This window comes from Anolis sagrei, chromosome Y (assembly GCF_037176765.1).
Source record: "Anolis sagrei isolate rAnoSag1 chromosome Y, rAnoSag1.mat, whole genome shotgun sequence".
In the NCBI taxonomy this organism is placed as follows: domain Eukaryota; kingdom Metazoa; phylum Chordata; class Lepidosauria; order Squamata; family Dactyloidae; genus Anolis; species Anolis sagrei.
The window spans coordinates 24,218,006-24,506,363 of NC_090035.1; the positions used below are offsets into that span (position 1 = coordinate 24,218,006).

Below are 288,358 nucleotides of genomic sequence, written 5' to 3' on the forward strand. Positions count from 1 at the left end.
ATTCTGAAATGGAACATTAAATCAGAAAGACAGGGCAGTTTGCCCTAGAGTTGCCAGATTTAAAAGACAATGCATTGCAAAGGGCCAAGAAGGTTTTTGCCAGATTTGAGAGACATTGCCAGCAAAAAGTTAAACTGTTTATTAAGTTTAAAAAAAAAAGCAGGTTGAAGTTGGAAAAGCAAGTCGAAGATGAAATGAGCTACCAGTATAAAGGATTGCTTGCAGTAGATGGACAGAGAAACGTGAGATAAATCATGGAAAGGAATGTGAGATAAATCATGGGAAGAAAACCGTGAAGAATTGTTTAAAAGGATGGAGAATGGTCGAGAGGACTTCGAAGTGAGAGATTGTGGAGGCCCGCCAATGAATGGAGTGAAAGCTATCGACGGAAACCGACAGATGGGTAATCAGTATCCCCCTCCCCCTTTTCTCTCACTATCTTTCTATTTATCTTTTTCAGCTCTTGAGCTCCTGGTATGGGACCATGTTCCTAAATTGGACATCCAAAAGGCGCCATAGCCAGCTGGGAAGCCTAATGGGAGTCCAAAATACAAGAGCCTATCCAAAGCACCACCTGCTGGATAGGACAAGCTAAAGATGTGAGATATGGTGACTTTATTTTACAGACTTTCTTTACACAGAGACTGACTTTAGAGACTAGAGACTGCTGGATGATATAGAGACTTGTTGGACATAGAGACTTTCTTCATTTTACCTGGAATTAAATAGACTAATTTCTTCAATCAAGAAGGGGAACACATCCCCAGTTTGACTCAGATTGCCTTTATGCAAGAGACTAAAAAGACATAAAGGTTGGATACACATGAGTGTGGCCACGTTTGGTCCTGATAATGAAAACTGGATTTCACATATGTGCATGGCCACATTTGGGCCAGACAGCAAGACCTGGACTTGATATCCTTTCTCAAGTTGAATGATTTCTATTGCTGAATCGTTAAAGTGGTTATTGTTACCATTTAGTTCTGATTGCTAAGCTTGATAAGCTTTCATTTGTTTATACTGTTTCAGTCAAGTGTTTACAACTGTGTTTTAGAAAAAAACAACAGAGGTGATGTCAACAGAATGGGAGAAGGATACCCTCCACCAATTGGTAAATTCCATTGCAAAATGATTGCATACACAGGTCTGTTGGATATGATACGAACAAACAGCTCACTTCTAAACACCATAACCACACAACAGACAACTGATCATACAGATGATTCCAGTTAATTCAATTTGAAAAAAAAGGGAGGTCTTCACCCCCTTACACCTTTGTACGCCCTTGTGCACCACTTAGCTCAGCCCAAACCTCACTGACAGAAAAGACATCTCACTATGACCGTGCCCCATGTCCAATTGGGACAATACCATAGACGTGACATCACTGTACTCCTGTCAGATATACAGGACACAGACCTATACCACTAAACAGAATTTGACATGTGCAGATGATTCCGCATTGCATTACAACATGCATATAAAGACACTGGCAAGATTGGGCCAGGATTCTACTGGATTTACAGAAGTTGGGCAAGAAGGAAAGATACTGCCCCAGTCTGAAATGGCACATGTACAACTTAATCCCTGATTTCTTCCAGATTGAGAGTCTTTGATACAACAGCTGCTTGAGACATAAAACAAATCAGTTCGGATGGGCCTGAGTTCAAGGGGCACACAGTGACACATAACAATGACACTGACAATGCATACTTCACTAGATCACAAAGAATTGGTGCAATCTTGTTTCCATAGATTAAAATAACACTAACTGGCACATTTCAGCACAACTAGAGAAATTGACAAACTATATGATAAAAGACACCCAGATGCAACACAGATTGACAATAGACCACCTAAACAGAGAAGGGGGTCTATGCATTTTGTTGCAAAATGAAAAGATGTTTCCAAGATATACACAGACTTACAATGGTTAAAAGTTTGGTTATGTCTCAAATTGTAATTGTCATAATGCTATTGATATTCTTGTGCTGTTTTACTTTGATGGAAAGAAGGCTTGATAACTCAAAGCCTTATAGATTCAATAACTGCTAAAAATATGATATCCCTGCATAGAACCCTATACATGCGAATGTTGACACTGCCAGGCTCACATGAAAAAAATAGAACAAAGATAGAGACAGTGTCAGAGATAGCTATGACAAAAGACAATGATATTGTTTATACTACTGATTGCAACGCTCGCTTCAAAGGCTCTGCTTAGCAACAAGAAGAGGAGGGAATATAGGAACATGATTAAGATAAATAAATTTCCAATTATTACAAGTCCCAGAATCCCTGTCTATTGAGACCCAGAATCCCTGTCTATTGAGAGAGCTTTGCTTGCCAACAGCTGCAGCTGATAGGAAAAAATAATTGCCTGTGTTCCACACAAGCAGATATACTCCCTTACTCCCACGAATTCTTTCTGCCTTGGATAATCAACTTGCAGATTGCAGCCCAGGGTCACACATTCAACAAGATCATAAATATGCTGTAATGGTAGAAACAAAACAACCAATCAGAAGTTGCTTACGTGTTGTTTTTACAAGTTTGATATAAAACCATTGTTAAGTGCAACACAAAGGGTGAATGGTCTTTGTTCTTTGACCAGGATGGTCAAGAGGCTATTCATCTCATGTTGATCAACTTGAAATAAAGCCTTGTTGAAAAACCTCATCGGAATCTCATTTTCTCCCTTGCCTTCTGGGCCTGTCACCATAAATTCCCAGTCTCTAACACTATAACTCTTCTTTCTGCATGTTTGTTCATCTGTTCAAGGAAGACTTCTTCCAGGTCTTCAGTCTGGCTTGGTGATCTGTAGTAGACCCTCACAGCTACATTTTTAAAGTTCTCACTCCCTTAACTTTTAACCAGATACTCCTCCTCCCAATGTCTGCCCTGGCACAGGCATTCAGGTTTTTTCGTTGATATCGTTCCCTGTTTCTGGCTGCTCCAAATGTGGCCTTCCATAGGTGATGGAGACAAGGCCAGACTGATCTCTAGTCCCTCTATTTGGAGAACATCTCCCTGGAGGAATATTTGTAGCTAAATGCTTTGGTTAGGCTTTGGAATATGAAACAATACCACATATTGAACGAAATGGACCCTAGGTTCTTGTGGGTTTTTTCGGGCTATAGAGCCATGTTCTAGAGGCATTTCTCCTGACGTTTCGCCTGCATCTATGGCAAGCATCCTCAGAGGTTGAGGTCTGTTGGAATTAGGACAATGGGTTTATTTATCTGTGGAATGGCTGGGGTGGGGCAAAGAGCTCTTTTCTGCTGGAGCTAGGTGTGAATGTTTCAACTGACCACCTTCATTAGCATTTGAAGGCCTGGCAGAGCCTGGGAAAATGTCTTGCTGAGAGGTGTTAAGATGTGCCTGGTTGTTTCCTCTCTGTTGTTTTGCTGTTGTAATTTTAGAGTTTTTTAATACTGGTAGCCAGATTTTGTTCATTTTCATGGTCTCCTCCTTTCTGTTGAAATTGTCCACATGCTTGTGGATTTCAATGGCTTCTCTGTGTAGTCTGACATGGTGGTTGTTGGAGTGGTCCAGCATTTCTGTGTTCTCAAATAATATGCTGTGTCCAGGCTGGTTCATCAGGTGCTCTGCTATGGCTGACTTCTCTGGTTGAAGCAGTCTGCAGTGCCTTTCATGTTCCTTGATTCGTGTTTGGGCGCTGCGTTTGGTGGTCCCTATGTAGACTTGTCCACAGCTGCATGGTATCCGGTAGACTCCTGCAGAGGTGAGAGGATCCCTCTTGTCCTTTGCTGAACGTAGCATTTGTTGGATTTTCTTGGTGGGTTTGTAGATTGTTTGTATGTTGTGTTTCCTCATCAGCTTCCCTATGCGGTCAGTGGTTCCCTTGATGTATGGCAGGAACACTTTTCCTCTGGGTGGATCTTCATCTTGACTCTCGTGGCTTGTTCTTGGTCTTGCAGTTCTTCTGATGTCTGAGGTGGAGTATCCATTGGCCTGGAGAGCCCAGTTGAGGTGGTTCAGCTCATCTTGGACGAGGTAGTGTTCACAGATTCTTTTTGCACGGTCTGCCAAGGCTTTAATGGTGCTTCTTTTTTGACTTGGGTGATGGTTGGAGTTTTTATGTAGATATCTATCTGTGTGTGTGTGGGTTTTCTGTAGACGGTGTGACCCAATTGTTGATCTGGTTTGCGGATGACTAGGACATCTAGAAAAGGCAGTCTTCCTTCATTTTCTTTTTCCATGGTGAACTGGATGTTTGGGTGGATGCTGTTAAGATGGTCCAGGAACCTGTTGAGTTCTTCTTCTCCATGGCTCCAAATGGTGAAGGTGTCATCCACATATCTGAACCATATAGTGGGCTTTTTGGTTGCTGTCTCCAGGGCTTGTTTTTCAAAGTGTTCCATGTAGAAGTTAGCTATGACTGGGCTGAGAGGGCTCCCCATAGCTATTCCATCTTTCTGTTCGTAGAATTCATTGTCCCACTGAAAGTAACTGGTGGTGAGGCAATGGTGAAACAGAGCCGTGATGTCTTCTGGGAACCTCTGGTTGATGAGTGCCATGGTGTCTGCTACCGGGACCATGGTAAATAGAGACACCACATCGAAGCTGATCAGTTTGTCGTTTGTATTTAGCTTGAGATTGCTGATTTTTTCTATGAAGTGGGCTGAGTCCTTGATGTAGTGTGTAGTGAGCCCAATATGGCTTTGTAACTGTGCAGCAAGAAATTTTGCTAGGTCGTATGTGGGGGATCCAATGGCACTCACGATGGGTCTGAGTGGGGTGGGGTCCTTATGGATTTTTGGGAGTCCATAAAGCCTGGGTGGATGGGCTTCCGATTTACATAGCTGTTGTCGTATGTCAAAGTTTATTGAGGAGTTCTTAATCAGGGTGTTGGTTTTTCTGGTTATTTTGGCAGTTGGGTCTTGCTTGAGTTTTTTGTATATAGTAGGGTCCAGGAGTTTTCTGATCTTCTCCTTGTATTGTTGTGTATGCATGATAACTGTGGCATTCCCCTTGTCTGCTGGCATAACGAGGATATCAGGATCTGAATTCAGTTCTCTGATGGCTTGTCTCTCCTTCCTAGTAATGTTACTGGAGGGAAGTTTTGCCTTTTTCAGGATCCTTGCTGTTTCTGCTCGTACTTCTTCTGTTTCCTCCTCGGGGAGGCGATAAATTGCTGATTCAACATTGGCAATGATGTTTTCTACTGGGATCCTGGTGGCGGTTACAGCAAAGTTTCCTCCTTTCGCTAGTATGGATACTTGGTCTTCAGAGAGTTGTCTGTCTGTCAGGTTGATGATGGTCCGTGATGTATCCAGTTCTGGTTTCGGCTGTTGCTTTTTCTAGATGCAGGCGAAACGTCAGGAGAAATGCCTCTAGAACATGGCTCTATAGCCCGAAAAAACCCACAAGAACCTAGTGATTCCAGCCATGAAAGCCTTCGACAATACATTGAAATGGACCCTTTTGGCCCACGGGTATATAGGTATACAAATTATGTATGAAAACCAAACCCTTACTGATAACAAACCAGCATGACTAGCGAAACAGGCCTGTCTTTTTTTGGTTGAAGTATTTCTGCAGAGTCCCCTGGAAACACTGCCCAACATGTTGTTGAAGGCTTTTGTGGCTGGAATCACTGGGTTGCTGAGAGTTTTCCAGGCTGTATGGCCATGTTCCAGAAGCATTCTCTCCTGACATTCCACCCACATCTGTGAGAGGCATCCTCAGAGATTTTGAAGTCTGTTGGAAACTAGACAAGTGGGGTTTATATATCTGTGGGATGCCCAGGGCGGGAGAAGAACTTCTGTTTTTGAGGCAAGTGTGAATGCTGCAATTGGCCAGCTTGATTAACATCAAATGGCTTTTCAGCTTCAAAGCCTAGCTGCTTCCTGCCTAGGAGAATCCTTTATTGCGAGCTGTTAGCTGGCCCTTATTGTTTCCCATTTTCTGAGTGTTGTTCTTTATTTACTGTCCTGATTTCAGAGTTTTTAAAATAGTAGCCAGATTTTGTTCATGTTCATGGTTTCCTCCTTTTGTTGAAATTGTCCACATGCTCAGAAAAATGGGAATTCTAAGGCAACCCACTGCCCAACAAGTTTGTGGAAATGTCTACAACAGCCAGTAGGTGGCACTCCAAATTCCTTTTGCCAAACCTTTTTGGGGATCCCCAACATTGAACAAAGGGGGTCCACAGTTTTCAAGAGGGTGGTATAATTTTATAAGGCCCATAGCTTTCTCTGTGTGCATCTCTGCTCTAGAATGACTGTTGTTTGATGCCACTTTTAGAGCTTAATGAGACGGCATCTTGGAGTTTGTAGTTTGGTGATGATTCTTTGTCTGAAGGCCCTTGCCAAACTACAGCTCCCAGAATGGCATAGCAATGATTCATGGCAGCAAACTGCATTAATCCTACAGTGGAGATGCACTCACAACGAAAAGCATTCAAGCATGGGAGGTAGCATTTGAGTCTTTGTTTTGTCAGGGACCCTTTGCAGTTGCTTTGGATGCCACCCCCAGCTGCCTTTTCTGCTCAGACGGCCTTCTCTGCTCTTCTCCTGCTTCTTCTTTGGATTTCCTTCCTTCGTTACTGGTCGGATTGGATTATGACTCACTTAACCTTTGGGGGATGAGTCTCTGCCAAAATCTGCTTTCGAATTAAAGGTTTATTTTAAACCTGTGCGGATGTGAGAAGGAAGCAAATTATTTACTCGGACACGGGGCACATGGGGAAGCGGCTTGCACAGAGCGGGTTTTGCACTCCAAAGGCAATGGGCCCTGGTGTCATTGGCATCTATGGAGCCTTTGTGAGCCAAAGGTCTTTACAAATCCCATCTGGCAGTAGGGAGAGAAGGGGATTGGCAGAGCCCTGTGTGGTATTAGAGGTCTGCAAATGGGTTTGTTTACTAAGTTCTGGGACTTGGTCCAGTCCAAGTCTGGTCTACCTTTCAGCTCCACATCCTAGATTTCGAGGGGACTCTACACCAGGCATGGGCAAACTATGACCCTCCAGGTGTTTTGGATTTCAGCTCCCACAATTCCTATCAGCCTCAGGCCCTTTCCTTTCCCCCCTCAGCCACTTAAGCAGCTGAGGGGGGAAAGGAAAGGGCCTGAGGCTGTTAGGAATTGTGGGCGCTCAAATCCAAAACACCTGGAGGGCTGAAGTTTGCTCATATTTGATCTACACTATAGAATTGATGCAGTTTGGCATCACTTTTAATAGTCATAGCTAGGTAAAGGTAAAGGTAAAAGTTTCCCCTGATGTTAAGTCCAGTCATGTCTTACTCTTGGGGTTGGTGCTCATCTCCATTTCTAAGCCAAAGAGCTGGCAATGTCCGTAGACTCTCCAAGGTCATGTGGCCAGCATGACTACATGCTACTGTTATGGAACCATGAGATGTAGCCTACTAGACCAAGTCCAGACTTAGATCCCAACCCCTCTCTCAGAAAGGGACTCTAAAGGAAGAAGAGCCGTGTTGAACGAAATAGTTGGCAGCAACATAGAAAATATTGCAAATTTCTGGTAATTTCAAAGTTTGCTCAAAAATGTGCAAAACATTCCAAGCTATGTTCCAAAACACGCTGTATTTTCTGCTAATAGGAGAATGCAAAAAAAAAAAAAGAGAGGCTAAAATAATAGGAAAAAGAAGAAAAGTCTTATGGGTTCCTTTGATGGAGAGTGTTGGAGGTGGAATGGAGCTGTATTTAGGGAAGGCAAATGGCGCTCCATGCAGTCATGCTAGCCAGATGTCCTTGGAGGTGTCTATGGACAATGCTGGCCCTTTGGCTTAGAACTGGAGATGAACACCAACCTCCAGAGTCGGATACCACTGGACTTAATGTCCAGTCATGTCCTTTACCTTTACCTTACATATTACGAATTACAAAGTGGAATCCACAACATGCGAATGTGGAGAAGGGCAAACTACAGACCATCTGTTGCAATGCAACCTGAGCCCTGCTACATGCACAATAGAGGACCTTCTCACAGCAACACCAGAGGCACTCCAAGTGGCCAGCTACTGGTCAAAGGACATTTAATCAGCTACCAAGCTTGCAAACTTTGTGTTTTGTATGTTTGTTTGTTTGTTTAAAAATGCAATACAACTGTTTGGTTTGCTCCTGACACGATAAATAAACCTTACGTATTTAGGCATGTGTAAGCCAGTGGTTCCCTTTTCAGTACAGATGGGAGAACCATTCCAGGTTTTAACCCAGGATGCAAAGGATCCATATAAGACTGCATTTACACTGTAGAACTAATGCAGTTTGACACCATTCTAGCCACTATCGCTCAGTAATAAAACTATAATAAAACTTTATTTATATTTCACTTTATCTCCCCGAAAGGACTCAGAGCGGATTCCAAACATAAAAGGCAAACAAGGTTAGGATTCCTGGGAATTGTAGTTTCCCAGGTCTATAGCAGTGGTTTTCAACCTGTGGGTTTACACGTGTTTTGGCCTACAACTCCCAGAAATCCCAGACAGTTCACCAGAGTTAGGATTTCTGGGAGTTGAAGGCCAAAACATCTGGGGACCTATAGATTGAGAACCACTGATCTAGAGCCTCCTCTACCCAACAGGGCTGGTGCCTACCTAAACCACAACTCCCAGGCTTCCAGGGCAGTTTAAGTGGAGCCAAACTGCAATTAACTCTACCCAGAGATGTGAAAGACCTTGCAAAACTACAACTCCCAGGATTTGGTGCATGGGCCAGGACAGTTCATGTGGAGCCAAGCTGCATTTTATTCTACAGAGTACTTTCTTACTTACTTACTTAGGCGATCCCTCGTTGGACGAGTAAGATGATCTTCCATGATGGGTTTCCTTGTGGATTCATAGGTGGCTGTGGAGCCCTATTCTTGACCCGCATCTTCTCCCACAGTGAAGGCATTGGTTTCCAGGTGGAAGGCGGTCCCGGTCGGGGTTGGCTTGATGCGCTTTCCTCCTGGTACGTTTCTCTTTTTCACCTTCCACTCGTGCCTCCTCGAATTCTGCAGCACTGCTGGTCACAGCTGACCTCCAGCTGGAGCACTCAAGGGCCAGGGCTTCCCAGTTCTCAGTGTCTATGCTAGAGATTTTAAGGTTGGCTTTGAGGCCATCTTTAAATCTCTTTTCCTGTCCACCAACGTTCCGTTTTCCATTCTTAAGTTCAGAGTAGAGCAACTGCTTTGGGAGACGGTGGTCAAGCATCCGGACAACGTGGCCGGCCCAGTGGAGTTGATGGCAGAGGACCATCGCTTCAATGCTGGTGGTCTTTGCTTCTTCCAGCACGCTGACGTTTGTCCGCTTGTCTTCCCAAGAGATTTGCAGGATTTTCCGGAGGCAGCACTGATGGAATCGTTCCAGGAGTTGTAGACAGTCCACGTTTCGCAGGCATATAGCAGGGTTGGGAGGACAATAGCTTTATAGACAAGCTCCTTGGGTATCTACAGTGTAGACACATCCTGAGATATGAAAGACCTTGTAAAACTACAATTTCCAGGATCTGGTAGCTTTGAGCCAGGGCAGTTCAAACGGGGCCAAAATGTTTTCATTCTACTGTGGACACACTCATATGTGCAGCGTTATATTCTTTGGTGGAGCTTGGAAGGCTTGCACTATGCTTTCCATGCCCTTTTCTGGTTTGGACCAATGCAACAGGCACAGCGGTTTTGTAGGTTAGGGATGCGATTGCAATTTGCATTCTTGGATGGAGGGCATCCCTTAGTGCCTTGGGATGGCGGAAAGGGCCTCAGGGTACCCATCTTTCACTCTGGAGGGGACAGCCTTCTCCTTGGGGGCATCCAAGGCCTCAGCCTTCCTGCCACCCTTAATTGATTCGTTCTGCCTCCTTGGAAAAAAGGCTAATGAATCGGATTGTGATGCAAATGAGAGCAAAGGCAGCCGCTGCCTGCAGCTGGAGAAAGGCTGGGAAGGTCTTTGCACTTTCCACATTTCTTGCAAATGTGGAAGAGGCTGCTTCTCCATCTCCGAACATAGCAGAGGCATACAGGAAGGCCAGAGCAGCCTGGATCCCCTCCTTGGTTGCATTCTCCCCAAGCCCTCCCAACACCAGCACTAGATAATCAGGAATCCTTGCAGGGATTTATTTTATTGGGGGCGGGGGATGCTCCAAGGAAGCCGCTTTCCTCCATCACGACAAGGCGTCCCTCCAGAGAGCTGAGTCATTTGTTAGAACGGATTAATTCCCCCCCTTCCCAACCCAGTCTTTTTGTCATCAGTTGCCGTAATTAAGGAAAGTGTCACCAAAGCTCCGTTTGTCACTCGCGCAAGCTGTGTTGCAGCAAGCAAAGGCGGGTGGAATATCAGGAGGAGCAAGCAACCTGTTTCCCCATAGCGCTCCCTTCTTTGGGTATTGCTATCAGTGCCAAAGACTGAGAGAATGTGACCTGCTTGCCACACACTGGGGTATGGATGGTGCAAGGAAGGGGCTTGGAACCAGATCATGCCATCTTTTGCATTTGCTTGCTAAAGGAAACGACCAATATTTCTGAATCTGTTGTGTATGGTCCCACACTCTGTTTCCTATGAAGCCCTTCTAGGTAAAGGTAAATGTTTTTCCCTGATGTTAAGTCCAGTCGTATCCGATTCTGGGGGTTGGTGCTCATCTCCATTTCTAAGCCGAAGAGCTGGCATTGTTCGTAGACACCTCCAAGGTCATGTGGCCAACATTACTGCATGGAGCGCTGTTACCTTCCCTCTGGATTTACTCACATTTGCTTGTTTTTGAACTACTAGGTTGGCAGAAACCGGGGCTGACAGTGAGAGCTCACGCCACTCCCAGGATTTGAACATGTGACCTTTTGGTCAACAAGTTCAGCAGCTCAGCAGTTTAACCCACTGCACTACCGGGGGCTCCTTTTAATCTATAGCATATTCCATACGGCATTGGGCCCAGAATAAAGCAACAGTGGTCAGCTTTGAAGGCTACGTGAGTGTGTGTTAGTTCCCCAGGAATCTTCATAATGCCATACTCAATTAACTGTGGGTTATGGGCTTTGCAGTCCATTTCTGGAGGGCAACAGAAGGCCCTCCTGCAAACAATATTATATTAAAATAGTCTGCAATTAGAGGTTGGTCCCCTCCATTCTTTGGTTTCAATATGACTTACATTGTGCTACATTCCATAAGGCATCTCTGTACAACGCAACTCTAATACTACAATGCACCACTGTGCTTTCATCTGTCACGTAGAGAAGGGCGCTGCAATGAGGGCAAAATGGCATTTAAGGATCAGGAAAGGTGAAGATGCTTTAATGGCCATTCCTTGCCTGGATTCCTGCCTGTCGACCCTTTTGTGTTGCAGAAAGTAACCCTGGGACTGCAAAGAAGCTCTCTTCCTTTCCATTCATTTCAGCGAACGCTCAGTGCAATGCTTTTGTGTTTGGGAGGCATGGCTTTGGGTCTCACTCAACCTTTTGGAGGTCACCTGAGGTCACCTATCTCACCCTAGTCTCTAAGCAGCAGGGCCACTCCTTGAGGCCCCTTTGAGACCATAAGAACAACATAGCCCAATCAAAGTGACTCTTTTTTCTTGAGGTGTCTTGGTTTTCAAGCCTGTTCCTGGAGTTCTTTAGGGCCCTGATTCAGATGATCAATAGCCCAGATTAGCTCTAGTTTCTTAGATATGGTTATAATTGCTGTCTATGGAGCAGATGGTGAACATTCTGTATCTCAAAACCTAGAGCAGATGAGGGAAACTGGTGCAATTTTTGGTATCATCAGGTAAAATATACCAAGAAACAGAACTAACACTGGAGATTCTAAAATGTGTGTTGGCCAGTGTACTACTACTACTACTACTACTACTACCAACAGTAGTAGTACTACTACTGCCAACTGTTCCCAACCATAAGGCCTCAGGAAGTTCGATTTAAATGAAGATTCAACTTCAGAAAGGCAGATTGGACTAAATTCTCAGACATGTTAGATGACATGATCACATCGGCCGCGTCAATCCCTGAGGAATACAAGCATTTTATTGAAATCGTGAAAACATGCTCACGGACCTCCATACCGAGAGGCTGTGAGCCCGAGCGCAGCAGGGAGCCCTGCCTTCACATTGGTGTGAACCGCAGCGGAGAGTTCCGCAGTTCCTGGATCAAGTTTTTGGGGCCAACAGATGAAATGCGCCCCAGCAGCCAGCTCAAAAAAACCAGGAGTGCCTGCAGTTTCTCTCCGCTTTCCCCTTCCCTTTACTTTGTATCATTTCCCTAATAAAGGTACTTGAAACTTGCAACTTTTTATCTCTCCGCTTGGTACTTTTGTATCTTTCCTGGCTCAACTCGTAACAAACACTAAAATAAACCTTTTTCCAGGCTCCGTAGAGCCGTGAGTCCGCGAGAGATGCCTCCGGGCGCTCCCGGGACCCCGAATCTGCGTCCGTTTAAACCGCAGATACGGAAACCGCCATTACAGACCCCCTTATCCACGAAAATACCTAAAATGGCTGATCGCTGCCGTTCCAATTTTATATTTTTCTGCAACTAATCTTAAGACTAACTGCTATCTCCTTTTTCTTGTTTTGGGCTCCTACACCCGGGAATAAATTGGTTTTGTTCGAGTATTTTATCTTGCAGAGAAACAGCTGATTGTTAATTTGGCCGAGTTTTTCGCTTCTCTGTGGCAGTGCTCGCTCCCATTTGAATCCAGCAACCGGTGACCCACTGCGGCCGCCTGTAGGAGTCCCGAAGAGGCGGCCAGGCATGGGTCCCGGCCTCTGACCAGGGAGATGCAGTTCCCCAAAGTACATTGCCCCATCAATTACAACCTGGAAATCCTCTTCGGACTCTTTTGCCCTCTCCTATTGACTTTCTGCCTCCCTGTCTTGGACTGTTTTCCTGCTGCATCTTTGGACACGAACTTCAGACCAGGCTTGCCTTGAAGGGCAAGCAGCCTCAGCCTCCATGCGCCTTAATCAAGAAGACTATGATTTCTTCAAATAATAAAATAAATCGACTATTTTTTAATAAACTTTGCTGGGGATGGGGATGGGATTTTGTTCATGAAATATATTAAATGTATGGGATGTATATAATGAAATATCATATGGAATGTACTCTGATTCCCCTTCCCGCCTTTCCCTCTGACCCTTGCCCCAAAAAGAATGTGACTTGGGGATTACTGCCGTAGAGAGGAACTCCTTTGTCCTCCCGAAACTGTTCATGTTTACATTTGCATGGTCCGTGATGTTGATTCCTTCCTGATCCTAACTTTCAGAGCAGACAGTTAGGGGAGGGGGAGTCAACAGAAACTCAGGAAGAAAAGACTGATTAAATCATTTTTGGGTATTGTTGATCCCCCCCTTTTCTGAGGTCCAATATCCTTGAAAGCTCCTTTTCATACTTCCTCCCAAATCCCATCACAGACCAGGAAGCTCATTGTTCTCCTATCTAACTCCCCGCCACATAAGAACAAAGACACACATTCCAGCTGGAAGATGCCCCAAAGGCTGTCATTTCCTCAGTCTTTGTCAGGCTTCGTCCCGCCTCCTGGCTGCCGATTGGTCCATCTTCCAAAGCGCTAGGAAGGCGCTGATTGGCCCCCTAGAGGCGGCGGAGCCCGCTGATTGGGCAGGAGGTGAGGCGTGCCGCCAAGCCTCCTCCCAGCTGTTCCGCAGCCAGCCAATCAGGGCGAAGCCGGCCGGCAGAGGGCGGGCGGGATTTTTGAAACTGTTTCCCTTTGTCTGAACCCTATAAAATGCTTGGAAAATTCTGTAAAATCATGCTTGTATGTGAATCATCACTACAATTGCATCCTTTTCAGCTGAATCGCAAAATAAACACTTCGGTCACTGAACTTCTTCCGCCTCCGGTGAGATTAATTTTTAATATTTTTTCGCTCTTTGGATTGGCTTTTGCTGGCTGCTCACCGAGGTTTGAGGACCCCTTTAGCGGTCTTCTGGGATCTCTCCCTGCGGGAGACCCCCCAAAAGAACTCGATATCATTTGGCTTTACCACGAAGGGACCCTGCTTGGAGGCCCAGATCAAATTATAGCCTAAATTTCCAAGCGGGTGCCTTGGTCTGATTCTTTGGGCCAGCAGCGAAGGAGGAGCGGCTTGGGAAAAGAGGCGCCTCTCCCGATTTGGACCTTCATTTGACCAGCTAACCAAAACTACAAATTCTCCCACAGCCACTTCCTCCCAAGCTCTGACCTGGAGTTTCGGCACAAAGAAGCGCCAGGGAATCCTTGATCCAAGGACTTCCAGGAAGAGGAGAGACCGACGCGAGGGGGAAAACGTCTGGACGGGTAAGCAGAAAGCAACCGTGGGTCGCCCCAGGATTTGTCAGGTGGGAGGGGTTCTAGATTTTCCCAGACCAGCTTCGGAGTAAGCCCACTGGGGAGGGATTTTCTGGGACTCGGTAACAAATTCCTGACCGGGGGTGGCGGACACCTAGGCGTTTGAGGTCCAGATCTTGCAATTCAGCTCGCTTTTGCGGACCTGACGGGTGCTACGTGGGAAAGGGAGTCCTCCCCTTTTGACTGCCTAGCTGTCAGGTGCTGATCGCCCCAAGCTCTCCTGCCCAGGAACCATTCAGTAGACAGTCTTTTTTTCCTGTTGCAGTTGGCAGGGGCCTCTCTGATTAACCACTGGTCTGTGGGGCTGTGCAGAGAGAGATGGGCGCCTGTGGGTCTGGGATCAAACGTCCCGTTCCATCAGATACACCTTTGGGAAAGATACTGGCGGAATGGAACGGGGTTGCGTCGCGATCGCTGACGCAGGCCAGTTTGGTAAAATACAGCATGAAGAAGTGGCCCACCAGGCCCTTAGAAGGTGTTTCGTGGCCCCCTCATGGCAGCACTGACACGGAGCTCATCCTGAAGCTCCAGCAGGATTGCTATGAGAGAGCCAAGTGGACCAAGCTCGCCTATGCCTCATGCTTTTTTGCCTTGTACCAGAGGGAGGTGGAAGGGGGTAGTTGTGCCCAACTCCTACCATGCAAGGAAAAGGGGACAAAGCCCCAACCCCCGAAAAACCCCCCTCCAGACCCTTTGCCTCCTCCTGAGGAGGACCTCCTTGAAACTTTTGCTTGCCCCCCTCCTTACCGCCCCAACCTTCCCCTTTCCCCTCCTGCAACCTCCCCTGCAACCCCTCCTTCCGAATCCCTTCTCCCAGGGATCCCTGCCCTCCTGACTTCCCCAGCCCAGGCTCCAAGCCAGCCCAGATCTCCCGAGGCAGAGACCTCCTCCTCTGGAAGATCAGGGCCCTCCATTCAGAGTGCTCCCACTCCCTTGTACCCCCCACTGCCATCTGCTCCACCCCGCAGCCCCACTCCTGCCTCATCCTCTCCCCCCAGCTCATCCAGGACTCCCTCTTTGGTCCTCAGCTGCCCACCTTCCTCTGTTTCCTCCTCCTTTGTCCCATCCATACACAGCAGCCCCCTAGACCACCTTCTCCCCCCAGCTCAGACTCCTCAAAGGCTCCCCAGCCCCCGGCTGGAGCCCCTTTCCCTACAGGAACTTGACCCCCTCACCCCCTGCTTCTCCCCCCAGCCCAGGCTCCCTGCCATCTGTGCCCCAGCACCTTCCACTCCTGCACACACACCCTCCCATTCCCCTTGCTGCCATCAGGGCACCTCAGGGTCCCCCACAGGGACCCCTTCCCCTTCACAGCAACTCTTGGTCCCCTCTCCTGTTCCACCCCCAGCCTCTCACAACACTCCCACTGACCCAAATGACCCTTTTGAGCCCCTCATCACCAAGGGCAGCCTGCGCAGCCACCCTGCCCACATCCAGGCCCCCCTTAGGGAGACTGTGGGCCCAGGAGGCACTTCTTTCCTTGTACATGTCCCCTTCACTACCTCTGACCTCATCAACTGGAAGAGGAACACTGCACCCCTTTCCCAGGACCCCACTGAAATGTATGAACTGCTTAAAACCATTTTTCTCACTCATCGCCCCACATGGGGGGATGTCATGACCCTTTTGGGGTCACTTCTCACCCAGGAGGAGAAGCGTCGCCTACTGGCCGCTGCTCAGGCCGAGGCCATGAAGGGAGAGGTGGATGATGGGGAGGATAGGGAGGTAGTCTTCCCCACCAAGAAAGATCCAGGGTGGAATTTCAACACTGACTCAGGTAGACAGGCCCTGAAGAGTTTCCATCGTCATGTCCTGGTGGGTATACCCCTCGTATACCCTCGCCCTTTGAACCTCTCAAAGCTTCTTGACATCCAGCAGAAGCCGGACGAGAGTCCTTCTGACTTCTACGACCGGATCTGCCGCATGGCCAAGAATTGGACTAACATAGATCCCACTGATCCCAAAAGTCAGAGCATGTTGAACACCCTTTTTATAGGAAAGTCCACTAGGGACATCAAGCTCAAGCTCCAGAAGCTAGAGGGAGGGGAGGAGATGCCCATTTCTCAACTCATCAACATTGCCGGTCTATCATAACTGGGAGGATGCTGCAGTCCAGAAGGAAGAGGATGACCGAAAGGCCCAGGCTGAGATTCAGGCCACTTGCATGGTGGCTGCTCTGGCAGAGAGGGACCGGGATAGGGATGGGGGCAGGGGCCACAGGGACAACAGGGACAGATCAGCTTGGAGGGATTGGGGCCAGGGGAGGCAGGGGGGACAGAGGGAGCTTCGGTGCTTTGTATGTAAGAGATTGGGGCACTTCAAGAAAGAATGCCCAGAGCTGAAGGAAAGAGGGGCCCATGAGAGGGTCTTGTGACTAGGGAAAAGGATCTCCCTGGCACCCTCTGACCCCATTGTGCCACTGAAATTTGGGAGGAGGACCGTTGACTTCCTCCTGGACTGTGGGGCCACTCAGTGCTCACAGAAGGGTTCAGAGGGACAGAATTGGGGAGCAGGAAGACTCAGGTAGTTGGGGTCTCAGGGAAAGAGGCAGAGTGTTCCTTCATGAAGCCCATGGAGTGTGAATTGGGGGGGGGGGGAGGACCTTGTCTCATGAGTTCCTATATATGCCTGAATGTCCTGTCCCCCTTCTGGGCAGGGATATCCTTTGCAAGATCAGGGCCCAAGTTGCCTTTGGGCCAGAGAAAATCATCCCAGCTGTGCCTGAGGAGGAGGGGTGGAGAGCTCAGGCCTTCCTTCTCCATCAGCCTAGTCCAGAAGCTGACCTGATTCCCTTAGCTGTCCTGCAACAGGTGGATCCCATAGTTTGGGCAGATGGGGTCCTGGGGAGGGCTAAGAACATTGCACCTGTCTCTATCACCCTCAAGCCAGACATCACTCCCCCCAGGATCCCCCAGTACAGGATTTCCATGGAGGCCAGGAAGGGCCTCCAGCCCATCATTGACAACTTCTTGGAACACTCTGTTGAGAGAGTGTGCCTCTCCATACAACACTCCCGTCCTTCCAATTCGTAAAGCGAACAGTTCGGAATTTCGTTTTGTTCAGGACCTCAGAGCCATCAATGCTGTGGTGGTGGATCTACACCCTGTGGTGCCTAACCCTTACACTCTGCTTTCCACTATCCCTCCCTCTTGCTCTTGTTTCACTGTTTTGGACTTGAAAGATGCGTTTTTCTCTATTCCTCTTCATAAGGATAGCCAGGAGATCTTTGCCTTCGAGTGGGAGCATGTGGGCACTGCCAGGCGGGTACAACTTTGCTGGTAGGTTTTGCCTCAAGGCTTTACCAATTCACCGACCATCTTCAGCCAGAGCCTCGCCTCAGAGCTGGAGAGATGGCCAGACCGCGATCAGGGGGTCCTACTGCAGTATATTGACGACCTACTTCTTTGCTGTGAAGATCCAGACACCTGTGGACGTCTCACCATCAGCCTCCTCAACTTCCTGGGGAAAGCTGGCTTCAAGGTATCCAAGAAGAAGGCCCAGATCTGCAAGGACACTGTAAGGTACCTGGGGTTTGATGTCAGCCAAGGGCAGAGAGCGTTGGGACCAGAAAGGAAGGAGGCCATCTGCAAGGTCAGGGAGCCCAGAACGAAGAAACAGCTCAGGGGCTTTTTGGGGATGGCTTCTTTTTGTCGGATTTGGCTTCCAAACTTTGGACTAATTGCCAAGCCTCTATATGAGGCAACATCAGGGCCAGAGACATTCCTAGTTTGGTCTGCTGAATGCAGAACAGCCTTTGAAGCCATTAAGAAAGCCCTCATATCGGCTCCTGCCTTGGGACTTCCTGACATGACCAAGCCTTTCTTCCTCTATGTCCATGAACGCAAGGGGGTGGCAGCAGGGGTGCTTGCTCAACCATTGGGCAGCACCAAGAGGCCAGTTGCATACTTCTCCAAACGCCTGGACAACACCAGCCTTGGGTGGCCTGCCTGCCTGAGAGCTGTCGCTGCAACTGCCCTGGTAGCTGAAGAAGCCAGGAAGCTGACGTTGGGCCAGCCGACAACTGTCTACGTTCCCCACAGCGTCTTGGCGGTCCTGGATGCCAAGGGGACCAACTGGCTTTCTGCCGGCCGGCTCACGCGCTATCAGGCTCTGCTCATCGACCAGAGAGACCTCACCCTAGCCACCACCAACTGCCTCAACCCTGCCACCCTGATGCCCATCGACCTCGCCGAAGGAGACGACCAGGAGCCTCACGACTGCATCGCCACCATCGAAGAAGTCTACTCCAGCCACCCCAACCTCAAGGACCAGCCCCTTCCTGATGCTGAGCTTGAGTTCTTCACCGACGGCAGCAGTAGCTGTCACCAGGGGGAGAGGAGAGCTGGGTATGCAGTGGTCACTTTGTGGGACACCATTGAAGCTGAACTGCTTCCTCCTGGCACCTCTGCCCAGAAGGCAGAGCTCATCGCCCTCGCCAGAGCCTTGGAGCTGGCAGAGGGAAAGACTGCCAACATCTATACGGACTCAAAGTTTGCCTTCCATGTGCTCCATGCCCATGGGGCCATTTGGAAGGAAAGGGGGCTGCTGACCACAGCTGGCAGCCCCGTGAAACATCAGGCTGAGATACTGAGGCTTTTGGAGGCTGTTTGCAAGCCTGCTGCAGTAGCTGTCATTCACTGCAGGGGGCATCAGACTGGGGACCAGGACACAGCTAAGGGGAATCAAAGTGCAGACGCAGCAGCCAAGGCGGCTGCCAACAGGGAGCCCACCTTCCTTGGAGCCCTGATCCCAGACACTACTGTGACCACTCTCCCTGTGTATGGAGCCATGGACGATGAGTTTGTGAAGGGAGAGGGTCTGAAGCAGGAGGAGGGCTGGTGGAAGGACAACCAAGGCCGTCTGTTGCTGACTGATCCCCTTATGCGTGAAGTGGCCCTACGCCTCCATAAAAGCACTCACTGGGGTCATGATGCTATGCTGGAGCATCTCAGGACTTTCTTCATCGGCCCTCGCATGGCCCAGCAGTCCATTTGGGCTTGTCGTCGGTGCCTTTTATGTCTCAAGAACAACCCCAAGATCCAGAAGAAGCCAGAAGTGGGGCATCTCAGGTCAGGCCTCCAGCCAGGACAAGTGTGGCAGGTGGACTTTGCTGAACTGCCATCCAGCAAGAAGTACAAATACCTGCTGGTGTTTGTAGACTGCTACAGTGGCTGGCCTGAAGCCTTCCCTTGCTACACCTGCACCGCCAAGGAGGTGAGCCATGCCCTGCTCAACCACATCATCCCCCGCTTTGGACTTCCCATCTGTCTCTCATCCGACAACGGAGCATCTTTCATCTCCGAGACCACCCAGCAGGTCGCCCAGGCCCTCCAAATCCAATGGAACTTACACACCAGCTGGCACCCTGAAGCAAGCGGAAAGGTCGAGCAGATGAACCAAACCATCAAGAGGCAGCTAGCCAAGATCTGTCAGCAGGCGAGCTTGCCCTGGCCAGATGCCCTTCCACTTGCTCTCACTCGAATCAGGGCTGCTCCTAGGGGAGGGTTGAAGTTGAGCCCTTTTGAGATGCTCTATGGTAGGCCTTTCCCTTCCTCACAGGTTCCTCTGAAAGCTGAACACCTGCATGAGGTGGGATCCGAGAGTATTAGGGAAAGGCTGTCTTTTCTCACTTCTATCCTTTCCTCTCTGAATAGGTATCTGCTCTCCCACCTTCCTGTCCCCTTGGATGCTCCTGTCCACAACTTCTCCATTGGTGATTGGGTCCTCGTGCGGACTTACCGGCCAGAGGCACTGTCAGAGAAGTTGGTCGGGCCCCACCAAATCCTCCTCACCACCCACACTGCAGCCAAGGTAGCTGGTATCCGAGCCTGCATCCACCATTCCCGGCTGAAGCTCGCCCCAGAGCCACAAGTGGGGATTGCTGAGGAGAAGGAGGACAGCGAGCAGTGGGTTGTCGAGCTGGGGGAGGATCTGTGGCTTCTATTCCGGAGGTTGCCGCCGAAAGACCCTCCAGTTCCTGAGCCCACCGATCCACCTCCTTCCAGAACCTCCAGGAGGAAGAGACATCGTGCCCGCGGACGAGGAGGCCCCCCTGGAGATCCTCACCAAGTTTCGTGCCCGTAGCACCACGGGAAACCACTTTTTCGCACACTTCCGGGTTCTGACAGCCACGTTGACAGCTGTCAAAACCGCTATCAGCTGATTTTGACAGCCCTTGACAGTGCGCCTAGAGCATCTATTCTACTTTCGGTTTCCCGCTAGCCTGCCGCGAGCCGTGAGGAGCTGTCCAAAATTTCAGCACTTTCTGCAAACAGTGAGTCTATCTGGCCGCCCGGGTGGAGCTGTCCAAAACTTTCAGCATGTTTTTTCTCCTATTATTTTGCCTGCTTTTCCCTTCCCCGTGCATGTCCTCCAGCCCCGTCCTATACGAATGGTTGTCAACGAAGGTCAATTTTTGGCAGCAGTTGGCATCTAGGGTCCTGAATGTTTCTGATTTCTGTCTGTCTAGTGGGACCACAGCCACGGATATTTTTTCCTCATGTTTGGTTGGGGTCCCAGAGCCCCTGGAAATTTTTTGAAATTTTACTGTTTTTCAAAATATCCCCTCCAAGCCTATGTCCTACAGAGACATCTCTGTATGAGGCAGGGCTGCCAGGGAGAGGGAGCCGAGTATGGTGGCCATTAAATTGGCACACAGCCCCCATGCTCACCATTGCTTCCAAATCCCCAAATGTGTGGGGAAGTGCCATAATTTGCCTAGAGAGAACTTTTTAAATTGTTCTTCTGTGGAGATGCTGCCCTATATGAATGCCCATTTGGTCTTGCCCCCTGGATGGTTCTTCCTGTGTGGGCAGACAGCCTACAGTTATCTTCCAGCCAATTCCACCATAGGGAATTGTGCTCTGGGCAGGCTGTTAGTTTTTATGCCTTCTAAGGATGACCTGGAGCTGGCACACTCCATGGCCAGGGAGGCTAGGTCCATCCAAAATTTGGACCCAAATTGTGATCCCTCTGTGGTAATTAAGGGCATTCCCCAATTCATGGCAGCGGCCCTGTTCACCCCTGGGGTGGCAGCAGCCATGAACTACAGGGCCATTAAACATCTGGCCTGTGCTCTGGTCAAAAACATCAATTACACCTCGCAAGCCTTGGCTTCCATAGCCACTGAGATGCATGAGCTGAGAGAGGCTGTGCTGGATAATCGAGCTGCCATCGATTTCTTATTGTTGAAAAATCATTATGGCTGTGAGAGTGTGCGACACATGTGTTGCTTCAATCTGACTGACCAGACCCCTGTAGTAAGAAAAGCCATAGAGGATATGAATGATTTGGCAGCAGGGATAAAAGAGACGGTTGGCTTTGATCTCAGTTTTCTGACAGACTGGCTCCCTTCCTTAGATTAGCTTAGAAAGGGCTTTCTAGTTTTCCTGGGTCTTATTGTTTTCCTACTGGTTTTGAGCTGCTGTTCGTCGCAGATTCCCTCTCTGTTCAAAATTTGCCAAAAAAGGGGATGTTGAGATACATCTCGGCAGATGGCCATGCTGCTGCTGGCGGGCTACCGTGCGTGGGCGGAAACTTTAGGGGGTTGACTTCGTCTTCCCCCTTCGTTTCCGAGTGGGGATTTGAGCCCGAGCACAGCGGGGAGCCCCGCCTTCACGTTGGTGTGAACCGCAGCGGAGAGTTCCGCAGTTCCTGGATCAAGTTTTTGGGGCCAACAGATGAAATGCGCCTCAGCAGCCAGCTCAAAAAAACCAGGAATGCCTGCAGTTTCTCTCCGCTTTCCCCTTCCCTTTACTTTGTATCATTTCCCTAATAAAGGTACTTGAAACTTGCAACTTTATATCTCTCCGCTTGGTACTTTTGTATCTTTCTTGGCTCAACTCGTAACAAACACTAAAATAAACCTTTTTCCGGGCTCCGGAGAGCCGTGAGCCTGCTGGAGACGCCTCCGGGCGTTCCCGGGACCCCGAATCTGCGTCCGTTTAAACCGCGGATACGGAAACCGCCATTACAGACCCCCTTATCCGCGAAAATACCTAAAATGGCGGATCGCTGCTGTTCCAATTTTATATTTTTCTGCAACTAATCTTAAGACTAACTGCTATCTCCTTTTTCTTGTTTTGGGCTCCTACACCCGGGAATACATTGGTTTTGTTCGAGTGTTTTATCTTGCAGAGAAACAGCTGATTGTCAATTTGGCCGGGTTTTTTGCTTCTCCGTGGCAGTGCTCGCTCCCATTTGAATCCAGCAACCGGTGACCCACTGCGGCCGCCCGTAGGAGTCCCGAAGAGGTGGCCAGGCATGGGTCCCAGCCTCTGACCAGGGAGATGCAGTTCCCCAAAGGACATTGCCCCATCAATTACAACCCGGAAATCCTCTTCGGACTCTTTTGCCCTCTCCTATTGACTTTCTGCCTCCCTGTCTTGGACTGTTTTCCTGCTGCATCTTTGGACACGAACTTCAGACCAGGCTTGCCTTGAAGGGCAAGCAGCCTCAGCCTCCGTGCGCCTTAATCAAGAAGACTATGATTTCTTCAAATAATAAAATAAATCGACTATTTTTTAATAAACTTTGCTGGGGATGGGGATGGGATTTTGTTCATGAAATATATTAAATGTATGGGATGTATATAATGAAATATCATTATACTCTGATTCCCCTTCCCGCCTTTCCCTCTGACCCTTGCCCCCCAAAAAATGTGACTTGGGGATTATTGCCGTAGAGAGGAACTCCTTTGTCCTCCCGAAACTGTTCATGTTTACATTTGCATGGTCCGTGATGTTGATTCTTTCCTGATCCTAACTTTCAGAGCAGACAGTTAGGGGAGGGGGAGTCAACAGAAACTCAGGAAGAAAAGACTGATTAAATCATTTTTGGGTATTGTTGATCCCCCCCTTTTCTGAGGTCCAATATCCTTGAAAGCTCCTTTTCATACTTCCTCCCAAATCCCATCACAGACCAGGAAGCTCATTGTTCTCCTATCTAACTCCCCGCCACGTAAGAACAAAGACACACATTCCAGCTGGAAGATGCCCCAAAGGCTGTCATTTCCTCAGTCTTTGTCAGGCTTCGTCCCGCCTCCTGGCTGCTGATTGGTCCATCTTCCAAAGCGCTAGGAAGGCGATGATTGGCCCCCTAGAGGCGGCGGAGCCCGCTGATTGGGCAGGAGGTGAGGCGTGCCGCCAAGCCTCCTCCCAGCTGTTCCGCGGCCAGCCAATCAGGACGAAGCCGGCCGGCAGAGGGCGGGCGGGATTTTTGAAACTGTTTCCCTTTGTCTGAACCCTATAAAATGCTTGGAAAATTCTGTAAAATCATGCTTGTATGTGAATCATCACTACAATTGCATCCTTTTCAGCTGAATCGCAAAATAAACACTTCGGTCACTGAACTTCTTCCGCCTCCGGTGAGATTAATTTTTAATATTTTTTCGCTCTTTGGATTGGCTTTTGCTGGCTGCTCACCGAGGTTTGAGGACCCCTTTAGCGGTCTTCTGGGATCTCTCCCTGTGGGAGACCCCCCAAAAGAGCTCAATATCAGCTGCAGAACCAACTACCTTCAGGGCATTACTCCTGAAACAGCTGCCTTGTTGGAAAACTATTACAGGCTCCACAACGAAGACCCATTTAGGGAGCAAACTCTTCAGGCAGTGTAGAGCATTGTGTCCTCCATCTCTGAAGCCAAGAAAGAACAGTGGATCAAGCTGATCATAGAGGTCAACATGGGCAGGAGCAGCCAGAAAGCGTGGAGGCTGCTGAGACGGCTGAGCAATGACCTCTCACAAACTAATACCCATGCCAATATAAAGGCAGATCAGATAGCACACTAACTCTTAAAGAATGGGAAACCCAACTTTGCCACCAAAGTAGGAAAGAAACCAATAGCCAGACAACCAGAGATTGAGAACAACAACCTACATGAACCCTTTATATCTATTGAATTGGACATGGCTCTCAATAAATGTAAAAATGGCAAAGCAGCTGGCCTGGATAATGTACGGATGGAACAAATCAAGAACTTTGGTCCCAAAGCAAGGCACTGGCTGCTGGAGCTGATGAACAACTGCACTGCATCCTGTCAGATCCCCAAAATCTGGAGGAAAGCAAGAGTCATCGCCATCTTGAAGCCAGGTAGTGACCCAAAAATCTACAGACCAATCTCCCTGTTGTGCCAGAGAAGCAGATGGCGGAAACAGAAGAATGGCCTGCCTCAGGGGAGCGTGCTTGCTCCATCCATGTTCAACATCTACACAAATGACCAGCCACTGCCAGAAGGGACAGAGAGCTTCATCTGTGCTGATGATTGTGCCATTACTGCTCAAGCAGGGAGCTTTGAGATGGTAGAACAGAAGCTCTCCGAAGCTCTAGGTGCTCTTACTGCCTACTACAGGGAAAACCAGCTGATCCCTGTAGTTGTTGTTCATTCGTTCAGTTGTCTCCGACTCTTCGTGACCTCATGGACCAGCCCACGCCAGAGCTCCCTGTCGGCAGTCACCACCCCCAGCTCCTTAAAGGTCAGTCCAGTCACTTCCAGGATACCATCCATCCATCTTGCCCTTGGTCGGCCCCTCTTCCTTTTACCTTCCACTTTCCCCAGCATAATTGTCTTCTCCAGGCTTTGCTGTCTCCTCATAATGTGGCCAAAGTATTTAAACTTTGTCTCTAGTATCCTTCCCTCCAGTGAGCAGTCGGGCTTTATTTCTTGGAGGATGGACTGGTTGGATCTTCTCGCAGTCCAAGGCACTCTCAGAACTTTCCTCCAACACCCCAGCTCAAAAGCATCTATCTTCCTTCTCTCAGCCTTCCCTAAGGTCCAGCTCTCACATACGTAGGTTACTACAGGGAATACCATGGCTTTGACTAAGCGGATCTTTGATTTCCATTCTGATGTCTCTGCTCTTTACTATTTTATTGAGATTGGACATTGCTCTCCTCCCAAGAAGTAAGTGTCTTCTGATTTCCTGGCCACAGTCTGCATCTGCAATAATCTTTGCACCTAGAAATACAAAGTCTGTCACGGCCTCCATATTTTCTCCCTCTATTTCCCAGTTGTCAATCATTCTTGTTGCCATAATCTTGGGGTTTTTTTATGTTTAGCTGCAACCCGGCTTTTGCGCTTTCTTCCTTCACCTTGATTAGAAGGCTCCTCAGCTCCTCCTCGCTTTCGGCCATCAGTGGTGTCATCTGCATATCTGAGGTTGTTAATGTTTCTTCCAGCAATCTTGCATTCATCAAGCCCCGCACATCACATGATGTGTTCTGCATACAAGTTAAAAAGGTTGGGTGAGAGTATGCAGCCTTGCCGTACACCTTTCCCAATCTTGAACCAGTCTGTTGTTCCGTGGTCAGTTCTGACTGTTGCTACTTGGTCCTTGTACAGATTCCTCAGGAGAGAGACAAGGTGGCTTGGTATGCCCATCCCACCAAGAACTTGCCACAATTTATTATGATCCACACAGTCAAAGGCTTTAGAATATTCTCTAACCTATCTAAAACACAGACATGTGCCTTTCATCTCAAGAACAGGGAAGCATCCCAAGCTCTGAAAATCACCTGGGAAGGAATCCCACTGGAGCATTGCAGCGCACCCAATTACCTGGGAGTCACTCTGGACTGTGCTCTTACCTACAAGAAACACTGCCTGAACATCAAGCAAAAAAGTGGGTGCCAGAAACAATATCAAACGAAAGCTGACTGGCACAACCTGGGGATCACAACCAGATACAGTGAAGACATCTGCCCTTGCGCTGTGCTACTCTGCTGCTGAGTATTCATGCCCAGTGTGGGATAAATCTCAACACACTAAAACAGTGGATGTGGTTCTTAATGAGACATGCTGCATTATCACGGGGTGTCTGTGCCCTACGCCATTGGAGAAATTACACTGCTTAGCCGGTATTGCACCACCTGACATCCGCCGGGAAGTAGCAGCAAATAGTGGACCAAGGCAGAGACATCTCCAGCTCATTCCCTGTTTGGGTATCAGCCAGCACGTCAATGACTTAAATCTAGAAATAGTTTTCTAAGATCTACAGAGACACTCGCTGGAACACCTCAGCAAGCGAGAGTCCAAAAGTGGCAGGCTCAAACCCAGCACCTCAACCAATGGCTGATACCAAATGAGAGACTCCCTCCTGGGCACACAGAAGACTGAGTGACTTGGAAGGCACTGAACAGACTGTGCTCTAGCACCATGAGATGCAGAGCCAACCTTCAGAAATGGGGCTACAAAATGGAATCCTCGACATGCGAGTGTGGAGAGGAGCAAACCACTGACCACCTGCTGCAATGCAACCTGAGCCCTGCCACATGCACAATGGAGGACCTTCTTGCGGCAACACCGGAAGCACTCCAAGTGGCCACATACTGGTCAAAGAACATTTAACCAACTACCAAACTCACAAGTTTTGTATTTCATAGAATCATAGAATCAAAGAGTTGGAAGAGACCTCATGGGCCATCCAGTCCAACCCCCTGCCAAGAAGCAGGAATATTGCATTCAAATCACCCCTGACAAATGGCCATCCAGCCTCTCCTTAAAAGCTTCCAAAGAAAGAGCCTCCACCACACTCCGGGGCAGAGAGTTCCACTGCTGAATGGCTCTCACAGTCAGGAAGTTCTTCCTAATGTTCAGATGGAAGTTCCTCTCTTGTAGTTTGAAGCCATTGTTCCGCGTCCTAGTCTCCAAGGAAGCAGAAAACAAGTTTGCTCCCTCCTCCCTGTGGCTTCCTCTCACATATTTATACATGGCTATCATATCCCCTCTCAGCCTTCTCTTCTTCAGGCTAAACATGCCCAGTTCCCTGAGCCGCTCCTCATAGGGCTTGTTCTCCAGACCCTTGATCATTTTAGTCGCCCTGCTCTGGACACATTCTAGCTTGTCAATATCTCTCTTGAATTGTGGTGCCCAGAATTGGACACAATATTCCAGATGTGGTCTAACCAAAGCAGAATAGAGGGGTAGCATTACTTCCTTAGATCTAGACACTATGCTCCTATTGATGCAGGCCAAAATCCCATTGGCTTTTTTTGCCGCCACATCACATTGTTGGCTCATGTTTAACTTGTTGTCCACGGGGACTCCAAGATCTTTTTCACACATACTGCTCTCGAGCCAGGCGTCACCCATTCTGTATCTTTGCATTTCATTTTTTCTGCCAAAGTGGAGTAACTTGCATTTATCACTGTTGAACTTCATTTTGTTAGTTTTGGCCCATCTCTCTAATCTGTCCAGATTGTTTTGAATTCTGCTCCTGTCCTCTGGAGTATTGGCTATCCCTCCCAATTTGGTGTCATCTGCAAACTTGATGATCATGCCTTCTAGCCCTTCATCTAAGTCATTAATAAAGATGTTGAACAGGAACGGGCCCAGGACGGAACCCTGCGGCACTCCACTTGTCACTTCTTTCCAAGATGAAGAGGAAGCATTAGTGAGCACTCTCTGTGTTCGTCCACTTAACCAATTACAGATCCACCTCACCGTAGTTTAGCCTAGCCCACATTGGACTAGTTTCCTTGCCGGAAGGTCATGGGGGACCTTGTCGAAGGCCTTACTGAAATCCAGGTACGCTACATCCACGGCATTCCCCGCATCTACCCAGCTTGTAGCTCTATCGAAGAAAGAGATCAGATTAGTCTGGCATGACTTGTTTTTGATAAATCCATGTTGACTATTAGCGATGATTGCATTTGTTTCTAAGTGTTTGCAGACCGCTTCCTTAACAATCTTTTCCAGAATTTTGCCCGGTATCGACGTGAGGCTAACCGAACGGTAGTTGTTTGGGTCATCCTTTTTTCCCTTCTTGAAGATTGGAACCACATTGGCCCTCCTCCAATCTGCTGGAACTTCTCCCGTTCTCCAAGAACTTTCAAAGATGGTTGCCAATGGTTCCGAAATGACTTTTGCTAGTTCCTTCAATACTCTGGGGTGTAGTTGATCTGGCCTGGGGACTTGAACTCATTAAGAGTGGCCAGGTATTCCTGGATGACTTCTTTCCCAATTTGGGGTTGGATGTCCTCCAAACCCTCATCCACTCCATCTTGCTGAGGTTGAAGACTCTCTTTTTGTGAGAAGACTGAGGCAAAGAAGGCATTAAGTAGTTCTGCCTTTTCCCTATCCCCTGTCAGCATTGCCCCATCTTCTCCTCGAAGAGGTCCTATCGCCTCCTTGTTTTTCCTTTTTCTACTGACATAAGAATAGAAACCCTTTTTATTGTTTTTAATGTCCCTGGCAAGTCTGAGCTCATTTTTTGCTTTAGCCTTGCGGACCTTTTCCCTGGCCATTTGTTTGAATTCTTCTTTGGTGATTTCTCCCTTTTTCCACTTCTTGTGCATGTCTCTTTTGTGTCTTAGCACAGTTAGAAGTTCTTTGGACATCCATTCTGGCTTCTTTGCACTTGTCCTATTTTTTCTCTTTGTTGGCATGGTTTGCAATTGCGCCTTGAGTATTTCACTCTTGAGAAATTCCCATCCATCCGTAACTCCCTTGTCTTTTAGTATCTGTGTCCACGGAATGCTGCTCAGCGTTTCCTTCTTTTTTTGGAAATCAGCTCTCCTAAAGTCCAAAATGCGGGTTTGACTTGTCTTAGTTTCGGCCTTCCTTTGTACCTCAAATTGCAGGAGCACATGGTCACTTGCCCCTAAGGATCCGACCACTTCGACCGCATCGATCAGGTCCTCCTCATTTGTTAGGATGAGATCAAGAATAGCCAATCCCCTTGTTGCCTCTTCTACCTTCTGGACCATGAAATGTCTGCAAGGCAAGCGAGGAATTTGTTGGACCTTGTACTCTTGGCCGAGTTTGTTTTCCAGCAAATATCGGGACAGTTGAAATTGCCCATGACTACTACATCTCTTCTCTGTGCCTGTTTGGTCAACTGTTGGCAGAAGGCTTCATCAAGTTCTTCCTCCTGGCTTGGGGGTCTGTTGTAGACGCCTACAATGACATCTTTTTGAGTCCCAGATCCCTTGATTCTTATCCAGATGATTTCAAGCTGGTTTCCCAGATTGCTGTCTTGAATCTCTTCTGCAGCATAAGAGTTTTTGACATATAAGGCTACTCCGCCTCCTCTCCCCTTTGTTCGGTTTCTGTGAAAGAGGTTATACCCCTCGATATCTACATTCCAACGATAGGAGTCATCCCACCAGGTTTCAGTGATCCGTATGATATCATATTTGTGGTGTTGTGCTAAAAGTTGGAGTTCGTCTTGTTTATTTCCCATGCTCTGTGCATTAGTGTAAAGACATGTGATCCCCTGTGATCTTCCCTTGAGCTGTTTAATTGGGATTATTGTGCTTTTGGTCCTTGGTCCTTGTTGTGTTTGTGCAGCCCTCCGTTTAGCCTTCTGGCGATTCCCAGACATTGTGGGTAAAGTAGTGTTCGCAAGACTGTTGTCCCCTATAAAGGCACGTGTATGGCAAACAATAGCTGGACAGGGGGTAAAACAAATCCCACCAACTGTCCCTCCAATATAAAGAACTCACACCACTGGCACCTATACAAACGTTTGAGGGGATATTTCAACTAATTAATTAACTTCCGCTGCCACCATAAACTGCAATGCACAGGAACACCCTAGCTGTTTAAAATAATAAAAAGGGCTTTTAAGATCACCAAGCACTGTATCTTCTTATTTGCTTCTTCAAAGAAAAAAACATGTGAGGTGGTTTGGAAAGAACTATAGCCACAAAGGCACACTTGACTCAGGCTTTTACGTTTCAAAATAATCAAGTAAAGTTTATTGATGGAATACAGAAGAAAGTGAGTGCTGTTTAATAATCTTGGCGGTTACATAGAAATTCTGGTTTGTCTTGCAAGCGTAACGGTTACATGTGAATGATTCTTTCTTTGTTACAACACAGAGATTTTCTTCTCTTTAAAGAAAACAAGTACACTTGACAGGAACTGAATCTCTGTCAAGATACAACTGTAGCCTAGCTACCCTAAACTGTGGCCTAGCTAACTACAAAACCAGCTATTTCTCCTAAATAGCTATTCCAGTTTGCTACAGCTTTTCTTGCTGGCAAAACCTAAGGCAAACTGCCTACTCTTAACACGAACTCCTAAAACTACCTTCCTACTCTAATCTCCCACAACAACAGACTGCCTGAAAAAGCCCTCTTCTTTCCCTCCAAACCTTGCTAAACTCCGCCCCCTTTTCTAAACCAATCCTGGCTGTTCTAATTCTGACTCAGGCCCAGGACACTCCCCCTCTCTAAAATGGTGCCTTCCCTGAACTAAAATGGCTACTGCTGCCCTCTGCCAGGCTTTCCAAAGCTGCAACTAACTGGCCTGCCTCCCCCAGGCCCTGCCATCCAGGCTGGCAAAGTAAGGGATCTTTACATCCCCCTCCCCCGGTGGACCTAGTTTAAAGTGCGTCTAATGAGGTTTGCGAGTCTGTGAGCAAAAAGGTGTTTTCCTACTTGTGTGAGATGCACCCCATCCCTTGCCAGTAGGCCATCCTCCTAGAAAAGCAGGCCATGGTCGAGGAAGCCAAAGCGTTCCTCCTGACACCATTTTCTAAGCCAGTTATTGACCTGTACTATTTTTCTGGCTCTTGTGGGTCCATGTCTTACAACAGGGAGGAGGGATGAAAAGACCACCTGTACATTACATTCTTTTAGCTTTGCTCCTAGAGCTCGAAAATCATTTGTGATCTTTTGAAACGTATGCCTTGCAGTATCATTGGTTCCTACATGAATCAACATGAGGGGAGGACGGTGATAGGGCTTGAGGAGCCTGGTGAGCCTCTGAGTGATATGGTGTATTTTTGCCCCCGGTAGGCAGCATATTTCTCGAGCCATCCCATCTGGTCTGGAAATGACAGCTTCCATTCCTCTAAGGAGGGAGTCACCTACTACCAAGACCTGTTTACTTTCGGGAATGACAGGGCCCCTTTTGTGCAATGTAGTGTGTAGGTCTCCAGAAAAGTGATCCTGTTGGTGTGAATTGTGTAGGTGAAAAGTGCTGTCCTCCTCCTCGACATCCCCGGTGCATTCGTCAAGGACAATCCATTGAGATTCGTCCAAGAGCCTATGGTTCTCCTGTATGTGTTCCTGTTGCACCTGGTCTATGGTTGGGGATGGTACACCTGCACGATTGTGCAAGTGTGAATGTTGTGAAGTGTTGTCCCAGTCAGGGCTATCCCCTGCACACTGATCAAGGATGAGCCACTGATCAGTATCTAAGCCATTCTGGTCTTCCCCAATATGTTGTGTTTCTTGTTCAGGTGATAGTTGTGTGAGAATTTGGAATCTGTTGTGTAACTGCAGGTGAGCGGAAGTATTCTGAGGAGGCTTCTGGGTCCTATGTGTCCTTCTAAGAGTGACATTTCTCCAAGCCTGAGGGTTGTCCACATCTGAGGTGCTGTTCTCTTGAGCCTCCCCGTAATGTTGGTGTGATCTTGACTTGACTTAGGCGATCCCTCGTTGGACGAGTAAGATGGTCTTCCATCATGGGTTTCCTTGTGGGTCCGCATGTGGCTGTGGAGCCCTATTCTTGCTCCGCATCTTCTTCCACAGTGAGGGCATTGGTTTCCAGGTGGAAGACGGTCCCGGTCAGGGTTGGCTTGACGCGCCTTCCTCCTGGCACGTTTCTCTCTTTCACCCTCCACTCGTGCCTCCTCGAATTCTGCAGCACTGCTGGTCACAGCTGACCTCCAGCTGGAGCGCTCAAGGGCCAGGGCCTCCCAGTTCTCAGTGTCTATGCCAGAGTTTTTAAGGTTGGCTTTGAGCCCATCTTTAAATCTCTTTTCCTGTCCACCAACATTCCGTTTTCCATTCTTGAGTTCGGAATAGAGCAACTGCTTTGGGAGACGGTGGTCAGGCATCCGGAAAACGTGGCCGGTCCAGCGGAGTTGATGTTGGAGGACCATCGCTTCAATGCTGGTGGTCTTTGCTTCCTCCAGCACGCTGACGTTTGTCCGCTTGTCTTCCCAGGAGATTTGCAGGATTTTCCGGAGGCAGCGCTGATGGAATCGTTCCAGGAGTTGCATGTGACATCTGTAGACAGTCCACGTCTCACAGGCATATAGCAGGGTTGGGAGGACAATAGCTTTATAGACAAGCACCTTAGTATCCCTACGGATGTCCCGGTCCTCAAACACTCTCTGCTTCATTCGGGAAAATGCTGCACTTGCAGAGCTCAGGCGGTGTTGTATTTCGGCGTCGATGTTGACTTTGGTGGAGAGGTGGCTGCCAAGGTAGCGGAAATGGTCGACATTTTCTAATGTTACACCATTAAGCTGTATCTCTGGCATTGGAGAGGGGACGGCTGGTGACTGCTGGAACAGCACTTTGGTTTTCTCGATGTTCAGTCACAGGCCAAGCTTTGTGTATGCTTCTGCAAAGGTGTTGAGAGTGGCTTGTAGATCTTCTTCTGTATGCGCACAGACGACATTGTCATCAGCATACTGGAGTTCTATAACAGATGTTGTTGTGACCTTGGTTTTGGCTTTCAGTCTGCTGAGGTTAAATAGCTTGCCGTCTGTCCGATAGATGATTTCCACTCCGGTGGGAAGCTTCCCATCAACAAGGTGAAGTATCATGGCGATGAAGATGGAGAATAAAGTTGGGGCAATAACACATCCCTGTTTGACACCCGATTCCACCTTAAATGGGTCACTTTGGGAGCCATTGCTGTCCAAGACTGTTGCCATCATGTCATCGTGGAGGAGCCGCAGGATGTTCACAAATTTGCTTGGGCACCCGATTTTTTGGAGGATGGTCCAGAGAGCGCTGCGATTCACTGTGTCGAATGCCTTTGCAAGGTCGATGAATGCCATGTACAGAGGTTGGTTTTGTTCCCTGCATTTTTCTTGGAGCTGTCGTGCAGTGAAGATCATGTCCACGGTTCCTCTGGAGGGGCGGAAGCCATTCTGGGATTCTGGGAGGGTGTCTTCTGAGAGGGGCAGAGGGCGGTTTGCAAGAATTCTTGCGAGGATTTTTCCAGCAGAGGTTAGAAGGGAGATACCTCGATAGTTTCCGCAGTCTGTTCTTTCCCCTTTTTTGAAGAGGGTGATGATGGTGGCATCCTTGAAGTCTGCTGGGATTTTCTCGGTCACCCACACTTTTTCTATGAGCTGGTGGAGTTGGTGTGTCAGTGCAGGTCCTCCCTCTTTAAAGATTTCAGCAGGGATCCCATCCGGTCCGCTGGCTTTGTTGTTCTTTTGCTGGCTGATGGCATTGCTGACTTCTTCCAAACTAGGCAGTGCTGCAAGCTCATCCCTGGTTTGTTGTTGCGGGATTTGTGAGAGGACCTCTTCGGCCACACCGGAGCTGCGGTTTAGGAGGCTTTGGTAGTGTTCTTTCCAACGTAGTGCAATTGACTTTTGGTCCTTCAGGGGTTTGGTTCCGTCTGATGAGCGTAGAGGCTGTATGCCATGGTTTCTTGGCCCATAGATGACCTTTGTGGCTTTGAAAAATCCTTGAGCATTATGGGTATCTGCCAGGTGTTGGATTTCTTCAGCCTTCTTTGTCCACCAGATGTACTTGAGTTCTCTTGTCCTTCTTTGGACCTCAGCTTTTGCACTGGCGTAGATCTTTTTCTTAGCAGCACAGTTGATGTCTCTCTGCCATGTTTGGAAGGCTTTCCTTTTCTTGTCGATTAGCTGTTGGATCTCGATGTCATTTTCGTCAAACCAGTCTTGATGTTTCTTGGTTTGGTATCCAATAGTTTCTTCGCAGGCTTGGATGATGGAGGTCTTCAGTTTGTTCCAATTTTCCTCAACATTTTCGGGGTGTACTGTGGGTAGATGGTCCTTGAGTGCTGTTTGGAGATGGGCTCGCCTGGAGGGCTCCTGAAGGGCTTGGGTGTTCATTTTGCGCCTTGTCTTTCTTCCTTGGAGTCTGCGCTTGGGGGCGATCTTGATAGCCATCGTGGATCGGATTAGCCTGTGGTCGGTCCAGCAGTCGTCAGCACCTGTCATGGCTCTTGTGAGGAGTACGTCACGGCGGTCTCTGGCACGTGTGATTACATAGTCTAAGAGGTGCCTGAATGTCCTTAAGAGTCTTAATACGGTCCTCGAGTTGTCGGATCCTGTGTTCCATGCGAGTGATCTGTTTGTTTGCTTTGTTCTGTTAGAAATGTAATATAATGGACTGGTTGCTCTGACACAACAAATAAATAGTAGTAGTAGTAATAATAATAATAATAATAATAATAATAATAATAATAATAACAATAATAAATTTCATTTTGATTGGCCCGGCAACATTATTTGTTTTGTTTTAAAATAGTTTTTATTAGTTTTATAAATACAAAGATAAAATCACGAACCAAATAGATAGACAAACGAACCATCAAACAGACCAACAAATACGTTTACAATAGTGACAGTCACTATAATAGACTTCCCCTTCTCTCTAACATGGTATTTAGAATTACTTTTCATTAACATTTCTGGTATATTCTTTTTTCCATTTCCCCTTAATAGCTTTGGGATTTTTGCAGTTCTTTTCCCTTTTCATTTCTCTTCTATTCTCTTCGTATATGTGTCCATATCTCTTTATTTCTTCTCGCCACCTTTCTGTTAGCTTTTTCTCTTTACGCACTATTTCTTCTACTTTCTTTCTTTCATTTGTTACTTATTAGATCTTTTATCTTTCTTAGTTCCTTTTATATACTTTATCATTCTCGCTTATTATCTATCTTATACTTATTATTATTAGGTATTAGCATATTAAGATCTTTAATCTGTTTTCCCTAAGCCACTCTTTAACGGGATTCCAGTTTGTTGCTTTAACCGGTGTGTTTCGTGTTGCTGCTACTATAAATGTTAAATGGTTCATGTTCATAATATCCATTATTTTCTCTATCCATTCTTCTTCTGTTGGTATGGTCTTTTTGTCTCCAAACCTTAGCTAGTAGGATGCGGGCTGCTGTTATTAAGTAGATAAATACTTTATCAGTCTCTCTATCCCACTTAATATAGGTTAATATAGGTTAGGCCAAGCAGGTAATACTTTAAGGGGATTCCTCTTAAGGATTTTCTGGCATATTTCCTGTATTACTTTCCAAAAGGCTTTCGCCTTTCTGCAGGACCACCACATGTGTTGGAAGGTTCCCTCCTCATCTCCACATTTCCAGCATTTATTACACAATATTTTTTTTGAAAATTTAGCTAGCTTACATGGTGTTAGGTACCATTGGTGGGTCATTTTTATCCAATGTTCTTTGATATCATATGAGTAGGAGTAGTTGGTTTTCTTGTTCCAAATTATGTTCCACTCCTCCAGTGAGATGGATCTACCTATGATTTTAGCCCACTTTATCATGTATTATTTTATGCGTTCTTCTTCTGTTAACCATTCTAGCAGTAGTTTATAAACTTTAGTAATGTATTTTTTTTTGCGTTGTCCCACAATCTATCCCAAGCCGTTGTTTTTTCCATGAATCCTGCTTGACTGTCTTTTTAAAAGTATTCTTTCAGTTGCCAATGTTGTAACCACGTAATATTACCAAATTGGGTTTTTAATTCTTCTTGTGATTTTAATTTGGTCCTCCTTCTCTCGCTTTTCAACAGATCTTTGTATTTTGGCCATATATTCCATCCCAGTTCTTTTCTTTGGTGGGCTTCAAGGGGTGAAACCCACAGGGGTGTCTTTGGGTAGATTCTTCTTTTATATTGCTCTCATATTTTTAATAGGGCTGAGCGGATAAAATGATTGCTGAAGTTTATTTTGGTCTTTGCTTTGCTATACCATAGATAGGCATGCCAGCCGGTTCTTAAATCATGGCCTTCTGATTGTAGTAATCTTTTATTTTTCAGCAAAATCCACTCTTTAATCCCCTCCATCCCACATGCCTCAAAGTATAGTTTTAAATTTGGCAATCCAAGACCCCCCCCCCCCCCCCCCCGGTTTCTTTCATCAGTCAAATTTGTAAAATTAATTCTTGGCTTTTTATTGGCTCATATAAATCTTGTATTGTTCATTCGTTTAGTCATCTCCGACTCTTTGTGACCTCACGGACCAGCCCACACCAGAGCTCCCTGTCGGCCGTCACCACCACCAGCTCCTTCAAGGTCAGTCCAGTCACTTCAAGGATGCCATCCATCCATCTTGCCCTTGGTCGGCCCCTCTTCCTTTTACCTTCCACTTTCCCCAGCATAATTGTCTTCTCCAGGCTTTGCTGTCTCCTCATGATGTGGCCAACTTTGTCTCTAGTATCAACTTTGTCTCTAGTATCCTTCCCTTCAGTGAGCAATCGGGCTTTATTTCCTGGAGGATGGACTGGTTGGAATCTTCTCGCAGTCCAAGGCACTCTCAGAACTTTCTTCCAACACCACAGCTCAAAAGCATCTATCTCCCTTCGCTCAGCCTTCCCTAAGGTCCAGCTCTCACATCCGTAGGTTACTACAGGGAATACCATGGCTTTCACTAGGCGGATCTTTGTGGCCAGTGTGATTTCTCTACTCTTTACTATTTTATCGAGATTGACATTGCTCTCCTCCCAAGAAGTAATCGCCTTCTGATTTCCTGGCCACAGTCTGCATCTGCAGTAAACTTTGCACCTAGAAATACAAAGTCTGTTACGGCCTCCACATTTTCTCCCTCTATTTCCCAGTTGTCAATCATTCTTGTTGCCATGAACTTGGTTTTTTTTATGTTTAGCTGCAACCCAGCTTTTGCGCTTTCTTCTTTCACCTTGATTAGAAGGCTCCTCTGCTCCTCCTCACTTTCGGCCATCCGAGTGGTGTCATCTGAATATCTGAGATTGTTAATGTTTCTTCCAGCAATTTTCACCCCAGCTTTGCATTCATCAAGCACCGCACATCGCATGATGTGTTCTGCATACAAGTTAAAGAGGTTGGGTGAGAGTATGCAGCCTTGCCGTACGCCTTTCCCAATCTTGAACCAGTCTGTTGTTCCGTGGTCAGTTTTGACTGTTGCTACTTGGTCCTTGTACAGATTCCTCAGGAGAGAGACAAGGTGGCTTGGTATGCCCATCCCTCCAAGAACTTGCCACAATTTATTATGATCCACACAGTCAAACGCTTTAGAATAGTCAATGAAGCAGAAGTAGATGTTTTTCTGAAACTCCCTGCCTTTCTCCATTATCCAGCGGATATTGGCAATCTGGTCTCTCATTCCTCTGCCTTTTCTAAACCCAGCTTGAACATCTGGCAACTCTCGCTCCATGTATTGCTGGAGTCTTCCTTGCAGGATCTTGAGCATTACCTTACTGGCATGAGAAATAAGGGCCACTGTATGGAAGTTTGAGCAGTCTTTCGCATTTCCCTTTATAAATCTAGCAATGTCTTTATTCCAGTCCTTAAAGATTTGCGTCCTCCTAATTATAGGTAAGTTCTGAAATAAATACAATTGTGATGTCTCGGCCTAGGTTTTACCTCTCTGTTTGTTCCCTGTAGTTGGACTGTTCCATTTTGCTAAGTTTAGGGGAGAAGCTTAGGTTCCTCCTAGAGGCCAAGCTCGGTTGGTGCAGCCCATTCTGACTCAGAGCCAGAATGGGCTGGTGATAGAACTTCTTATGGCATTCTTTGTTGGTCATAGCTTGAAATTAGTTAGCCAGATAGTGTCTGGCCTAGCAATTTGAACAGGCCATCCTTATCACATATTTGCCAAAGTTCATAGATAATACATGTAATAAAGAATAGTTATATTTGCCTTATAGATAGATAGTAGGCCTGTTTGATCAAGAAAAAATTTGTTTCTAAAATCGATTTGTAATTGGGGTGTTTTTTTGTTTCGATATTTAAAATATTTACAAAACTTTCCAAAAAAATGTTTTGTTATTTACGAAATTTCGTTAATATTTACAAAACATTTTGTAAATGTGAATGTTGCAGTAATGGTCACCTTGATTACTAGCATTGAATGGCTTTCATTTCTCCCACCCTGGACATTCCATAGATATTAGATAACTCCATTTGCCTAGTTTCCAACAGACCTCTGAGGATGCCTGCCATAGATGTGGGCAAAATGTCAGGAGAGAATGCTTCTGGAACATGGTCATACATACAGCCCTGAAAACTCACACAACCGGCCTCCGCGCGCCATCCGGCTCCAGCTCCTGCGCCCTCCTCCTCCTCCTCCTCAGGTGAGCGCGCGCGCGCGCCATCCAATCGGCTCCGGCTCCTGCGCCCTCCTCCTCCTCCTCCTCCTCCTCCTCCTCCTGACACTTCCTGCAACACAGCTGGGAGGAGGAGGAGGAGGGCGCAGGAGCTGGAGCCGGATGGCGCGCGGAGGCCGGTTGTAAGGGTGAGCGCGCGCGCGCCATCCAATCGGCTCCGGCTCCTGCGCCCTCCTCCTCCTCCTCCTCCTCCCAGCTGTGTTGCAGGAAGTGCTAGGAGGAGGAGGAGGAGGAGGAGGAGGAGGAGGAGGGCGCAGGAGCCGGAGCCGATTGGATGGCGCGCGCACGCTCACCCTTACAACCGGCCTCCGCGCGCCATCCGGCTCCGGCTCCTGCGCCCTCCTCCTCCTCCTCCTCCTAGCACTTCCTGCAACACAGCTGGGAGGAGGAGGAGGAGGAGGGGGGCGCAGGAGCCGGAGCCGATTGGATGGCGCGCGGAGGCCGGTTGTAAGGGTGCGCGTGCGCGCGCCATCCAATCGGCTCCGGCTCCTGCCACGGTGCACTGCTGGGGTGCTTGGGAGCACCGGATTGGCTCCCAGGCACCAGCAGCAGCACTCAGTCAGCACAGCAGCCTCCATCCCATTAACGACAAGAGCTGAAGCTCGTAAAATATATGGGGCTGCTGTTTCGATATTTTTAAACCCTTCCGGGTTTGAAAATGTGTTTTGAAATCGCTTCGGATATGGTAAAAATAACGATTTAATTACGAAATAACGAATTAACGAACGAAATCGCACAGGCCTAATAGATAGTACATATACTTGCCATAGTTTATAGAAAACTTACCTCATAGAAATTATAGTTGTTACCTCAGAGTTTATATTTCACTATTCAAACCACTTTTATACCTTGATTATTTAGTAATCAATTGCTGAATTTAGTATCGTCTCTAGTGTTTTATTTTGAGGTATTAAAGTAATTTAGGGCATACCGATGGTCACTGGGAAAATAGCCAGACACTTTTAGTTTTCTCATTAGATCTTCCTGGTGTGCCATCATAGTGATAAAGATCCTGATCGGCTTTTGCCGATTCAGATTGCTATAGAAAGTTATAAGAGAGAGCCGACTCCCTGCAAAGGGGGTGTGAGAGAAGAAAAAGCACTGTTTTCATAGTGATAAGGGGCCTGATCGGCTTGTTGCCGAATCAGATTGCTTATAGAAACAAAGAAAAGAGAGAGCTCACTCCCTCAGGGTGTGTGTGAGAGGAAAAGGCACTGTTTCCACATTTCCACTGGACAGTGTAACAATGTTATAGGAATACTTGGGTGAAGTGTTGCTAAATTGAATACCTTTATGTTAAGGAGAGTTAGGGGCAGCTTTCAAAGTAAAAAAAGCTGCCTGCCTTCCCTTTAAAAAGATATTGGAAGCTTGTTTCCTGTCAGAGAGTGAAAAGGGCAAGGCTAGCATCTGCTATTTGTCTTAAGGTGACATTTGGTGCCAAAAAGGTTTTTTTTTTACAGTTTGGCAGCCATTTTGTGTTCATCCTTTAAGCCTACTATAGTAACATCAGAACTGTGACAGCCTGATTGTCCCCTCAAAAGAAGCGGCAGCCATTTTGCCTTCACCAATATACATAGAGTTCTATGGGATTTGTGCTGATAGTGTAAAAAGAGCGGGAAAAGGTGTTTTGGGGCTTGTTCTTGCATTTTTCTGAGGAAAAGGAGTTAGAAGACTCTTTAACCTATTCCAGTAAATTGTTGTTTTGCTGTTATAGCATAGGTGGTGACAGTAGGCTGTGTGAACATTTTGCCTCACACTCAGTCCTCTTCACCCACATAGAGTTGTTGCCTCGGTAACCAGTGAACAACAAAAAATGGATGGGCTTTCTGATGGAAGTGCAGACAGGCATGTACACATCTCCTGTTCACATAGAAGGCACCCCACAGAAAAGGCCCTATAGCTGTTGCTGGAAAGGGAAAGTCATTTAATTGTGAAGACAGAAATGCTTGGAAACACCTGCAGTATGGCATGAACACTTTGTCAGGCTCCAGAGACCCTGAGGTAATAGCAGTGCATAAAGAAGAGCTCCAGGATAGTTTTTTACTCTGGAAAACCATTATAGAAAGGCAACAACAAGACCTTACAAACATTAATGATGATGATGCCCAAGCAAGGCTACAAGTATTATCACTGGACTATCAAAGTAAAGAAAGAGAGTTTAATGCTGTGCTTGAAGCTGCACAGTTTCGGCTTCAGGAATTTCAGCTGAGAGAGGCTTACTCTTTATCCCCTCCTAGAAGTCCCAAGTCCAGCAAGGGTTTCTACCCTCAGCATCCCCTAAGTGTAAAAAGTTCTGTCACGCACAGATCACTTAGCCATCGTTCACATTCCAGTGCACATTCCAGCAAAATGCCTCATTTTGCCACAGTAAGATTTCTTCTGTGACAGCTCAACATTTCAAAGAAGCTGAGAGGATGAAGCTCAAGGCGCAAATCTTGCAGGCAGAAGCTGAATCGGCTATGGCTGTGAAAGAGCTAGACTTCTCTCAACTAGAAGCTAAACAGGCCATACAGCAAGCTGAAATGGAAGCCCAGTTATTAGCTTTACAAAGCAAAAGAAATATAACTGAAAAAGCTAACGAAGCGGCCAAGCTTGCTGTTAAGGCCAAAATTCTTGCCAAAGCTTTTCAGGATGAGTTGATTCCTGAAAATGTTAGGCTGCTGCCTCAGGAGGACATCGAATCAAAGATGTCATTTCTTCTCCTGTCTGACAAAGATGTCACTACCAAAAAGCTAAGCCCTATCTATACCAACACAATAGAGGATCTGCCTAATGCTGAGGGGGAAAGATCTGCATCTCAGCTTAACTATCAGCCATCAGCAGCTGTCTTTCACGAAGATGAGCATTCTGACAAAGTGCAGAAGTCTACAGCAGGGAGCCAGTCCTTTATGCTCTCCACCTGTTCCCCTGTTCCTGCCACCTGGTCCCTCCCTGACCCCAAACCTGAGAAAGAAGTTGAAGTGGAGTTTTTGGACAATGCATCTTGTGTCCATAATTCCTTCCCCAATCAAACCATAACCTCAGGTGATTCTCCTTTGGGTCAGGGCGAAGGCACAGGGAGGGAAAAAGCAATCTTTTCTGCACCAAATCAAATGTTTTCCATGCCATCTGTGGCCTGGAACCCCTCCTTCTTCAAAAGCCCCAAGAGAGACTTAAAAGATAAGGGGGTTCAAAAGTTTTCAGACCAGCCAGAAGACTTCCACCTTTGGAAGACAACCTTTAAAAGGGCTATAAGAGATTTACAGTTATCTGCTTATGAGGAGCTTACTTTGCTCATTTCTTGGCTGGGTCCTACTTCTTCACCACAGGTTCAGAGAGTCTATGCCGCTCATGAATCAGACCCTGAAAGGGCGCTAGATTCTGCCTGGTCACGGCTGCAAGAGAGATATGGGGCCTCCTCTGAAATAGAGACTTCTCTCCTAAATAGACTTCATAGTTTTCCAGTTCTTAAACTATAAGCAACTATGGGATTTAAGTGACCTGTTAGTCGAGTTAGAATCTGCTATGGCCAACCCACAACTCCCTGGATTGGCATGCCTAAACCAATACATCACTCAGAGGCAAATTCTGCAAAAGCTCCCCTTCCAATTTCAAGAAGCATGGGGAAAAGAGTCTTCACTTATAAAGAGCAAAGATTTCTGGACATTCCAAACAAAGCAGTGCAGTCGGAAGAGGGAAACTTGATAGCTCCCCTTCCCTTTAAGGACGATAAGCCTTGCAAAGTGAAATTAGCCTTTGACTCCAGTGATACATCTGGCACTCCACCTGGCTTTCCACACACAAGCGGGTGCTGCTTGCCAGAACTGCTGGGAAAGAGGCTCCAAGTTCCAGCAGCTTCAACCCAGATTTTTTTGAGTCTGATGCTCTTGCACTCCATGGTGATTCTGAGCAGCTTAAGGCGACAGAGGCAGTGTCCCCTGCAGCATTGCCATCCCACAAGAAGGCATTACCTAAAGAGTCAGCTTGCCAGGATTCCATTCCTTTTGAGCCACACACTGTGCCTGATACCAGCAAAAGGCCTGATAGAACAACAAGAGCATTTCCTGTGCTGAGCCAAGTAGGTGGATTCACATTGCCGCTGAAGAGAGACCTGCAAACATCGCTTCCCAAGGGGCGTCTGTGTGGAGGTTGCTGCTTTCCAGCTGGCTGTTGGGTTCCAGATGCCTCGCAGACCCTGGTTCTCCAAAGGACAACACACCATTGACCTTTTCAGAGCTTCCTGAGTCAACTCCAGAGAAGAAAGGTTGGACAGCACCCCCACAAGGACGTCAAGGTATGAGACATTGTTTTAAAGGACCAAAGTGCTTCCTGGAACTTTTGGCCTATGGGTGTCGCCCAAGAAGAAGGCCCGAGTGCAGATGACCACAGCAGGAAGACTCCAATCAAGACGGCCTCCTAAAGAAAGACTGAAACTTACCAAAGACTTTTCACAGACTTGGTGGTTTTATTAAAGGTTTAAAGTTTGTTGTATTTTATTATATAGAGTGATATGTTATTATGTGTATTTGCAAATTTGTTCCAAATTTGAATGGGGAGTGTGATGTCTCGGCCTAGGTTTTACCTCTCTGTTTGTTCCCTGTAGTTGAACTGTTCCATTTTGCCAAGTTTAGGGGAGAAGCTTAGGTTCCCCCTAGAGGCCGAGCTCGGTTGGTGCAGCCCATTCTGACTCAGAGCCAGAATGGGCTGGTGATAGAACTTCTTATGGCATTCTTTGTTGGTCATAGCTTGAAGTTAGTTAGCCAGATAGTGTCTGGTCTGGCCTAGCAATTTGAACAGGCCATCCTTATCACATATTTGTCAAAGTTCATAGATAATACATGTAATAAAGAATAGTTATATTTGCCTTATAGATAGATAGTACATATACTTGCCATAGTTTATAGAATACTTACTTCATAGAAATTATAGTTGTTACCTCAGAGTTTATATTTCACTATTCAAACTGCACTTTTATACCTTGATTATTTAGTAAACAATTCTTGAATTTAGTATTGTCTCTAGTGTTTTATTTTGAGGTATTAAAGTAATTTAGGGCATACCGATGGTCACTGGGAAAATAGCCAGACACTTTTAGTTTTTTCATTAGATCTTCCTGGTGTGCCATCCCAACAATATTTTCGGGAGAACGTTTGTCTTAACCACCAAAATTCTGCCCAATAATGAGAGCTTCAGATATTGCCAGTCTTTCAGATCTTTCTTAATTTCTCTCCATTTTGTTTCATAGTTGTTCTTAATTAGTTGCAGGTTTCTTGCTGTGATGATAATGCCTAGGTATTTAATTTTAGGCCTGTTATTTTGTAGGGCTGTTATTTCTGTCAGCTTCTCTTTTCTTTCCTTTGAAATGTTTTTAGTCAGTATCTTTGATTTCATTTTATTGATCTTAAAACCTGAGACTTTGCCAGACATGACTGGACTTAATGTCAGGGGACTACCTTTACCTTTACCTAGCCAGCGTCCATCTCTCTAAGGATTGGTTTTAAAAAATTCCAATTTAAATTATTGAACTCCTTTTCTGCGTCGATAGACAGGATCGCTAGTTCTTTTTCAAAATGTTTCTCATGGTATTCAATAATGTCTATGATGTTTCTGACATTGTCTTTCATTTTCCTGTTAGGCAGGAATCCTGTCTGATCTTCTTTTATCCATAATGCTAATAGCCCTTTCAACCTCTCTGCTAATATTGTTGCCAAGATTTTATAATTGCAGTTTAGCAGTGAAATTTGTCTATAGTTATTGATGCTTAGTGGGACCATACCTTCTTTGTGGATCATTACTACACTGACTTCTTTCCAAGATTTTGGTATTTTACTAAATTTTAGGGTTTTGTTCATTACAGATTTCAGGTATGGAGTTAGAATCTCTTTTAATTTCCTATAATATAGTATTGTCAAGCCATCTGGCCCTGGTGTTTTCCTAGGGTCAAGCTTTTTTAGCGCACTCTCAATCTCTTCTGTTGTAATTTCCTTATTTCGTTCATCTCTCTGTTCTTCTGATAGTCTTGTTATTTTTTGTTTACCCAAGTATTCATTAATGTTTTCTCTGCTTATCGGGTCTTTCCTATATAGCTTCTAATAAAATTTATAGAACTGGTCTGAAATTTCCTCACTTTTTGAATATACCTTTTCTCCAACCACAATTTGTATAATACTTTGTTCACATTTCTTTCTTTTAATTCTCCTTCACAGCAATTTCCCAGCTTTATTTGCATTCTGAAAGTGATCTTGTTTCACGAAGTTCAATTTTCTCGCCATTTGATCTAATTCTAGATGTTCTCTTTGTTTATTTAGTAATTTTAGCTCTAATTTAATTTTCTCATTCTTCGGGTGTTTTTTTGATTCTCTATCTCCTCTATTATGTCGTTAATTTCTTTCTCCTTCTGCCTTTTCTGTTTATAATTCTTATTATTTTGTTGGATAAAGATGCCTCTCATATAGGCCTTACTAGTGTCCCATATAATAGAGTTATCCATACCATGGGTACAATTTAGTCTAAAGAACTCTGCAAGTGCTTCTTTATTTATTTGGATATCTTCTTCCGTTCTCAGTAGGCTTTCGTTCAATCTCCATCTTTTCATTTGATTTTTTGATTTATACCTAATTCTATCGGACAGTGTCTGAGTGACACCGTGGTAGTATTTTGATTTTATCGATTTTCCCTATGAACGTTTTAGTTGCCCAGAACATATCAATTCTGGTCCAACTTTTGGGTCTGTCTGAATAGAATGTATAATCTCTCTCATTTTTGTTGTGTGTTCTCCACATGTCTTGTAGGCCTAGTTCACTCTGTAATTTGAAAAAAACTGTCTGGTAGTTTACCACCTCTCTCTCTTTTCTCCCCATTTTTATTTGAGTTCTTATCTAATTTGGTGTCCAAGACTCCATTAAAATCCCCCAACAGAATAAGCTCATCGTACTCCTGCTCCATTAACAAGTCTTTAAGTTTATTTACAAATTTATTTTTGGCTCCATTTGGAACATAAATGTTACAGATTAAAAGTTTTGTCCCTCCTCTTTCCACTATGATCCCCACAACGCTTCCATCTGTATCCTTGAATACCTGTCTAGCCACAATATTTTCTCTTACATAGATCACAATGCCTCTTTTCTTTTCTGGTGCTGCTGAGTAGAATGCTTTGCCCAGTCCTTTTTGCGTGAGGTGCGCCACATGTTTGTGCTTTATGTGGGTTTCTTGGAGCACTACTATGTCGTACTTTCTTTTCTTAAGCTGGTTAAAGATCTTCCTTCTCTTGTTGGGGGAGTTTAGACCATTTATGTTATTTGATATGCATTTAAGATTCCACTCCATCATTAGTTCTTTATTATCCTCTCTATCCTCAGTATCCGTTGGTTCCAGATCCAGTCCAGACATTTCCTTTGTGTAAGATGTTCCTCCTGGTGATGTCAGCCTTGCTCGTTTGATACCTTGTTTTTGCCCTTTTGGTAGTTGTTCACCCAAGTCCTTTTTTAATCTCTTATAAAAATCTTGCGCTTTTTCTTCAGATGTCAACCAGTGGTGATCTCCTTTGTATGTGACCATCACTCCTTCCGTCCTTTCCTATCGGAATCTTGTGTGTAGCCTCTTTAATTCTTCTGTCAAGAACAAATATTTCTTCCTCTTTAGCAATATCGTCGGTGGTACTTCTTTTAAGATTGTGATTTTCCTTCCTTTATATATTGTTTGGCTCAGATTATTCTTTTTAAGGATTGCATCTCTGGTTATCTTCTTTGTAAACTGTACTATAACATCTCTTTCTACTTTATTTCTCTTTGCATAGTTTGTGGAAATGCGGTATACACAATCTATCTGGTTCTCTAGCTCTTCCTTTGGGCAGTCCATTAGTTTGGCTGTTAAGTCAATGACTATTTGTCTTATATCTTCTTTTGTATCCTCTATTATGTTTCTGTATCTTAGCTGGTATTCCAGTTCATACGCTTCAAATTTTTCTTGCTTCCATTCTAACATTGTGTTTTTCTCTGCCAGCTCATCTAACATTTTCTCACAATGTTCCTGTTTGCTTGACAGTTCTTGTTTCTCCTTCTTTATTTCTTTTATTTCTTGTTGAAACATATGCAATTCCTTTTTCATCGTATTTAGCTCCTCGGTCATTTCTTTCCTCATTTTCTGTAATTCTTCTTGGTGAGCGTCTTGTTTCTCTGATAGTTTTTAAGGTCCTCTTGGTGCGCATCTTGTTTGGCTGAGATTCCTTGTATCTCTTTCAGGATCTCTTTCATAATGGACTCTTCGGATATGGAGCTCTTTTTGTTTGTTCCCGCTGTTAACAGAGTTTGTTTCTTATCTATGTCTTTATCTACTTTATCTGCTATATTTTTTGGTGTTGCCATTTCTGCACTCCTAGGTACTTTATTCCCTCACAAAGGTCCGAATTTCCAGTATATTTGATGTTCCTCCTCTTTCTCTTCTTCTCTCCTCGGTCTCGTTAGTCTCTCTCTCTCTCTCTCTCTCTCTTTCTCTCTCCTTTGCTTCTCCCTCACTCCATCCCCATTCCTGGCATCTTCAACTTCTTACCGTCCCTCTTTCTTTAGTATTCGCTGCCGATCCAGTCTATATCTACTTTCCCTTCAGAATATTTCGACGTCGCTTTTCTCTTCTTCCTCCCCACCACTTTTCTCCTCCTCCTTCTTTTTATTTCCTTTACTTACTCTGTTATTTTGAAGCTCTATGGTGCCTCCTCATCCGTTTCTGTCTCTTACTTCTTTCCTCCCTCTCCTCCATGTCAATTCTCATGCGTTCTCATGTTGCTTCCCTCACCTTGCATTGTTTCGGCCTCCTCTCTTCTCTCACCGGCTCTTTGGCCTGGCGTGTTGTGTGTGGTGGGGTATAGTGGGGGGGAGGGGCGGGGGGCGGAGAGCCTGTCTAATTACTTTAATTGCTTTGTTTCCTTGTCTTGATTATCTTAGTTAGCTTGATTAGGTTGGTTTAGTTTGATTGCCTCTTAACTCTTAGTGAACGCAGCCGGCTGCTAGTTTCAGCAGCTGCATGACAATGGGGAAGGGGGAGGAAAGGGGGGGGAGAGTATAGAGAAGCTTTGTGGGTGGAGGTGGGGGGGATGAAGGGCTAACCACAGATTAATTCCAATGTTTTCTTATGAGGTTTGTGAGGCATTGAGGTAATTGAGGAGTATCTCCCAAGTATATAGCTAGTATAGCTAGTATCACAAAAACACACAAACATACAAATATAAGTTCTCGTCCTCTCTGGGGTTTGAGATTGTAATGTTAAGTTGTTATTAGGTAGATATCAAATAGGTATTAAATAGCAGCCATGCCCTCTTGTCCCACCGCTTCTTTGCTTCCTCTCTGTTTCTTCCACGGGTTACTCTTTATTGCTTTATTGCTTGCCTGTTGCTTCGTCCTTTCTTTCCCCATTCTACTGTCTTCTGAGCATCTAATTTCTCTACTTCTCTGTTTCTCCTATGTCTTCTTCTTCTGTAGACCTATGTTACCATGTAGAAAGAGTGTATATACTCACAATTGCTGCCGCATTCATTCATCCAAATTAAAATGTGGTGGCTGGCAATGTACCAGAGGCTGCTTGTTCAGCTGACTGGCTCACGTTTCCATGACCCGCTACCCTGCAGGGGTCACTGCTGGGTCTTTTACCCCCCGCCCATGAGGAGAGAGGGGGATTTAGACCATCGGCTGACACACCTATGGATTTGCTGCCTCCCTGGTCTCAATCCACCAGGAAGGGGGGCTTCACCGTCCCCCTGGTCACCTAGAAAGCTGAGGTTTGAGGAGAACTCAAAACCTCCGTTTTGCCGCCATGAATCCACACCGGAAGTCCTCCCGGCAACATTATTTGGAGTCTTTGCTTGGACAATGCTGAACAATAGCAAGTGCATGCATGTGTACATTTGTGCCTCAAGAGAGTGTCTTATATACTGAGATATTTCTGATGGTCTTGGAACCCCTTTGGCAGAGAAGGCTGAAGATCTCTCTGCCTCTCCTTCTCTTCCTTTTTGGAAACTGACAACAAATCCTCCCACCAAAAGCCCTCCTCCGTTGTGATTGGCTGGCTTTTCAACCGAGGAGGGCTGTTTCTGAGGGGAGGGGAGAGCAGGCATGCTCACCCCATGGCAGTATGGTGTGCATGTGCGGGCAAGGGAGAACAGGGGAGCCTGGAGGGAGGGTCATGCCAGCGAGTTGCTTCAAGACATGGGGGTTCTGTGTGGGAAGTTTGGCCCAATTCTATATTGGTGGGATTCAGAATGCTCTTTGATTGTAGGTGAACTATAAATCCTCGCAACTACAACCCCCAAATGGCAAGGTCTATTTTCCCCGAACTCCACCAGTGTTCACATTTGGGCATATTGAGTATTCATGCCAAATTTGGTCCAGTTCTACCATTTTTTGAGTCCACAGTGCTCTCTGGATGGAGGTGAACTGCAACGCCAAACCTCAAGGTCAATGCCCACCAAATCCTTCCAGTATTTTCTGTTGGTCTGTGTGCCAAATTTTGTTCAATTCCATCAGTGGTGGAGCTCAGAATGCTCTTTGATTGTAGGTGAACTATAAATCCCAACAACTACAACTTCCAAATGACAAAATCAATCCACTTCAACCCCGCCAGTATTCAAATTTGGTCCAGTGAATGAAAATACATCCTGCATATTAGATATTTACATTATAATTCATAACAGTAGCAAAATTACAGTTATGAAGTAGCAATTAAAATAATTTTATGGTTGGGAGTCACCACAACATGAGGAACTGTATTAATGGACTGCGGCATTGGGAAAGTTGAGACTCACTGGGCTTAAGGGTCAGGCTTTGTAGCAGGGAACCTGCCCACTGTGGACCCCCATTTGGGTTTCAGAGAGAGAAGCAGCTCTGCCCTTTTCTTGCCTGCAACCTCCTCCTCTTTTTCTTCTCCTCCCGTGAGAGACATCTCAGCCGCTGCTCCAAGAGAGGAAGAGAAAGGGAGCTGCAGAGCCACTGCTCCTTTGCTAATGGAGCCAAGGCTCAGCCAGGTGTTGCTTCTGTCGGAGGGCGAAGGACGTGCCATTGGCACCAGAGGAAGCAGCCAGGAACGCCTTGATCTCCCTAATCGGCTGTCTCTTCCTTGGCAGGCCCCAGAGGGGCTTTCTTCCTTGTTCTCGCCTACCTGCTTCTGGAAGCGAGAGCCTCCCTCCCTCTGGACTTGCACACTCTATGGCCCCTTTGGAAAATGAGTCACACAAAACACATTCTAGTGATAGTGGCAGGGGATTTTAATGCAACATTCAATCAGGAACTGGATTCATCATCACAAAAGAGAGGGGATTTACAAGCGAGGCGTGCTTTTGTTCAGTTGATTAATAATTATAATTTAAAGGATGTACTGAGAATAATGAAAGGGAACGAAAAGATATATACATATTATTCAGCAGTGCACAAGGTGTTCACTAGAATTGATTATATATTCATAACACCACCCCTAGTAAAATATGTTAAAGATGTCTATGTAAATTTAAATTCTATAAGTGACCATCGAGATGTGAACATGATATTAGATTACCAAACTGATTATGAACCTCTAAAAAGAATGTGGATGGATATAAATATTATTAACAATAAATCTATAAGGGAAAATATTTTAAGAGAATGGGCAGAAATTTGGGAGTTGAATGCAAGGGAACCCCCTTCATATGAGGTGCTCTGGGATGCAATGAAAGCAGTTTTGAGAGGACTGTTTAGTAAATATTCGGCCATACGGAAGAAACAGGAAAGGGAACGAGAGAACCAACTGATAGGAGAAATAAAAAAACTGGAATCAATGTACTTGTTAACAAAGGATCTGAAGATTATAAATAATATTACAAGACTAAAGAAAGAGTTGGAGGCTAAAGATATAGAAAAAGTTAAAAAAGATATGATGTACACAAACAGATACTTTTTTGAATATAATAACAAAAGCTCAAAACTGCTGGCAAAAATAGCCCAGACTAAAAAAGTAAGAAGGGAGATTGGATGTATCAAGGATAGTAATGGCATTGTATGTGCCAGAATGGTAGATAAAATTAAAGTGATACAGGATTTCTACTCTAATATGTACAGAAATACAGAAGTGGATACAGCTGAGCTGGATAAATATCTGGAACAAAACTTAGATAAGAAATTAAGTGAGACACACAGTAAGGAAATGGAGAAATCTATATCACAAGAGGAAATTAAAGACACAATACATAAATTAAGGAAGGGTAAATCACCGGGTGAAGATGGTATTCCAGCTGAAATTTATAAAACTTATATAGAATTTCTAGTTCCCAAATTACAGATATTATTCAATGAAATATTAAGGGGAAAACCCATACCAAATTCATGGAAACACACTAGGATAATATTAATACCTAAACCGGGCAAAGATAAATTATTATTAGACTCTTATCGCCCTATTTCTCTAATTAACCAAGACGCAAAAATTTTTACGGCAATTTTGGCAAGTAGACTTAAAAACTTCATAGAGGATTATATTAGCCCAGATCAATGTGGGTTTGTTAAGGGCAGGCAAATGTCTGACTTGGTCCGCAGACTGATAAATATTATAGAGAACGCAAAAAACGAGAAAGCTCAAGTAGGCATTATTGCATTAGATATATATAAAGCCTTTGACTCAGTGGGTTGGACAGTGTTGAAATCATTAATTAAAAAATATGGTTTTGGAGACGGGTTCCAACATATAATAGAGCAAATATATTCGGAAAATAGGGCTAAAGTTATAATTAATGACTCAAGTACTGAACCCTTTAGTATCATGCAAGGAGTAAAGCAGGGCTGCCCTCTTTCTCCGGTACTATTTATATTAGTTATGGAATTATTAGCCTCTGCAATCAGGAAGGATAAAGAAATACAGGGAATAGGAGTGGACAACAAAATCAAAATTAGCTTATTTGCAGACGACACACTTTTGACGGTCAGAAATCCAGATAGGGCACTAGACCGGATAAACCTACATTTAAAACAGTTTGGAAATATAACAGGCCTAATAATTAATTGGAAGAAAACGGAGGTAATGGCAATAAACCTGGAGAGAAAAGACAAAGAGAAAATAATTAATCAATTTAAAGTCAAGATTAGAAACAAAATTAAGTATTTGGGAGTTACAATATCTGTCGATTACTCAGAGTTAAAAAAATTAAATTTTGATAGACTATTTAGGGAAATTCAAGAAAGGCTACTAGAATACAAAAAATTCAATCTCTCATGGTTCGGCAGAATTGCAATCTTTAAAATGAAAATATTATCTAAATTTAACTTCCTCTGTAACATGTTACCTATTAAACTGCCAGAGGCTGATCTTAAAAAATGGCAGAAATTAGTCAATGAATTTTGTAATGGAAGTAGAAGATCTAGGCTACCGAGAAGCTTATGGTATATTTCTCAGAAATTAGGGGGACTAGGAATACCAGAACTAAAAACCTACCATCAGACACATATAATAAAGGGGGTGTTTAGGCTGCTTTCGGAACCTAAATTAATCTGGCGGGAAGTGGAAGGAAAATGCTGGCACAGAGATTATGGGTAAATGTTTTTTAGGTCAAAAATAGGCAAAGAAATTAAGGGGTGTAAAAATAACCTGGCTAAAGATGTTATGGAGACATGGGTTAAGTTAAAAAATAAGATATTTCCAGGAGTTTCCCCCCTAACTCCAATAGTGGTACTGGAAAACTTCCCAGAAGACCTAAGAATTAAACATAAAAAATTAGTGGAGGGGGAAACTGCTCTTTCCTGGAAGGAATGGATACAAAACTCGATGGGCAAGTTTAATAAATTAGAAGAACAAGGTGCCTTGAATTGGTTTGAGAGGCAACAGCTGTATAATTGGAGAAAGGACTGGTTAGGTAAAAATCCCGGATGTAGAGCACTGAATAAATATGAGGAATGGTTAAGCAAGCTTAAAAACAAAGAAATAATGGGGAAAGGATTAATTGGGAAAATATATAAGGGATTAATTGGCGAAGAAATAGGGCTGAAGCAGTTAGAAAACGTATGGGAAGGAGACCTAGGGCCTCTGACAGATTTTGATTGGAAAGGAGTCCTGAAGTGGAGAGTGGCCAAGAACCTATCAATAAGATTAAAAGAAAATGTATACAAAGTTATATGGAGATGGTATACTACGCCAGTCAAACAACATCAGATGGATAGCAAGCAAAGTAACCTCTGCTGGAGATGTGGCAAACACAAAGGGACATATTTTCATCTATGGTGGGAATGCCCCCAAGTGAAGAATTTTTGGAAGGATATATTTATCGAAATTAACAACATTATAGGATTAAACATTATGCCGGATGCTAGGTTAGCATTATTAATGGACACCACGAAGCTGAATGTAGAAATAACTAAGAAAGAATTGGTGACTATTTTGCTCACAGTGGGAAGAATTATAATAGCAAAGAACTGGAAAATAATAACCAATCTAACACTGGATGCATGGTACAGGGAAGTTTGGAATGTAGCTTTAAACGATAAACTAACAATGGAAATGAGGGTATTCAGGGGGGAAATTAACAGGTCGGATTTTGAGACATACTGGTCGGTCTTTATTAAATATGTCTTAGAGAGCGAAAATGGAAAACAACAGAATTTGGTTGGTCAGGAATTTTGGAGATGACATTTGATTAATGGCTGATTTATAAATACATGGTGAAGGAAATTATACTTGTTCAGGCCTTGGTGGTGGGGTTATGTGTTTGTAAAATGTTCACTGTTTTGGGTTTTGTCTATTTTGTAAGTTGTTATTGTATTTAAATAAAATCTTAAAAAAAAAAAAAGGAAAATGAGTCACACAAAACACATTCTAGGTTCAGGAGATCTAACACGCCTTTTGAGAAGATTCCCCTCTATGAGAGTATGGCATCCATGAAGGGGGAGTTGTGTAGATTTTAGCAGAGCAGTGCTTTGAGTCTATAGGAAACAGTTGTATCTGGATGGTGACAGAAGTGGAATTAAGTATCTGGGACTATTGCATCTAGCCGATGGTATCAGTGCAATTGTGTATGTCGTTTATACCATCAGCCAAATATCATAGTTCTGCATATGTATCTGGATTGTGCACATAGGGCTATTGTATCTGGCTGATGGTATAAGTCAGTGGTTCTCAACCTGTTGGTCCCCAGGTGTTTTGGCCTACAACTCCCAGAAATCCCAGCCAGTTTACCAGCTGTTAGGATTTCTGGGAGTTGAGGGCCAAAACATCTGGAGACCCACAGGTTGAGAACCACTGGAATAAGTAGAATTGGTTTGTCGGGTCACTGGATCCAGCTATAGCTTAGGCATGGTCAAACTTCGGCCTTCCCTCCAGGTATTTTGGACTTCGACTCCCGCAATTCCTAACAGCCTTAGGCTCATTCTGCTTAAGCAGCTGAGGGGGAAAAGGAAGGGGACTGAGGTTGTTAGGAATTGTGGGAGTTGAAGTACATAATACCTGGAGGGAAGTCTGAAGTTTGACCATGCCTGAGCTATAACATAAGTGGAATTACATATTGTATAATTCTGGTGTCATAAATGGAATTTTGTGTGTGGAATTATTATACCTGGATGATGGAATATGAGGAATTGCATGTCACTTATGCCACCAGCACCATATAATAGTCTGACATGTGCATCCAGCTGATGCCATAATTGCAAATAATTATATGGCTTTCCTGTATATGGCTAATGCCATAAATGGAATTTTGTATATTGGACTATTGTATGCAGCTGATGGAATAAGTGACATTACATGTAATTTCTGCCATCAGCTGGATATAATAGTCCCACCTATGCATCTGATAGATGCCATACATGGAATTGTATATGTGGGTCTATTGTATCTGGCTGATGGAATAAGTGGAATTGCATACGTCACTCATGCCATCAGCCAAATATAATAGTTCACCTATGCATACGATTAAAGGCACAAAATGGAATTGCAGAGTTGGGACTAATCTGCACATTAAAATACACAGAGTGGCCTGGGATGGCATACTGCCTTTCTATCTATATTTCTGCAATTCTGGTGGGCTATTTACATTGACTGTTAATTTGTGGTGCCATGTTGGCATCCAGTATAGAGTTCCATAAAGATAGCTCTGCCAGGTTCCCATCATCCACAACACTTTTCTAAAACCATGCCTGTGAAGGAGTCGTTAAACTGCTGCCACCAATTGTAACGATGACCGTTTTAATGCCACCTAATGCCACCAATTGTGAAGGTGCGCGTGGTAAAGCACCCACTGCCACCTAATCTATGAGGGAAGCCGGGCAACGATCAATATCAACCTAGGAGCTATTTTATAAAGGGACTGTTAATTACAGAAGGCTTTATTCACTTGATAGCGTAGCGTTTACTTTCTTGGCTTGACTTTAGTATTGCAGGCTGTTCAACTTAGGAGCAACTGTATCAGGCAAGGCTTGAGGAAAACAGTAACAAGTTTATTTTAACAGGAGTATAACAATGTATAACTGTTCTTCAAAAGAGGCACAAATCTTGATGGATACATTGGAAAGGTTTCATGAGTAAACTCAGGCAAACACTTCATAAGGTTTCACAGCTGGCACAACAGGCTTAAACCCAGCCAAACCTTGATTCTTAATTCAGAATCAACAACCCCCTGTACCGGGTCCTTCTCTGCAACCACTTGGTCACCAATTGATTCCCTGAATCTCCACCAAGAGATTCAGTCTTTCCCTATAGCACACTGGCTATAGACACATTCCCTGAATCTCCACCAAAAGATTCAGTTCACTCAGTAGCTCGCTGGCGTACTGACTAATTCCCTGTTTCTCCCACTAGAGAAATCAGTCCCTTCCTGTAGCTCACTGGCCACAGACTGCCACTTTTAAAAAGCTGCGCCGTGAAGTGATAGTTGGCTCCGCCCCCGTTGCTATGGCAACTCAGCTCAAGCCACTAGCCACCATCTCTAACAAAATATAATCTCCCATACTTACCATCCCTAAACCACTGTTCAAACTACACATAACCAAAGAATAAAACTTACACATCGTCACACCTCCCAACCCATAGGGATTATTTTTGACTTTTCTACCAACTAAAATGGTCAAAAATAATTTGGATAATATCAACATCATATAATTATATACAAACCATGTATTGATCAGTTATTCAATATCATCCATGTATGCAATATCAAAGTCTCACATCTCTAACATTCCTCCCATCTCCTTTGCAACATATTTGGCTAATTTCCCTGTGACTCTACTGACATACTTTCTCAATATTTTTACATATATCAGTCCTACAATATCATTAAGTCCTTAAAACTTATGAGCAACTTTGAACAATTTGAAGAGATTTAAGTCTCTATAGTCAATCACAGGTTGTTCACAATCAAGAGTCTCTTGGTCCTCTACGAAGTTACAACGCTGCTGTAGGAAATTTTCTCCCTTCTCTTCTTTTGCTCCTAGAGCTTCTTCCTTCAGCCTGACCTTCAAATTACCAGGAACAGTTCTGCTTTCATTGAGTTTTAAGGCTTGAAAAAAGGCTTGCTTTAACGTAGCATCAGGTCTTATTGAAGAATTTATAGTTCCTTGAACATCTTTTCTTGGTATTGAAGAGAATTCGCCATCGTTGGAAGAACAAACAAGAACATTGTCTTTCTCTACTGTAGTCTCATCACTGCTGTCTGGATGAACCTTTAAACCTTGGGACTGGAGATTTGTCTTTTTATCAAGACTAACATAGTCAGTGTATATCACTTTTCTTAACAGTCCATCAGCTTGGTTTTTATCCTCTTCTTCCTCCGATATATGATGAGATCTTCTCTCTCTGCTTACTTTCTTTTCATCTGTAGGCATTTCGAAGTGTTCAGGTTTAGTAAGAAGAAGCTGATCCAACGTTTCATTCTCAGCAAAATGTCTCTCTTCTTTTTGATAAGTTTCACTTAGATTCTTAACTTCAATCACAGTTCCGATCTTCAAAACTTCTTTTGTGCGATCATCTGGAACCTCCATAGTGAATGAATCATGCCTGAAAGTTATCTTTACTTCAACTAATCTTTCAGATGTGTGGATTTTTTCTTCACAGAAGACTTTTTGATATTTTGTACTCTCAACTGCCAAATAAATAGGCTCCTTAAGGATTAGCTTTTCTTCAGTTTTTTCTTCTGATTGTATTTCATTGTCTTTGTCAATGAACTCAGCAAAGTCAATCTCCTTACTTGCAACTGAAGGTAATACCTCCTCCAAAGTTAACGATTCTTTCAGCTCTCCTTTCTCCCCAAAATCCATCACTTGTTCTGCAGGAACCACTATCTCTACATTCTCATCACTGGCTCCATCTGGGTGCTCATCATGTTTCTGAGGTACCACACTTTGGTTGTAAGAAACAGCTGGAGACTTGTGGTCCAAAACTTCCCTGCATATAACTTCATTTCTGATTACAAATTGGTTTGGTTTTTCTGGGGTTAACTCTGTCTTTTCGGTTTGAGTTGTATCAAACAAGGTCTGGAGTGTGTTCTCAGCCTTTTGTTTTTTAGAAATTTCATTTTCTCCTTTCGTCCCTTGAACCAACTCAGTTACAATAGAGCTTGCTTCGGGTTTCTGTCCCAGAGGTTGACAGATGGGCAAACATGAAGTGTTTCGTTCTCCAGTCTGTTCCACAGTCAGGTCTTTTCCCTCTTTAGGTAACTCTGATATTTTTTAATTCTTCTGGCCAGGTCATTTCCAATCAAGCATGAGTAAGGGATCTCTGAACTTATGGCAAAATCCCACATGCCTGTCCAATTGCCATATTTTATAGGCAAAGAGACCACATTTGAAGTAATCGCTGGTCCTAAACCTTTTAAATTAATTTGAGAAGTAGGATTTTGATACTTCTCAGGTACCATCTTTGAATGAATTACACAAACTTTGGAACCCGTGTCTCTCCATCCATGTAACAGGTTTCCATCTATTTTGATGGGCTCCAAATAGTTATTTGGGACTGTGTTTAGTATCACAAACAAACACTGTTTTTCAATCTGTTCCCCCTTTTGAACCACCTCAGTGCAATCCTTCTTAACACTGGGTTCCATTTCTTTTCCAGGGGTATTTCTTCCTCTAATGAAGAAGGTGGACTTCTCTTTTCTCAGGAGATTACATTGGGACCTAAAATGTCCTAATTTTCCGCAATGGAAACAGCTCTTATTTCCCTCAGTACTGTTAGGCTGCATGGCACCTGCCATCCTCCAGGCGGTGTTTTCTACTGAAAAGCCTCTCCCTGGCTGACTGTGAGGGGATTTTTTAAATGGCGGATGGGATTGTCTTGTTTCCTTTTTGACTCCTTCTTCTTCTTTAAATCCTTCCTTTAACGTAATCAACTGGTCCACCATGATAGCTGCTTTTGTTGAAGTTTCGGGGTTTCTATCCTGTATAATCCATTTATAATCAAGGGGGACCTGTTGATAAAACTGCTCCTTTTGAATTAAGTTTTTGAGCTGCTGGAAGTCATTTACCTCAGTGCCTTTGATCCAGCTCTCAAAGTATTGTGCCTGCTTGGAAGCTAATTGAGAATAACTCTCATATTTTTCTTTTTTGATCGTCCTGAAGTTCATCCTATAAAATTGAGGCGTCAGCTGCAATTTCTGTTGGACTTCTTGTTTGAACTTAGAATAATCCCTATGTTCTGTCTCTGCCATGTCACTGTAAATCTCTAGGAGTTTACCACAAATCTGTGGCCTTAAATATGCCATCCATTTTTCGTCAGCTACATTAAAGTCTTTACAACATCGTTAGAAGGAAATTAAGAACTTTTCGATATTGTCTTCTTTATTGTATCTTGGGAATTTTCTCAAAATATGATCCATAGGGATCTCCTCTGGTCTCTCCTGTATATTCACTTGTGTCTGAGGGAGAGTTAGCCATTGTTTTTCAATTTCTAATTCCATTTTTCGTAATTCAGCCTGCCTGATTTTTTCCCTCTCCTCAAACTCCATTTGAGCCTTTTGGGCTTCCATTTCTGCCTGTCTTGCCCTGTCCTGTGCCTCAATTTCCAATTTCCTTAACTCCAGCTGATATTTGCACTGTAACTCAGACATAGGAGTTTGGTCTGAGTCTGAGCTTCCCTCTTCTTGATAAGCCTCAACCTCCTTTGTTACTTTGCCTTGCTTCTTAGCCGCCATCTTTGGCTCCAACTTTTACCTCAAGATTTTTCCTTTAGGCGATCTTAGGCACTAAATCAGATGTTAAACGTTATCCCGTCGCTTGCCACCAAATGTGAAGGAGTCGTTAAACTGCTGCCACCAATTGTAACGATGACCGTTTTAATGCCACCTAATGCCACCAATTGTGAAGGTGCGCGTGGTAAAGCACCCACTGCCACCTAATCTATGAGGGAAGCCGGGCAACGATCAATATCAACCTAGGAGCTATTTTATAAAGGGACTGTTAATTACAGAAGGCTTTATTCACTTGATAGCGTAGCGTTTACTTTCTTGGCTTGACTTTAGTATTGCAGGCTGTTCAACTTAGGAGCAACTGTATCAGGCAAGGCTTGAGGAAAACAGTAACAAGTTTATTTTAACAGGAGTATAACAATGTATAACTGTTCTTCAAAAGAGGCACAAATCTTGATGGATACATTGGAAAGGTTTCATGAGTAAACTCAGGCAAACACTTCATAAGGTTTCACAGCTGGCACAACAGGCTTAAACCCAGCCAAACCTTGATTCTTAATTCAGAATCAACAACCCCCTGTACCGGGTCCTTCTCTGCAACCACTTGGTCACCAATTGATTCCCTGAATCTCCACCAAGAGATTCAGTCTTTCCCTATAGCACACTGGCTATAGACACATTCCCTGAATCTTCACCAAAAGATTCAGTTCACTCAGTAGCTCGCTGGCGTACTGACTAATTCCCTGTTTCTCCCACTAGAGAAATCAGTCCCTTCCTGTAGCTCACCGGCCACAGACTGCCACTTTTAAAAAGCTGCGCCGTGAAGTGATAGTTGGCTCCGCCCCCGTTGCTATGGCAACTCAGCTCAAGCCACTAGCCACCATCTCTAACAAAATATAATCTCCCATACTTACCATCCCTAAACCACTGTCCAAACTACACATAACCAAAGAATAAAACTTACACATCATCACAATGCCATTCAGGATTTGGGTTGGAAAAGCTTAGGCCCAGAGGAAAGCCTGAAATATGGAGAGACTACTGAAGAAGAGACCCAGGTTCAGAAAGGCCAAAGCGAACCGAGAACAGAGACACTCACAGGCAGACTTGGTTTAGTTTGGACAAACAAACCACAAGTTTCTTGTAAAACAAGGTCACGGTTCATGGCACAAAACTGTCGCGGAGGGAGACAGAGGAGAGCATGCTGAGGACGGGGGATGCCGGCCTGTTCCTCTTCCAGAGGAATCGGGAAATACAAATGCGGACAACACTTTGGGAAACGCTATTAGAGGCTGGAAGTTCTAGAAATGCAATCCACAAAAGGAACAAATGCAAAAAAGTGATCCCGTTGGTTAGTCTTAACCAAAAGAAAACCGTCAAATGTGGAGTTAATGCACAGGCCAACCCCTCCCCTCCAAATGGGGTCTGTTTTAGGCAGGACTAAGCCACGGGGTGTATAGATCTGACAGAGATACAGACACAGAGCAGAAGCTGCCTCAGAAAGGGTCATCTCTTTTCCCCAGAGGGTTTGTGGGGATCCCCTTGGGCCCCAAGAGGCCAGCATCCATCAGAAGGAGGGAGATGAGGAGGCCACCGGCCACTTTTCTAGACATGGATGACGAACTCGGGATTGGTGTAGGAGAAGCCAGCAAACTCGTTCTGGTCCAAGTTCATGATGAAGAGTTTGTCCGTTGGCGTCAGTTCCACCGGCTGCTGGGTGAACTCCTTGTCGAAGTTGGAGGTGTCCTGCCTGTCCTTCTGTGGGACGGAAGGCAAATGAAGAAGAGAAAGAGACCATTAAGGCAGCCATATTGAAGGGAAAGGAGAAGGAACCCAGGGAAGCAAGGAACCCCAAAGGGGACCCAAGCCCTGCCTTCAGTGGCCCTTTCAAAGACCAAACCTATGTTTTGTGTTATGGCCTTATTTCTTTTAACTATGTATTTTAAAAAATGTTGCTATGCTTAATTCTATTTATTGTTTGTTTGTGTTTTTTCCTAGAATTTAAATCATCTACTTTATTATTATTTTTTATTGTGGGCCATTTTGATTCTCTTTTTCTGTGTGTCAGGAGCAGCTTGAGAAACTGCAAGTCGCTTCTTCTGTGAGATAATTGGCTATCTGCAAGAACATTGCCCTGGGGAGCTGGAGCTGACAGACAGGAACTCACTCCGCATTCTACTCCCCAGATTTGAACAGCCAACCTTTTGGTCAACAGTCCTGCCAGCACAAGGGTTTAACCCATTGTGCCACCAGAGGCTCCTTAGAGAGATAAAGCAGAGTGAAATCTTCTTAGTGAATTAAAGCAGAGTAAATAATAATAATATGTAGAAGAAGAAGTGGGGGAGGAGGTTGTGGAAGAGAAGGGAAAAGATAAAGAAGAGGGATAAGAGGATGAAGAAAAGGAAGAGGAAGAAAAACAAAAGGAACCGGAAGAAGAAGATAAAAATGAGGAAGAGGAAGATGAGGAAGAGTGAAAAAGAAAGAAAGAAAGAAAGAAAGAAAGAAAAGAAGAGGAAGAAAAAGAAGACGGGAAAGAAGTGGAAGAGAAAGAAAAAGAAGAGGAAGAAGAGGAAGCAAAAGAGAAAGAAAAAAGAGGAAGTGGAAGAGGAAGTAATAGTAGGAGACTGTTGGCTAATAAGTCCAAGGGTGAATCTATATCAGGCTTGGGAAAACGTTGGCCCTCCAGGTGTTTTGGATTTCAACTCCTACAATTCCTAACATCCTCAGGCCCTTTCCTTTTTCTCCTCAGTCACTTTAAGGGTTGAGGGGGGAAAGGAAGGGGCCCAAGGATGTTAGGAATTGTGGGAATTAAAGTTCAAAATACCTGGAGGGCCAAAGTTTGCCCATGCCTTATCTATACTGTAGAATGGATAGAGTTTGGTCCCACTTAAACTGCCAGGGCTCAATGTGATAAAATTATTTCCCAAAGTCTTCAGCTTTCTCTGCCAAAGTGAGTCAAAATGCAGCTTCCAAATTGAGCTATGCTGGTGAAAGTGGGGTCAGACTGCACCCATTCTACCCTTGGGATCTACCCTTGGATTGTTGACAGACCTACTGACACATTTGTCCGTCCCTTTGTCCATTCAATGACAAATAACAGAACTGGATCGTTACATTATTAATAAACGGCATTTTCAATATCGGAAAGCAGACTTGATTTTGGTTGTTGTTTTGTTCTCTGGAAAGGAATGATTATTTCCCTGTGAGTCTGGACAGTGGCTTGTTTTATATACTGACCTTCAAAAATTCTTGAATAAGAGCCTGCCTTCAACCAGGATTCAAAGGAAGCAAGCTATTCATGCAGAAAGCCGTCTTTGTAGGAGGATGCAGCGACAAAATGCCAACGAAAAGGAAAGATGCCCCATTTTGCATTGCATTAAATGCTTTTGCTCTATACAAATATCCTAGAAAGTCCCTTACAGAGCCCCTGAGTGCATCTACACTGTAGGTCTGACACAATTTGATACCGCATTAACTGCCATTACTCAGTGCAATGGGATTCTGGAATTAGCAGACAAGGTGAAAGACCTGGCGAAATGACAGGTGCAGTGGTAGTACAAAGTGGTTTCAAACTGTGTTAAATCTACAGTGTAGACACACCCCACACACAAAAATGGCATGCAGCAATCATAATCCATTGCTTTTTGCTTTTATGGTGCAAATCTTTAATTGAAACTACCGCAAAGCAGAGGAAGAAACATCCCTTCAAATGCAATAAACAGAATGTCAAGGCTGGGAATGAACTTTGATAAGGCAGCTTTGCATTTCAAAGTGGAAGTGGGGAAGGATTGTGTGCTTCTTTGGTGAAGGAGGTTTCTATAGAGCTCCCATAGATCCCAATGGGGCCAAAGTGAGGGATAACCTTGATATAGGTAAAATCATTCCCAAGTGAGACTAGATCCTTTCTCTCTCTCAAATATATATCTATATCTATATATTTCCAGGTATATCCAGAGGTTCCCAGATTTAGTCCAGTCCAATCCCAATCCACTTTCCAGCTTTCCAGCTTCCTATCCTAGATTTTCAAAAGGATGGTTCCAGGACTTCTCCAAGAAGGTGCCACAAATGGCTATCTTTCCATGTATTGCATTTTTTAGCTGCAAAAGTCCCACCCTTGCAATGTCTTCTTTGTGTAATGTTGTTATTCTGTGCCCCTATAAGGAGAGCTTTCAAAACTCTAAACAATCTATGCATGTTTCTCTTATTCCATCCATGTTTGTGTAAATCTGCTCCAGGTTTTGCAGAGCACAGGGAGCTCTCCATGGTGCTGAACCTTCCCAGCAATTTGGATAAGCCACTAAAAAGGCTGAAAGAAAACCCGGAGTGGATTCACCCATTCAGAGGAGTCACCAGAGTTGTCTTTCTACTGTTACCAAAACTGAACTTTCTCACAAATTGGCAAGAAAGGAATCTCCACTTTTCTGAACATCTAGATTTGACATTTCAATCTGGCTCTCCTTCCCAAGTTTTTGATGTCTCCAAAAATTTCAAAGCCACAATAAAACATTGCATAGCAAGGGCGCATCTAAAGTGTAAAATTAATGCAGTTTGGCACCACTTTTAACAGCTATTGAATCCTGGGAGTTGTAGCTTTGCAAGTATTGAAAAGAGAAGGCTATAAAGGCCTCACAAAGCTAGAACTCTCGAGTTATTACAGTACAACAGTAAAAGTAGTCTCAAACTGAGCTAATTATACCATGTAGATCAGGCCTGGGCAAACTTTGGCCCTCTGGGTGTTTTGGACTTCAATTCCCACTATTCCCAACAGATTCAGGCCCTTTCCTTTTCCCCCTCAGGAAAAGGAAAGGGCCCGAGGCTATTGGGAATGGTGGGAGTTGAAGTCCAAAACACCTAGAGGGCCAAAGTTTGCCCAAGTCTGATGTAGATGCACCCCATGGTTAGCAGTGACCCTGGAGGAATAAAATCACAGAGTTAACAGTATGAGAAAACTGAGAATTTAAAAAAATATGTGAGTTATATAAACAAAACACAGTCTGCAAAATTTGACTTTCCCCAATTCGTTCCTTCTGCAGCTAGTCCCCAAACCAGCAAACTCTGCACACTTGGCCCACAAAATGAGGTTTCCTGCAAACAAGCTTTCTGATTTTTTGGTAAATTTTATTTTATAATTGTATCTGGAAAAAAGAAGAAATTGTTGTTGGCACATGAACGACTCGAAGCAAAACACCCTTCAAGCAGGAGGCGAAGAAATACAAGAATTGGTCAGCAACATCTTGCAAGGATTTCCCCCCTTTTCTCTCCGCAAATACAGGCACCTTGGAACCCCATCATTCTTGGGTTCTCCCACCTCCCCCCCCAAAATGGTTATAACATTAAAGGAAAATTGAAATACTTTACATCTTCAGTCAAGTAACACAAACACCGACTTCTTTTCTTAAAATACCAGCTTCAATTTGTTTAGTTTGGTTTGACACATGGAAAGCACAGAGGGACAGAAGGGGAATTTGTGGGTTTGGCAACCGGACACACAGAGCCCTGAACCTCCTGCCCCATTCGCCTCCATTAGGTTTGGGAAAGAAAATGGAAGGGATGCCAGAATGACCATTTCTTCAAAGGAACCCTCCTATCATCGTCGTCGTCGTCGTCATCATCATCATCATCATCATCATCATCATCATCACCATCACCATCATCATCATCATCATCTAGTGGGGAACCTGCAATCCAATATGGAGTGCCAAAGTCCACACTGGCATTCCCTCTTTTTGTGTCAGTGCATGTATCCCTCTTTTCTGGTACTAGGAACACAAAATGACACAATCACATAGAATCCGAGAGTTGGAAGGGACCCTCTGAGGGCATCCAGCCTAACCCCTTTCTGCCATGCAGGGAGTCACAATCAAAGCCCTCCTGACAGATGGCCATCTAGCCTTTGCTTGACAACTTCCAAAGGGGACTCCATAATATATATTCCACTGTCAAAATGCTCTCATCACCAGGAAGTTCTTCCTAATATTTAGGTAGAATCTCTTTTCTTTCCATTTGGATCTTTTGCTCGATTGAGTCCCAGAGGGCCATCCAGTCAAACCCCTTTCTGCCATGCAGGGAGACACAATCAAAGCCCTCCCAAAAGATGGCCATCCAGCTTTTCCTTAGAAACCTCTAGAGGAGAAAAGAGAGAGAGAGAGAGAGAGAATAACAGATTCCTGGACAGGACCCCAAGGGCCATCTGGTCCAACCCCATTCTGCCAAGCAGGAGGACACTATCCAAGCCCTCTTGACAGATGACCATCTAGCCTTTGCTTGACAACTTCCAAAGAAGGAGACCCCATAATATATATTCCACTGTCAAAATGCTCCTATCACCATGAAGTTCTTCCTAATGTTTAGGTAAAATCTCTTTTCTTTCCATTTGGATCCTTTGCTTCATTGTGTCCCAGTCTCTAGAGCAGAAGAAAACAAGCTTGCCTCTATTTTCAATAGGGCATTGTACAGAAGTGTTTATAATAATATGCTTATAACTGTATTTATGTTTGAATTGGTTGCCCTAAGGCTGGAGCGGCCTAGCTGTGAGAAATGTGTTACCATGGAAACGAGGCAGAAGAGGAGATGGGAGGAGCTTAGAGAGTAAAGGTTTTAAAAAGTGACAGAGTCGGTCAGGGAGAAAGTCTCTGAGAGAGCAGCAGAGTCAGTTTTAAACTCTGAGGAGTGAAGAAGTGAAGAGCCAGGTTTTAGTGTTCGTGAATAGTAGAGATTTCTTCAGCTAGGAAGCTGAAGGGGAAAACCTTGTTAGTTGCTTTAGTTAGAAAGAACTAACAGAGGCTTGCTAGGATCGCTAGTCGGAGGAAGACTGGAGATCTTTGATTTGATCAAGTATAGATCAAACAGAAAGACTATTCATTGCAGGGAACACTGGTTAATAAAGCGCTTCACCACAGCAAGAGTTCATGAGTTGTAACATCGAAAGTCTGAATTGTATCGCAACCAAGTTACATGTAACCATCAAGTATTTGCCAAGCTTAACATCTTCATACTGCAACCATACGCTTTGTTTAAAAATAAACTTGTTCTCTTTGGTTTTTAAAACTGCCTCATCTCCATTAATTCTACGATCGGTGCACCCACTCTACCAAAATTACCTCACAACACAAACAGAGCCTTAATACCAGAGCCTTTTACAAATCAGTGGCTCCTCTCTCCTAAACCTAGGCGCTTCCTCACGAGTTGGTAGCGTCTCTCTACAATTGGGTGGCAGCTTCATTACCAGTGGCAGAGGTTCTTTACAATTTTGGTGGCAGACGACGGGATACGTTTAACAACTGATCAAGTGCCTTAAGACTGTTTTAAGAATAAGTTGTGAGGTAAAAGTTATTGGAATATGGCTACCAGGCGACAGAGAAAGCTTGCTGATGAAACAGAGGGAGACCAAGAAGGAAGTTCGGGCTCTGAAGCAGAAACGGAGCCAGTGCCTGTGTCAGAAATGGCTTATAAGTACAAACTAGAGATAAAACGATTAGAAATAGAGGCAAAAGAAAAACAAAGGGAAAGAGAGTTTGAAGAAAGACAAAAAGAGAGAGAACTGGAGATAGAGGCAAAACAAAGGGAAAGAGAGTTTGAAGAAAGACAGAAAGAGAGAGAACAGGAGATAGAATTGAAGAGAATGGAATTTGAGCTGCAGAAGCAAAGATTGGCTTTGTCTCAAACATCCAGTGACATCCAGGAAGGGAGATCTGGAGTGGATACCCCAGATTTGATAAAGAGATTCCCTAAATTTACCAAGGATGACGATCCAGAGAAATTTTTGATCTCTTTTGAGAGATGTTGTAGAGATTTTGGGGTTGCTAAGGAAAAATGGATGATATATCTAAGGCCACAGATAACAGGAAGACTTTTACAGATTTATGGAGATATGCCTGAGGGGTCTTATGGAGATTATGATTTATTTAAGAAACAAATTCTACAAGAGTATCGATTAACTCCTGAATTCTACAGATTTAAGTTCACGACCCTAAAGAGAGATAAAACCCAAAGTTTTGCTCAGGTGGCCTCTAAATTGTCTCAACTGTTTGATAGTTGGCTAAGGACGTCTGAGGTGGAAGATTACCAACAGCTGAGAGAACTTTTAAAGTTGGAACAATTTTTTCAATTAGTGCCTTATGATATTCGCTGGGTGATTCAGGATCGCAAACCATCCACTATAGTAGAGGCAGCGGTTATGGTAGATCAAATAATAACCCTAAAAGAAGGATTCAAAAGGGAAGATCTGCCAAGTGATAAAAGAACAAACAGGCAGCCATTTTACCAACAACAAACGCGCCCACAACAAGAAAAAGGTTCTGACATAGAAAACACCACCTGGAGGAGGCAGGGTGTAATAAGTCAAACTGCTCCTGAGGGAAAAAGAAGGTGCTTCCAGTGTGGAAAGTGGGACCATATAAAGTATCAATGTCCCCTGTTAAGAAAAGAGAAAACAACCCTCTTTGTGAATAAAGTAAAAGAAACACAAAAGGCAGAACCAGATACTTTGTCAAAGGAGAGTTCAGAATCAGAGCCTCAAGAGAAACAGTGTTTGTTCATCTTGTCAAACACACCATCTAAGGATTACTTAGAATCCATTTCCATTGACAACAAAGACGTAAAAAGACTTCGAGATACAGGCTCCGAAGTATGTATAGTACATCCAGAAATAATACCTCAGAAATTTCAGCGGCCTACCTCTGAAATAAGATTAAAAGGTTTGGGACCTGCGATACCAACAGCAGTGGTGACTTTGCCAATAGAATATGGAGGATGGAAGGGTATGTGGGATTTTGCAGTCAGTCCTGACATACCATACAGATGTTTAATTGGAAATGATCTGGCTAAGAAGATTGAAAGCTGGAGGATGACGTGTGAGGAGGAAGAATATAATAACAAAAGCCCTGATCAAAAAGCCATGTGTTTTGCCATACAACAGGATGGGGATGAGAGTCCGGAATCCAGCGCTACGGTGGCTGAGCTTGTTAAGAAGACGGGAGGAGTTGGAGAAATTCGGCAGGAACAAGGAGCCGATGAATCTCTTAAACCTCTGTTCGCTTTGGCTCAAAACCCCACAGTATCGGCAAAAGGACAGCCCTCCGAGTTTGTGTTAAAGAATGGTGTCTTATATAGAGAAACCAGAAATGTGAAGTCAACAGAAGGATCAGTGACATGTAATCAAATTGTAGTGCCTCAAAGTTTTAGAGAACAGCTGATGAGGGTGGCACACGAAAACCCTCAAGGTGGACATTTGGGTGTGAGGAAAACCACAAAGAGAATCACTAAGAACTTTTATTGGCCTGGCATGTTCCAGAAGATCAAAGAGTTTTGCCAGTCTTGTGATATCTGCCAAAGATTGAGTATTGGAAGGGATAAAATTAAAGCTCCTATGATCCCTATGCTGATAATTGGAGAACCATTTTACAGAGTGGGCATTGACATAGTGGGTCCTCTTTGTAAGCCAAGCAGACGTGGTTACAGATACATTTTAACCATGATTGACTACGCCACAAGATATCCAGAGGCTGTAGCTCTAACTAACATCGAGACAACAACGATTGCAAATGCACTGTTATCTATTTGGGGAAGAACTGGTTATCCTAGAGAATTGGTTTCGGATTTGGGAACTCAATTTACTTCCAGACTTATGTCGAAATTGCTTGAGTTATGTGGAATCAGACACCTGACTTCAACAGCTTATCACCCACAGACAAATGGTCTAGTTGAAAATCTGAACAAGACTTTAGTCAAAATGATAAAGTCTTACAGTCAAAAGAAGCCATACGACTGGGACGTCAAATTGCAACAACTGTTATTCGCCTACAGGACCGTCCCTCATGACAGTACTGGCTACAGTCCATTTGAATTGCTATATGGAAGGAAAGCTCGTGGTCCATTAGACCTGATAAAGGAATATTGGGAGGAAAGTCCGGCAACAGATCCAGTTCCAGTGTCGGAGTATTTAAAGGATCTTCAATCAACAATGCAACTGGCTAGGGACATTGCACAAGAACATTTGCTTGCGGCTCAGCAGAGACAAAAAGACTATTATGATTCTACTGCTAAACCAAAGATCTTCAACATCGGAGATGAAGTTTTATTTTTATCTCCCAACAAAACCAACAAACTTCAATTGGATTGGTCGGGACCCTGGAAGATCACCAGGAAGCACAACCAAATAAACTATGATATTAATGATGAACATTCCAATGTAGAAAGAAGAGTTCATGTAAACATGTTAAAGCCTTATGTTGGAAGGTCTGCTAATGTATGTTTTGTTGTTTCGGAAGAAGAATCCGGTCCCTTCTCTTTTTGGGAGGGTGATCGTGAACAGTACAAAAATTTAGATCGAGTAGAAATGAACATAGAATTGTCCCAACCACAGCGAAGAGAGGTTGTGGAAGTTTTGAGTAAATATAAAGACATATTTTCAGATTTGCCAGGAAAGGTCCAGGGAGTCCAGCATCAAATAAACACCGGTGATGCAACTCCTATAGTATCTCCACCCTACAGGGTCACGGGGAGAATTAATGAGTGTATTGAAAAGGAGATTAAAGAAATGTTGGACCTAGGTATCATTGTTCCATCAATTAGCTCTTGGGCTTCACCCATAGTGTTAGTACAGAAGCCAGACAAGACAATTAGATTTTGCGTGGATTATAGGCGGTTAAATAAAGTAACCCAGACAGATATTTATCCTATGCCACGTTTAGATGGAGTTTATGTTTACAGGATTTTACATTTGAAATTAAACATGTTTCAGGTAAACGGAACATAGTTGCAGACGCCTTATCTAGAATTTCGTAAGGTTAAAGGTTTGTATGTATGTATAAATTGTAATGCTTTTAACCATAATATGTTTGCCTTTCAGAAATGTTGTGTATGTATATACTGTTGGATAATATGTAGAATTATTTTTGCCATTCCGGGATTGAGAATGGTCCAAAAATAATTTTTCTGGGGGGGAAGGTGTACAGAAGTGTTTATAATAATATGCTTATAACTGTATTTATGTTTGAATTGGTTGCCCTAAGGCTGGAGCAGCCTAGCTGTGAGAAATGTGTTACCATGGAAACGAGGCAGAAGAGGAGATGGGAGGAGCTTAGAGAGTAAAGGTTTTAAAAAGTGACAGAGTCGGTCAGGGAGAAAGTCTCTGAGAGAGCAGCAGAGTCAGTTTTAAACTCTGAGGAGTGAAGAAGTGAAGAGCCAGGTTTTAGTGTTCGTGAATAGTAGAGATTTCTTCAGTTAGGAAGCTGAAGGGGAAAACCTTGTTAGTTGCTTTAGTTAGAAAGAACTAACAGAGGCTTGCTAGGATCGCTAGTCGGAGGAAGACTGGAGATCTTTGATTTGATCAAGTATAGATCAAACAGAAAGACTATTCATTGCAGGGAACACTGGTTAATAAAGCGCTTCACCACAGCAAGAGTTCATGAGTTGTAACATCGAAAGTCTGAATTGTATCGCAACCAAGTTACATGTAACCATAAAGTATTTGCCAAGCTTAACATCTTCATACTGCAACCATACGCTTTGTTTAAAAATAAACTTGTTCTCTTTGGTTTTTAAAACTGCCTCATCTCCATTAATTCTACGATCGGTGCACCCACTCTACCAAAATTACCTCACAACACAAACAGAGCCTTAATACTAGAGCCTTTTACAAATCAGTGGCTCCTCTCTCCTAAACCTAGGCGCTTCCTCACGAGTTGGTAGCGTCTCTCTACAATTGGGTGGCAGCTTCATTACCAGTGGCGGAGGTTCTTTACAGGCATGCTTTCAAATGTTTAAATATGGCTCTCATGCCCCCTTTTTTCAACTTTCTGTTCTCCGTCTTCAGATCCATAAACTGGACACATGTCCCATGTGTGACCCTGACACAAATGTCCCCATGATCTTTTGGACCCTTGGAGAGATGGCCAGTCTGATATCGTCACAAAAGGAACATCTTTGGGCCCATAAGTTGGACAATCGGACCTGATGCAAATGTCATCTATGGCCCTTTGGACCTTGGAGATAAAGTGATTGTAGTATCACCACAAAAGGAGCATCTTTGAACCCATAACCCATAACTTGGACCTGAATGTTCCCCATAACCCTTTGGACCTTAGGAGAGATGGTCATTATAGCATTGCTGCAAAAGGGCAACATGAACGGCTATTAAGTTAAATCTATAGATACCTCCAAAGAAAAAGAGCATTTCTGTACCCATGAGTTGGACACTTGGTGATGCAAATGTTATCTATGACCCTTTGGGCCTTGGAGAGATGGTCATCCTGGTGTTGCCACAATAGGATCACTTTGGGCACTTGTTCCATATGTGACACTGATGCAATGTGCCCCATGACCCTTTGGATATTCTGGAATTGATATGAAAGAGCAACACCAGTTATAGAATCAAATCTATGGATGCCACCAGAGAAAGGGAACATCTTTGGGCCCATAAGTTGGACACTAGGACCTTATGAATGCAATCAAGGACACTTGGACTTGGAGAGATGGTCATTCTGGTTTTGCCACTAAAGCATCACATTTGGACCCATAACTTAGACCTAAATGCTCCCCTTGACCCTTGGAGAGATGGCAATTCTAGCATTACCACAAAAAAAACCCATCTTGGATGCATAAGTTGGACACTTGGACCTGAGGCAAATGTCATCTATAACCCTTTGAATCTTGGAGAGATGGTCATTCTGGTATCACCACAAAAGGATCACCTTTGGACACGTAATTTGGACTTCAATGCCCCCTTGAACCTTTGGACTTTGGAGAGATGGCCATTCTGGCATCACCCCAAAAGAAAACCCAAAGCCAAGAAGGGATGTCGTCATGACGGATGAGCAGGAGGAGGAGGAGTGATGGAGGAGGAGGAAAAATGGAGGGTGGCTTGCGACTGCAACGGACGAGGGCTACTTAGCTCTTGATATCAGGCTTAAAAAACTCAGAGTTAACAAAGGAAAATCCTTCGAATTCTGCCTGGTCAATGTTCCGGATGACTTCCTGGTCAGGTGGCGTTAAGACGGGCGGGTGGCGGGTGAAAAACCGGTCGAAGTTTTCGGCGCTGCGTCCACACTATGAGAGGGGAAGAAAAGAACGCATGGTAGGTGGGGGACAAAAAAAGGGGTGTGCAAAACGGTGTGTGCAAACAGAAAACCAAAGCAAAGGAAATGCAAACTCCCAACGTAAAGAAGTCAGGTGCGGCTGGCGGCCATTCTCCCATCATCACGGTCCCCTGCATGGCTAAGGCAAAAGTCATTCCAGATGAGCAGAATGGCAGAAAACAAAAGGAAGGAGGAATGCAAAGACTTTCGGAAGAGGAAGGGTGTGCTTGTCAGAGGCAACTGCTGAGTATTAATACTTTTGGGGGTCAATGAGGGGATGGGAAATGGGGAGCCAGCCGGTTCCTCGCAAGTAATTGTAAAAGGAGGATAAGATGGCAAGTCAATTACTTGTGGGGCTTCTTTGCCTGGTGCATGCAATACCATACCTGTCCGGAAATGTGCCACATGCAAGGATTGGGGGCATCTCTCTCTCTCTCTTTTTTTAACAAATAGATAAACACATTGGTTATCATTCTTATATCTCTCGTTTTTCTTAGAAGCACATTACTGTCAAGTTGAAAGGGTCCCCAAGGGTCAGCTAGTCCAACCCCATTCTTCCAGGAACACAAATTGCAACAAGATGCCCATCTAAACATATTTTAAGGGACTCCAAAGAAGGAGACCCCACTGTTTTTAAGGCAGAATATAGTTCAATAGATTTGGAAGGGATCCCCAAAGGCCATCTAGACCAAGCCCCTTCTATGCAGGAATACAGGATTCCCCCAGAGATGCCCAAATGAGGCTTTCAAAGGAGAATCCAGGGTAGTCCAAAATCCACTAGTCAGAAGTGACCCCCAAAGCCCATCCAGGCTAACACCTTTTTATGCAGGAATAAAACAATCACCAAAGATTCCCAGTCACAGAGTCCAATGTAATCCAAAATGCAATAGTCTGAAGGTCATCTAGACTGACTCCTTTTGCTAGCAAAAATGCACACTTCAAGCACTCCTGAAAGATCCCATCCAACCTCCATTGAAAGATCTCCCACTGTCCTCCAATAGTCCACTCAAGTAACCCCAAAGACAATATAATCTGACCCCCTTCTGCAATGCAGAAATGTAGGATTCAAGCATCCCTGAGCAATTTCCATCTATTGAAAGACCTCAGAAAAAAGGAAAGCTCGCCTCTCCCCAAAACTCTAGAAATTCTGCAGTATAGATGCACCCTAAGTTTGAAATTCTTGGAAGCTGTTGTGAAATTAGCTTCTTTGGTCACCCTTATGGCATTGATAGGGGAAAAATAACAATAACATTAACAATAACAATAATGTATTCCATTCAGGAGTTTTGGATATCAGCGAGAGATGCAAAACTGTGAGCCTATATTAAGAAACAGAAAATAATAATAATAATAATAATTATTATTATTATTTCATTTTTTAAAAATTTAATTTTTATTGCAATTTTCTTAAATATACAGACAGTAAAATTTGGGGAGAAGAGGGGGGGAAGAGGGGGGGAAGGTTATAGAGTGGGGGATAGAGATTTAGAGGGGAGATATGGGGAAGTGGTTGGGGAGGGGGTGTGTAGAAGGGAAGAAAAGGGTTTATGTGAGGGAAATAAAAGTGACAGTTAAAAGAAAAGATTCAAGAGGTTCGTTCTTCATTCCATGTGACTTCCAGGGTTCTTTGAGGGAGGTCTTATCCTTTTCTTTCATTTCTTCTTCTCTCTTCTCTCTATTTCCAGTACCTCATATCGACTGCTACGTGTTTTATGTCCATCTCCTTTTCAAACCCTTTCTTCTTGTTCTTTTTCCTACTTTCTTAAGTCTTCTTCTATGTTTGTGTGCATTCTTTTTAGTTTTATTCTTAGATTTAATTGTTTAATTTTAAATATTCCTTAAATTTTGTCCAGTCAGTTTCCGTTTCCATTATTCCTTTGTTTCTTTGGATGATGAAGCTCAGACTGTCCATGTTCCTGACTTCCATCATTTTTCTTTTCCAGTCATCTATCTTTGGTATTTCTTTCTTCCTCCAAAGTTTAGCAAAGCATATCCTTGCCACTGTTGTTGCCAAAAATAGTAATTTATCGGTATTTTTGTTCATCTTTAGATTTGAAGTTATGCCCAGTAAAAATATTTCCGGTTTTAGAGGGATTTTAATTTTCAGAACTTTCTGTAATGTTTCTTGTATTTCCTTCCAGTATTTTCTTGTTTTTTTGCACTGCCACCACATGTGGTACATCGTTCCTTCTACTGATCCACACTTCCAACATTTTAAGTTTGCCTTTTTGTAGTATTTGTTTATTTTAGCGGGAGTCATGTACCATCTGAAGAAGACCTTCAGCCAGTTCTCTCTCATATCATATGCTTTTAAGTATTTCAGCTTTTTCTTCCAGATCGTCTCCCATTCCTCTGTTCCTATTGTTCTTCCCACATTCCTGGCCCATTTCACCATACACTCTTTTATCTCTTCTTCCTCAGTACTCCATCTAAGTAATTCTTTGTATATTTTGGATATTTTTTTCCTCTCTGACTCCCATATTCTGTCCCATCTATTCCCTTTTTTTTCGAATCCCTTTTTTTTGTCCTTTCCAAAAAATTCCTGTATCTGCCTGTATTGGAGCCAGGTCATATTTGGGTAACTTAGCTTTATTTCTGTTAGTGGCCTTAGGGATATTTCGTTTTTCTCTTCTCTAATTAGTTCCTTATAATTCGGCCATTTGATCCAGCCTAATTCCTTTCTCTGGCACGATTCTAGTGGGGAGATCCAGATCAGTGTTTTGCTGTACATCCGGTTCTTATATTTGTTCCAAGTTCTAATAATTGCCGCCCTTATGTAGTGGTTACCAAAGTTTTTTTCTATTTTTAATTTCTCATAGCCAATATACGCATGCCAACCCCTACGGAGATCGAAGCTTTCTAAGTTTAAGATTTTTTCCTTTTTTAGTCCTATCCCATCTGCTGCCCAAGCTAGCGCACAGGCTTCCGCGTATAGCCCCAAATCTGGAAGAGCCAATCCCCCTCTTTCTCTCTCATCCGTTAAGTTTTTGTAGTTTATCCTAGGTTTTTTGCTGAGCCAAATGAATTTCCTGATATCCTTGTTCCATTCTTTTATATTTTTTTGGTTCCTGATTATGGGTAAATTTTGAAAGAGAAACAGCATTCTTGGAAGAACATTCATCTTGATGCAAGAAATTCTCCCTAGGAGTGAAATTTTGAGGTGTTTCCATTTCTCTAAGTCTTTCTTTATTTCTTTCCAGATTCTTATATAGTTATTTTGTAGGAGCTGTGAATTTTTAGCCATAATAATAATTCCTAAATATTTGAGCTTCGGGATGATTTTTATCTTGTTGTTTTCTTTGAGTTGTTCTAATTTTTTCTTTAGTATGTTTTTTGTTATTGCTTCTGTTTTTTCAAAATTTAATTTGAAACCTGCTACTTTTCTGTATTCTTCAATTGTCTCCATCCACCTGTTTAGATTTTTGTTTGGATCTTCAATTATACAGATTAAATCGTCTGCGAACGCCCTGCATTTGTAAGAGTATCCATTTATTCTTGCTCCCCTCAGTTCCTCATTGTCTCTTATGCTGTTTAATAATACTTCTAGTGTTAATATAAATATTAAAGGAGATAATGGACAGCCTTGTCTCGTTCCTTTCCTTATTTCAATTTCGTTGCTTCCCTGTCCGTTTATTATTATTTTTGCATACTGTGTTTTGTAAATTGCATCAATTGAGTTTATTAAATAAAATCCTAGATCCATTTCCCTGAAAAGTAATTTGAAAAAATTCCAATTTATTTTATCAAACGCTTTTTCCACGTCGATTGCAAGAAACAACGCACAATATCGCCACAAAAGGAAGACCTAGATCCAAGAAACTACAGACTAAACTTGACAGGGACAACAAGGACAAACCCAAGACCGGAACTTATGCTAGAAGACGATTCTGGAAACACGGAAAAGAGAGAAGAAGAGGGAGAAGGGAAGCCGGAACAACAACAAGAAGAAGGAGAACTAGAAGAACAAGAAAGTAGCTGCTGAAATGAATGCTAGTTTAAAGATTTACTGTAATAATATTAATGGACTGAATTTGGGAAATAAAAGAAATAAAGTTTTTGACAATTTAAGAAAAAGAAATTGCCAGATAATTGCTTTACAGGAAACACACATCGCCCACAAACATATAGCATATTTGGAAAACCAAAATCTAGGCAAAGCATATTATGCTTCGGCTTCAGTGAAAAAGAGGGGAGTAGTAACATACATTAAAAAAAGATATAATTTCAAAGCTAGCCTTTAAGGACCAGGAAGGTAGAATGCTGGGATGTTGTCTCACCTTCAGAGATGTTCGATATGGGTGCCCCGTGTGACACGGCAGATGTCCAAGCGATAGTCCAGTTCATTCCACATCCGTTGCAGCACATCCGACGTAATGGCATCGAATGCAGAACATATGCGCTGTTTTAAGTCGTCCAAGGTCAGCGGTAATGGAGGTCGGAACACAGTGTCTTTCACATACCCCCAGAGAGAAAAGTCGCATGGTGTGAGGTCGGGGGACCTGGGGGGCCACAGGAGGAATGGAAGATCAGTCACTCCAGCACGGCCAATCCAACGTCTGGGAAGGTGTTCGTTGAGGTACTCGCGTACACTGTTGTGCCAATGCGGAGGGGCACCGTCCTGTTGGAATACGAAATCGGGCACTTTCTCTTCTAACTGTGGCATCAACCATTCAGACAACATGTCAGCGTACACTATGCCTGTTACGGTTTTCTCCGCGAAAAAGAATGGGCCAAACACGTGACGGTTGGTTATTGCACAGAAAACGTTTACCTTCGGCGAATCCCTTACATGTTCCAATACGGCATGAGGATTTTCAGATCCCCAAAAGCGGAGATTATGCCTATTGACCTTCCCACACAGGTGAAACGTTGCCTCGTCACTGAAGACCAGTCTGTTGGCAAAGCCTTCCTCCTCTAGTCTTCGCTGCATTGATTCGCAAAAATCGTGTCGTTTCGAATAGTCACCTTTTTTCAAAGCCTGCACCATTTGCAATTTATACGGCTTGAACTGCAAACGTTTGCGTAACATGCGCCACACAGTTTTTTGCGGAACGTTCAATTCCATGGAAACACGATTTGTCGACTTCTGGGGACTTCGTTGAAAGGATGCACGAATGGATTCCACTGTGTCTTCGGAGACACGCGGTCGTCCTGTGGTTTTACCCTTGCATAAGCAGCCCGCCTCCTCAAATTGCTTTACCCACCTCGCAATGGAATGTCGATGAGGTGGTTCCTTGCCATACTTGGCTCGAAATTCTCGCTGGACCGTAATTACTGACATTGTTTTACCAAATGTCATCACACAAAACGCCTTCTCTTTGCCTGATTCCGCCATTTTGAAAACAGCGACTCCTAGCGACGCCTAGCGGCATTAACGTACATGTGTGTTGCTCAAAAAAAACTTTTATTTAGTTTATCTGTCGCTACGTAGCTGTGGTTTGGTTACAGTAAACATACATTCGGGTACAATTAATTTTCTTATTGGCCTATTCATTTTGACTAACCCTGTATATATTTTAATTATTATTATTTTTATTTATTCTTTATTTTTATTTTGTTTATTTATTTATTTTTATTTCTTATTTTTTACTTATTATTATTATTAATAATATTTGTTGGCTTTGTTGCGTCTTTATTTATTTACCTTTCAGCTCGTGTCCTCTCTATTCGTTCGTTTCTTGTCTTTGCCTTCTGTTCGTCACACTGCCCGTCCTCTCTTTCTTTATTCTCTGTTCCGCGCTTTCGCACTTCGCTGATTCTGTCTCCCTTCCTTGACCTCTGTCCTCTCCTTTAGCTGCTCTCTTCCGCCCTTTCTTATGCTCCTCTTCTGCCCTCACTTGTGTTACCTTTTTTGCCTTCCCCTTTTACAGGTCCTGTCTCCTACTTCCTGCTTCCTGCTTTTTCTCTAGTTCTCTCGTTTCTTCTCGCGGTCCCTCGACCTCTCATTTCCTCTCGCGATCTCGCCTCCTTCCGGTCTCGCCTCTCTCAGTTTCTCACGTGGTCCCTTTTCGCGTGGTTTCCTCTCTCCTCTTGCGGGACTCGTCTAGCCTCTTCCTTATCTCGTTATCAGCTCCGTAGACAAAACAATCTTCCCAAGGTCAGTCAGCTTTGCGTCTAATTATTTAATTGCTTTATCTTTGCTTTTCTTGCTTTTCCTTGCTTTCCTTTGGTTTAAATTTATGTTCAAATTACTTTTCTTGCTTTCTCTCACCTTCTTTGTGCTTTTTTACCCTCTGCCCTCTTATTTCTCCCTTCTCTCCTTTCCTTTCGAAGGGGTTTTCCGAGGGGGGTTCTCCTTTCTCCAGTCTCTTCTCCTTTCCTCTGTTTGTCAAACTCTATTGTTCCTTCCTTCCTTTTCTTGTGGAAGGGGCTCCCCACCTCCCTCTCCGAGTCCTTTTCTTTTCCGTACTCACTTTTCGGTTCTGTTCTTGCTTCCTTTCGTTAAAATGCTCGTGGTAGAGGATAGGTCGGGTTCAATGCCCTCTTGCCCAGCCGCGACCTGCTGTACCTCTGGCGCCTTGCCGGGTCTTTTGGGTGATCCCCTCTTGAGGAAGGGACCCCCCTTTAGACCATCGGCGGCATCCCCGGTTCCGCGGTTCCCCTCGTATCAATCCACGCTGGGGAAGGGAGCTGTCACTCTACCCGGTCGTTTGGCTAGGGCTGACACACACCGGAGCTCTAATGTGCCTGTCTCCATCTTCGCGCACCGGAAGTCCCCCATTTTATTATTATTATTTCATATATAACAAGATTAGTACACTGCAAACAAGCTCACTCTGCTGACTTTTGGATTTGATCACACGTTGGACACTTCCCAAGTGTCTAGGACTGTGTGATGTAAAAGCAAAAAATGCATGCAGATCCCAGTAGGGTGGCCTTTTGCAGCTGACAGATGGTAATTTTGTCAGCGCCGATTGTGTTTAAGTGCAGGCCAAGGTCTTTAGGCACTGTACCCAGTGTGCTGATCACCACTGGGACCACCTTGACTGGCTTATGCCAGAGTCTTTGCAGTACTATCTTTAAATCCTCATATCGTGTAAGCTATTATTGTTATTATTATTCTCTGTATATCAGAAAGGAATGCAAGGTGTTGAACCTCCCTTTTGTTCTATTAAATATAATAAGAGACAGACATTTCTCCATTTTTGTCCAAAGGGTTCAGTGGCCAAGTGATCAGAGAGCCATTTGTCTAAATTTACCAGGATTTTTTTAAATTTTAAAAAAATGGATTTTGATCAAACCTCTGAAGCTATTAATGGAACCAAACAACATCTTGGATAACATTTGACTCTGCCGACCGGCCAGACCAGGGGCTGCGTCAGCCTTCGTCAGCATCAAAATTAATGGCTTTCCTTCCTGATGGCAAGTTGCAGAGATCAGCTGTCCTGACATCAACGGGTGCATCTACACTGCGGAATTAATGCAGTTTGATGCCTCTTTAATGCGAGATCAGGATCATCCCAGGCCCCGAGGGCCCCAAAACCTGGGACCTTTGACACTGCTTTTAAACAGCATTAGCCGCTTTGCATTAAGGACCAACCACAATTGCTCTCAACTTACCATTCAAACAGAAATTGTTTTGCAAAGAAAAGAAATTAGATCAAGGTGGAAAGAAAGCACAAGGAACTTCATTTAACTGAGAATCATACTGCTCTAATTGCAGAGTGTACATCACAATATACATATATTTTTACAAAATGCTGGGAATTAAAGGTTCTTGGAACTGGCACAGACCCACAATGTCTTCCATCCATGCGGAGTCTTGCAAAAACCCTCTCCGGTCATTTTAATTAAGACAATTGGGATTTATATAACGATGACTTTAAAAACACAGAAGTGCTTCTGCTGCAGCATCAAAGCACAGAGTCCTTCCAAACCACTAGGTTCCATACAAAGAAGGGATTGCACATTGAGATGCACGGGTATGTGTGCAAGATGTTGTTGTTCATTCGTTCAGTCATCTCCGACTCTTCGTGACCTCATGGACCAGCCCACGCCAGAGCTCCCTGTCGGCCGTCACCACCCCCAGCTCCTTCAAGGTCAGTCCAGTCACTTCAAGGATGCCATCCATCCATCTTGCCCTTGGTCGGCCCCTCTTCCTTTTTCCTTCTACTTTCCCCAGCATAATTGTCTTCTCTAGGCTTTCCTGTCTCCTCATGATGTGGCCAAAGTACTTCAGCTTTATCTGTAGTATCCTTCCCTCCAGTGAGCAGTCGGGCTTTATTTCCTGGAGGATGGACTGGTTGGATCTTCTCGCAGTCCAAGGCACTCTCAGAACTTTCCTCCAACACCACAGCTCAAAAGCATCGATCCTCATTCGCTCAGCCTTCCCTAAGGTCCAGCTCTCACATCCGTAGGTTACTACAGGGAATACCATGGCTTTGACCAGGCGAATCTTTGTTGCCAGTCTGATGTCTCTACTTTTTACTATTTTATCGAGATTGGACATTGCTCTCCTCCCAAGAAGTAAGTGTCTTCTGATTTCCTGGCTACAGTCTGCATCTGCAGTAATCTTTGTGCCTAGAAATACAAAGTCTGTCATGGCCTCCACATTTTCTCCCTCTATTTTCCAGTTGTCAATCATTCTTGTTGCCATAATCTTGGTTTTTTTTATGTTTAGCTGCAACCCGGCTTTTGCGCTTTCTTCTTTCACCTTGATTAGAAGGCTCCTCAGCTCCTCCTCGCTTTCGGCCATCAGAGTGGTGTCATCTGCATATCTGAGGTTGTTAATGTTTCTTCTAGCAATTTTCATCCCAGCTTTGCATTCATCCAGTCCCGCACATCGAATGATGTGTTCTGCATACACGTTAAAAAGGTTGGGTGAGAGGATGCAGCCTTGCCGGACGCCTTTCCCAATCTTGAACCAGTCTGTTGTTCCGTGGTCAGTTCTGACTGTTGCTACTTGGTCCTTGTACAGATTCCTCAGGAGAGAGACAAGGTGGCTTCGTATGCCCATCCCATCAAGAACTTGCCACAATTTATTATGATCCACACAGTCAAAGGCTTTAGAGTAGTCAATGAAGCAGAAGTAGATGTTTTTCTGAAACTCCCTGCCTTTCTCCATTATCCAGCGGATATTGGCAATCTGGTCTCTCGTTCCCCTGCCTTTTCTAAACCCAGCTTGAACATCTGGCAGCTCTCTCTACATGTATTGCTGGAGTCTTCCTTGCAGGATCTTGAGCATTACCTTACTGGCATGAGAAATAAGGGCCACTGTACGGAAGTTTGAGCAGTCTTTTGGATTTCCCTTTTTTGGTATGGGGATATAAGTTGATTTTTTCCAGTCTGATGGCCATTCTTGTGTTTTCCATATTTGCTGGCATATGGCATGCATCACCTTGACAGCATCATCTTTCAAGATTTTAAGCAGTTCAGCTGGGATCCCGTCGTCTCCTGCTGCCTTGTTGTTAGCAATGCTTCTTAAGGCCCATTCAACCTCACTCCTCAGGATGTCTGGTTCTAATTCATTCACCACACCGTCAAAACTATCCTCGATATTATTATCCTTCCTATACAGATCTTCTGTATAGTCCCGCCACCTTCTCTTGATCTCTTCAGCTGTTGGGGCAGATAAATCATCTGCAGAAGGCCAGCTTCATTTGAAAATATATAAATATACATATGACAATATTGGCAGAGAAGGAAAGCCGAAAGAAAGGCAGAAAAGAGAAGGGCATGAAATCTCATTGACCTTTGCAGTAACGAAAGGCACAAGCGTTTCCATGTTACAGGTGTCTCTCGAGCATGTGCAGAGTTCAAAATGCAAAGGGTGAATTAGCATATAATTGGCAGTAAAGACAAAGGACCCTAAAGGAGGAAACAATAGAAAGAAATCCTTCCCTACTTTCCATGGGAATGCACTCCCTGCCTTTGCATGTTACAGAAATCTGCATTGAACCTCTTGAGCATGTGTAGAGTTCAAAATGCAAAGAGTATAGTTGGTAGCAAAGAAGAAGGACCCTCATAGAAAGGAGGAAACTGTGGAAAGAAATCCTTCTCTACTTTCCTTGGGAATGCACTCCCTGCCTTTGCATGTTACAGAAACCTGTATTTTACCTCTTGAGCATGTGCAGAGTTCAAAATGCAAAAGGGTGAATTAGCATATAATTAGTGGTAAAGAAGTAGGACCCTAAAGGAGTAAACCTTGGAAAGAAATCCTTCCCTACTTTCCATGGGAATGCACTCCCTGCCTTTCCATGTAACAGAAACCTGCATTGTGCCTCTTGAGCATGTGCAGAGTTCAAAATGCAAAGGGTGAATTGGCATATAATTGGCAGTAAAGACAAAGGACCCTAAAGGAGTAAACCTTGGAAAGAAATCCTTCCCTACTTTTCATGGGAATATACTCTCTGCCTTTGCATATTACAGACACCTGCATTGTTCCTCTTGAGCATGCACAGAGTATAAGATGCCAATAACTGGTAGAAAAGAACAAGTACTCTTGGGGAAAGGAGTAAACCGTGGAAAATAATTACATTGGGAAAAAAAGAAACCCTTCCCTCTTTTCCATGGAAATGCACACCCTGCTTTTCATTGCAACTCTTGAGCATCTGCTGAGTTCAAAATGCGATGGGTGAATAGGCTTATGATTGGTAGAAAAGAAGGACCCTAAAGGAGTAAACCCTGGAAAGGAATCCTTCCCTACTTTCAATGATAATGCACTCCTTGCATTTGCATGTTACAGATACCTGCATTGCACCTCTTGACCAAGTGCAGAGTTCAAAACAACAAGGGTTTATAGGCTTATAACCAGTGGGAGAAACGTATGCAGCAGTACCCTTGGTAGTGAATATGTTGCTTCCAGGGGTAAACAACAACAACAACAATTTCCTGCTTTCAAAGTGAAACTCACAACTATTGTTAGGTCTAGGTAGAGAAGGTCCATTGAATCAATATGTTGTTCCATTGTGCAAAATCCACAACAGTCTTTGGCTCAGATAAATAATATTTCAGTACAGGGATATTCTCTTTTATGTGTAGAAAATACTGCTTTCTGTGCAAAAAGAAGTCTCAACTGCAATGACTCTCATGAGTATTAGATTCTTCATTTCAGGGTTTCTGCAAACCCAGGAATAGTTTTTTTGGGAATATATGTATATTAGGCCTGTTTGATCAAGAAAAAAATTGTTTCTAAAATCGATTCGTAATTGGGGTGTTTTTTTGTTTCGATATTTAAAATATTTACAAAACTTTCCAAAAAAATGTTTTGTTATTTACGAAATTTCGTAAATATTTACAAAACATTTTTTAAACTCCATTTGCCTAGTATTTTAAATATCGAAATTTTTTCTTGATCAAACAGGCCTACCAACAGACCTCTGAGGATGCCTGCCATAGATGTGGGCAAAATGTCAGGAGAGAATGCTTCTGGATTGGTCATACATACAGCCCTGAAAAGTAAACTCACACAACCGGCCTCCCGCGCCATCCAATCGGCTCCGCCGGCTCCTGCGCCCTCCTCCTCCTCCTCCTCGGGTGAGCGCACGCGCGCCATCCAATCGGCTCCGGCTTCTGCGCCCTCCTCCTCCTCCCAGCTGTGTTGCAGGAAGTGCTAGGAGGAGGAGGAGGAGGAGGAGGGCGCAGGAACCCGAGCCGATTGGATGGCACGCGCGCGCTCCGCTCACCTTTACAACCGGCCTCCGCTCCTGCTGTTAGCCCCGCGCGCCATCCGGCTCGGGCTCCTGCGCCCTCCTCCTCCTCCTCCTCCTCCTCCTAGCACTTCCTGCAACACAGCTGGTAGGAGGAGGAGGGGGGGGCGCAGGAGCCCGAGCTGATTGGATGGCGCGCGGGTGAGCGCGCGCGCACCATCCAATCGGCTCCTGCCACGGTGCACTCACTGCTGGGGTGCTTGGGAGCGCCGGATTGGCTCCCAGGCACCAGCACATGACCACAGCACTGAAGTCAGCACAGCAGGCGCCATTCCATTTACGAGACGAGCTGAAGCTCGTAAAAAAAATGGGGCTGCTGTTTCGATATTTTCAAACCCTTCCGGGTTTGAAAATATGTTTTGATATCGCGTCGGATATGCTAAAAATAACGATTTAAATACGAAATAACGAATTAATGAAACAAAACCGACAGGCCTAATGTATATGCCTCCATTACAGGGAGAGGGACAGACACGGCAGCAAAAAAATCCTGGGGACATGGAGTTTCCACCCACTTTTGGGGCTGTTTTCTCATAGAGTATTCAGGGTTTTTGCAGCTTTTTACCTGCTGAGTGCCTTCCCATCAACTCCATCAATGATTTAGGGAGGCAGCACTGTCCCCGAGCAAAACACTAAGCAGCACATTGCATGGATTGCAAAAAAGGAACTCTTTTTTTACCCACAAACAAAGTGAGTGGAACACAAGCAGAGAAGGTGGCAAACAGCAAAGAAAAGGCCTTTTGGGGCACTGGGTGCAGCGCCATATATTAGTATAGTATCTCAGGGTCAGGCTCCAAGCTAGATTTCTTCTTGTGGGGAATTTTTGATAATGGAGGAGCATTGGATTCCATTATGAACAATTTGACCCCACTCTCTACTTTAGATTAATGGGAATTGGAGTTTTGCAAGGTCTTTAAAATCCAAAAGTGCATCCCCGAACTACAACTCTCAGGATTCCATAGCCCCATAGGACTTAAAAGCGGGGTCAAACTGCACTGATTTGTGCAATGTAGTTCCCATCTGTTCGAGGAGCCATACTGGGTCAAAGTCGCATTCACACCAATGGTCCATTGCTTGTCCCAAAGAAGGCAGCAAATGAATCCTCTATTTTCCCTATTCACTGCCACACACACACACACACACACACACAGCCCATGAGCCTGTAGGAAATAAATGGCTGCCATAGTGAGCAATAGATCTTTTATAGAACTGCATTTGAATATGTGTATTTCTGGTATTTTTACAATGTTCATGTGTTTTAATTATTCTGTAATCTGCCCGAGCCATGAATAGAGATGGATAAAAACTATTATTATTATTATTATTATTATTATTATTATTATTATTGTACTGTCGAAGGTTTTCATGGCCGGAATCATTGTTTTTTTGTGAGTTTTCCAGGCTGTATGGCCATGTTCCAGAAGCATCCTCTCCTGACATTTTGCCTGTATCTATGGCAGGCATCCTCAAAGTTTGTGAGGTCTCACAACCTTTGAGAATGCCTGCCACAGATGCAGACAAAATGTCAGGAGAGGATGCTTCTGGAACATGGCCATACAGCCCGGAAAACTAATAACAAAACATTATTATTATTATTATTATTATTATTACTACTACTACTACTACTACTATTATTATTAGATGCTAATATCCATTTCCCTTTCCTTTGCAGAAAGGAAACAAAACTGGGAAGGACATGGATGTATATATGTTTTCATATATACTTTCATGGTTGCATTTTAACTATGTTTTAAGATGTGATTGTATAGATGTATTTAACTACATCTTGAGATGAAAGAAGAGGCGAGTAATAAATAATAATAATAATAATAATAATAATAATAATTGAAATCCAATGGCTGAATTCTAGTTGCACCAAGGTTCCTGGGCAGTTGTATTGTCTATTGCCAGCATCGTGTAGCATCTTGGGTAATATCACTATTTGTATATTATTTGGATCCCTTGCAAACATCCCATGAGAAAGGGAGGCAGGCTGGACACCCAATAAAAGCACTTTTAAAGTTTCCAAACTGGGCCTGGGTTGCATGATGTTCCTGGAGAGCACAGTCTCTGCTTCCTAGAAGAGTCTTCCTGCTGTTTTAAGGAAGAAGGAAGAAAGAAGGAAGGAAAGGAGGGGGGGAAAGGGGGGAGCACTTACAGCTTTGGGCTTGAACGGGGGCTGGATCTCCTTCCGCTCGAGTTTGTCCCAGTCGATGTAGCGGAAGAAGGCATGCTCTTTGATGTCGCGCTCTCCTTCGGGGCCGCAGCCCAAGCGCTTGGCCGGATGCTTTGTCATCAACTGCAAAAAAAGGAGAAAAACTGTCATAAAGCAAGGCTGCACTGTTTGGTGCCCCTCTAAGACAGAGCTTTCCAAACTTTTCATGTTGGGGACATGTTTTTGAGACCTATATCCTTTTGCAAGATGGTCATTCAGTTTTACTAGCAAACTGGAAGTCAAACCAATCCCTTATAAGAGTTTCATACAATAGATATATTATATTATAGGTAAAGGTAAAGGTTTTCCCCTGACATTAAGTCCAGTCATGTCCGACTCTGGGGTGTGGTGCTCATCTCCATTTCTAAGCCAAAGAGCCGCTGTTGTCTGTAGACACCTACAAGGTCATTTATTTATTTATTTATTTATTTTGGGTACTTCTACCCCACCCTTCTCAACCCCCTAAGGGGGACTCAGAGCGGCTTCCAACCGACATGCGTTTGATGCCTACAATTCAACACAATAAAATACATAGTAACAATAATTATAAACAGTTAAAACATTACATTAATACAATAAAAAGCCAGCCTGGTGGCCATCGTTTCGCCAAGTCCGTAATTAATAAATTCATTCCGCTTATCATAGTCCGTTTCCAAAACTTTATAGTTGTCATTGTCCTTGTCAGTCTGCCAGATTACCCAAAAGTCATGTGGGGCTGGCATGACTGCATGGAGTGCCGTTACCTTCCCGCCGGAGCGGTATCTATTGATTTACTCACATTTGCATGTTTTCGAACTGTTAGGTTGGCAGAAGCTGGGGCTGACAGAGGAAGCTCACGCCGCTCCCTGGATTCGAACCTGTGACCTTTCAGTCAACAAGCTCAGCAGCTCAGCAGTTTAACCCACTGCACCACCGGGGACTCCTATATTATATTATATTATATTATATTATATTATATTATATTATAATACCTAGCTTGGGTACCCAACAATGCCTGGGTTATTTGAAAAAGTCATTTTTTTAAAAATTGTACAAATTGCATAAATTTGTGGGTGAACTACAACTCACATCATGCCAGGTTAACCCTGAGAAACTTCATCAGTAGCTAAAGTTTGTTATGTTGGGCAAGCTTGCTCTCGATGCATGGTTGCTGGGGTTTAGTGTGCCCTCTGGCTTACAGGATGAACTACAACTCCCACTATGGTGAGTCAGTCCCCTCAACCCCCTCCAGTACGTTGAGTTAGTCATGAAGGTTCTGTGTGCCACATCTGATCCAGGTCCATCATCGGTGGAGGTCACAGTTTCTCTGGTTGAGGGTGAACTACAACTCCCAGAAAGGAAGGTCAGTCCCTCCCCCCCCCCCCAAATAAAACCCCTTCAGTAATCAAATTTCAGCAAATCAGGTCTGTGTGCCAAGTTTGGTCCAGATTCATCAGTGTTTGGGTGAACTACAACTCCCCCAAATCAAGATGAAATTCCCCCAAAGAGTTCCAATATGTTCTGTTGGTCATGACGGCTCTGTGTGCCAAGATAGTTCCAGATCCATTGTTGGTGGAGTTCAGAATGCTCTTAGGTGAACTATACATCCCAGTATCTACAACTCCTATAAATCATGGTTAATTCTCCCCAAACCGCTGTAGTATGTTCAGTTGCTCATCAATTCCTTTGTTTGCTGTGCACCATAGAAAAGGATAAGAAAGGGTTAAGGGAGAGGAAGTGGGTGGGGTCATGTAAATTCCACACCAATGGAAAGAGTCAGAAACACTGGGATGTCTGTGGTGGAGGAAATACATACAATCTAGGATGAAATTGTCTCCGTATGAAAGCTTTCACTTGGGTGGTGGGAAGTATGGTGTTTGTGGAGGACGTTGGCAGGCCTCTTGTATATGTTTATTGTGCTCTCTATAACCTTCAGTGTCATTGGAGGAAGAATCTTTGGTGTTTCCTAAGTAGTGGGAACCATGGCTATTCATGGAAGTGGGAGGCTATCTGTGTAAATGGACACCCCAGCCACACACACACACACACACATACATATTTTCACTTTTATTTTATGTGTATAGATATAGATTATATTATATATATATGTTTCATGTCATCTTTACTGTGTAAAGTACATTCTTATCTCGTTTCCTCTGCAGCCGCTCCCTGGGATTAATCACATCATTTTCACATCATTTTCAACAGATTTTATTTTCTTAACTAGAAACTCATCCATTTTAGTGGTAATTACTGCAACTTGATCAACAAAGTACTGTATAAAACTTTAAACATTTCCTACATTTGAAAAGCATCAGCACACCTTTTCTGTAATGATCAAAACTCTCTGGAAATTTTTAAACAGACCAAATGGCCATCTGTCTGGGGTGCTTTGGCTGTGTCTTCCTGCCTGGCTGAAGGGGTTGGACTAAATGTCCTTTAGGAGTTCCTTCTAATTATGTGTGTCCCCAGAATCCCCCCTCGCCCTCATTCTTCTCCATGTTTTCTTCTTCTTTCTCCTCCTCGACTCTAATAATTAATACAAAACATGGATACAAAGCTTTGTCCATCCCTGTCTTGCCAAGTTTTCTCCATCTTAGGCAAGATTCCAGAAGCCTTTTGGGTGCATCTACACTGCAGAATTAATGCAGTTTTATACCAGTCTTAACTGCTATGGCTTCATGCAATGGAACCCTGGGAGTTGTAGTTTACACTCTTCTGGCATGGAAGGCTTGCAAAACTACAATTCCCAAGATCCCGTCGCATTGGTCCACAGCCATCTAAGTGGTGTCAAGCTGCATACATTCTCCAGTGCAGATGCAACCCATGGAAACACTTGCAAGTATTGTGTTGTTGAAGGCTTCTATGGCCAGAACCGCTGGATTGCTGTGAGTTTTTCGGGTTGCATGGTCATGCTCCAGCAGCATTCTCTCCTGATATTTTGCCTGCATCTGTGGTAAGCATCCTGAGGCTTGTTGGATGTGAGGCAAGTGGAATATGTATATCTAATATATCTATCAATCTGTGGGATGTTCAAGGTGGAAGTTGCCCTTTTTAGTCCACAGGAGGGTGACTAAAATGATCAAGGGTCTGGAGAACAAGCCCTATGAAGAGCGGCTTAAAGAGGTGGGCATGTTTAGCCTGAAGAAGAGAAGGCTGAGAGGAGATATGATAGCCATGTATAAATATGTGAGAGGAAGTCACAGGGAGGAGCAAGCTTGTTTTCTGCTTCCCTGGAGACTAGGACACGGAACGGTGGCTTCAAACTACAAGAAAGGAGATTCCATCTGAACATGAGGAAGAACTTCGTGACTGTGAGAGCCGTTCAGCAGTGGAACTCTCTGCCCCGGAGCGTGGTGGAGGCGTCTTCTTTGGAAACTTTTAAACAGAGGCTGGATGGTCATCTGTCGTGGGTGTTTTGAATGCAATATTCCTGCTTCTTGGCAGGGGGTTGGACTGGATGGCCCATGAGGTATCTTCCAACTCTATGATTCTATGAAGAAAGTACCCTTGTCTGTTTAAAGAAAGTGAGAATGTTGTAATTAGCAAGCTTGAATAGCATTGAATAGCCAAGAAGCTGCAAAGTCAATCAATGAGTGTATTTGCATAGAGGTAGCCTGGCTGTTGTTGCCTGGTGGCATCCTCTGTTTGGGAAGTGTTAACTGGCACTTGATTGTTTGCTGCCTGGAGTTTTCCTGTTTCTGAGTGGTGTTCTTTATTTACTGTCTTGATTCTGGCGCTTTTTAATACTCCTAAACATACCGTATATTCCGGCATATAAGACGACTGGGCGTATAAGACGACCCCCAATTTTTTCAGTTAAAATATAGAGTTTGGGATATACTCGCCATATAAGACCACCCCTCTTCCAATGCACACTAAATAAAAAAAATTAAAAATCAGATTTGAATTCAAGATGGTAATTTTAATTCAAATGCTTATGACATGCAGGTTCCCATGAGAGGGACATTGTACCTTACATTGTACATTACAGTTGCTCTTTCTCCCTTGAATTTCATTTATACTCTGGGACCTTTACATCATGCTGGCAATAAGTTAAAATAAACTGTTGCATGAAATAATTCTCATTTAAAGCAATTATAAAAACCAGCCAAGGTAAAGTGTCATATCAGTTCCCTTTTGCCTTTTCTCAGGCTTCTCCTATTGACACAGCCTAAAACAGCATTGGCCTTTTTAGCTGCAGCATCATACTACTGGCTCATGTTTGACAAAGATTCCTTTCACAGAATCCTAAAGTTGGGAGGGACCTCGAAAGGCCATTTAGTCCAACCCCCTTCATTCTGCCTTCTTGCGGGGAAAGCACAATCAAAGCACTCTCGACAAATGGCTATCTAGTCTTATTAATATTAATAATGGCGTTGGAAGGGAGCTCTAAAGGCCATCTAGTCCAACCCCCTTCATTCTGCCTTCATACAGGGAAAGCACACTCAAAGCAGCCCTGACAGATGGCCACCCAGCCTCAATAACAACAACAATAACATTAATACTAATAAAAGTTGGAAGATATCCTTTAGGCCAGTGGTTCTCAACCTTTCTAATGCCATGATCCTTAAATAAAGTTCCTCATGTTGTTGTGACCCCCAACCACATTTTCGTTGCTACTTCATAACAGTAATTTTGCTACTGTTATGAAATGTAATGTAAATGTCTGATATGAAGGATGTATTTTCATTGTTACAAATTGAACATAATTAAAGCATAGTGATTAATCACAAAAACAATATGTTTGGGGGAGTGTGGGCAACGGATGATGGGATGTGAAGTACCTTCAACCGATGCAGCTCTGACTTCCAGAGACCACTGAGACACCCCCCCCCCCCCGAAATACAGACCAGGACCAAACTTGGCACACAGAACCCTAATGACCAATAGAAAATACTGGAGGGGGTTGGGAGGAATTGATAGTGAATTATGGGAGAGGTAGTTCACCTACATCCAGAGAGCACTGTGAACTCAAATTACTATGGATCTGGACAGAACTTGGCACAAATACTGTACTCAGTATGCCCAAATCTGAAGACTGGTGGAGTTTGGGGGAAATAGACCTTGGCGTTTGGAAGTTGTTGGGATGTATAGTTCCCCAGCCATCAAAGAGCATTCTGAACTCCAACAATTAAATTGGACCAAACTTGGCCTGCAGGACTCTCACGACCAACAGAAAACACTGGAGAGATTTTGGGAAAATAGACCTTGGCATTTGGGACTTGGGGTGTTTAGTTCCCCAGCCATCAAAGAGCATTCTGAAATCCAACCACAATTAAATTGGACCAAACTTGAGTTGTGTGGAAGGGGACTGGGTTATCTGAGGCCCCTTCCATACAGCTGCATAAAATACACATTGAAGTGGATTATCTGGCTGTGTGGACTCAGATAATCCAGTTCAAAGCAGATAATGTGGGATTTCATTCAGCTGTGTGGAAAGGGACTGGGTTCTCTGGGTCCCCTTCCATACAGCTGCATAAAATACACACTGAAGTGGATTATCTGGCTGTGTGGACACAGATAATCCAGTTCAAAGCAGACAATGTGGGATTTCATTCAGCTGTGTGGAAGGGGACTGGGTTATCTAGGTCCCTGTTCCTTCGCTCTTTCGCTTGCCTTGCAACCTCTTCTCTTCCCTTCAGTCTCCTCTCACGCTGTTGCTTTCCCCATTCACCTCGCGCGGAGGCCATTGGCGAGAGTGCGATGCAGGCGACAAGGGGCTTCTGGGACGGCAGGCGTCGCGCGGAGGCCTCCTGGCCTGCCTCGCTCTCTCGCCGATGGCGATGGTGCAAAGCAGGCCAGGAGGCCTCCGCGCGAGGCCTGGCATCGCGGAAGCTCTCCTCGCCTGCCTCGTTCTCTCGCCGATGGCCATTGGCGAGAGAGCGGGGCGGGCGAGGAGGGCTTACACAACGCCAGGCCTTGTGCGGAGGCCTCCTCGCCTACCTTGCACCCTCGCTATCGGCGAGAGAGCGAGGCAGGCGAAGGGCCAGACGCTCCATTGGCCTCAATTGGGTCCAGGAAGGAGAGAGGAAGCGTGAGGAAGGCGGCCCTCCGGCCTCCTTCCTCATGCTGCCTCTTTCCTCACTGGGTCCAGCTGGGGCCCAACGGAGCGTCTGGCCCACGCCGCGCTGCTGCAGGAGCCTGTAGACATGCTGGAAGCCTCTCCGGAAGCAGCAGGGGTGAGCGCGCTCACCAGCGCAGGTCTCCCTCCTCGGTCCTCGCCTCGCAGATGCCTTCCTCGGCAGGCGCACACGGGATGAGAGAGGAGGGAAAGGTGTGCACCAGCTGCAGAAGACAGCGCAGGCCTCCGCAGGGTGCATCTTTCCCTCCTCTCCCATCCCGTGTGCACTTCCACCACCGAGGAAGGCATCTGCGGGGCGAGGACGGAGGAGGGAAAGGTGCCAGACGCTCCGTTGGGCCCCAGCTGGGCCCAGTGAGGAAAGAGGCTGCATGAGGAAGGAGGTCGGAGGGCAGGCCGCTGCGGGCGGATGTTCTCCTCCGCTGCCTCGGCTCCGCTGCCATTCGTCATCTAATATGTCCGGAAGACAAGACGACCCCCAAGTTTTCAAAGGATTTTAAAGGTTTAAAAAGCCGTCTATTACCCCGGTTTTTACGGTATTTTGTTCTTTTTCACAGTTTTTCCCTTTCTGTTGAACTTGTCCGTATGCTTGTGGATTTCAATGGTTTCTCTGTGTAGTCTGATATAATGGTTGTTAGACTGATCTTCTGTGTTCTCAAATAATATTCTGTGTCCAGGTTGATTCATCAGCAAACAATCAAGTGCCAGCTTACACCTCCTAAACAGAGGGTGCATCCAGGCAACAGAAGCCATGCTACCATTATGCAGATACCCTAACTGATTGACTTTGTAGCTTCATGGCTACTCAGTGCTATTCAAGCTTACTAATTGAAACAATCACACCTGCTTTAAACAGAAAAGGGTGCTTTCTCCCACTTTGGACACTCCATATATATATATATATATATATATATATATATATATATACACACACACACATATACATACACACGCACGCACGCACGCACACACACACACACACACTTCACTTGCTTCACTGTCAACAGAGCAGCCCAGGTGGCGAAATGGGTTAAACCCTTGTGACTGAAACCTTTGTGACTGCTGACTGAAAGGTTGGTGGTTGGAATCCAGGGAGTGTGGTGAGCTCCTGTCTGTCAGCCCCAGATTCCCTTGGTGGGACATGAGAGAAGCCTCCCACAGGATGGTAAAACATCAGGGCATTCCCTAGGCAACATCCTTGCAGATGGCCAATTCTCTCCCACCAGAAGCAACGTGCAGTTTCTCAAGTTGCTCCTGACACACACAAAAAACCCCTGCCAACAGAACTTCTGAGGATGTCATGAGCCACAGACGCAGATGAAATGTCAGGAGAGAATGCTACTGGAACATGGCCATACAGCATGAAAAACTCAAAGCAACCCAATGATTCTGGCCATAAAATCCTTCAGCAACACATGTTGCAAGTATTGTTTGCATGCCTAATAGAAAGCATAGGGACTAGCCTCAACTCTGTTGCATTGGGCTGCAAGGTTTTCTCCATGAAATAAACAGGAGGGAAAGTCACCCATGTGCAAGAAACACTGCATACTATTAGTACAACTAAGCTAAATAAAGGCTTTAAAACCATTCTATGGACCCCATGAAAATGCCTGGTCAACACAGCTTATTCAGTGGGTGTTAGTCCAATGCCGGCCCTGCAAAAATGGGGAAAATTGCAAACAAAGTAAGACTCATCTTTATGGCAGATGCTGGCCCTAGATTCAAAGATTCCTAAAGAGACCTTATTAATCCAAAAGCAAAACCCACCAATGCAGAGGGTTGATTGCACTTGGAGGAAAACCTCTCTCAGACCCCACCTGGGAGAAGGAAAGCAATGAAGTGCTTTGGCTGGCATGTTATTTACAGAGACGCAAAAACAATCTCTGTTGACTCCTGACACGACAAAAAAACAAAACAAAAAGCACCGAATGCTGGAGAGAAACGTCCAGTTTGGATTAATGAAACCGCAAGGCAGAGAAGGACATGCACACCGTTGCCGTTTATCATCCAAAAGTGAAAGCAATAGAAGATGGGGAGGAGGAGGAGAGGGTGCAATATCCTATCCCTCCGTTTCCAAGATAAGAGGCAGCGGGAATGGATGCCAAAGAGAGATACAGCAAAGGGAGGGCCAAACAAGACTCCTTCCTTTGCCCAGGCTTTACTTATTCATTCATTATTTATCCACTGAAACATCAATATGCTGTCCTGTACCCAAAGATCTTTCTGTGAGGTGCAATAAAACCAGTATAACCAATCAACTGAGCCAATGCCAAAACAAATGCACAACCAAAGGCTCCTCAGTGCTTTTTTAGCCATCTCGGGGATCTCAGTGCTTTTTAGCCATCTGCCAAGAGAGCAAAAGGGCACGGGGGGGGGGGGGGAGAAATGCCCCATAAAGGCCAATTGTCCAGATGGGCAGCTCATTAAGGAGCCCTCTCTGCCCTTTTCTGACAGTGCCGGTCGCTGACAGCGTTCAGCCAAGTGCTTCGGGGGGAGAAAAATACTTGCAGCTTCAAAAGAAGAGAGATCAGTACTTTTTGCAAAGATAAGTGCATCTCCGTGGTGCTTTTTGTATGTGCAAAGGGTACATTTACACTTATGACGTAAAATGGTGGTTGTGTTATGTTGCACATCTGCACAATATCACTGCCACCAACATCAGCGTTTACAACCTGTTTGGTTCTTCTTTCTTCTCTTTTTGTATATTTACTATATATCATATTATTATATTTTTACTAGCTGTCCCCTGCCACGCGTTGCTGTGGCCCAGTCTGTTGATCTGGAAAATAAAGTAATGAGAAAGTGTTGATTTCTAATATATGTAATTTCTTTTTGCTTGTAGGTAAACAGTATTTATGGAGCCCCCGGTGGCGCAGTGGGTTAAAGCACTGAGCTGCTGAGCTTGTTGATCAAAAGGTCACAGGTTCGATTCCGGGGAGCGGCGTGAGCTTCCACTGTCAGCCCTAGCTTCTGCCAACCTAGCAGTTCGAAAACATGCAAATGTGAGTAGATCAATAGGTACCACTCCGGCGGGAAGGTAACAGCGCTCCATGCAGTCATGCCGGCCACATGACCTTGGAGGTGTCTACGGACAACGCTGGCTCTTCGGCTTAGAAATGGAGATGAGCACCACACCCCAGAGTCAGACATGACTGGACTTAATGTCAGGGGACTACCTTTACCTTTAAACAGTATTTCTTGCTGTTTCTTTGTCAGTGTTGCTGTGGAGAGTTTTGCTTTGCCCACCCTAGAACATGCAACATATCATCGTCCTTCTTTAAGGGCCCCTTTCAAATCTATGATACTATATCTATGTTTGTGTGAATCATATCTATATCTATATCTATCTATCTATCTATCTATCTATCTATCTATCTATCTATGGCTGGATGGCTCTTTGTCAGGAGGACTTTGATTACCTTTTCTTGCCATGATGAAGGGAGTTGGACTAGATGGCCTTAAGTATTTTCTGTTGGTCATGGGGGTTCGGTGTGGGAAGTTTGCCCCAATTCTGTCGTTCGTGGGTTTTGATTGTAGGTGAACTGTGAATCCCAGTGACGACAACTCCCAAATGTCACATTCTATTTCCCCCAAACTCCATCTGTGTTCATATTTGGGCATATTGAGTGCTTGTGCCAAGTTTGGTCCAGATCCATCATTACCTGAGTCCACAGTGCTCTCTGGATGTAGGTGAACTACAACTCCCAAATTAAAGGTCAATGCCCACCAAACCCTTCCAGTATTTTCTGTTGGTCATGGGAGTTCTGTGTGCCAAGTTTGGTTCAATTCCATTGTTGATGAAGTTCAGAATGCTCTTTGATTGTAGGTGAACTATGAATCCCAGCAACTATAACTCCCAAATGACAAAATCATAATTTTTTGAGTGATGGTTGTGAGACGTTTTGTTGCCAAATTTGGTGTGATTTTGTTCATTGGTTCTTTTGTTTTTAAGGTACTCATTATGCACAGAGCATTTTTATATATATAGATTATTACTATTATATATTAGAACCATAGATTCATAGAGTTGGAAGAGACTTCATGGGTCATCCAGCCCAACCCCATACTAAGAAGCAGGAAAATCACATTCAAAGGACCCTGAACAGATGGCCATCCAGCTTCTGTTTAAAAGCCTCCAAAGAATAATAATAATAATAATTATTATTATTATTATACATTTAATTGTTTATATATTTATTAAATATTTATTATTATAATAATACTTTATTTATATTTATTATTACTACTATTATGTATTTTATTATTATACATTTAATTGTTTTATCTATTTATTATGTATTTATCATTATATTTATTGTTTTTAAACATTTATTCCATTCTATTTTATTACATATAGTTATATAATTATTGTAATAATAATAACAACAATAACAATAATAATAATATGCATTTCTCCCCAAATCAGGACTCTTGCCATCTTAGAAAACTGACATAATCTTAAACGTAACCATCCAGCTGTTTGCTGATTTGTTTTAGGAGTCTGATCAACCCCATCTTGAATGTTGATGATATGTTCCTGTTTGTGGTCTCAGTCAAGGCTTAAACACACACAGACACACACACATATATAAACAGAGTGCCATATTACTGATGTTGTGAGCCTTCAAGTCATTATGGTGAACTTATCACAATTGCTTTCCTTCTTTTCCAATGGACTTTTCCTTCCAGAATAATATAGCTGCAGTTCCACAGGTCTAGCAGACCTGCGAACAGGATTTTGGCCTGTTTGGACGTGTACTTTCTTCTGCACAAAATATAGAAGGGGAACAAGGAAATGTCCAGAACAGCTTGGGCTCACCTCCAAATTTACTTCTGCTTCGATTCATTTCCATCCAGCCTGGGAATTGCCATGAGCAAGGGAAACGAATCCATTAAAAAAATAAAATAATCCAGCAGATGTTTTAATCATTTCTTCTCCCTTGGCAATTTGTGGAGTTCTGCTTGGAACGGATGAGGAAGGAAATAAGGTGGAAAGGAAATGGATCCCTCTCTGAAGCTCTGAAGTGGGCCACATTTCTCTCTGTAGATTATAGCAATATGTTGCAATGTGCTGGGTGCAACATTGCTTGCCTTCCTGTCATCCAAAAATGCATGCAAACCACCAAAAATGCATGCAAATCACTGAAATAATAATGGATGCAAACCAACCAAATAATAATGCATGCAAGGCACCAAAATAATGTACACAAACCACCCAAAGAATGCATGCAAACCACCCAAAAATTGAATGCAAGCCACCAAAATAATAATGTATGCAAACCACCAAAATAATGTACACAAACTAGACAGATAATGCATGCAAACCACCTAAAAATGCATACAAGCTACCAAAATAATAATGGATGCACACCAAAAAAATAGTAATGCATGCAAATAATCCAAATAATGTACACAAACCCTCCAAATAATGCATGCAAACCATCCCAAATTTGCATGCAAGCCACCAAAATAATAATGCATGCAAACCACCTAAATCTCAGTTGAGTCTCACAGGGTTTTTTAAAAGGCGGATTTGGGGCCCACATGTGGCCCACTTTCCTTGTCTTTGACACAATAATGCCACACTCTTGAAATCTGCCTCAATTATTTACCTCAAACCTCAAGAAGGGTGTGAGATGCACTGGATGCTGGTTTATAAATAAAAATACATGCAGAGATTGGGTTTTGGCATTTGGCAATATTTCGAGGACAATGGGCTATGGAGGAGCACTTGAGCCTCCCCGAGAAACCACACAAGTCTCTGGAGGCTTTGGAGATCCTCAAGGATCCAGCACTAGGAAAACATGCCTTTAAAGGAGAATTAAGGCCAGCAAGAATGGGAATAACACACACACACACCCGTTCAGCACTCACCCCTTTGCAGATGGCCACCGCTTCCTTGCTCATGGATTTGGGGTAGGCTACGTTGTGTTCCATGATGGACTGGAAGAGTTCGTCTTCATCCTCACCTTCGAAGGGGGCCTGGAGGAAAAAGGGACCTTTTTAAAGAGACAGCCATTTAGGTTTGTTGCCACCAAAAGTCACAGGGAAACAGGATTGAGAGGCATCTTGGTGGTGCCATCCTTTTGGGACGGGACCCTGTACTGGGTTGTATAGGATCTTTTTTCAGATTCAATTTTGTATTGGGGGGGGGGGGGCGGGGAGGGTTTGACTGTCCATGGTGCTAAATTCTGAAATAGCTTCAGCACCTTCTATAGCAGGCATGGGCAAATTTGGGCCCAGTTCCTCACACCCTCAGGACACTTCCTTTTCTCCCTCAGCTGCTTAAACTAATAATAATAATAATAATAATAATAATAATATAACAATTACACAGTAACAATAGCATAATAATATAATTGCATAATAATAATAATAACAACAATAACAACAACCTAATAATAATCTCTATGCATTTCCCGTTAAGACCATTCATTAAACCCAAAACCAAACAAGAACTACTTCTAATAAATAACATTTCAAAATGCATAACTCATGCTTCACCGGGTACATAAGTTATTAACAACAACAATAATAATAATGAATAACAATCACATAATAACAGTAGCCTAATAATGTAACTGCATAATATTGCATAATAATAGAATAACAATTTCACAATAACAATAGCCTAATAAAATATTGCTCAATAATAATAATAATAATAATAATAATAATAGTCTGTCTGCCCTACATGCCACCAGCAAAATCCATGCAAAACCCTCTCTCCCAGCCCCCAAAAAACCCAAGGCGAACTTCACAAAAAGCCGTTTTAGTTACCTGCCCAGCCAGCATTTCATAGAGCAGGACGCCAAAGGCCCACCAATCCACTGATTTCCCATAGGGCTGATAAGCGATTATCTGCAAGAGACACAAGGTGAGTTGCGCCAAAGGAGAGCAGGATGAGGAAGCAGGAGGCAAAAGAGGAAAGGCACACAGAGAGATCTGTAGCTCAGTTTGGAAGGAGTGGTACAGGAGTGGGCCAGGGTGGGCATCAAGGAGCCATGTTGTTGTTGTTGTTGTTGTTGTTGTTGTTGTTGTGGGGAAAGGGGTGTCCAGTCCCATTGCTCCATGCATTAATATTATTGTTGCACTTATATTAAATGCATCACTTAGATGTAAAACATTGCCTTCTATGCTTTAATATAATCATTCCAGAAATGCACCAGTTAAGAAACAACACATTGCTTTCTATGCATTAATATTAGTACTCCAGGAATGCATCAGTCAGAATAGGCTGCCTCTGTGCATTAATATTATTACTCCAGAAATGCATAAGTTAGGAAGTTACACATTGCTTTCTATGCATTAATATTAATACTCCAGAAATGCACCAGTGAAGAAGCAACACACTGCCTTCTATTGAAAGGGTTAGTTCCCAACACTATGCATTAATATTATGACTGCAAGCATGCACTAGTTAGAAGTAACAGGTTGCATTTCAATGTCCAAACTCCAAGATCTGGCTGTTACCCTGGATTGTTTCTAAGGTGCATCTTCGTTGGAGAGTTGTTGCAATTTGACCCCGCTTGAACCGCTGTGGCACAAGGCTGTGGGATCCTGAGAGTTGTAGTTTTACAAGGTCTTTTGCTGCCAAAGTTGCTTCACTCCCAGGATCTCACAGCATTGACAGAGCCTCTGCTTTACTGCAGTTGCATTTGCATTTATGTCTGAATATATATTAATCTTCCCCCAAACAGAAATCCCTAATTAGGATGAATAAACTGCGTAATGGTTTTGCATTAAGGAACAGATGGCGATGCCTTGGGCTCTGAGCAAAAAGCCCCGAAAAAACACATTTCCTTGCCTTATGGTTGACTTCTTCCCCTTCCCTGAAAACTAGATTTATCCTACAATACTTGACCTGATTTGTTGCTGCTTTTGTGTGTCCCTTTCCTGTTGGGAAGACACGATTATTATTATTACATCCCTGCATGCATTTTGGCTTCCTGGATCAATCTAGGGGCAAACATTGCTGCAAAACTGTGCCAGATTTGTCCAAATATGGGGTATTTTAGGGTCCAGAAAGTGGGTTTTGAGTGTCTCCAAAAGTGCACCATGCCCTTCTTGTCTGCAATCTCATCTACACTGTCGAATTAACACGGTTCGATACCACTTTAATTAGCTCAATGTTATAGAATCCTAGGAGCTGCAACTCTGCAAGGCCTCGGGCCTCCTTTGCCAAAGAGTGCAAACTCCAACTCCTGGTATCGCATAGCACTGGGAACGAACCAGCATTCAAGGCAGATGCCCGTTTTGTTGCAAGGGATTGAATGGAACACAATGGGTTTCTTGGCGCAGGAGAGAAAGGCAACTGGGCATTTTTCCAGCTCTGAGAGCGCATCCATCATGGCAGGTTTCCCGCATTAATAATCTTGGCAGAACGAGGGAAAGCAAGGCACATTAGGGCCAGTACTTAAATGTCTCCCTCCGAGAAGGAGGAGCACGCAAAACGGTTCGGCATTTGCAGGCAGCCAGGGAGGGGAAGGTGCTGCCAGGGGCTGATATTCATTTTGGAAGGATGGCAAGAGAGCAGCAGGAAAAGGTCAGCGTGGTTGAGGAGCAGGGTTCAAATCCTGCACTCAGCCACTGAAGGAGCAAGTCACACAGCCTCAAGGGAAGGCAATGCTGCTCTGAAATAAGGCATGCTGCTGGGCACCACTTTAACAATGGGTGGGATCTTATTAGTTGCAGTTTCACTAGGATTCGAGAATTGTAACTTGTGAATTCCAAGCTGCACTCTATTGGTGTGCCCTTCTGTGCATGTTGTTGTATGTATTATAACATGCATTGTGTGTTGATTGCTCTGTTTTAATCCTGTTATTTATTTATTTATTTATTTATTTATAGCACTAGCCGTCCCCTGCCCCGCCTTGCTGTGGCCCAGTCTGGTGATCTGGAAAATAAAGTAATAAGAAAGTGTTGGTTTCTAATCTATGTAATGTCTCGATGCTTGTGGGTAAACAGTATTTCTTGCTGTTTCTTTGTCAGTGTTGATGTGGTTTGCCTACTCTGGAATATGCAACGTATCATTGTCCTTCTTTAGGGATCCCTTTCAAATCTATGATACTATATCTTTCTGTGTGTGAATCATATCTATCTATCTATATCTATGGCTGGAAGGCTCTTTGTCAGGAGGGCTTTAATTACGCTTTCTCACCCTCGTGAAAGGAGTTGGATGGCCTTAAGTACTTTCTGTTGGTCATGTGGGTTCTGTGTGGAAAGTTTGCCCCAATTCTATTGTTTGTGGGGTTCAGCATACTCTTTGACTGTAGGTGAACTATAAATTTCACTAACTACAACTCCCAAATGTCAAGGTCTGTTTTCCCCAAATTCCATCTGTGTCCATATTTGGGCATATGGAATATTCATGCCAAGTTTGGTCCAGATCCATCATTGTTTGAATCCACAGTGCTCTCCGGATGTAGGTAAACTACAACTTCCAAACTCAAGGTCAATGCCCACTAAGCCCTTCTAGTGTTTTCTGTTGGTCATGGGAGTCTTGTGTGCCAAGTTTGGTTCAACTCCATCGTTGGTGGAGTTCAGCATGCTCTTTTATTTTAGGTGAACTATAAATCCCAGCAATTACAACTCCCAAATGACAAACTAATTTTTTTTTTTAGTGAAGGACATACATTGGGTTGTTAGGTGTATGCTGTCCAAATTTGGTGTCAATTCCCCTGGTTTTTGAGTTCTGTTAATCCCACAAACAAGCATTACATTTTTATTTATATAGATTTATATTCCACCCTTCTCACCCCGAAGGGGACTCAGGGTGGAGCACAGCATGTATATGGCAAACATTCATAAACATTTTTTTAAAAATTGTCTCGATATTAAAATACACTGTTTAAAACAGTGTCTTGATCATCTATGTCTAATCTAATTGGCCTGGTAAGGTTTCCTATCACTGCTTTATTGTACTGTTGTATCTCGAGCCACAAGGAGAGGCAGGAAATATTATCATCATCATGTGGATTATAAAAATATTTTGCATCATCATCATGTGGATAATAAAACAATAATAATAATGTGAGCTATTGTATTATTATCATGAACATGTGAAGAATAATATTGTATTATTCAAATAATAATAATAATAATAATAATAATAATAATAATAATAATCCCTTTGGCTTTTGCTTTCCCCCAAACTCTTGGGGTAAGTAGATATAGCAGGATTGAAAAGAAACAACTGGAAAAGCTGACACGATATGAAGCTTTAAAGATCAAACTGCAAAGACTCTGGCACACTGGGTGCAGTGCCTAAACACCTTGGCCTGCACTTAAACACAATTGGCACTGACAAAATTACCATCTGTCAGCTGCAAAAAGCCACCCTACTCTGATCTGCACACATTACTCACCGATACATCACACAGTCCTAGACATTTGAGAAGTGTCCAACATGTGATCCAGTACAACAGCCAGTATAGTGATCTTGTTTGCTGTGTAGTGTGCACGCATCCTGTTGTGTTTCAAATAATAATAATGATAATAATAATAATTTATTACCCACATTATGATGATAATGATAATAATATGTATTTTATTACCTATATGATTATATCTGTATTACCACATAATAATAATAATAATAATAATAATAATAATAATAATGTATTATCATGATCACGTGGGTAATAAAAATACTTATCATTATCATCATTTGTGTAATAAATTATTAGTATTACCCACATGATCATGATAATACATTATTATTATTATTATTATGTATTATCATGATCATGAGAGTAATAAAAATACTTATCATCATCATTTGTGTAATAAATTATTATTATTATTATTATTATTAATATTATTATGATAATATTAATTACTATCATAATAGTAATAAGTAATAAAAGTTATTATTATTATTGAGTAATTATTGAGTAATAAAAGTTATTATTATTATTGTCATCAAGTGGGTAATACAATTATATTTGTTGTTGTTGTGGATGTTGTTGTTGTTGTTATTCCCTGTCATCCTCCCCCAAGATTCCATAAAAAGAGTTTGACTCCACTTTAACTGCCATGGCTCAATGTGATGGGATCCTGGAAGTTGTAATTCCAAGAGGGACATTTTTTTGTCAGCTCTCTATTTGGGGGAGGGTTGGACTAGATGGACTTTGTGGATCCCTTCCACCTCTATGTTCCCACAACATTCAGATATCCAAACTTTTGTAGTCTGGGAGGTTGGGCAGTCTACTCACCCCAAAAGTTTGGGGTAAAAGCAGAAGCCAAAGGGATTTGTGCATGTGTGTGTTGTGTGTGTGTGTGTGTATATACATCTCTCTCTCTCTCTCTGACCTCGGGTGCAATGTAGTCCGGAGTGCCGCAGAAGGTCTTGGTGGTGACCCCGTCCCAGATGTTCTCCTTGCACATGCCAAAGTCGGCGATCTTGATGTGCCCTTCGGAGTCCAGCATCACGTTGTCCAACTTCAGGTCGCTGCAGGGTTTAAAACACAGAGAGAAGGAGAAGAATATCGTATAAATAGCCATCTATGGCAACTAGCAATTGATACATTTTTAAATGTGTCCTGAGTTCAAATTTCACCAGAAGGTCAGTTAGGCAGATCAGGACCTTTCTGGCAAAGGAATGCAGTCTGACCCCATGCTGTAGAATCATGGGATTTGTAGTGTTCCAAAGCTGACCCTTCTCTTCGTGCATTTGCACTGTAGAATGAATGCAGTTTGATCCCAATCTATCCACAACTCAATGCAATGGGATCCTGGGATTTGTAGTTTACCAAGATCTTGAGTTTCTTCTGGGTGCATCTATACTGAATCTCCTTTGGGAGATATAAAGTGGTTTATAAATAGCAGCAGCAGCAGCAACAGCAACAACAACAACAACAGCCATAGCTTAATGAGATGGGATCCTGGGATTTGTAGTTTAACAAGGTGCATCGACACTGTAGATGCACTCTGGGTGCATCGACACTGTAGAATGAATGCAGTTTGGCACTGCTGTAACTCCTATGGGATCCTGGGAGTTGCAGCTTTACAAGGCCTTTTCGGTCCAGGTTTACCTCTGCAAACTACAACTCTCAGGATCCCATAGCATTGAGCCATGGCAGTTAAAGTGGAGCCAAACTGCCCTGATTCTACAATACAGAGGCATCTTGGACTTGCATAGGCCTGAGTCCAGGCTGTTTGGGAGATTTTAGGTGGAGGGAAATCATCCTAAAATGTTCCCAAATACAGTTGTTTTTTGCCAACTAAATATCTGCATCAGTTAGTGATTCGGATTCTGTTTCCTTTGGACTAATTCTGGGTTTTTGCAATGGCTGCTTGAAAGACTCACCGTGAAGACAGATAACAAATCTATCTGCTTGATGTGGGATGTTGGCACTGACATCCCCGAGCCTTTGAAAAAAACCACCACATTACTTTCCGTGTTTTATTTACTTGTTGTTTACTTATTTACTTATTTTATGTTGATGCTGCCTGGAGCGGTGGAAAGGAGCCACTTACCGATAAATTATTCCTTTGCTGTGCAAGAAGAACAACCCAATGGCAATCTCTGCGGCGTAGAACCTGGAATTAAAAGATTTGGGGGAAAGGAGAAAGTAGGCTGATCGAGGAATTCATTACAGCGAGGCACTCCAGGGTCTGATTATAAGGGAAAGGAACCCAAAGGGAGGAAAAACGAGGGCTGCCAAGCCATGTTCCCCATGCCTCCTTCCCTGGGGGTCCCTTAGGAGAGATCGGGAAGGGCAGGGGAAGCACTTACACGGCATGGGGCTCCTTGAACCGCCCAACCTGCTGGATCTGGTACATAAGGTCCCCGCCGTTCACATACTCCATCACAAAATACAAGCGATCCTAAAGGAGGGAATGACAGAAGAGAGAGACACAAAGAATTGCAACATTGCAAGGAGATAGTTGTGCAGGTCTGGTTTTGAATGGAAATAACACAACAACAACAACAACAACAACAACAACAACAACAACTTTATTTTTCACCTGCCCCTCCTCATGGCTCAAGGCAGATGACAGAGTAATTAAAATACACAAACATTGTAAAAATACTACAAGTATCATCAACATCATCATCACTATCTTATATTCCTGGCTGCCTTGTGCTTTCATCCCTTCTTTCTCTTTTTTTCCTACTCTTCTCTCACCCCTTTTCCTCTTTCTTTCTTTCTCTATCCCATTCTTCCTTCCTTCTCCTTTTCCTTTATTTCCCTTCTTCTCTTTCCTTCCTCCCCCTTTTTTTTTCTCCTCCCTCCCACCCATCCTTCTTCTTTCCTTCCTTTCTCTTTTTCACCTCTTTCCTTCCTCCCTCATCTCCCTCCCTTTTTAATTGCCCCTCTCCCTTCCTTCATTTTCATTCCTTCCCTCCTTTTTCTTTCTTTGCTCTCTCCCTTCTTTCTCCTTTCCTTTCTCCTTCTTTCTTTTCTCTCCCTCATTTTTCCCTCCCTCCCCATCTTCTTTCCTTTATTTCCCTTTTCTCTTCTCTTTCCTTCCTCCACCCCTTTTTCTTTCTTCTCCCTCCAACCCATCCTTCTTCTTTCCTTCCTTTCTCCTTTTTGCCTCTTTTCTTCCTGCCTCCTCTCCCTCCCTTTTTATTTCCCCCTCTCCCTTCCTTTTTATTCCTTCACTCCTTTTCTTTCTTTCTTTCCTCTCTCCCTTCTTTCTCCTTTCATTTCTCCTTCTTTCTTTTCTTTCCCTCATTTTCCCTCCTCCCCTCCCCGTCTTCTTTCCTTTATTTCCCTTCTCCTCCTGACAATGATATCCTGCTTTTATCTCTTTGATTGAGACTCAAAACAGTTCACAACATTAAAAAATGCTACAAAAGTCTAAGCATTACTTAATGTGATGGAAATGCCACTGCGTTGCTTGATGTTGACTTCAATACAAATAAACATAAGAATAATAATTCCAGGTACGTTTTGCTGTAATAAAACTGCAGCTGAGCACAAACAGTTGTGGATTAAACTATCCAAAATGACGGGGAATTGTCCTTTATTTTCAAATATACATTGTTCTCCAAGATTTGGAGTAGCATCTTTAAGAGGGACAGATCCGATTCTACATGGGTTTTTGCAGACAACAGGTTAATTTTTGCATGGGCTTTTGTGCATTTTGATTGTAAAGTCTGGCGCCATCCGTTTCAACAGAACGGTGAGTCCGCGACAGGCTTTAACGCAGGCCCTAAAAGAGATCTCCAGGGTCCTCTCTCCTTCCCATTGTTAAGATTATCCCTAGGATGCAGAAATTCCATGCAGATGGAGCCAAACTCCCCATGAAAGTTAGGGCAATTGCGTCACCTCTTATATTTGTGTTTCCTGTGTGGAAGGGGACCCGAAGGAGACACTTAATCCGCTCTCCTTCATTGGGGTCACGGAGCGAAGCTGAACACACCTGGGCCTCCAGTTAATTCTCTCTCTCTCTCTCCTCTTTGAGATGGGAGATTTTCCTTGCCCGCTGCAAAATGGAAAATCGCAGGCAGCGCTTCTCCAAGCCGAGCATGCGTCAATACCCTCTGCTGCACATTTTTACGATTATTGCGTCCTCCGTGCGATTAGTGCTAAGTCACAGGACAGCTAATCCTCTGCCAACACACTTCACAAGATAGGAAGGAGGTTCCATTGAGCACAAATGCATGCCCCTTGGGACCCCAATGGCTGCTCCATTTGCAAGAGGGCCTCAGTTGCATTCATTCGGAGCGAGGAATTCAAAAATAATGCAACCTGGCCCTTTAAAAGAGCTCTACCACAGTGCAAGATCTCCATGTTTTGCAAAGGAGACACCCAAGGAACCTGGCACTGATATTTCAGGGGTCTGCAAGGAGCTTCCATGTCAGTGGGGCGGTAGATCCGCTGCGGGTTTTAGTCCAAACATTATCACTGCTATCCAAGAAAGATAATCTGGCAAAAAAGGCACTTATGTCAAAGTATCCTTGTGCTACAACTCCCAAAGGTCCTCCATATTGGATAGGAGCAGATGGGATTTGTAGTACAACAACATACGAGTTTTGTTTTGATTTGTGTGCAATTTTCAGCTAGTGGGTGAGAAAACAATATGATGCAAAACTATGAGAGTCTGTGGAACTCTCTGCCAAGGGATGCCCTTATGTTGGCCTGTAAAAGCTTTCAACAGAGGAGGCCTCTTCTGGTCCTTTCTCCCCTTAAATATCTATAGTTCCCAAGCAGCCCATATCCTTTATGCATCTTTCTCTGTGGAGCTGAATTGTAAAGGACAAACACCCAGGATCGCTTTTTTGAAGCCAGGTTTCATTGCCCCATTGACCTAAATGCTTTTGCTGAGAGGCAGATTGTGTACCTTCGATAGTGGTGATAATTTTGGAATAAAACCCAGAGCAGATTCACCATTCCATTGATATAGCAGTCCCCGACAAACCATCTCAATACCTGGGGTCCAATGTCTACTACAAGGCATGGGGTTTATTCTATAGAGACACTAAGGCCAATGCTTTAGGTCCCTATATTGGGCCAGAAGGGGCCTCACCATGGTCTGAAAGCAGGAGTGGAGCTGGGTCAGGAAGGGGGGCTTGCCGGCCAGCGCCAGGACCCGCTTCTCCACCATGGTGCACTCCACGTCATCGTCCTGGATGACCACGTCCTTCTTGAGGATCTTCACAGCATAGAGCTCGTCTGTGCCTTTCCTCTCTGAGAGCATCACCTACAGGAAGAGGGAAAACAGAGGCCCAACAGGTGAGAAGGCTGCAGGTGCCACTTAGAGTGCCTTGAGCCATTCAGGCTTAAAGGGCTCCAGGTTGAACAAAGCCAAAACTAAGCCACCATTGCACTCAACATCAAGCTTATGCTTCCTAAGGTGCATAATGGCACCAGTAGTGAAATCCGGCCTGGAGTTGAATGCCTCTCGGCCTCATTTTTGGATGTAAAAATGCTTTTTATGCTGCTCGTTTGGCACATGAATTAAAGTGTGGCTATCCTGCTTAGGTTAGACCTCACCTAGAATAGCAAACCTGTGTCTAGTTCTGGGCAAAACAATGCAAGACAGAGATGGACAAGATGCAAGGTGGCCAGAGAAGGGCCACCAAAATGGTCAAACATTTGGAAACTGTGGATTGCTTTGAGAAGCAGTTTACGGAGCTTGATATATTTAGCTTGGAGAAGAGAACGTTAAGAGAAGACACACGAGCCTTGTTTTAACATCTGGAAAAAAAACCCTTGAGGAACAGGCTCAAGAAGCTAGGCCTCAATGGAACAACGGATTCAAATGGCAGGAAAAGAGATTCCACCAAAGCAGTCTCGGAGTCTGTTGGCATCTCCTTCTCTGGAGGTTTTGAAAAAAGAGGCTGGATGGACATCTATCGGGAGGGATCGGGTAGTGTTTTCCTGCCTGTCAGAGGGGGTTGGACTGGATGGCTTTTGAGAGTCCATTCCAACTATAAGAATCTAGGATTCTATGAATCTTCAAGATGGAAACATTCAAGATGAAATGGATGGTGAAGCATTCTCTGTTTAAGGAGGTCCTTAAAACCGAGGCAGGATGGTCATCTGTTGGGAGGGTGTGGATTGTGTATTTCTGCCTGGTATGATGGGGTTGAACTGGATGGCCTTTGGGGGTCCCAATTCTGTGGTTCCATGAAATGGCCCATGAAAGCTCAGAATATGGAGCTGCAATTTGGGGAAATGTTCTTGGGTTCCATTCAACTGCACATATCTGAGCAAACATGGTGCTCCGTTATTGTGCTCCCACTGCTCCTTTCTTACAGGGATAACTCCCCTCTGAAGATGGGGATGGGTTTCTTGACTCTGCTGCGGATGGGTTTCTTGACTCCGCTGAGCTGGAGCCAGCCTAGTTAATCAAGGCACGCCAACGCCGCCGCCTTGCCAATTAAGACGCTCCACGGCTTCAATCATCGGGGTGGGGGTGGGGGTGTGTTAATCCTGAAATAAACACGGTGGCCCCCACCTCTGGCTGACTCGCTTTGCACTCCAAAAACCAACATATTCGAAAAGTCAACTTGTTCCCCTTATGTTCTCTCTCTCTTTTTATATTTATTTTATCATAATTCAATAGATTTGTTATACATCAGATGCCTTTGACAGCAGATGCATAATATTCATCACACTCTACCAGACATTAACTTTTGGCATCTACGGATATTTTTATGCTTATACATATTTTCTATTCATCACCACTGTGTTCCCCTCCCCTTGTGTTCTCACATGGGTTAGAGCCAGGGAGCTCTTGGGAGGGAAAGCACCAATTTATACCTCAATTTCCGACTCAAATCCTGCCCGCAGCAGCCCTTTTCCGTTCTGCCAGGCAAAAGGCACAGCTGCACAAAACAACTTGCAGTCCACCCACTCCGGCTTTGGCTTTGTAAACAGGGCAACAAAAGGGCCAATGGAGACCTTGTTGCTTTTGCAGTCTTTGGACAGATCAGAATCTCAATCATCTGGGAATGTTTACAGTTGTTGAAGCAAAAAGTGTCTCCAAATTGACCAGTTTTTATTTCTTTCTATTTATCTTTCTATATGTATGAAGCTAGGGAACATTTCCGGGTGTAGAAGCAAAAGGTGCCTCCAGATCGTCCTTCTTTCTTTCATTCCTTCCTTTCTCTATCCCTCCCATACTACCTTTCCTTCTTTCTCCCACTCACTCTAAAACTATAGCTATAGCTAAGATTTTCAAAGACCAGGAAATATTTCCAAGTGTCAAAACAAAAGGTGTCTCCAAATCTTCCTTTTTCTGTCTTTCTGTCTGTCTTTCTTTCTTTCTTCCTCCTTCCCTACCTCTCTGTGTGCATATAAATCTATACTGAAGCTTTCCAAAGACCGGGAAATGTTTTCAGGTGTTGAAACAAAATGAGTCTCCAAATCTTTCTCTTTCTATCTTTCTATCTTTCTTTCTCTCTCCCCCTCCCTCCGTCTGTGTATAGAAATCTTACTGAGGCTTTCCAAAGAACAGGAAATGTTTTCAGGTGTTGAAGCAAAAGGTGCCTCCAGATCTCCTTCCTTCCTTCCTTCCTTCCTTCCTTCCTTCCTTCCTACCTTCCTTCCTTCCTTCCTCTATCCCTCCCTCCCATTCTTCCTTTTCTTTCCTTCTTTCTCTCACTCTAAAACTATAGCTATGATTTTCAAAGACCAGGAAAAGTTTCCAGGTGTCAAAACAAAAGGTTTCTCCAAATCTTCCTTCCTTTTTCTTTCCATCTTTCTTTCTTTCTTTCTTTCTTTCTTTCTTTCTTTCTTTCTCTCTCCCTCTCTCCCCCCTCTCTCAGTGTATATAAATCTATATTGAAGCTTACCAAAGACCAAGAAAAATGTTCAAGTGTTGAAGCAAAAGTTGTCTATATTGAAGCTTTCTAAAGATGAGGAAATGTTTTCAGGTGTTGAAGCAAAAGATGTCTCCAAATCTCTCTCTTTCAATCTTTCTCCCTCCCTCCCTCCCTCCCTCTTTACCTCCCTCCCTCTTTCCCTCCTTCCCTCTCTCTTTCAGTGTATCTAAATCTATACTGAAGCTTTCCAAAGATCAGAAAAAGTTTTCAGGTATTGAAGCTAAAAGTCTGTCTGTCTGTCTATCTGTCTATCTATCAAAGCAAAACTGATAAATTTGGGGGCACCTTTTGCTGCAATGCCTGGAAGCATTTCTGGATCTAAGACGCTTGGCCCAGTGTCTTGCTGAGGAGTGGTTCAGGATGGCAGCCAGGACAAAGCGAGTCACGTTTGGCAAGGAAGCCATCCATCCCCCTCTATTCTGTTTGCCCCTCAACAGGCATCCATGGTTCTGAGATCCACTCTTTTCCTCAGCCCATGCGAGATCCCAGGAACGAGGAGTGGAAAGCAAATTTTCTTGGCTTCCACATATGCCATGCAAGTTTTCCTTTTGCACCCTGGAGATTTGTTTCGAGGAAGCGCACACTTTGATTTGCAAATTTGTGTCACTGGCTGGTAAACTATGCATAGAACAATGTGCCTCTTTTAAAATGCAAATGGAAAAAAGAGGCACGTAATTGGAAAAACAGATGCAACAACATGTTGGAAAGTGGGGTTGTTTGTTATTGCTGTGTGCCTTTGTGTCAATTTGGAATTAGAGGGGCCTGAAGACAAATGCCAGGGATTGCTTTTCGCCAGGTGAGGCCCCAGGGGTTTTGGCTTTGGCTTCCAGGACTAAAATATTCTTGCAGGTGGAAGGAAACCTGCCAGAACCTGGCAGCAGAACCTGGCACCATTCAGGTTCTCTACTGAAGTCTGTTCCAAATTATGCTGTTTTTGGAAATAAAATATGGGATCCACAGAGATGGGTGGTCACTTCCATGCCAACGAGGCAGTAAATCTGAATTTTAAAGCAGTTCTCCTTGGCACTGAACTTATTTTTGAGGGTCTTCATCTTAGAAAAAGTCAAATTAAAACCTAGAATGGATTCAACATCCCCTCCATATGGAGCCTGAAAACGACCCAGAATATTGTCCAAGAATGGTCTCTAGGAGTGCATCTAGACTGTGGAATGAATGTGGTTTGACACCAGTTTAACTGCCATGGCTCATGGGAGTTGTAATTTTACAAGATTCCTTAAGAGTGCTGGAGCTTCACCAAGCCACTGCATGGAGTCATGGGAATTAGTGGTGCCAAACTGAGTTAATTCTACAGTTTAGATGTACCCTATGTTTCCAGATCCACTTGAGAACTGTTTGCTCATCATTAGTCATATCTGTTGAGTCTCTAGTTTCAAAACCCTCCCTTCTTGGACTGTGTTCACAGCTCCTTTTTGTAGTCCAGGTATTAAAAGTGTCCATGGGTGTGTCTACATAATAGAATCAACAGAGTTTGCCACTACTTTAACCACCATGGTTCAATGCTATGGAATCCTGGGAGTTTACCATCCTTTGGCAGAGAAGGCAAAAGACCTTGCAAAACTTCAACTCCCAGGGTTCCATAGTACTGAACCATGGCTGTTAAAAGTGATGTCAAATCGCATTAATTCAACAATATAGATTCACTCCGTGCCTGAAAATGATTGGGAAATGTGTTTCTTGACGGTTGGACAAGAAAGATTCTGCACTGATGAGATAGGTTCACTTCAGAGTCAATGGAAGTCATACCAAAAATGCACATACAGATTTTTTGCAAGGATTTCTACATAGGAAACACAAATTTGCTTTCAGTGCAAAATATTGCTTTCAGTGTCAAAAACTACATGCATTGAATATGTTTAAGATTTCAAAAAGTCTTTTCTCTATAGTGCGAGAAAAATTGCTAAAATTATGCGCTGCTTTTTTTGGAAAGAAAACCACTGAGCCATTGTATCCAAAGGCAAACATATACAAAGGCAACGGCAACACTTTTAGGTGAGTGTAAATAGTCTCTTTCGTTTGCCTTTCCGAAGCTGCCTTTGCCCAGGACCATCAGGAAGCTGAAGTCAGAGAGCTTTATGCGGTCGTGGGCGCCATTGTTGTTGTCGAATTTGGAGATGGCGTTCGGGGTCCGCTCCTCCGAGGCCTTTGCTCCGGGGCCAAACCTGGCTCTCTAAAATAAAAAGGGGAGATTGTAGAAAAGTGCAAGTCACCGCTTTATATCCATGCACGTTCCATTTTATTCTCCAAATAACCAATAGGCAATTTAGAAAGGGAAAAATGGGCATGCAAGGACATAAAGTTATCTGGTTCCCCCAGACTTCAAAAGTGGCCCTTTGGATTCTGCACTTTTTCTATTTGGGTTGGATTTTCAATGCTCTTTCCAATGGCAAAAGAATTGCAAAACCACCTCCTGCTTGTGCGGGTCTTAATTTATTGGAGTGCAATTTGTCCGACAGCAGGCATTGCAAAGGCAGATAGCGATCTCACATAATTTATGCCTTTTAATTTCTGGGGGTCGCCACATTGTCAGAGCCAGCGCTGTGCTCAGCCTGGCATGAAATTCCATTAAGAGGAAAAAATAAGAAGAGGCCGATTGCTCAGCCATGCAGCTGCATCTGCAAAGCAGAAAGGTGGGTTGTCCCCAAAGCCTTCAGTCTTTCATATAAAAATGGCCCAATCACCTGCTTGGACCACCTGGACACCCATCTTGACACCCACCGGATGAAGAAGAACCTCAAATATACAGGACCTCATGTTTCTGTCTCACAGGAAATCCCTTCAGTGTGCGTTCTGATGAACCATATCCATGGAAGAACATACTCTATGTGCATAAAGGATCCATCTTCACATAGATATCCACCCACCCTGACCAGAATTCTTGACCAATGGAGAAGAACCTCAATTGGATAGGACCTCACAACTTGACCTCCCAACGGAGGAGAACTTTGTGGCCTAAAGAGGTCCTTCTCCAGATAGAAACCCATTCTCACGATTGGTCCACTTTAGCCAATGGAAAGCGTGCCATTTGGAGAGATGGTGGTTCTGGCGGAGTACATACATGGGAAAGCATTCACCATGTGCAGGAAAGCTCCATCTTCACATAGATACCCACCCAGTTTGATCAGGGTTCTTGACCCAATGGAAAGAACCTTAACTGGGCAGGATTTCATGACTTTGCCTCCTAATGGAGAAGAGCTTTGTGTGCTCAGAAGGTCCTTTTCCAGATGGACACCAATCTTTACGTAATGGTTCACCTTAGCCACTGGATGTAGGACCACCATCTGGGCTCACCCTTTCGAGAGATGACCATCATGGAGAAGAACCTTAAATGAAAAGGAATCTATAACTTGAACTCCTAATGGAGGAGGGCTTTGTGTATCCACTGATCTCCTTTGATTACTAGATGGAAAATCATCTGGGTTCATCCTTTCGAGAGATGACCATCTTGTGTTGGCCATCAAGGAGACTTGGTGAGCCTCATACATTTCCACTGGACCCTTCTCATGTCTGGATACTGGATATCAGGAGGCAACCCATGCTGGTTCTCAACTCCCTCCCCTTATTACTAGTTATGAGGACCCCCATGTTGGCCATGGAAAGGATAATCCTTTGGCTCACCTCAAACTTCTGTCGGAGCTCTTCGTTGCCTTCTTCGCCTTCTGGAGGGACAGGGACATTGAAGTACTCGCCTTCTTCCTGGCTCAAGAGCTTAAACCTGGAGCCAAGGGGGAGAAGTCAAGGGGCACAAGGGGATCTTAGTCAGACAATACACTTTAAAGAGATGATGACAGGAGTCAATCAGCGGGCACACTTTGTACCACATCAAGATGCCCCTCGCTTCTCTGAACAGAGCCCAAGTTGTCAATGGATCTGAACCAAACATGGCACACATGTTCAACATGATGTACAGAAAATACTGGAGGGGTTTGATGGGGAATTGACCTAGGATGATGGGAGTTGTTGTAGACTCGGAGAGCACCGTGAACCCAACTAACAATGGACCTGGACCAAACTTAGCAAACATGCCCACCATAATCAACATGAAAGTTGAAAGCCACCCTGAGTCCCCTTTGCGGTGAGAAGGATGGGATATAAACACTGTAAATAAATAAATAAATAATCAACATTAAATACTGGTGGGATTTGGAAGGAACTGACCAAGAATTATGAGTGTTGTAGTTCACCATGTTCAGAGAGCACTGATGATAGATCCAGACCAAACATGTCACACATAGTCAACATTACCAACAGAAAATACTGAAGGGGTTTGGTAGGTAACTGACCCAGGATGATGGGAGTTGCCATTTACCCACATCCAGAGAGCACTGTGAGCCCAACTGACAATGGATCTAGGCCAAACTTGGCAGACATGCTCAATATAATCAATATTGAATGCTAGTGGGATTTGGGTGTGTGTGTGACCCAGGATGATGGGAGTTGGAGTTCACCCACATTCAGAGAGTGCTGATGACAGATCCAGACCAAAATGGCAGACATACTCAACATGACCAACAGAAAAAACTGGAGGGGTTTGATGGGGAAGGGACTGACCCAGAATGATGAGAATTGTAGTTCACCCGCAAAGAGCCCTGTGATTCCCACAGGAGATGGATCTGAACTAAACTTGGCCCACATATTCCTCATGACCAACTTTAAATATTGTTCAGGTTTAGGGGGAGATAAGTGACGCAGGATGGTGGGAGCTGTAGTACACCCACATTGGAAGAGCCATGTGAATTTGGCAGAACCAAAATAAAACAACAAATAATCCCAGTCGTTTATATGAAACTGCCATTGGGAGGAAAGGCAGCGGTGCCTTTAGCCTCAGGCGAAAGCTCCAGTTCTGTCAATGGGAGCTGCTGATCCATGGCAGGGATATGATGATGGCAAAGGAACAAATGAAGCCTCAATTTGCATAATTTGGGATGGAAACAGGGAGGGGGGTCACTTTCTAGCTTCCTCTGCCTCCCAATGCAGTCCAATCTGTTTGCTCTGCTTTTGCTCTCTGGAGATGAAAGTGCCTTCCCTCCTCCCCAAAGAGTGTGCTTCAGCCCAATGCTCTGACAAGGAAAATTACTTAGATCTCCACTTAACTGAGTTCTTTATTTTTTATAAAAAACATGCACTGAGGAACTGTTTACCATATTTTACACGCTGCTTAATGGGCTCTAATGTCCCCAGCAAAGCAGAGAAGGAAGGCAGCTCTCGTTTCCATTTGGGGAGGAAAGGGGACGGTTTGGTCCTTCATTTCGATAGGGTTTTCCATTACCAATGGAAACATATAACTTTTGCATTGGAGCAGTCCTTGGGTGCATCTGCACTGCAGAACAAAGTCAGTTTGATTCCACTTTGACAACCCTGGCTCAACGCTAGGGATGTTGGGAGTTTACAAGGCCTTGGGACTCCTCTAACTATCATGATGCAATGGTATGAGGAGTTATATTTTTTACAAGGTCTTGAGTCTTCTACCAAACTACTACTCCCAAGATTCTGCAGCATTGAGCTTTGGCAGTTAAGTGAGGTCAAACTGCATCCGGTCTACAGCGTAGATGCACCCAATAGAACTGTCTTTCTTTAAACCTCATCTGCCATCTTTGTTTGGGATCGCAACCACAGTCTGCACAAGCTTGTAGTCCTCATTAAGGACCGAGATAGGCAGATGAGTGAGTTCTGGCAGTGATAAGCCCTTCCTCATTGGCCACTCTGTCATTCTGTTTTCTACTCTGATCCATACTTATTTCTATACAAAGTATCTGAGTATATAGCAAGCCCCAGTCCTCCATTTGTGTTCTCCTCTGTGAGCCTGGAGAGAGGCAAGATGTCTGATGTTAATTAGTTAATTATATAATTAGTCCTGGTTTTATCTTTTTATGTAGTTAAGAAGTTTTTGGAGTAATGTCTTTTCTAACTTTATACATCACAATCCTCTCTGCCTCCCTTACCAACCGTCCACTCTGGTCTTTTGCAGCTCTGAAATCCCAAAGGAGAGAGACCCCATGAAGTCATTCCTGCTGGTCAGATCCCAGTCCCAGATCTCCACCGACAAACGACGGTCCTTGTCCGACTCTTTCAGCTGGCTGCAGGAAGAAAGGAAAGGGATAATGGAGAAAAGAGGTTGTTGAGCAGCGGCATTGTTGGTTTTTATAGCATGAGCAGCGTGAAAACCTCCCTGCACTTCACTTGGGCATTTGATCCATCAATGGCTCCAGAAGGAAGGAAGCGAGGCACTTTTGCGACTGATGCCCCATGGCTTGGCAGCCTTGTTGTCACTGTTTGAAACTCATAGCTTTGATCAACAGAAACTGCAAAACATTCATTCGCAGCTTTGGAAGGAGAAAGAGAGAGATGAAACCACAGCTAAAAGACAAAGAACCTCAACCTGCTACTTACTTTGATCCATTTAGTGCTTCTGCACAGTGAACGGATAGCAAATGATACACCTATACATTGCACAAATGCATCAATCCTCCAAAGAAAGAGAAATGGTGGAAATCATATCCAACACTTTCCAGCTGTGAAAAGGGATTTCTGAAGAGTTGGCAGTGCCAAAAGAGTAGTAGTAGTAGTAGTAGTAGTAGTAGTTGTTGTTGTTATGGAGCTGTCTTCATAGACGTGTCAGCAGCATATGATACTGTAAATCATCACCTCCTCCTGAGAAATATGTATAATATCACAAAGGACTACCACCTCACCTGCTTCATAGGAAATGTGCTACAAAACAGGAGCTTTTTTGTTGAGTTCTAGGGTCAGAGAAGTAGATGGTGAAAACAGAAGAACAGCCTGCCTCTGGGAAGAATACTTGCTCCATCAATGTTTAACATTTACACAAATGACCAACCACTGGCAGAAGAGACAGAGAGTTTCATTTATGCTGACAATTATACCATCACTGCTCAAGCAGGGAGCTTTGAAATGGTTGAACAGAAGCTCTCCAAAGCTTACTGCCTATTACAGGAAAAACCAGCTGATTACTAATCCTGGGTTATAAATCTCTGCTAACTGTGACCAACACTCTACAGTGTTGGTTAAATCGGATCTAATTGCTTGCCTTTTAGGCAGTCCATCTCATTGTGCAGCTGAAGGAGTACATAAGAAGAGGAATTCCCATGACTACCTAGCACGGCTGTTTTGTGTGTTTACTTTTCCTCAGGCAACATGAATTGTGTTTTTCTTGCCTGGTGGAAGGAGATTGGACTGGGAGTCCCTTTCAACTATAGGAATCATCTATCAAGACCTGGAGTTTCCATCCTTACCTTTAGATGAAAGATCCAGAGTGGAAGCTATGGAGGTGCCCTCAACCCAATATTGTCAGATAGGAGGGAAAGGAAGCAAGGCAAGAGCCCTGTCCATACTCACAACTTAAAGGTCTCGTTCCACTCAGGGTTCAAGGAGCATTTGATGGTCTTGGTCTTCTGCTTGCTCTCACTCTTGGGGTCTGGGATGAGCTTGAGCTTGACGTAGGGGTCCGACAAGCCGTTGGGGTCCATGGGGACAAGGTTTCTCGCATCTCGTACTGGAAAAAGAGAGAGAAATATGCAAATCCCTTCCCTTGTTTGCAGGTTGAAATCCCAACAGAGATACCTTTTTATATACTAAATGGCCCTTGGAGGTCCCTTTCAACCTTATTTATTTATTTATTTATTTACAGTATTTACATTCTTCCCTTCTCAACTTGCAGGGGACTCAGACAAGCATCCCGAGCTCTGAGGATTACCTGGGAAGGAATCCCACTGGAGCATTGCAGCGCACCCAAATACCTGGGAGTCACTTTGGACAGTGCTCTGACCTACAAGATGCACTGCCTGAACATCAAACAAAAAGTGGGCGCTAGAAACAACATCATACGAAAGCTGACTGGCACAACCTGGGGATCACAACCAGACACAGTGAAGACATCTGCCCTTGCGCTATGCTACTCTGCTGCTGAGTATGCATGCCCAGTGTGGAACACATCTCATCACACTAAAACAGTGGATGTGGCTCTTAATGAGACATGCCGCATTATCATGGGGTGTCTGCGACCCACACCACTGGAGAAATTACACTGCTTAGCCGGTATCGCACCACCTGACATCCGCCGGGAAGTAGCAGCCAATAGTGAAAGGACCAAGGCAGAGACATCTCCAGCTCATCCCCTGTTTGGGTATCAGCCAGCACGTCAACGACTTAAATCAAGACATAGTTTTCTTAGAACTACAGAGACACTCGCTGGAACACCCCAGCAAGCGAGAGTCCAAAAGTGGCAGGCCCAAACCCAGCACCTCAATTCATGGGTGATACCAGATGAGAGACTCCCCCCTGGGCACTCAGAAGACTGGGCGACTTGGAAGGCGCTGAACAGATTGCGCTCTGGCACCACGAGATGCAGAGTCAGTCTTAAGAAATGGGGCTACAGGGTGGGGTCCTCGGCATGCGAGTGCGGAGAAGAACAAACCACTGACCACCTGCTGCAATGCACCCTGAGCCCTGCCACATGCACGATGGAGGACCTTCTTGCGGCAACCTCAGAGGCACTCCAAGTGGCCAGATACTGGTCAAAGGACATTTAACCAAGTGCCAAGTTTGCAAAATCTGTGTGGTTTTTTTTCTTTTTCTTTTTCTTTTTAATCTCTGTGTTTGTTTTGCTCTGTTAGAATTGTAATACAATGGTTGCTGATGACACGATAAATAAATAGGGGACTCAGGGTGGATCACAATGCACATATACATGGCAAACATTCAATGCCACAGACACACAACATATATAATCATACACACAGAGGCTATGTAACTTTCTAGCTTCATGAGGGTATGTTTTTTGAATTCTGGCCACCAGGGGAGCGGTCGCTTCACCATCCACTTGTGACACCGATGGAGTACTTCCTCCTTCTTTTGCATGGTGCTGGAAAGTTTTATGGCATTGTAAATTACTTAAATTAGCTTCCCCACAAAAGCTGTACCTAAATTTCCTACTTGACAGATGCAACTGTCTTTAAGGCTGCAAAGGTCGACAGCAAGGTAGACAAATGGCTGGAAGCTTACTCTGACCCAGGCTGGCTTATGTACCAGCAGGAACACATGCCCTTCTCCCAAAGGAGATTCCATGATTGAGGATTTTTTAAAATAGTGAATTTTTTAAAATAGTGAATACAATTGTTTTATAGGTGGTATATGTTTTAATGTGCATTTAATTTCAATTTTAATTTTTAACTTAAGTGTATTCTAATTGTTCGTTGTCCAAAGCCATTGAACAGCTGCCATATGTAAAGCTGCCTTGAGTCCCCTTCGGGGTAGATAAAGGTGGGATATAAATAGAGTAAACAAACAAATAAATAAAGTATTCCAGAATGAAAAGAACTGGTTTAAAACAGGATCCCTATTTCCTTTTTTAACCCCCATTTAACAAGCAATTTTGGGAGGTTTTAATGCATCTGGGAGACATCTCTGCAACCCTTTCTCCCATCATAAAGTAATTAATAGCAACACAAACCAAATATGATGGAATTAGTATGGATTGATCAATAGAGCTGAAGTTGCTGTTTGCATCGATAGAGAAAGGGTTACATAGGGGGGGTTTAACTTTGAATAAGTTTTAATTGATTTTAACGGCAAATTTAAATACTGTATATATAATTCTTTATATATATTTCTGTATATATAATTTTAATGGTTGCATATTTGTATATTTGAAATTGTATGCTAATGCTTCCATGTTAAGCTGCTTTGAGTCTCCTTATGTAGCAATAAGGCAGGGTATAAATAGATATAATACAAACTGCTATGATTCCCACCTATGAGGAGCCACCAAAGGCATTGCAGGTTATAGCCAGCACCGTGACCATGTACAAGAGCCTTGCCAGTGTCCTCCACAAGCACCATACTGCCCACCACCCAAGTGAAAACTTTCATGCAGGGACAATGTCATCCTAGATTGGATGTATTTCCTCCACCACAAACATCTCAGTCTTTCTGACTCTCAATTGGTGTGGAATTTGCATGCTACTGCCGACTGCCTCTTCCATAATCCTTTCCTACTCTAATCTATGGCACACAGCAAACAGAAGAATTGATCAGCAATTGAACATACTGAAGAGGTTTGGGGGCCTGACTCAACATGATGGAAGTTGTAGTTCACCCTGCATCAAGATAGAGCACTGTGACCCCCACCAACAATGGACCTGGTCCATAGTTGGCATACTGAATCCTCATGGACAATGAAAAATACTGGAGAGGTTTGGGGGGAATTGACTTTGATTTATAGGAGTTGTAGTTCACCTACATCCAGAGAACAGGTCCAGGTCTAAACAATGATGGATCTGGACCAAACGTGGCATGCATCCCCAATATGCCCAAATATGGAATACTGATGGGTTTTAAGGGGAATTGCCCTTGACATTTGGATGTTGTAGTTACTGGGATTTAAAGTTCACCTGCAATCAAAGACCACTTTGAATCTCACCAAAGATGGATCTTGGCACACAGAACCCCCATGACCAACTTGGCACACAGAACCCCCATGACCAACAAAAAATAATGGAGGGCTTTGGGGGGAATTCACCTTGATTTGCAACCAGAGAGTACCGTGATCTCAAACGACTATGCAGACATGCCTGATATGCCCAAATTTGAATACTGGAAAGGGTTGGGAGGGATTGACCTTGGTTTTGGGAGTTGTAGTTCACCTACACCCAGAGAAACTGTGAACCCCACCAATGATGGACTTCAATCAAACTTGGCACACAGAACCCTGTGACTAACTGAACATACTGAAGGAATTTGGGGGGGGGGGGGGTTGACCTTCATTTCTGGAAGTTGTAGTTCACTTACATCCAGAGACACTGTGGCAATCACCATGACAGATATGGACCAAACTTGGCACACAGAACCCCCATGATCAATGGAACCTACTGGAGGGGTTTGAGGGGACTGACTCATCATCGTGGGAGCTGTAGTTTATCCTGCACTCAGAGAACACACCCTACCAATTATGCATCTAGAGCACACTTGCCCAACATGACAAACTTTAAGTATTGATGGAGTTTGAGGGAGTTAACCTGGCATAATGTGAGTTGTAGCTCACCCACAACTTTATGCATTTTGTAAAATATGAACAAAATGACTTTTTCAAATAACCTGGGCAACACCGGGTACCCAAGCTAGTAATAACAATAACTAGAGAATATAGAATGAATGCAGTCTGCCATGGATTAATAGGGTAGAATCCTGGGAGTTGTAGTTTGGGGAGCACCGCAACTCTCAGGCTTTGTAAAACTATGACTCCCAGGATCCCATACGATTAAGGCAGGGGCAGGAAAAGTGGCATCAAACTCGATCAATTTGCAGTGTAGATGCAACCACAGATTGCATGAAAAGCAGCGCCCCTTAGTGACCAATCTGTGTAAGGGACTTCACAGTGCCAATGATGCCAATGACGGAGTCTGCTTTTTAGGTGCCAGTTTGCAGGTGTGGCATTTGCAATTGACGTTGTTTCTTTGCTTTGCAACAAAAGACGCAAACCAGGCAAAGGCTGGCAAACCTGCAAACATTGAAGCCAAGATGCTTTTTTATTTCCCTTTGGAAGAGATCTTTTTTTGGATGCTGTATTGCCAAAATTTCTGACAAGGACTGGATCTCAGACCAAACACCTGCAAAAAAAACAAAAAAAACAATGGAAAAGCCCCATATCCTCATAGGCACACAGCTCCATCTATGGGCCATGGGTAGCATTGCAGGACAATGCACTCCAATGCAAACAGTGAGCTTTCAAGGTCACTTCTGTTTAAAGGAGGAGCAAAGGGGGCCTAGGATACTAAAATCTAAATATATAATATAGTATAATATAATAATATAGTTTTAGATTTAGATTTTAAGATTTTAGTATCCTAAGCTCCCTCTCCCCACCTCCCTTTAAACAGAAGTGACCTTGAAAGCCCACTGTTTCTTCATTGGAGCACATTGCCCTGCAATGCCACCCTTGGCCCATAGAAGGAGCTGTGTGCCTTTGAGGATATGGGGCTGTTCGATTGTTTATTTTTTGAATGTATATTTGTATGGCATCGAATTGTTGCTTATATATATATGAGCCGCTCTGAGTCCCTTTGGGGTGAGAAGGGCAGGGTATAAATATGGCGCGCATGTATGTATGTATGTATGTATATGTATATGTATATATATACACACACACACAATAAAAGAACAATCAATCAGACTTCCAAAAAAAGCCCATCTTTCCAGCATCTTGATTTATCTAGTTCCATAATGAACGTAGGTGTTATGAACACTTCAAATGTAATTAATTAATTGTATAAAATCATTTGCAGTTAGAAAGAGGGAAAAAAGGAAAGCTTCCAACAAGATATATTTGCTGAGCAAGTTTACATTTTAATTAATTTAAATAATTAATAATAATTATTATTCTAATAATAATAATAATTAACAATTAATTAAAAAACTTAATTCCAATTAAAAGGAGGAACAGAAGGAATGTGGCCAAAGCTATTTCATTTTCATGGGGGTCCTATGCAAGTGGGAAGGGATGGCTATACATCCCTATAATTGAGAAGGGGTGGTATGTAAATGATTTCCCCGAATGTTCCTCTGTTATACGAGCAGGCAATAAATATCGTCATTGCTGTTGTTACCTATGACGGTGAGGACGTTGTTCTCGATGTCAGCCTTGATGTGTATCCGGCCCCGACGCTCGGTGTGGTCTGTCCCACAGAGGCTGGGGACATTCATCACGCAGCGCTTGTGCACATTCATCATGCAGGCTGGAAAAAGAAAGGAAGGGGCCATAAGGGAAGCACCTTTGCACCGGATTAACATGCACCTGGATCTGTGAAACCAATAGAGCATCTGGAGCAACCTTTGGGGCCTTTCCAACACGGGCCAGACCTCAATTCACCTCCTGGCTCATGCACCAAGAAACAGGTTGCAAAGTGCCTCCACATTTTTCCAAACTTGTCACATTTGTTCAATCAATCAATGATTTATTACGGTCTTTGACCAGCACAATACAGAATGGGGCATCGGTGCCCAAGGAAAGGAATTGCAGTTCCCAAATAGATCAGGTACAAAAGCAGATTAAAAACATGTTATAAAAGAGACAAATTAAAAAAGATAAAACAGACTAAACTTACAGTTTAAAGTGCATGTATGAATCTAAAATAGGGGGTGGCTAATAACAAATATCAGACAACTGGGAACCTCCAAAAGAGATGAGAGGGGAGCATTTACAGCATTTCAGTTATTACAAATCATTCTAACTATATTCCCGGCAGGAAGTTGCCTGGTGGAGTCGGTCATCTGCCGTCTAATGTTAATTGCTGCTGCACAGAACTTGGCAACACTGTAGATTGTTGCAGAGCAAGAGTCCAAGAGTAACAGGAGGGTGTAATATCTTTGAGTGTGCCCTGGATGTTTTAAAAGCCAAGGAGTGATGAAATTAGCTCTAATGTCTCTATAGAACACACATTGGAGGAGCACATGTTCAGTTGTTTCGATGTAGCCAGACTCACACGGGCATAGTCTCTTCTGGGCAGGGGTCTTCCGGTACCTCCCCTCCAGTACTGCCGATGGAAGGGCATGGCATCTTGCCAAAGTGAAAGCTCTTCGGTGTTTAGGCACCTCCAGGTTAGCTAAGTAAGCCATGGGAGCAATGAGATATCTGCTATCTTCGCTAATGGTGAATGCTGGAGAGCAGGCTAAGTCTGATTGTCGCTCTATATCCAGGATCCGTTGTCTAATAAGATCCTTGGCTTGGTCCCATCCCATACCTATCAGTCGTCCTTGAGAGAAGCCTAGAGTTGCAATTTTGATTGCCACTGCCTTATTCCATGTAGACTGAAATTCATCTCTCAGAGTTAATGGGGCAAGGCCACATGTTGTGAAAGACAGATGCAGCCAATAATTGAGGGTGGCTGTCCACACTCTCGCCTCCACTCTCACAAGGCCTGTCTCTAATCGCAGGGTGGCGTTTGAGACACATCTGGGGACCTGCATCGCCGATCTTAGAAATTTTGATTGTACTTGCTCCAGAGGGGCATAGTTTGTGAAGGGACCAAGTTGGGCTCCATACATCATTTGTGCTATGGATTTTGCCTCAAAGAGCTTAAGTGGAGCTGGTAAGTAGTGGCCTCCTCCCGTTTTGAGGAACTTTAGGATAGCATATGAGCTCTTTTGTGCTGCCTCTGCTACGTAATCCACATGTACTTCCTTGTTTCCAGTGCAGTGATAGAATACTCCCAGGTATTTAAAGCTGGAAACCTGTTCAATATTGTGTCCATCTAGTCTCCAGGTATGATGCTTGGGTCATTTCGCAAACACCATAATTTTGGTTTTTTTATAATTAAGATGAAGCTGTTCTTCATTACAATATTTTGTTAAGGCTCTCAAGGCTCTTTTCAGGCCTACTTGAGTTCTGGATAGTATCACTGCATCGTCTGCATAAAGCAGGGTAGACACGTGTCTTCCTGCCAGTTTTGGAGGGTAGTAGTCCAAGTTGTAAAGGTGCTCCACCATGGAGTTGATATAAAAGTTAAATAGAAGTGGTGCCAAAGTACATCCCTGCTTGACACCTTTCTCAGTTTCAACGGCCCTAGTGAGATGACCTTGAGGGGTTCATCTTATTTTCAATATGGTCCCTTCATGTAGTATGCGAATTAATTGCAATAGTCTATCTATTGAGGTGGACCCAAGTTTTTCCCATAATTTGATACAAGAGATAGAGTCAAAAGCTTCTCTAAAGTCTATGAATGCATCATAGAGGGAAGATGTTCTCTAGGAGGTATATTTTTCTATAAGATGCTGTAAAACTATGCACTGGTCAATGGTGGACCGACCTTCCCTGAAGCTGGCTTGCTCCTCCGCAAGTATTTTTTTTGTTCCATCCAGTCCAACAATTTCCAATACAGATGCCGTGTGTATATTTTACTAATGGTATTAAGGAGGCTAATGGGCCTGTAGTTTGCTGGATCGTCTTGCCTGCCTTTTCTTTTGTATATTGGTACAATAATTGCCAACCCCCAATCCTTAGGAATTTAGCCATATTTATCAATACAGGTAAACAAAGATGCTAGGATAGGGGCCCAGAAATCCAAATTGTTCTTAATGACCTCGGGTGGGATCGCATCCTCTCCTGGTGCCTTTCCCGCTTTTAGTTGGGCTAGTTGGGGAGATATGGGAAAGGGAGACCTTTAATTTGGCCTAGGGATCATGTAACAACATTAGTAATTCCAAACCGGTATCCTGATGTGGTAAATTGGTGTAACCAGGATGGCGGTCCCTCCGGGTTGAAGGTGGTGCTGTTGAACGCCAGGTCTGTCAATGGGAAAACAACTTTCATCCAGGATTTAATCCTGGATGAACGGGCAGATCTGGCGTGTATCACAGAGACCTGGCTGGACGAAGCTGGAGGCGTGAATTTGACCCAGCTTTGCCTGCCAGGTTTCTCTGTGCAGCACCAGCCGAGATCCGGAGGGCGGGGAGGCAGGGTTGCAGTGGTCTATAGAGATTCCATCCTTCTGGCTAGGGGCCCCATCTCGCAGTCAACAAATTTTGAATGCGTCCACCTGAGAGTGGGTGACCGGGACAGAATAGGGATTCTGTTAGTGTACCGTCCACCTCGCTGCACTACAGTCTCCCTGCCTGAGCTAGCGGGGGTGGTCTCGGACCTGGCATTGGAGTCCTATCAGCTGCTTGTGCTGGGGGACTTCAATGTCCATGCCGAGACCGCCCTGTCGGGAGCGGCTCAGGACTTCATGTCTGCCATGGCAACCATGGGGCTGTCCCAACGGGTATCTGGCCCCACTCACAGTGCAGGACACACCTTGGATTTGGTTTTCTGTCAGGGATGGGAGGAAGGTGGCGGTGTTGAGGAGTTGTCCATCTCTCCGTTGCCATGGACTGACCACCACCTGGTCAGATTTAGACTTACTGCACCCCCCAACCTCTGCAGAGGTGGAGGACCCATTAGGCTGGTCCGCCCTAGGAGTCTTATGGATCCTGATGGATTCCTGACGGCTCTTGGGGAGTTTCCCGCCATCTCGGTAGGTGATCCTGTTGATGCCCTGGTCGCTCTCTGGAATGGGGAGATGGCTAGGGCAATAAACACGATCGCTCCTGAACGTCCCCTCTCAAGTAGCTGAGCTAAACCTGCCCCTTGGTTTACTGAGGAGCTGGCAGCGATGAAGCGAAGGAAGAGGGAACTAGAGAGCGTGTGGCGAACACACTTTGTGTCCTTTTTAAGGGCATATGCCGCAGCAATAAAAGCCGCAAAGAAGACCTTCTTTGCGGCTACTATTGCGTCTGCAAAGAACCGTCTGGCTGAACTGTTCCGAGTTGTCAGAGGCCTGTTGAAACCCACCACTCAGGATGGGAGCCCTGGTGACTTGGCAGCTCGCTGTGAAGCCTTTGCTCAGTTCTTTGCGGACAAAGTTGCTTTGATCCGCTCTGGTCTGGATACCATATTAACGGCAGTCTCTGAGGATGTAGCATGAGCATCTGCTTGTCCAGTTTTGATGGATTCATTTCAATTGGTGAAACCCGAGGATGTGGACAAGCTGCTTGGAGGAATGAGGGCAAGCATATGCATCCTAGACCCCTGCCCATCCTGGCTTCTAAAGGAGGCCAGAGGAGGATTGGCCGAGTGGGTGAAGGTGGTGGTTAATGCCTCCCTTCGGGAAGGCATAATTCCAGCCAGCTTAAAACAAGCTGTGATAAAACCGCTGTTGAAAAAACCATCACTGGACCCCACTCAATTCGTGAACTATCGGCCTGTTTCCAATCTCCCCTTTTTGGGCAAAGTCCTGGAACGTGTGGTGGCCTCACAACTCCAGGCATTCTTGGTAGACACGGATTATCTGGGTCCGGCACAGTCTGGCTTTAGGCCGGGACATGGCACCGAGTCAGCCTTGGTTGCCTTAGTGAATGATCTGCGCCGGGAGCTCGACAGGGGGAGTGTGTCCCTGTTGGTGCTGCTGGACCTCTCAGTGGCCTTCGATACCATCGACCACAGTATCCTTCTGGGACGCCTTGCAGGGATGGGTCTTGGAGGTATTGTTTTGTAGTGGCTCCGGTCATTCCTGGAGGGCCGGTCTCAGAAGGTGTTACTGGGGGACACCTGTTCAACCCCACAACCTTTGTCTTGTGGGGTTCCTCAGGGCTCAATATTGTCTCCCATGTTGTTTAACATCTACATGAAGCCGCTGGGGGAGATCATCCGGACCTTCGGGGTGCGATGTCATCTGTACGCGGATGATGTCCAACTCGGTCACTCCTTCCCACCTGCTACTAAGGAGGCTGTCCAGGTCCTGAACCGGTGCTTGGCCGCTGTGACGGTCTGGATGAGGGCGAACAAATTGAAACTGAATCCAGACAAGACAGAGGTACTCCTGGTTAGTCGAAAGGCTGAAGAGGGTATAGGGTTACAGCCTGTGTTGGATGGGGTCGCACTCCCCCTGAAGATGCAGGTTTGCAGCTTGGGTGTGATCCTGGACTCATCGCTGAGCCTGGAGCCCCAGGTCTCGGCGGCGACCAGGAGAGCATTTGCACAGCTTAGGTTCGTGCGCCAGCTGCGCCCGTACCTTGGGAAGTCTGACTTGGCAACGGTAGTCCACGCTCTTGTTACATCCCGCCTCGACAACTGCAACGCTCTCTACGTGGGGTTGCCTTTGAAGACGGCCCGGAAGCTCCAGCTAGTCCAACGCTCGGCAGCCACGATACTAACAGGAGCGGAGCGCAGGGAGCACACAACTCCTCTGCTGCACCAGCTCCACTGGCTGCCGATATATTACCGGGCTCAATTCAAAGTGCTGGCGTTGGCCTTTAAAGCCCTAAACGGTTCGGGCCCAAGCTACCTATCAGAACATATCTCTGCCTATGAACCCACCAGGACTCTAAGATCTTCTGGGGAGGCCCTGCTCTCGATCCCGCCTGCATCACAAGCACGGCTGGCGGGGACGAGAGACAGGGCCTTCTCTGTGGTGGCCCCTCGGCTGTGGAACGCCCTTCCCATGGACATAAGATCAGCTCTGACGTTAATGGTGTTTCGAAGAAAATTAAAAACCTGGCTGTTCGAACAGGCATTCAGATAAACAGTGCAATGAATACGATGAATATAGGAACGGAATTATAGACGACGAGTTGGATCACGATTCTAGTTACGAGACGTTATTGTGTTGTTATTGATGTGCCATTACTTGTATATTATGCTCTCATGGTTTTAAATTGTTTATTGCTATTTTGATATGACTGTCTTTTTGCTCTGTTGTGACCCGCGTTGAGTCACCTACGGGCTGAGAAACTGCGGTATACAAGCAAAGTAAATAAATAAATAAATAAATACTAGTCTCTCTATTTCTGCGGTGGTCACAGGTGGCCAGGCAGGGAGGTTTTCCATTTATGTATTAGAGCAAGAGTTTGTGCCCACGTTGTCTGAATAGGTGTCCCTGTATAGCTCTTGAAAGTATACTTCCCAACTTACTGGCAGGATTTGGGAGTCAACTGCAGTTCGGTCCCAGCTTCGTATGTTAGATGTAATGCGCCAGAAGGTGGCTGTGTCCTTTGCCTTAACAGCTTGTATGAGCCAATCCCAATTGTTTTTCATAGCCTCTCTCTTCTTGCGGGTTAGTAGTTGTTTGTATTGTCTCTTTTGCAGCAGGGGATCTTGTGCAGCCGTTGGGGTAGGATTGAGTTTATAGCTCTGATAAACAGTGGAGAGGGCTTTTTTAGCAGAGAGACATTCCTTATCAAACCATGTTTGTGATTGTTGATATGGTTGCTGAAGTAGCTGTGTCTCCTCTGTATTATTGCCCTGGCGTAACTGAATTTGAAGCTCTTGGACAATGTTTCTGTAGGTTTCCATGAGTACATTGGGAGTTTCTGCTGAGATCAGAGAAATGCGGACGCTCGTAAGCCGCTCTGTCACCAACAGGTCTGTTATTCTTTGATTCATGTGTGGGGTCCACTTGGCTCACTTATAGGATCCTTCTGTAGGCTGTATCGAAGATTTATAGGATTCCGTTAAATGGATTTCCTGGGGGGGGGGGGAGAGATGTAATTGAAGCAGAACTGGAAAATGATCACTCTCAGGTTTAGACATAACTTTTAGAGTTTTAGCATAGGGGATAAAATCCCTAGAGATTCCTATATAGTCAATAGTGCTAGTTTTTTCACCTGAGAGGAAGGTGAATTCACCTGGATAATCTCCTTTCAGCGCCCCATTTAAGATGTGAAGATTGAGCCTATATGTTGTTCTGGCTAAGCATAGGCCTGCAAAATTCGATTTCTGGTCTTTGAACCAGCGGGGCAGAAGGGGTTCTTCATCCTCACAGGCTGGTGGTGGGCAGTTCTGCTGCTTACAGAGAGAGAGGTCATCTGGGCCCATCCTTGCGTTAAGATCGCCTCCCAACACTATAGATGCATCAGGATTCTGCATTATAAGGTCCTCAACATAGGATTCTAGCTCCATCCATGCAGCTTTAACTTGGGCTTTTTTCCTCAAAGGGGGTATGTAGGCATTTATTATCAACACTTTATGGTTAGTAAGTTGGATTAAGATGGCTATGGCATTTGACATTAGCGGGAGAAGAGATGTTACCTTTACCCATAGCTTGTTGGAGATTAGGATTGTTAAACCTTCTTTGGCTCTCCCATATCTAGTTGGGGGTTCAGTCTTTGTTGAGTAGGCTTGGAATCCATTACTTGATATATAATCTACTTGATATATAATCTACTTGATATATAATCTAGTTTCCTGCATTAATATGATATGGTGCTGGGCTAGGTAGTTTAGGAAGGAGGGATCTTTTATGGAAGACTTCCACCCTGCAATATTCCATGTCAGAATGCTGAGTTTATTCTTGCCTGGTGGTGTAAGCGGTGGAGGTTCTGATAGTCAATTTATATCTGCAACTTGTGCGATGCCACCAATGTCCCCAGTGAACACACAGTTGTTGTAGGGGTCTCTTTTCTTTTCGGAGTGTTGTTGATGAAGCTGTTCTTCCATAATAGGTTTGTTCTGTTTTAGCGTTGGCAGTTCTGGAACCAGGTACTGTACTGGAGTCAAGGTGGCGGCCTTGTTCTCCTCCTTATTCAGCATCAGTATGTTGTTGGCAGGACCCGTTTCCAGGCTTACCTTGATTAGGCAGGTAGTGGATTTGGAAGGTGCATTGTCACTAATGGAGTGGGGTTTGGTTGTGTCTTCGAATGATGCTATTGTAAAGATTCTAGGTCCATGATGGCGAACCTATGACACGTGTATCAGTACTGACACGCATAGCCATTTCTACTGACATGCGCTTGCTGGTCAGCCGCCGCTTCAGCAAGGGCAGAGGAGGGGGAGACGAGGCAAGGAAGAGGAGGACGGGAGGAAGAGGCATCAGGAAGAGGAGGATTTGCAAAGCAGGGACAAAGCAGGGAATTAAGCTTTTGCATTAAGTGTGCATCTCGGGGGGGGGGGGGCGCTCTTGAGGAGGAGGCTGAAAAGCCGTGCTTGGGGCGAAGGAGAAGGGAAAGGCACACAAGGGAGCAAAGAATGGTGCACATCTTTCCCTCCTCCCATGCCCCATGCGGCGGTAAAGGGTTAGAACTTTAATGCCAAGTGTTAGAGCCAAGTGGTAAAGGCGTACATGGGGCATGGGAGGAGGGAAAGGTGCGCACCTTTCTCTGCTCCCTCGTGCGCCTTTCCTGCCTCTGCCACCGAGGAAGGCATGTGCAGGGTGAGAGAAGAAGGGCAGAGTGCGCGCTTTTCCCTTCTCCCTCACCTCGCCCCATGCGTGGCTTTTCTGCCTCCTCCCGGCGCTGCCCCCACCACCACAGCCGCGCATGGGAGAGGGAGAAGGAAAGCAAGGCTGCGGAAAACTCTTGGCTGGGGCTCCCTCCTCCTCTGCCGGCGCCTTCTCTCTCGCACTGGGTTGCCCGCTGCGCTTGGGGGTGGGGCGAGCAGGAGCGATGGCCTCCTTGCATGGCCAGGAACTGCCTGGGAGCCTGGGTCACGTGGCTCTTGCCGTCCACTGCGCTTGGGGGTCGTGTAAACTGGGATGCAGACTCCCTGCAGGGCCCAGGCCTGTGTTAGTGTTTGGGTCTCCTGGCTCTCACACTTGGCAAGTAAGTTCTATATGACAAGTTTATTTCAATTCAGTGGTTGTTGGAGTTTGGAATGCTTTTTAATGGCAGAGGAATTATACAGCCCAGCAACACCCAAATGTCAAGGTCTGTTTTCCCCAAACCTTTCCAGCATTTTTTCTTGATCATGGGAGTTCTGTATGCCAAGTTTAATTCAATTTCATGGTTGATGAATTTCAGAATCATGAGAAAATGTTTGTTCATGGATTAGATGACCTTTGGATACCCTTTCAATTGCCTGACTCTTATAACTATAATAATAATGCATAGTAATATAATAGTAATTCTGTCTTCCTGCCTGGCAGAAGGGGGCTGGACTAGATGACCTTTGGGGCTCCCATCCAACTGCCTGAGTCTTATAACAATAATAATAATAATAATAATGCATAGTAATATAATAGTAATTCTGTCTTCCTGCCTGGCAGAAGGGGACTGGACTAGATGACCATTGGGGCTCCCATCCAACTGCCTGAGTCTTATAACAATAATAATAATGCATAGTAATGTAATGTTTTGGTTTATTAAATATAGTTATATATTAAATTATATATATTGTTATTTAAACTAAATATTGTGAAATGATGGGTTTTTTTTCTTGAAGTGACATACCACCTGAATTATGTTCGGTTTTTTGGCGAATTTTGACACACCACGCTGAAATGGTTGCCTATCACTGTTCTAGGTGGAGAACTGGCACTGGGGTTGGACAGCGCAACACAGTTCCCTGGGGTCTCATAGTCCAGGGTAATTAGATCTGCAGTTTCAGGATCATGGGTTTCAATATCCATAGAGTAGTCCTTAGAGGGTTTTTCCAAATGTACGGCCTACATCTCAGGAGTGTATCCCTTTAAGCTTCCTGTGCTCTGCTGAGTGTGTTTGACTCTGGAGATGAGGAGAAGAATCCTGTTATTGAGAAACACTTGGCTTGGGAAGAGGCCTTTTGCTGCAAGATTAGATCTTAAGCACAGCAGTAGTGAAGGTATATGTTCTGAGGAGAAGCTTAGTAGCACCCTTGTATGATGGTAGTCAGAGCTCAGTGTTTCTACAGAGTGGAGATCGATTTGTTTCACTTCTGTTTTCAGCAAATGTTGCAGATGTCTTCTAGAGTGGTAGATGTTGTTCCGGGGGGGGGGGGGGGGGAGCATTCCTCTGTAGTGGCAAACTGTTAAGCAGACTTTTTTAGGTGAAAATACCAGTTTTGAGGAGTTTGCTATCTTATGTAAATGCAAAGTAGGCTCTTTGCAGTTAGGTTTTTTTTTTTTTGAGGCTGAATTATAAGTGGTCTGTCTCAGTTGCTTGCTTTCTTTCTGGGTTGTGATAATGGAGTCAACTTTGAGGTTGAGATCTCTAAGTTTGTTGTATAAATGCTCAACAGTGGTAGCAACCAGTTGGAGCATGTGAAAGTAGCTTGTCTCACCCACTAGCTCAGATGTTTGAACACTTTTGTCTTCTTTGCTGCTATGGTTGTTACTATTGTTGTTTGGCAGATCTGGTTTTTTTGCAGCACTCCCTTTGTGCTCTTTCAGACTCTCATTTTCCCCATGTTCCCCAATTTATCTTTCTGCAAGAGCCAAGAAGTGGTTTGAACAGAAGTCAGAGATTCTCTTTTGTTTGGGTGTAGGAGCTGACGGGGGAGTATTATTTTCTGCTTCTCTCAAGCGTTTCTTTCTCCTCATGTTGTTGCCACCGGGCTTATTAGCTTATCAGCAACAGTGTGTTTGGTCTATTCCAGCATTCAAATTATTTTGTTTAAAGGAAAGGCATTTAGGTCTGTTTAAGTTATCTTACTGTTGTTATGCGGCGCTCCCCTCAAGTGCGTCTGCTCTCCTCAGTCTTGTCACATTTGTTGTAGTTCTCGCAGTGGCCTGTAGAGGCCGCCCTAAGACTGGTTCATAGACCGGATCTGTGCTTCGTTCTTCTTTCGTGCAAAACAGGAGAGGCAATTGAATAAATTGCAAGAAATTGGCATCTTTCATTTCCAGGAAGAAGAGTTAGAATCAAGGGAGGAGAATCATGTTTTCCCTTTGCACGAAACAGGGGACGGGAGTTAAAAAATAAAGGGTAAAGAAACAGAACTAGTCCTTATTTGTTATATGTGTTTTATCATGTACCTCGCCTCAAAAGGTCGGTAAATAAATAAATAAATAAATAAATAATAATAAGCAAAGAGAAATATTTTCTATTTTTTATATGTGTTTTATGTTGTACCCCACTTCAAGAGGCAAGTAATAAATAATTAAAATAATAATTATTAATATTATTTATTTATTATTAATATTATTATTATAATAAAATATAATAATAATAATAATAATAAGAAGAAGAAGAAGAAGAAGAAGAAGAAGAAAACTTTATTTTTACCCCACCACCATCTCCCCAAGCGGACTTGGGGCAGCTTACATCAATACAGCAATATAGCAAGAACACAATAATAAAATATAAAGAAATAAGAATACAATATGAAACCAATAAAAATAACACATCAGCCATATAAAATCACATTTAAACACCCAGTGTTTTAATTTTAATCTGTTGAGGCCAGATTCAACAGATTAAAATTAAAACACTGGGTGAGACAGCAATGACATATATCTGGACAATGGATCTGATATTAATAAATATTAATAAATATTACTATTGATTATTTAATTAATTAATATTAAATAATATTAATAATTATAAATATTAATAATAATAATAAGCAAAGAGAAATATTCTCTATTTGATATATGTGTTTTATCATGTTGTAACTCACCTCAAGAAAAAGGTAATAAATAATAATAATAACAACAATAACAATAATAAGTGGTGGTGGTGATGGTAGTTATTATTGTTGTTTTTGTTATTATTACCATCATCATCACCATATGCAAGAAATAATTCCTTCCCCCAAAATAGAAATCCCAAAAGGAGAAGCCAAACATTATGGCTTCTGTTTTATTACCTTTAAGTGCATCAATAGCTTAGAATGAATTAATTGAATTGCCATGGATCAGTACTATGGGTTTCTGGGAGTTGTAGCTTGGCCTGGCAGTAGGCTTCTTTAGCAGAGAAGGGGAAAGACCTTGGAAAACTACAACTCCCATAGCCTCAAATCATAGCAAGTTGGATCAAACTGCATCAAATTCGACAGTGTGAGAAGTTCTGGATCAGTGGTGTTGGGTCGGATCTATGTGGACGATCGGACTTACTGTCACATTTCATCCCTTGGTGGATGAGTCCGTAGAGCAGGGACCCACAGTGGTCGCAGAAGGTAGGACTGGAATACGTGTGGATTTTGAACTTGTGTTTGCTCCGAGGGTCCTAAGAAAGAGAGCAGAAACAAGGGCAGGTCAACTACAAATCACTCATATCACCCTTTAACCTAGAAGGGAGACAACCCTCCCTATTTGCTTGGGTTCGGTGCAAGTCAAGAGGGGTTTTCTTGCTCACTGACTTGGTTATATCCATCAATGAAGGCGCCACTCTCTTCTAGTGAGAAATGTAAACAAAGGGAGCTGCTGGGTTGCTGTGAGTTTTTCAGGCTGTATGGCCATGTTTCAGTAGCATTCTTTATTGATGTTTTCCCTGTATCTGTGGTAAGCATCCTCAGAGGTTTGGAAATGAGGCAGGGGAGTGTATATATCTGTGCAATATCCAGGGTAGGAGAAAGAACCCTTGTCTGTTTGAAGCAAGTGTAAATGTTGCAATTGGCAAGCTTGATTGGCATGGAGTAGCCTTGCAGCTGCAAAGTCAATCAGTGCTGTTGCCAGGAGGCATCCTCTGCTTGGGAGATGTTCACTGACACTTGATTGTTTGCTATCTGGAATTTCTCTGTTGCAGAGTGGTGTTCTTTACTTACTGTCTTGATACACAGACATGTGCATCTGAGGGACATACAATCCACTTGCCTCACTTCCAACAGACCTCTGAACAAACCTCTGTGGATGGTTGCCACACATGCAGGTGAAACGTCAAGAAATAATGCTGCTGTAAATGGCCATACAGCCCCAAAAACTCACAGCAACCCAGTGATTTCGACAACACATTGAACATCTCTACGAAGGGAGATGTGCTTAATTGCAATTGGAGATAAAGAAGCATTGACCCCATAGCAATCTTCTTCCAAACCTCATTGACCTTCTGGAGATGCTCCTTTGATGGAGGAAATGGAAATGGGGGTTAAGGACAATTAACCTGCCTCCAATGAACCTTCTGGCAGTAAAGGAACACTCATTAAGCAACAGCATAAATGGAAAGAAACCAAGAGCAATACTATACTTCTTTCTAGAAGGTTTATCTGCAGGAAGGACAAAGGCAACCTTAGCATTGAAGACCCAAGGTTGCCTTTGGCTGCATCTACACACCAGGATGAATGCAGTCTGGCCCCACTTGGGTGGCTCAATGTAATGCAATCCTCCTGGGCGTTATACTTCCTAACTATAACTATTGAATTTTTGTATAGTGTATACTAGACATGGACAAACTTTGGCCCTCCTGGTGTTTTGGACTTCAACTCCCACTATTCCTAACATCCGGTAGGCTGTTAGGAATTGTGAGAATTGCAGTTCAAAACACCCAGAGGGCCGAAGTTTGTCCATGTCTGCTATATACAATACTCTTATTGCTCTTGGTTCATATTTTGTAATGCTATTGATTAGAAGTGTGCATTGTTTATGAATGGCTCCATTAAAAATGCATAAATGGGACCTTTTATAAAACCGCACAGCTGACAGCCACATCTCTCATCAGGTCCAAGCTGTATCTCTGGATGTGACTGGATCACATACCCCATCAACTCCCCGCAAATAGGTTTTTTTTTGTTGGATCATGACAAGCCACGTTTGGTCCCAATCCATCAAATCATCTAGGATTCTTTGTAGTGCAAACAAACATATACCCCTCTATTCTGCTTTGGTTAGACCACACCTGGAATATTGTGTCTAATTCTTGGCACCACAATTCAAGAGAGATATTGACAAGCTGGAATGTGTCCAGAGGAAGGCGATTAAAATGATCAAGGGTCTGGAGAACAAGCCCTATAAGGAGCGGCTTAAGGAGCTGGGCATGTTTAGCCTGAAGAAGAGAAGGCTGAGAGGAGATATGATAGCCATGTATAAATATGTGAGAGGAAGCCACAGGGAGGAGGGAGCAAGCTTGTTTTCTGCTTCCCTGGAGACTAGGACATGAAACAATGGTTTCAAACTACAAGAAAGGAGATTCCATCTGAACATGGGGAAGAACTTCCTGACTGTGAGAGCCGTTCAGCAGTGGAACTCTCTGCCCCGGAGTGTGGTGGAGGCTCCTTCTTTGGAAGCTTATAAACAGAGGCTGGATGGCCATCTGTCAGGGGTGATTTGAATGCAATATTCCTGCTTCTTGGCAGGGGGTTGGACTGGATGGCCCAAGAGGTCTCTTCCAACTCTTTGATTCTTTGATTCTTTCATTCTATGATATATAAATAAACATACATACGCTGACTTTTATATCTTTAGTCAAGATCTAAGCCTTTATAAGACCTGATGAACCAACCTGGACACAGCATATTATTTGAGAACACAGAAATGCTGGACCACTCTTACAACTACCATGTCAGACTACACAGAGTAGCCTTTGAAATCCGCAAGCATGTGTACAATTTCAGCTGAAAAGAGGAAACCATGAAAATGAATGAAATCTGACTACCAGTATTAAAGAAACTCTAAAAATATAACTGTATATAAAGAGCAACACTCAAATACTGGGGAACTCCAGACAAGAAATAATCAGGAACAGCCAATCACCTCTCAACAAAGGATTCCCACAGGTAGTAAAAAAACTGTCAGGTCATCAAATGCTAATCAAGGTGGCCAATTGAAACATTCACACCTAGCTACAACAGACAAGAGTTCTTTCTCCCACCCTGGACTTTCCACAGATATATAAACCCAATTTTCCTAGTTTCCAACAGACCTCACAACCTCTGAGGATGCCTGCCATAGATGCAGGCGAAACATCAGGAGAGAATGCTTCTAGAACATGGCTATACAGCCCGAAAAACCTACAACAACCCTGTGATTCCAGCCATGAAAGCCTTCGACAATGCTTTTATAAGATAGTGATGACCTCATGTAACCCGAATTATTTTTTCTTAAATATAATTTTTTATTGAAAAATGATTTGATTAGAATGGTCACATGACACAAACATTGGTTACAAACAGTAGCCATATTGCTGTTACGTTTTCAAGCTAGGAAGAGATCATTAACAATTGTAACTTTTGCAAATGTTAGTTGTTAACAGGAATACCATTGCTACTCTATTTCCAAGTTCCTTTGGAACTCCATAAGTTTTAGTTGCAAACAGGAATCATATTGCTGTTACATTTTTGGGCTAGAAAGAGGTCAATAGCAATTGTAACTTTTGCAAATGTTAGTCACCGTATTGCTGTTCTATTTGTACCTTTTGCAAATGTTGGTTGAATACAGTAGCCTTATCGCTGTTATATTCCCAATCTACAAGAAGTCGTAAACATTTGCAACATTTGGAAATGTTAGTTGCATCTAGTAATTAGATTGTTTTTGTATTTCCAAACTAATTTGTAACTGTTGTAAAGTTTAGTCACACACAGGAATCGTACTACTGTTGTATTTCCAAAAGTATTTGTAACTTTTGCAAATTTGAGATGTAAACAATCATATTGCTGTTGTATTTTCATATACATTTGTAACTTTTGAAAATTCAAGTTGCAAACAGGAATCGTACTGCTGTGGTGTTTCCATATGCATTAGTAACTTCTGCAAATGTTAGTTCTATACAGTCACCATATTGTTGCTACATTTCCAAGCTACAAAGAGGTCATTCACACATGTAGCATATTGTCTAAGGCAGGGGTCCTCAAACTAAGGCCCGGGGGCCAGATATGGCCCTCCAAGGTAATTTACCAGGCCCTTGCTCAGGGTCAACCTAAATCTGAAACGACTTGAAAGCACACAACAACAACAACAACAACAACAACAACAATCCTATCTCATCAGCCAAAAGCAGGCCCACGCTTGCCATTGAAATACTAGTAAGTTTATATTTGTTAAAATTGTTCTTAATTTTAATCATTACAAATAAGGTATTTGCAGTATGCATAGCAATTCATTCATTTTTTAAAAAATATATATAATCTGACCCTACAACAGTTTGAGAAACTGTGACCTGGCCCACTGGTTAAAACGTTTGAGGACCCCTGGTCTAAGGTTTGGGGGAAGTGGACAGTTCCATCTCTTTCTGCCTTTCTGGTCCGTCTGCCCTCTCTCCCTCCCTCCATCCCTTCCTTTCTTGGCACCGAAGCAATCAGTACCTCTATCTCTTCAGATGGCTGTCTCTCTTGCCCTGATCTGCCCTGATGTCTCCCTTCATGTTTCTGCTGAATTGCTGCGCTTTTCACCTTTTTGGCAGAAGCAACACAAGGAACAAGACTTTAGGAACCAAATGGCTGTTGAGCAGCTACAGCCCACAAATGGGGTTCCCAAGCTTGTGGGAAAGAGAGTCTCAGAGCACATGCAGAGCGATATCACACTCTTGCTTGCAGAAGGGAAGAATCAAATGGTTCTGTCAAGTAAGATGCTTTGAGGCTTGTTTAAATGAGGAAAGCAGGATGGTGATAATGATAATAATACTAGAATCATAGAGTTGGAAGAAACCTCGTGTGCCATCAAGTTCAACCCATTGCCAATAAAGCAGGAAAATCACTTTCAAAGCATCCCTGACAGATGGCCATCCAGCTTGTTTCAAAGTCTCCAAAGAAGGGGCCTCCACCACACTCTGCGGCAGAGGATTCCACTGCTGAACAGCTCTGGTGGTCTGGAAGTTCTTCCCAATGTTCATGTGGAATCTCCTTTCCTGTAGTTTGAAGCCATTGTTCTATGTTCCAGTCCTTTGGGCAGCAGAAAACAAGCTTGCTCCCTCCTCCCTGTGACTTCTTCTCACATCTTTACATGTGGCTATCATTTCTCCTCTTGGCCTTCTCTTCTGAAGGCTAAATATGCCCAGCTCTTTAAGCCGCTCCTCATAAGGCTTGTTCTCCAGACCCTTGATCCTTTTAGTCACCCTCCTCTGAACACATTCCAGCTTGTCAACATCTCCCTTCAATTGTGGTGCCCAGAATTGGACACAGTGTGATTCCAGGTAAAGTGGTCTGACCAAGGTAGAATAGAGGGATAGCATGACTTCCCCTGAAGTCACTTTCTGAGAGTGTCTTGGACTGCAAGAAGATCCAACCAGTCCATGCTCCAGGAAATAAAGCCTGACTGCTCACTAGAGGGAAGGATATTAGAGGCAAAGATTAAGTACTTTGGCCACATAACGAGAAGACAGGAAAACTTGGAGAAGACAACAGCTGGGGAAAATGGAAGGAAAAAGGAAGAGGGACCATCCAAGGGCAAGATGGATGAATGGGACTGAAGGAACTGGTTTGAATTTGAAGGAACTGGAGGTGGCCACGGCCGATAAGGAGCTCTGGCATGGGCTGGTCCATGAGGTCACAAAGAGTCGGAAGCAACTAAACAAATAAACAACAAAGACACTAGACTCCTATTTATGAAGGTCAAAATCCCACTGGCTTTTTTTGCTGCCGCATGACATTGTTGGTTCATGTTTAACTTGTTGTCTATGAGGACTCAAAGATCTTTTTCACACATAATAATAGAAAAAAATATTTGAAAGGATGTCACATTGAGGTGAAGTAGGGCAAATATAATTATGAAGTTTGAAAAGACCATATGGACCATCTAGTCCAACCTTCTTCTGCAATGCAGGAAAAGCACAATCAAAGCAGTCCTGAAAGATGGCCATTCAGCTTCTGTTTCAAAGCTTCCAAGGAAGGAGCTTCCATCAGACTCTGAGGCAGAAAGTTCCATTGCTGAACAGCTCTTCTTACGGTCATGTTCAGGTGGAATCTCTTTTCCTGTCATTTGAACCCATGGCTCCATTAAGTCCTAGTTTCCAGGGCAGCAGAAAACAAACCTGCTCCCTCTTCCTTATGACAGCCTTTCACATATTTATACATGTATTTTTTCTGTTGCTCCAGAAACCAGGATACAATGGAGCAATAGCTGCAAATTGCAAGATTCCACCTAAACATGCAAAAGAACGTCCTGACAAGAGCCATTCATTGGTGGAATATGCAAATTCAGAATTTAGTGGAGCCTCCTTCTTTGGATGTTTGTAAACAGATGCTAATGGCCATCTGCCAGGAGGGCTTTGATTGTGTCTTTACAAAAGGGGGTTGGACTATATGGCATTTGGGCTCCCTTCCAACTCTACTATGATTCTATATATGGGGTGCCTTGCCTGCGGGGGAGCAAAAGCAGTCTTCTTCTGCTTCCATCTGGTCCCAAATGGCCAAAGCATCCACAGATGGCCCTGGGAGGCCTCTCTTTCCTTCTGCATTCTGCTCCCCCCCCCCCCTTCTCACTTTAAAGCTCCGACGAGCCAGAAGAAGGGAATGTTCCTCAAGGGCCTGGCAGATGGCAAAATGGAAGTGACGGCTTGTCCAAACCGTTCTGCTTTTGGGAAAAGCTGCAAGAGCCTGCGCAGAAACCGCACTTGGGGACACCGGCAGGTGAAGCACCCCTTTAAGGAACGGCATTTGAATCCAGCAACATTAAGTCCAATGTCCCCTCCTTCCTTCTCCTGGAGAGAGGTCAAGAGCACCAACAGCTCTTCTTTTTATATATATAATAATTTTTATTGATTTGTCACAATTATTACATTTGTTATACATTTGTTATTACTATTGTGTTTTGTACAGCAACCTCTTTAACATGTTGTTTTATTATTTTGCTTTAACATTTTCCCCTTTTTTTATTTTACCACAGTGCTCCCCTCCACCCGTCTCAAGCCACAATTCTTACATATCATCTGTCCAAAATCTCATTTCTTCTTGTGACGGAAATTTTCCTTCCTTATTTTTTTAGACCATTTACCACAAATCTTCCCCATACAGCATCAAAATCACTTTGTTTCCAAATACCTTTTTTAACCTTTAATATACATGTCAGTTTATCATTTATTGCTATTTTCCATGCTTCCTTATACCACTCCTCTATTTGTATATTCATTTCTTTTTCCAATTCCTTGCTATGAGCAATCTTGCTATTGTTAGTAAGTTTGTTATTGCTTCTTTATCCTCCTTTTTTCAATTGCTTATTGTTATATAATGATAGTAAGGCTATACTAGGACTTTTATCTATTTTCATATTCATTATATCTTCTATTTCTCTAAATACTTTCTCCCAAAAATTATTTACATATTTACATTGCCACCACATGTGTATATATGTTCCTGGTTCTTGACACCCTCTCCAACAATTTATTGAGTTATTTTTATTCATATATGCTATTCTTACTGGTGTCAAATACCACTTCCATATTAACTTATAATAATTTTCTTTAACCCGTATCGATAAGTTTTTTAAATGTCTTTGTCCCCATAACTGTTGCCACTCTGTTTCACTTATTTTCATCTCTAAATCTTCTTCCCAAATCTCCTTAAGGGTACACTTTTTATTTTTTCATCCTTCATTTCAATTAATATCTTATACATTTTACTAATTATACCTTTCAAGTTTTCATGTTCTTCTACAGCCCTTTCCTTCTGTATTATTTGTTCGAATTGATTGGGTTGGCTTCCATTTCTATTCCCCCCCCCCCCCAGTTTTTTAACCATTGTTCTAGTTGTATACAATGGAACCATGACAATTTTATTTCTTTAAACTCTTCCAACATCATTTCCTTCTTCATTTCCACCTTCATCCAATCCCCTATCCTATCTAAATTTATTTCCTTTACCTTTTTATCCATTACTTTAAAAAAGAATTGGAAACTTTTCCATCACTATTGGGGTTATAATTGATCCCTCCTTTATTAACTTCCCCCTATATTTGTTCCATACTTCCAGTATGTTGCTCAACATTGGGTTTCTAATTTCCCTCATTTCTTTTCTAGTAAACTGTTTAAAAAATATATTCCAAATTTCATCTTCCACTTTTCCTGAATCATTACTAAGCCAATATATTCCCTCTTTTTAACCATTCCTTCTATAACCAAACTTAATCTACTTGCTTCATAATATTTTTTAATATTAGGTAGCACTAGTCCACCCTCCTATTGCAATCTGTACCATAATTGTTTACTTAGTCTATTTCTTTTACTTCCATTACAGTACTTATTAATCATTTGTTGCCATCTAGTTAGTTCTTCTTCTGTGATTTGAAGTGGTAGCATCCTAAATATAAAATTTATCTTTGGAAGTATTTTCATTTTTACTAATGCTATTCTTCCAAACCAGGATAATCGTATACCTTCATACTCTATTAACTTTTTCTGAACCTCTTTCCTTAATGTTACTACATTTACTTCTTCTATCTCTTTTAAATCCTTTGTTATTGTTACTCCCAAGTATTTTAATTTATTCTTAATTTTTATTCCTATTTTAATCTGTTCTATAAAATCTTTTTCTTCTTCCCTTGTATAATTAAGTAGCATCATTTCTGACTTATTCCAATTAACTTGTAAACCCGTTATTTTCTATAAATAACAATGTGTCGTCAGTGAATAAGCTCACCTTCTGTTTCTCCTTTTTTCCTAACCCTTCTAAATTCTTATCGTTCCTTATGCTATTAGCAAACAGTTCTATCACCATTGCAAATAGTATCGGAGACAAAGGGCACCCTTGTCTAGTTCCTCTAGTCACTTTTATTTCGTTTGTCACTCCATCGTTTATGGTTACCACTGCTGAATTCCTTGAATAAAATTGTTTTAATATTCCTTTAATTCTATTTCCCATTCCAAATTTATTCAGTATTTCCCTTAATGTCTCCCATTCCACATAATCGAACACTTTAAAAATATCTAGTGATAATATCCCTGCTTTTTCCTTCCCCTCTTTAGCTCAATAATTTTTTTAATACTCTCCCTATCAGATTTGACATTTGTCTTCCTTTTACAAACCTGCACTGATCTTCTTTTATATACTTATACATGCATTTATTCATTCTATTAGCTATTATCGCGGACAATATCTTTGCATCCTGATTAATTAATGATATGGGCCTGTATGACCCTGGGTCTGTTAAGTCTTTATCAGGTTTAGGTATTAATATTATTAATGATCTCCTCCATGATTCTGGTATCTTATCTCCCTTCATTATTCCACTATACAATTCTAATAATTTTGGGGTTAAGACTTCTCTAAAGCTTTTATAATATTCTGTCCCTAGACCATCCAAGCCTGGAGCTTTCCCTACTTTTAATTTCTTAATAACTTCCTTTATTTCTTTCTTCTTAATGGGTTGTTCCAGTAGCTCTTTACCTTTCTCCTCCAACTTGCTCTCCCAATTTTCCTCCACATATTTCCTAATTGCCTCTATGGGGCTTGCTTTGGTTTGATATAATTCTTTATAAAATTCTTCAAATACTTTCAATTTTTCTTTCATAGCTCTACATAATTTACCTGTTTTATCTTTTATCGTATTTATCATTCCTTCCATTTTCTTTTTCTGTGTTGATTTGGCTAGCATCTTTGAATTCCTATCACTAAACTCAAAATATTCCCTCCTTAAATAAATTAAATTTTCTTGTACTTCATCTATTTCCATTTTATCCAATTCCTCTTTTTTTGCTCTCAACCTAGCATAAATTCGAATATCTCTCTTTATTACATATGCTTTTTCAATCTCTTCTATTTCTCTTTTTAAGTTCCTTTTCCTTTCTTCTTGCCTTCTTTTTAGATTAATTGTTTATTTTATACATAACCCTCTAGTCACTGCTTTCATAGTATCCCATAGAACTCCTTTTGTCACCCCCTTTTCGCTAAAGCCCCGTTTCTTGCCACTCTGCTTGCACACTATCTACTATCTCTTTATGGTTCGATATTTTTGTGTTTAACCTCCACCTTTTCATTTTGTCATAATCACATTTCAACACAATCTCAATTGAAACCAGAGCATGATCCAAAATCTTAATCATACCTATATCAGCATTTAGCACTTTACTTGACATATTTTTGGAGATGAAAATATAATCTATTCTTGTATACACCTTATGCACCGATGAGTAATATGTATATCTGCTTTCATTCCCTTTTACCAATCTCCACACATCCTTTAATTACCATTTGTTCATTACTCTACTTAATTCCGTTGTTTCAATATTTCTAGTTTTTGATGCTAACGTAGTTTTATCCTTCTTTGGGTCCATATAGCAATTACAATCTCCTCCAAATATTACATTTTGTTGGTGGTAATTCTCTATTTGCTCTAACACTTTTTCATAAAATTCTTGCTGTTTTACATTTGGTGCGTATACATTATTATAGCTACTACTCTTCACTTTGATGACCCAAAAGATGTTTCATAGTTCCTTATCCAGCTCGACTTTAGTTCATTTGAGCCCGGTTTGTTTTGATGCGTTTCCTGTAGGAAGATGACATCCGCTGTGTCCTTCTTCAGTAGGGATTCGGTCTGCCTTCTCTTAATTACCGTCCCCAACCCTCTCGTGTTAAGCGTTGAAATTCTTAATTTATGGGATATCATTTCCATTTCCCTTTAAAAGCTTTTTTGTGGCTTGAAACAATGTGAACCCTTGTCCCTTATCCTCCCCTACCCTTGCCCCCATTCCCCCTCCCCCTGATCCCCCCCTTCCCTCATTCCCCCCTTCCTCCCCTTCCATTCTTCGGGACTTCTCATCCCAATCATGGCCCCCGGCCTTCCCAATTGGGGAGGGGGGGTGAAGTCATCCCGTGGCCCAGAGTCTCCCTCCCCCGAGTGCTCATTTTAAAATAAGAAGTAAATTTAATTGCAGTGTTTTAATTTCTTCTTACATCTCGATTCCTCCAATGGCGCCAACTAATTCCTCCATTTCTCCTGCCTCCGGATCCTTCTCCTCTTCTTCCTTTCGATCTCTCTCTTGTCTTCTTACTATACCAAGCTCCTCCAGTAGTTGTTGTCCTTGTTCCAATGCGTCTATTCTGTATCTCTTGCCTTTCCATTGAAATTTGAGAAAGATGGGGTATCCCCAGGTGTACACAATTCCAGCCTTCATTAGCTGTGTCGTAATAGGCTTCATTGAATATCTCCAGTTCTTAGTTTCAGGACAGTAGCCATTAAATATTTCCAGTTTTGAGTCGCCCATCTTTAGAAAATCTGGGTTCTTCTTTAATATTTTCATCAAGTCTTCTTTCTTTACGAAGTTGTGAAATCGTATTATTATATTCCTAGGAATTATTTTATTTCTTCCAGCCGGAAGGCGATGAACTCTCTCAATATCCAATTCTGACCAGTTTAATGTTGGCTAGATCTTTTGCAACCATTTCAAAATCTCAGATTTCAGATCTTTCTTATTTCCTTCTGGATAATTTTTTATTATTGCGTTGTTTCTTCTTTGACTGTCTTGCATGTACACAAACTTTCTTTCCACATCTGAGAGCCTATTTTCATTTTTTTGCGTTTGTTGTTTGAGTACCAGTTGTTCCTGTTTACTTCTTTCAATTTCTGCTCTATTTTTTTGTATTTCTCCATGTGCTGTTTCCAAAGCTTCTCTTATTGTCTGAAATTTTCCATCTGAGCTTTTTCTTTCTGCATCCAGATGTGCTTTCATTTCTTTGTTGCTGGTCAGAATTTCTTGCTTCAATGCCTGAATTTCGCCCTTCCTCATTTCTCTTTTTTTTTTTATCAAACATCAAGTTCATGTTCAAGTTCATTTCCTTTGTTTGTCTTTCAGCCTCTCCTTTAATCAATCCTGCTATTTTGCTTAACATTTGACTACTGCCCATCCCCAATTCTTCCCTCTCACTGCTCTTCCTGCTTCCTTCTGGCTCTGCTATTAAACACGGCAGCGAGGTAGAAATGGTTCCTCCCCCTTTTGCCCCCTCCGTTTTGGGGGGGGGGGTTCGTTTTAACTGTTTACCTCCCTTGATTGTGGGGGGGGGGGGAAGGACTTCTTCTAACAGTGCTCATTTCCTCAGGGGACTGTGGAACCCTTTCTAATTTTGAAAACAATCTATCTGAAGGCTTGGTACGTAACCAAAGAGGATTTGGCTTTGGGATATCCTGGCTTTGTTTGTTCCTTCTCATTCAACCTCCCTTCAGTTTTACTCCTCCTGCTTTCATCAATTTTTTAATTACTTAGTTCCCCTATTCTACACAGTCCAAGAAAGATCCACTCAAATATGCCTTACAATGCCAAGGGGGTTCGCTTTTAATATGACGAGACTAGCTCACTCCTTCTTCAAAGGAGGAACCTGCCTCTAATCATTATTTTGCCTTCCCGGATCGTTAAGTCCATTAAATCCAGTATTTCTAATTATTTTAATGTGTATTTAAGTTGCAGACTATTTATCTTCTCCAGCTCGGTACGCAGTTATAATTAGCAAGTTGCTTTCACTTTCAGGCAGCTTTCGTTTTCAGGCAGCTAGCTTCGGCCAGCTGCCCTCGCTTCTGCCAAAGCTCATCAGAGCAATTAAGTGGTAATAAATTACCTTCTCAGGCTTCTTGTATGCTCCAGACTTTCACCTCCTTTTTAGTCCAGAAAGGTCAATCATCCATCCATTTTTCACTGCTTTTTTGCTTTTGCTCTCTGTCTGCCTGATGTGGAAAATAATAATAATAATAATAATAATAATAATAATAATAAGGCTCTGGCATAAATAATTGCTCAGAAGCTGGTTGTTGATCCCTTGCCAGGCCTACAGAAGTGCTATTCTTGCTTTGCTCTCCACTAGGGATGATAGGAGTTAGAGTCCTTACCCCAGCAGATGGGGTCTGGGAAGAACTTTTGAGCCATTGCTGAAGGAAAACAAGGAGATATTGGAAACAAACCGGGGAGAAAACTTATTTTACAAACCTGGTTATTCTCATAGCCATTTAGATTGGTGACCCCATCACAAGAATCTCCCAGTTTCGTCCATTTATGATTACAATGGGTGTCTGGTGGAGTCTCCTTCCTTCTCTGGAAGTTTTGGAAGAGACATTGGATGGCCATCTGTAGGAAGCATTGGATTGTGTCTTTCTGTCTGTCAGAAGGATGTTGGACTGGATGGTCTTTAGGTGCCCCTTCCATCCCTACGATTCTTTCATGCTCTCTGGCAGATTGTTCATCTCTTTGGAGGTCACTTTCTAACAAAAGGCAGCCCTCTCTCTCCATAATTGAAAGAGGCTCTCTTTGCAAGGAGTGAAGTCTGTAACTTCATTTGCTGCCCTTTTCGTGGCATTAATTTCAGTTCCGAGAGCAGCTGCCAAGTCCCATTAATTACACTCCTATTTTTTCGGAAACCTCCGTAGACCTCACGCAGATGGAGGTCCTATCATCCCCTCTTTCCTAGGCCTTTCATGGGAGATGACAGGAAGCAAGAGCGGGCGGCGATCAAAGGGATGCCGAAAGCTGCGGAATTGGGGTTATTTTCCTTTTTTAAAAAGAGATAATTGGAAAAAGGCTCAGGTTCCCTTTTTTTCTTAATGTGGTGAAATGATTAAATTTCCAGATTCATATAAAAGAATCCCTTCCCTGCAGAAGCATTCAGGAAGAGAGCAAATAATGGCAAGGAGAGAATTGTCCTTTGGGGAGGCCTTGGCAAGAATAAAGCCCTTGGGAAACTACTACTGTCATGATACTGTAAGCACTGAGTATTGGGGGGGGGGGGGTAAAGTAGGGTCAAAGCGCATCAACTTCACAGTATAGATGCCTCCTGGGAGAAAGGCAGAACATGTGGAATAGAATAACTCATATATTCTGGTTACTTTTACCTACGGAATAACCTATATTTTGGTTATCTGGACCAATGGAATAACATATCTTTAAATTATATATATATATATATATATATATATATATATATATATGTGTGTGTGTGTGTGTGTGTGTGTGTGTGTGTGCATGCATGAACCAATACAATACTTCCTTACATCTACACAATATTCACATTTGGGTATATATTTTAGTGACCTGTATCTATGGAACAATTCATACATTGTAAATTGCATTGCTTTAATTTTTTAATGATCCACTTTGGGGCTCAATGCAGAGAGAAAAATGGTAATAATATCAATAATAGTAGTAGTAAAAACAACAACAACAACAACAACAACAACAAAACAACATTATCTTAAAATTCATTGTTGCTTCCAATCTGGGGTTGCCTTCACTTGCATTTCCTATTAAATGCCCACTCTTTTATTTTGCTGGATCCTTGTCTCTCTTATTTTGCATTTGTTTTGAAGCTTCTGCACCATAAGCTGCTCAGGGGCCGGCGTTCCCCATGTCAATAATAAATAAATAAATAAATAATCCAATAATCCACAAAGGTAAAATGGGGCCGAGGCCAGCATGCAACCTATGCCAGGTGGAATCCAACATCCCATTGATGTCCAATACCTTCTTTCTGTTGTTGTCAATTATGTAAATGGCTGGGAGTCATTCACATTCACGTGGATTGCGAGAGATATGTGTTGCCGTTTCTTGCTAATCCAGGAAGCTAACAGAAGGGCATCTTGTCAATGGAGCGAGGGGGACACCCGCATTGGGTTTTAGTCCAACATTTATAAGGAAGGCTACTAAGTGCTAAATCTATTTCAAGAAAGTGGTGTTCATGTTCAACCACAGCAGAGCCAGCATTTTGAGTGTTAAATTATGACTCCAGAGACCTGGATTTGAATCCCTGCTTAGCTATGGAAATCATTTGGGTGAATCACATTCTCTCGGCCTCAAAGGGCTGCAATGGTAGCAAATAGGGCTGGGCGGTTTCGTTCATTAATTTTGTAATTCGTTACTTATTCGTTATTTTTAACAATTACAAAATGATTTCAAAACTTATTTTCAAACCCGGAAGTGTTTTTAAATATCGAAACGGCATCCTCCATCTTTTTTATGAGCTTCCGCCCGTTTCGGAAATGACGTTTTGGGATGGAGGATGCTGGGTGCGCCGGGAGCCAATCCAGCGCTCCCAAGCACCGTGGCTCATTGTGATTGGGCGGGCTGCCCTTTAAAAGCGGCTCCATGTGGCCGCATTGCTCATTGCTGGGGAAGGCAAGGAGACGGGAGGTTTGGGAGGGAGGCTTGGTTGGCTGCTTGCTTGCATTCATTCAGTGTCTGTTGGGAGAGCGAGGGCTGTTTAAGGAGCTGGGAGCAGCGGGGAGGCTTTGCCTGCTGCTCTGCCTGTGTGTTTGTCCCTGTTTCACCCAGTTGTTGTGGCTGTTTTCGCCCCACAACAGGGCAGGGCAATCATTTTGTTAATTTTCTATTTTTAAATATTTTTGCTAAATATTTCTTTTATTCTTAAAAAAATACAAAAAATATTCTAAAAAAAAACAAACTTGTGTGCCTGTGTGTGTGTTTGTCCCTGTTTCGCCCAGTTGTTGTGGCTGTCCTGTGGGTGTTTTCGCTCCACAACAGGGCAATCATTTTGTTAATTTTCTATTTCTGTTACTTTTTGTTACTTTTTCTTTATTTATTTCTTACATTTACTTTCTAAGTTTTTATAATAACATTATTTTTATATATTATTAATAATTTATAATTTAATTTTATATATTATTTTTATTATTATTTATAATTATATTTTATAAATATTTTATAAATTTAATTATATTTTATTTAAATATTTATATTTTATATTATTATTTATTTCATTTATATATAATAATATATTATTATTATATTATTTTATTTTATATTACTATATATTATATAATTTTATATAATTTATTATTAATATTTATTATTATTATTTATAAATTATTATTATTTATTATTATTTATATTTATTTAAATTTAATTATTATATTATTGTTTATTTCATTATATTATTTGACTCAGTTTTGGCTACTTTATCTTATTACTTTTTTATTTAATATCTTAATATCTTGTTCTATTTGATTATTTTATTTGATTTATTTTATTTGATTTATTTTATGAAATGATTTTGTTTATAGAGTATTTAGCATTGCGCAATTGCGTCCGCCATTTTAACGAATCGATTCGTTATTATCCTAATAATGAATCGATTCGTTTTTAATAACGAAGTTTCGGAGGTCGTTTTCGCGCATGCGCAATCGCTTCGCCATTTTTATGAATCGATTTGTTATTACCCTAACGAATCGACCCCGTTTTAATAACGAAGTTTCGGAAGTGATTTTCGCATGCGCCGGGGGGTCGCCATCTTAACGAATCAATTCGTTAATAATAACAAAATTTTGTAAATACCGAACTTTTAAAAAGGAAAATTTTGTAATTATTTTAAATAACGAAACGCAACCCCCCCCCAAAAAAACGAATCGATTTTAGAAACAAATTTTTCTGTTGTTACCCAGGCCTAGTAGCAAATTATCCTAAATCTAGCACATGAACTGAGAGCTATTGTAGTATATATAGTAGATTTAATGTTGACTAAGACTTCAGAAGAACAGCTTTCTAATTCTCATTCACAGAAACTCATTGGGCAAGTTATGCTCTCTCAGTCTCAGAGGAATTCAAACCCTTCTGTGGAAAACAGTGCAAGAATCAAAGACAATAGGCTTGCCATAGGGCAGGCATGGACAAACCTCAGCCCTCCAAGTGTTTTGGACTTAAACTCCCACAATTCCTAACAGCCTCAGGGCCCTTCCTTTTCTTCTCATTTTCCACTTAAACAGCTAAGGGGGGAAAGGAAAGGGCTTGAAGCTGTTAGGAATTGTGGGAATTGGAGTTCAAAACACCTGGAGGGCCAAAGTTTGCCCATGCCTGCCTTAGGCTCAAAACTTAATGGCACACAGCAAACATATTGTGCAAATGCAAAGGAAGTAAACATGTACCATGAACATTGCATGGACGGTAAGAAAATAGTAGTAGTAGTAACAATAACAACAGCAGCAATAACAACAACACTTTATGTATATTCCACTCTATCTTTCCGAGGGGACTTAGAGCATTCACAGATAGGCAACCATTAAATGACTTTAATATAGTGTAATAACAATAACATACAAATACACAGAACAAAAGAAAAGGCTTCCCTTTTCATCTCCAGCTTTCTGGAGGGGGTGCTAAACTCTGGCCATGGGGAGGTGCTCTTGTTCCATTTCCAAGCCAAGGAGGCTGTCATCCGTAGACACCTCCCTGGTCATGTTGCCAGAATGGCAGCATGGGTACCTTTATTACCTTCCCGCCAAAGCAGCTCGTATTGATCTACTCACATATGCATATTTTTGAACTTCTAGGATGGCAGGAGCTAGGGCTAACAGTGGGAGCTCACCTTGACCTGCGGATTTGAACTGCCAACCTTTAGATCAGCAGATTCAACAGTTCAACAGATTAACCTGTTGCACCACCGCGGCCCCAAAGTACCATATTTCTCAAATTCTAAGACACTACTGATTGTAATTTCAGTACCACCAACAGAAAAATAAAGCTTCATTTACATATGCAGAAAAGCACCCATGGCTCTAAGATGCACCCTGTTTTTGGAGATGCACTTATGGAGGAGAAAAGTGAATTTTAGAAGCGAGGCAATACAGTAATATACTTTGGTTTATTCTGTGTGGGTTAAAGGAAAGTGAGAGGTTAATCTGCAACAGAGAGATAGATATAGATATATAGGTTCATTCTGCACCCAATGTAGGGGAAGATCATTCAAAGGTATTTGTGCCTGGAGGACGAGCTCCATTAATACCTGGCCCACTTTGCTGCAATGCAGCGTTCCTGTCCTCGAGTTCCAGGGAAGGAAGGTGGCTTTTGTGCAAAAGGGGAAGGACACTTTGCAATGAAAATCCACCTCCAAAACCATGCTATATGTTTCCCCGCTTTCCTGAAAGCAACCAGCTGTCCCTGCCCTCGACTTTTGCTCCATAAAAAATTCATCGGTGCCAGCTGGCCTCTCTTTGGAAGCAGTGCCAGGAAAGGTGCAAGACATGCAAAAGATGAATGGCGATGCTTTGCAATCTTGGCTCCCATTGGGGCGTCTACATTGTAGAATAAATGTAGTTCGACACCGCTTTTTATTTATTTTATTTTATTTATTTATTATTTAAACTTATATGCCACCACTCCCCTGGGGCTCGGAGTGGCTTACAAGAATGGCTAAAATCTAACAAAATTTAAAAGCAATTTAAAACAATTTAAAAACAGCAATATCAAACATTAAAAGCCTGTCGAAACAGATATATCTTACATGCCCTGCGGAAAGCTGGTAAGTCCTGCAAGGCACGGACTTCAGGTGGCAGAGTATTCCAGAGTGATGGTGCCACTTCTGTAAAGGCTCTGCGTCTGGTTGCTGTTAGACGCAAGGTCTTTACACTGGGGACTTCCAATAGATCTTGGTCCTCAGAACGGAGGGATCTCTGGGGTTGGTAGGGTGTGGGGCGGTCCCTCAGATACATCGGCCCCAGACCATGCAAGGCCTTAAAGGTGAGTACCATCACTTTGAAAGTGATCTGGTGCTCAATTGGTAACCAATGCACCTGTAGTAAGATTGGGGTTATGTGGCATCTCATCGGAAGTCCCGCAAGAAGCCGAGCAGCTGCATTTTGTGCCAACTTGAGCTTCCGGATCACCGACAGAGGAAGGCCGATGTAGAGGGCATTACAGTAGTCCAGTCTTGAGATGACCATAGCCTGGATCACCATAGCTAGGTCGTCCCTGGACAGGTAGGGGGCCAGCCGTCTAGCCTGCTGCAGATGAAAAAAGGCAGTTCTGCTAACGGCAGAGACCTGGGCCTCCATCGTCAGCAGAGAGTCCAAAAGGACTCCCAGACTCTTTACCAATGATGACGGGCGTAGCGCCTCGCCATCCAGGGTGGGCAGATGGATTTCCATCTTTGCTGGATTCACCCTCAACCTGCTGGCATGCAGCCATCCAGTAACAGCCTCGAGACACTGATGGAAACAATTGGGTACAGAGTCCGGTCGGCCTTCCATCTTCAGCACCAGCTGAGTGTCATTGGCATACTGATAACACTCAAGCCCAAAACCTCGAACCAGCTGAGCAAGTGTTCGCATATAGATGTTAAACAACAGAGGGGAGAGAATGCCCCCCTGAGGAATCCCACAAGATAGAGGGGACTGCCTTGGTTCATTGCTATGGATCCTGGGAGTTATACTTTGGGTGAAAAAGGAAAAGACCTGGTAAAACTCCATAGTGGTGTCAAACTGCATGAATTCTCTCATGTAGATAAACTCTGGGAGAAAAGTAAGTATAGTAAAGGTAAAGGTTTTCCCCTGACATTAAGTCCAGTCGTATCTGACTCTGGAAGTTGGTGCTCATCTCCATTTCTAAGCCAAAGAGCCTGCGTTGTCCATAGACACCTCCAAGGTCATGTGGTCAGCATGACTGTATGGAGCACCATTACCTTCCCGCTGGAGCAGTACCTATTGATCTACTCACATTTGCATGTTTTTGAACTGCTAGGTTGGCAGAAGCTGGGGCTAACAGAGGGAACTCACGCCGTTCCCCGGATTCAAACCTGCAACCTTTCAATCAGCAAGTTCAGTAGCTCAGCACTTTAACCCACTGCACCACCAAGGGCTCACAAAGCAAGTATAACTAAATCTATTGTTGAAGGCTTTCATGGCCAGAATCACTGGGTTGTTGTGATTTTTCCGGACTGTATGGCCATGTTCCAGAAGCATTCTCTCCTGACATTTGGCTGCATCTATGGCAGGCATCATCTTTTAATATTTTAAACAGTTCAGCTGGGATCCCATCATCTCCTGCTGCCTTGTTGTTAGCAATGCTTCTTAAGGCCCATTCAACCTCACTCCTCAGGATGTCTGGTTCTAATTCATTCACCACACCGTCAAAGCTATCCTCGATATTATTATCCTTCCTATACAGATCTTCTGTATAGTCCTGCCACCTTCTCTTGATCTCTTCAGCTTCTGTTAGGTCCCTGCCATCTTTGTTTCTTATCATACCAATTTTTGCCTGAAATTTACCTCCAATGTTTCTAATTTTCTGGAAGAGGTCTCTTGTCCTTCCTATTCTGTTGTCTTCTTCCACTTCCATGCATTGCTTATTTAAAAATAGTTCCTTATCTCTTCTGGCTAACCTCTGGAATTGCGCATTTAACTGGGCATATCTCCCCTTTTCACTGTTTCCTTTTGCTTTCCTCCTTTCTTGGGCTACTTCCAGTGTCTCAGCAGACAACCATTTTGCCTTCTTGGTTTTCTTTTTCTTTGGAACGTACTTTGTTGCCGCCTCCTGAACAATGTCGCGGACTTCTGTCCATAGTTCTTCTGGGACTCTGTTTACTAAATCTAGTCCTTCAAATCTGTTCTTCACTTCCACTGTATATTCGCTAGGAATGTTAGTGAGATCATATCTAACTGGTCTGTGTATTTTCCCTGATCTCTTTAGTTTTATTTTAAATTGGGCAATAAGAAGTTCGTGATCTGAGCTACAGTCAGCCCCAGGTCTTGTTTAAAATATTAAAAGATGATGCTGTCAAGGTGATGCATGCCATTTGCCAGCAAATATGGAAAACACAAGAATGGCCATCAGACTGGAAAAAATCAACTTATATCCCCATACCAAAAAAGGGAAATGCGAAAGACTGCTCAAACTTCCGTACAGTGGCCCTTATTTCTCATGCCAGTAAGGTAATGCTCAAGATCCTGCAAGGAAGACTCCAGCAATACATGGAGCGAGAGTTGCCAGATGTTCAAGCTGGGTTTAGAAAAGGCAGAGGAACGAGAGACCAGATTGCCAATATCCGCTGGATAATGGAGAAAGGCAGGGAGTTTCAGAAAAACATCTACTTCTGCTTCATTGACTACTCTAAAGCCTTTGACTGTGTGGATCATAATAAATTGTGGCAAGTTCTTGGTGGGATGGGCATACCAAGCCACCTTGTCTCTCTCCTGAGGAATCTGTACAAGGACCAAGTAGCAACAGTCAGGACTGACCACGGAACAACAGACTGGTTCAAGATTGGGAAAGGCGTACGGCAAGGCTGCAACCTCTCACCCAACCTTTTTAACTTGTATGCAGAACACATCATGCGATGTGCGGGGCTGGATGAATGCAAAGCTGGGGTGAAAATTGCTGGAAGAAACATTAACAACCTCAGATATGCAGATGACACCACTCTGATGGCCGAAAGCGAGGAGGAGCTGAGGAGCCTTCTAATCAAGGTGAAAGAAGAAAGCGCAAAAGCCGGGTTGCAGCTAAACGTCAAAAAAACCAAGATTATGGCAACAAGAATGATTGACAACTGGAAAATAGAGGGAGAAACCGTGGAGGCCGTGACAGACTTTGTATTTCTAGGTGCAAAGATTACTGCAGATGCAGACTGTAGCCAGGAAATCAGAAGACGCTTACTTCTTGGGAGGAGAGCAATGTCCAGTCTCGATAAAATAGTGAAGAGTAGAGACATCAGACTTGCAACAAAGATCCGCCTAGTCAAAGCCATGGTATTCCCTGTAGTCACCTACGGATGTGAGAGCTGGACCTTAGGGAAGGCTGAGCGAAGGAAGATCGATGCTTTTGAGCTGTGGTGTTGGAGGAAAGTGCTGAGAGTGCCTTGGACTGCGAGAAGATCCAACCAGTCCATCCTCCAGGAAATAAAGCCCGACTGCTCACTGGAGGGAAAGATACTAGAGACAAAGTTGAAGTACTTTGGCCACATCATGAGGAGACAGGAAAGCCTAGAGAAGACAATTATGCTGGGGAAAGTGGAAGGCAAAAGGAAGAGGGGCCGACCAAGGGCAAGATGGATGGATGGCATCCTTGAAGTGACTGGACTGACCTTGAGAGAGCTGGGGGTGGTAACGGCCGACAGGGAGCTCTGGCGTAGGCTGGTCCATGAGGTCACGAAGAGTCGGAGACGACTGAACGAATGAACAACAACAACAACAATGGCAGGCATCCTCAGAGGCTGTGACCTCACAAACTCTGAGTATGCCTGCCATAGATGCAGGCAAAACTCCATGAGAGAATGCTTCTGGAACATGGTCATACAGCCCGGAAAAATCACAACAATCCTATAACTAAATCCATTAGATAAAAATAAAATTTACATGTGGATTGGATGGATGGGAAAAGGGAAATGAGGGCAGACAAGGTGAAATGAAGGGGCATTTAAGGATAAATACTGTACATTGAAAGACCTCTGCAGTTGATATTACCACCGCCTTCATTGTTATTATTATTATTATTATTATTATTATTATTATTATTATTATTATTTCAGTGCAGATAAATGATGTGAAATGATCGCAAAGAGAGACGACCTCAGAGAGCCACCCAGACTTCCACCCAGAGTTCAGTTCAGCCCAGAAGCAATGGCTGCAATAAATGGAGGAGGACAAGACCCGACTAGGATGCAGCCGGGTGCATAAATCAGAGAGTTTGCCTCAATTCAGCTGCTTTCAGGAAGAAGGAGAAACTCGGAGATGATGCAGAGGGTTCTTAAAGAAGTCCTGGAAGGGATTTGGTGGGCACAACCCACCGTTCCATAAAACAAATGGGACTTTGATAGTGTTCTATAATTGTGGAATGCAATATTGAACTTTGGCTTGGGAAACCCAGGTTCGAATTCATGGTTTGGCCATGTAATCCCACTGCGTCAGTGGGATTACATGGTCAAGGTCGGAAATGGCTTGAGGGCACATAGCAACTAAGTCTCCAGATTGCATCTCTACTGCAGAGTTACAGGTTTGCTCCTAGGACAGGGCTGAGAGAGAGTAGCATTTCCCAACTTCACTTCGTGGGTTTCCAGGGCTGAGCAGGATTTGAGCCTGGGACACGTCTGGGGTTGTATTCTGCCACCGAAAGCATTGTACTGCACTGACTTCTTTTGTGTAATAGCTGTAGAACAGCGGTTCTCAACCTGGGGATCGCAACCCCTAGCGGGGTCGCTGAGCCATTTTCTGGGGGTCGCGAAGGCTCCTCAGTAGGCTCCTTCTGCCTCTCCAAAATGGCTGCCGGCCATTGGTTGGCTCCGCCTCCTCTTCCCACAAGGCTTCGAGGAGTCAGGAGAAGGAGCTTGGAGGCAAAGGTGAGCGCGGGAGAAAGCACGTCGCTCGGCTGTTGCCTCTGCTGAGCTCGGAAGGCTTATACTCGAGTGAGTCCTGGTTGGGAGGGGTGGGGCTGAAAGAAGGGCCAGCTGGGTGAGAGAGAAAGGAGAAGGCAGTGCCGAGAGAGCTCAAGCTTGGAGAGAAGGAGAGGAAGGGGCATGTGGTTGCTGTGTGGAGAGGGTGCCATGTGCCTGTGCTGTGCTCTCTCATGAGCTCTTTCTGGACGTTTGCCTTCCTCTCCCACCACAGTCTAGTTTCCCACTTCTTACCCCAGTCTTAACTCTCTCCAGTCCCCCTCTCCCACTTTTCCAGCCTTTCCCAGGTTCCAGCCTGTCTTTCCCATTTTCCTATCTTGCTGCTTGTCCCACTCAAGTCTTTCCCACTTTCCCAGACCTTTCCCATTCTCCATTCCAATCTTTCATGCCTTCCAGCTAACATTCTGCCGAGGGAAGAGCGCTTGGGGTTTTTGGGGACCCAGGGCTCCCATGGAGCTGCCTGCCTGCCTCCCTGCTCTCCTTCCTCTTCGGAGCCTGCAGCAGAGCAGCTGCCTGGGGAAGACTGCAACATGAGTAAGACTCTTTTGCACCCAGACTTGCTCCTTTTGCAATTTTCCTCAGGGAGCTGCTCTGCTGCTGGCTCCGAAGAGGAAGGAGAGCAGGAAGGCAGCAGCACTGGGAGCACTGGGTGTCAAAAAAACCCAGTCCCTCTCCCCTCGGCTGAATGTTGGCCGATTTGAAGTGGAAGAGTGGAGATGGAGAAGCAGGACATGCCTGCTGGGTAATGTAGTCTTTTTCCCTCCAAAGCAGCTCCTGTTCCTTCAGGAGGCTGGCCCCTGCTCAGATTCTGTGTGTCCTGAAGGAGGGAGAGAGGAAGAGGAAGGGTGGACACCACTGCCTTTCCAAGGGCAGAAGCAACCTTAGAGGCAAAGCGGAGATCTGGCTTGGCTCCTCCTTTCTCTCTCTCTCTGTCTCTGAAAACATCCTTTTCCCAGAGAAAAAGAGCCTTGAAGGTGAGCAGAGGGAAGAGCCATCCAGTCACACCTCCTGCCACTTAGAAATGCACAATCAAAGCACCCCCGACAGATGGCTCTGCATAAAAAAGCCCAAAGTAGAAAGGAGACTCAACCATGCTCCAAGGCAGCATATTCCATTACTAAACAGCTTGGTTCCCCTCTTTTGTCTTTTGAGGAAATGTTGGAGCCCCTTTGTGTCTCTTTAGGGTTCCCAGAGGGGGAGACTGGGCTGGTGGAGGTGGGGATTGCCATGCTCTATTTATTATTATTGTTATTACATTTATTATTTTACTCTGTTATTATTACATTATTTTATTCTATTGTTATTATTACATTTATTCTACCTTATTATTATAGAATCATAGAATCAAAGAGTTAGAAGAGACCTCATGGGCCATCCAGTCCAACCCCCTGCCCAGAAGCAGGAATATTGCATTCAAATCACCCCTGACAGATGGCCATCCAGCCCCTGTTTAAAAGCTTCCAAAGAAGGAGCCTCCACCACACTCCAGGGCAGAGAGTTCCACTGCTGAACAGCTCTCACAGGAAGTTCTTCCTCATGTTCAGATGGAATCTCCTTTCTTGTAGTTTGAAGCCATTGTTCCGCGTCCTTGTCTCCAAGGAAGCAGAAAACAAGCTTGCTCCCTCCTCCCTGTGGCTTCCTCTCACATTTTTATACATGGCTATCATATGTCCTCTCAGCCTTCTCTTCTTCAGGCTAAACATGCCCAGCTCCTTAAGCCGCTCCTCATAGGGCTTGTTCTCCAGACCCTTGATCATTTTAGTCACCCTCCTCTGTAATATTATTATTATTATTACATTTATTGTATTAATCTATTGTTATTACATTCTTTATTCTATCCTTACTATTGTTATTGCATTTATTATTTTAATCTATCATTGTTATTATTGCATTTATTATTTTACTCTATTATTACTGGAAAGATATGTACTGGTAAGCACATTTACATTGAAGAAGGTTAGAATAATGATTTAATCAGAGTTAGACAGTTTTAAATTACAGTTTTATGTAAATATTCAAAAACATTTAAACTGCTGGTGCCTCAATTAATGTAATTTTATTTTTAATTTTTGAAATTTGCCAGTAACTGCTGCATTTCCCACTCTTGGCTTATATTTGAGTCAATAAGTTTTCTGAGATTTTAATGGTAAAATTAGGTGCCTCGGCTAATATTCGGGTCAGCTTATACTCGAGTATATACAGTACATTACAATTCATAACAGTAGCAAAATTACCGTTATGAAGTAGCAACGAAAATATGATTCCGACTTCCGGTAGGGGAAGCATGGCAGACGCCACGGTTCGCTGAGCTCCCGCTTGGCTGACCGACCATACCAAGTGCTGAGGAGGAGCAGGAGCTCTACCCCATGAAGATGGTCTTTGTGGTGCCAACCTGAGAGGGGGACACCTTTGGCAGGGGGAGACACCCCAACAAGGGGTGGTACCCCGCAAGAAGGGAGACCCTAAGGAAGCGAGCGCGGTAAGGTGCACCCGGTGAGGTGAGGACGCTGACCCCTATTTTAACCAGTAAGAAGAAATGGACAAGAAAACAAGGAAAGAAGTAAGGGCAATCGGGCAACATAGAACAATTTAACAACAGGACGCTGATAGGCACCTCTCTTCCCCCCTCTTTCCCTCACCGCAAGGAGGGAGGAGGAAGGAAGGAGTGTGGAGAGTGGACGGACCAGCCATTGAAAGAGTGGAGAAAGAAAGGAAAAGGTGACACGGCACGGCAGGCGTGAGATAAAAAGCGCACAAACGCCGCAGAACCAGAAAGGACTGGAAAATTATACAGAAAACACATCAAAACAGCAAGAACAAGTAAGAATATTTATTTGGTCCTACTATAAACCAAACTGACTCGAGGATCTCACAATTGGCGGACTGGAAGAAGATAGATGGCACAGCTGAGGCTAATGTGTGGATAGAAGCTTGGATAAACGAGGAATCGACAGCAGCTGTCCCAGAGTGGAATCGGACCAGGCAGAGAGACGGGAGGTGGAGCAAAGACGTAAGGACGCACAGAGGCAAGGACGTGAGAGACGCCAAGACGCGGTGACGTGGGGACGCGGAGAGAGACACAAAGACGTCAAGACGCAAGAGAGATCCGGAAGAGAGGAACAGAGAGGCTGAGAAAATACTACAATAGCACAGAAGCAAACAGGAAACAAAGAGGGAAGAGAGCGCGGAGTGCGGAGGCAGTGAGAAGGCGGAGGGGGAGAATTAAATAAAGGAAGAGCGAGGAGGCCCGCGGGAAAGCGAGGGGTGAGGAGGAGGGGAGAGGAAGGGAAAAAGAAAAGAAAACAAGAGACTACTTAAGAGACTACTAAGAGACAGTAAGTAAAAAACCCAAGGGAGGAAGGGATAAGGGGAAAGAATACCCAAAGCCTCACATGCCGTACACCAACATTGGACACTGGACACTCCCTCCCGCCCTGACCCCATACCCCCCTTACCCGCCCCCCTCGATAAGCTGCCCGGGCCAATAGGCCGCCATCAAAATTTGGTAGAAGAAACAACGTGGACACCCACACTCTGCAACCGACCCTGGAAGAGTTGTTTGTTGTTGTTTTTTTCTCCTTCTTTCTTTCCTCCGTTCCTCTCCATCTCTCACTCGCTTCTCTCTCTCTCGCCTTTCCTCTCTCCCACCCCCTCCCTCTCCCCCCCCCTCCCAAGGATAGCAAGAACAAGCTAAAACTATACATAGTGAGGCTGCTACCAAGGAGCGGACTGAAAACAGAAGAAAATTAGAACAAAACAGAACAAACAGAATAAGGACCTTCAATTCCTCTTCTGTAAATTGACCTAATTTAGTGCGGGATCTATATGTTCATAATACATGTGTGCTTTCCATAAGAATAATTTCTATGACTTTGGGAGGGGACTGTAATTGTATTTGATTGTTGATAATATTTGTGTATGTAGCGATCGTGCTCTTTAAACTTGAAAACTTTATATACATTTTATATGCACAGTACTCATGAGCCAGAGGTTTTCAGAATACAATCAAATTATGCAAAGAGACACAACGTCCCGAGAGACGTGATAGTGTGCTTCGGAAAGAAAAATATAAGAGATGGGGTATTAAAAGAAAATGCCAGAAAGGCCACATATCATAAAGGCAGTAAGGTGGCAATTCTAAAAGAACATCCAAAAGCAGTCTTAGAGAGAAGATGCAAATACTTCTTCCTCACCGACGAACTTAAAAAGAAAAACATACGATTCAAATGGGAAAGAAGAGAAGGGATAATGGTCACATGGGAAGGCAACCAACATTGGCTGACATCAGAAATCAAGGCTAAAATATTCTACGACAAGTACCTGAGGAATGAGGGTGAAGAACAAGGAAAAGATGAAGATGATGAAGAAAGAGAAGGCGAAGATGTCCCAGGGTCTAGCCAGGGTAGAACAAGGAAATGACTAAGGGAAATATCACCCAAGGATTATAAGACATTTGCGGACTCGGCGTTGGCAACTGGTATAAATGATACTGTAAATAATGATAATAATGACCCAAAGAATTAAAATATACTCAAATAATGTAAACGGATTGAACAACCCCAATAAAAGAACTAAAATTTGGCACCAACTCAAGAAAGGACAATTTGATTTAATATTGCTGCAAGAAACCCACACATGCCACAGACAGGTGGCCCACCTTACCCAAAAGAGACTAGGGAAAACATACTATGCATCGGGAGGAAAAAAAAAGGGGGGGTAGTGACGTACGTGAATGAAAGAATCCCTTCAAAGCAGGTCTTTAAAGACCAGGAAGGAAGAATCCTGGGTATTGTAATAGAATTTGACGGGAGGAATGTGCTAGTGTGTAACATCTACGCCCCTAATGGAACAAAATGTAACTTTATTGAATCATTAAATAAAAAAAATTCTAGAACAGGAATATGATGACCTAATCGTTATGGGGGATTTCAACGGGGTCATAGAGAGTAAAATGGACAAATCCTTAGGAACAAAGAAAACAAAGAATGATCACACGGGTGAACTTCCAAAAGAATTTAAAACACTAAGAAAAAATCTGGGGCTACAGGATATTTGGAGATTATATCATAAAGGCGTGCGAGACTACACCTTCTACTCCGACCGCCACAATACGTGGTCACGAATAGACATGGTGTGGGGCTCAGAAACAATACTAGCAAAAACAGCAAAAGTTAGAATATTAGCAAGGACAAATTCTGACCACTCTCCCTTAGACTTGACTTTAGAAAAACTGGATCATAGTAAAGGAACATTCAAATGGAGACTTGACGACAATCTGATAAGGGAAGAGAAAGATCGGGAAACCAACAGGAAATTCTGGAAGAATTCTTCAAGCTCAACACAGAACAAGACTCGAAATTAGACATCATATGGGATACATCAAAGGCATACATTAGAGGCCACTTTATCCAACAGAAGGCAAGATGGAATAAGATAAGAACCGGAGAGCTAAGAAGGATTGAAGATGAAATTAAGAAAACAGAGGGAGAATTAAAAAAACGACCAGAGAACAAGAAACTGAGCTTACAATTGGAAATTCTTAGGAAAAAAAATCGATACATTGCAATTAGAAGAAATAAGCAAAAAATTAAAATATATAAAACAGAACCAATTCGAAAATGCCAATAAAATAGGTAAATACCTGGCCTGGAAAATTAGAAAGAAAAAACATAAACAACAGATAAATAAAATAGAGGAGGGGGAGAAATGCTATACAAAACAGACAGACATCGAAGAACAATTCTGTAAATTCTATAAAAAATTATACACGGACGACAACATACCCAAAGAGAAAGTTTGTAATTACTTAGGAAAGCAAAAAATAAAGAAACTATCTGACGAAGAAAGGGAAGCATTAAATAGAAAGGTAACAGAAGAGGAAGTAAGAACAATAATAACAGACCTACCAGCGAATAAATCCCCGGGCCCTGACGGGCTAACAGGAAAGTACAATAAAGCCTTTAGCGAAGTATTAACACCACACCTCACAAAGGTAATAAACAAAGCTTTAGATGACAGAACAATACCTGAGACATGGAGGACAGCACACATAACTCTAATACCCAAGGAAGGCCAAGACAACACAAAAATTAGAAATTTCCGGCCAATATCCTTCCTTAACGTCGATTACAAAATCTTCTCGGGAGTTCTAGCTGCAAGACTTAAGAAGGTATTGAGCTCAAGGATAAATGAAGACCAAACCGGTTTTCTACCAGGCCGACAAATTAATAACAACATGAGACTGATTCTCAATACAATAGAATACTACAATAAACACATATAGAAAGAAGCAGGACTCCTGTTCTTAGACACTGAAAAAGCATTCGACAGGGTCAATTGGGGATTTATAATGGAACTACTAAGAGAAATGGACGTGGGTTTTCACTTCACAAACGCGATCAGGGCAATATATTCACATCAGTCAGCAAAAATAATAGTAAATGGCCTACTCTCCGAGACGATCAAAATAAATAGAGGCACCAGACAGGGATGCCCGATTTCCCCCCTAATATACATCATGACTCTGGAAATAATGCTGAACAGCATCAGGAACAACAAGGAAATCACAGGCTGTAAAGAACCTCCGCCACCGGTAATGAAGCTGCCACCCAATTGTAGAGAGACGCTACCAACTAGTGAGGAAGCACCTAGGTTTAGGAGAGAGGAGCCACTGATTTGTAAAAGGCTCTGGTATTAAAGGCTCTGCTTGTGTTGTGAGGTAATTTTGGTAGAGTGGGTGCACCGAACGTAGAATTAATGGAGATGAGGCAGTTTTAAAAACCAAAGAGAACAAGTTTATTTTTAAACAAAGCGTATGGTTGCAGTATGAAGATGTTAAGCTTGGCAAATACTTTATGGTTACATGTAACTTGGTTGCGATACAATTCAGACTTTCGATGTTACAACTTATGAACTCTTGCTGTGGTGAAGCGCTTTATTAACCAGTGTTCCCTGCAATGAATAGTCTTTCGGTTTGATCTATACTTGATCAAATCACAGTTCTCCAGTCTCCCTCCTGACTGGCGATCCTAACAAGCCTATGTTAGTTCTTTCTAACTAAAGCAACTAACAAGGTTTTCCCCTTCAGCTTCCTAGCTGAAGAAATCTCTACTATTCACGAACACTAAAACCTGACTGTTCACTTCTTCACTCCTCAGAGTCTAAAAACCTGACTCTGCTCTCTCAGAGTCTTTTTTTTCCTGACTGACTCTAACTGTCACTTTTTAAAACCTTCACTCTCTAAGCTCCTCCCACCTCCTCTTCTGCCTCGTTTCCATGGTAACACATTTCTCACAGCTAGGCCGCTCCAGCCTTAGGGCAACCAATTCAAACATAAATACAGTTATAAGCATATTATTATAAACACTTCTGTACACCTTCCCCCCCAGAAAAATTATTTTTGGACCATTCTCAATCCCGGAATGGCAAAAATAATTCTACATATTATCCAACAGTATATACATACACAACATTTCTGAAAGGCAAACATATTATGGTTAAAAGCATTACAATTTATACATACATACACACCTTTAACCATACGAAATTCTAGATAAGGCGTCTGCAACTATGTTCCGTTTACCTGAAACATGTTTAATTTCAAATGTAAAATCCTGTAAACATAAACTCCATCTCAACAATTTGTTATTCGTACCTTTCACATTATCTAGCCATCTTAATGGAGCATGGTCCGTTTGTAAGGAAAACTTTCTCCCCCACAAATATGGTTTTAGTTTTTTAACTGACCAGATGATGGCATAGCATTCTTTTTCAATTGTTGACATACTATATTCATTAGAATGCCATTTTTTACTCAAAAACAAAATAGGTCTGTCCTCACCCTCTACATCTAACTAGCTTAGGACAGCTCCTAGCCCAGTATCTGATGCATCACATGTTAGAATAAAAGGTTTATCAAAATCTGGTGCCATTAGGACAGAATCCGATGTAATGGATTTCTTCAATTGATCCATGGCAGTTTGACAATTTGGAGTCCAAATTACCTGGTTCGGGTTCTTCTTTTTGGTAAGATCCGAAAGAGGGGCTGCCAAATTACTAAAAGATGGAATAAATTTGCGATAGTATCCAGCCAATCCAAGGAATGCCCTAACCTGTTTTTTTGTTTTGGGTATTGGCCACTGGTGAATAACTGCCACTTTAGTAGGGTCAGGTCGAATATGACCTCCTCCCACTAAATGTCCTAAATACTTGGTAATATTGTATCCTATCTTACACTTAGAAGCTTTAATAGTTAACCCTGCCTCTCTCAACCTGCTTAACACCAGATCCAAATGTTCAAGGTGAGCTTCCCATGAATCGCTGAAAATCCCTATATCATCGATATAAGCCACGCAGAAAGACCCCAGCCCACTTAAAACTCTGTCTACTAATCTCTGAAATGTGGCTGAACTATTTTTTAGGCCAAAGGGAAGGACGGAAAATTCAAATAACCGACTTTGGGTTCCGGAAGGCGGTTTTGTGTTGATCCTGTGGTGCCATGGGCACTTGCCAAAATCCTTTAGTCAGATCTATACTACTAATAATGTTGGCCTTCCCCATCCTTTCTAGCAGATCATCTAAACGTGGCATAGGATAAGTATCTGTCTGGGTTACTTTATTTAACCGCCTATAATCCACGCAAAATCTAATTGTCTTGTCTGGCTTCTGTACTAACACTATGGGTGAAGCCCAAGAGCTAATTGATGGAACAATGATACCTAGGTCCAACATTTCTTTAATCTCCTTTTCAATACACTCATTAATTCTCCCCGTGACCCTGTAGGGTGGAGATACTATAGGAGTTGCATCACCAGTGTTTATTTGATGCTGGACTCCCTGGACCTTTCCTGGCAAATCTGAAAATATGTCTTTATATTTACTCAAAACTTTCACAACCTCTCTTCGCTGTGGTTGGGACAATTCTATGTTCATTTCTACTCGATCCAAATTTCTGTACTGTTCACGATCACCCTCCCAAAAAGAGAAAGGACCGGATTCTTCTTCCGAAACAACAAAACATACATTAGCAGACCTTCCAACATAAGGCTTTAACATGTTTACATGAACTCTTCTTTCTACATTGGAATGTTCATCATTAATATCATAGTTTATTTGGTTGTGCTTCCTGGTGATCTTCCAGGGTCCCGACCAATCCAATTGAAGTTTGTTGGTTTTGTTGGGAGATAAAAATAAAACTTCATCTCCGATGTTGAAGATCTTTGGTTTAGCAGTAGAATCATAATAGTCTTTTTGTCTCTGTTGAGCCGCAAGCAAATGTTCTTGTGCAATGTCCCTAGCCAGTTGCATTGTTGATTGAAGATCCTTTAAATACTCCGACACTGGAACTGGATCTGTTGCCGGACTTTCCTCCCAATATTCCTTTATCAGGTCTAATGGACCACGAGCTTTCCTTCCATATAGCAATTCAAATGGACTGTAGCCAGTACTGTCATGAGGGACGGTCCTGTAGGCGAATAACAGTTGTTGCAATTTGACGTCCCAGTCGTATGGCTTCTTTTGACTGTAAGACTTTATCATTTTGACTAAAGTCTTGTTCAGATTTTCAACTAGTCCATTTGTCTGTGGGTGATAAGCTGTTGAAGTCAGGTGTCTGATTCCACATAACTCAAGCAATTTCGACATAAGTCTGGAAGTAAATTGAGTTCCCAAATCCGAAACCAATTCTCTAGGATAACCAGTTCTTCCCCAAATAGATAACAGTGCATTTGCAATCGTTGTTGTCTCGATGTTAGTTAGAGCTACAGCCTCTGGATATCTTGTGGCGTAGTCAATCATGGTTAAAATGTATCTGTAACCTCGTCTGCTTGGCTTACAAAGAGGACCCACTATGTCAATGCCCACTCTGTAAAATGGTTCTCCAATTATCGGCATAGGGATCATAGGAGCTTTAATTTTATCCCTTCCAGTACTTAATCTTTGGCAGATCTCACAAGACTGGCAAAACTCTTTGATCTTCTGGAACATGCCAGGCCAATAAAAGTTCTTAGTGATTCTCTTTGTGGTTTTCCTCACACCCAAATGTCCACCTTGAGGGTTTTCGTGTGCCACCCTCATCAGCTGTTCTCTAAAACTTTGAGGCACTACAATTTGATTACATGTCACTGATCCTTCTGTTGACTTCACATTTCTGGTTTCTCTATATAAGACACCATTCTTTAACACAAACTCGGAGGGCTGTCCTTTTGCCGATACTGTGGGGTTTTGAGCCAAAGCGAATAGAGGTTTAAGAGATTCATCGGCTCCTTGTTCCTGCCGAATTTCTCCAACTCCTCCCATCTTCTTAACAAGCTCAGCAACCGTAGCGCTGGATTCCGGACTCTCATCCCCATCCTGTTGTATGGCAAAACACATGGCTTTTTGATCAGGGCTTTTGTTATTATATTCTTCCTCCTCACACGTCATCCTCCAGCTTTCAATCTTCTTAGCCAGATCATTTCCAATTAAACATCTGTATGGTATGTCAGGACTGACTACAAAATCCAACATACCCTTCCATCCTCCATATTCTATTGGCAAAGTCACCACTGCTGTTGGTATCGCAGGTCCCAAACCTTTTAATCTTATTTCAGAGGTAGGCCGCTGAAATTTCTGAGGTATTATTTCTGGATGTACTATACATACTTCGGAGCCTGTATCTCGAAGTCCTTTCACGTCTTTGTTGTCAATGGAAATGGATTCTAAGTAATCCTTAGATGGGTTGTTTGACAAGATGAACAAACATTGTTTCTCTTGAGGCTCTGATTCTGAACTCTCCTTTGACAAAGTATCTGGTTCTGCCTTTTGTGTTTCTTTTACTTTATTCACAAAGAGGGTTGTTTTCTCTTTTCTTAAAAGGGGACATTGATACTTTATATGGTCCCACTTTCCACACTGAAAGCACCTTCTTTTTCCCTCAGGAGCAGTTTGACTTGTTACACCCTGCCTCCTCCAGGTGGTGTTTTCTATGTCAGAACCTTTTTCTTGCTGTGGGCGCGTTTGTTGTTGGTAAAATGGCTGCCTGTTTGTTCTTTTATCACTTGGCAGATCTTCCCTTTTGAATCCTTCTTTTAGGGTTATTATTTGATCTACCATAACCGCTGCCTCTACTATAGTGGATGGTTTGCGATCCTGAATCACCCAGCGAATATCATAAGGCACTAATTGAAAAAATTGTTCCAACTTTAAAAGTTCTCTCAGCTGTTGGTAATCTTCCACCTCAGACGTCCTTAGCCAACTATCAAACAGTTGAGACAATTTAGAGGCCACCTGAGCAAAACTTTGGGTTTTATCTCTCTTTAGGGTCCTGAACTTAAATCTGTAGAATTCAGGAGTTAATCGAAACTCTTGTAGAAGTTGTTTCTTAAATAAATCATAATCTCCATAAGACCCCTCAGGCAAATCTCCATAAATCTGTAAAAGTCTTCCAGATATCTGTGGCCTTAGATATATCATCCATTTTTCCTTAGCAACCCCAAAATCTCTACAACATCTCTCGAAAGAGATCAAAAATTTCTCTGGATCGTCATCCTTGGTGAATTTAGGGAATCTCTTTATCAAATCTGGGGTATCCACTCCAGATCTCCCTTCCTGGATGTCACTGGATGTTTGAGACAAAGCCAATCTTTGCTTCTGCAGCTCAAATTCCATTCTCTTCAATTCTATCTCCTGTTCTCTCTCTTTCTGTCTTTCTTCAAATTCTCTTTGTTTCACCTCTCTCTCCATCTCCTGTTCTCTCTTTTTCTGTCTTTCTTCAAACTCTCTTTCCCTTTGTTTTGCCTCTATCTCCAGTTCTTTCTCTCTTTGTTTTGCCTCTATCTCCAGTTCTCTCCCTCTTTGTCTTTCTTTTGCCTCTATTTCCAATCGTTTCATCTCTAGTTTGTACTTATAAGCCATTTCTGACACAGGCACTGGCTCTGTTTCCACCTCAGAGCCCGAACTTCCTTCTTGGTCTCCCTCTGTTTCCTCAGCAAGCTTTCTCTGTCGCCTGGTAGCCATATTCCAATAACTTTTACCTCACAACTTATTTTTAAAACAGTCTTAAGGCACTTGATCAGTTGTTAAACGTATCCCGTCGTCTGCCACCAAAATTGTAAAGAACCTCCGCCACCGGTAATGAAGCTGCCACCCAATTGTAGAGAGATGCTACCAACTAGTGAGGAAGCGCCTAGGTTTAGGAGAGAGGAGCCACTGATTTGTAAAAGGCTCTGGTATTAAAGGCTCTGCTTGTGTTGTGAGGTAATTTTGGTAGAGTGGGTGCACCGAACGTAGAATTAATGGAGATGAGGCAGTTTTAAAAACCAAAGAGAACAAGTTTATTTTTAAACAAAGCGTATGGTTGCAGTATGAAGATGTTAAGCTTGGCAAATACTTTATGGTTACATGTAACTTGGTTGCGATACAATTCAGACTTTCGATGTTACAACTTATGAACTCTTGCTGTGGTGAAGCGCTTTATTAACCAGTGTTCCCTGCAATGAATAGTCTTTCGGTTTGATCTATACTTGATCAAATCACAGTTCTCCAGTCTCCCTCCTGACTGGCGATCCTAACAAGCCTATGTTAGTTCTTTCTAACTAAAGCAACTAACAAGGTTTTCCCCTTCAGCTTCCTAGCTGAAGAAATCTCTACTATTCACGAACACTAAAACCTGACTGTTCACTTCTTCACTCCTCAGAGTCTAAAAACCTGACTCTGCTCTCTCAGAGTCTTTTTTTCCTGACTGACTCTAACTGTCACTTTTTAAAACCTTCACTCTCTAAGCTCCTCCCACCTCCTCTTCTGCCTCGTTTCCATGGTAACACATTTCTCACAGCTAGGCCGCTCCAGCCTTAGGGCAACCAATTCAAACATAAATACAGTTATAAGCATATTATTATAAACACTTCTGTACACAGGCTTAAAACTGAAATCTTACAACTATAAAGTGGCGGCTTTCGCGGATGATGTGGTGTGTATAATGGAAGATCCGCAGAGGCAATGGGAGAAATGGTGGGCGGAGATCGAAAACTTCGGAGAAGTAGCAGGATTAAAAATAAATAAAGATAAGACAAAATTCCTGGTCAAGAACATGACGAAGGAGGAGCTAAGGGAGAAAACAGGGGTGGAAATTACATCAAAGGTCAAATACCTAGGAATCCAGTTAACTACTAGCAATGCACAGCTAATAAAAAACAACTATGACTCTAAGTGGAAACAACTAAAGGAAAAATGAAACAATGGCAGAAGCTAGACCTATCCCTTCTAGGTAGGATCGCATTAGCAAAAATGATATCCTCGCTGAGGTACTCTATCTTTTCCGCATGATCCCAGTAATAAGAGGAAAAAATATAATAACAAACTGGCAAAAAGACCTAAACAGATTCATATAGCAAAATAAGAGAGCCAGAATAAAATTCAGGAATCTGAGCGACAAGCCCAAGAGAGGGGGGGCTAGGGTTGCCCGACCTCCAGCTGTATTACGACGCAGCGGCATTGTCGTGGGCAAAGGAATGGGCGACGCTTAAAAACAATAAACTATTGACGTTAGAAGGAGAAGACCTGAACAGAGGATGGCATAGCTACCTTTGGAAAGGAAAAGCTGCAATAGAAAGGAACTTCAATAGCCACCCACTTAGAGCATTGCTACTCATGACATGGAACAAATACAAGGAGAGGTGGTATGCGAGAACACCAATGTGGATAGCACCGAACGAAGCGGACCAGAGGAAGGAAACATCAAAGGAAAGTTGGCTGACATACAAACAGTTACTAAAGACAACTAATCAGGGGATTGAACTTAAAACATTTGAAGAAATACGACAACTGGAGCCCAAGTTCTCCTGGTTCCAATATTGGCAAGTTAACAAAAACTATAAAGAAGACAAGAAAATAGGTTTTGAAACGAAAGAGAAAACATGTGACAAGGTATTAAGAACGGGAAAAAAAAAACGATTAAAGGACTATACCAGCAGCTGCTAGGATGGGCCATGGAGGAAGAACAAGTGAAGGAGGTTAATGGTTAAATGGGCCAGAATAATCGGGCGCACAATTACAATGTCCGAATGGGAAGAAATGTGGAGAAGAAAACTAAAATACGCATATGCCACTGAAATCAAAGAGAACTGGGTAAAAATGTTTTATATGTGGTATCAAACCCCCGAAAAAATTGCAAAATATTGTAAAGGAAAGATCAACGGTAACTGTTGGAGGTGCCAGAAGAAAAGAGGAACATTCAAGCACATTTGGTGGGAATGCAGGACCATCAAAAAATTCTGGAAAGAAATCCATCAGAAAACAAAAGAGATATTACAAGTAGATCTTGAATTCAGACCAGAATGCTTCCTCCTGGGAATGAACAATACAAATTTGAATAGAAATGATGAAAAAATCCTATTCTACCTCAATACAGCTGCAAGAATAAGTGTGGCCCGAGTCTGGAAAAACAGGGAAACAGCATCCTTCAGTTCATGGACAAACAAAGCCATGGACATCATGAATATGGACCAATTAACACAGAAATTAAAGAAGAATATAACAACGCACGAAAACACCGACTGGAGCAAATTCATAACATTCTTAGACAAAAATATGACAAAGTAAGGGAAAAACAGAAGAAAAACACAACTCCATAGAGAACATTAGTTAAGAAAGTAACCAACCAGTATGAATACACAGAGCATTAAGAAATTAGTTATATACACAAGAAATAAAACAAATGTTCGCCCGAAACCCCTGGAAGTTAGAAGAAGGACAAATGCTGTGTTTATATGTGTAATATATGTTTGTATAAAGTATGTAATATGCTACGTGTAAGAGGGGGGAGGGGGGATAGGCAGATAGGTAGATCTGCTCAAAACGTACCAGTGGAAACAAGGCAAAGAAAGATCACAATAGTTGGGAACCCCACAAACATGAACAAACCATAAGTAATTGTGGTGGGTACTATGTTGACAAGAGGGGACAGGGGGGAAAATACCAGAACGTGAACAAGACGAAAAGAGGGTATTTATTGTATTGTATGTATTGTATGTGAAACATGTGTCTGTTTTTATAATGGAAAACAATAAAAAATTATATTACAAGAAAAGAAAATATGATTGGGGGTCACCACAACATGAGGAACTTAATTTAGGAGTCATAGCATTAGAAAGGTTGCTGTAGAACAATGAAACCCAGCGACTCAGGCTGGAATGGCAGGTTCACAATCCTCAAGAGTTGCACACTCAACTCAAATATATCGATGGAAGGAAGGAAAGAAAGAAGGAGAAAGAATGGGAAATGAAAGAGCACAGGTAAGGGTGAGAGGGAGGAAAGAAGGGAGGGATGAAGGAAGTAGGGAAAGAGGGAAGGAAAAAGTAAGAAAGTAGGGAAGAATGAAAGGGAGTGAATGACAGAGGAAACAATAAATGGAAGGAGTAAAGAAGAAAAGAACAAAGAGAAGGAATAAGGAAGCAAAGAGGGAAGGAGGGAACAAGAAAGTAGAGAGGGAATGATGGAAGAAAGGATGGAAGGGAATGAGGGAGGGAGGGAGGGAAGGAAAGAAGTAGGGAAGGAAGCAAGGAAGGAAAAAAATACAAAGAAAGAAAGGGAATGAATGAGAGAGGAAAGAATAAAGAGAAGGAAGAAAAGAGGGAAGGAAGGAGTAAGAAAGTAGGGAGGGAGGAGGGAAGGAAGGGAATGAGGGAGGGAGGAACGGAAGTAAGTAAGTAAGTAGGGAAGCAAGCAAGGAAGGAAGATAGGAAGTAGTGAAGAATGCAAGAGAATGAATGACAGATGAAAGAATAAAGAGAAGGAATAAGGAATTAAGAGAAAAGAATAAAGAGGAGTAAGGAAGTAAAAACGGACATGGGGAGGTGGGGAAGGAAGGGATAAGAAAGTAGGGAGGGAGAGAGGAAAGAATAAAGAGAAGGAGTAAAGAAGTAACGAGGGGGGAGAAGGAAGGAAAGAAATCAAGAAGAAAAAGCAGGGAGGGAAGGAAAGAAGGATGGAAGGGAAGGAGGAAGGGAAGAATAAGAAAAAAAGAAGGCATGAATGAACAAAGGGAGTGAGGAGCAAAAGAAGGAAGGAACTGACCTTTGGGCAAAGAGGTCAGTCACTGAGTATTTATTTTAACTGCTCATCTCTAAGCACAAGGGAGTAAGAGGTATATGCAAAATCTGTTGAAATTATCCTCATTTCCTGGAGAAGTGAGAGAGAAATTCTAGCCGGACTGAACCAAACTGGCAAAAGGACAGGTGCAAGCTGAACAGAGTTATCCTTGTCAGTCCTAGGAATATGTTCAATTCTTGTTCTTTACATGTTCGACAGCTCACAATGCGCATGCAAACCCTTCATTTTATTGAAAGATCCATACATGAGGAACTGATCCTAGGCTACTTACGTCTGAAGCGGGGCCCTTGTCCGCACCGGGGCAGGTGAAAGTGACGAATTCATGGCAGCGCTTGTGCACCACGAAGCAACAAACTGCAAGGAGAGAAAGTTAACATTGGTTATTATTACAGGGTTGACACAATTGGGGGGGAGGGGTGTCATTCATTCATTCAGAACATGGAAAGCGCTTTCATGCAACTCCGGTCACTTTGCAGAATGGAGCATTGTTTTGCATTTCAGGTGGCTTTGCAAGGAATGACTCACTTGTTTTCTGGCTATCGGAAAACAAAGAGAACTGTGCTCTTAATTACTATACGTTAATAGGATTACGTGCAGCTTTTGTGAGCCCTAATTGGAAGGCTGGTTATTCACAAACCACAGCTAAAAAGTCTGTCAAATGGCATGAAACAGAAGGCAAATATGAATAAGTGCACAATGAGTAAGTTTTTAAAACAATCACTTACTTTTGTAAAGAACTGTATTCAATGGATGTGGTTTTAGGTCCTACTGTAACATGCCTCCTAATGTGAGTGGAAGGAGGGATGGGAATGAACAAATTAAAAGTGATATTATTTTGGACTACTGGGCAATTAAGCCAAAATTAAAATTGTTACTTGAGTTTTAGTATCAAGGCTTAAACGAGAAAATAGATACTGAAGATAGATATATAGACTCTTTGGAATGATAGATAAATAGGCTCTTTGGGCCATGGTAGCTCAGTGGGTTAAACCGCTAGCTGTGGAAAAACTTGCTGACCAGAAGGTTGACAGTTTGAAGCCACACATCAAGGTGAGCTTCCACTGTCAGCTCTAGCTTCTGCCTACCTAGCAGTTCAAAAGCAAGTAATATGAGTAGATCAATAGGTACCGCCTCGGTGGGATGGTAAAAGGCGCCCTGCAGCCATACCAGCAAAACACAACTAGGAGGGTCTACGGCATGGAAAATGGAACAAGAGCACCTCCCCATGGCCAGAGTTGAGCATCACCTCCAGATGCCAGAGATGGAAAGGGAAACTTTTGCTTTGTTTGTGTATTGTATATTATTGTTCACTGTATAAAAGGCACTGAATGTTTGCTTATATGTGTGTATACTGTAATCCGCTCTGAGTCCCCTCGGGGAGATAGAGCAGTATATAAATAAAATGCATTATTATTATTATTATTATTATTATTATCCTGAAAAGCATCAGGTTGGAGCCCTCGGTGGTGCAATGGGTTAAACCTTATGCCGGCAGGACTGAAGACCGACAGGTCGGAGGTTCAAATCCAGGGAGAGGGCGGATGAGCTCCCTCTGTCGGCTCCAGCTCCCCATGAGAGAAGTCTCCCACAAAGATGGTGAATCATAAAAACATCCAAACGTCCCCTGGGCAACGTCCTAGCAGATGGCCAATTCTCTCACACCAGAAGCAACTTGCACTTTCTCAAGTCACTCCTGACACACACAAAAATCAGGTTGGAAAACATACCCCTTTCTACACCTTAAGAGGGAAGGAGGAAGCTAACAAAATTAATATATTGATTCACAGAGGAAATCTTTGCAAGTTGCAGCAATTGATGAATTAAACCTCTGAGACTGAGAGATGCACCTGCATTTCCTGTTGGAAATGACTCAAAATAAAAGGAGGTTTGGGACATGACCTTCCAGATTGGTTGCCAGTCAAATTCAGTTCCAAAGCATCGCTTCCAAAGGCCTCTGGGGATTGATCATTCATCAGGAGCGTTTTGACCTTTCCAGTGATCGATCGGAGCACAAATTGTTCTGTCCATAAAGCAGATCGTTGAGAATGGGAATTGTTTTGTTTGCAAATGGGATCATGTTGCACAGCTTGGCCCCCCTGGCCCTTCTTTGCCAGCAGCCAGAGGGAGGTTGCAAAGGTCAATGCAGCTCAGTTGAACAAGAGGCCACATGGAAAGGACTACCGAAATATTAAGATGGATAGGAAAGGGGCAGAATACAGACCATGACTTAGGGACACATTGTAGCCTGTAGGGTCCCCCAAAAGGTCTTGGATTACCTCACCAAAATCCATGCAGGACATTTTGGGAAGGACTGGCCCTTCTAGCCCAAACCTATCATTTGACTCCTGCACATTTCTATCAGGCCTGTCCATGCAGCTGTATTGCAAAAGCCCTGTCTTGCCCCTATAGTATATGGCCTCTATGCTCAGCTACTGGTTGTTGATGGTTGATATTTTGTATCTTTATTTTTACAGTGTTTTTATTTTAATCTCTGTGTAACTGAGCTTGGTCCTCATGTGAGCCATCCCGAGTCCCTTTGGAGAGATGGTGGTGGGATACAAAAATAAAGTTATTGTTATTGTTGTTGAGGAAACCATGGGTATTCCCTCAATACCTCATGGGTATTCCCAATGGCAATTGGCTTGCCATTGCTATGCACCTTGTCTTCCCAGGAAGTGCAGGAAAACATGTGAAAATATCCTCACTGCACCATTACATTCACATCGAAATTCCATACTAAATCCTTTGAGATGTGTCTAAAAACATTGTCAGGGAGGTGCAATGGGTTGTCTTTGTCTTTGGGGAAGGACCATAAAGGGAACAGGCATTTAGTCTTTTTATGTTATAGAACTGGCCCCATACAATTGCCCATGGAGTTTGAATGGACTTGCTGTGATTCTATTTGGTGTTAAATCAGGCATGTGCCAACTTCGGCCCTCCAGGTGTTTTGGACTTCAACTCCCACCATTCCTAACAGCTTCAGGTGCTTTCCTTTTCCCTTTCAGCCACTTAAACTGTCCAAAACACCTGGGGGGCCGAAGCTGGCTCATGCTGTGTTAAAGTATTTAAAATAATACAAATGCTATTAGAAAACATTCATTGGGGAAGGAGTCCAAAGCATGCAAAATGAGCCAATGCTCCCCTGTCTTTCTCCTTCAAGCCATACCCAAATGGACATATTTCAATCCATACCCAAATGGTTCTGGTGCTAAGGTTACCACTTAGCACCAGAACCAAGAAAGCAACAGGATCTGAATCCACTCCAGATTTCATTCCTGATTAAGATAGGAAGCTCTAGATTCATCCATTCAATGCCCTTCTCCTCTCCAAAAGACCTCTGCATCACTCAAGAACACCTCAAGGTTGACTCAATCAATCAACTGCAACGGTTCCACCTTTCCAGGGATCGTAATTGGCCGGCAATGAGATGCCGCACAATAACAAGAACAACATGGAGAAACACAACAACAATATTGTTGTTTTCAGGAAGTTAGTGAAGGTACTGCAAGTCCCATCATCCAAAGTCCATCCTCCTCCAAACTGAAACAGGATGTAGATAGGGTCATGGGGGCTCTGTGTGCCAAGTTTGATATTGATCAGTCATTGGTTCAGGGTCGCAGTGGTTTCAGTATGTGAGTGAAGGTACTGCAAGTCCCATCATCCATGGTCAACCCTCCTCCAAGCTGCAGCAGGATGTACAGTGGGTCATGGGGTTTCTGTGTGGCAAGTTTGATCTTGATTGGTCATTAGATGAGGGTTGTAGCAATCTTGGGAAGGGAGTGGAGGTACTTGAAGTCCAATCATCCATAGTCTGTCCTCCTCCAATCTGTACCAGGATGTAAAGTGGGTCCATCTCCAAAATTTTCCAAACCACACCAGGACGTTAAGTGGGTCATGAGAGGTCTATGTGCCAAGTTTGGTCTTGATCAGTCATTGGATGAGGTTAACAGAGGTCTCAGAATGTGAGTGAAGGTACTGAAAGTCCCATCATCCATGGTCAACTCTTCTCCAAAACTGCAGCAATATGTAGAGCGGGTCATGGGGGCTCTGTGTGCCAAGTTTGGTCTTGATCAGTCATTGGCGAGGGTCTCAGTGGTCTCAGAAAGTGAGTGAAGTTACTGCAAGTCCCATCATCCATCTCCAACATTTTCCAAACCACACCAGGACGTTAAGTGGGTCATGAGAGGTCTATGTGCCAAGTTTGGTCTTGATCAGTCATTGGATGAGGTTAACAGAGGTCTCAGAATGTGAGTGAAGGTACTGAAAGTCCCATCATACATGGTCAACTCTTCTCCAAAACTGCAGCAATATGTAGAGCGGGTCATGGGGGCTCTGTGTGCCAAGTTTGGTCTTGATCAGTCATTGGTGAGGGTCTCAGTGGTCTCAGGAAGTGAGTGAAGTGATTGCAAGTCCCATCATCCATTGTCAATTTCTTCCAAACCACACCAGGATGTAGAGTGGGTCATGCCGGCTCTTTGTGTAAATTGTGGTCCCGATCCATCATTGTTGACAGTTGTAATGGTCTTAAGAAGGGAGTGCAGGTATTGCAAGTCCCATCGTCCATGGTGCATCCTCCTCCAAACTGCACCAGGATGTAGAGTGCATCATGGAGACTCAGTGTGCCAAGTTTGGTCTTTATTGGTAATTGGATGAGGGTTGTAGTGGTCTCAGGAATTGAGCAAAGGTACTGCAAGTCCCATCATCCATGGTTCATCCTCTTCCAAACTGCAGTAGGATGTCGAGTGGGTCTTGCAGGCTCTGTGTGCCAAGTTTGATCTGTATTGCTAATTTTCTGACACAGCCCCTGGCCTTTTCCTTTCCTCTCTTTGTCATCTCGGAATCTTGGAATTGAGGCTGGCCAATCAGAGACCATATGCAAATTTCCTTCTCTCATGTCTCCATTTCTGTCATGAACCCTTTTCTCCACCATGGGCTCCTGTAAAGCTAGCCAATCTGAGACTATATGCAAATAGCACCACAGCGGCAGCCAATCAGAATCTTGGAACTTTCAGGCTGGCAAATCAGAATGCTGGCACATACTCCTCCACACCGCCACACGTCCGCCGCATACAAACTTTGACTTTTATTATATGTGTATATATATATATATTAGGCCTGGGTAACAACGGAAAAATTTGTTTCCAAAATCGATTCGTTTTTTGGGGGTTTTTGCGTTTCGATATTTAAAATAATTACAAAATTTTCCTTTTAAAAAGTTCGATATTTACGAAATTTCGCAAATGGTAAAAAAATAACTAATCGATTTCCGAAACAATAACGAATTGATTCGTTAATGGCGGACGCGACCGCGAAATACGCTAAAAAACCTCCAAAAACTTCTGAAGCTTCTCTCTCCCTCTGTTGTTGACTGTTGGTGTGATATTATAATTTTTTTTCACTAATTAAACCATAAAACTGGCCCAGACATGCGGAAATAATAACGAAACGACCTCAGAACAATAACGAAACGAATTCAATAATGAAATACGAAGCATTTACAAAACGTGTTTAAAAATTCGTTTTTTTAAATGATTGCTCCAGAATGGTTCGTTATCGTTTTGTAATTGGAAAAATTAACGAATTATTAACGAATTACGAATTAACGAAACGAAACCGCCCAGCCCTAATATATATATATATATATATATATATATATATATATATACATACACACACACACACATATAGATATAGATAAATATAGATATAGATAATAGTCCCCAGGTGCGACGGCACAAGCAGCAACAAAAATAATTGTATGGTTGGGGGTCACCATAACATGAGGAACTGTATTAAGGGGTCACGGCATTAATAAGGTTGAGAACCACTGGGCCTAAGTATTGTACATTTCTCCCTTCCGAAATCCATTCTGTTCACTTTGGGCCGGCTCTCTCATCTGTGAAAGCTGTGCTCTGAACCGCTTCCTGTTGGCAAATAGAAACCAGCCAACAATGGAAAACCGTCCCACCCAAGACAGCAGTGACAGGTGCTTCCTTCGGTGCTTCTTTCCAGAGCAAACATGCGCCTCTTGTGGGTGCCAATTGCCCACAACGGAAGGGGCATCTGCTATGTAAATGAACTTACGGAGAAATAAAGGGGCGGAAGGTGTGGCCCCAGCCCACCATTTCACATGTTTCTATCAATCTGCAAGTGATTTATCCCACTGTAAATGTCATGGCTCTATCCTGGGGAATTTGGGGATTTTCAGCTGCTTTAAAATGGAAAGAGATGGATGAAGGGTCTGTCTGGGATATGTACCTTGGAGAATTTGGGATCATTATCAGATCACTAGCAGATGACCCTCTTAAACTACAAATCCGAGGACCCCACCCATCACTCTCCAATCTACAAATCCCATAATCACATGTCACTTTCCAAACTCTAAATCCCATAATCACACATGCCATTTTCCAAACTACAAATCCCATAATCACGCATGTCCCTCTTCAAACTATAAACCACTTATTTCACATGCCATTCTCTGAACTAAAAATCCCAGGGTCTCACATGTTGCTCTCAAAACTATAAATCACATCATCGCACATGTCATTCTCCAAACTATAAATTTCATAGTCTCACATGTCATTCTCTGAACTACAAATCCCAGGGTCCTGCATGTCACTCTCCAAACTATAAATTCCATAGTCACACATGTCATTATCTGAACTATTAATCCTAGGGCCCCACATGTCGCTTTCCAAACTACAAATTCCATAATTGCACATCACTCTCCAAACTATAAATTATATAGTCATTCATGTAATTTTCTGAACTACAAATCTCAGGGTCCCACATGACATTCTCCAAATAATCTCATAATCGCACATGTCATTTTCTAAACTACAAATCCCAGGGTCCTGCATGTCACTCTCCAGGCTATAAATTCCATAGTCACACATGCCATTATCTCAATTATTAATTCCCAGGGTTCCACATATTGCTCTCCACACTACAAATCCCAGGATCCCGTATGTTGCTGTCCAAACTATAAATCCCAGGATCCCGCATGTTGCTCTCCAATCTACAAATCCCATAATTGCACATGTCTGAACTACAAATCCCAGGGTCTCACATGTCAGTTTACTGTGTAATGGAATGGGTAAAATGACTCCGTGCAGATACACCATGAATTAATTTGTATTTGCATCAGAAGAAGGTGCTCCATCTATCATCATCATCATCATCATCATCATCATCCCACCTCACTTTGTCGCTTGAGGCAGGGTACAACACTATGAAAACACACTATTAGAATACATCTAACAAAGCCACACACAAGTCAGGGGAGTCTTAAACAGCATTTCCTTCCTGTTGGTGGACAGAAATTAGGCCACACCTTACTATCGATGGTGTCTTAGAACTGGAGAAATGCAGTAAATGACCCCATCCAAGATCTGATGGCACAAGTGAGAAGGCGGACTCTTTCTGCCAAGATTTTCTTGCAATTGAGTCATGAAAGAAGCTAAAAAGAGAAAGAGGAATCCAGGACATGCAACTGACAGCCCTCATGATGGGCCAATTAGGGGAAAACAAGACTCTTCAGATCTGGGAATGTATTTGCATTTGAAATAGAGTGTTGCATCAACTTGGAACTTGGGATTCTCAGGGTGCAATGAATGCAATTTGGCACCACTTGAACCACTTGAGTTCCATGCCATAGGATTTGGGGAGTTGTAGTTTCATAAGTTCTTTTGCTGCCCAAGAATGCCATTGTGCCTCACCAAATTACAACTCCCAGAATCCCACTACATGGCTCTATGGCAAAGCGGTGTCAAGCGGAATAGGTTCCCCATGACTCCATAGTGCTGAGCCCAAGTGTGGCCAAGCCTCATTTGTTCTCCAGTGTAGATGCACCCATTGATATCTTTTGACGTTCACAGAGTCTGTGACTTTGTCTTGTGGTTTGGTTTGGTGTCTCGTTTCCGGAAATGTCCCCCTTCCATTGCAAAGAGACAGAAATGGGAACTATAAACCCAGTCGAGGCCAAGGACGGTTGCAGAGCATGGTACTGCGCTGCCTGAAAGAAGTTGGAAAACCTCTTCAGAGAGCCCCCAGTTTCCCAGGAAACGCAATGCCTCCCTGAAAGGAGAACTCCCTCGGTGGGATCAGGTTACTCCGGTTAAAGGAGAGCACCTTGCAAGCACACTGCAGGCAACACTAACCATCCATCTTTGCATCCCTTCAAACTATACTGATTTGGCATGTGCATCCGCACTGGGGGATGAATGCAATTTGGCAGCATTTTGACTCCTGCAGCTCAATACAACAGAATGCTGTGAATTATACTTTTCACTCTATGGCAACATTTCTCAACCTGGGGGTTGCGAGAGGAGTGTCAGAAGGGTTGCCAAAGACCATCACGGTATTTTTTGTTGATCATGGGGTCCTGTGTGGGAAATTTGGAAATTCTATTACTGGTGGGGTTCAGAATGCTCTTTGATTGTAGGTGAACTACAAATCCCAAAAACTGCAACTCCCAAATGTCAAGGTCTATTTTCTCCAAAATCTACCAGTGTTCACATTTGGGCATATTGTGTATTCGTGCCAAGTTTGGTCCAGATCCATCGTTGTTTGAGTCCACAGTGCTCTCTGGATGTAGGTGAACTACAACTCCAAAATTCAAGGTCAATGCCCACCAAACGCTTCCAGTATTTTCTGTTGGTCATGGGAGTGTGCCAAGTTTGGTTCAACTCCATCATTGGTGGAATACAGAAAGCTCTTTAATTGTAGGTGAACTATAAATCCCAGCATCTACAACTCCCAAATGACAAAATCAATCCCCCCAACCCCACCAGTATTGAAATTTGGATGTATCAGATATCTGTGCCAAATTTGGTCCCGTAAATGAAAATACATCCTGCATATCAGCTATTTACATTATGATTCTCAACAGTACCAAAATGACAATTATGAAGTAGCAACGAAAATAATTTTATGGTTGGGGGTCACCACAACATGAGGAACTGTATTAAGGGGTCGTGGCATTAGGAAGGTTGAGAAACACTGAAACAAGGGTTTTTTTCTCCCAGCCTGGATATATATACACTCCACTTGTCTCACTGCCAACCAAACTTCTGAAGATGACAGCCACAGATGCAGGTGAAATGTCAGGAGAGAATGCCGCTGGAATATGACCATACAGTCTGGAAAGCTCACAGCAACCCAGAAGACATTTTGCAGGTAATTGGCCCAACCTTCCATTCTCTCTGCAAAAGAAAGTTTCTGTTGCCAAAACTCCCCAAAGGAACAGAAGCAGCCACCAGGGAGCCTGCCCACACGTGTGCCAAGCCCTCGAGGGACACGTGTGTTTGGGGTCTCCACCTTTTTTCGCCCGCCCTGCTGCCTACCGACTATCCCTTCATCTAGGCCTTGCCATTCCTTTCTTTCCCTGGCACAAAGGGACAGCGGGTGGGCCGAGGGGGAAACGGTGGCCCACCTGCCCCGTTTGAATGGCAACAATGCCCTGGAAAGGTAGGCACGTGATCTACGGAAACCATCCATCACAGCCTCTTCCATTGCTTTCCTGCATCCATGCCAAGGTGGGTGGAATAGCAGCAAATCCTTCTCTTGCATTCATTCCCAATGCAAATATAACATTCTGTGTATAGTAAAACATTCCAGGAACTTGAATAGATAAGGCACTCACACCTTCCAGCATTTTGCATGGATAATGGGTATAGTTTGACACACACACACACACACACATCTTGAATAGACACAGCTTAACGCAATGTGATCCTGGGGGTTGTAGTTTTACTAAGGGTACACTGTAGAATGGATGGTGTTTGAACCCTTCACTTGAACTGTAATGGCTTAGTGCTTTGGATCTTGGGAGTTGTAGTTTTGCAAGGTCTTTCGCCTTCTCTGCCAAAAAGGCTGGCGCCTCACCAAACTACAACTCCTAGGATCCCATAGCATTGAGCCAGGGCAGTTAAAGTCTATCTCTGCAGCCCATGACCCATTCAGATTCACAAAGCACCCTTGTTCTATTAATAATAATAATAACAACAACAACAACAACCACAACAACAACGATAATAATGACTGTTAAATATTAAGGGAATGTTTTTCCTCATTCTAGCAATAATAATAATAATAATAACGATAATGATAATGTTAAAGTTGTGAGTTTTCCGGGCTGTATGGCCATGTTCCAGTAGCATTCTCTCCTGACATTTCACCTGCATCTATGTCTGGCATCCTCAGAGGTTGTGAGGTCAAACCTCACAAACCTCTGGGAGTGCTAACAATAGATGCAAGTGAAACATCAGGAGAGAATGCTCTGGAACATAGCCATACAGCCCAGAAAACTCACAACAACTCAGTGATTCCAACAATGAAAGCCTTCAACAATAAATATTGGGAAGAAAAACTTTCCAATTTGACAGAAGAAGGAAATGCCTCAGGAGCTCCAAATAATAGTTAGATGGCCATTTTTGGAAGTGCTTTGTCTGTGGCTCCCTTTGTAGCAGAAGGGTGCACTAGATGTCCTTTAGGGTTCCTGCCCGTTCTATCATGGGATGCCCGGTCTCTTCTTAGGAAATCCAATGTCTTTTAATGGATTCTGCCAGGGAATGCTAGCATTACACATCTGCTTCAAAGGCCACAGAAAAGATTGTTGGTTGGATGCATCCGCCTTCAAGGTTGGATGACTATCTTTCAGGGACACTTTCACTATGGCTTCTGTCAGAATAGATGGCTCTTGGCTTCCCTTCTACAGTTCTATTATTTTAATGCTCACTGGTGGTTTGCGTTTCCCAATGCATTGCTCTTTTCTTGGCCTTGGAAACAGATGGCGTGGTGCCCACCTTGGCCTTGCAAGGAAGAAGGCGGAGAAGCGAAGAACCTCTATAAGATGCCTTGGAAGCCTTGCGCTCCCCTCTGCTTTGCTTACATTCCTCTCCCATGCAAACCCCTCCGGAGCAGCGCTATTGTGCCACCGCCATGTGCCTTCCGCTGCCCAGAGGATACCTGCGGAGCCAAAGAAAAGCTGCCACTTGAAAACCCGGAGACAGGGAAAGAGAAGGAATGGATAGAAGGGACAAAAGAGCAAATGAAGGTGGCAAGGAGGAAGAAAGGGGGCCGCGGCACTTCCATCTCGGCCCAAAGTGCAGCGGTTGGCATGGAATGGATTAGAAACAGAAATTACAAATCAAAAGTTTGGCAATAAACTTAGGTAAGAAAAAGATAATGCCAAAGACATAGGATGATGGTGGGTAACTGGACTGGAAACTGCATGTGAATGGGAGTCTTAGGAGATCACAGTCTGAACATGAGCTAAATGTGTGATGCAGTAGTGAAAAAGGCCAAGGCAATTATAGGCTGCATCAAGAGGATTATAGGAGCTGCGGTGGTGCAATGGATTAAATCCTTGTGCTGCTGAACTGCCGACCTGAAGATTGGCAGTTCAAATCCGTGATATGGGGTGAGCTCCCATCTGTCAGCTCTAGTTCATGCCAACCCAGCAGTTTGAAAACATGCAAATGTGAGTAGATAAATAGGTACCCCTTCGGCAGGAAAAAGCAAAGAGACACTCCAAGCAATCTTGCTGGTCACACAAACAGGAGGTGACAATGCAGGCTGCTCAGCTTGAAAATAGAGAAACCACCTCCCGTGAGACAGAGATGAGCACTACTTCCAGAAGATGGAAATGAAAGGAGAAGCCTCTGCCTTTGTTTGTGTGTCATTGTATATGATTGTAAAGGCACTGAATGTTTGCCTATGTATGTAAATGCTGTAATCCACTCTGAATCCTCTAAGGGAGAAGGGCAGAATATATGATGATGATGATGGTGATGATGATGATGATTATTATTATAGCATCCAGATCAAGAGAAGATCAAGTAATGTAAGTTATGGTTTGACAATAGTATATGTGAAAGGGACCTAACAGTCTTAGTAGATCATAAGCTGCACATGAACCAAGAGTCTGATGTAACAGCCAAAAAGGCAAAGATGATCCTAAGCTCCATCAAGAAGAGTATAGCATCCAAATCAAGAGAAAGAATATGACAAGAGTATGTGTGAAACCGATCTAGGAGTCTCAAACTGAACATGAGTCAAGAGTATGATGCAGCAGCCAAAAAGGCTAAGGCAATTCTAAGCTGCACCAAGAGCAAAGCATTGAGATCAAGGAAGTAATATAAGTTATAGTTTAACAAAAGTATATGGTAAAGGGAATTAGGAATCTAAGTAGATCACAAGCTAAACATGAGTCAAGAGTGTGATGCAGCAGCCAAAAAGGCCAGTGCAATTCTAGGCTGCATCTAAATCAGTGGTTCTCAACCTGTGGATCCCCAGGTGTTTTGGCCTAAAACTCCCAGAAATCCCAGTCAGTTCACCAGCTGTTAAGATTTCTGGGAGATGAAGTCCAAAACATCTGGGGACCCACAGGTTGAGAAACACAATTCAAGACATACCTATGGAAAAGGTTACCTAAATGATGATGATGATGATGATAATAATCCCAAGTGTAGACTCTGCAAGGAAGCAGATGAAACGATGGATCACATCCTCAGCTGCTGCAAGATGATCGCGCAGACAGACTACAAGCAGAGGCATAACACCGTTGCTCAGATGATTAATTGGAGCTTGTGCCACAAATACCATCTGCCTGCGACAAAGAACTGGTGGGATCACAAGCTGGGAAAAGTTACAGAAAATGAACAAGTCAAGCTACTCTGGGACTTCCGGATTCAGACAGACAGAGTTTTGGAGCACAATACTCCCGACCTCACAATCGTGTTAAAAAACAAAGTATGGATTGTCAGTGTTGCACTCCCGGGTGACAGCAGGATTGAAGAGAAACAACTGGAAAAGATGACAGGATATGGGATTTAAAGATCGAACTGCAAAGACTCTGGCACAAGCCAGTCAAAGTGATTTCAGTGGTGATCGGCACACTGGGTGCAGTGCCTAAAGACCTTGGCCCGCTCTTAAACACAATCGGCGCAGACAAGATTACCATCTGCCGGCTGCAAAAGGCCACCTTACTCGGAATAATGTCCTAGATATTTGGGAAGTGTCCGACGTGTGATCCAATGCAACAGCCTGCAGAGTGATCTTGTCTGCTGTGGACTCATGTTGTTGTGTTTCTAATAATAATAATAATAATAATAATAATAATAATAATAATAATAATCTGGAAACTATGAATATATCTGAGAAATGGCTTGTGTATATTTAGCTTGGAGAAGAGAAAAGTCTGGGGGTTCATGATTGCTATGTTTAAATATTTGAAAGGATGTTCCATTGAGGAGGGGAAAAGCTTGCTTTCTGCTGCTGTGGAGTTCAGGATGCAACGGATTTAATTAGCAGGAAAACAGCTCCCACAAACATTAGGAAGAACTGGTAATGGTAAAGAGCTGTTTGACTGCAAAGTATGCTGCCTCAAGGTCCAGTGGAGGTTTGTAAACAGAGGTTGAATGGCCATCTGTCAGGAGGGATCAGATCGTGTCTTCCTTTATGGCAGAAAATGGTTGGACTAAATGATTTTGGAGACCCCTTCCAACTCTCGGAGTGCTTCCATAGCCCTGTTTGTCCATGAACCTATTAAAGTCTATGAGTCTGAATGGCCATCTGTCAGGAGGGATCGGATGGTGTCTTCCTGCATGACAGAAGAGGGCTGGATTGGATGGCCTTTGGGGATCCCTTACAACACTCATATTCTGTGATTCTTGTCATTTGCATAACTTATGTTGTTTAAAAGACAAGATCCTGTCATTGTATAAGCCTGTGTTATAGCGGGTTGGACTAGATGACCTTTAGGGTCTCCTTTTGGCCCTCCCATTCTAATTCTAGAGGCTTCAGTTGGGATTTTAAGTTCAGATACCATTGTCCTCCTTTCTGCCTCTCTCTGGGGAGGAAGTGCCTCAGTCTTGTTATCAAGGGCTATTTTCATCTGCAGCGTTTCCAATCCTTCTCCTTCCCCTCCCTTGGCTGTGACTCATATTCACAACTGAAGACGGAACAAACTCATATTCACAACTGAAGGCGGAAGAATGTGCAAAGAGAGTAAAACCCACACGAAGGACGCCTAGTCTTGCAAGGAAGAGCAATGCAATAAGAACTAGATATCCCAAACCTAGTTTCTTTTTTCCAAGAAAGGGTTGTAAAAGCCTCCCTTCTTCTCTTCTCCAAAAAGAGACAAACATACCAATAGTCTGAATCCCTGATCAGCCATTGAGTGACACTGGGAAAACTCACACTCTCTTGGCCTCAGAAAACCCAGCCATGGCTGTTAAGTCAGAAATGATTCGAAGACATACAACAACAACAACAACAACAACAACAACAACAAAATCCACATTTGCAGGCCATTTTTGGTATTTTTGTCCATTTGTATCCCATCTTTTAAGAACAGGAGTCTGTTTGGCTAGCAACCTATTTAAAATAATACAGCTTTTTAAAATATATGTATCATTTGTGGACTACCTTGGACTACCCCAAAACCATGCATTATTATGATTATTTTACTGACACAAAAACAGTATGACACAGCAAACGAGATATATATGCTGAATTTCGAATCATAAAATCATCATCATCACCCTGTGCCGGCAGGATTGAAGACCGACAGGTCGCAGGTTCGAATCCGGGGAGAGGCGGATGAGCTCTATCAGCTCTATCTATCAGCGGGAACATGAGAGAAGCCTCCCACAAGGATAAAACATCAAAATCATCTGGGCGTCCCTTGGACAACGTCCTTGCAGACAGCCAATTCTCTCACACCGGAAGCGACTTGCAGTTTCTCAGGTCACTCCTGACACGACAAAAAAAATCATCATCATTATCATTATCATTATATGATAGAGGGGCTGGACTGGATGGATTATTCCTATATGGGAGAATGGGGTTGTCTTATGCACTTTAAGCAGTTTTGTGCTACTGATGTCCATTAATGTTGGTTCTTGACTGCTTTTCACATAATCTGCCAGTGCATGTTCCTCTTCTTCTACCGCTTGTCTCACTTGCAGAAGCCCTCTGCCTCCTGATTTTCTGGCAGGCAAAGTCTGTTGACATCACTACACAAGTGTAATTAAGGCAGGCTTATGATTATAGAAATAAGAGTAAGACGGATGAGTTACCAAATAAGGAAGGTAAAGAGAGCCCTGTGTGCAGAGGTTGTTGGGTGCCGAGTGCAGACCCTACAGGAGAATCATGTGATTTCCCCGAAAGCATATGATTCTTGAGAAGTGAAACTTTCACTGCTTTCGATTGTATAAAAGGGCACTTGACCCGCTGGGGGGGGGGGGGGTCGCTTCCTCAAAGCGCCTCGTTGCGTTGGAGGTGACCTCTGCAGCTGCATGATTCAGTAAAGTGCTTTCTTGGATGAACTACGTTGTCCGTCTCTTGATTCTGCCGCACTCGCACAACAGCAGCCAAGCCCTTGGCTGAGAGCCCAAATGGGACAAGAGGTCCGCTACATTTCTTGGTGACCCCGACGCGATAGGATAAGACGAGCCAAGGGACAGGAGACGGATCCTGTTGGCAGGACGATTCCTGATCGGCGCCGGGGACCGGAGGCAACCACCGTGAGCCGAGTAAAAGGGGGCCCCCGACTGCCGGACGACCGGTTGCGGTGCTTCTCTCTTCTGTCCACGTCGCCGGTTCAAGGCAATCGCAACGACTTTAAGTCACCAGAGAAACCAGACGGGAAGGCAAGGAGGGATCCAAGGAAGAGGTAAAAGTCCAGGGGCGAAGGTTGTTCCGACGTCTACAACAATCTGGCAATATAGTGGTCAAGTGAGACACTAGGGAACATACAAACCGGTGCCGGGAGGGGACCACTAAGTCTCCCATGGGTTGGTGGGAGGACGGAGGAGGTCCTGCGGTTTCTGAGACACCGTTGAGTGTCCGGGTGTTCAGGCCAGGGCCAAATCCCACCTAGAAGCCATGGGAGGGGGGAGTTCAAAGCCAATGACCCCGCTACAGTGTAGGTTAGACAATTTTGACAAATTTGTGGCAGCATCTAGTCAGGCAGATCCAGGAGATTTTAGAGATTACAGGTTGAGAAATTTATGCACAGGTGAATGGCCCACCTTTCCATTTGAGTGGCCAGAAGAAGGTTCTTGGGACCAGACAGAGAAGGGGGGAGGAACTGACCCCTCGAAAGTTTAAACAGTTTGCTGTGTCAGGGAACTGTAGAAATAAATTGTGTGTGTGTCTGTGTGTTGCAACACTGGATTGAGATTTGTGCATGTCTGAAGCGCTGTTTTGTGAAAAGGAAAGTGAGAAAGAGGAATTGGATTCTTGTTATTTCAAATGGAAACCTGTTGTTCCAGTACTCAGGAAAGGATAGGAATGTGTTTGATGGAATTATGTGCTAAAAAGAGAGCTTTGTGTAAGTTGGCAGATCACTTGGTATATGTATGTCTAAATGACACGGGACTGAGTTTGAAATGTGTGCATTCAAATGATGTAATGGATATTTTACAAGAGAAACTTAGACATGTTGAACTGAAAGGTATATATGGAATGTTAATTGTGTTTGAAGGATTCAAGAAAGAAAGAAACAAAAATGCTGATTCAATGGGAATTGATTTATGTTCAAAATGCTGCCATTTGAAAAACTGTGTTTTTAAAATGTAAAAATGTGTGGGTAATGACAAAATGGGTGATCTTTAAAAGTTTGATGTTCTCTGTTCTGTGTGCGAATGAAAGAAAAAGAGCTGACCTCGGGAAGTTTGTGTGTATATATGCGCGCGTGTGTGTGAACGAGGTTTCTCTCTGTGTGTGTGAACGTGCAAGAAGCCTAACAACTAACAAGCATTGTATGTGTGAGTGAGATTGGAAAGTGAATATTATGCTATGTGACATTCTCTGAAATGGTTAAAATCCTAATGTGTTCTGTGTCTATGAAAAATGAATCTTGCACTATGAATGTGTATCTGAGATAACATGAAGAATTCGCCCACTTGGGTGCCAGGAATTGGAAAGGGAAAAAAGACCCAAAACAAACTCGTTGTCTGTGTTAAAAGGTTAAAAAAAAACAGGCTATTTAAGAACTTACATTGGTGCCAGCCCAGAATAAGATCAAAGAGTGTCTATTGTTCTTGGAAAAGGGAAAACTGATTATTGACTGTGTTTTAAGAGTATATATATTTAAAACCTGAGGTCTAAATTTCATTTTTTTTGCTCAAGAATATGAAATAATTCTTACGTTTAAAGCAAACCTAATGGGCAGCTGCCTTACAGAGCCAGAAGAGAGATAACAGAAAAGATACATGGCAGCCTGCCCCAGACATTGTTTTCAAAGATGCTTCATTTTTACCACCCCCTCTTTCTTTCAAGGACTGTTATTAGATGTTAACTCTTTGCAGGTTGGGACATTTTTAAGGCTTGTGTCAAGAAGAGAAATGTTACATCTGTGTGTGTGGACAAAAAGGTTTTAAAGGTTCAGGTTGTCATAAGTTTTTCAGGCTGAATGGCCATGTTCCTGAAGCATTCTCTCCTGACAATTTGCCTGCACCAATGACAGGCATCCTCAGATGCTGAAAGTTTAAACTTTTTCTTTTGCCTATTTAGAGATACACACACTAGGAACTGTGTGAGAGCTAATAATTTACAGAAAATAGGGATTTCCCTGCAACTTCTCTTGAGACAAAGAAGAGGCACAAGATTCATGTCTAAAATTTGTTTGGGACAAAAGGTGTTTTCGGAATTGTGGAATTTATAAATGCATTTTCTTTTGAGGGAGGGTTCCACTTTGCTCCTTTTTCTCTGTTGTTTTGTTAGAGACACAAGATAACAAGATGGTTTTTCTCCTTCATATGACTGTGGGATGACTGCTGTGGTTTTATGTTAGAAATACGTAGAAACTCCCTCAAGATGTCAACAGATAAAATATGTTTTAAGTTAAAACAAAACAAAACTGCCTTTTTAAAAGTCAAGTCGCGAGACACTGATTGATAAACAGAGTTCTTTACATTGTTTTTGTTTGTTTGGTTTGGTATTAAATTTAAAAGGAAACCAGCAATTGATTTTTACAACAGAATTTACTTTTATGTGGATACAATAACCCTGGACATAAATCATAGAATCAAAGAATCAAAGAGTTGGAGGAGACCTCATGGGCCATCCAGTCCGCCCCCCTGCCAAGAAGCAGGAATGTTGCATTCAGGTCACCCCTGACAGATGACCATCCAGCCTCTATTATAGTTCTTAGCCCGAGGTGGCTATATTTCACAGCTTTCTTCAAACATAGGACAAAGTACCTCTACAGATTTTGTTATTTTGACCCAATCCCTCTACAAAGTTACTAAAAAAATTAATTCTGAAATGGGACATTAAACCAGAAAGACAGGGCAGTTTGCCCTGGAGTTGCCAGATTTAAAAGACAATGCCTTGCAAAGGGCCAAAAAGGTTTTTGCCAGATTTGAGAGACATTGCCAGCAAAAAGGTTAAACTGTTTATTTAGTTGAAAAAAAAAAGCAGGTTGAAGTTGGAAAAGCAGGTCGAAGATGAAATGATAAAAGATTGCTTGCAGTAGATGGACAGAGGAACGTGAAATAAATCATGGAGAGAAACGTGAGATAAATCATGGAAAGAAAACCGTAGAGAATTGTTTAAAAGGATGGAGATCGGTCGAGAGGACTTCAAAGTGAGAGATTGTGGAGGCCCGCCAATGAATGGAGTGAAAGCTATCGACGGAAACCAATGACAGATGGGTAATCAGTATCCCCCTCCCCCTTTTCTCTCACTATCTTTCTATTTATCTTTTTCAGCTCTTGAGCTCCTGGTATGAGACCCGGATCCTAAATTGGATATCCAAAAGGTGCCACAGCGAGATGGGAAGCCTAATGGGAGTCCAAAATACAAGAGCCTATCCAAAACACCACCTGATGGATAGGACAAGCTAAAGACGTGAGATATGAAGATTTTATTTACAGACTTTCTTTACACAGAGACTGACTTTAGAGACTAGAGACGGCTGGATATAGAGACTTGTTGGACATAGAGACTTTCTTCATTTTACCTGGAATTTAATAGACTAATTTCTTCAATCAAGAAGGGGAACACACCCCCAGTTTGACTCATATTGCCTTTATGCAAGAGACTAAAAAGACATAAAGGTTGGATACACATGTGTGTGGCCACGTTTGGTCCTGATAATGAAAACTGGATTTGACATATGTGCATGGCCACATTTGGGCCAGACAACAAGACCTGGACTTGATATCCTTTCTCAAGTTGAATGATTTATGTTGCTGAATCGTTAAAGTGGTTATTGTTACCATTTAGTTCTGATTGCTAGCTTGATAAGCTTTCATTTGTTTATACTATTTCAGACAAGTGTTTACAACTGTGTTTTAGAAAGAGACAGAGATGATGTCATTCACAGCCTGATGCCACACCCCATTACAACAGAATGGGAGAAGGATACCCTCCACCAATTGATAAAAGAAGTACAAGTGTTAGGGACAGTCCTTAAAAACTTGTTCCAATATACCGGCGTGCTGAGATACCCTTTCCCTATTACTGCCTTGCATTCTTTTTCCCCAGGAGACTCGGTGCGGCTGAAAGACTGGAAAACCGATCCGCTAGGACCTAAATGGAAAGGACTATATGAGATCTTGTTGACAACCCCTACTGCAGTGAAGCTCATGGGAGTCAAGCCTTGGGTCCATTATACTCGTGTTATGAGAGATACAACTGAAGATAAAGAGCCTGAGTGGCAAGTACATCATGATAAAGGTGCATATTACGAGGCTTCCACCTGTTCCAGTGGTTCCAAAACAGTCTTGCGAAGAGAAACAGTCTTGCGAAGAGGAAGGGGACCAGGCCACCTAGAGCCTCCCCTACATAAACTGGTCGAGAACTTCACAGAAATAAAAACATAGACAGTTAAACAGTGGGGGGAGGATTGGGTGATTTGGATATTGTTTATATTGTTGGAGATATCATAACCTGTTGGTGGTGTAAGGAGATCCTTTGTAGGCCTCCGCCAACAGGTCATAATGAACATCATATTGCTTTGTGTGATATGGGGAAAGACATACACAGAAGGAGCCAACTGGATAAAAACTCATGCATATCACATGTTCAAACAACACAGAAAGGAGAGTATACTAGTATATGATCATCGAGAAACAATAGGATCATTTTATTTTCTCCCAGCCTTAATCAAAGACCCTCAGGTAATACTAGGAGGGCTGCAGTCAACCATACACGGTCCACCTAAAATGTTCTCAACGGTACTAGAAGGGTTAAACCATACTCGATTTCGTAAAATGAGATATAAAACAACAACCCCGGGTATGTGTTATTGTTGTGGAAACAAACAAACTTGGAATAAGAAGTGGAAAGAGTGGGACAAACACCAAAAATTATTTTTAAGACTCAAAAATTATACTCATTGCAAAGACCATTTTTATTTACATGATGGTTCCGAATACCCAATGTTCGAAACCAACACTACTTAAACAATTACAATTCGAAATTGAAGAGCTGAGCCAGATGTTATGGCAACACAAGCTGGCCCTGGATTATTTGTTGGCAGCAAAAGGAGGATTCTGTTCTATAATAAGGGGCCATTGTATAGTTCAATTTCATGATCTCAACCAAACAATTGAAGATGATTTAGAAAAATTGAAAGAATTAGTAAATCATAATGTAAAAGAAGATGGGTGGGAACCTTTTTCGTGGCTGACATCTTGGCTCCCTTCAATATCATGGCTCAAAGAGTTGATGCTTATAATTATATTATGCTGTTTCATCTTTTTATTGCTAATGTGTTGTTTTCCAATTATGCTCCAAACCTGCCAGAAGTGTATAACGCAAGTAATGCCAATAGAAAAGATAGGTCTCACCCAGAGAAAAAGTTGGAGAGACCCATAAAAAAAACTTTGCTGATTTGCTCTCGCTTTTGTAAAACGCTTCGCAAAAAGAAAACGGGGAAATAAGGCAGGCTTATGATTATAGAAATAAGAGTAAGACGGATGAGTTACCAAATAAGGAAGGTAAAGGGAGCCCTGTGTGCAGAGGTTGTTGGGTGCCGAGTGCAGACCCTACAGGAGAATCATGTGATTTCCCCGAAAGCATATGATTCTTGAGAAGTGAAACTTTCACTGCTTTCGATTGTATAAAAGGGCACTTGACCCGCTAAGGGGGGGTCGCTTCCTCAAAGCGCCTCGTTGCATTGGAGGTGACCTCCGCAGCTGCATGATTCAGTAAAGTGCTTTCTTGGATGAACTACGTTGTCCGTCTCTTGATTCTGCCGCACTCGCACAACAGCAGCCAAGCCCTTGGCTGAGAGCCCAAATGGGACAAGAGGTCCGCTACATAATGAGTAGTGGATTATGATCTGTTTTGTTTTTTTTGTCCAGATCTGCTTGTGTCCAGTTCACAATTCCAGCAGTGTATCTGATGATGAGGTTGTCCCAGGTGTTGATAGCTTTCATTGTATTTCCACCATTGAATTTGCCCTTCAAAATTTTTCTGACCCTTTGGACATATTCTTTGCTGACCCCATTTTTCACATGTTTATGATTGCACTTTATGGTTTGCCCATTTGGCATCTCTATGCCCTCAGTGTGATTAATTTTCCCTTTCTATAATGCTACTGTGGTGCATTTGTCTAGGCCAAACTCCATAATGATTTAAATGATAAAGATTCTGACTGTGTTGGTCAGTAATTGGATTTCAGTTTCTGATCTTCCATAAAGCTTTAGATCATCCATGTACAGCAACTGGGAAAAGTTTGGTGAATTTCTTGCCGTTTGGAAGCTCAGGTTTGTTTACTGACAGTGGGATCATTGCAATGATGAACAACAGTGTTGACAGTGAGTTGCTCTGGAAAATTCTTCTCAGTGTTAACAATTCCATAGCTTTCATTGCTCAAACAGCTCAGTTTTCCATTGTTTCACTGCATTTTCAGTGAACTTGCTAATATTTTCACAAACCCTGATGACATCCAGACATTTGATGATCCAACTATGTGGCAATAATAATAATTATTATTTGGAAGAATGCTGGACTGGGTGACCATTGTGATCTCTTCCAACTTTATAATTCTATAACAACAACAACAACAACAACAACAGGTTGGACTGGATGGCCCTTGTGGTCTCTTCCAAAATGTATTATTATTATTATTATTATTATTATTATTATTATTTGAAACACAAAAAAAGACTAGTACATAGCACACAAGGTCACTCTGCTGGCTGTTGTATTGGATCACACGTCGGACACTTCCCAAGTGTCTAGGACTGTGTGATTTAACGGCGAATATTGCATGCAGATCCCAGTAGGGTGGCCTTTTGCAGCTGGCAGATGGTAATCTTTCAGCGCCGATTGTGTTTAAGTGCAGGCCAAGGTCTTTAGGCACTGCATCCTGAGTGCTGATCACCACTGGGACCACTTTTACTGGTTTGTGCCAGAGTCTTTGCAGTTCGATCTTTAAATCCTCATATCGTGTCAGCTTTTCCAGTTGTTTCTCTTGAATCCTGCTGTCGCCTGGGATTGCAACATTGACGATCTATACTTGATTTTTTAATATGATCATGAGGTATGGAATATTGTGCTTCAAAACTCTGTCAGTCTGATTTCGGAAGTCCCAGAGGAGTTTGACGTGTCCATTTTCCGTAACTTTTTCAGGCTTGTGATTCCACCAGTTCTTTGTCACAGGCAGATGGTATTTGTGACACAAGTTCCAATGAATTATCTGAGCAACAGTGTTATGCCTCTGCTTGTGGTCTGTCTGCACAATCTTCTTGCAGCAGCTGAGGATGTGATCTATTGTTTCATCTGCTTCTTTGCAGAGGATTATTATTATTATTATTATTATTATTATTATTATTATTATTTTCTTTCCTATCCTAAAGGAGATATGCAGCCCCCCCTGCTTTGCAATGCCAGCTCCGCCTGCTCCTTCCTCCCCAATTTAAATCCCTTTTTATTCAGTTCCCATTTCTTCCCCTTCAATCAACCTTAAATTGTTCCACTGGGATCAGGAGGAAAAGGCGGAGGCGGCGGAGGCAGCCGTGATGTGGAGAAGAGCGAATGAACCCGACATTTGCAAGAAGGATGCTCTCTCTTTCCCTTTGCAAGGCTTGCACATTTTCAAATGTTTGACAGACGGCGGGGAGAGCGGGGTTTGCATGGCTTGGCTTCATCTCGGTTCCCTCCCCTGCAATGAATGGCTCCTGCTATTAAGAGGACTTTAGGAAGAACCCGATTTAGAAACACCCTATTCAAACCAGAGGAGGCAGCGGAAAGGCCTGCAAGACGCTCCAGTCATTTGCAAACTGGAAATGAGACCAAGGAACATCATAAGTTATTAATGGGAAAACTCTGCAATATTTTGCAGATGGAAACCAGGACAATGAGACCGAGGAATGCAATAAGGAGATTAAGATAGGAAAAATTATTAATGGAGAAATAGACAAAGTAGGAGAGGATGTAGCAAACTGCTTGAACCAACTGGGAAGGAAATTATCTATACACATAATAAAAGAGAAAATATGTATGTGTGTATGTGGCTGGGGTATCCACTTAAACAGACAAGCTCCTGCCTCCACAAACAGCTATAGCTCCGACCGCTCAGGAGACACCAATGGCCCTCCCTCCAATGACATTGCAGATTATAGTGAGTGCCATGAACATGTACAAGAGCCCTGCCAGTATCCTCCACAAACACCATACTGTCCACCACTCAAGTGCAGACTTTCATATTGGGACAATACCATCCTAGATTGCATGTGTTTCCTCCACCACAGACACCCGAGGGTTTCTTACTTTCTCTCCATTGGTGTGGAATTTTCCTGACCCCACCCACAGTATCTCCCTTAACCCTTTCCTATGCTTTTCTATGCCACACATCAGAGGAATTAATCAGTAACTGAACATACTAGAGGGCCTTGGGAGAATTCACCATGATTAATAGGAATGGTAGGTACTGGGATGTATAGTTCACCGGTAATCTACGATCACTCTGAACTCCACCAACAATGGACCTGGAACTAACTTGGCACACACAACCCCCATGACCAAGAAAAAACACTGGAGGTCTTTGGACACATTTAGAGGAGTTATAGTTCACATACATCGAGCACGCACTATGAACCCAAACAATGATGGATCTGGACCAAACTTGGCATGCATACCTAATTGCTAAATTTGAATACTGGTGTGTTTTGAGGGGAATTGGCCTGGACATTTTGGAGTTATAGGTGGAATTTATAGTTCACCTGCAACCAATGAGCACTCTGAACTCCATCCAAGATGGAACTGGACCACAGAACCCCCATGACCAGCAAAAAATACTGGATGTCTCTGGGGAAAATTCACCTTGATTTGGGGGAGTTGTAGTTCACCTGCATCCAGAGAGCATTGTGAACCCAAACAAACACCAATGGATCAAACTTGGCATATCCTACCGGGGGGGGGGGGGGGGGGGGGTTGAGGGGACAGACTTACCAAGTGGGAGTTGTAGTTTACCCTACAGCCAGAGAACATATCAAACCCCACCAGTGATGCATTTAGAGCAAACTTGTCCAACATAACAAACATTAAGTACTGATGGAGTTTTTCAGGGTTATCCTGGCATGATGTGAGTTGTAGTTCACTCACAATCTTACACATTTGTACAATTAAACATTGACTTTTTCAAATAACCCGAGCAATGTCTGGTAACCAAGCTAATAATAAATAATGATAATAAACACTTAATAACACATTCTTAATAAGAATTTAATAATATAGACGTACTTAATATAATAATAAATACATACATATTTAATGATTTAATAATAATAAATACTTTAAGATTTTAACTAATAATAATTACTTAATAATAATAATAATAATAATAATCTACACTAGACCCTCAGTTAGTTGGAACTCTCAAGCAACTGGCATAACCACCCCCTGAAGAAATAATGCTTTAAATAAAAATTGAAATCAAAGCAATATTTAACTGCAATTTAAACAAGAACAGAACACGGCATTCACTGATTTTATGATGCAATAAAACTGTGTTACATTAAGTGAAGTTTGCTTTAATTTGGTTCTAATGACTGTGTTTTGATATTAATATCAAGTCAGAACGTGAGTTTGTGGTCCATTCGCCTTGGGAAAACATGGCTTTTGAACTACTGAATGGTCATAACTTTTAAATTACAAGGATCAAAAGAGATCAGGTTTTGCTGTGGATCGGCTTTCCATGAAGCCACTCCTTCAGAGGAGAGGTGATTTATCGGCAGATAATATTTCGGAATCAATATAATATTTCATGGTCAATTGCTCAGGACAAAGAGTCCATTAAAACATGAGAGCGCAAAGCATCAAGAAAACTCCCTTTGGGGCATTTTATCCATTTAAATGAGGTTTCCCTTTTTATGGGGCATTCCCCAGCGATGATGACAGAGGGGTCCTGGTGATTTCATTAAGGACAATCCATAATAATTAGTGGGTTGTTGTGTGTTTTCCGGGCTTTATGGCCATGTTCCAGAAGCATTCTCTCCTGACGTTTCGCCTGAATCTATGGCAGGCATCCTCAGAGGTTGTGAGTTCAGACCTCACAACCTCTGAGGATGCCTGCCATAGATGCAGGTGAAATGTCAGAAGAGAATGCTTCTGGAATATGTCCATACAGATCGGAAAACACAAAACAACCTAGTGATTCTGGCCATTAAAGCCTTCAACAATAAATCCATAATTAATTAGGATACCATGTTGGAGTCATATGTGGGCTTATGCGGGATTATTATGTCGGTATTTGTTTTACAGAGACAATGCATGTTTGCCTTTTTGTATGTTGGCATCCACCCCCCCCGAGTTTAGCACCACTTTAAGATTATGGAGTCCCGGGAGTTGTTGTTGGCACTCCTTAGCAGGGAAAGCCATGTAAACTGTAAATCCCATTATTGCATGGCATCAAGCAATCATACTTAAAGTGGCGTCAAACTGTGCTAAGTTATTTTATTTTATTTATACCCTGCCCTTTTCACCCCAAAGGGGATTCAGAGTGGCCTTACAATAGACAATAACTCAATACCACATAAAACAAAAATATAATAAAGTAAACATTGGCACTAAAAACAGAGAATTCAAAAGATATAAACATTAAGACCAATTGTAAAAAACCACACAATCTGAAATCATAGTCCATAGCCGTTCCAGTCATTATTGCACATATTCCAACTTTAGTTATTGCACTGCATTACTATTCAAAGGTTCGGTCCCACAGCCACATTTTTAATTTCTTCCTAAAGGTCAGGAGGGTGGGGCTGCTCTGAAGGGAGTTCCACAGCTGAGGGGCCACCACTGAGAAGGTTCTGTCCCTCGTCCCCACCAACTACACCTGTGAAGGTGGTGGGACTGAGAGCAGGGCCTCCCCAGAAGATCTTAACTTCCAAGATGGTTCATAGAGGGAGATGTGTTTGGATAGGGAAGTTGGGCCAGAACCATTTCTGGCTTTATTGGCTAAAGCCAGCACTTTGAATTGTGCTCAGTAGCAGACTAGCAACCAGTGCAGCTGACATAACAGGGGAGTTGTGTGCTCTCAGTACACTGCTCCAGTTAGAAACCTGGCTCCCACCTGTTGGACCACTTGAAGCTTCTGAACAGTCTTCAAAGGCAACCCCACGTACAGTGCGTTGCAGTACTCTATTCGGGATGTAACAAGAGTGTGGACTACTGTGGCCAAGTCTGGCTTCTCAAGGTATGAGCATAGCTGGCACACAAGTTTTAATTGTGCAAAAGCTCCCCTGGCCACCTCCAGGGGAGCTTTTGCTAAGGTTATAGGCTTAGCGATAAGTGCAGGATCACTCCCAAGCTGCGAACCTGTGTCTTCAGGGGGAGTGTGACCCCAACCAGCACAGGCTGTAACCTTTCACCCCTGTTTGGCCTTACGACTGATGAGGAGGACCTCTGTCTTGTCTGGATTCGATTGTTTGCCCTCATCCAGATCGTCACAGCCACCAAGCACCGATTCAGAACCTGAACAACCTCCTTAGCAGCAGGTGGAAAGCAGCGATTGAGTTGGACATTATCTGCGTACAGATGGCATCAAACTCCAAAACTCTGGATGATCTCTTCCAGCGGCTTCTTGTTAAACAACACAGGGGACAATACCGATCCCTGAGGGAGCCCACAGGACAAAGGCAGTGGGGTCTCCAACAACACCTTTTGAGATTGGCTCTCCAGGAAGGAGCGGAGCCACTGCAAAACAGTACCTCCAAGACCCATTCCCACGAGGCATCCCAGAAGGATACGGTATCGAAGCCACTGAGAGGTCCAGGAGGACCAACAGGGACACGATCCGCCTGTCTAGTTCTCTGCGTATCATCCACTAAGGCGACCAAGGAAGTTTCGGTTCTACAACCTATAGTGTAGATGTCCTGCAATGCCTTGTAATGAGGAACAGCATCTCATTGCCGCTTTCTCTCTTTCTCTCTCTTGGGAGGGTTGTGTAACTGCTCTCTGCAGAAGGCCTTCTTGTTATTACAAAGTTTAATTTTTAATCTCCTTCCTCATTGCTTTTTAATTTCCCGGCAACTTGGTTTAAAATGCTGCTCAGAAACCTGTCAAGCAGAAGCCATCCTTCAGCTTTAAACGTCTCAAGCACCAGCCGAAAACATGCTTGTTTTCGGCAAACACACAAAACAATTGCCTCCTTTGGAAATCATTGCCAATATTAGGGTGAAAAGGGGTCAAGAGAAATCCTTCATTTCTAGACTGAAAGTGTACATACAGCAGAGTGGAGGGTCACCCCTGGCTCCATTAGGTCTAATCGAACACTGACTTTATAAAATCAATACAGACCTATCTATGTGTTTCCTGCAAGACAGGTCTTCAATCTTGAATTTTGTAACGTATGTTTGTATTTGTATTGGTATCTATTCTTATTTTATATTCACCTCCTTTTTAGGTTTTAAATTCTATATTGTTTTGCTCTTAGTGTTAGCTGCTTGGGAGCTCCTTTTTGGAGATATACAGTAGGGTAGAGATTATTATTATTATTACTAATAATAATAATAATAATAATAATAATAAAATTATAATAAATATAATGGTGATAATAATAAATATGATAATAATGAAACAATCATAAATAAAATAATAAAATAATGATAATATATGAAAAAGGATGATATAATAATAAATATAATGATAATACTGATACAATAATATAATAAATATAATAATATGATGATGTTAATATATACAAAAATAATGATGATATAATAAATATAATAATAAAGATATAAGGATAAATATTATAATAATACACATCTTGATAGCAATAAGAGTATCAATGAACCTGTGAGGTTCTTGAATCCACTTTTGTTAAAAGGGTCACAGACTATTGATAATGAGAAGAAAGAATATCAACCTCTGCTATTGATTACCCTATCGATGGCTGTGAATTTAGTTCATTTCCCCATTTTGATAATAATAATATCAACAATTAATCTCTGAATCTATTTTTCTTAATAGGGACATAGGATATTGATAATAGATGGAAAGGAAAGTCATCAGCTGTGCTATTGATTATCCCATCAATAACTGAATTTAGTCCATTTTCCCATTATGCTATTATTATCTATACGCATAACAAAAGTGAAAATACGTACGTGTGTGTGGCTGGGGTGTCCACTTACAGAGACAAGCTCCTGCCTCCACAATCACCTATAGCTCCTACCACTCAGGAGACACCAATTTGTTTCCTCCACCAAAGACATCTCAAAGACATCTCAGTGTTTCTTACTCTCTCTTAACCCTTTCCTATTCTTTTCTATCGCACACAGCAAACAGAGGAATTGATCAGCAACTGAACATACTAGAGAAGTTTGGGGAGAATTCACCATGATTTTTAGGAGTTGTAGGTACTGGGATGTATCATTCACCTGAAATCTAAGAGCACTCTAATCTCCACCAACAATGGACCTGGAACTAATCTGGCACACAGAATCCCCCGACCAACAAAAAATACTGGAGGTCTTTGGAGGAATTTATAGGGGTTGTAGTTCACCTACATCCAGATCGCATTATGAACCCAAACATTGATGGATCTAGCCCAAACTTGGCACGCATACTCGATATGCCCAAATTTGAATACTGGTGGGTTTTGAGGGGAATTGGTCTGGACACTTTGGAGTTGTGTAGTGGGATTTATAGTTCACCTGAGCTTCACCAAAGATGGCATTGGACCAAGCTTCGCACACAGAGCCCCCATGACCAATAAAAGAATACTGGAGGTCTTTGGGGAAAATTCACCTTGATTTGGGGGAATTGTAGTTCACCTGCATCCAGAGAGCACCATGAAGACAAACACCGATGGATCTCAACCAAACTTGGCACACATACCTGGCATACCAAAATTTGATTACTGGAGGGGTTTGGGGGGAACGGACCTTCCTTTCTGGGAGCTGTAGTTCACCCACAACCAAAGAAACTGTGACTTCCTTCGATGATGGACCTGCACCAAACTTGGCACACAGATCCCCCATGACTAACTCAACCTACTGGAATGGCTTGAGGGGACTGACTCACCATAGTGAAAGTTGTAGTTTACCCTACAACCAGAGAGCACACTGAACCCCATTGATGATGCAGCTGGAGCAAACTTGCCTAACATAACAAACTCTAAGTACTGAAGGAGTTTTTCGGGATTAATCTGTCATGATGGGAGTTGTAGTTCACCCACAACTTTATTAATTTTGTACAATTGAAACACTGACTTTTTCAAATAACCTGGGCAAAGCTGGAACCCACACGCTCGCTTCGGTCATCTGGAGAGGCCCTGCTCGTGATCCCACCCACGTCGCAAGCGCGCTTGGTGGGGTCACGGGACAGGGCCTTTTCTGTGGCGGCCCCCCGACTTTGGAACGCCCTCCCAAAAGATCTCAGACAGGCCCCTACTCTAGCCGTTTTCAGAAGGAATTTAAAAACTTGGCTGTTCCGTTGTGCCTTCTCAGACTAGGAACCCCCACCCCAAGTCCTAGTAGCACCTTAGCATAACTAATCGTCGCTGCACACCGCACTTTTAATCCTACGTGCCTCATGCCATTTCAGCACTTTTAACCCTTGTACCCCAGTGCGCGAACCAGTTTTTAATAATGTCTTGATGTACTGTCATTGTCGTTATTTTGCTTATTGTTTTGATTTGCTTTGCTATTGTTGTGTTATGTTCTCTATTGTATTGTGTTTTGAGGCTTCGGCCTGTGTAAGCCGCATCGAGTCCTTCGGGAGATGCTAGCGGGGTACAAATAAAGTTAATAATAATAATAATAATAATAATAATAATATAATAGTAAAAAATAATAATGTCAATTAATATCTGATGTCCTTGAATCCATTTCTGTTAATAGGACCAAAGACTATTGATACCAAGAGGATGGGAATATCAATAACTCTGCTATTTATTATTGCCATCGATGGCTGTGAGTGTTAAAGACAACTCAACAAAGAGTATTTTTTTTTTCAGAAAAGCAGTGCCTGCTTCCTAGAAATTCCCATCTGCAAACACTGGTATCAAATATTTATCAAATGTTTTCATCTGTATCTGGCAGCCGGCGTTGTGTAACAGTTGGCATGCAAAAGAATGGTGCATTTTCAGAAGGCATGTAATAATAATAATAATAATAATAATAATAATAATAATGCATTTCACACCAGGTTGAATACGACCATGCAGATTTTAATGACTTTGAGTCTGTTATGCATCGATGCTGCCATCCAAATAAGGCTTTTGCTAAGTAAAAGCCTGTTTGCCTGGATTCTTGGCTGGTTTGGTTGCAACCCAAGGCCTAAAATACCGTTTTCTATTGGCAAACACAGTCTCTAGATTGTTCTCAAATGGAATATCAATGTCTTTAGGCAACATGAGGTTTGATCGAACGGTGAAGCAAATGCACATCTATCTATGGCCTGAACATCCTCTGCTCCAGAAACTAGGACTCAATGGAGCAGTGGGTTCAAATTCTGAGAAGACAGATTCCATCTAAACATTAGGAAGAACTTTCTTACTGTGAGAGTTCTCTAATGCTGTAATAGAGTCTCCTTCTCTTGAGGTTTTTAAGCAGAGGCTGGGTGGCCATCTGTTGGGAGAGCTTGGATGGTGTCTTCCTACTTATAGAAGGGAGTTAGACTAGATGACCCTTGGGGTGCCTTCCAACTTTAGGGTTGCAAGATTTCCAAAATTTTGGATTCTTAACAGAAGCTGGATGGCCATCTGTTGGGAGGGATCGGATTGTGTCTTGTCTTCCATTATTGCAGAAGGAAGTTGACCTGGATGACCCTTGGAGTCTCTTCCAACTTTAGGATTCTATTATTATTGTAATTATTAAGCAACGGTTGGGAGGCCATCTGTCAGGAAGGATCAGATGGTATCTTCCATTATTGCAGAAGGGGGTTGACCTGGATGTCCCGTGGGGTCTCTTCCAACTTTAGGATTCTATTACTACTACTACTACTACTACTACTACTACTATTAAGCAGGGGCTGGGTGGCCATCTGTCGAGAGGGCTTGGATGGTGTCTTCCTACTGACAGAATGAAGTTAGACTAGATGGCCTTTGGGGTCCCTTCCAACGTTAGGATTACAATATTTCCATGATGTAAGATTCTTAACAGAGCCTAGATGGCCATCTGTCGGGAGGAATCAGATGGCGTCTTCCTTTATTGCAAAAGAGGGTTGACCTGGATGACCCATGGGGTCTCTCCGAAATCTAGGATTCTATTGTTGTTATTATTATGATTATTTATATTATTAATCAGGCTGGATGGCCATCTGTTGGGAGGGATCGGATGGTGTCTTCTTTTATTGCAGAAGAGGGTTGACCTGGATGACTCATGGGGTCTCTCCAAAATCTAGGATTCTATTATTATTATTATTATTGTTATTACGATTATTGATATTATTAATCAGGCTGGATGACCATTTGTCAGGAGGAATCAGATGGTGTCTTCCTTTATTACAGAGGGAGTTGACCTGGATGACCCTTGGGATCTCTCCCAAACCGTGGATTCTATTATTATTCTATATAATAATATTACGATTATTGATGTTATTAATCAAGCTGCATGGCCATCTGTCAGGAGGAATCCTTCTGTATTGCAGAAGGAAGTTGAACTGGGTGGCCCTGGATTCTCCTCCAACTTTAGGACATTATTATTATTATTATTATTATTATTATTATTATATCATTATTATTGTTGTTGTTATTAATTGGGGGTTGGAAAGACTTGGATAGTACCTTCTTTTATGGCAAAAGGGGCTTGGACTGGATGCCCTTTGGGATCCCACTGCATGATTCTACAATGTAAGGCGATGGCCCCTTTGTTCTTTGTTGTCCCAAAAAGCCTCGCAATTCCCAGTTTGTCAGACTTCAAAAATGTCTTGGCAAGAAGAGCAGCGGATCATGATGAAGCAAGTCTGGAAAGGAGCCTCCTGCTCCTCCCCAAACACCCAAACCCTCCTTTTGTCCTTCATGGAGGCGTTTTGGCAAATTGCCCTCACTCTGGGTCTTGGCAGGTTGGCAGCCTTTGCAGTCTGTGCTTTGAGGGGAGAAAGGAAGCTGAAAGCAGCCAAACGGTTCTTTTTGGCAAGACAAGGGCTCTCTCAAGGCCATCTAATCCAACCACTTTCTGTCGTTAAGGAAGACACCATCAAAACCCTCCAGGCAGATGGGCATCCAGCCTCTATGTACAGCTTTATAGCGACTCAATACTACTCATGTTTACTAATTGCAACATTCACACTTGCTTCAACATAGAAGTGTTCTTTATTCCATCCTGGACATTATTCCACAGGTATATAAACACTCCACTTGCTTCACTGCCAGCTGAACCCCTGAAGATGCCATTAGCCACAGATGCAGGCGAAACATCAGGAGAAAATGATGCTGGAACACGGCCATACAGCCTGAAAAACTCACAGCAACCCAGTGATTTTGGCCATGAAAGCCTTCGACAACACATTATCATCATGATCATTCTTTTCAGAGAGGGGAAAATGTTGGCCAGAGCTCCTCTATATTGAAATAAACCAATGCCATCAATGATGCCCTTGGGATGGCACTCAATGAAGTGCCAATGCCGCCGGATGCTCCTGCAATACTGCATGCAAACACCGGCTGGCAATTAGCAGCACCTATTAACGCTTCCAATTAACTCTCTGTCAGGGAAATCTGATTCCAGATTCAATAGAGAGATTTTAAACTGATATTAAGAACTAATTAACAGCCCACGTATTGACATAGGCTTCCTATGATGGCACAACCAGGAAGATTAAGGGAAAACTAAATGTGTCTGGCTATTTTCCCAATGACTATCGGTATGCCCTATAAGTACTGTAATTCCCCCAAAATAAAACTCTACAAACAAGACTAAATTCAAACAATTGAGTTTACTAAACAATCAAGATGAATCAAAACAAGGTATACAAAGGTGCAGATTGATTATGATGGTATAACTCTGAGGTAAAAAACAAAACTATATACTATGAGGTAAGAACTCTCTATGATGGCACAATTCTAATCTATAATCTATAAACTTTAAAGCATGTATAACTATAAACTATGGCAAGTATATCTATTAACTATTGCATGTATATGTACTATCTATCTATAAGGCAAATATGTGCTAAGGATGGCCTGTTCAAATTGCTAGGCCAGACCAGAAACTATCTGGCTAACTAACTTTAAGCTATTGTCCGAAAAGAATGGGAAAAAAGATTATTTCACCAGCCCATTCTGGCTCTGAGTCAGAATGCGCTGCACCAACTTAGCTCGGCCTCTAGGGGGAACCTAAGCTTCTCCCCAAAACTTATCAAAATGGAACAGTCCAACAGGCAAAAAAGCAAACAGGGAAATAAAAACTAGGCCAAGACGTCACACTTCCCATTAAAACAAAGCAGGGGAAGCAGGACACACACACATATGCAGCATTCAAATCTGAGCTTGGAAGAACAGGAACCAAAACCTGTTTGCTCTTGTCTTTGCATTTATTGCTGCTTTGGTTGATCATCACGCCAGGAAATCAGGAGGAATAACGTTACGCCAATAATGGTGGCTGCCATTTCAATGAGGAGGTGAATCCGCTTCGGATTTTAGTCCAAACTGTGCTAGAGATACCCAAGACACTGAGCCTTCTTCTTGCAGAATCAGTTCGGCTTCTCAAATAGGGATTTTAAAGGCTATGATGCAGAGCAGATCCATACCGCAAATGCCATTGTTGTGTAACGTGTATTGCATGCATACATCCATACACACGTGAACCAGCCTCCTCTCCTTGTCCCCTGACTCCATCTGATGCGTCAGCTCTTGGGTTTATTCTTATTCCTTGTATTTATAGCCCAGCTTTCTGCTTTTTTAAAAATAAAACAGCCCTCGAGATGACTAATGCGCATCGCTGACAGGCACACGAAGTCATACAGCCATTCATGGCATCGTGATAAGAGGCATTGTTGCGACCGTGACTCCGGTGCCGCAACTGTAGGGCCCATCATCCACTGAGCCTCCTTTGGACACAAATGGAACAGCCAGCCTTGTGGCAAGCAGACTGAGCCAGGCAGGGCTTTGCCGGGACTCACTTGGCATCTCACCTGAGGTCCATGGGAACAGTTTTGGGCCCAAAGTCTTGAAAAGTAGTATCATGCCCATTGAAGGCTGGTTGGTCTCAATGGACCTTGAGTAGTTTGTAGAATCATAGAATAATAGAGTTGGAAAAGACAACATGCGCCGCAGTCCAACCCCCTGCCATGCAGGAAAAGCACAAAGCAACCCTGACAGATGGCCATCCAATCTCTGTTTAAAACAATGTTTGTCAACTTTCCTAATGCCACGAACCCCTTAATTCAGTTCCTCATGTTGTGGTGACCGCCAAACATAACATTATTTTGGTTGCTACTTCATAACTGTAATTTTGCTACTGTTATGAATTGTAATGTAAATATCTAATATGCAGAATGTATTGTCATTCACTGGATAAAAATCTGGCACAAATACCCAATACGCTCAAATCTAAATACTTATGGGGTTGGGAGGGGATTGATTTTGTCACCTGGGAGTTTTAGTTGTGGGGATTTATAGTTAACCTACAATCAAAGAGCATTCTGAACTCCACCAATGATGGAATTGAACTACTGTGCAGTCGCATGCTAGGCCTGTGCATATGACTGTAGACAGGACATATATTCTGTGTGCCCAATGGGATGCCGGGGATGCCTGATTAAAGGCCCTTGGACCTCCCCAAAACAAAGTTCTGTAGAGGTTTAAAGTAAATCCAACAAAGTTCTTTATTGATTAAAACAAACAGGTACTTTAAAGCTTTCTTAACAGTCTATTTGTTCTTGCAATCTTGTTCACTGGGAACAGCCACTATCTTCATACTAACTGTAAACTAACTAATGGGGAAATCCTTAACTTCTAATCTGGGCAGTCTGTACTTGCCTCTGTTGGTGTGGAGCCCCTGCACCCAGCACCAACTGCGTCTGGCTTCCGCGAGCGATCCTTACCAAGCAGAGCTTTGTAGACTTCCAGGGGAAAAGAAGGAATTCAGGTAGCTGTGATGGCTGTCTGAAGTCCCTCAGCAAAGGAGCTCTAAGGCTGCAAAATCCACAGCCAAGCTGTGGGGCCTTTTCTCCCCGGCCAAGCTGTAGACTGTAGGTTGTATATCTCCCCAGCCAAGCCGTAGAAGATGAAGCTTTCTACAGGAGCTCTTCATTTTATGTCCTGTGCAAAAGGCTTCTCTGTGAGAACTGACTCAAAAAGGCTCCTATTCCCTCCAAAACTCAAAAAGGGGTGGGGCCAGGGAACCTAACTATAATTGACAGGTGGCTTGCCCTATGATTGCAAACTATAACAGGAAGCCACCCTGCTGCAAAATCCCAAGCCTGGGATTGCAAACAGACATTTAATTCAAAGCAAATAAAATTGGAGCTCCTGGAACAGCTGTTCCAGAACACTCCTGGCCTAGATTTCTCACTGATAAGAAATCTACACAATAACAATGACAAATCTAATTTGGCAATGAACAATTACCCATTCAATAACAACACAATATCACGAATTGGTCTATGTAACACAGAAACATTGCCATTTTGGCACACTCTTAAGTTTTACCTTCCTTACCAATCCGTCCAGACTTGGCAAGGTCTCTGTAACTTTGGCCAAAGGCCACTTAAACGGGGTAAGGATTTTTCTTTAAGCAAAACAATGTCCCGAACTTGGAGGTTGGGCTTAGAGTCTTTCCACTTCCTGCGACTCTGGAGTTAAGCCAGGTACTTTGCCTTCCAGCGTCTCCAAAACTGGTTGGAAAGAGTTTGAGTTTGTTTCCAGAGTGCTTTGTAAGATCCTTCGGGGACAGGGTACATAATTTCCTGCCATTCAGAAGTCTTTTGAGTCAAAATGGAAGCAGGAGTGAGAAGCTGTGGAATGTCTGAGTCTGTGGTGATGGGCACCAATGGGCGGCTATTTACAATTGCTGTCACCTCTGCCATCTAAGTGACCAAAACATCATGGGTCAGTCTTACACTCTAAAAGCACAGCATTTAAAATCTTTCTACACAAACCAATAATACATTCCCACACACCATCCATGTGAGACGCATGCGGTACATTAAATAACCATGTAACCTTTTCTGCATTCAAAAAGGCTGAAGTATCCATACACTCAATCACCTCGTTGTGAATGGCTCGGATAACTAAACAAGTGAAGGTAACTGAAAAGAAATAACTTGTTTCTCTCCTAATTATCTGAGCTAATTGGATAGCTAGCACAGCTGCACACAGTTCTAACCTAGGGACGGTGGCGTTAGATGGAGCAATCTTAGCCTTGGCTGTGACAAACCCTAAAGTGCAAAATCTAGAATCTTTTTGCCTGGCGTAAGCCACAGCTGCAATAGCTTTCTCTGAGGCATCGCAAAAGACATGGAGTTCGGTGTGCGAGCCTTGCAGAGGGCTCCTGGCCGTTAATTGGTGCGGGATGCCCAACTGGTGTAAATCTTGACCCTGGGTGGCCCAAGCGGTCCAAGAGTTTTTGATGGACTGAGGAACTTCCTGATCCCAGTCCAGTTTGCTTTCGATGACCTCTCGAAAGAGGAGCTTGGCTGTTATCATGACATGGGCGGCCATTCCCAGTGGGTCAAAAACACAATTAACTGCCGATAATATCTGTCTCTTGGTGTTCACGCAAGTGAACTTTGTGGCCCTGACTGACAAGAGGTCCAGACGGGTATCCCAAAGCAAGTCTAAGCTGGATGGGTGCTCGCGTCCTGGAATAACTCCAATACGTTGTTTTGTATCAGATCTTCAGTCGGTAAGGCTTTTAAAATATCGGTGCTGTTAGAGTTGATCTTGTGCAGCCTGACGTTGGCCTTTTTTTTTTTTTAGCAAGGATTGGACATCCTTCACTGTACTAACTGTAGACTTTATAGTGTCAAACGACGCAAGCAAGTCATCTACATAAAAATTCTGGTTGATAACTTGGGCAACTCGAGGGTCAAAGGAATGTCTAAATCTTTCCGCAGTCTTTCGCAGGCAATAGTTGGCCACCGCAGGAGATGGTGTGTTTCCAAACGCATAGACCTGCATCTGGAAGGCTTTCACATCTGCCAGAGACTGGGTGTCTTCAAACCATAAAAACTTTAAATACTTTCTATGCTCCGGTGTGACCAGGAACGCATAAAACATTTTGAAGATGTCAGCGATGACAGCATACATGGATTCCCTGAACCTAAGTATGACTCCGATAAGACGTTCAGAAGGTCTGGACCCTTCAGGAGCACGTCATTCAATGAGATGTCCTTGCATTTGGTGCTGGCATCAAACACAATGCGCACCTTTTCCAGCTTCTGCGGGTGAGTGACCTTATGGAAGGGAAGGAACCAAGACTCTTCCTTGTCTGAGCCAGGGCTGGATGACTCAGCATACCTTGCTGAAAACATGTCGTCCATAAACTGAACGATTTGCTGCTTAGTCTTGGGATCATGCTGCATCTTGCGTCTCAAAGACTGCAGTCCTTTCTCTGCTACCTGTTTGTTGGGAGGCAGGGTAGGCCGGTCTGCTTTGAAGGGCAAAGGGGCAATCCAATTCCCTTCCTCGCTGAGAGTCACCTCGGAGTTCATGATGTTCAGGAACTCTTGTTCATATCAGGAGAGCGCTGTGTTCTCGTCATCCCGGGATACATTGAACATAGATGAGAACTCAGATGAAACTCCTTGGCAGCAAACAGAAATGTGGCTGAGGCAACTCTGCATGAAGGTGACTCTGCCACAGCTGAGGGTGTTTGGCTGATCTGGACACAGAGAAGGCGGAGGATGCGTTCTGTCGACACATACAGGTCCCTGTATGGTCCATCCTATTGGAGTCTTCTGTGCCAAAGGTGCACCAGGAGGGCCTCTCTTCTCAGCTCAGATGCTCATCAAGCTGGGGCAGTTGGATCCGATGAGCAGGACTATGTCAATGCCTGGCTCAAAGGGTGGAATGAGGTCCTGTCTTCCTTTCAGGTGAGGATGCACCTGCATCATCTCTCTGGTAGCAATCTGGTCCTTATTGCGTGGGATGGACACACACTCAATAAGGTCAGGTAGCACAAAACAAATGTCTTTGCCACATGGCGAAATGATAAATCCAGATGCAACGCGGCCCTGTCTTCTTTGTTTGCCCATACAAGTAGAAATACAATACTCAATAGTCTGCCTGCCCCTTAAAGATTCTGAAGAAGTTAGGGGTAGCCAGGGAACAGTAGCTTTGGTTGTCAAGGGCCACATACATTTTCTTCTTCATCCAAGGCTTGCTGGCAGGAAAGACCTCTGCCAAACAAATGGGATGGCAAATCCTAGTTTTCTTTGGGCTGCTGCACAGCTGTGTGCAGGCCACAGAGGGTGCCTCAGTGTCCGATGAAGGTCCAGCTGAATCTTCTGGGGAGCGTTGACTGGTGACTCCACTCTTGACCTTGGAGGGCATGAAATCCTTGTCATGCATAGCTGAGCAATGCTTTTCGGATTGGCACACCTCGCACATTATCTTTTCTTTGCATGACTTTGACTGGTGGGGAGTTGCACCGCAGCACCTGAAGCAGATCCTGGACTTCTTGAGGATCTCGACCTTGTCTGCATAAGGCTTCTTGGCAAACTCCCTGCAGTTGGCCAAACTGTGGAGTTTTGCATGCAGTGGGCACAAAATATCCTTAGGCGTTATCTTGGCGTCAGCTGGAGATGAGTTGGTCTCTGTGTACTTTACGGTGATGTTTCTCTTAGCACCACTGTCCTTTGCAGTTTTCTTAGGATCTTTGATAAGCCTGTCCGTCCTTGGAGTCCCATAAAGAGTTGGGAATCCCGTCTGCGGATCATTGAGTTGCATGGCGGCATTTGTAACAAAATCCACAAGATGGGTGAATGGTGGGTAGACCTAATGATTGGCCTGCTTGAATCTGAAGACTTTTCTGCCCCACTCTTCTTGCAGGGAGTACGGCAGTTTCTGAGTGATGGCAGTTTGGGACGAATGTTGGTCCAGGCAGGCAAACCCTGGAAACTGTGGGTTTCCCTTGTCTGACTGGAGCTCAACCAATAAGTCTGACAGGTCCCAATGCTGTTTAAAGTCCTTAGGTTTGAGCAATGGGAACTTATGAAGTCTGTCCGTCAGCGAGGCTTCGATTTGGGTGCTTGACCCATAGCACTGGTCAAGTCTTGTCCATGCAGTGTCCAATGCTCTGTCTGGTTGGTCGATAAGAGCTGAGAAAATTCTTCTCACCTGCTGAGCTGATACTGGACCGAGCCAGGCGATCATAAGTCAATTGCTCCTCCGAGGTGAGCCTTAGACTCTGTATGGCACGCTAAAAGGTCTTTTTCCAAAGTAGGAAATCTTCTGGCCGGTCAGAGAATTTCTCCACACCTCTGTCCCTCAAATCCTTCTTCGGGTTCCTAAGTAGAGACTCCAGCTGAGACTGCGGAGTTTGAAGAAACGGAAGGGGTGTTTGGTCAGGGGTAAAAATGAAGTTCTTCTGAAACCTAGAAGGTCCATTCCAGGGGACACCTGCGGCCTCAGGAATGGGCGAAACCCTGGTTTCCAGGCTAGGCTTTGGTGCCTGAGTTGGTGGCTGTGGGCTCCTGGCCCTGAATTGCTCAGCTTGCATGCATGGCACGATGTCGCTGTCTGCATGCACCAGCTTGCTATCTTGGAAACCAACGTGAGCTGACAGAAGAGGCGTGGTTGGAGGGGTTGGCAAAAGGTTGACATTCTCTTGAGACAGCTCTCCTTGCAGCGCCTTCACCAGGATGTTGGCACGGACCCTTTTTTGAGCTGCCTCCTGTTGGATGCGCATCAACTTCAACTTTGCCTCTACTTCTATCTGAGCCCGTTCGAGGTCTGCTGCTACTGCCTCTTGTTGGATTCGCGACAACTTCAACTTCGCCTCTACTTCCATCTGAGCCCATTCGAGGTCTGCTGCTGCTGCCTCTTGTTGGATGCGCGACAACTTCTGCTTTGTCTCCAAGTTAGCTTGTTCGGCCTGGAGTTCAATCTGAACCCGCTCAAAGCCCAGGCCTAAGTCTGCTGCTGCTGCCTCAGCTTCAGCCTCAAGAATTTTTTTTCCTGCAGCTCCATCCACTTGTCTTCTTTGTTGTAAAGGGCCGCCATCGATGAGGAGCTGCTTCTGGAGATGGACGATCCAGACGCTGAGTCACGTCTGCTGCTCGACTTCCTGTTGAGATGGCTGTGCTTGCTGCATGCAGAAGCGCCTTTCTGACTGCTCAGCGCACTTAAATCCTTTGGGGAATGCTTAAGGAGCTCAGGGATCACACTACCAGCGGGCAAAGGTTGAACTTCTTTGTCCCTTCTGGGGGAGGGGAGTTGGCTGCATGAAACAAATGAGCATAGCTAACATCCCTATGCTTAACAGTGTTCAAAAACCAAATTGCCCTAGAAGCTGCATCCTGGTTGTTTATTTTACTAAGTAACTGAGTGATGTCATCGACCAGGCACCTCCATTTATTAACCAAAACCTTAAGATCTGCCTCGATATCCTGGGATTTCTCTAAATCCTCAGAACGCTGTAACTGGTTGTCGAGGTCGACAATAGAAAGCCATACACTTTCAAGCTTATCTGTAAGCAGAGATTCCTGCTGTTAAAACGCATCTAAGGCTTTGTGGGATGGGTGTCTAGAACCCTGGGAACGGAGGCTACAAGCTTTACCTTCAGACTTTGGGGAACCTGAGATGTGAGCCATGACAGCAAATTGCCCAAACAGTATAGCAATACAGGTAAAATGACAAGTAAAGCAATCAGTATATCAATGACCAACGGTCAATAGAACACACAATATGAAAATGCAATCATAAGTACAAAGAGCAGGCGATATAGCAAAAGCAGTAATAACGCAGTCTGTGAATCAATGCAAATATTACAGATAGGGCAAGCAATATTACAGTGCAATTGGCACACACAAATGGCTTATCACTTTAAGGCAGAGAGTAAAACACAGCAGACACAATAATGCACATTAAACTCTTGCTGTAAGGCTGCAAAACCAAAAGGAATTGCAAAAGGGCTTCTTTTCAGGAAGCTGAGAAGCAAAGCACCAATGGCTGCTGCAAATCTGAGCTTCGAAAACCTTGCTTCTGGCTGGAGACTTGCAAAGTAGCAAACTGTGCAGCACTGAGCTGTGCAGCACTTCTGTTGCTGGAGCCTTTGCAAAGTAGCAAATTTTGCTAAGACAGCTGGCTTGTGGCTGGAGACTTTGCAAAGTAGCAAATTTGCAAAGCTAGCTGGCTTGTGGCTGGAGACTTGCAAAGTAGCAAATTTGCAAAGCTAGCTGAGTAGATCTTGTTTCTGGCTGGAACAAAATGTTGCAATCTTGCTAGGTCTGCTGGTTGCTGGCTGAAGACTTGCAAATAGCTGTGCAAAGACTGGAAGATTGTAGCAAACTTTGCAGACTTTCCAGCTCCTCTGCAAGGAAGGTGGAGGTTGAAGCAAAGAAGGAGGCTGCCAGGTCTTTCCTTCTGGTCACATGGGGTGTCATCCAAAATGCCCGAAAATGAAGAGACAGGCAGATGGATACAGGTAATGAAGACTTGAAATGGCTTTTACAGGCTTCTTTGAGCACTGTTCTGTAGCTCTAAAGTCTTTTTCTCTATTCCTGGGTGGCAGAAGCCACCAGTTCATCTTCTACTGTGCTGTTGCACGCTGGGCCTGTGCATATGACTGTAGACAGGACATATATTCTGGGTGCCCAACTGGACGCCGGGGCTGCCTCAGATTAAAGGCCCTTGGACCTCCGCAAAACAAAGTTCTGTAGAGGCTTAAAGTAAATCCAACAAAGTTTTTTATTGATTAAAACAAACAGGTACTTTAAAGCTTTCTTAACAGTCTATTTGTTCTTGCAATCTTGTTCACTGGGAACAGGCACTATCTTCATACTAACTGTAAACTAACTAATGGGGAAATCCTTAACTTCTAATCTGGGCAGTCTGTACTTGCCTCTGTTGGCGTGGAGCCCCTGCACTCAGCACCAACTGTGTCTGGCTTCCGCGAGCAACCCTTACCAAGCAGAGCTTTGTAGACTTCCAGGGGAAAAGAAGGAATTCAGGTAGCTGTGATGGCTGTCTGAAGTCCCTCAGCAAAGGAGCTCTAAGGCTGCAAAATCCACAGCCAAGCTGTGGGGCCTTTTCTCCCCGGCCAAGCTGTAGACTGTAGGCTGTATATCTCCCCGGCCAAGCCGTAGAAGACGAAGCTTTCTACAGGAGCTCTTCATTTTATGTCCTGTGCAAAAGGCTTCTCTGTGAGAACTGACTCAAAAAGGCTCCTATTCCCTCCAAAACTCAAAAAGGGGTGGGACCAGGGAGCCTAACTATAATTGACAGGTGGCTTGCCCTATGATTGCAAACTATAACAGGAAACCACCCTGCTGCAAAATCCCAAGCCTGGGATTGCAAACAGACATTTAATTCAAAGCAAATAAAATTGGAGCTCCTGGAACAGCTGATCCAGAACAACTACACTTGGCACACAGAACTCCAACAACTAACAGAAAATCCTGGAAGGGTTTGGTGGGCACTGACCTTGAGTTTTGGAATTGTAATTCGCCTACATCCAGAGAGCACTGTGGACTCAAACAATGATGGATCTGGATCAAACTTGGCACAAACACTCAATATGCCCAAATGTGAACATTTGTGGAGTTTGGGGGAAATAGACCTTGACATTTGGGAGTTGCAGTTGTTGGGATTTATAGTTCACCTACAACCAAAGGGCATTCTGAACTGCACTAATGATAGAATTGGCCAAACTTCCCACACAGAACCCCCATGACCAACAGAAAATACTTCTGATGGTCTTTGGCGACCCCTCTGACCATCTCGCAACCCGTCCCCCCAGGGTTTCCAACCCCCAGGTTGAGAAACACTGGTTTAAAAGCTTCTAAGAAGCACTTCCTGAACTCGGAATGCTGAAGGTTGTTCCTTGCAAAATCCATATATTTCTCAATTGGATATTTTACGAATCACAGAGGCCACTTATGGCTGCCCAATAAATGTAATAAATGCATGCTCAAAGTAAGCTCACACTCCTATAGGAAGGGAATCACAGACCTGGAGTTCCTAGGAACAGTTGCATAGCTGCATTATGCAGGTCTCAATGTACCCATGGCGGTTGCTTGTTAGCGACAGAATGTTCCCAAAACTCAGAACATTGTTTCCTTACAAATCCTATATATATATATATATATATATATATATATATATATGTATGTATACACACACACACACACACACCACACTGCTTTCTTCCAAACCCCATATACTTTTTTTATCAGCTCCATTTTGCAAAATGTAGATCAACGAGCCCACTAAACACACAAGTAAAACTTTAAAAAACAAGATCATAATGGCCGCAAAACAAGAAACTAAAAGCACATAGACCAGACCCATGTCATATAGGAAAGAAGCTGCAAACCCGTAAGAAGATGTTGGGATTCGAGTCCTTGCAAAGTGCTGTTATGCAGGTCTCAAGGTACCCAAAATTATGTTCCCTGAACTCAGATGATGATATGCAATTTTCTGACTAACCCACAAATGCACAGGTGAAACCTCAAAGTCAGCTCATAGGGAGAGAGCAGCAAGCCTTGAAGGCCATGTTCATGTAAGCTTATGCTCCTATAAGGAAGGGAACCACAGACCCGGGGTCCCTAGGAACGGTTTAGGGTCTACGGCTATGCAAAGCATCAATGAACCCAAGTTGGGTGGCCATGACCAACAGAACATTCCCTCAACTCTGAAGGCTGTTTGCTTGCAAAACGCATTTGTGTGTGTGTAAGTGTGTTTAATTTTCTTGCAAATCCCATATACTTTTTCGTTGGCTCATTTTGCAAACTGTAGACCGAGGAGCCCACTTATGGTTGTCAAATAAATACATAGATGAAATGTCAAAGTGAAGTCGTGCTAATATAAGAAAAGAGCCACAGAGATTAGTGACTTTAAGTTTTCACTCATAGAGTAAGGGAACTGAAAACCTGAGGTCCATAAAAAGAGTTTGAGGTCTAAGGTTTTGTGAAGTGGCATTATGCAAGTCACAATGTTCCCTGAACCCAGAAGACTATATGCAATTTTCTGGCAAATCCCATATACAGTACTTTTGCATTGGCTCCATTTTGCAAACCGTGCACCAAGGAATCTACTTACAGCTGACCAAATAAATGCACAGGTTAAACATCAAAGTAAGTGTATAGGAAGATAACCACAGGCCATAACGGCCCCAAATCGAGACCTTAAACTCCTCAACTAAGCCAACACTCATATAGGAAGACAGCCACAGATGTATGAACCAAGCTGTGTTAAAGTAGCATTATGCGGGCCTCAATGTACCCAAAGTGCCAACTATTTGTCAGCGACAGAATGTTTTTTGAACTCAGAAGGTTATGTGTTATTTTCTTGCAAATCCCATATACTTTTGCATTGGCTCAATTTAGCAAACTGTGGACCAAGAACTCCGATTGTGATGTGCTGTTTTCTTGCAAATCACGCGTACTTTTGCATTGTCTCCAATTTGCAAACTGAAGACCAATAAATGCCCAAGTCAGCTCCTAGGAAGGCAACCGCAAACCCTAATGGCCCCAAAGAGAGACCCTAAAAGCTTCAAAAGCCAGACCCAAGAAGCACAAAAGCAGGAATGCAGAGTCCTTGCCTCCCCTCCATCCCTTCGGACCCAAGAGTCGGAAAAATACAGGTTTGTTTTTATGACCAGGACATGTGAGGTAAAGGAAAAAAATGCCTCCTCCATGCTCAGCATGCAATATTTATTAAAGGAAGAAAAACGGCCTCATGGAGATATCTGGAGGGATCCACCAACGTTGAGCACCATTCTGCGCCACTGTGATGTCATGGAAATGTGCGCAGAATGGCTGTCAACATCCACATGACAACAAAGATATGTTTTGGAAGGGGAAAGGGGAAGTTACTGTAAAAGGAGAAACCGGTTGTGCTTCAAGATGGCAGATTTGGCCAGTCTTTGCCTTTCTGTCTTTATGCAAAATGCCAGTACATAATAGTCCATCTCCAGGAGTCCTAGGGTGTATCTACACTGCAGAATTAAAGTGGTTTGGCGCTACTTTACCATGGCTCCATGCAATGGAATCCCAGGAGTTGTAGTTTGGTGAGGGACCAATACTCTTGGTGACTACAACTCCCATGATTCCGCAGCATGGAGCCACCACAGTTCAAGGGTGCATCTACTTTGTAGAATGAATGCGGTTTGCCCCCTAGTAGTAGTAGTAGTAGTAATATACAACCACCATCACAATAATAATAATAATAATAATAATAATAATAATCAACATCATCATCTCAGCCGGCATTTGGAAACAATGAACATTGACAAAATCATGACCTGTCAACTGCAAAAGGCCACCTTACTTGGATCTGCGCGCATCATTCGAAAATACATCACACAGTCCTAGACGCTTGGGAAGTGTTCGACGTGTGATTTTGTGATACGAAATCCAACATAGAGATCTCGTTTGCTGTGATATACTGTGGTTTTGTGTCAATAAAATAATAATAATAACAACATCAACAACAACAACAAAAATAATTGTTGTTAATGTTTAAACCTCACTTTTGGACTCTAAGTGGCTATGACATGATGCAATGAGATCATGGCACCTGTATTTGGGGAGATGCTCACACTCTTTGGCTACTACAACTCCCATAATTGCTCAGCATTCTCAAAGTGCATTAATTGTACAGTGTAGACACACCACAAAATGCAATGTAGACACACCACAAAATGAGTTCCATGCAAGGGACCCCCAGAAAGCAATGTATTCTCTAATTCAGTGTTTCTCAACCTGTGGGTCCCCGGGTGTTTGGCCTACAACTCCCAGAAATCCCAGCCAGTTTACCAGCTGTTCGGGTTTCTGGGAGCTGAAGGTCAAAACATCTGCGGATACACACGTTGAGAACCACTGTTTCACTGGAGCCTCTTTCTGTAGAGCTTTATTCGTAGGTTTCCACATAGCATAGTATTGGACCGATGATGAGGATGTTTATTTATATTGCACTTTCTCCTCTTAAAAGAGAACCCTATTGGCCCCTTCTATGCTTCTACGATATGGTTAATTTAGGCTCCTTTACAGCCTTCTTTGCAGCAGGGATCGGCCTGCTTTGCATGATCTTAACCCCATGCACCTCGCGCTTCCGGTTTTGTGCTTCTTCTTAATTTTTTCGCAGCCGCAAAACAGTCAAACGTTTGCCATTAAAAAAAAAAAGAAACCATAACACTCTCTGTTTCCTTCTGAGGATGCAATTCACCATCCAAAGGGAATGGTGAGAAAAAGAGTGATACCATAAGAAGACATGCAAAACCAGGGCTCTCTCTCCCTCGGCATGATGGGCAAAAAAGGAAACACGGCGCATGGCACCATCGCATTAATGCACACTTCCCCTCCATCCGCCCCCACTTCCTGGCAGCTGAGAGGCAACACACAGGAGCAAAGGAAGGAAGGAAAGGGACAACGGAAAGGGCAGGGGGCTCGGACCCACATACAGAGGACCACATTCAGAATTATGTGTCACTTTGGCACTTTAGCTGCCATAGAATCTTAGGATTTACAGTGTCTCAAGCACTATAGCCTTCCAAGGGTGCATGTACACAACAAAATGAATGCAGATTGGTACCACTTTAAAGGACTCAGGCCCATGAGGCTGATTGCTCACCATGAAACCCATTATTCAATGCACACCTTCCAAAAGTCCTGCAAGTGAATTGGGAGATTCATTTTCAAGAACCATCCATACTGCAATTCATTTTCAAGGACCATCCATACTGCAGAATTAGAGAACTTTGGCACCACTTTAGATGCCACGGGATCCAGGGATTTGCACACTTCAAAGGGTGTGTTGAAATAGCAAAATTAATGCAGTTTGATGCCACTTGATTGAAGACACCTGTTATGGCTCAATGCTATGGGATCTTGGGAGTTGTAGTGTTATAAGGCTGAAGAGCATGGTAAATATTTCCTAACAATAATACAAGGGGTGCATTTACACTTCAGAATTAATGCACTTTGGCACCTTTTGAACTGCCATGGTTCAGTGGTATGAGGGAGCCCTGGGAGTTATAGTTTCACAAGGTCCATAGTCTTATCTCAGTGCATCTCCACTGCAGAATGAATACTGTATGGCACTGCTTTGATTGCTACGGCTCAGTGCTATGGGATTCTGGGAGTTGTAGTTCCACAAGGTCCATAGCCTTGGTCTTGAGCCTTCTATGCTAAAAAGTACCCTGCCAAGCTATAACTCCCACAGCACTGAGCCATTGCGGTTTAAGAGTGCATCTATGTTACACAATGAATCCACTTTAACTGCTCTGGCTCAATGCGATGGAATCGTGGGATTTGTCATTTGGGGCAGCACCAGAGACGGCTCAAGGCCTTGCAAAACTGCAGCTCCCAGGGTTCCACTGTATTGAGCAAATAATGAAGGGACAAACTACAACTCCCAGAATCCCAAAGCACAGCAGCATGGCAATTGAAGAGATGTAGAAAGTAGATTCATCCTACAGTGTGGATGTAACCTGAGCCTTCCTTTCTCCCATTCAGAAGATTCATGAGTGCAAGCCCTGTTGCTACATACAATCAGATTGCATTGACAATATTTGGGGGATTTTTTTTTGTTACTTTGAATAGAAAAGCGGAAGTCAGTGCATGGCTGCAGATACATTTAACCCACACCAGTAGACCTTAGCTATGTTTTTATGATCTCGGCCCCCAAGAAAATGGGAAACATTTTGAATGGCAAAGAAGAGAAATCCCTTGAAGAGGGAAAAAATGTTGCAGAATTACAACTGATTGGTAAAAATGTAGATCCAGGGAGCTAGCTTCCGTTTCCATTTGCAGGTAAGTTGCAGAAGACAGGTGAGAAGCCATTTTTATTTATGTCAACTTTCAAAGGGCTGGTTTTTTTAATTGGGCATACATTATGTATAACCTTTGGCATTATTATTATTATTATTATTAGCAGCCTACATTTCTCACTTGATTGAGACCCAAAGTAACTATAAAAATGCATACATTATGAATATAATTGCTTTGTGTATTATATGTTTTTAACTGATTGCTTTTTGGAAGCCGCGTTGGGTTCTGTTCTGGAACAAAAGCCACATATAAATAAAATAAGGCATTAAAACAAAAGAGACTGAATTGCATGCATCACTTTGGTGCCAATATGGGCCCCAAAACCCATTTGGACACTTTATCCTTTCTTTCCCATGGAAAGGGCAACAAAAGGCTGCAAAAGCAGATTTGCACCCCTAAAATGGCTCTTTGCCTTCTAAAGGAATTTGGAGAGGAAAAAAGGGGATCCTATAATGAACAGTTCCAATGCTTGCAGGGTTCTTTCAAGTCCTTTCCTCTTTGTAGGAAAGGATGCCATTTGAATGGGGTTTGGAGGGAGACTTTCTGCACTAAAATTTAGATTTGGTTCCTTACCTTCTAGCACTGCAGCTAAACTGAGATCCTCTGCCTTTAGAAATAGTTTTTTGCCAAGTAAAAAAGCAAAGCGGGAATATGAATGCAGCAAATGAACAGGTTATGTATAAAAATAATACTAGAGCATAATTAGAATTCAATTAATTTCTAAAGAAAAGACCCTAGGGTATTAAATAGTAAACAAACACTGTGCATGGCTTTCCTGCAGGAGATAAAGTGGGGCATAATAAATAAATAAATAAATAAATAATTGATTGTTGTGCATTTTCTAGGCTTTATAGCTGTCTTCTAGAAGCATTCTCTCCTGATGTTTCTCCCACATCTATGGCAGGCATCCTCACAACCTCTGAGGATGCTTGCCATAGATGTGGGTGAAATGTCAGGAGGGAATGCTTCTGGAACATGGCTAAACAGCCCAGAAAACTCACAGCAACCCAGGGATTCCAGCTATATGTTGTTGTTGTTGTTGTTGTTGTTGTTATTATTATTATTATTCAAAGCTTTACTCTTTGGAGGAATTAAGGAAAATTTCATGAAAGGGCTCCAGATTTTGGTTTTTGATGCCTTAATTGCAATAGAATCCTAGTCTTGCATAGTTTCTAGCCTTCTCTGCCCAAGAGTACCAAACTACAGCTCCCATCATCCACAGCACAGCTGTGGCAGTCGAAATGGGATCGAACTGCATTCATTCTTACAATGTAGATGCAACGCAAGTCTGTGCTGGTTTTAAAAAGAAGGCAATGTGGAGATATTTCGCAAAAGCATTGAAAGTGTAAACGCAACATCTGGGAAGGATTAATTGGCACTTTGGCTCCCAATGGGACATTTCAGTGCAACTGCATCCAATAATTCCATAGACATGAACACAAGGGATGCATCACTCACCTTGACACTGGAAACCTTGCTTCCCGAAGCCCCTGGAAAAAAAGGAGAAGGAGACACATATTTAGGGGAGACACAAACAACACACATTTCTGCAACATTAACAGCCATTGGACTCAAGGAAATGCAAAGAGCGGCTTCCTTGTTTTCCCAGAATAGGTTGCTCCCCAACTGCCATGAGACTGCCTGCAAGTCCCCCAAAAGAAGAAGACAAAGGGAGGAGGAAAATAGATATTTGGGACTGGAATTGTCTTGAGTGGGAATTAAGAACCATTGGCTCTACAAAAGGCCTCCAATCTGTGGATTTGGAAATCTGATGTGGTCTGATCCTGGGAGACATGATAGCAATTGGTGCCCAAAACCCATACACCTCGAAGAAACTGAGAAGGAAATAGGGAAGAGGCAACATTCTTCCTTCATCCCTCATCTCTGTCCCATCAATTAATTCCCTATCTCTATCCTTTCTTCTCATCTCAATTATTTAAAAATTATTAAAATTATTAAATTTTGTATGTATGTATTTTTATCTTTTACAATGTAGCTTATAAATCGCCTAGAGCATCTCGGATGGAGGGCGATTAATAAGAAATTAAATATGATGATGATGATGATAACTTCTTCCTCAACCCTTCATTTCTGTCCTATCAATTATTTGCTATCTCTTTCCTTTCTTCCTGCATCTCTCTTCCATTTCTTCCCTCTATCCTTCCTTTCTTCTCTGAAATTTTCCCTTCATCCCTTAATCTCGGTCTCATCAATTAATTTCCTATCTCTCTATCCTTCCTTCTCTTAATCTATCCCTTCTTCCTTCTCTCCCCTGTATCTCTCTTTCCCATCAATGCCTTACCACTATTCTTCCTTCCTTCTCTTAATCTTCCCCTTCTTCCTCAATGCTTCATCCTGTTCCATCAATCAATTTCATATCTCTATTCTTCCTTCTCTTAATCAATCCCCTTTTTCATCTCTCCCTTATAGCTATCCTTCACCTCTCTCTCATTTCTTCTCCTCTCTTAGCTTTCCTTCCTTCTCTTAACCTTTCCCTCTCTCTATTCCTTCTACTCTTAATCATTCTCTTCTTCCTCTTCTCCCTCCATCCTTTCCCCATAAATTCCATATTGTTTGTTTATTTATTTATTTATTTATTTATCACACTTATATGCCACCCTTCTAACCCTGAAGGGGACTCAGGATATCGCTATCCTTTCTTTTTTAATCTTTCCCTTCTTCTGTGTCCCTTAATCTTTATCCCATCTATTAATTCCCTATTTCTATCCTTCTTTCTCTTAATCTTTCCCTTCTTCCATCTCTCCCCTATATCTATCCTTCACATCTGCCCTATCTCTATCCCTCCTTCTTTCTCTTAATCTTTCCCTTCTTCCTCCCTTCCTTCTATTCAGGACTCCAAACCCTAGGAACTTCCTTTGATTTTGAATTTAAAGGAGAGGCAGAGGGTGGGGGAGATAACTAATTAAGAGACAATTTATTAAATGGAAGGTGACAGATGGGAATGAAGACATTAACTGCCTGGCGATCCTCTCCGGGTTCAACTTTGCTTCCAAAAAGACAAACAAGTGGGACCCGAATGTGGAGTGATGTTGCCATTTGAAGACAGGGGGCGGGGAGGAGAAGGCCATCTTTCTACCTATCTCACAGGTTATTTCTTGGTTCTCATCTTAATGTATTACCACACAATGACTTGATAAGGAACAATGGGGGGGGGGGGGTATTGGGAACTGACAGAAGACTCCCTTGTCTTTCTAAATCCGTGCAGATGTGCGGCAGCCATGATACTAACAGGAGCAGGACGCAGGGAGCATACAACTCCCTTGTTGTACCAGCTCCACTGGCTGCCGATTTGCTACCGGGCTCAATTCAAGGTGCTGGCGTTGGCCTATAAAACCTTAAACGGTTCCGGCCCAAGATACCTATCCGACCGCATCTTGACCTATGAACCCACCAGGACTTTGAGATCGTCCGGGGAGGCCCTGCTCTCGATCCCGCCTGCTTCACAGGCACGACTGGCAGGGACGAGAGATAGGGCCTTCTCGGTGGTGGCTCCTCGGCTGTGGAACACCCTTCCCATGGACATTAGACTGGCTCCTTCCTGATGATATTCCGCAGGAAATTAAAGACTTGGTTGTTCAAGAAGGCGTTCGAACAGGAAGTGCAATGACTGGTAATGACTATAGAAATGGAATAACGGAAAATGATATTGGATTGTGGTTTGGATGATGAGACGACGCTGAATGGTTTTCGTAGTAATGACGATGTTTTTGTATAATTGCTGGATTGTGAATTGTTTTTATACTGTGTCTTGAATTTTGTTGCTCCTATGTTGTACACCGCTGTGAGTCGCCCCCGGGCTGAGAACAGCGGTATATAAGCAAAGCAAATAAATAAATATAGTGCGCAGAGCAAAGAACGGCTGTACTTTCGGAGCAGATTTTTGCATTCCTTAAAAGCATCCCTCCCACCCCTGGATCCCGAATCCTTTTAGCATTTTGTAAAACATGAGGGGTTTGACAAGAAGGGGTGGGGCTCATTTAAGGTAGCACCTGAAGTTGAAGGGACACTTGTGGACAGCATGTTGGCCCATGAGTATTGTTTATATGTATGCATAAATGTTTTATATAAAATAAATACGTTATATTTTAATACATATAACTAACATAACAAAAGTGTTTGATCTCTCTGCTTCCACCATGTTGCACACTGCTTCTAGGTGGAGAATAAATTATTATTTTTACTTTATTTATTAATTATCATTTATTATTATTATTAATATTTATCATTATTTATTATTATCACCAAGTCCCTCTAGGGTAGGCATGGGCAAACTTGGGCCCTCCAGGTGTTTTGGACTCCAACTCCCACAATTCCGTATTGTGGGAGTTGGGAGTCCAAAACACTTAGAGGGCCCAAGTTTGCCCATGCCTGCTCAAGGGAGATGGAGTGGGATATAAATAAAGATGTTGTTGTTGTTGCTGTTGTTGTTATGCAGAGGACCATATTTAAGCACCCATTGAGTTAAGTGGGACCTATCCAGGAAACAGGGACACATCTAATAAAGTGGGCCAAATTTAGCAAAAGGGGTCACTCTGGAACCCAAAAGGTCCTTGGAGCCAAATGGAGTCGAAACCAACAAAGCCATGTTTTTCCAAAGTGGGTCATATTGAGCAAAACAAACTGCTGCCAATTAAAGGGATGTCAGATCAAGACAAATAGGGCATGTCTAGAAAATAGGTTGCTTTCAATACAGGGGTTTTAGTCCTAGACAAATGGGACCCTTTTTAATGATGGGGGAGCCACAGGGACACATCTAACAAAGGGGGGCTCTGGAATCAAATTCAGCCAAATGGCATTGCAAAAGGGGAAGGTTTTCAAAAGGGGAGGCCACATCCATCAAAACAGGTTGCATCCAATGCAGATCTATCCAAGAGGTACATGATGTGCTGCATTCAACCCAGGAGTCACAGAGCATAACTGGGCCAAATTGGGTTCTGGGAGACACACGTATCAAACTGGGTCCCATCTAGAACTGGGGGCCACATCTAGGCATATGGGGCCAATTTAATGAAGTGGGGCCCACTCAGGAACCTGACCAAGCGTTCCACAGAAGTGCCAGACCAGCAAATGAGGCCATTTCTACACTGCAATACAGAATATCTGCTTTGAACTGGATTATGTGAAAGTGTAGACTCATATCATCCAGTTCAAAACAGGTAATGTGGAATATTTGCTTTGATAATCTGGATTACATGGCAGTACAGAAGGGACCTAAATCCCTAAAGGGTGAAAGGCAGGGCAAAAATAAAGTTAATAATAATAATAATAAATTATTAATAATAATAATAATAATTATTATTATTATTAATAATAATAATAATAATAATGGGGTTGTATCCAATGAACGGTATGGGCAGCCACGTTTGGGCGAGTGGGTCACAACCAGAATATTTATTATTATAATCATAATAATGGGCTGCATCCTACTCTTGGGGGCCACATCTGGACCGTGCAAAGGGACAGACCTTCCCGAATGGACCCAAGTAGGCATCAGTACAGGAAGCTAACAAACCAAGGGGCATGTTACACATGGAGCTAAATCAGATCCCAGAGGCCACATCTGTCCAAATCCGGCCTGGGAGCAATTCCTCCCAGGAAAGAGGCCAAGAAGAGGAATTGTATTATTGATAGTCATGTTGATATTTTGTTGTGATATTCCCTTATTGTAAACTGTTTTTATACGTTGTACACCGCCGTGAGTTGCCCTAGGGCTGAGAACGGCGGTCAACAAATGCAGTAAATAAATAAATAAATAAGACCCTTTAAAGAGTGGGCAGATCTTTTGGGAGCAGGGGCTGAATTCCTAAGGAGAAGAATCAGTTTAACGTCCTTTGGGGCCGGAGGACAGATAGAGATAGGCAATAGACATCTACACTACCATCTAATCCAGATCATCTGGGGCCCCTTGTACACTGCCCCAACCGAGACCGCCTCCCACCTGGAAACCAATGCCCTCACTGTGGGAGAAGATGCAGGTCAAGAATAGGGCTCCACAGCCACCTACGAATCCACCCCCAGGACACCGAACTTGGAAGACCATCATCCTCGGACTACGAGGGATCGCCTAAGTAAGTAAACCATATAAATCCAGATTATGAAAGCAGATAATCCACATTATCTTCTTTGAACTAGATTATATGAGTCTACACTGCCAGATAATCCAGTTCAAAGCAGATAATGTGGATGCTGTATGGCAGTGTAAAAGGGGCCTGGGATTATATGCTTCCCCACCATCTATTCTGCCACGTCAAAGCCTGACTATCTTCTTTGAACTGGCTTATATGGCAGTGTAGACTTTGGCTGGATCTATACTGCCATATAATCCAATCACCAAAGCAGACTATCCACATTATTATCTGCTTGGAACTGGATTATATGAGTCCGCACCTACAATTCCCAGAAATCTTAGCCAGTTTACCATCTGTTAGGATTTCTGGGAGTTGAAGGCTAAAAACATCTGGGGACCCCAGGTTGAGAACCACTGGTCTACAGTGTAGGGCCCCTTCTAAATAAAATAAAACCCAGGGTATCTGCTTTGTACTGGATTACATGGCAGTGTAGACACATGTAATTCCATCCAAAACAGATAATAATCTGGATTATATGGCAGTGTAGACACATGTAGTCCAATTCAAAGAAGATAAGAATAATCAGGGTTATATAGCAGTGTAGACTCATATAATCCAATTCAAAGCAGATAATAAAAATCCAGATTATATGGCATTGTAGACTCATATAATTACATTCAAAGCAGATAAGAATAATCAGAATTCGATGGCAGTGTAGACTCATATAATTAAATCCAAAGCAAATAAGAATAAGCAAAATTATATGGCAGTGTAGACTCATATAATCCGGTCCAAAGCAGATAATAATAATCAGGATTATATGACAGTGTAGATTCAAATAATCTGGTCCAAAGCAGACAATAGTAATCCGAATTATATGGCAGTGCAGACACATATAATCCAGTCCAAAGCAGACAGTAATAACCAGGATTCTTCTTTTCTTCTTCTTAGGCGATCCCTCATTGGACGAGTAAGGCGGTCTTCCTTGATGACTATTTTTGTGGGTTTGTAGGTGGCTGTGGAGCCCTATTCTTGACCCGCATCTTCTCCCACAGTGAAGGCATTGGTTTCCAGGTGGAAGGCGGTCCCGGTCGGGGTTGGCTTGACGCACCTTCCTCCTGGCACGTTTCTCTCTTTCACCCTCCACTCGTGCCTCCTCGAATTCTGCAGCACCGCTGGTCACAGCTGACCTCCAGCTGGAGCGCTCAAGGGCCAGGGCTTCCCAGTTCTCAGTGTCTATGCCAGAGTTTTTAAGGTTGGCTTTGAGCCCATCTTTAAATCTCTTTTCCTGTCCACCAACGTTCCGTTTTCCGTTCTTAAGTTCAGAGTAGAGCAACTGCTTTGGGAGACAGTGGTCAGGCATCCGGACAACGTGGCCGGCCCAGCGGAGTTGATGGCAGAGGACCATCGCTTCAATGCTGGTGGTCTTTGCTTCTTCCAGCACGCTGACATTTGTCCTCTTGTCTTCCCAAGATATTTGCAGGATTTTCCAGAAGCAGCGCTGATGGAATCGTTCCAGGAGTTGCATGTGATGTCTGTAGACAGTCCACATTTCACACGCATAGAGCAGGTTTGGGAGGACAATAGCTTTATAGACAGGCACCTTGGTATCCCTACGGATGTCCCGGTCCTCAAACACTCTCTGCTTCATTCAGGAAAATGCTGCACTCGCAGAGCTCAGGCGGTGTTGTATTTCGGTGTCGATGTTGACTTTGGTGGAGAGGTGGCTGCCAAGGTAGCGGAAATGGTCAACATTTTCTAATGTTACACCATTAAGTTGTATCTCTGGCATTGGGGAGGGCATGGCTGGTGACTGCTGGAACAGCACTTTGGTTTTCTCGATGTTCAGTGACAGGCCAAGCTTCGTGTATGCTTCTGCAAAGGTGTTTAGAGTGGCTTGTAGATCTTCTTCTGAATGCGCACAGACAACATTGTCATCAGCATACTGGAGTTCTATAACAGATGTTGTTGTAACCTTGGTTTTGGCTTTCGGTCTGCTGAGGTTAAACAGCTTGCCATCTGTCCGATAGATGATTTCCACTCCGGTGGGAAGCTTCCCATCAACAAGGTGAAGTATCATAGCAATGAAGATGGAGAATAAGGTTGGGGCAATAACACATCCCTGTTTGACACCCGATTCCACCTTAAATGGGTCACTTTGGGAGCCATTGCTGTCCAAGACTGTTGCCATCATGTCATCATGGAGGAGCCGCAGGATGTTCACAAATTTGCTTGGGCACCCGATTTTTTGGAGGATGGTCCAAAGAGCGCTGAGATTCACTGTGTCGAATGCCTTTGCAAGGTCGATGAATGCCATGTACAGAGGTTGATTTTGTTCTCTGCATTTTTCTTGTAGCTATCGTGCAGTGAAAATCATGTCAACGGTTCCTCTGGAAGGGCGGAAGCCGTTCTGGGATTCTGGGAGGGTGTCTTATGAGAGGGGCAGAAGGCGGTTTGCAAAGATTCTTGCGAGGATTTTCCCAGCGGAGGTTAGAAGGGAGATACCTCGGTAGTTTCCGCAGTCTGTTCTTTCCCCTTTTTTGAAGAGGGTGATGATGGTGGCATCCTTGAAATCTGCTGGGATTTTCTCGGTCACCCACACTTTTTCTATGAGCTGGTGGAGTTGTTGTGTCAGCTCAGGTCCTCCCTCTTTAAAGATTTCAGCAGGGATCCCATCCAGTCTGCTGGCTTTGTTATTCTTTTGTTGGCTGATGGCATTCCTGACTTCTTCCAAACTAGGCGGTGCTGTAAGCTCATCCCTGGTTTGTTGTGGGATTTGTGAGATGACCTCTTTGGCCACATTGGAGCTGCGGTTCAGGAGGCTTTGGTAGTGTTCTTTCCAACATAGTGCAATTGAGTTTTGGTCGTTCAGGAGTGTGGTTCCATCTGATGAGCGTAGAGGCTGTATGCCATGGTTTCTTGGTCCATAGATGACCTTTGTGGCTTTGAAAAATCCCTGAGCATCATGAGTATCTGCCAGGTGTTGGATTTCTTCAGCCTTCTTTGTCCACCAGATGTTCTTGAGTTCTCTTGTCCTTCGTTGGACCTCAGCTTTTGCACTGGCGTAGATCTTTTTCTTAGCAACACAGTTGATGTCTCTCTGCCAAGTTTGGAAGGCTTTCCTTTTCTTGTCAATTAGCTGTTTGATCTCGATGTCATTTTCGTCAAAACAGTCTTGATGTTTCTTGGTTTGATATCCAATAGTTTCTTCGCAGGCTTGGATGATGGAGGTCTTCAGTTTGTTCCAATGTTCCTCAACATTTTCGGGGTGTATTGTGGGTAGATGTTCCTTGAGTGCTGTTTGGAGATGGGCTCATCTGGAGGGCTCCTGAAGGGCTTGGGTGTTCATTTTGCGCCTTGTCTTTCTTCCTTGGAGTCTGAACTTGGGAGCGATCTTGATAGCCATCGTGGATCGGATTAGCCTGTGGTCAGTCCAGCAGTCGTCAGCACCTGTCACGGCTCTGGTGAGGAGCACCTCACGGCGATCTCTGGCACGTGTGATTACATAGTCTAAGAGGTGCCAATGCTTTGACCGGGGGTGCTTCCATGATGTCTTGAACTTGTTTTTCTGGCGGAAGAGCGTGCTGGTGATGATAAGGTTGTGTTCCGCACATTTGGTGAGAAGCAGGATGCTGTTTGAGTTGCTGTTTCCAACTTTTCTGATGGTCCCTCGCCACAGGTCGAAGTCTCGTCTGACTCTTGCATTGAAGTCCCCCAGGAGGATGATTTTGTCCTCCTTAGGTATCCCCGATAGGACGGTGTCCAGCTGACAGTAGAATTTCTCCTTGATGTCTTCGTCAGCATCTAGTGTTGGTGCATAGGCACTTATGATGGTTGCCTGTTGGTTTTTTGGCAAGATCAATTCGGAGGGTTGAGAGTCGTTTGTTGATGCCAGTGGGTGCTTCAGTCAGATGTTTCACCAGATCATTTCTGATAGCAAAGCCAACTCCGTGCAGTCTTTGGTCTTCTTCAGGCAGTCCCTTCCAGAAGGAGGTGTAGCCTCCTTTTTCTTCTTTCAGCTGTCCCTCTCCTGCTCTCCGGGTCTCCTGAAGGGCTGCTATGTCGATGTTGAAGCGTCCCAGCTCCCTTGCAATGATGGCAGTTTTGCATTCGGGGTGTTCACTGCCACTGTTGTCCATCAGAGTCCGTACGTTCCACGTACCGAAGTTCATTTTTCTTTTTTGGCCGCAGGGTGGTGACCCCATTGGATGTGGCAGTCCAGTCAGGGATAAGAGAGGCAGACTATGTTTAGGGCACCTTTTCTAGCCCCCTCCCCATGTGGGGTGAGCAGACTGGGTCCTAAAAAGGGCTGCTCAGTTGCGGATACAGCTGCCGAACTACTCAACTGCCTCGGACCTTGAGGTAGAACGACTGAGTCTGTACCCACCGCCCATGTGCCAGTCTGTGACTAGGGGCTTCCAGATTTCACAGCCCTGCTCCCGTCGCCACTCGCTGATCGCCATGAGACTTTGGTTGGTTTGTTTTTATTTTCTTTGGAAGACGCCTGTGCGTGGGTTTTTTAAATGTGTGGAGGTCAGTGCACAACTGATCAACACACAGTCTTCACAGAGTGAGGTTCCACTGGTGATGTAGTTTGACACAATGACCGTGGCTTCTCAATCTGTTGCAGCCTTCTTCCACTTTCACAGCCGTTGTAACATGTACCATGTTATCCTCCGCCTGCTCCACCGTTGAGGTCTTTGCGTCTTCGGACTGTGCTTGGTCTGGAACCTCCCCCGCGGCCACTCCTGGGAGTGCACAACTCCAGTCGTTGTGCCCACAGGTTCATTGGAACATGTAAGCCCCCTCACCACGACAAGGTGACAGTCCATCGAGGGATTATATGGCATCGTAGACTCATATAATATTGTCCAAAGCTGATAGAAATAATAATCCGGATTATATGGCAGTGCAGATGGGGGCTTCAATGGTCCCTTCCACACAGGTGTATAAAATACACTTTGAACTGGATTATATGGCAGTGTGGACTCAGATAACCCGGTTCAAAGCAGACACTGTGGATTATCTGCCTTGATATTCTGGATTATATGACAGTGTGGATTCAAATAACCCGGTTCAAAACAGATATTGTGGATTGTCTGCCTTGATATTCTCGGTTATATGGCTGTGTGGACTCAGATAACCCGGTTCAAAGCAGATATTGTGGATTCTGGGTTATATGGCTGTGTGGAAGGACCCAATGTCACAGGGTGGGTTGGGGAAGACTGGGGAGGGTGAGAGAGAGTCTCCATGGATGGATCAAGCTTGCCAAGAGAGGGACAGGACCTGCATTCTTCATTCACTACAAGGGAGGCTCTTCAAAGTGAGCTTACCTGGGGGAGGGGGGGAGGGTTCGAGGGGAGGGGGGGCGAATGGCTCACCAGATGAAGTCGGTGCAGTGGCTGCAGAAGGTGGGCTGCTTGAAGAAGCGGGCGGTGAACTTGTGGTTCTTGATCTCGTGGACGTTCTTCTGGCGGAGGGCTCCTTTGCGGGCGAAGCGGACCGGGCCTTCCTCACCCTCGGGGACCGAGGAGGAAGAGGAGGAGGAGGAAGAGGAGAAGGACGAGGAGGAAGCAGCCGGGGGAGGAGGGGGAGGAAGGGGCAGCTCCGGGTCAGCCTCGGGATCGGCCATGCTCTGCGCCCCCCCTTCTCCAAGGAGAGACCCCCGAAGGAGTGAGGAGGAGGATGGAGGAGGAGGAAGAAGAGGAAGAAGAAGAGAGGATGCTCTCCGCCGCCGCTGCTGCTGCTGCTTCTCCCTCTTCTGCTGCAGCTCTTGCTGCTTCTGCGCTGGCCGCAGCTGGAACGCCTCCCTGGCCCCGCCCCCTCATCTGCATCTCCCCGCGTAGCCACGCCCCCTTCTAGCCCGCCGCCGGCCAGGCAAGCCGCGCCCCTTAAGCAGCAAGCCCCGCCCACCCCTCTTCTCTTTTCAGCCGCACCACTGCAGGGCTTTCTCTCTCTCTCTCTCTCTTTTGCAGCGGGATGGTCCCGTTTTCATCTCGCGTTGGAGGAAATAGGCAATCCGTTAGGTGTATCTGCACTATGGGATGGATGGAGGCAACCTTGCCGCACTTTAATGCAAATCCTGGGAGATGTAGTTTGGCAAAGGAGTAGTAGTCTTTGAGAAGTAGTCTTGTATTATTATTATTATTATTATTATTATTTTCTGACACAAAAACACAGTATGTCACAGCAAACGAGATCTATATGCAGGATTTCGTATCACAAAATCACAAGTCGGAACACTTCCCAAGCGTCTAGGACTGTGTGATAATGATAATAATAATAATAATTGGAAGAGATAAGGTGGGATATACATGTTGTTATTGCTATTATTATTATTATTATTATTATTACTTTATCTCTTCCACAAACAAAGCGAAAAGTTCGGGAAAGGTTCTTTGGGGCGGGGGGCTACAGCTCCAATAATAATAACAATAATAATAATGACAAGTATTATTATTATTATTATTATTATTTATACCCCTCTTTATCTCTTCCAACAACAGAGCTGAGAATTTGGGAAAGTTTTTTTTGCAGGGGGGTACAGCTCCCATCAGTATCATATTTATTTATATCACACTGTATCTCTTTCAAAAAATAGAGAGTTTGGAAAGGAGTTCAGCTGCCATAATCATCATCATCATCATCATCATCACTGTGCAGTTTTCTGGCATTGTATATTTCTGCCGCTTCTGTGATTGCTCATTTGTTTTTTGATTCTGTAGCCCCCTTGTCAATGGAGGTCCAGAATCAGCAGCATCCACCGCGGTCCTTTTTATCCTGGGCATCAACCGAGCCAGTATAGACTTTGTTTTGGTTTGCTTCTCCGTAATGCTAATGGGTTAGGTGCTCTTAAGTTCCACTCCTCAGCTGAGACCTCTCTGGCTTGGTTGGACCTGCTGGTAGTTACACTACTGCCAGCACAGCTCCCAGCGTCCTTGGAGCAGTTAAGCCCCCCACAAAAAATTGAAGGAAAAATTGACAGGGAGAAGACCTGGCTCATGAATGGAACCCTGAAGAAGGGGAGAGAAGGCCTGATTCTTGCAGCCCAGGAGCAAGCCATCAGAACCAATGCAATTAAGGCCAGGATTGAAAAATCAGCTGGTGACCCCAAATGCAGACTGTGCAAGGAAGCTGATGAAACCATGGACCATATCCTCCGCTGCTGCAAGAAAATTGCACAGAACGACTACAAACAAAGACACAACTCTGTGGCCCAGATGATTCACTGGAACGTATGTCACAAATACCACCTGCCAGCAGTAAAGAATTGGTGGGACCATAAATCCACAAAGATAGTGGGAAATGAACATGCAAAAATCCTGTGGGACTTTCGAATCCAGACTGACAAAGTTTTGGAACACAACACGCCAGACATCACAATTGTGGAAAAGAAAAAAGTCTGGATTATTGATGTTGCCATATGCATTGAGGAAAAACAACAGGAAAAACTCAGCCGTTATCAGGACCTCAAAATCGAACTGCAAAGGCTCTGGCATAAACCAGTACAGGTGGTCCCAGTGGTCATCGGCACACTGGAGGCCATGCCAAAAGATGTCAGCCGGCATTTGGAAACAATAAACATCAACAAAACCATGGTCTGTCAACAGCAAAAGGCCACCTTACTTGGATCTGCACGAATCATTTGAAAATACATCACAGAGTCCTAGACACTTGGGAAGTGTTCGACTTGTGATTTTGTGATACAAAATCCAGCATATAGATCTCATTTGCTGTGACATACTGTACTTTTGTGTCAATAATAACAATAGTTTAATTGTTTTTATTTATTGACTTACATTTTATTTATTGATGTATTTATTTCCAGTATTTATACCCCGCTCTTCTCACCCCAATGGAGACACAAACATTCAATCCTGATGATATAATTAACAAGGACAGACAATACAGAAATAAAGGCAGTTTATCCCATCTTATTTCTGGTGTAGTGGAGGCTGTGCTTGACTACGGCCATGGGGTGCGGAGGGTGCTGTCACTCCATCTTCCATGCTGAGGAACTTTCCTCTGATCAATGTCCTTAAGAGCACCTTTAATACCTCCCTACTAAAAGCAGTACCTATTTATCTACTTGCATTTCTGCTTTCGACTTGCTAGGTGGGCAGGTGAGCTGGGGCTAACAGAGGGTGCTTACCCCAACCCAGGATCAAACTGCCAACCTTTGAATCGGCAGGATTTTTCTGCAGCACAGTGGTTTAGCCTGCTGTGCTAAGCCTGACCCCTTGTAAAAGTAATAATAATTGGAAGAGAAAAAGTGATCTATAAATATTATTATGATTATTATTATTACTTTATCTCTTCCAAAATAGAGTGGAAAGTTTGGGAAAGGTTTGGAGAAATTGAGGCCATTTGAGGATTGAAGCCATTTGGGGTTGAAGCCATTGGGGGTCATCATTCAACCTCTTGATGCTCCTCTAAACAATAATGTCATTTTACATAGAGGATGCCCCAATGGAGAAGGGCATTTTGTTGGCACAGGCTGCCATATATTGCATTGGAGGAAAAGCAAACAAATGCCCCTTGAATTTTGGGAAGCCAGATTGGGCCATTTTTTATTTCTTTGAGCCAAAAAGATGATTCGCTCCATAAACCTCTGGCAAAAACTATGTCTCTCCCATTCCCAGTTGGGTCTTTGACACCTTCTCCCTGTTTATTAAAAGCAAGCCGCTTCTCTCTGGAGAGCCATGCGATGGCTATTTTCTGCGGCCAGAGGGCTGGTGAGACAGATCAATAGTTTTATTAGAGATGACAAAGACTTTATCTCCATTATCTCGCCGGACATTGTTTGCTTGTTTTTCTTCCCTGGATTTTGCAAGAAATGGAGAAGGGCCAACTCAGACCAAGGGCAAACTCAGTGAAATTAATTCTGGGTTTGGGGTCATCATTCAATCCCTTGGTGCTCCTCATAATAATAATAATTATTATTATAATTATTATTATTATTGATATCTCACAAGAGACCCAAAGCAGTTGAAGACATTTGGGATCATCATTCAATCTCTTGGTGCTCCCCTAAATAATAATAATAATAATAATAATAACAACTTTTTAATAATAATGCAAACACTCTGGCACAAGCCAGTAAAAGTCCCAATGGTGATCGGCACACTGGGTGCAGTGCCTAAGGACCTTGGCCTGCACTTAAAAATAATTGGCACTGACAAAATTATCATTTGACTGCTGCAAAAGGTCACCCTACTCAGATCTGCACACATTATTGACCAATACATCACATTTATTTATTTATTTATTTACCTTACTTATATACCGCTGTTCTCAGCCCGAAGGCGACTCACAGCGGTTCACAACAAATATGAACAGCAAAAAAACAGCCAACTACCCAACACATTACACAATTAATAAACAGTCACTACAATACCCATTCACTGTCGTCTCGTCATCAAAAACATGTTCCAGATTCGTCATCCATTGTTCCATTCCAGTGTTCATTAACCAATCATTGCACTAATTATTCGAACGCCTGCTCAAACAGCCAGGTCTTCACTTTTTTGTGGAATACCATTAGAGATGGTGCTAGTCTAATGTCCGTAGGAAGGGCGTTCCACAGCCGAGGAGCCACCACCGAGAAGGCCCTATCCCTCATCCCCGCCAGCCATGCTTGAGAAGCAGGCAGGATCGAGAGCAGGGCCTCCCCGGAAGATCTCAAAGTCCTGGTGGGTTCATAGGCAGAGATGCGGTCGGATAGGTAGCTTGGGCTGGAACTGTTTAAGGTTTTATAGGCCAATGCCAGCACCTTGAATTGAGCCCGGTAGCAGATCGGTAGCCAGTGGAGTTGGCGCAACAGGGGGGTTGTATGCTCCCTGCACTCCGCTCCTGTTAAAATCATGGCTGCCGAGCGTTGGACTAGTTGGAGCTTCCGAGCTGTCTTCAAAGGCAACCCCAAGTAGAGAGCGTTGCAGTAGTCTAAACGGGATGTAACCAGAGCGTGGACTACCGTGGCCAAGTCAGACAAGTCACATAACACTAGACACTTGGGAAGTGTATGAGGTGTGATCCAATACAAAAACTAGCATAGTGATCTTATTTGCTGTGAACTAATCTTGTTGTGTACCAAATAATAATAATACTTATATCCCTAATAAGAGACCCAAAGTGGTTGAAGCCATATGTAGTCATCATGTGGTCATCATTCCATCTCTTGATGCTCCCCTAATAATAATAATAATAATAATAATAATAATAATAATTTATATCTTAATATCTCTAATAAAGAGGCTCAAAGTGGTTGAAGCCACTTGAGGTCATCATTCAACCCCTTGGTGCTCCTCTAAAATAATAATAATAATAATAATAATAATAATAATAATAATAATAATGGACAGTTCCTGGGAAAAATTGAGAGCCAAATTGACAAAGAAAAAATATGGCTGTGAATCACAAATGGAACTTTGAAAAAAGAGATGGAGGGCCTGATTCTGGCAGCTCAAGAACAAACCATTAGAACAAATACCATCAGAGCCAGAATTGAAAAGTCAATGACAGATCCCGAGTGTAGACTCTGCAAGGAAGCAGATGAAGCAATAGATCACATCCAAGATGCTACAAGAAGATTGCGCAGACAGACTACAAGTAGAGGCATAACACCGTTGCTCAGATGGTTCATTGGAACTTGTGCCACAAATACCATCTGCCTGTGACAAAGAACTGGTGGGATCACAAGCTGGAAAAGTTACAGAAAATGAACATGTCAAACTACTCTGGGACTTCCAAATTTAGACTGACAGGGTTTTGAAGCACAATACCCCTTACTTCACAGTCGTGTTAAAAAAATCAAGTATGGATCGTCGATGTTGCAATCCCAGGCAACAGCAGGATTGAATTAAAACAACTGGAAAAGTTGTCATGATACGAGGATTTAAAGATCGAACTGCAAAGACTCTGGAAGAAGCCAGTCAAGGTGGTCCCAGTGGATTTTTGGACAGAATCTGAATGATTGGGGAACCAAAAACTATCAACATCAGCATCTGGAAGATTGCGGCACCAATTATGTATTAATATTATTTTTATTATTGTTGGCATTATATTTATAAATATATTTTTATTGATAAAATATAAGAAATAGGGAGGAGTACAAGAATAGATTGGAGACCAACTTCTTTGGTTTCCTTCATCATTGTCTAGTATTGCACCTTTACTATACTGTTGGGTTTAGCATGGCTCAATGCTATGAGCACCTGAGGGGGAAAAGGAAGGGGCCTGAGGCTGTTAGGAATTGTGGAAATTGAAGTCCAAAACACCTGGAGGGCCAAAGTTTGCTCATGCCTGCACTATAGTGTTGTTGTTCTTGGAAAAAGAAGGGCCTCTCCTTGACTTGCAAAGCCGTCTCCTTCTGTAGATACCGCCTGGTGAATTCCTCTCTGTGGGAGTTTGTTTATAATTAAATCTTGCATCTGCTCTTCTTTTCTTCTTTGTAAAAGAGCCGGGGAAAGCCTTGCGCCTGACCCATTTCTGGTGCAAAGGCAGGAAATGGCACTTGATAACAGGAAATAAATCCACTGCAGAGATCAATTAATCAGCAACAGAGGGTGCATCCACACTGCAGAATGAAGCCACGCTTTGGCCATGGCTGAATACTATGGAATAATTAGGAATTGTAGTTTGACCAGGTCTTGTGCACCTTAAACTGAGAAGAAAGCTTCCTAAAAGGAGAAGAAATGAAAGACTTGGGTTGCCCCTATATATTGCAGAATGGATCTGGTTTCATACTGCCATGGCTCAATGTGATGAAGTCCTGGAAGTTGTAGTTTTGCAAGGTTTGCATCTCTGTCCAAAAGGGCAAACTAGAACTCCCAGGATCCCATAGCATTGAGCCACAGCAGTTCAGTTGATGTTAAACTGCGCCCACTCTACACTGTAAAGAGGCAACTAAGGCAGGATATTGTTTTATCATAGTTATTACATTTGTTATACATTTGTTTATAACAGTTACATATTATTCAACACATTCTTTAACATATGGTCTTATTATTCTACTTGAACATTTTCCCCCTCCTTCCCCCCCCCCACTGTGCTCCCCTCCCCCCATTCAAGCCACAACTTTTACATATCATCTGTCCAAAATCTCATTTCTTCTTGTGACTGTAACCTTCCTTCTTTGTTTTTTAAACAATTTACAAGAAATTTACCCCTTACAACATCAAAATCACTTTGTTTCCACATACCTTTTTAAACCTTTATTATACATGTAAGCTTATCGTTTATTGCCAGTTTCCATGCTTCCTTGTAGCACTCCTCTATTTGTATATTTATTTCTTTTTTCCAGTTCCTTGCTATGAGCAGTCTTGCTATTGTTAATAGGTTTATTATCACTTCTTTATTCTCCTTTTTCAGTTGTTTATTGTTATATAATGATGATAAAGCTATACTAGGACTTTTCTCAATTTTCATCTTCATTATAACCTCTATTTCTCTAAATACTTTTTCCCAAAAATTATTTACATATTTACATTGCCACCACATATGTATATATGTTCCTGGTTCTTGACACCCTCTCCAGCAATTTTTTGAGTTATTTTTATTTATATATGCTATTCTTATTGGTGTCAGGTACCACTTCCATATTAGCTTGTAATAATTTTCTTAGACCCGTATTGATAGATTTTTTAAATGTCTTTGTCTCCATAATTGTTGCCACTCTGTTTCGTTTATTTTCATCCCTAAATCTTCTTCCCAAACCTCTTTAAGGGTATTATTTTTTGTGTTTCCTTCCTTCATTTCAATTATTATCTTACATATTTTACTAATTGTTCCTCTCAAATTTTCATGCTCTTCTACAGCCCTTCCATTCTGTATTATTTGTTCAAATTGATTAAGTTTGCTTTCATTTTTATTATTTTTTCCTTAATTTTTCTAATTGTATGCAATGGGACCATGTCAATTTTATTTCTTTAAACTCTTTCATAATCATTTCCTTTTTCATTCCCACCTTTATCCAATCCCCTATCTTGTCTAAGTTTTTCCCCTTAATGTTTTATCCATTACTTTTTTTAGATTTTTTTGGAAACTTCTTTTCCATTACAATTGGGATTATACTTGAACCATCCAATATTAACATTCTCCTATATTTGTTCCATACTTCTAATATATTGCTCAACATTGGCTTTCTGATTTCCCTAATTTCTTTTCTCGTGAACTGTTTGAAAAATATATTCCAAATATCTTCTTCCACTTCTTCTGAGTCTTTGCTAAGCCAATCTGCTTCCTCTTTTTTAACCATTCCTTCTATCACCATTCTTAATCTGCTCGCCTTGTAATATTTTTTAATATTGGGTAATGCTAATCCCTCCAGCAAAGGATCACCGCCTTGTCGGGGCGCTGGAGCTTGAGCACCTCAATGATGTCATGAGCGAAACCGTGAAGGGACACCCAAGACGGGACGGTTGTGGCAGAGAGGTCAGACCAAGCGTGATCCCTGGGGAAGGCAATGGCAAACCACTCCAGTATCCTTGCCAAGAAAACTAAATGGACCAGTACAACCAGAGATATGTCGGTATGCCATTGGAAGATGGGACTCCCAGGTCGGAAGATGGCCAAAATGCTACTGGGGAGGAGGAGAGGATAAGTTCAACTAGCCCCAGATGTGATGACGCAGCTAGCTCAAAACCGAAAGGAAGGCTAGCGGCCGACGGTACTGGAGGTGAACGACGAATCCGATGCTCTAAAGATCAACACACCATAGGAACCTGGAATGTAAGATCTATGAGCCAGGGCAAATTGGATGTTGTTATTGGTGAGATGTCAAGACTAAAGATAGACATTCTGGGGGTCAGCAAACTGAAATGGACTGGAATGGGCCACTTCACATCAGATGACCACCAGATCTACTACTGCGGACAAGAGGAACATCGAAGAAATGGAGTAGCCTTCATAATTAATAAGAAATTCGCTAAAGCGGTGCTTGGATACAACCCAAAAAATGACAGAATGATCTCAATTCGAGTGCAAGGAAAGCCTTTCAACATTACAGTGATCCAAATATACACCCCAACCACAGCTGCTGAAGAAGCAGAAGTAGATCAGTTCTATGAGGATCTGCAGGACCTACTGGATAATACAACAAAAAGAGACATTATTTTCATTACAGGAGACTGGAATGCCAAGGTGGGAAGTCAAATGACAACTGGGATTACAGGCAAGCATGGTCTGGGAGAACAAAATGAAGCGGGACGCAGGCTGATAGAATTTTGCCAGGAAAACTCGCTGTGTATAACAAACACTCTCTTCCAACAACCTAAAAGACGGCTTTATACATGGACTTCACCAGATAGTCAGCACCGAAATCAGATTAACTACATCCTTTGCAGCCAAAGGTGGCGGACATCCATCCAGTCGGTGAAAACAAGACCTGGGGCTGACTGTAGCTCAGATCACGAACTTCTTATTGCCCAATTTAGAATAAAACTAAAGAGATCAGGGAAAATACACAGACCAGTTAGATATGATCTCACTAACATTCCTAGCGAATATACAGTGGAAGTGAAGAACAGATTTGAAGGACTCGATTTAGTAAACAGAGTCCCAGAAGAACTATGGACAGAAGTCCGAGACATTGTTCAGGAGGCGGCAACAAAGTACGTTCCAAAGAAAAAGAAAACCAAGAAGGCAAAATGGTTGTCTGCTGAGACACTGGAAGTAGCCCAAGAAAGGAGGAAAGCAAAAGGAAACAGGGATAAGGGGAGATATGCCCAGTTAAATGCGCAATTCCATAGGAAGAGATAAGGAACTATTTTTAAATAAGCAATGCATGGAAGTGGAAGAAGACAACAGAATAGGAAGGACAAGAGACCTCTTCCAGAAAATTAGAAACATTGGAGGTAAATTTCAGGCAAAAATTGGTATGATAAGAAACAAAGATGGCAGGGACCTAACAGAAGCTGAAGAGATCAAGAGAAGGTGGCGAGACTATACAGAAGATCTGTATAGGAAGGATAATAATATTGAGGATAGTTTTGACGGTGTGGTGAATGAATTAGAACCAAACATCCTGAGGAGTGAGGTGGAATGGGCCTTAAGAAGCATTGCTAACAACAAGGCAGCAGGAGACGACGGGATTCCAGCTGAACTGTTTAAAATCTTAAAAGATGATGCTGTCAAGGTGATGCATGCCATTTGCCAGCAAATATGGAAAACACAAGAATGGCCATCAGACTGGAAAAAATCAACTTATATCCCCATACCAAAAAAGGGAAATGCAAAAGACTGCTCCAACTTCCGTACAGTGGCCCTTATTTCTCATGCCAGTAAGGTAATGCTCAAGATCCTGCAAGGAAGACTCCAGCAATACATGGAGCGAGAGTTGCCAGATGTTCAGGCTGGGTTTAGAAAAGGTAGAGGAACGAGAGACCAAATTGCCAATATCCGCTGGATAATGGAGAAAAGCAGGGAGTTTCAGAATAACATCTACTTCTGCTTCATTGACTATTCTAAAGCCTTTGACTGTGTGGATCATAATAAATTGTGGCAAGTTCTTAGTGGGATGGACATACCAAGCCACCTTGTCTCTCTCCTGAGGAATCTGTACAAGGACCAAGTAGCAACAGTCAGAACTGACCACGGAACAACATACTGGTTCAAGATTGGGAAAGGTGTACGGCAAGGCTGCATCCTCTCACCCAACCTTTTTAACTTGTATGCAGAACACATCATGCGATGTGCGGGGCTGGATGAATGCAAAGCTGGGGTGAAAATTGCTGGAAGAAACATTAACAACCTCAGATATGCAGATGACACCACTCTGATGGCCGAAAGCGAGGAGGAGCTGAGGAACCTTCTAATCAAGGTGAAAGAAGAAAGCGCAAAAGCCGGGTTGCAGCTAAACGTCAAAAAAACCAAGATTATGGCAACAAGAATGATTGACAACTGGGAAATAGAGGGAGAAACCGTGGAGGCCGTGACAGACTTTGTATTTCTAGGTGCAAAGATTACTGCAGATGCAGACTGTGGCCAGGAAATCAGAAGACGCTTACTTCTTGGGAGGAGAGCAATGTCCAATCTCGATAAAATAGTAAAGAGTAGAGACATCAGACTGGCAACAAAGATCCGCCTAGTCAAAGCCATGGTATTCCCTGTAGTGACCTACGGATGTGAGAGCTGGACCTTAGGGAAGGCTGAGCGAAGGAAGATCGATGCTTTTGAACTGTGGTGCTGGAGGAAAGTTCTGAGAGTGCCTTGGACTGCGAGAAGATCCAACCAGTCCATCCTCCAGGAAATAAAGCCCGACTGCTCACTGGAGGGAAAGATACTAGAGACAAAGTTGAAGTACTTTGGCCACATCATGAGGAGACAGGAAAGCCTAGAGAAGACAATTATGCTTGGGAAAGTGGAAGGCAAAAGGAAGAGGGGCCGACCAAGGGCAAGATGGATGGATGGCATCCTTGAAGTGACTGGACTGACCTTGAGAGAGCTGGGGGTGGTAACGGCCGACAGGGAGCTCTGGCGTGGGCTGGTCCATGAGGTCACGAAGAGTCGGAGACGACTGAACGAATGAACAACAACAATGCTAATCCTCCCTCTTTTTGCAATTTATACCATAACTGTTTCCTTTATTACCATTGCAGTACTTATTTATCATTTGTTGCCATCTATTTAATTCTTCTTCTGTAATTTGGAGTGACAGCATCCTAAATATGAAATTTATCTTTGGAAGTATTTTCATTTTTACTAATGCTATCCTTCCAAACCAAGATAATCGTATATCTTCATACTCTATTATCGTTTCCTGAACCGCTTTCCTCAATGTTACTACGTTTACCTGTTCCATTTCTTTTAAATCCTTTGTTATTATTACTCCCAGGTATTTTAATTTATTCTTAATTCTTATTCCCATTTTACTCTTCTATATAGTCTTTTTCTTCTTTCTTTGTATAATTGAGTAGCATCATTTCTGACTTATTCCAGTTAACTTGTAAACCTGTTGTTTTCCCAAATATCTCCAAATGATCCTTTATTTTATCCATTTTCTCTACTATGTTTTCTATAAATAGCAATGTGTCGTCAGCAAATAGACTCACCTTCTGTTTCTCCTTTTTTCCTAACCCTTCTAGACTCTTATCTTTCCTAATGGCATTTGCAAACAATTCTATCACCATGGCAAATAAAATTGGTGACAAAGGGAAACCTTGTCTTGTTCCTCTTGTCACTTTTATTTCATTTGCACTCCATCATTTATAGTTACCACTGCTGAGTTTCTTGAGTAATATTGTTCTAAAATTCCTTTTATTCTATTTCCCATTCCAAATTTATTCATAATTTCCCTTAATGTCTCCCATTCCACACAATCAAACGCTTTAAAAATATCTAATGATAATATCCCTACTTTTTTCTTACCCTCTTTAGCCAAACAAATTTTATTTAATACTCTCCCTATCAAATTTGACATTTGTCTTCCTTTTACAAATCCACACTGATCTTTTTTTTATATACTTATACATGCATTTACTCATTCTATTGGCTATTATAGCGGATAAAATCTTTGCGTCCTGATTAACTAACGATATAGGCCTATATGACCCCGGGTCTGTTAAATCTTTATCCGGTTTAGGTATTAATATTATTAATGATCTCCTCCATGATTCTGGCATTTTATCTCCCTTCATTATTCCATTATATAATTCTAATAATTTTGGAGTCAAAATTTCTCTAAAGCTTTTGTAGTATTCTGTCCCTAAGCCATCCAAACCTGGGGCTTTCCCAACTTTTAAATTCTTTATAACTTCCTCTATTTCTGTCTTCTTAATAGCTTGTTCCAGTAGCTCTTTATCTTTCTCCTCCAATTTACTCTCCCAATTTTCCTTCACATATTTCCTAATTGCTTCTATAGAGTTAGCTTTCGTTTGGTATAATTCATTATAAAATTCTTCAAATACCTTCAATTTCTCTTTCATAGTTCTACATAATTTACCTATTTTATCTTTTATCGTATTTATCATACCTTCCATTTTCTTTTTTTGTGTGGATTTAGCTAACATCTTGGAATTCCTATCACTAAATTCAAAATATTCCCTCCTTAAATATATTAAATTTTCTTGTACTTCGTCTATTTCCATTTTATCCAATTCCTCTTTTTTTGCTCTCAGCCTTGCATAAGTTTGTGTATCTCTCTTTGTTACATATGCTTTTTCTATCTCTTCATTTTCTTTTTCTAGATTCCTTTTCCTTTCCTTTCTTCTTGCCTTTTTTGAGATTAATTGTCTCTTTTATACATAACCCTCTAGCCACTGCTTTCATAGTGTCCCATAGCACTCCTTTTGTTACCTCCTTTTCATTAAAACCCCAAGTTTCTTGCCATTCAGCTTTCACCCCATCCACTATGTCTTTATGATTCAAAATTTTTGTATTTAATCTCCACCTCCTCATTTTATCATAGTCACATTTCAAAGAGATCTCAGTTGATGCCAGGGCATGATCCAAAATCTTAATTGTTCCAATATCAGCATTTAACACTTTATTTACCATATTTTTAGAAACAAAAATATAATCAATTCCGGTATGATGGCGGCGAGTTAACAGCTGATCTACAGAGCGGTCCGGTGAGATCTTCTATCTAACTGCAATCCCCCTCATCCAGACCTCCCCAACCTCCAATATCCATGAGTGGCACCCAGGGGTTTGAAGGAACCTCCGGGGGTCGTTTTGGCGGGCATCCAGCTGAGGAAGGGAGTAAAAAGAGACTTAAAAGGAAGAGGGAGGAGAGGTAGAACGCTGAGGCCTGTTCCAACTCATGGCCTAGGGAGAGCGTTCCCTCTATACCGCTGCGGTAATTGCCAGTTCACCAATCCAACCCAACCCAACCACGGCCTGAGTTGGCACGCTGGCTGCTGCCTTGTCCACCTCCCTACCAGGGGGGGCAGAAACTGACCTGATCATCGCCGCAGCCGCGGCTGGAGGGCTGCCTGGGACGCTGTACCGAGAGGGAGATGCTGTGCGGCTGGCGCTCTGTTGCCGGGGGGCTCCTGTGGCGCTGTTCGGCTGCTTGGCTGAGCCGAGGAGGGGAGGCTGTTCCGGATCGGCACCCAGCTGCCTGGCCGCTGCCTTGTCGGTCCGGTTCCTCAGCGGCGGTGCTGTCGTTGCGCCCAGGCGCCCAGGCCGACGGAGGAGGACGGGCCTTTGCAGCGGCCGCCATTGCCGCCGAAGGATCGGGCGCACTACGGTTCCTCGGCCTGGCCCCAGCGAGCGCCGCTGCTGCTGCTCCAGCTGGGATTCATCTATCGGGCCGGCTGGGATTCGCCGCGTTCCACCGCTGCATCTCGGCCCGGCTCCAGCTGGCGGCGCGCGACCTGCGGCTTCGGCCCTGGCGCTTCGTGATTCTGCGCCTGCCTTCCAGCACTCGGCCTGCGCGCCGGTCGGGCTACCATCTGGCGCTCAGCGTCGCTGCTGCCTTTGACCTAGACGCTGTGGCTGTGTCTGCCTCGGTTGGGAGAACCAACCACTTGGAGTTTAAAGATTTCCCCCTTTCCATCGGGGGGCGTCTGGCCAGCGTAGCTTTGCCTCCAGCCGCCATCTTAGAACACCATTCTACCGCGTTATTGCTGACAGTGTGTATATGATTCCTGTGAACTGTGCCAGTATTGTAATGATAATATAATAACAGTGTGATAGCAATAATTAATAATAATTAACATCATATTGCGGTCGTTGGGCTCAAAATAATACTTTACATCACGGACAGTTGAGCCTAAATGGAAATCCGGAAGTTCTGTCCGCTCATGACTCAGGGTTTTAAAGTGTAATCTGCAGAGCTCCATACCAAAGAACTAAACATCCATTCCTCCTATACTGCCCTCTGTGGCTTAGAAAAAAAGTGCAAATAACTTCCATCACACAAGAGACAACCTGTGAAGCGTGCTGTTAATTAGCAACAACTGCAGATACTGCCTTCACCACACAGACTACCATCGGTTCTGTTGGATAGTTCCCCACCCAAGACAATCAAGAAGAACCAGAGATCAGACCCTGGGTGCCGGCTTGTTGCTCCACGGGCCTAGGGAGCTAGGTTTCTTGGTGCGAATTGTTTGTCCTGATTTAGTGGTCGGAAAGTGCGCTCACTCTAGAAGCCAGTTAATTCTGCATCAGTTGCACTTTAAAAACTTTAGAACTACTCAGCACGAAGTCACTTTAACCTAAGCACCTTGGTCCTTTTATCAGAACCATATCATTACTAAAAACTACTGCACTTTATGCTCTTTAATCCGGGTTCCCACACTATTAATTGGAGTAAGCATATTTATTGTTAACATCGATATATTATTGTCATCCTTATGCCAATGCTTGCCCTGCCTTTGCTGCTACTGATATCCCTCCAACCTCTAGCACAAGTGCACTTTATAACAATCATAGCACAAGTGCACTTTATATCAGCTTCAGCACGAGTGCACTTTATAACCCTCGATACACTAGAGAGAATGGTCAACATTGAGGGATGGGATCACCGGGACCCAGAGATAGATAGCAATAATGATAAGCATGTGCCTATTAATGAGACTACAGCTGCTGGAAACGGAGGGAACATCCCCGGGGGGGGGGGGGGGGTGGGACCGCGGGTGGGGGAGCCGCCATAGAGGTGGTGAGTGGTAGAGGGAGATACGGGAAAGGGAGAATAAAATTTCCATTTCGGCCCAAAATTTATAGCAATAAATTGGCTATCCCTAAAGATGCTAGAAATCAAAGACAAAAGCAAATTCGGCCCAAAATCTTTAATAGGACATTGGCAATTCCAAAAATAGACACTACTGTTCGGCCCGAAATTAACAAAAATAGATTGGCAATTCCAAAATCTACTCCCGACAAAATACAGCTGAGGTGCCAAGACGGTGGCCCCTCCAAGCTAAAGGTGGTGCTGTTCAATGCCAGGTCAGTAAACGGAAAAACTGCCATCATTCAAGATCTAATCCAAGAAGAACGAGCCGACCTGGCTTGTATAACGGAAACCTGGTTGGACGAGGGGGGAGGGGTTAATCTCTCCCAACTCTGTCCACCAGGTTATTCCGTTCAGCACCAACCAAGGCTTGGAGGGCGGGGAGGCGGAGTCGCAGTGGTCTATAAGGACTTTATTCCACTGATCAGGTGTCCCATCCCACAATCATCTTCCTTTGAATGTGCCGGCTTTAGGATAGGTGACCGGGACAGGATAGGGATTCTAGAAGTGTACCGACCACCCCGCTGCACTACAGTCTCCCTACCTGAGCTAGTGGGAGTGGTCTCGGACATGGTGTTGAACTCCCAACGGCTTTTGGTCCTGGGAGATTTCAACATCCATGCCGAGGCCTCTCTCTCCGGAGCGGCTCAGGACTTCATGGCCTCCATGGCAACCATGGGCCTGTCCCAGCTAATATCTGGTCCCACCCATAGTGCCGGACACACCTTGGATTTGGTCTTTACCCAGGGATGGGATGAGGGTGACGGAATGGAGGAGCCGACCATCGCCCCTTTGCCATGGACCGATCACCACCTGATCAGTTTTAGACTAACTGTGCCTTCTAACCTTCGCAGGGGTGGTGGACCCATTAGAATGGTCCGCCCCAGGAGACTGATGGATCCAAATGGTCTCCTGATGGCTCTTGGGGATTTTTCCACCTCCTTGGCTAACGATACTGTCGATGCTCTGGTCTCTGGCTGGAATAGTGAGTTGACCAGGGCAATTGACACTATCGCTCCGGAACGCCCCCTCTCGAGTAACCGAGCTAAACCAGCTTCTTGGTTTACTGAGGAGCTGGCAGCAATGAAGCGAAAGAAGAGGAGGTTAGAGTGCGTGTGGCGCCAGAATCCCACCAATCCAGCCCAAACACACCTGAATGCCTTTTTAAGGTCCTACGGTGTGGCAATAGAGGCAGCTCAGAAAACATTCATCACAGCCAACATTGCATCAGCGAAGAATCGTCCAGCTGAGCTTTTCCGAGTTGTCAGGGGCCTGTTAAACCCGCCAAAAAGCGAGGCCCCGGATAACTCGGTGGCTCGCTGTGAAGCATTTGCTCGATCCTTCGCGGATAAAATTGAGCGGATTCGGTCTGGCTTCGACGTCATGTTAACGGCAGTCTCTGGGGATGTAACGAGAGCATCTGCTTGTCCAGTTTTGTTGGATTCGTTTCAATTGGTTCAGCTTGAGGATGTGGACAGGATCCTTGGAGAGGTGCGACCCACCACATGCATCCTAGACCCCTGCCCTTCCTGGCTGATCAAGGAAGCCAGAGGGGGTTTGGCAGGGTGGGTGAAGGTGATGGTTAATGCCTCCTTACAGGAAGGAGAGTTTCCAGCGAGCTTAAAGCAAGCTATTATAAAACCGCTGTTGAAGAAACCATCACTGGATCCCACCCAATTCGACAACTATCGGCCAGTTTCCAATCTCCCCTATTTGGGCAAAGTCATGGAACGTGTGGTGGCAACACAACTTCAGGGGTTTCTGGTAGACACTGATTATCTTGATCCGGCACAGTCTGGCTTTAGGCCGGGACATGGAACTGAGACAGCCTTGGTCGCCTTGGTAGATGATCTGCGCAGGGAACTAGACGGGGGAGTGTGTCCCTGTTGGTTCTGCTGGACCTCTCAGCGGCCTTCGATACCGTCGATCACGGTATCCTTCTGGGCCGTCTCATGGACATGGGGCTCGGAGGCACTGCTTTGCGGTGGCTCCGATCCTTCCTTGAGGGACGGACCCAGAAGGTGTTACTGGGTGACACCTGTTCGGCCCCACAACCGTTGTTGTGTGGAGTCCCACAGGGTTCAATCTTGTCCCCGATGTTATTTAACATCTACATGAAGCCGCTGGGAGAGATCATTCGGAGTTTCGGACTAAGATGCTATCTCTATGCAGATGACGTCCAAATCTGTCACTCCTTCTCACCTGTCACCAAGGAGGCTGTCCAGACCTTGAACCGGTGTTTAGCCGCTGTATCGGACTGGATGAGAGCTAACAAATTGAAACTGAATCCAGACAAGACAGAGGTCCTACTGGTCAGTCGGAAGGCCGAACAGGGTATAGGGTTACAGCCTGTGTTAGACGGGGTTACACTCCCCCTGAAGACGCAGGTTCGCAGCTTGGGAGTGATCCTGGACTCATCGCTGAGCCTGGAACCTCAGGTCTCAGCGGTGGCCGGGAGAGCTTTCGCACAATTAAAACTTGTGCGCCAGCTGCGCCCGTACCTTGGGAAGTCGGATCTGGCCACGGTGGTCCACGCTCTTGTCACATCCTGGCTGGATTACTGCAACGCACTCTACGTGGGGTTGCCTTTAAAGACTGCTCGGAAACTACAACTAGTCCAGTGAGAAGCAGCCAGATTGCTCACCGGAGCGACGTACAGGGAGCACACCACCCCCCTGTTGCGTCAGCTCCACTGGCTGCCGATCCAATTCCGAGCGGAATTTAAGGTGCTGGTTTTGACCTATAAAACCCTATACGGATCTCCCTCTACATCCCACCTCGAAGTTTAAGGTCTTCTGGGGAGGCCCTGCTCTCGACCCCGCCAGTCTCACAAGTGAGGCTGGCGGGGACGAGGAGCAGGGCCTTCTCAGTGGCGGCCCCCCGCCTGTGGAACTCACTCCCCGGGGAGATTAGATCGGCGACCTCCCTCCTAGCATTTAGGAAAAAACTAAAGACCTGGATGTGGGACCAAGCTTTTGGTCACTCTGATAACTAATTCAAGGACCTGGCGATAGACAAGGACAAACGGAGTAGAACGGATGTATGGACTCTGATATATGGACTCTGACATGAGATGGTTTTAGGTTTTATGTTTTTACTATGTATTGATGTTTTAATCTAATTGCTAATTGTTATATTTTTTGGATTACTTGTGTAATTGGGCATCTAATTGTGCCCTCCCTGTAAGCCGCCCTGAGTCCCCCTCGGGGTGAGAAGGGCGGGGTATAAGTGAATGAAATAAATAAATAAATAAATATACCTTATGCACAGCTGAGTAAAACGTATATCTATTTTCATTCCCCTTTACCAATCTCCACACATCTTTTAATTGCCATTTATTCATTACTCTACTTAAGTCCGTTGTTTCAATATTTCTAATTTTTGATGTTAGCGTAGTTTTATCCCTTTTTGGATCCATATAACAATAACAATCTCCTCCAAATATTACATTTTGTTGGTGATAGTTCTCTATTTGCTTTAACGCTTTTTCATAAAATTCTTGCTGTTTTACATTTGGTGCATATACATTTACTAATACATATTTATCTTCCCCTATTTCGCCATACATTATTATGTATCTGCCCTCCTCATCTTTCAATACCTTGTTTATGACAAAATTACATTTCTTAGCAATTATTATAGCTACCCCTCTTGATTTTGATGACCCAAAGGATTTTTCATAATTCCTTATCCAACTCGATTTTAGCTTGTTCGAACCCAGTTTATTCTGATGTGTTTCCTGTAGGAAGATAACATCCGCCGCGTCCTTCAGTAAAGCTTCAATCCATATTCTTTTAATTACCGTCCCTAGACCTTTAGTGTTAAGTGTTGAAATTCATAATTTATGGAAAATCATTTCCATTTCCCTTTTAAAACCTTTTTGTGGCTTGAACCCAAGTGAGCCCTTGTCCCTTATACTCCCCTCCCCTTCCCCCCATACCCCCTCCCCCTACTCCCCCCTCTCCTCATTCCCCCCTTCCTCCCCTTCCATTCTTCGGGACTTCTAGTCTCAACCATGGCCCCCGGCCTTCCCAATTGGGGAGGGGGGGTGAAGTCATCCCGTGGCCCAGAGTCTCCCTCCCCCTGAGTGCTCATTTTCAAATAAATAAATTTGATTGCAGTGCTTTAACTTCTTCTTACATCTTGATTCCTCCAATGGCGCCGATTATTTCCTCCAATTCTCCTCCCTCCGGACCCCTCTCCTCCTCTTCCTTTCGATCTCTCTCTTGTTTTCTTACTATACCAAGCTCCTCAAGTAGTTGATGTCTTTGTTCCAATGAGTCTATTCTGTATCTCTTGCCTTTCCATTGGAATTTGAGAAAGATAGGATATCCCCAGGTGTACAAAATTCCAGCCTTCATTTATTGGATAGTAATAGACTTCATTGAGTATCTCCAGTTCTTGGTTTCAGGACAATTTTGGAAGGAATGTTGACTTTAATTGGCTCCAAGGAAGTGGAGTGGTGTGGTATGAAGTTGCAACTCTGTGCACATTCAAATGTGTGCTGATTTTTCCATTTGCACATGCAGCCAAAATGCAATGGGGGTTATCAGCAGGCAGCCCTTCCTCCTTCAGATTTGTCCTCATTTAACCTCTCTGGCCAAAACCAACTTGTTGACTTTGCACATGGATTGCACCACATTGTTGGAACTTCACACAATGCATCTGCAAATGTATGTACAAAGGTGGACTCGCAGGTTGTAAATCTGCATCCAAATGAACTGTCAGTCAGTAGCCTTTATTTCGGTCAACAAACCATCGGCTAAGTCAAGTGAAAGTAGAATGATGAAATATAACAATTAACAATTAATAACATCACATTTGGCTTATAATTAATAAAAACAAGTATCACCATTCGCTATCGGATGAATGACTGTCTATATAATCTAAAACAGGAACTGATTGCAAATTAATAATAAGTCTCCCGAGTACTCTTTGTTACACTCAGCCTTTACAGGTTATTCATGAAGCACTTGCGGCTTTTTTCTGCTGCAAACAGAAATTTGGCCACCTGTTCCATTACCCTTTTATCAAGATCAGACAATAAATAAGTGCAGTACCAACTTAGGGATCTTCCTGGCCACTTGGTGAGTAGAGGGGATATTAACCTTAGTCTATCATCCTTGTAAATTGTGCAAATAAAAAGTATATGTATTACAGTTTCAATTTTACCCTCCCCGCGTGGGCAAACTCTGTGTTCGTAATCAGTCCCTTTGTATCTACCCTCTAGTATGGCTGAATTGAGGGCATTGAATCTGGCTCAACTGAAAGCAAGGCAAAATTTTGGGATGTTTAAATTTTCTAAGTATTTGGCACCTCCCAAAGAATTAAATGTTAGGCCTAAACTCAATGGAGGGCATGTGGAGCATGCCAGAGTCATTGAGTCCTGTTTGTCTATGTCACTGATTCGTTCCGCTAAGATCTGCATTAACTTTTTATGCTCAAAACCGCTCAATATATTCTCTGAGAGGCCCATCTACCTGAGTTTCTGATTTAGCACTTTGATTCGGTGGGATTTAAAGAGATCTTTTTGAATCTGATATGTATATTCCGCTTCAGGCCCTTTGTGCACCCTCTCCATCCAGTATCCTAGGGCCCTTCTCCAAGTCAGTGATTCGAGTGAGGCTGTTCCTGATTCCAGTCTTAAAACACCAGATGGAACACAACTGGGGATAGCAAACAGTTTTCTAAGACACCCTGATTGAACTTGTTCTACTTTAGATGTGAAGCCTGCGATCCATACCGGAATTGTGTATAATAATTGGGCTGTTGCCTTTGCTTGGAAGACCTTTGTTGCTGCTGGTATATACTGGCCACCTTTGGTGTAAAAAAAACGAATTATTGCTTTACTACTGGATAGGGCATTTTGAACTGCCATTTTTTGGTGGCATCCCCAGGAACCTGAAGCTTGAAAGGTAACCCCTAGATATTTAAAACTGGAAACTTGTTCAATTCAGTTCTTTCCTATGTACCAGTTATACCTGGCTCGCTTCTTTGAGAAGACCATGATTTTGGTTTTACTATAGTTTATCTTTAGCTGGTTTTTCTCACAGTATTGGTAGAATGCACTCAGCACTCGCTTGAGTCCTACCTTGGTGTAAGATATGAGGGCAGCATCATCTGCATATAACAATAGCAGTATATTGGTGGATGAGATTTTAGGGGGATGTCCATTTGGTAGTGAAACATGGGTGGATAGGTCGTTCAGATATAGGTTAAACAGAATAGGGGCCAGGATACACCCCTGGCGCACCCCCTATTTACTGCTATTGGTTTTGAGAGGTTGCCTTGTACTCCACATCTTACTTGTGTTGAAGTGTTTGAATATAAGCTCTTAATTAACCAGAGCAATCTTTTGTCAATTGTAGTCTTCTGTAGTTTTTGTCAGTAAATTTCTTGGAATAGAGTCGAAGGCAGCTTTTAGTTCTATAAACGTGGTAAATAGTCCTTTGTAGGGAGGGGCTTGGTATTTTTCTGCTAGGTGGCTTAACACGATACAATGGTCTATGGTAGACCTCCCTTTTCTAAAGCCTGCCTGTTCCTCAACTATTACTTTTTCTGAGTCTAACCAGTCTAGAAGCTTGCTATATAAATGGCGAGCATAAAGTTTGCCCACCACCGAGAGTAAACTGATAGGGCGGTAGTTTGCTGGATCGTTTTTATCCCCTTTCTAAAATGTCGGGATTAAAATAGATTTTGACCATGAGGCAGGAATTAAGGCTGTCCGGTTGATGTGTGTGAAGAGGAGGGCTAAGAAGGCCGTCCACAACAAGATGTTATTTTTTAGAAATTCGGGGGGGGGGGGGGGGTATTTGATCTGGGCCTGGGGCCTTACCATTTTTAAGTGATGAGATCAGAGTTTTTATCTCCCCACTGGTCACTGGGGGCCATTGTGGTGTGTCTATGGTACCAATGGAGAAGACTGCATTTTCTTTCCCCTCCCTTCTGACTGTTTCTTCATTTGATCCATATAGTAAAGTGAAGTATGTTTCCCACACCTGTGCTGGTATATGGCATTTGGGAGATGTTTTCCCAGATCCCAGCATTCCCGTGACCAGGGCCCAGAATTGCTTGGAGTTGTTATTTAAGGAAGCATCAACCAGGGCATTCCATTTTCTATTTATTTTTTCCTTCTTGTTTCTCACTAGCATGGCTTTGTATTGTTTTTTGGTAGTGTAGTACAATGTGGGGAGATTCCGGGAGTTTTCTGCTCTATAAGATTTATATATTTGAATTAGCTTCTTTCTTAGCTTTGAGCATTCTTTCTGTGTGTCTGAGGCCCTCTCTCCTTGGTTTTGGATCCTAAGTCTGTCTTCTAAATTTTTCCCTGAGACAATTAATTCATTGGTAAGTTGTGTGTATTTTGATACTGCTTCCTCCACATTTTCTGTTTCTGCTATGCTTTTTCCCAACTCCACCAGTAGCATGGGGTCTGAAGTTGCTGAGGGTTTGTTTTGGTTTTTTGTGCCCCATTTAAGTCTGTTTTGTTTTACGTGTAGAGTGGATTTGTCTAAATAGTGTTGTGGGCTTAAGCGTTCCATGTTAGGAAGACCTACTGTATAAGAGATTGGGAGATGGTGACTTTTGGGTGCATGGTCATGGCGGAGAGACGCACACACTAGAGGTCTGCAAAAGTGTGTGAGCGATGGGGCTGATTGAGTAGAGCTTGGCTCCCTTCCCCGCTGTGGATTGAGGCAGAGGGGAACAGCGAAACCGGGTGGGTCAGCCGATGGTCTGAAAGGGGGTCTTCTCCTCAAGAGGAGATTCCTGAAAGGACCCGGTATTGACTCCAAGGTACGGCGGATCGCCCCAAACATAGCAGACAGAAGCCTGCATATCTCCGGCCGCATATTCTTTTATTATTTACTAGCTTGGGGACCCGGCGTTGCCCGGGTTATTAGAGAAAGTGGGTAATGGCGGTTCTGTATGCCAAGTTTGGTCTTTATTGGACTTTGGATAACAGCTGCATTATTTTCAGGAAGTGAGTGAAGGTACTTGAAGTCCCATCATCCATGGCCCATCCTCTTACAAACAGCAGCAGGATATAGAGTGGGTCATGGGGGCTCTGTGTGCCAAGTTTGGTCTTTATCAGTCATTAGATGAGGGTGGCAGTGGTGTCAGTAAGTGAGTGAAGGTACTGCAAGTCCCATCATCCAAAGTCCATCCCCTTTCAAACTGCAGCAGGATGTAGAGTGGATCATGGGGGCTCTGTGTGCCAAGTGTGGTCTTGATTGGTCATTAGAAGAGGATTGCAGCAATCTTTGGAAGGGAGTGGAGGTACTTGAAGTCCCATCATCCATGGTCTGTCCTCCTCCAAACTGCAGCAGGATGTAGAGTGGGTCATTGGAGCTCCATGTGGCAAGTGTAGTCTTGATTAGTCATTGGCGAGGGTCTCAGTGGTCTCAGGAAGTGAGCAAAGGTACTGCAAGTCCCATCATCCATCTCCAAATTTTTCCAAATAACACCAGGATGTAAAGTGGGTCATGAGAGGTCTATGTGCCAAGTTTGGTCTTGATCCGTCATTGGATGAGGTTTGCAGAGGTCTCAGAATGTGAGTGAAGGTACTGGAAGTTCCATCATCCATGGTCCACCCTTCTCTAAAACTGCAGCAGGATGTAGAGTGGGTCATGCGGGCTCTGTGTGCCAACTTTGGTCTTGATTGGTCATTAGATGAGTTTTGCAGCAGTCTTGGGTAGTGGAGGTACTTGAAGTCCCATCATCCATGGTCTGTCGTCCTCCAAACTGCTCCGGGATGTAGAGTGGGTCATTGAAGCTCCATGTGCCAAGTTTAGTCTTGATGAGTCCTTGGCGAGGGTCTCTGTGGTCTCAGGAAGTGAGTGAAGTGACTGCAAGTCCCATCATCCATTGTCAAATTCTTCCAAACTGCACCAGGATGTAGAGTGAGTTATGCGGGCTCCCTGTGTAAATTGTGGTCCTGATCCATCATTGTTGGCAGTTGTAATGGTCTTAGGAAGGGAGTGCAGGTATTGCAAGTCCCATCGTCCATGGTGCAGCTTCCTCCAAGCCGCACCAGGATGTAGAGTGGGTCATGGAGACTCAGTGTGCCAAGTTTGGTCTTTATCGGTAATTGGATGAGGGTTGCAGTAGTATGAAGAATTAAGCAAAGGTATGCTTAAATAAAGTCCCATAATCCTTGGTCCATCCCCGGCCAAACCACACCAGGACATAAGGTGGGTCATGAGAGGGGTATGTGCTAAGTTTGGTCCTGATCAGTCATTGGATGAGGTTAACAGCGGTCTCAGAATGTGTGTGATCAAACTGCAGTAGGATGTAGAGTGGGTGATGGGGGCTCTGTGTGCCTAATTCGGTCTGTATTGGGAGTGTTCTGACCCAGCCCCTGGCCTTTTCCTTTCCTCTCTTTGTCATCTCGGAATATTGGAATTGAGGCTGGCCAATCAGAGACCATATGCAAATTTCCTTCTGTCATGTCCCTGTTTCTGCCATGAACCCTTTTCTCCACCAGGGGCTCCTATTGAAGCTGGCCAATCAGAGAGCATATGCAAATAGCACCACAGCGGCAGCCAATCAGAATGTTGGAACTTTCAGGCTGGCCAATCAGAATGCTGGCACATACACTTCCGCCCTCTGCACTTCCCTCCTCTGTCCGTCGCATACAAACACTCTTCTTTATTATATATATAGATTATTTATTTATTTACTTTGCTTATATACCGCTGTATCTCAAGCCCGAAGGTGACTCAAATAAAGAGAGAAGGAGAGGAGGAAGTAAGAACAACTATAAGGAAGGAGGGGGTGTCGGAAGAGGGCTCAAAGTTTTCCCTCAGAGAAAGAGAAAGAGTAAAGATCTATGTGAAGAATAAGAATAAGGAAAGAGGAAAAAGGAGGAGGCGAAGGAGGTATCAGAAACAAGTAAAATAAAACAGTAATATACCTAGGAGAAACAGAATTTCGGTGAGATTAAAAGTGAAAGCTGAAAGAGGAAAAGAGGTGAAGTTGGAAAAATAAAGGGGAAGTCCAAAAGTCTAAAAGATTGAAGAATTAGAAAAGAAAGTAAGAAAAGAAATAAGAAAGAAATAAGAAGATAAAGGAAGACAAAGGATGAGTGCAGAGAGATAGAAAGGAAAGATTGGAAAGCAATATAGTAATTGATTGACTGACTGACTATCGGAACATGGAATATTGGATAACGAGTTTGGATTCTGATTTCATTGATGAGACCTGATGGATTTGTTATATTGATGTAGTGATGTATTGATATTGATGTTTAATGATTTGTGATGCTATTGCTTTTAAATGCTTAATGATTTTGTATTGTGTATACCTAAATTGTTGTAAAACACTCTGAGTCGCCTAAGGGCTGAGAAGAGTGGTATACAAATAAAGTAAATAAATAAATAAATAAATAAAGAGAGAAAGAAATCAGAGAGAACACGGAGAGAAATTTAAAACTATTTGCTACAGACCTACAGAAATACAGAAATATATGTGCTTATGCAATAATACAGCAACTTGATACCAGACAAAACAAAAGGGAAAAAAACTGACCTTGAGTGAGGTTTGTTTTGGCTATGAAGTAAGAGGAGAGGGAGGAGTCCAGGAGAGGAGGAGGACGGTCCGTGAGGCAGGGAAGAGAAGGAGGTGTCGCGAGGCAGGGAAGAGAAGCAGGAGGAGGAAGCCGAGGAAAAGCCGGGGAAGAACAGATCTCGCGAGAAGGCTAAAGGGAGACGAGATCAGGTACGAGAGAAGAACCAGGAACCAGGAAGTAACGTGAGAAGAGGGCGTGAGATCGCGAGAGTTGGAGATAAGGAGATAACGCGAGACCAGGACACAAGAAAAAATCACGAGAATGAGAACGAGAACTGCAGAGAGCCAAACAAGGAAGTAAATAAGAAAGAAAGGGACAAAGGATAAAGGATAGAAAAGAGGAAAGCGACGTGGAGGGCCAAGGAGAGAAGAAGGAGACAGACCGGAGGAGAAAAAAAGGGAAAGAAACAAGAAAAAAGAGGAACTTAAGAGGAACCTAAACAAACCAAAGACGGTAAGACCGGTGGGGAAACAGGAACAAACGGGCGGAGAGGAAAGGTGAAGAAAAGGAGGTTGGAAAGAAGACACGTAAAAAGGGGAAGAGCAGAAGAAAAGGAGAGTAAGAGGAAGAACGTCAGAGCACAACAAGAATATAATTAATAAGATTAACAAAATAATAACAATAATAATATAAAAATAATAATAAACAATAATAATTTAAAAATAAGAAAAAATTCATATATATAATATATAACAAAAGCTGATAGAAAAATTGCAATAAGAATAATAAAAATAATATATTTATATTAAAGGAGGAAAAATAAAAGAGAATTATCAAGAGAAGAACTGGTGTTCAGATAATTATAAAGACAAGCAAAGCACATAAAAGTCAACAAAATGTACAAAACAAGGAATAAGACAGAGAAGATTGACAAGACGGACAAGACTGATAAGACTGATAAGACGGAAATGACAGAAAGGGAGCAGAAAGAAACAAAAGATACAGCAAGAAGAGTATCCTGGAGGAACAAAACTTGAAGGAACTTTTGGAAAAAATGACAGAAAAAGTAATGAAAGAGATCCAAACAGTGCAAGAGAAACAAGACTTGGCACAAAAAGCATCCAAAGAACAAATGGCGGACCTGAAGAAATAAAAGAAGAAATAGGAGAAGTAAAGAAAGACCTAACTCTAATGCAGCAAGAGTTAAAGGAACTAAAAATGGGGAAAAAAAGATAAAAAAACGCAAGAAGGTCTGCAAGAAAAAATGAAGAGAGATGCAAAATAATGGAAACAAAAGAACTGGAATACCAGCTAAGACTAAGAAATATAGAAGAGGATCCAAAGGAAAATATGAGACAAAGTGATAGAAATTTTAGCGGAATTAATAGAATACACAGACCAAGAAATGCAAGACCAAACAGATAGGGTATACAGAGTAAACACAAATTTTGCAATGAAAAACAGAGTTGCGAGAGATGTGGTGGTACACTTTGCAAAAAAAAAAAAGCAACGAGAGATGAAATTCTAAAGACAAACAACAGAAGAACAGTCTACTATAAAGGGAAGAAAACAATCATACTAAAGGAATTTCCAAACGCAGTGATATCAAGAAGAAGGAAATATAATTTCTTAACAGAAATCTGAAAGATTAAAAGAAACAAACAAAAAGACTGATTGGTCAGGATTTAAGGACTTCATTACAAAAAGAGGACTTCCATTACTGATAGACTTGACCAGCATATAATGAGGGCTAGCAACAGAGACTAAGCTGGGAAAAAGACTGAAAAACATTAGGAGAGAAAGATGAGAAGAGGGAATCGCTCGCTCTTCCCTTTATGATACGCTCAGAAGACGTTGGGAAGTCAAACCGCGGGTTCGAAGGGAGCAAGGGGGGGGGGGGTTTGAGGGTTTTGTTTTGTTTTTGTTTTGTTTGTTTTCTCTCTCACACACACCTTATATTGGCACATACCTATACATTTTCAATCTGCTTCTATCTTCTCCCAAATATTCACCCACTTTCGCTGTATTATTTCAAAAACTTTAATAAAAAAAAAATTGACATGGCATGGGCATCACTGCAAATCTTAGTGAAAGTGACTAGTATACAAATTACACCCAGACTACATTTGGACCACTGCCCCATTGAAATAAAAATAGAACTGGCAAAAAAAATATAAGGAGATGGAGACTTGATGAAAACAATAAAAAAGAGGAAGATATAGAGAAAAATAGAAAGATTTTAAAATAATACTTCGAGATAAACGACAATGCGGATACAAATATAATGATGTTGTGGGAAGCAAGCAAAGCGGTGATTAGGGGGAACTTTATACAACAAAAAGCAATAAAAAATAAGCAAAAACATCAGAAGATTAAGGAAATCATGGGTGAAATAAGAAAGGAAGAAGAAAATCTAAAAAAGAACCCAAAGAAAAAAGAAATAATAAGAAAATTAGAATACTTAAGCAAGCAATTAGAGCATTTAAAACTAGAAGAGAGAGAAAAACAGCTAAAATATATAAAACAAGATTTCTTTCTAAACACAAATAAGCCAGGAAGGTGGCTAGCAAATAAATTAAGGAAAAAGAAAGAAAAAACATATATAGCTAAGTTAAAAAAAGAAGACATAGTGTACACACAGGAAGAGGAAATAAGAAAACAATTCTTCGATTTCTATAAAAAATTATATCAAGATGAAAAGATTGATCAGGAAAAGATCCACCAATATTTAGGAAAGCAGAAAATACAAAAAATATCAGATGAACAAAGGGAAATCTTGAATAAAAAAATATATGAACAAGAAATAGAAACAGCAATAAGAAATTTAAAACCTAATAAAGCCCCAGGCCCCGATGGCTTATTCCCAGGTTATTATAAAATATTCCAACAAGAACTAGTGCCCTACTTAAAGGAGATAATGAACAATATAAGAATAAATAAAGAAATTCCTAATTCATGGAAACAAGCTAACATATCGGTAATACACAAAGAAAATTCCAACCCAGAAGAAGTGAAAAATTACAGGCCTATTTCGTTGCTGAACGTGGACTATAAAATTTTTAGTAACATCCTAGCGGAAAGATTGAAGAAGATACTTGCATCATATATAGATGAAGATCAGGCAGGTTTTTTGCCTAATAGATATCAAAAAGAGAATGTTAGGACAATAATAGACTTAATTGAATATTACGAAATTAACCATAAAAAAAAAAGGTAATGTTTATGGCAGTAGACGCTGAGAAAGCGTTTGATAACATTAATTGGAATTTTTTCAAATATTTAATCAGAGAAATAGATATGGGTTTTTATTTTCAAAATGCGGTAGAGGCGATATATGAAAATCAGGAAGCTAAAGTTATAGTAAATGGACAGGAAACAGAAATAATAAAAATAGAGAAGGAACAAGGCAGGGGTGTCCCCTATCCCCCTAATAACTATACTAACACTGGAAGTGTTATTGAGAAAAATAAGAGAGGAAAAAAATCTGGTAGGGGTGAAAATTCAGGGACAAGAATATAAGTATAAAGCCTTCGCGGACGACATAATATGCATAATTGAAAACCCAAAAAACAAATTAGACCAATGGTTAGGAGAAATAAAATTTTTTGGGGAAGTGGCAGGATTTAAAATCAATTTAGAAAAAACAAAAGCAATAACAAAAAATATAGATAAGAAAGAACAAGAAGAAATAGGAAAAAATGGAATGTACAAATAGTAACAAAATTAAAATATCTAGGAATTAACCTGACAGATAACAACTTACATTTGGTTTTTTTTTTTTGGTTTTTTTAATTAAATTTTATTTTACAATGATAAAAGAGAGGCAAGACAAAAAAAAACAAAAGAGGGACCAAAGAAGAAGACATACATTACCACACAGAGAAACATCTCTAAGCTAACGACAAACTAGTGTAAACATATAAACTACCTATAGAAAAATACATTAAAAACAGAGCCAGCACTGGCGGCCGACCTCCCCCTCCCCACTACCCTGGTATGTCAGGGGGCGTGTTTTTTTGTTTTCTGTCTTCTTATTCTGTTACTATATCTTGTTCTTCTGAAAATTTATACTTGGTTCCATATCTATCTTCGCACATTCATGTAAATGTATATCCTTATACCCCCAAATATCTATATTTAACATTTTCTTGCTTATCATTAATCTTACATAGTCATTTTCTTACATTCGTATCTCTATTTACATTTCTCTTTTCTTTTAATACTCCTATTTTCTTAGCTGTATCTGTCTACATGGTCCAATCTCTTTTAAAAGATAATCTTGAGTTTCCTATTTTTCTACATTAACCAATTAATATCTTTATCTTCCTTTCCTTGAGCCATTCCTTGACAGGGGACCAATGTGTTGCTAATACAGGCATATTACGTGAGGCTGACAAGATATATGTCAGATGATCCATGTTCATTATATCCACTATCTTTTCTATCCACTCCTCTTCTGATGGTACTTCCTTCTGTCTCCATACTTTAGCTAGAAGTATGCGGGCTGCGGAGATTAAATACACAAATAGTTTGTCTGTTTCTTTGTCCCAGGTCTTGTCCGCTAAGCCCAATAAAAAGCATTCCGGTTTCAGGGAGATAACTTTCTTTAGTATTTTTTGGCAGCTCTCCTGTATTGTTTTCCAGTACAGTTTTACCTTCCTGCAGGACCACCACATATGTTGCAAGGTCCCCTCCTCTGTACCACACTTCCAACATTTGTTACACATGTGCTTAGAGAATTTTGCTAATTTGGAGGGTGTTAAATACCACTGATGGACCATTTTTACCCAGTGTTCCTTAATGTCGTAGGCGTATGAGTAATTTGTTTTTTTGTTCCATATCGTACTCCACTCTTCTAGAGATATCGATCTTCCAATTAACCTTGCCCATTTAATCATATATTCTTTGACCCTTTCTTCTTCCGTTGCTCATTCGAGTAGTAACTTGTATGCTTTTGTGATGTACTTTCTAGGATTTTCCAAAAGTTTATCCCAGGTTGTTGGGTTTTCCATGAAGCCTGTTTGACTATCTTTTTTAAAGTGTTCTTTCACCTGCCAATATTGAAGCCAAGTGACGTAATCATACTGCATCTTTATGTCTTCCTGTGATTTCATTTTAAACTCCTTTCTCTCCCTGATTAGTAAATCTTTATACATTGGCCATGTTCTCCATCCCAGTTCCCTTCTTTGATGGGCTTCCAGGGAGGATACCCATAATGGCGTTTTTGGGTACATCCTCCTTTTATATTGATCCCATACTTTCAGGAGGGCTGACCGGATAAAGTGGTTTCGGAAGTTTTTCCCCCACTTTTGCTTTGCTATGCCATAGATAGGCATGCCAGCCGGTTCTTAAATCGTGGCCTTCTAGTATTAGGAGTTTTTTGTTGTTTAGTAATATCCAGTCTGTGATCCATTCCATGCAGCTAGCTTCGAAATATAATTTAAGGTTTGGTAGCCCCAGTCCACCACGTTTTCTTTCATCTGTCAGGTTTGTAAAGTTAATTCTGGGTTTTTTGTTGTTCCTTGTGCCAACCCACGAATATTTGTTTCTTCCTGATTATCGGGAGGTTTTGAAATAGGTGTAGCATCTTGGGGAGTATGTTTGACTTTACCACCGATATTCTTCCCATTAGGGAGAGTTTCATATACTGCCAGTCTTTCAGATCTTTTTTTGATTTCTCTCCATTTTACTTAATAGTTATTTTTTAACAATTGCGAGTTCTTCGCTGTTATATAAATACCGAGGTATTTGATTTTTGTTGTTGTTTGTAGGCCTGTGAGTTTTGTCAACTTCTCCTTCTTTTCCATTGAGATATTTTTTGTTAGTATCATAGATTTGGATTTATTTATTTTAAAGCCCGAGACTTTACCGAAGTTCTCCATTTTCTCAATCCATAAGGTGATGTTATTTAGAGGGTCTTGTATGGTACAGATTAGGTCGTCGGCGAACGCTCTCAGTTTGTAGGATTCCTTCTGTATATTTACTCCTTTCAGCCTTGTATCCTCTCTAATCTCATTTAGCAATATTTCTAGTGCCAAAATGAAGATTAGTGGCAATAGAGGGCAGCCCTGTCTCGTTCCTTTTTCTATCTCCAGTCTTTCTGATTCCTGTCCATTTATCCTTATTACCGCTTTTTGATCTACGTAGATGGCTTCTACTGCATTCAGAAATTTATATCCGGCATCCATTTCCTTAAGTATTGATTTAAAGAAGTTCCAACTTAGGTTGTCGAATGCCTTTTCCACGTCGACAGTTAGAATCGCCATTTCCTTCTCGTTGTGGCCTTCATAATATTCAGTGGTGTCCAAGATATTTCTAACATTGTCCTTCATTTTCCTGTTTGGTAGGAAACCTGTCTGTTCCTCTTTGATCCACGTTATTAAGAACCCTTTCAATCGATCTGCCAGAATTGTTGTGAAGATTTTATAATCACTGTTTAGTAACGAGATCGGCCTGTAGTTTTTAACACTAAGAGGGTCTGAGCCTTCTTTATGGATCATTACTATATTTGCTTCTTTCCAAGAGTTTGGCGTGTTTCCAGTTTGTAGGATTCAATTCATTACTATTTTCAGTTGTGGTATTATAACCTCTTTTAATTTTTTATAATATAGCATGGACAGTCCATCAGGGCCCAGTGCTTTCCCTGTGTTAAGCCTCTTTATCGCACTTTCTATCTCTTCTACCGTGATGTCTTTATTTAAAGCCTCTCTCTGTACTTCTGATAGTCTTGCAATTTTTTGTTTACCCAAATATTCATTATTTTTTTCCCCTACTTATCGGATCTCTTCTATATAGTTTCTTATAAAATTTATAGAACTGGGCAGTTATCTCCTCATTTTTTGTGTATACCTCTTCTTCATCTACAATTTGGGTAATGTTCTGTTCACATTTTTTCTTTTTAATTCTTTTCGATAACCATTTCCCGGCTTTATTTCCATTCTGGAAATGATCTTGCTTTACGAAGGCCATATTTCTTGCTATTTGCTCCAGTTCTAAGTGTTCTTTTTGCTTATTCAGTAGCTGTAACTCTAATTTGATTTTCTCATTCTTCGGGTGTTTTTTAAACTCTTTCTCTAACTCCTCAATTTTATAGTTTATATCTTTCTCCTTCTGTTTTTTCTGTTTATATTTTATATTATTTTGCTGTATAAAGATACCTCGCATATAGGCTTTACTAGTATCCCATATAATGTCTTTTGCCATATTATCGGTGTCATTTATTTTGAAAAATTCTGTAAGTATTTCCATATTCTTCCTGGTGTCTTCCTCCGATCTTAATAGGTGCTCATTTAACGTCCATCTTTTCCTGTGATTTATAGCTAATTCCATAGGGCAGTGGTCGGAGTGATATCATGGTAAGATTTTAATTTTGTTGATACTCCCTATTAGCGTTCTTGTGGCCCATACCATATCAATTCTGGTCCATCTTTTGTGTCTATCTGAAAAGTATGTGTAATCCCTCACGTTTCTGTTATAAGTTCTCCACACATCTTGTAAACCATAATCCTCTTGCAGCTTAAAAAGCTGGCTGGGAGTTTCCTCCCTTATCTTTCTTTTTCACTTTCTCTCTTAGACTTTTATCCATGGTTGAATCTAAAACGCTGTTGAAATCTCCCAAAAGGATAAGGTCATCATACTCCTGCTCCATTAACAAGCCTTTAAGTTTATTTATAAATTTATTTTTCGCCCCATTAGGCACATACAGGTTACAGATTAACAATTTCGATCCCTCTCTTTCCACAATGATCCCTATTATTCTACCCTCTGAGTCTTTGAATGCCTGTCTAGCTACTATTGACTCTTTTACATACGTCACGACTCCTCTTTTTTTTCAGTTGCTGATGAGAAGTATGCTTTAAATCCTTTCTGATTAAGGTGTGCCACGTGCTTCTGGCAGATGTGCATTTCTTGGAGCAATATTATGTCGTAGTTTCCTTTTTTTAAGTTGTTAAATACCTTCCTTCTCTTATTTGGGGAATTCAATCCATTTATATTGTTTGATAAACATTTAAGGTTCCACTCCATCATTTTTTTTTACCATGTTGTCTTCCTTGCTCCTTATCTCCTTTGCGTCCGGTTCCCATCCTTTCAGCTCTTCTATGCACAATCTACTTCCCGGTGATGTTAGTCTTGCTCTTTTAATTCCTTGTTTCTGTCCTTTAGAGGATTGATTGTCTGTTTCCTTTTTTAGTCTTGTATAGAAATCTTGGGCTTTTTCCTCCGATGTCAGCCAGAGCCGCTCTCCTTTATACGTTAACATTACCCCTTCCATTCTTTCCCATCGGAACCTTATGTTTAGTTGTTTCAACTCTTCAGTCAGGAATAGGTATTTCTTCCTTTTTGATAGGATGGATGTTGGTACCTCCTTCAGGATAGCGATTTTTCTTCCTTTATATTTTGTTTGACACAAGTTGTTCTTTTTAAGAATTCCATCTCTAGTCGTCTTCTTTGTTAGATGTACTATGGCATCTCTATCTGTTTTGTTTCTTTTTGCATAATTGGTGGCAATGCGATAAACGCAGTCAATCTGTTTTTCCAGCTCTTCCTCTAGGCGGTCCATTAGTTTCGCTGTAAGTTCTATCACTGTTTGTCTAATGTCTTCTTTTGGGTCCTCTGCTATGTTTCTATATCTAAGTTGGAATTCAAGTTCACTAGCTTCTAATTTCTCTTGCTGCCGTTCTAACATTCTACTTCTCCCTGTCAGCTCTTCTAGTCTTTTTTCACATTATTCCTGTTTGCATGCCATTTCCTGCTTTTCCTTCTTCAGTTCTTTCATTTCTTGTTGGAATATATGTATATCCTTTTTCATTGTATTTAATTCCTCAGTCATTTCTTTTCTCATTTTCTGTAGTTCTTCTTGGTGTGCATCTTGTTTTTCTGATAATTTTTTAAGTCTTCTTAATGTACATCTTGTTTTGCAGAAATTCCTTGGATTTCCATAATGGATTCTTCCAAAACCGAGTTCTTTTTGTTTGATCCCGCTGATTATAACGTTAACTTCTTGTCCCTTTCTTTTTCTTTATCTCCTTTTTTTCCTTTATCTCCCTTGTTTTTAGGCGTAGTCATCTTTGCCTTTTCTGGACTATATTCTCTGATTTATTCCTCTTGCTGTCTTCTTTCTTCTACCTTGTTTCCTCTTCCTATGTTTTTGCTTGACCTTCACTTTTCTTCTCCTTGTCGTTCCTTTTATTCTGTCTCACCTCACTCCTCTCTTTCCCCCTCCCTCTCCCCCCCCCCCCCCCAATCTGCAAGTTTACAATTCCTATGTACAATCAAACATGCAAAGTATACAGGTTTACAGTTTCTTAATAGGCACTCTTAATCCAGCTCGTTTCCCTCCTCCCCCCCGTCCCCCCCTCCCTCCCACAATCCACAAATTTGCAATCCTTATGGGGTACTGTCCATTGTTTTAGAGTCTTTTAAGGGTTTTATAAGTTTCTTTGTCGGTTACTTAAATTTCCAGTATGGGCCTTCCTTCTTCTCCCCGCGATCTTCACCTCCCCTTCTTTAAGTTCACGTCTCTTTCCTTAAAGGTTTCAAGAGCCCAGAGTTTGTCCTAAATATCTCTTCAGTGATTTTTAGTTCTATATTTTGTTATTTTGTTCTTATTATTGTCTTTATGCACTTACTCTTCTTGATTCTCTTCTTTGACTTCCGTTCCCTCTACTTTCCCTTCTCCTCCTCCCTCCTCCTTTCTTCCTGTCCTGTCTTCACTTCTCGTGCCAGATCTTGCGGTCTTCTGAGCCTCTCGCACTGCCTGCGTCCTCTTGCGCCGCTTCACCAGCCCGCGTCTCTCCGCTAGTCCCCAGGCACGTGTCAGCTGGCAGCGTGCTGGAAGGGTGCTGGGAGAGTACCTCACAGCTGAACTGTGGGGTTGGAGGTAAGTGGCTGTGAGTTAATTAGCTAGTTAGCTAATTTAGGTGGTTTAGATGATTGGGGGACAATTAGGAGGCTCAATACTGCTGTCAGTTAATCCTTAACGGGTTTCTTATTGTTTGGCGGGATTGGCGAGTTCCTTGATGGTTCCAATAGGCTTCTCCTGTTGTGGATTGCGCTCCGATGGGAGGGGGGGATCCAAGGGGGACAGGGGGGTCAGGTTTTGTAGTTCTTGCACCTCTTGAGCAAGGGAGGTGTAAGGAGAGGACAGGTTTTGGGAGACCGCTAGAGGAGCAACGGCTTCTCTGCCTTCTATGGGGATTTTAAATTTGATTATATGTTTTTGCTTCTTGATTTTGAATTGACTCAGTAAAGGAATTAGTTTGTGGTTTTCCTGATCTCCAATAACATGCCTCCTTCCAAAAAAAGCAACCTCAATAACAGCAGTAACAATATCAAGGGGAGAGGGAAATCTAGACCGTCGGCTGACACCCCCTATGGGTTTGCGCCCACCCCAGTTTCCATCCACTGGGTAAAGGGGGAGCCTAAAAAAAGCTGAGGCTTGAGGATCTCTCAAGACCTCCGTCCTGCCGCCATGATTGCTAAGAATTTACATTTGTTACAAAACAATTATCTCAACAAATGGAAGGAAATCAAAAAGGATATGGAAAATTGGAAAAATAAAAATTGATAATTATTATAAATTTTATAATTATTATAAATTATAAAAATATTATAAATATCACAATTAAAGTGAAGATACTACCGAAAATGATATTTATCTTTCAAAATTTAGCAATAATAAGAAATATGAAATTATTTAAAGAATGGAATAGGGATATAACGAAATTTATCTGGAATAACAAAAAGCCAAGAATTCATTATAATAATCTAATAGAACAAAAAGATAAGGGAGGACTAGCAGTCCCAGACCTAAAATTATATTACGAGTCAAGTGCATTAGTGTGGGCAAGAGATTGGGCATTGTTAAAAAAGAAGAAATTATTGACCTTAGAAGGAATAGATCTTAGGGGAGGGTGGCATCTTTACATTTGGTATAAAGGGAAAGAAAAAGAAAAAAATTGGAAATCACTTTGTGAGATCCGCAATTTTAGAAGTATGGGAAAAATATAAAAATAAATTTTACACAAAAACACCATTATGGGTATCACCACTTGAGGCAAGTCAAAGGAGATGTCTGGGGTGGAATGACTGGCCAAAATATAAGAAAATTTTGAAAAATCACCAAGGAGAGCTAACATTAAAAGAACAGCAGGAATTAATCAGCATTGATAAAAAAATATCATGGCTACAATACTGGCAAATCAAAGAGAAATATAAATTAGATAAAGAACTAGGGTTTTCAAACAGTAAAGAGTATTGGGATAAAATCTTGGAAACAGAAAATAAATTAATAACTAAACTATATAAAAATTATTAGAATGGCAATTAGAATCTAAAGAAGATAAAGATTATATGAGAAGATGGAATGAAAACTTAAGAAGAAATATCAGACAAACAGAATGGAAGGACGTTTGGAGAAAAAGATTAAAATACACATACGCCACTGATCTCAGGGAAAATTGGATTAAAATAGCATTAAGGTGGTACTTAACCCCAAAAAACTAGGAAAAATATATAACAACACAAGTTCGACGTGTTGGAAATGCAAGAAGAAGGAGGGCTCCTACTTCCACATGAGGTGGACCTGTGAAAAAGCGAAAGACTACTGGAAGAAGATACAAAAAGAAATCCAAAATATGTTAAAAATAAAAATACCAATGAAACCAGAGCTGTTCCTACTAGGAATGTATGATAACAAATTAGAAAAAGACAAAGACAAAATACTATTCCTAGCATTAACAGCTGCAAGGATGTGCTACACAAAAAAATGGAGACAAACAGAGACACCAGAAGAAGATGAGTGGGTAATAAAGATGTTGGACATCAGCAACTTAGATAGATTTACCTTTTTATTATTGAAAAATAAAGAAACGGGAAGAAAAGAAACAGACTGGAAGGATGTCACCGAATATTTAAGGGAAAAGAAAAAAGAGACATTCATTTAAAGAGAAGAAGAGAAAGAAGATGGAATCCAAAAGAAGAGGGGAAAGAATTTAGAGAACAGAAGGAAATTAAAGAGTTTTATTTTTTCCCCAGGATAAGAATAAATAGAAGATTCTCAGAAGACACCAGGAGGTCGAGATACTCCCTTTTTGTTTTTTGTTCTTTTTTTGTTCATTATTATTTTACCTCATTTTTCTATTTCTTTTTTCTTTTCTTTTTTCTTTTTTTCTTTCTTTTCTTTTCTTCTCTCTCTCGCTTCTTCTTTTTACCTATATGCATATTTTTATAAAAACTTCAATAAAGATTATTTTTAAAAAAGAGATTTCTGTTCTGGGTTCTGTTCTGGGTACTATGGTTGTTCTGGAACAGCTGTTCCAGGAGCTCCAGATTTATTTGCTGTGTTTATATGTTTGTGTGCAAACCCATGCTTGGGATTTTGCAGCAGGGGGTTTCCTGTTATAATTTGCATTTATAGGGTAAGCCACCTGCCAGTTATAGTTAGGATCCCTGGTCCCGCCCCCTTTTTGCCTTTTGGAGGGAACGGGCCTATTTTCAGGAAATTTCAAGGAAGCCAGTCTATAGGACGCAGATCAGCTAGTCCCGTAGGAAAGGCTTCATTCCTCAAAACCTTCCGGGGAAATAGAAATAGCCATCCGAGGATCATCCAAAGGTGATCTGGGGTCCATCCAGCGACCATCCAGGGGTCATCCAGTGACCATCCAGTTCCAGGGAAACAGAAGGAAAAGGTCCCAAAGGCTCTGGCTGAGAGCTCACAGCCTCTCAGCCTCACAGCACCAGAGGGGAAAACAGCCCTGAAGTTTCCACAGGACATCACTGCAGAACCACAGAATTCCAGCTAAACATCTTCTAGCTTCATCTGGTAGGTTACTCAGTTTCCAGACGCATTTGGGGAGTATTACCCAGTATTACCCAGACAGTATTACCCAGGCAGTATTACCCAGACCAGCGAGGCCTAGGTGATGGACGGCCTGGGAGGCATTATAAAGAGTTCTTCCTTATGAGATAGTACAGTCAAACCAAATTAGTGCCAGTCTCTTAAAGGCTTGAATAGTAAAGCCATGAAGTTTTGTTTGAAGATTTGTTCCTTAATAAAGACTTTGTTGTACTTTTAAAGACTCCAAAGCCCATTACTTTTGGAAGTCTCTAACAATCTCTCTTCGGGCACCCCGGCTTCCCACTGGGTTTAAAGTGTGCGTTCTATAGAATAAAGACATTTTGTTCGGACCCAGTGGCGACAGAACATTGAGGAATGGTGCTGGTGACCTTTGTCACCCGGGAGTAAAAGAAAAAGGACATTTAGTGTTACAAACAGTGTATAAAGAAGCCTGTACCAGACATTTTAAGCCTTTATTACCAGCTTCCATCTGTGTGTGTCTGAGGAGTTTCAGCCATCTTGAAGAGGAGCCCATCTGTTCGTGCTTCTTCATTTTAGGCCATATTGGAAGACCAGAAGGGAGGGGCTGGCAGCCTCCTTCTTTGCTTCAGCTCTCTTCCCACCCTTTTGAAGATCTAGGTGCAACAGGAACACATACAGGAGAACCATAGGCTCTTGGACGAATCTCAATGGATTGTCCTTGACGAATGCACCGGGGATGTCGAGGAGGAGGACAACACTTTTCACCTACACAATACACACCAACAGGATCACTTTTCTGGAGACCTACACACTACATTGCACAAAAGGGGCCCTGTCATTCCCGAAAGTAAACAGGTCTTGGTAGTAGGCAACTCCCTCCTTAGAGGAACGGAAGCTGTCATTTCCAGACCAGATGGGATGGCTCAAGAAATATGCTGCCTACCGGGGGCAAAAATACACCATATCACTCAGAGGCTCACCAGGCTCCTCAAGCACCATCACCATCCTCCCCTCATGTTGATTCATGTAGGAACCAATGATACTGCAAGGCATACGTTTCAAAAGATCACAAATGATTTTTGAGCTCTAGGAGCAAAGCTAAAAGAATGTAATGTACAGGTGGTCTTTTCATCCCTCCTCCCTGTTGTAAGACACGGACCCACAAGAGCCAGAAAAATAGTACAGGTCAATAACTGGCTTAGAAAATGGTGTCAGGAGGAACGCTTTGGCTTCCTCGACCATGGCCTGCTTTTCCAGGAGGATGGCCTACTGGCAAGGGATGGGGTGCATCTCACACAACTAGGAAAACACCTTTTTGCTCACAGACTCGCAAACCTCATTAGACGCACTTTAAATTAGGTCTGCCGGGGGAGGGGGACAACAGCCTTGCGAACACTACTTTACCCATAATGTCTGGGAATTGCCAGAAGGCTAAACGGAGGGCTGCACAAACACAACAAGGACCAAGTACCAAAAGCACAATAATCCCAATTAAACAGCTCAAGGGAAGATCTCAGGGGCTCACATGTCTTTACGCTAATGCACAGAGCATGGGAAATAAACAAGACGAACTCCAACTGTTAGCACAACACCACAAATATGATATGATAGGGATCACTGAAACCTGGTGGGATGACTCCTATCACTGGAATGTAGATATCGAGGGTATAACCTCTTTCACAGAAACCGAACAAAGGGGAGAGGAGGCGGAGTAGCCTTATATGTCAAAAGCTCTTATGCTGCAGAAGAGATTCAAGACAGCAATCTGGGAAACCAGCTTGAAATCATCTAGATAAGAATCAAGGGAACTGGGACTCAAAAAGATGTCGTTGTAGGCGTCCACTACAGACCCCCAAGCCAGGAGGAAGAACTTGCTGAAGTCTTCTGCCAACAGTTGACCAAACAGGCACAGAGAAGAGATGTAGTAGTCATGGGCGATTTCAACTATCCCGATATTTGCTGGAAAACAAACTCGGCCAAGAGTACAAGGTCCAGCAAATTCCTCGCTTGCCTTGCAGACAATTTCATGGTCCAGAAGGTAGAAGAGGCAAAAAGGGGATTGGCTACTCTTGATCTCATCCTAACAAATGCGGAGGACCTGATCGATGCGGTCGAAGTGGTCAGATCCTTAGGGGCAAGTGACCATGTGCTCCTGCAATTTGAGGTACAAAGGAAGGCTGAAACTAAGACAAGTCAAACCCACATTTTGGACTTTAGGAGAGCTGATTTCCAAAAAATGAAGGAAACGCTGAGCAGCATTCCGTGGACACAGATACTAAAAGACAAGGGAGTTACGGATGGATGGGAATTTCTCAAGAGTGAAATACTCAAGGCGCAATTGCAAACCGTGCCAACAAAGAGAAAAAATAGGGCAAGTGCAAAGAAGCCAGAATGGATGTCCAAAGAACTTCTAACTGTGCTAAGACACAAAAGAGACATGCACAAGAAGTGGAAAAAGGGAGAAATCACCAAAGAAGAATTCAAACAAATGGCCAACACCTGTAGGGAAAAGGTCCGCAAGGCTAAAGCAAAAAATGAGCTCAGACTTGCCAGGGACATTAAAAACAATAAAAAGGGCTTCTATTCATATGTCAGTAGAAAAAGGAAAAACAAGGAGGCGATGGGACCTCTTTGAGGAGAAGATGGAGCAATGCTGACAGGGGATAGGGAAAAAGGCAGAACTACTTAATGCCTTCTTTGCCTCGGTCTTCTCACAAAAAGAGAGTCTTCAACCTCAGCAAGATGGAGTGGATGAGGGATTGGAGGACATCCAACCCCAAATTGGGAAAGAAGTCGTCCAGGAATACCTGGCCGCTCTTAATGAGTTCAAGTCCCCAGGGCCAGATCAACTACACCCCAGAGTATTGAAGGAACTAGCGGAAGACATTTCGGAACCATTGGCAAACATCTTTGAGAGTTCTTGGAGAACGGGAGAAGTTCCAGCAGATTGGAGGAGGGCCAATGTGGTCCCCATCTTCAAGAAGGGAAAAAAGGATGACCCAAACAACTACCGGCCGGTCAGCCTCACGTCGATACCGGGCAAGATTCTGGAAAAGATTGTTAAGGAAGCGGTCTGCAAACACTTAGAAACAAATGCAGTCATCGCTAATAGTCAACATGGATTTATCAAAAACAAGTCATGCCAGACTAATCTGATCTCTTTCTTTGATAGAGCTACAAGCTGGGTAGATGCGGGGAATGCCGTGGATGTAGCGTACCTGGATTTCAGTAAGGCCTTCGACAAGGTCCCCCATGACCTTCTGGCAAGGAAATGTGGGCTAGGCAAAACTACGGTGAGGTGGATCTGTAATTGGTTAAGTGGACGAACACAGAGAGTGCTCACTAATGCTTCCTCTTCATCTTGGAAAGAAGTGACAAGTGGAGTGCTGCAGGGTTCCATCCTGGGCCCGGTCCTGTTCAACATCTTTATTAATGACTTAGATGAAGGGCTAGAAGGCATGATCATCAAGTTTGCAGACGACACCAAATTGGGAGGGATAGCCAATAGTCCAGAGGACAGGAGCAGAATTCAAAATGATCTTGACAGATTAGAGAGATGGGCCAAAACTAACAAAATAAGTTCAACAGTGACAAATGCAAGATACTCCACTTTGGCAGAAAAAATGAAATGCAAAGATACAGAATGGGTGACGCCTGGCTCGAGAGCAGTACGTGTTAAAAAGATCTTGGAGTCCTCGTGGACAACAAGTTAAACATGAGCCAACAATGTGATGTGGCAGCAAAAAAAGCCAATGGGATTTTGGCCTGCATCAATAGGAGCATTGTGTCTAGATCTAAGGAAGTAATGCTACCCCTCTATTCTGCTTTGGTTAGACCACATCTGGAATATTGTGTCCAATTCTGGGCACCACAATTGAAGAGAGATACTGACAAGCTGGAATGTGTCCAGAGGAGGGCGATTAAAATGATCAAGGGTCTGGAGAACAAGCCCTATGAGGAGCGGCTTAAGGAGTTGGGCATGTTTAGCCTGAAGAAGAGAAGGCTGAGAGGAGATATGATAGCCATGTATAAATATGTGAGAGGAAGCCACAGGGAGGAGGGAGCAAGCTTGTTTTCTGCTTCCTTGGAGACTAGGACGTGGAACAATGGCTTCAAACTACAAGAGAGGAGATTCCATCTGAACATTAGGAAGAACTTCCTGACTGTGAGAGCCGTTCAGCAGTGGAACTCTCTGCCCCGGAGTGTGGTGGAAGCTCCTTCTTTGGAAGCTTTTAAGCAGAGGCTGGATGGTCATTTGTCAGGGGTGATTTGAATGCAATATTCCTGCTTCTTGGCAGGGGGTTGGACTGGATGGCCCATGAGGTCTCTTTCAACTCTTTGATTCTATGATTCTATGATTCTACTCAGCAGTTTGCAAGTAGCTACATTTCTCCTCCAGTTTTGTACAGCAAGTCTGCACAGAATTGCAACAGTTTGTTCCAGCTACAGTTTCCAGCCAGAAGCAAAAGTTTTCCCGCTCTTTTGTAGCGAGCCCTGCTCAGCTTTGCAAGTTTGCTACTTTGCAAATCTTCAGCCACAGGAGCAAGCTTTTTCCGCCCTTTTTGGAGCTCAGCTTTGCACCAGCTTTGGTGCTTTGCTTTTCCAGTTTGCAGAGGGGCTTTTGCACCCTCCTTTTGGCTTTTTACAGCCTTTCAGCAAGAGTTTGATGTGCCTTTGAATTATTGTGCCTATTATGTCTATTCTGCCAGTTTAGTGATAAGTTTGAGTGTGCTAATAGCTGTCTTGATATTTGCCTGCTCTATCTGTTGTTGCAATTGCATTTTATGCTGTTTGCTGCATCCTGAAATTGCATTGTTATATTGCTTGAATATTTGCATTGATTCACTGACTGCTTTATTACTGCATTTCCATATTGTGTGTTCCATTGACTGTTGGTTATTGATATACTGATTGCTCCACTTGTTATTTTACCTGCATTTCTGTACTGTTTGGGCAATTTCCTGTCATGGCTCACCTCTCAAGTTCCCAAAAGTCTGAGGGCAAAACCTACAGCCTTCGATCCCAGAGTTCCAGGTTCCCATCCCTTAAGGCCTTGGACGTGCTCTTACAGGAGGAGGTTCGGCTCACAGATGAGGCTGAAAACATATGGCTTTCTATTGTTGGCCTTGAGAGTCAGTTACAAAGTTGTGGGGATTTAAAGCAGTCACAAGACATTAAAGCAGATCTTAAGATTTTGGTTAATAAATGGAGGGGCCTGGTCGATGCCATTGCCCAAGTTCTTAGCAAAATAAACTCTCAGGATGCAGATTGTAGGGCAATCCAGTTTTTGAACAGCGTTAAGAATAGGGAGGCTAGCTATGCTCATTTGTTTTATGCACTTTAATCCCTCCTCAAGAAGGGACAAAGAAGGTTTAGCTTCGCCCGCTAGCAGTGTGACTTCTGAGCCACTTAAGCGTTCCCTAAAGGCTTCAAGTGCAAAGAACAGCCAGGCAAGCATGTCTGCCTACAGCAAGCACAGCCACACCAGCAGGAAGCACAGCAGCAGACATGACTCTGCGTCAGGGTCTTCTGTCAGCAGGAGCAGCTCCTCAGCGATGGCTGCCCTTTACAACAAAGAAGCCAAGCGGATGGAGCTGCAGGAAAAAATCCTAGAAGCGGAAGCTGAGGCCACAGCTGCAGATTTAGGCCTGAACTTCAAGCGGGCTCAACTAGAGTTAGAGGCAAAGCAAAAGCAGTCACAAGCTGAGTTAGAGGCAAAGCAAAAGCAGTCACAAGCAGAGTTAGAGGCGAAATTAAAGTTGTCGCGCATCCAGCAGGAGGCAGCGCAGAAAAGAGTCCGTGCTGACATCTTGGCAAAGGCGCTGCAAGGAGAACTATTTCAAGAAAATGTCAACCATTTGCCAACGCCTCCTACCACATGTCTTCTGCCAACCCACATTGGTTTCCGAGACAGCAAGCTGGTGCATGCGGACAGCGACATCGCGCCACACAGGCTGGTTGAGCAATTCAGGGCCCGGAGCCCACAGCCATCAACTCAGGTACCAAAACCTAGCCCAGAAATCAGAGTTTCGCCCATTCCTGAGACCCCAGGTGTTCCTTGGAATGGACCTTCTACATTTCAGAAGAACTTCACCTTTACCCCTGACCAAATACCCCTTCCGTTCCTTCAGACTCCTCAGTTGCAGCTTGAGTCTTTGTTTAGGAACCTGAGAAAAGATTTGAGGGACAAAGGTGTGGAAAAATTCTCTGACCGGCCAGAAGATTTCCTACATTGGAAAAAGACTTTTCAGCAAGCCATTCAGAGTTTAAGACTCTCCTCTGAGGAACAATTGACTCTTTTGATCGCCTGGCTTGGTCCAATATCGGCTCAGCAGGTGAGAAGGATTTTCTCAGCTCTCATCGACCAACCGGATAGAGCACTGGATACCGCATGGACGAGGCTTGACCAGCGCTACGGGTCCAGCACCCAAATTGAAGCCTCACTGATGGACAGACTTCATCAGTTCCCGGTGCTGAAACCAAAAGACTTTGAAAAGCTTTGGGACTTGTCAGACTTATTGATTGAGCTTCAGTCTGCCAAGGGAAACCCACAGCTTCCAGGGTTTGCCTGCCTGGACCAACACCTGTCCCAAACTGCCATCATCCAGAAGCTGCCATTCTCCTTACAAGAAGAGTGGGGCAAAGAAGTCTTCAGATTCAAGCAGGCCAACCATCAGGCCTACCCACCGTTCGCACATCTTGTAGATTTCGTCACAAATGCCGCCATGCAGTTTAACGACCCACAGACAGGATTTCCAAATCTTTATGGGACCCCAAGGATGGACAGGACCATCAAAGACCCTAAGAAACCTGCAGACAGTGACACAAAAGAAACATCACCGTCAAGTCCACAGAGACTAACTCATCTCCAGTTGACCCCGAGGATGTCTTGTGCCCACTGCATGCAAAGCCCCACAGTTTGGCCGACTGCAGGGAGTTTGCCAAGAAGCCTCACGCAGACAAGGTCGAGATCCTCAAAAGCTCCAGGATTTGCTTCAGGTGCTGCGGTGCAACTCCCCACCAGTCAAAGTCATGCAAAGAAAAGGTGAAGTGCGAGGTGTGCCAATCCGAAAAGCATTGCTCAGGCATGCATGACAAGGATTTCGTGCCCTCCAAGGTCAAGAGTGGGGCCACCAGTCAACGCTCCCCAGAAGATTCAGCTGGACCTTCATTGGGCACTGAGGCACCCTCTGTGGCCTGCACACAGCTGTACGGCAGCCCAAAGAAGACTAGGATTTGCCACCCCATTTGTTTGGCAGAGGTTTTTCCTGCCAGCAAGCCTTGGATGAAGAAGAAAATGTACATGGCCCTTGACAACCAAAGCGATGGTTCCCTGGCCACCCCTGACTTCTTCAAAATCTTTAAGGGGCAGGCAAAGACTATTGACTATTGTATTTCTACTTGTACAGGCAAACAACAAAGACAGGGCTGCGTTGCATCTGGATTTATCATTTCGCCATGTGGCAAAGACATTTTTTTTAGTTACCTGACCTTATTGAGTGTGCGTCCATCCCACGCAATAAGGACCAGATTGCTACCAGAGAGATGATGCAAGCGCATCCCCACCTAAAAGGACTACAGGACCTCATTCCACCCTTTGAGCCGGGCATCGACATAGTCCTGCTCATTGGATCCAACTGCCCCAGCTTGATGAGCATCCGAGCTGAAAAGAGAGGTCCTCCTGGTGCACCTTTGGCACAGAAGACTCCTTTAAGATGGACCATACAGGGACCTGTATGTGTCGACAGAATGCATCCTCCGTCTTCTCTGTGTCCAGATCAGCCCAACACCCTCAATTGTGGCAGAGTCACCCTCATGCAAAGTTGCCTCAACCACATTTCTGTTTGCTGCCAAGCAGTTTCATCTGAGTTCTCTTCCATCTTTGACGTGTCCCAGGATGATGAGGACACAGCGCTCTCCCCAGACAAGCAAGCGTTCCTGGACATCAAGAACTCCAAAGCCACTCTCAGTGAGGAAGGGAATTGGATTGCCCCTTTGCCCTTCAAAGCAGACCGGCCTAACCTGCCTCCCAACAGACAGGTAGCAGAGAAGAGACTGCAATCTTTAAGGTGCAAGATGCAGCGTGATCCCAAGACCAAACAGCAAATCGTTCAGGCTCAAGATTTACACCAGCTGAGCATCCCACGCCAATTCACGGCCAGGAGCCCTTTGCAAGGCTCACACACCGAACGCCATGTCTTTTGCGACGCCTCGGAGAAAGCTTTTGCAGCTGTAGCTTATGCCAGACAAAGGGACCCTAGTTCTTGGGTTTTAGGTTTTGCTAAGGCCAAGGCTAAGATTGCTTCCCCTCACACCACTGTCCTTAGGTTAGGACTCTGTGCTGCTGTGCTAGCTGTCCAATTAGCTCAGACAATTAGGAGAGAGACTAGGCATTTCTTTTCAGTCATCTTTACTTGTTTAGTTATCCGAGCCATTCACATCGAGGTGATTGAGTGCATGGATACCTCAGCCTTTTTAAATGCAGAAAAGGTTTCATGGTTGTTTAATGTACCACATGCATCTCACATGGGGTGTGTGTGGGAACGTATGATTGGTTTGTGTAGAAAGATTTTAAATGCTATGTTTTTAGAGTGTAAGAATTTGACTCACGAAGTTTTGATCACTTTGATGGCGGAGGTGACAGCTATTGTAAATAGTTGCTCATTGGTGCCCATCACCACAGACTCTGATACTCTACAGCTTCTCACTCCTGCATCCATTTTGACTTCTGAATGGCAGGAAATTATGTACCCTGTTCCTGAAGGGTCTTACATAGGGCTGGGCGGTTTTGTTTCGTTAATTCGTAATTCGTTAATAATTCGTTAATTTTTTCAATTACAAAATGATAACGCACCATTCTGGAGCAATTATTTAAAAAAACGAATTTTCAAAAACGTTTTGTAAATGCTTCGTATTTCGATATTGTATTCGTTTCATTATTGTTTTGAGGTTGTTTCGTTATTATTTCCGCATGTCTGGGCCAGTTTTATGGTTTAATTAGTGAAAAAAAACAGTCAACAACAGAGGGAGAGGGAAGCTTCAGAAGGTTTTGGAGGTTTTTTAGCATATTTCGCGGTCGCGTCCGCCATTAACGAATCGATTCGTTATTGTTTCGGAAATCGATTCGTTACGATTTCGTAAATATCGAACTTTTTAAAAGGAAAATTTTGTAATTATTTTAAATATCAAAACAAAAAAAACCCCAAATACAAATCGATTTTAGAAACAAATTTTTCCGTTGTTACCCAGGCCTAGTATATATTTTTGAAAATTCGTTTTTTAAAAAATTGCTCCAGAATGGTTCGTTATTGTTTTGTAATTGAAAAAATTAACGAATTATTAACAAATTACGAATTAACGAAATGAAACCGCCCAGCCCTAATATATACATTAACCAGGAGTATCTGTGTAGGACCATATTCTATGTGACAAGCCATAGCTATATGGCTGCAGTTGTTGAGTGGTTTAACTTTAGCCCCAAGAGATGTAGACAGCAGAATGGCCAGGCCTGCTTTCGGTCACTCTCTACCTTTTTCCACTTTAGCTGGTGAGTCAATTATAGTGTATCCATTAAAATCTAGAGGTCCTTTCTCCATGTCTCTTGTAGCGAAATAATATCAAATTTTCTCAAAAATTTTCCAACCTCTTCCTCTTTACTTCTGGTCTGCCACCCTGCTATGTTCCAGGATAGACAGTTAAAGTTAGATGATTTTGTTTGCAAGATTTTTACTTTTGGGACTGGTGGAGGTTGCAAAAAAGAGGGCTGAGTAGAAGGTGTTTCATTTTTTACTTCATCGGCACCAGTTAGGTGCGGGTCAGCTTGCACAGGCTCCACCAGCCCATCATGCTGTCTCCTTGTCAGATTCAATAACCCTCCTGTCCTTCTTTGATAACCAAGCCTCTGAATATCCCTATTTCTGAGTGGTTGAGTAAAGCACCCCTTTACCATGTTCTCTTTATTTCTAGGCACCACGTGTTGAAAAAAATGTGTGATGGGGGGCTGTTTCAAACCACAGTCTGTATTTGGCATTTATGCTTCTCTTGCAATTTGTCCCTTGTCCTCCGCTTCAACACCCACAAGGGCCTCCCAGGGACCGTCACAAACTACACATGGATTAGCAATCTGGGGTTTCACAATTTTCACCTCCGGGGTCAGTGGGAGGTGTTTAATGGAAGGCTCAAATTTCTCCTCAGAGTCCAAAAATCTCATCTCCAACTAGTTCCCACCATTCTGAGCTGCTCCTTGCCATTCCCCTGGATTAGTGTGTCCTGTCTCATTCAAACACAGCCCTTCTGTATATATTTCCCTTAGATGGTTACCTAGTGCCTCCAACCTCTCCAGGATAGCCCATTGCTCTTTTTTTGCGGGGCAAATTTGCATATGCCTCCACCAGTGATTGTTCCTCATCACAAACAAGGTTCCCCAGCCCATCAGCACTTTTTTCTTCTTTTGTTGGCCTGGTGGCTTGCACCTTGTGGGGTTTCAGCAGTTGTTCATTTCCCACTTTAAGTGCTGGTTGCTGTTCCTCCAGTCTCACTGTACCATCTAAGACTCTTTGAGTGAAGACCTTCTTAAAAAATTGTATCTTGATGCCTTGTTTTGAAAATAGGTCTCTAGATCTTATGACAAATTTGGCTATATTTGAGTCGATAAAAGAGACTATGGCATCAACATGCATTGAGTCATTATGTAAGTAATCAATCTGGTCTATGTCTGTTGGTAGAACATTATTCAAAAGTCCTATCACATGATTTTTCTGATCTTCTAAACTTAAAATCTTTCCTGGTTTAGGAACTTTTATACTCACCAGCTTGTTTGGCATAAGGGCCAAGTTACAATTATCCTTATAAAGTCCATTAATCTTTTGTCTACAGTTTTGGTTTTTTACTTTTGGCAGTTTGGTTTTTTACTTTTGGCGAGCAGAGCCAGCGCTCAATCGTTCTCCGCATTCAATCCCTTCCCCATGACCGGCTCCCTTTCTCGATCACCTGGTGATCCAGCCGCCTCCTCTCCTCTCCCCAATCCGCGGCTGGGCCAAGGGGCGGAGCCACCACCTCTGGCCCGCTTTGGGTCCAGAGGTGTGTCTGAAGACCCCAGCGTGCACACCTAAAGTTGCCTCTTCTCCAGCTTGTCTCCTTCAGTTGGTGCGGGGGGGGGGGGAGGGTCAGGTCCCAACTGATGACATAGCGAGTACCGGCCGTGACAGCTCTGAAAACGTGGCTATCGGAAGGGGAGAATGTATCATGCCGTGAGCTTGAGTATCTGCACCTCCGGGTACATTACTTGGTTCTGCTGGGACAGTAATAGATCTGGTCTGCACGGAAGATGAAGGATCCTGTTCCCGGCCAGGAGGACAGGATCAAACCATGGTTGCTGGAGCCACCAGGGGGCCACTACAATACAGTGGGCATTGTCCTTCTTGATCTTCACAATCACCCTCACCAACAGAGGGAACAGAGGGAAGGCATAAACTAGTCTGCCCCCCCAGTTGTGTAGGAATGCATCTCCCAGACGGCCTGTTGTCAGGTTCAGATGACAACGGGCACAATAAAGGCTGCATTTGCTGTTCAGGTGAGTTGCGAACAGATCCACCTCCGGCACACCCCATCGACCAAACAGGTCGCAGGCTATCTCCTGATTCAAGGACCACTCGTGGTGGGCCATGGGGTTCCTGCTGAGTGTGTCTGCAAGACCGTTGTCCACTCCCGAAAGGTGAGTGACCAGGAGATGAATTCCCCTGGAGATGCACCAGTTCCATATCTGCACACACAGGCCTAGTAAGGGCCCCGAGTGAGTACCTCCCTGCTTATTTAGGTAGTACATCACTGTGGTGTTGTCGGTGAGTACTTGGATGACACTTCCTGACACCACTCTTTCGAAAGCTTTTAGAGCGCTGTCCACCGCCAGAAGCTTGAGCATGTTTATGTGCATGGTGGTTTCTTCTTCTGACCACATGCCATGAATCATCAGGCCCTGGGAATGCGCCCCCCACCCTGTAAGGGACGGGTCCGTAGTTATAGATCTGACAGGGGACAGAGGTTTGAATGGAAGGTCCGCACACACCCAATGTTCATCCCTCCATCCCGAAAGGGATTGACGGACATTGTGAGGGACAGTAAGCCTGATTGAAGGTCTGTCCCTGAGGGGGTTGAACACTGAGAGGAACCAATATTGCAGGGGCCGTATTCTCAATTGGGCATATGGAGTAACTGCTGTGGTAGATGCCATATGACCCAATAAAACCTGTATCTGCCTCGCCAAGATCCTGGGGGCCGTTATAACCTGATTGACCAGTTCCAACAACTTGGCGAATCGGTCCAGAGGTAGGAAGGCCCTCTGGGAGACGGAGTCCAGTAGTGCCCCGATAAACTGGATCCGGCAGGAAGGCATGAGGGAGGACTTCTCCAAATTGACGACCAAACCCAGAGACTGGAGCAAAGACAAATTAACAGAAACGTGCCTTTTAAGTTGTTCAGGCAAACTAGCGACAATAAGCCAGTCATCTATATAGGGGTAGACCGTTATTCCCTTGGTGCAAAGGTGTGCCGCGACCACTGACATACACTTCACGAACACCCTGGGGGCCGTCGAAAATCCAAACGGCAAGACATTGTAACAATAAGCTAGGTGTCCTACCATAAAGGTTAGAAACCTACAGTGGTGGGGAATTATAGAGATGTGGAAGTAAGCATCTTTTAAATCCACCGTAGCAAACCAGGCACCCTGAAATAACAAGGGCATAATAGTAGTCAAAGTAACCATGCGAAATCTCTTTGGAGAAATATGTTTATTGAGGGATCTGAGATCCATGATAGCCCGAAAGCCTCCACCTCGTTTATTGACAAGAAAGTAACGTGAGAAAAAACAGAACGGAAACATTGCGGGGCTAACAGCAGAAATGGCCCCTTTGGACAACAGGGTTTGAACCTCTTGTAACAGCAGTAACGAGACAGGTGTAGATACTACCAACCCCGTGGGAGGAACATCTTCAAACTCAATCCTACAACCATTACTGACTATAGACAAGACCCACTTATCACAAATGATGTGAGTCCAGGCATCATAAAATGGTGACAACCTTTCATAAAACAATGAGGGGTAACCCACAATAGGTATACCAGTCACCAAACAAATAAAAGATGGTCCCAAAGGATCATTAACGGCTGACCGACTACCTGAGAAATCAGCACCAGCGTCAAACACGCTTCTTAGAGGCGGGCTGAGACCTAGGTTTGTTTTGAAATGGCTGGTATCTAGATTTCGGTGCATAGGGAGATTTTCTTCCCGTTTGGAATCTAGAAAAGTTTGAATTACGATTCCTATAAGGTCCCACAAAGTTGTTGGAGTAATTTTTGCGGAAACCAGGAGATTGTTGTTGCCACCTAGACTTTGCTTGGTAATTGGATTGCCAAGTATATCCAAATTTACTCGCCACCTGGCAAGTAAACCTCCTGTTTACTTTTTAACTTTTCATCGGTATCGGAGTTAAAAAGCCCCTCCACATGAAGTGGGAGGTCTTCAGCCAGGGCCTTGCCCTCGTCAGAAAGCTTCGCAGCTCTAAGCCACTCATGACTTCTGATTGAGGTAGCGGTGGCAAAAAGATTACCGGCTGTTTCTGCCAAATGCTTGGCAAAATCTTTCTGCAGTCTTGATAACACAATGGCTTCTGCCTGTAGTGCCTTAGGTAAACGTTGTTCCTCAGCTGGTAACAATTCCAGATAGGGCAGAATCCCTGACCACAAGAAATTCTGGTAGCCGCTCATATAAGTTGCAAAATGAGCCATTCTTGTGACCAATCCTGCAGAGAGGTGGGCTTTTCTACCCAGGAAGTCTATCTTTCTACCTTCCCTGTCTGGGGGCGTAGTCAAAGATCCCTTTTGACGCTTGGTTTTGGCTACTTCAGCTACCACCGTGTTTGATCTGGGGGGATTAGTCACCCATTTTGCAGAGGATAAATCAATCTTATATATTGCATCAACTTTTCTAGGTACTGCTGCCACCATAGGGGGAGCAACATCAGAGACCCTGGCTAGCTTAAGCAGATAAGGTAATGGAGGTAAAGAGGTGGAGGACACAACATTCTGCTCGTCTGAGGGGAACATAGGGTCCTCCACATGCTCAGATGGTTTAGGGTCAGGCAAATCTAAAGCCTTAATCATCCTGCTCACAAGCGAGGCAAATTTGTTAAAATCAGGGGATCTGTCCATAGGGTCATCCGCCGTCCCCGTTGCCTGGGCAGAGTCGGGGGAGTCAGAAGAGGAATCAGAAGCCTCAGCCGCCAATGCCCTATGATCAGTCATATCATGTTCATTTAAGTCAACCGGATCAGCGCCGGTGAGATGCTGTAAATCTCTATTAGGTCTTGCAGAGAGCAGTGAGGCGCTCTGCATAGAAGGTAGAGGTAAAGAATTACCTCCCATATCTGATAAAGCAGAGGGTCCCGGCACCAGCTGGTGAGGAGGAGGATTCACCGGGTAGGTTATTAAATGCCCCTGGGGAGGGTGAGGGGCCACTGGTAGAACACTCCCCTGCGTCGGAGGAGGCATGGCTGGAGTAGAAGTCAGTGGGAAGGGGGGTTGCAAGGTCCCAGGAGTGGGCACAAACACATATTGGCCCACTGGAGAGAGCTGCCAGAAGCCCTGAAAAGGCATGGCTGTAGGAGCCAGAGCAGGCCTGCAGGGACCCCGATGGGAGGAGGTTCGGGACCATCTCGATCGGCGCCTCCTCCTGGAGTTCCCCGGGGAGGAGAAGGAGGATGAAGATGAAGATGAATGGTATCGCCGACACCTGGAACTCCTTGATGACCGGGATGGGGACCACGCGCACCTAGCCCTTCCTGAGCTGCGCGGCTGTGATCCTGTATAGTGAGCAACTCCCCTGTCCATGCTGCCAGCTTGCCCAGGTTCCGATGTCGAAGGGGAGGCTGTCAGCTGATAGGGAGCCTCTCCAGGGATGGAGGGGGCAGGGCCCGCTGCTTGCGGAGGAGCCGAAGCCATGCCCCCCTGTGGAGGCGCCACCGGCACCGGCAGCAACAGCTGTTTTATTGGGACAGCATCAATGTCCTGAAGGGACGCCTCTCCTGCCAGCTCTGTAGGTTCCCCCGACATGGGAGGGGGGGGTGAGAGCCGGCATCGCCAGTACCAGCGAATCACTCTGCACACCCACAGCAGGGTGCGCCGGACTCGTAGGCCCTGCAGCCTGCACGCCCAGAGAGGGGGGGACTTGCGCCGAAATCATGGACACCGCTTCTCTGATGCGCACCGCTGCCGGCACGCCCACGAGCGCTGGAGGCGGAGTCGGCGCAGGGCCCATAGGCAGGAGCTGGAGTTCCGGGGCTACCAGAGGGAGCGCATGTTCCCCTTGCTGCCGGTGGAATGCACGTCGGAGGAGAGAGAAGGGCCGATGAGTTTCCCGCCCTTTTGACAGGGCTAACTGGTCACGCAGGGCCCCGGCGGCCATCTTGGGGCGCTCTCTCTTTTGCCTTCTTCTTGGTGAGCACACCATGTTGGGTCAATTTAGAAGGTCTTTTGTAGATTGGCTCACAACCATTGGAGGGAGTGACTTCCAGTGGGTATGGCGACGGGGAAGCATCGCTGAGGGAAAGCTCTCTCAGGGAGGACCTGTTTTGAGTGGCGAGGTCGAGCTATAGCTCCCCACCTTTGACCGGATTGAAGGCGAAGGTGATCGTAAATTCCCTGGGTGCTTTGAAGACCCCAAGGCCCCCCTATTAAGGGGGAATCGAAGGATCTGAGAGCACCAAAAGGGGAGCGGGCTGCTCTACAGGATCAGGCTCGGCTAAGCTTGTCCAATCGCCTCCACCCCATTTTTAAGATAAGAATTCTAAAGAAGAATGAACCCCCACCTTAGGGGGCTAAAGGGACTGTGTTCCTGAAAGAAGAAATTTCATCTTCAAGGTAGTATAAGAGGGGGAGGGACCTACCCCTCGGAATCTAGGCAAAGAGGGATTACATCAAGTACTTTTATAAGGAGAAAAGAAGAAGATAGTAAAGGAGAGAATCTATAAGAAGAAGAGTGTTTTTATAAGTTGATTTTAAATTGGATGAACTTTAAAGTCTAAAGGATTTGGTATAAGTATTTTTAAAGTATCAAAGAAAATAGAACTTTATAAATATCGGGACCCTTGTACTCTCCTCTAAATATTAGGCTACACCCCTGCACTGCTATCTAATGACTTTAATGAGCACTAGAAGAAATTGAATTAGCTTACAGTGTGAGGAGAAATGACCTTGGCTCCATTGTTGTTTGGTCTACGCTGGCCTTCTTTATAAACAATTGAAGAAAAGCAAGATAGGAACTGACGAAACGGAAGGCTGCTGTGGAACAACACAGGAAGAAGAGAGCAGTGCAGGCTGGGAGTGGTAGTCCAAAGGTCCAAAAAGGTTTTAAAGGGCAGAGAAGAGCATAAAAGCACAAGGGCAGAAGTGAAGAAGATAGCAAAGCAAAGAAGGGCAGAAGAGGCAAACGGAGGCAGGAAGAGGTCTAATAATTAAGGCACAGATCATTCTCTGAAGGTAATAAAGGAGGAATTTAAAGAATAAAGACAAGGAAGAGAAGCAGACGGGCAACAGACGAGGAGGAGAAGTAGACGATCGACGGACGAGGAGGAGAAGCAGACGGGCAGCGGACGAGGACGAGAAGCAGACGCAAAATAAGACCAGGTCGAGAAGCAGACGATAATAAAATTAATAAAATTAATTATATGGAGAATATTCTAAAGGAAATTAAGAAGCTTTCTGAAAAACAAGATGCCATGAAGAAGGATATGACAGACAAACAAGAAGAATACTACAAAAAACAAGAAAAACATTACAAGAAATTAGATAAGGATCTTAAAGATATGAAAAAAGAAATGAAGGAAGAGTTTGGAGAGTTGAAGAAAGAACTAAACAATCTGGCAGGCGAGGTGGAAGTTTTAAAAGCGGGAAAAATTGAAACAGATGAGGCACAGGC

At 43.3% G+C, this 288,358-nt stretch overlaps 1 protein-coding gene across 3 annotated transcripts; it reads right to left on the bottom strand.

Annotated features, from left to right (window-relative positions):
• Positions 1–58,804: 58,804 nt before the first annotated feature.
• Positions 58,805–233,203, bottom strand: LOC137095279 (protein kinase C beta type-like). 3 transcript variants are annotated; one of them, XM_067461727.1, is made up of 17 exons: positions 232,770–233,203; positions 222,758–222,789; positions 173,217–173,299; positions 134,025–134,136; positions 122,352–122,480; positions 117,088–117,244; positions 115,674–115,808; positions 113,350–113,446; positions 111,752–111,901; positions 106,911–107,084; positions 104,167–104,258; positions 103,908–103,970; positions 102,741–102,879; positions 98,208–98,288; positions 97,302–97,409; positions 85,310–85,450; positions 58,805–60,185 (listed from the first exon to the last, which is right to left on the bottom strand). In XM_067461727.1, the coding sequence occupies exons 1-17, from the start codon at positions 233,018–233,020 to the stop codon at positions 60,033–60,035; spliced, it is 2,097 nt and encodes a 698-aa protein (XP_067317828.1). In that variant the 5' UTR covers positions 233,021–233,203; the 3' UTR covers positions 58,805–60,032. The 3 variants fall into 3 exon arrangements, with proteins under 3 accessions (XP_067317828.1, XP_067317827.1, XP_067317829.1); XM_067461726.1 differs by lacking the exon at positions 58,805–60,185 and adding an exon at positions 63,525–71,474; XM_067461728.1 differs by lacking the exons at positions 58,805–60,185; positions 85,310–85,450 and adding an exon at positions 95,850–96,468.
• Positions 233,204–288,358: the final 55,155 nt, after the last annotated feature.

What these genes read in the sequence shown, in the direction of transcription:
- LOC137095279 (XM_067461726.1), bottom strand. Translation starts at nt 233,020, where the DNA reads ATGGCCGATCCCGAGGCTGACCCGGAGCTGCCCCTTCCTCCCCCTCCT. An exon ending in CAACGTCCTCACCGTCATAG is followed by an intron (nt 117,245 to 122,351) that starts GTAACAACAGCA and finishes CTCTTTTTCCAG; the next exon opens with TACGAGATGCGAGAAACCTT. An exon ending in ACTCCTGCTTTCAGACCATG is followed by an intron (nt 104,259 to 106,910) that starts GTGAGGCCCCTT and finishes TCCCTCCTTTAG; the next exon opens with GATCGCTTGTATTTTGTGAT.